This window comes from Apodemus sylvaticus, chromosome 12 (assembly GCF_947179515.1).
Source record: "Apodemus sylvaticus chromosome 12, mApoSyl1.1, whole genome shotgun sequence".
In the NCBI taxonomy this organism is placed as follows: Eukaryota; Metazoa; Chordata; class Mammalia; order Rodentia; family Muridae; genus Apodemus; species Apodemus sylvaticus.
The window spans coordinates 44,601,292-44,889,649 of NC_067483.1; the positions used below are offsets into that span (position 1 = coordinate 44,601,292).

General features: G+C 38.9%; 2 protein-coding genes and 1 long non-coding RNA gene across 9 annotated transcripts; 1 reads left to right on the forward strand and 2 right to left on the reverse strand.

Annotated features, from left to right (window-relative positions):
* Positions 1–40,665: 40,665 nt before the first annotated feature.
* Ptprc (protein tyrosine phosphatase receptor type C) lies at positions 40,666–152,474 on the reverse strand. Of its 6 annotated transcripts, none has more exons than XM_052199958.1 (33): positions 152,314–152,474; positions 151,759–151,870; positions 101,553–101,579; positions 97,979–98,107; positions 95,586–95,729; positions 93,014–93,136; positions 92,125–92,196; positions 90,787–90,810; positions 88,794–89,006; positions 87,470–87,601; positions 86,418–86,576; positions 82,766–82,885; positions 77,303–77,458; positions 75,750–75,958; positions 71,457–71,517; positions 70,107–70,215; positions 69,444–69,478; positions 66,936–67,045; positions 66,110–66,200; positions 65,946–66,022; positions 61,301–61,337; positions 61,117–61,214; positions 60,335–60,460; positions 58,572–58,729; positions 57,871–58,006; positions 56,144–56,293; positions 51,339–51,429; positions 49,793–49,926; positions 48,661–48,795; positions 45,954–46,076; positions 45,549–45,724; positions 43,367–43,502; positions 40,666–42,072 (listed from the first exon to the last, which is right to left on the reverse strand). In XM_052199958.1, exons 2-33 carry the CDS (start codon positions 151,829–151,831, stop codon positions 41,800–41,802), a joined length of 3,837 nt encoding a protein of 1,278 aa, XP_052055918.1. In that variant the 5' UTR covers positions 151,832–151,870; positions 152,314–152,474; the 3' UTR covers positions 40,666–41,799. The 6 variants fall into 6 exon arrangements, with proteins under 6 accessions (XP_052055918.1, XP_052055917.1, XP_052055920.1 ...); XM_052199957.1 differs by lacking the exon at positions 152,314–152,474 and adding an exon at positions 151,952–152,068; XM_052199960.1 differs by lacking the exons at positions 97,979–98,107; positions 152,314–152,474 and adding an exon at positions 151,952–152,068.
* LOC127697114 (uncharacterized) lies at positions 79,430–82,759 on the reverse strand. The gene is made up of 2 exons (XR_007980407.1): positions 80,554–82,759; positions 79,430–80,494 (listed from the first exon to the last, which is right to left on the reverse strand). It is a non-coding gene; the product is annotated as an uncharacterized LOC127697114 (long non-coding RNA).
* Positions 152,475–258,779: 106,305 nt separating the features above from the next.
* Atp6v1g3 (ATPase H+ transporting V1 subunit G3) lies at positions 258,780–274,374 on the forward strand. 2 transcript variants are annotated; one of them, XM_052200701.1, is made up of 4 exons: positions 258,780–258,947; positions 261,301–261,314; positions 268,539–268,639; positions 273,959–274,374. In XM_052200701.1, the coding sequence occupies exons 1-4, from the start codon at positions 258,862–258,864 to the stop codon at positions 274,130–274,132; spliced, it is 375 nt and encodes a 124-aa protein (XP_052056661.1). In that variant the 5' UTR covers positions 258,780–258,861; the 3' UTR covers positions 274,133–274,374. The 2 variants fall into 2 exon arrangements, with proteins under 2 accessions (XP_052056661.1, XP_052056660.1); XM_052200700.1 differs by lacking the exon at positions 261,301–261,314 and having other exon boundaries at positions 258,780–258,943.
* The last annotated feature ends 13,984 nt before the right edge of the window (positions 274,375–288,358 follow it).

The window sequence follows — 288,358 nt, forward strand, 5'->3', positions numbered from 1 at the left end:
GTCGATTTAGTCACAGTAAATACTGAGGTCCTATTTTAGATATCTGCAACTCTCACTGAAGCAATTAGAAATTATGACCTAAGTAGGATGGGGACATAGGTGATTTGCCATCTTACCAACTGTGAGGAAAAGGCCACTCATGGTTTGAATTAGCTACAAGCATTCTCTGGGAATACTTGTAAAGTCTGTGTCATTTACCTTTCCACACTGAAATGCAATGGTGACACACTAAAAACTCTGGCATCAAAGTAGGATGTGTTGTTCCAAATTCAAGTGAAAAATGTATTTTCCTCCACTGCAAGATCTTCTTGGCTCACCCACCATTTGCAATGAGAGCTGGGCCTGGAGAGAGCACCGGTATCCATGAGGAGAGAAAGAAAGTGCAATGTGCATGTGACCCTTGCAGATAAAATAGCATTCATTCCAGTCCCTGTGGAAATAGTGCAGTGTTTCTGCCAGTGTCATATTAATTGAGACTGTGGCAGCTATGATGTTTCATGTATGATGGCAATAAATTCTACTTGATTTTACCTTTGAAGATGTGGACTTCGGGAAAAATCTGCCCTACATGACAAAACAACTGATTTATCGAATAAAAATAAGAGGCCTAGAGGAATTATAGCATGGTATTGCATGGTTATTTTCTTTATCATCATAAGAAATTGTTTTCTGTAATGACTGTAGATTCTATCTTACAAGATTTATGAGTGTAATTATGATTGTGAGCCATCATATCCTGCTCTGGAGTATCACAAACATTTTTGGAAGACATGTGTGTCAGTATTTATATTTAAAAATCTAGCGTTCAAAGTAGTAATACAACAAAACATATAAAGGCATAGTCTCTGCTATCTAAGACTTCCATCAGAGAATAGCCACTGAGCAGTACCTACTGGGGCACAAATGGATTAGAAGAAGACATTGCTGTGTATTCCTTAGTGATGGGGATGTTCATGAGGAATGCATCCTCAGGCTAATCTGTTACAGGGTGAGGACCATGGAGTGTATTACACAAAGCCAAATGAGGTAAGCCAGCCACTTCATGTAATCTCTTGACACAAAAGAGCCACAGAGAACATAAGGTATAACACAAAACACATTTCATTAAACTGTTGTTTTATGAACCCCCCCTCTCTCTCTCTCCTTCTCTCTCTCCATATATGTGTGACTCTGTGTGTATTATAATAGCCATGAACATATTCTCACTTAATAAGAGTAAAATGAAGTAAATACAAAACTTATGTTCTTCATGAAATAATGTGCACTATTTTGTTCAGCTATCAGTAACTTAGATATTTCTCCATTAACAGTACCACTAATCGAGTTTGCTGTATACAAGGGCTATGACATCACAAGCATCGACTGTCAAACTACATGACCATTGTCATATATACTGTTAATCATTGTTCAAATCATTGTTATGAGGCTCATGGATATATTCATTTCTGCCTTGGAACAGTAAAAAATAAGTCTGAAAAACACCTACTGAAAGGCAATTCCTGCTTCTCTTTCTGTCTCTATCTTTCTTCTTCTCCTCCTCCTCCCTCGTCTTCCTCCTCCTCATCCTCATCCTTTTTTTTTTATCATCAAATGGAGAAAGCCAAGGAGAAGGTCTAGGGTTTACATGGGAGTCCCACAGAGACTCCAGTCTGGGTTAGAGAAGGAAAATGAATTCTGGATCTCCAGTCTCGCTACTGATTTCAGACAGTTATCAGCTTCATCAATGCATAAGACACCAACAAAGAAATCACTGTTTTGTCCAAGAAAAAAATAAATGAACCAACAAAGAAGTTTAGATATTATAACATACACCGTCAAAGATGTTTGAGCTGGTAATAAGGCAATTCCTTTCAGACAGGGAGTTGGAGGGTGGGTTTGAGGATAGACCACTAAGTCAGCAATTAATGTATCTGTCATTTGAAGCCAAAAATATGTCAACTGAAAAGAGAAACAAGAGAACAGATGCTTTTAGAACCAAATATAAAAAAAAGATTACTTAGTGCACGCTAGGAAATTAAAGAGGAAAATGGGTTTGAGACAGTGGCAAACACCACCACCTGAGAAGAGCAGGTTCTATCCCAAAATTTTCTAAGCAGCCAGTGTGCAATCAAGTAAGGAATGGAGTCTGCGGGGTGCTGGGTGAGAAATCCACGGCACTATTTCAATATGTGTCAGAGTCGTTGTAAAAGCAGTGCTGTGAAGGGGAGTGCAGAATTCATAGTGCATATAAAGGAGAAACTCATCACACCAGTTGCTTTTCTGTTATTGTAATAAAATACCCTGACACAAAGCAACCTATGATAGAAAGAGAATTTGACTTATGGATCTAGAGTTGTGATGTCCAGTATGGTGGCAGAGGCAGAGCAATTGTCAGAAAAGTATACCAGTGGGATTAGGAAGCTGATCACATTTTTGTCTACACACAGGAAGCATAGAGAGAAAGAGAGGGAGATGGGAGAATGGAGATGAAGGAGAGGAGGAAGAGGAAGAGGAGGAGAAGGAGGAAAAGGAAGCAGGAGGAGGTTATAAACTCTCAAAGCACACTATCAGTGACACAGTTCCTCCAGAAAGTCTCCCCCTACTAGAGGCTCCTAAGTTTTCTGTAGAGTGCCACCACCTGAGGACTAAGGGTTAGAATACATGAGCCTATGGGGGGGGGGCGGCATTTCTAATTCAAACCACCAGAGACATGTTTAGAAATCCAGAGACCACTCAGATTTAAATACAATATTTACAGAATTATAGAGTACCAAGGACATTTTAAGAAATGCAAGTCTATATACCAAAACCCATGCTGGAATTGTGTTGTGGCTAAAGAGATGCATGTTCTGTTTAAGACATAAACTTTCTAGGTTCAGTGAAACCTTAGAGGTATTTGTTTACAGCTTTTTGCTTACATAAGGTTCAAGACAAGTATTCTCAATCCATGGTTGTCTACAAGCTCATCATTGTGAACACTAGTTCAATAGCCAAAGTTCAGGATGAGCATGAGGAAGGGTAAAGAAAGACATACGTAAACATACATGTGTGGTCTATAAAGCCACACATGTCACCTGCACAGAACACAGATGGTAAAATCCCAAGAATACAGTCAAACATATAACACCAAACAGTGGGATGTTGTTGCTGGATATTTAATAATTCTATTAGTTCTTATTATAACCCCGGCCATTCCCCTGCCTCCAATAATCAAGACAGTCTTATTGATTTATTTAATCATAATTAAATTGTGTTTTAAGTTATGCTTTAGCACGATTACATGGCAATTATATCTAAACAGTTTTTCAATGATATAGTGGATATAGAGGTAGGTGAGGCTTCAGTTCCCTGCAGAGCATCACAGCTAGGGACCACAAGGTGGAGAGAAGGAGAAAGACAATAGAGAGAGAAGGAAGTCTCCAATGGGATGGACGAGGAGCCCATAGCTGAGAGAAGTGCACACTGAGATGAAGTAGAAACATCCTCTGTGAGACTCGAACAGCAAGTAACTTGGAGAGTGCAGCTGGGAAGTGGGGAGAGTGTGTTTCAGTTGTGAATTCAGAAAGAGGAAGAAGGAGCATTAAGATAAAGAAAACAAGAAACAAACAAACAAAAAAAAAAAAGAGAATCGGAGGAATATGAAATCCTTTCTTGAAATTAGACCAGATTGCCTGTGCAAGGCTTAGATCTCTAATAGGAAGCACAAATAACTGTGAGAAGTTTTGATAAGTTGATCAAGCAATAAGCCATGTCACAAAAGGATGAATAAAATGGTTCACAACCCTTTTAGGAACAAGTGCAAAAACGCTGCAAAATAAAAGGTCAGCAATACTCAGATTTTGCTCTGCTCGCTCAGACTGCTTAGCTAGAGCTCTGTTATTATAGTCTGTTGATTCTACAGCAAGCACATTTTCAAAGATAACCTTATGCTAAAATGTGATTATACCAAAATAAATAAATAGTTGCTTCTTGATTAGGTGTTACATCCTAGTGGTCCCTTCTTATTATTATTGATGCTTTGAGTCTCCTATGATGCTTTCAAAGTTTCTCTTACATCACCTTGATTTCCTTTTCTTTCTTTCTTTTTCTTTATCACAGACTGTCACTTAGGATGAGAGGTGATATGATAGATAAATGGGATCAGGGCTTCGCTGAAAGATTTCCTCTGAACGCATAAGTACAAATCAGACCTATTCATGGAAGAAGATTGAGATTTCTAGTGCTGATCAAATCTGATAATTGAAGACCATGACCTATACAGATTTCTGTGTGCTTTTCTCTTGTAAATCATTAAGCTTCGTACACAGATTTAAAGAATGTGAACTCATTCCTTTCTGTTGTATGGTAAGCACTGTCTTCACTGTTCACCTGGCTTTGTAGATTTAGCCACTTTCATAATTGCTGGCTCACTCGTTTCCTCTTGGCGTCCTCTCAGCTCCGTCCTGCACCCTCAGCAATCCTTGAGAGGACTTCAAGAATCTCAGAAAGCTGTCTGTGCATATTGGAAAGCAGCTGAGGAGAAAGAGTGGGAGCAGAAAGATGCAGGCTCGACGGAAGAAATAGTAAGGAATGTTTTGTGCATAGCTTTCTTGGGCAAGGTAGTTGTCCAAAGGAGTTCAAACTATTTGTTTGAAATAGTCACCATGTAAAACCCTCTCTTTTATTTGGAACAAGATTGCGTATGCCAGAAGTATATTTCTAGGTACAAAAAAGACAAGAACTATGTGAGATTCAGTGACTTCCACGGGAGTCTTTAACTCCTGTTACAGCCTTAGATGAACACCCCAGAAGAGAGAGCTGGGTTTCACTGGGGAACTGGTGCTGACTTTCTGCTGAGACCCACCACAGGCTGACTGTGGGTTGGAAGTTGCTATGGTTATAAGAGGGGGCTGCTGAGCAGGGCGGGAATTGTGACAGCTGTTGCCATGTCAGGAGCTCTTAACCCCTGTAAACTTTTGTGAAAATGGTTTCCTTTGTGATGAGCTCGAGATGTTACACTGCTTCCTAGCGTGTGGCCAGTGTATATCATGAGGTCAATAAACTTTCTGAAGATCTTGCAGCCAGACCACTGTTTGCCTTCAATACATCACCCTGGCAACCAGAAGGAAGCCACAGCTACTGACAGAGCTAAGGGCATCCCGAGGGACCTTTTGTCTCCTTCTGAGAAAATTTTGAATGTACTCCAAATGTTGCTTCTTCCTTGACTCCCGTGGCCCTTTTTCCCCTGTGTGACCTCAGAAGAACCACTCTTTACTCCCTTCCCTCGCTAGGGGAAGCATCACCCCAATTGCAAACCAGAAGCAATTCCTTCAAACTTGATGGGAGTGCAAATGCAGTCTCCTCACACCTATGGCTCTCAGTCTCAGATCCACATCAACTCTTCCTGGAAAGCAAAAACTTCATTTCAAATAAAATGCCACCAGCCAAGGGAATCTGAGTAGCCAAAAGTTGAACAGGCGCAGAAAAACGCAAAAATTGTGTATGTATACCACATTTTTTGCATCCATTCTTCTGTTGAGGGACATCTGGGTTCTTTCCAGCTTCTGGCTATTATAAATAGGGCTGCTATGAACATAGTGGAGCATGTATCCTTATTACATGCTGGGGAATCCTCTGGATATATGCCCAGGAGTGGTATAGCAGGATCTTCTGGAAGTGAGGTGCCCAATTTTCGGGGAACCGCCAGACTGATTTCCAGAGTGGTTGTACCAATTTGCAACCCCACCAGCAGTGGAGGAGTGTTGCTCTTTCTCCACATCCTTGCCAACACCTGCTGTCTCCTGATTTTTTAATCTTAGCCATTCTGACTGGTATAAGGTGAAATCTCAGGGTTGTTTTGATTTGCATTTCCCTAATGACTAATGAAGTTGAGCAGTTTTTAAGATGCTTCTCCACCATCCGAAGTTCTTCAGGTGAAAATTCTTTGTACTCTGTACTCCATTTTTTAATAGAGGTTTTCTGGGGTATAACTTCTTGACTTCTTTGTATATATTGGATATTAGCCCTCTATCTGATGTGGGGTTGGTGAAGATCTTTTCCCAATTTGTTGGTTGCCGATTTGTCCTTTTGAGGGTGTCCTTTGCCTTACAGAAACTTTGTGATTTTATGAGGTCCCATTTGTCAGTTCTTGATCTTAGAGCATACACTATTGGTGATTTGTTCAGAAAGTTTCCCCCTGTACTGATGTCCTCAAGGGTCTTCCCCAGTTTCTTTTCTATTAGCTTCAGAGTGTCTGGCTTTATGTGTAGGTCCTTGATCCATTTGGAGTTGAGCTTAGTACAAGGAGACAAGGATGGATCAATTCGCATTCTTCTGCATGCTGACCTCCAGTTGAACCAGCATCATTTGTTGAAAAGGCTATCTTTTTTTTTTCCATTGGATGTTTTCAGCCCCTTTGTCGAGGATCAAGTGGCCATAGGTGTGTGGGTTCATTTCTGGATCTTCAATCCTGTTCCATTGATCTGCCTGCCTGTCACTGTACCAATACCATGCAGTTTTAAACACTATTGCTCTGTAGTAATACTTGAGGTTAGGGATATTGATTTCCCCCAGAATTTCTTTTGTTGCTGAGAATAGTTTTAGCTATCCTGTGTTTTTTGTTATTCCAGATGAATTTGAGAATTGCTCTTTCTAACCCTATGAAGAATTGAGTTGGGATTTTGATGGGTATTGCATTGAATTTGTATATTGCTTTTGGCAAAATGCCCATTTTAACTATATTAATCCTGTCAATCCATGAGCATGGGAGGTTTTTTTTCATTTTTTGAGGTCTTCTTCTATTTCCTTCTTCAGAGTCTTGAAGTTCTTGTCATACAGATCTTTCACATGTTTGGTAAGAGTCACCCCAAGGTACTTTATACTGTTTGTGGCTATTGTGAAGGGTGTCATTTCCCTAATTTCTTTCTCAGCCTGCTTATCCTTTGAGTATAGGAAGGCTACTAATTTGCTTGAGTTGATTTAGAAACAATGAATTCATGAAATTCTTAGGCAAATGGATGGAGCTGGAGAACATCATACTAAGTGAGGTAACCTAATCTCAAAAGATCAATCATGGTATGCACTCACTAATAAGTGGATATTAACCTAGAAAACTGGAATATCCAAAACATAATCCACACATCAAATGAGGTACAAGAAGAATGGAGGAGTGTCCCCTGGTTCTGGAAAGACTCAGTGTAGCAGTATAGGGCAAAACCAGAACAGGGAAGTGGGAAGGGGTGGGTGGGAGAACAGGGGGAGGGAAAGGGGCTTAAGGGACTTGCGGGAAGTGGGGGGCCACAAAAGGGGAAATCATTTGAAATGTAAATAAAAAATATATCTAATAAAAAAAAGGAAAAAAGAAATGTATTGGAGATAGGGAGAGAAAATAACAGAGGCGTAAACTTGAAATTTCAGTACGTTCTGGGAGGAGGGAGAAAAAAAAGGAATAAGAGATCAGAGATACACAATTGCCCAGAAGTTGGGAACATTCATTGTGTAAGTGTACAGTTCTATAAATGTACTTATTCCTTCCAAAAGAAAATAGAAAAAAAGAAAAACACACACACACAAAAGACTATTACAGTGTCAATAAAAAGATATTGACTGGCCTTCAGCAGACTTACTTGTAAAAACTACTTCAGTCATATGCAAAGAGTAAAAATACTAGACATGAGTGATTATCAACAATATTGAAATTAGCAGGTTTTTTTCCTGAAAATATCTATAAGAGACCTTAAAATAAGCTGGTTATTGTTGAAGTTAATAGTAGCTCAGAAAATGTTGGAATTTTTTTATGTTATGTCAAAAAAGTTAAATTAAATTAAATTCAATTAAAACAGCGTCAAGCCAACAAAAGCGCCCTATCTTTAGGTACATAGTGAGTTCAGGGTTTAGTAGCTTTTGTTGTGCTATGCCTCAGTTTCTTACTGCATCAATAACTCATAGGGCAAGTGACATTCATGGGAAAGCTTATCAAGTGTAGTGACATGCCATCATACTTGAGTCTATCAAGCAAACACATAATATCTACTGAACAAATTGACCAGGTGGGTTTGTAATATTAAAAAGTTGTATGATAATTTAAGCCTTCAGTATGTAGGTAATAATGTGAATAAGGAATTAATGAACCTTGTTTTTTCTTGAATGTACATGTAATCTGAGTAGGTGTGAATGGATATGAGTGTATGTGTGTCCATATATGTGTACATCTTATGTACATGCATATATACATTTTCCTAGATAGAATGAGGCAATTATTTAAGAGTTCAAGAAAATAGGAGGAAAGTAGTTCATGGTGTTGTTGTTAAAACCTTCCTATTGATAATATTTCTATTGACATGTGTAAACTCAAATTGTAGTGTCCTCACTCTTCGGGAGTTGAGTGGAATTACCATGCACACACATGGTGAATAGTCCAGTGTACATGATTGGAAACACCAATGTACACAAGTTGAAAATGAATAAATCTTTTTTAAAAAGCCGCACACCCTTGACCTCACCTCTTTCCCAATAATTCCCTAGCTTGAGCAGGTAGGAGTAGCATTATCAACAGAACAGCTGAATGTATGCACTTACAATGCTTATAACTACCTGGAGAGGGCCATTGGGCACATAATCCCACCCAAAGCCATGGAATCATTGCCATTATTAGCTGCCTGAAGAGAGAGTATGTTTTCTCTAAGATTATAGTTCCTGGAAAACCAATCACTCCCCACTGTAAGGCCATACTGAAAATATTTGGGCAGCACAAACTGGTCTTGAAGAATTACAAAAGCTGGAAAGACCAACTTGGGTGGGTAATGAAAGTGTGAACCAGTGAAGAGTCGGGGATGCAGGGCAATCTGATCAAAACAAGTCACATGAAATTCTCAAAGAATTAAAAGATCACTCATGGTATTCACTCACTGATAAGCAAATATTAGCTAGAAACTTCGAATACTCAAGACATAATCCACATATCAAATGATGTCCAAGAAGAAGGAAGGAGTGGCCCCTGGTTCTGGAAAGGCTCAGTGCAGCAATGTAGGGTAATACCAGAACAGGGAAGTGGGAAGGGGTGGATGGGGGAACAGGAGGAGGGAAGAGGGCTTATGGGATTTTAGGGGAGTGGGGATCCAGGAAAGGGGAAATAATTTGAAATGTAAATAAAGAATATATCAAATAAAAAATGTATGAAAGAAAATAATATAATGAAATGTTCATTAAAGTCCTATGAGTTTGGAGAAATCTCTTGGATCATGTCCTATCTACTTCTTCCCAGAATTACATTTCATATCTGTGCCCCACGACTTTCTTTTGCTATTTTTCTTTATTTGGGTGAGTAATGTCCTTATGTTAAAAGATGGACTTTGAACAAATTAAATGCTATAGAATTTATTTGAACAAAAAAGCAGTTCGGAACTCAGGGATGTCAAAAGCTCCACTGAGCCCTGCCAGTGCTTCTACAGTGTGGAGTAGGAGATTTCCGAAGCACATACAGCACTGCATGCGACTTAGGGCTCATGTCTTGTCTTGTGGCTATGTGAGAGAGCCTGGGAGGTGGTTCATTGGGTTTGGGTGAAGCTCCACCAAGGTTGTTTATGAACAAATGCAACTATCATCAACTCTTGGAAGAATATTGTAATGGAACAACTAGGGTAACACAAAATTAATATTGTCTTCAGCAGACCATTCATACAGAGTTTTATGTCTATGTAAATCCAGGTTCTCCAGATAAATCTGGCACCTATTTTCGGCGGATAAATATCATATTTACCATACTATTGTATATAATTATGAGTGAGCTGCATATTATGAATCCCAAATTCTGTACTCTACTCTTCAATTAGGACATGGAGAATGCATCTTCTCTCCGTGTGAGCCACAGGTCTTCATTTTCTCTCCTTTCCTCTTCCCTGACATTTCTTCTCTAGCCCTTCTTACAGAGAGCTATACTTTCCACTGTTCTAAGTAATAAGTCAGTGAGACACCCATCATGGCAGCATTGTCTAAGTGTTTCTGTTTTTTCTTTTAGTTTACTGACTATATCCCATTCATCAATCATGCCACGTCATTTTATGACTTTTTATTGAAATAATTTTTTAAGACATAAGCATGTATGTGTTTGCATCTGGATATATTTTTGAATGTTTCAAGTACAGACTCCAATTTACAGCTTATAATTTTATACTTCATATTCTTTCAATAAGCATAAGTTCATGCTTTTAAAATAATGAAACGGATACAAACATATCCCTTGCTACTTGTGTTAAGTGTATATATCATTTTCAATTTTCTCCTTCATCATAAAAGAAAGTCTGGTTAGCAAATATTTAAGTTTGTTCTCTTGCCTTTGTATCAACTTATGAAATCAATCCTTTCCCATATCATCTGCCAGCTGTTCCAGTAGCTTTCTCTATTGATCTGTATCATAAGGTCTACTGGCAGCACCTGTGCTGTGAGACCCCTGGCCTCCCACAGGTTCTGCTCCTTCCTCCTGGTTTACTGATACTCTCTATCAAGATTTGTCCTTCCTTTTCCCTGTACAGCCTCTATCCTCTTACCCTCCCATTTATCTCCCCTGACATTACTTTCAGAGTTTCTACCCACAGATGTATTTGTGAAGCTACTAGGAAGAGCAGGATTCTCAGATAAACTGTAGGTGAATGTGAGACAAAAACATGAGATTTCAGTTAAAGAAAAATTCACTCCTAGGAGGGAAAAATCCAAAGAGAAGGTAGACAAGGATCCTGACATGATTTTTGAAAGAGATACTATCTTCACAAGGACTTAAAAGAACAGCAAGAATTTAGAGCACCCAGCTACAAGGCCAATGTCTTCCAAGTAGGAAATACATGCTGGTAGGCGTTCTAGGAACATAAAAACTTAAATGCTTCTTAGTGTGTAAGTAGCTCAGTGGGTACATAAAGCATACATGGTGAAAGGCTTCTATCAGCAAAGCTAAGAGGCTTCCATGACCTTCCCTCGTGAGCCATAAGACAATGGAAGAAGACAGTATGTAGGAGACACATCAACTGCTGTGTTTTATGTACTACAAATGTCAACAATTGAGGGCAAGGATCATGAAACGGTGCTGATTCAGGTCATAAATATTTAGGACTTGTTCTGGGACTGAGACAGCAAGAATCAAAAGGAGAGAATCTTCTAGAAGTTTTACGAAAGATGAAGTAGTTCTAATGTCCACAGCAATGCGGGAGAAGATTAAAGAAGACAGCCCACACCTCAATCTCAGAACATCCAGGGCTCACAAACTTCAGTTACCAAGATGACATTAAAATCCCAAACAATGAGGCAGATGTGAATCTGAGACTTCAGGGCTATAACTGATAAAAACATTTTTATTCAGGAGGGGAAGGGGGTGTATGTAAAAGAGACAGCTATCCTGTGAGTGTCCATGGAATCAGCAAAGAGATAGACATTAAGAGAGATGAGTGATTATATTTAAGTCATAAACATAGAAAACCCAGTGCGTGAGGGGACAGAGAAAATGGGGAGAAGTAGGAAATGCTCAAGGTCAGACAGAGATGTAGAGGAAGCTGAAGAGGGACTCATGTCATTCCCAGAGGCCATCACAACTGGAGTCACCACTGTTGCTGGGAATTACTGGCCTTCTCTATGTCCAAATCCCTCAGAAGATTCATTGCCAAGCCAATATATTTATAGAATGGCAGGGAGCTTAGACTTATGATATATTAGAATGGGAGAGTCTGTACATTTGGTATCATACACTCTAGAAATAAGTCATTAATAACTTTGAAAAGCCAGCAGTTATCATGAATCTTGAGAAGACCAGGCTCAGTAAAGGGTTATTTCATAGACCTAGTAAGCAATTAATGCTTGAAGAAATACAGACACTAATTTATAGTATGGCTTACTGGAAAATGCAAATAATTTGTAGTTGACAAGAAGCATGCTATGAAGGGACAAGAAGCTGGAGGTAATGGTGACAGTGAATTTGGGAAGGGAAAATAGTCTGTGTAGTCCTCGAAGGTCACAAGAAGGGGCAGAGGAGGTGAGGCAGCAGCGGGCAGCTTTGAGCAGTGCGCCAGCAGTGGTAGACTTAGACACGTTTCTCTGGTTCCTCCACTGGGGACCCTGTGCTCAGTTCAATGGCTGGTTGAGAGTGTTCCCCTCTGTATTTGTCATGCATTCTCAGAGCCTCCGAGGTGACAGCTATTTCTGGCTCCGGTCAACCTGTGGACATCAATAATAGTGTCTGCGTTTTGTAACTGTATATGGATGGATCCCTAGCTGGAGTAGTCTCTGGATGGTCTTTCCCTCAGACTCTGCTCCACACTTTGTCTCTGTATCTCCTTCTGTGTGTATTTTGTTCCCCCTTCTAAGAAGGACCAGCGCATCCATACTTTGTTCTTCCTTCTTCTTGGACATCATTTGATACGTGAATTGTGTCTTGGGTATTCCAAGTTTCTGGGCTAATATCCACTTATCAGTGAGTATATACCATGTGTGTTCTTTTGTGATCGGGTTACCTCACTCAGGATGATATTTTCTAGTTCCACCCATTTGCCTAAGAATTTCATGAGCTAGAGAAAGGACCCAAGGAGCTTAAGGGGTTTGCAGTGCCATAGGAGGAAAAACAATATGAGCCACCCAGTACTCCCAGAGTTCCCAGGGACAAAGCAGTCAACCAAAGACTATACATGGAGTTACCCATGGCTCCAGACACATAGGCAGCAGAGGATGGCCTTGTTGGACATCAAAGGAAGGAGAAGCCCCTGGTCCTGGAAAGGCTCAATGCCGCAGTGTGGGGAAGACCTGGACAGGGGGGATTGATTGGGGAACAGAGGGAGGGGAGATGGCTTATGGGATTTTTGGGAGGGGGGACCAGGAAAGGGGACAACATTTGAAATGTAAATAAAGAATATATAGCTAATAAAAAAAAAAGAAAGGACACATGTGCAGCCAGGATGATGCCCACGCCCTCCCAGAGTGCTGGTTTTCATGAGAATCTCCTCTTTAGTCTCCATTGTTTGAATGCCTGGTCCTCCGTTGGTGGCAGTGTTGGGGAGGTTTAGGAGTATTGGCCTTCCTGGAGGGAGTATGTCATCAGAGGTGGCTTTTGGGAGCATAAGGCCTTGTCTTGCTTACACGTTTCTTCTCTCTCTGCTTCCTACTTGTAGCTCAAAATGTGAGCTCTGTGCTTGCTGCATGCCTCCCTGCCATGCCAGACTCTTATCCACCTAGAACCATTAGCCCAATTAAACTCTCTCTTCTGCACAGTTCCTTAGACATGGTAGGGCTTTATCACAACGACCAAAATGTAAGTACTACGTGGGAAGGAGCAGGGGTAAGAAACAGACAAGGTATCAGGATGCAGAAAGATTTAGAGATAAGAGAAAGCCTGCCATGGGCATTCACTGAAGTAAAAGGAAACATGAGAGGACCAGATAAACACAAGCCTGAGGATGTAACCAGGCTGCAAATATATTTGTAATGTACGATCCAGGTTCATTCACTGTTCCCTTTTCTGCCGACTGGAAGTGAACAAGTCTGGATCCATGTTGCTGTCATTGTCAAGTTCATGGTCTTGCTTAATCTATCTATCTATCTATCTATCTATCTATCTATCTATCTATCTATCTATCTATCTATCTATCCATCCATCCATCCATCCATCCATCCATCCATCCATCTATCTATCTATCCATCCATCCATCCATCCATCCATCTATCTATCTATCTATCTATCTATCTATCTATCTATCTATCTATCTATCTGTGTATGTGTATATGTATGTGTCTATGTATATGTGTGTATAAATGTATGTATGTGTATATGTGTATTTATGTATGTATATGTATATACATATGAACATATATATACATACACAAATATATGTATGCATATATATATAAATGAATAGTCAAGAGGCTGATTTTTATTTTCTGCCATGCTACTTAGAAAAAACTTAACAGTCAAAAATAGAAATCAAAGCTGCCTCTGTATTTATGTGAAATTATAGTGTTCACTTTCAAAAGACAAGTTTCCCCTTCACTCTAAATGCAGACCTAAATATTGAGGAATAAAAAGAAATGACCTCACATGGAAGCTAAACGTTCAGGCTAGCGAATGCAACTCTATTTTTAGTACTATCTAGTGTATTTATATAAAATAAAGGAGCATTTAGGCCAATTAGTGGCTTGCAAACGATATGGTTTTTCCAGCAGCATTTAATCCTGAAGAACTTGAGATGTTGAGACAGAAACGTATTGGCAGTAGATCATGGGGTTGGGTTGACTCAAGACAACAAAGCTTTAGCATAAATTAGCTTTTGCTTGTTAAAAGAAAAAACAAATTCTGTTTGTGTTTGTAATACAGTTTGTTGGTTCTTTTAATTTGGGGGAAATTCTGGGGAATTCCAGTTCTCAAAGAAGTGAGGAACCAAGCACAGCTTGAGCCAGGCTCACTGGTCCTGTGTAAACACCGCGCACGTCCTCTTCAATGTGCCTGGTCTGAGACAGCAGGGTGGACCTGTTATGCCTGGACCTCAGCTAAACCAAGGGTGCCAGGCTGGTGCTGGCTGCTGTGCGATTCACAGAAGATTATTCAGTGGCCCGAAAGGGATCCCGGCTTCCTGTCCTGACTTGTATACAGTGACTGTGCAAAGCAAGACACAGAGTGAGCTACCACTGCTGCATCTGTGGGACTTGGAGACTGTCTCTCCTTCCTGTTAGTTCTGCAGATGTGAACAGTGAAGACTGGATATAAAATCTGGCCTTGTCAAAGCAGATTAGCAGAATACCTGACAGGCACACGCCTCAAATCCAAGGCTTTTTGGTAAGAGTTCTAATCTACAGCCTGTTTCAGTGGCTCCACTGCAGAGGAGAAAGATCTGTTGGTGTCTTTCTTTAGCTTCAATCTTTAAAAAGGCAGACAACATGAAGGTAAAACTAAATTACAGGACAGCTCATGGTCAAGTCTGCAGAGTTCATAATTTCTGAGATCACTCTGTGATTTACGCAACAGCACAAACCAAAGCCTCAGTTACATGAAGACCCATGCTTGCCCCACAGAGACTCAGAGGGCCTATGGTGCTTGTTGCAATGTAGAACATGTTCCAAACACTGGTAAAACACCCTGACCTGTGAGGTAAAAGGGTTTACTTAAAAATATGTCAGGAATGTCAGTTTAGAACTTATTTATGATATTCGCAATGACTCTTACTTGTAAAATATTTATTTTTATTTATACATGTGTGTACTGTCTGAGTGTGTGTGTGTATGCGTGTGTGTGTGTGTGTGTGTGAATTGTGGTATGTGTCCAGGTGCCCTCTGAAGTTAAAAAAAAAAAGGCATCAGAATTACAGCTAGTTATAAGAAGCCTGAATTGCTTTCTGGAAACTGAATTTATATTCCCAGCAAGAGGACTGCACTTAACCACTGCACCATCTTTCCAACCCAAACTCACACCCTTTTAATGTAGCTAATATTCATGAAAGCATCTTGAAGCACTGTGGTAAGAAGTGCTTATCCCTCATTTTTATATTTGTCTTCTATAATAATGGAATTTTTGATACTTAAAAGAACACCACTGGCTCAGCCTTTCTTGTAGCTAAATGTGGCCATATTGTAAGTTCTGAGCAATGGCGTAAGCACACAGGTAAGGAGTGGGTGTGTTCAAGCATGCATCGTCTATATCATACCACAGAGAAAGGAGAGAGCAGTGTTTTTCTTCTCTCTACTTCTATCTCACTTGCTGAAACATTACTGAATTAAAGAAAGCTTGTAGTTGTTCCAGACACATCAATGAGTAATAAATACAAAACACACAGACTGTCATTATCAATGTAAATGTTTGTGTGGTCTGAGGCACATTATGTAAGTACGCTAAATTCCCTTCCCCATTTTGAAGGCAAGATCTCACGAGGAATATAATAAATATCGGAGGGTTGTCTATAAAATAAAATAGGAAAGCAGTGCCTGAGGGAGGGGCCAGGAGACACAGAGCCAGTATTGGCAGGTTCATCTCCTTCAGGAGGCGACCTTGGGGATTCCTTGTGAATAGAGACAGGAGTCTGTGGTCAGTGCTGGAACTCTTTGTCATGACTTAACAGTAACAGGAAGAGTGACTCAATATCCTGCCTTGAAGGATGGAGAAGCTGAGTGAGTCTGCTTTGAAACTTCCTCTCTGAAGTGGGGATTTGTCTGGGAACCAAACAATAAGAACTAAGCCTGTGTCTATACTGACATCAAAAGGCCTACCCAAGGCCAGGTGGGTGGGAAAAGAGACAAAAGAGCAAGTAGGTGGGGCCCTGGCAACATAAATTCTTATTAGACTGTGGTTGAGCTGAGTTAATAGGTAAGGTAAGCCTGCAGTCATAGCCCAGGTCTACACAGCTCTTATCTAAGTCTAAATCTTATTACCAGGGTACGAGATATTTTGTGAAGATAATGAACCATAAGACCCACTCATAAGAATTGTATTGTGATAAATAATTATTTGTATTGTTATTGTTAATACAGTTGGTTGTGTGTATACATATGTGTATACATGTTGTAAGAATACATTTGTATATGTGTGCATGTGCTTGTGGAGGTCAGAAGAACATTTCAGGCATACATGTTATGTGAGTACATTTGTATATGTGTGCATGTGCTTGTGGACGTCAGAAGAACACTTCAGGCATACATGTTGTGTGAGTACATTTGTATATGTGTGCATGTGCTTGTGGAGGTCAGAAGAACACTTCAGGCATACATGTTGTGTGAGTACATTTGTATATGTGTGCATGCGCTTGTGGAGGTCAGAAGAACACTTCAGGCATACATGTTGTGTGAGTACATTTGTATATGTGTGCATGTGCTTGTGGAGGTCAGAAGAACACTTCAGGCATACATGTTGTGTGAGTACATTTGTATATGTGTGCATGTGCTTGTGGAGGTCAGAAGAACACTTCAGGCATCCTTTTTCAGGCATCCTCCAACTTTTGTTGGTAAGAGCTTGCATTTCCCAAGACCTCTACCTAACAGGTTAAGTAACTAGACAGGCAGCTACAGGCATCTGCTTCTTGCTGCCTCCCATCTCACTGTGGCGAGGATTTTACCATCCTTGCCTGGTTATGGGGATCTCAGAGATGCATGTGGGTGGTCCTAGTGTTCGTGTGGCATTTGCTTTTCCTGACCAGTCAGTCCATAATTTTGTAATAGATTTTTGTACATTATCCCAGACAGGTTTTAGTCCAGCCTTTAGAAGTAACAACTCTCATGAGTTCTAAGTTTCATAAGAAAACTGGGCCTTGGGAGGTCATAAAATAGGGTTAGGCATGGTGGCTCATACTTTAGATCCCAGCACTGAGCAAAGAGAGGCAAGCAGATCTCTGTGAGTTCCCAGCTAGCCACAGTTACATAGTGAGACCCTGTCTCAAAAAGAAAAAAGAAATAGAAAATAGGTTCTTAAATTCAACCACAGGATTTAACATTAAACTAGAAAGTATGAAGTGATGAGAGTAATTAACAATATTAATAATTAATTAGTAATAAATAACACTATCTCAATTTTAGAGAAATGTTTTGTGAAAAACCAAGCTCTGAGCAACTAAGGAATGGTTCTCAAGTCCTGCAACTATGTCAACAGGACAAGTCTCAAAGAGTTCATTCCATAAGGTTGGTTCACGCCCCCTCTGCACTCTGCCTGACTTGCATAATCAGGGCATCCAGCTCTCTAGGAGCTGCAGCTTCAGACAAGCTAGGGCATCTGCCCACCCACCTTTCTAAGGGCTTGCCTGCACTGTAAGCACAGGGCCTTCTCCTCCCGTACAGGATGTTTTTTGTTTCTTGATGCTTCTTCAACACAGCAGCAGCCATCTGCAGTCCTGTCCACCCCCCTACTTCTCACCACTCCCTTCCACAGACCCAAGGTCCATTGCTCAGGTCATTGGATTTCTCCCTGATTTCTGCTTGCTAAGTTTCTCAGCCAAGGGAAAACCATTAAGTGTCAAATTGCATGAACAGAGCGTCCAAGTAGCTGCCTGTTCCAGCACCAGTGCCTGCCAAAGGACCTTAAATAAACTCGGTTGCAGGGGAGATGTTGAGATGATTCCTATGTGGTGTGCTTGGTTTGTTAAAAGAACACACAGTGTAGTTTCGTCTGATTAGTTAGCGTGAGTCACAAAAGTGGACTACGCAGCAGGCTTTCCCTCTTCTGAGTTTCTTTCTTTTCTTTCTTCCTTCTTTCCTTTCTTCCTTCCTTTCCTTCCTTTCTTCCCTTCTTTCTTTCTTTCTTTCTTTCTTTCTTTCTTTCTTTCTTTCTTTCTTTCTTTCTTTTTCTTTCTTTCTTTCTTACTTTCTATGTGGTGGGGGATGGGTGTTTTCTGTGGGTAACGCGCCAGTCAATACAGTACTTAGGATGAGAGAAAAATCCATGCAAATAATGCAGTAACTCTTTATTTATTTATATTTCTAGTCAAAGCTGAGAGCTAAAGTCAGCCAGTTTCTCTGAATCAATGGTCGTGTATCACAGTCGTATAGATAGAAAAATATTATATATATAAGAGGGAAAAAAATCAATCAACCTTAAATTATGGTTACACATGTAAAATGCCCCAACCACATTCTTTCCAAAGCCATTATTTCCACGCAATATTTTTTGAAGGAGGTTGGATCGCTGTGCACACTTGAAAAAAAAAAAAAACGAGGACATAGAATCACCTTAAATATTCTTTCTCTTAATAAATTTTATGCCACCTGACTGATTTTCCCATTAGAAGGCACATTAATATAAATTACTCTTAATGAGTGCCCTGAGCTGGAGACAGATACTCTTGTGTCCTCTAGAGTCTGGGTGATGAGGAAGACATTAACAAGGGGCAGGCAAGTCCTGCTTGCTGACAGACACTTCAGGCAGGGGCATGTTGGCCAGAGTGGAGAAGGAGGCAAATGAATTATTATGGTGCTGGGTTTAGTTTTTTAGATGAAAAGCAGTAGAGTGGTCAGAATGCAGAGTGTTGCTTAGTCATGCCAGGGTCATCAGCATGTGATGGCTGATGTGAGTTTCAGGCAGATGCTGAGGCTGGGGTTCACAGACATGAAAGATCAGCTCTTCCCTGATGAAAGCCTTGTCAAAGAATGCTATCCTAGAAGAGAAGACAGAGGACCTACATGAGGGAAAGGTCTGGGTGCCCTGGTTTGCTTTGTACATGTTTTGTTTCGCTTTAGTATTGTGTGTGTGTGTGTGTGTGCGCGCGCGTGCGCGCGCACACGCGCGCGCACACGCGCGCGCACATTATTGATTTCCTTCTTTATTTTTTTTTATGTTTATGTGTTTTTCATTTTCATTTTGGGGTCTTCATGAGAGGGAAGGTGAAAGGGAAGGAGGGAAATGAGTGGGTTGGGTGGGTAGGGAGGTAGGGAGCTGGGAGAAGTTGGAGAAGGAAGAAGAATACGATTAACGTATAATGAATACAAATTTTATATGATATGAGAAGCTTTATTTGATTTTTGCTGTTGTATTTTCACAAGTTAAACTATGACAAGGAGATGCTAGTGCATAGTCAAAGGTGGAGGATTGGGAGATGGAAGGAAACTCTGATCCTTCCAGATCAAAGCTAATCAAATGAGCCAAGGGGAGGCCTTGTACAGATGCAGAGATAGGGAGAGGTCCAAATGTCAGTGCCAGGGGCAACGCAGCATCAGCAAAACTGAACTCCTTACAGCTGATACAGGGTCTCCGGCACCCAGGACAGAACCACTCTGAAAATCACAAGTGTTTGTGTGAAAAACCCAGGCTACTTTTGTATCATTGTCCTGAAGCTGTGTAGAGAGAGAAGGCTAATAATGAAATTGAGCCACAGTCAGATCTCAGAGACAAGTCCACCTTTCTGGGGTGCATCCCTCCTATGGCCTAAGAATAGTAGAGTGAGCCCTCAGCATACCTAATGAATACAAGAGGTTCTGTGATACAGCCTGGGTGGTTCTTCGATCTATAACTCAGAGGCCAAAGGCAAGTAGTAGTCTTAAGTCAATATGGGTCACAAGGACAGACTGGATTGATCCCACAGACCACAAACACTTGACCAACATGATAGCTGAAACTGTGGCAAAGAGGTTGCCTTCACTCGTAAGTCAGCTTCCCTCAAACTTGTCCACTTTGTAAGCATGAAGTAAATAAAAATAGCTCAAATGTGTGCTGTAACCAAGGGCAAACTGAAGACTTGAGTCTTGCCTGAGGCTTCCAATTTGCATGGCCAGCCTGAAGAATCCTAGGGCTTGAGAATTCTGTGGACTCTGTGGAGATCAAAGCCTAGAAACACAGAGGTGCCCATCTCCCCTTGCTGGAAAGCTTGGCCTTAAGGAATACGTTGAGATCTCATGGGATAATTACCCTTAGCGTCGAGGAGTCACAAGGTAAGAGAAATTCACATGAGCAAAAAACCAAGGTTAAGTAGACTCTCCAGGCAAGCATTACATCGAGAAATGAACCTTGCACATATTAAAGGGGGGTGGCAGAGCACAGAGTGGTAAAATCAAGCAGTTTCCTGGAGGAGACACAAAGCTGCCCTCCCCCTTACATAAGAGCAAAGAAACAGAGGCAGACAGAGAACAACCCCCAAAGTCGAGAGGCAGCAGCAAGGTCCCAAAAGACCAGAACAGCGATGCGATGAGCAGGGTCCCGGAGCTTTCTGCAGGATTGAGTTAAAGGAGCAGATGTGAGCTTTTCAGTGTGGTGTGTCCTCAACACGATCCTGGAGCTGTCGCCAATTAATATTTTCTCACCTCATTTTCACTCATTTTTTGTTATTTTCTAAACTGTGGAGATATTTGAGCTGGTAAGATCTAATGCTTGGATACTTCAGAAAGGACTTGTGTGCCAGCATATTGAGGTAGAACTTCTGTTGGTCGTCAGCCCAACAGAGTTCAACTACGGGCTTCAGAAAGAGAATAAACAACTTTAAGACTGTATGAGACAGAATCTAGTTCTCCTCTAGAAGCACGGTTATGGGGAACCCCCCCCCCAAAAGTCACACCTTGTTAGGAATTGTGTACACACACAGACTCATGAATGCACCGAGTCTCTAAAACCTGCTTCACCCTGGATTCTTATTTACTATTGTACTTTGACCCAAGAGATTCTTCTGTTTCTAAAACCATCCAAAGAGGGTTCTCTGTAGGTACTCTTCCGTGGACCTTACCTGCCACTCCATGGATTCCTAAAGACGGTAGCAGGGAAGACTTGATAAAGACTTGAAGTAGCAAAGAGACACATCACACACAGAGACTGCTCTTGATGTAATCCTGAGCCTGATAAATATATGAGGTTATTATAACATCATAAAATTTGTGTCAGACAAGATGTGGGAATGACACACACTGTCATACACACAAATTCACATACACATACATTCCCATGCATAATCCCCCACATTCTTACGCACACCTGTTTTGACACACTCACACACATTCACATGCACACTCTTGCAGACACACTCACACATCAACTTACACACTCCTAATCGCATACACTTACCCACACATTTGCATTCACATACACACAAGCACTCACAACTCTTGCACACGTACACACACTTGAACATATTTGTATACACATGCACAGGCACTTTGCAGGAAGGCTAGTGCTGTATGCAATGAAAGGTAAGAGATTTATGTGAGGAAGCATTGGATATAAGTGTCGCTCACTCTCAGGTGCTAGCGTCAGAGAGTATCCAGCAGTATCTGCTATGAGATATAATTGGGAATGCCAAACTGATCCTCCTTGGGAAGACTGTACAAAATATGGGCTAAAGTGTTTCATCCCACAGGAATAATATTAGTTTTAGAGAGCCATTCCTGTCAGCAATATCAGTGACACAATATGCAAGCATACCCATGAAAAACACCATACAAAAGAACGCTTAGAAGCCCCACCCACCATCAGAAGGAAACTATTACAAAGGTTTTAGCGCACCCTGGTGGTCATTATGCTTTCTACAAGGTGAGGAACAGCCAAAAAAAAAAAAAAAAAAGTTTAATTACCAGATTATTTCTGAGAAGATTCATACTGTTCCTATGAAATTTAATATTCTGTGTCACTCCAAATTAAGTTAGAAACATATACAATTAGGATTATATATTATTTCTAAAATATTTAATCAGCCTTTACTCAGCAGGAAATACGTATTTCCAAAGTTCCTGGACTAAAAGTCCGATCTTATCGTACTTATTGTGGGTTTAAAAATCTCCTTCCACATGACACTTCCGGAGGACCCTGCTATACCTCTCCTGGGCATATACCCAAAGGATTCCCCAGCATGCAATAAAAACACATGCTCCATTATGTTCATAGCAGCCTTATTTATAATAGCCAGAAGCTGGAAAGAACCCAGATGCCCCTCAAAGGTGGAATGGATACAGAAAATGTGGTATATTTATACAATGGAATACTATTCATCAATTAGAAACAATGAATTCACAAAATTTTTAGGCAAATGGTTTGATCTGGAAAATATCATCCTAAGTGAGGTAACCCAGTCACAAAAGAATACACATGGAATGCAATCTCTGATAAGTGGATATTAATTAGCCCAGAAGCCCTGAATACCCAAGGCACAAATCGCATAACAAATGACTCCCATGAAGAAGTATGGAGAAGGTCCTGATCCTGGAAAGGATTGATCTAGCATTGGAGGGGAATATAAGGACAGAGAAAAAAAGGAGGGAAGTGATTGGAGAATGGATGGAGAGAAGAAGGTTTATGAGACATATGGGAAGGGGGATCCGAGGAAAGGGGAAATCATTTAAAAATATTAAAAAAAAAAAAAAAAAGAACGTTCCCAAGAAACATTGGCACCTATTCTTAAAAAAAAAAAAATCACCTTCCATAAAATTCACTTGAAAATTACTTGAAAGGATAATAATTTCATCTTGGAAATAAAAATGTGTTTTAAAGTATGTAATCATTAGTTTAAATAACAAGAATCTCACATCCACATCCAAATTTAAAAACTGAACAATCATAAAACGTTGTTTTATTTACATATAACCCTTGTACAGTAGAAAAACATCAAAATAATTACATAGCTTGCTCATCTTATATCTATAATCATATACAAACAGGGCTGACTTTGTCTACTTGTTACATAAAATACTAATACATAAAAATTTATGCAACTTTATGTTCGTAAAAGGTTAATTCTCAGAATGTCATAGAATAACCAACATTTGCCATTATGTCCCAAATAATTGTCCTGCTTCCACCTAAGTTGAGATTTTAATCTGGCCTCCAGCTCAATAACAACTCATTTCCTAGGGAATACTCGAGGTTTCTTTTCTCCAACATTTTGGATTGTAATTTAGTGAGGTCAGACTTGTTTAAGAATTTTTAAGCCTCTTCAAAGAATTCCTCTGTAGTCCCTGAAGAAATCTGTGAGACATGTATATAAACAAACCCAAAGTTTCCATGTTACATTTATCATGGGCCCTCAAGTCATAATCCTGGTGATCTTTACATGTCCTTTAACTCATAATTTTCAAAGACAAGATAATACTTCCATTTTTAATTAATAAATTAGTGCTTCTTTCTGAGTAGTTTGATGTTTTTCTATTGAAATGGGATTATTTTTTTGCACATGGATATTTTTTGAAACATGAATCATGAAAGCATATCATGAGCATATAAGTAAGAGTATATATGTATATACATATATATGTGTATACACACACACACACACACACACACACACACAAACACACACACAATTCCTTTTTAAGGCCAAGAAGAAAACGAAGGAGAGACAAATGCTTAAACACAGATAAATATCATATATGTTATGCTGTGAAGGAAGCTGAAAAGAGATTCATAGAATATGGCACAATTCAATTCAGTGAAATGCCAGGCAAATCTAGAAACAAAGCCCATTACTGGTTCCCTAAGATCAGACAGCAGGGGCGGAGCTATACAGTGATACTCAAAGGTGCAATTTCTTTTTTTTCCTTTTTTAAAATTTTCTAAATTCTTTGTTTACATTCCAAATGCTTTCCCTTTTCCTGGTTCCCCCCTCCCCGCGCTGGCCCGGGGCTAGCCCCGTGTGTGAAGGGCTAGCTCAACATGAACCATTTTACAATGTGCAAAATGGTTCTCTTTTTAATCCTACATTTAAATTATTCTTTGTTTATCATCTCTTAGTTCTCACATATTTAGAAGCCTGCTTTTATCAAAGTGAGTGATTACTGAAAATGACTGCTCCTCCTGGTTGGACATAAGACTCCTTCATGAAGTCTTATGACTTATGAAGTCTTATGCCTTATGAAGTCTTATGCCTTATTAAGTCTTATGCCTTATGAAGTCCTATGCTTTACGGAGTCTTATGCCTTACAAAGTCTATGCCTTATGAAGTCTCATGCCTTATGGAGTCTCATGCCTTATGGAGTCTCATGCCTTATGGAGTCTTATGCTTATGGGGTCTTATGCCTTACGCTGAGCTAAAAGCATATGCAGAGCCTTTGGGTTGAGCTTTATGAAAGCCTCCTGAGACTGGACCTACTATTATCTGGATGGAAGCTCACAAGACTCTTAGGAGTTCCTTCCAAGGTCCTCCTTTTTACCACAATTTCGATTTCCACCACAGAAGAAGTGAGCAGGTGCCTGTGGTGTGACTTCCTGGCAGGACAGTGTCCTGGCGTCACCTATGCTGAACAGATGGTCCCGAGAAAGTCTGAGTCACCAAAACAATCAGAATGTGCTGTTTGGTCTGTTATTGTGGTTTTAGGATGTATAGATATTCCTTTTCATCTCTCCAGGGAAAGTCACACATACATAATCTCATACATAAAATGCAGTTTTCTCATAAAATAAAATGTTAAAGGTCTACTCAGTAATGGAGTCACTGAATGGGCTCCTTTGACTCACTCAGGATGCATTACGTTTGTAGTAGATGTTATATTTTGATGGGACCACTTGATCATTTGTGTGGGATGGGATTGCTTAATGTGTGATCACATGGAAGTTAATCAGATGTTTGTTTTTGAACAAGTACTAAAAGGGGGAACAAAAACAACTCTTGTGACATTTTCTGAGGGGTCATATTTTATTAGCTGATTTAAAGTAATCCTGCCTCTTACCTTAAAACTTGATGTGTAGACTATAACTTTTTTGCATAAGGTCAGAAAACTAGTTAAAGGGGATAGAAAGGATGGCAAAAAAAAAGTTGCTTCCCTCAGATGAAAGTCCTTGGTAGCATGACGTCACGGATGGGGATGGACAGCACTGACTAACTATCCAGTAGCTTTATTGATCTTTCATTCAAGATTTTCTCTGAATTTCCCTGGCATCCAGCTCCATTTCTCCTCTCCTGGCAGGAGGCTTTCTCATTTTCTAGGCCAGTGTCCCACAACCAAGTAAACTCTACTCAATGGCCAGGGGTTAGCACACATCACAGAGTCTGATTTCTTCTTTGCATTTTTAAATGCCTCCAATAAATTATCTCCTAGCCTCTCCTGTGTAGAGGTGCTCTCTGAAGTGTAGCCTCTGTGAAGGTGAGCCTGGAACACAGGTTAAATCATGCAATGGAGGAAATGTTAAAAGAGACCAGTCCTATCCACATTGGTATAATCCTCACCAGGAAAAGCACATGGATTTGTTATCCAAACCAAATGGTTGTCCTTAAAAATATGCATGCAAGTAACATCACACCGAGTGAGGTTATACTCATGTATTTACGAATACATTGGTGTGTGTTTATTATTCAAATATATGACATATTGTTTGTATATATACTATATATACACAATATAAATATATTTACAATATTTACAATATATGCATATATATACATTGTATATATAATTTATATACATAATATATGTACATATGTATTTATCACATATAAATTATTAATTTTAAAAGAGGTAATTAATTTTAAAAAGAGTAAGGAGATGTATAAGGGAGAGTTTGAAAGGAGGAAATAAAAGGAAAAAGTGAAGCAATTACATTAGAATAGCAGAAGAATAAAAGAAATAATTTTTAAAAAATAAAATAAAATTATGAGGGCAGCAAAATGAATCCTTGGAGCCAGAGGCATGTTAGATGTTTTTGTCATTCTTTTCCTTTTCCTGTGAACCCAAACCCCTTCGAACATACAGCCTCAGGGCTGGGGATCTGGCCTAGGTGGCAATGGGATTGCTTTGTAGGCAGGAGGGTCTGAGGCCACATCTCTGCTATCTCATAAAAAGCCAGGCACTGAGTAACTGCAAAGATGCCCGCCCTCATCGTCAGCCTTCTTTCTGTTGCAAACTACCACAGAAGGGTGCCCAGAAGCTCAGATGGGCTTCCAAATATGAGGTGTTCTGCCTGAGAAAGACACTGTGGGAAAAGGTTCAGTTACATGGAGTGCCATCGAGCTATGGAGTGCTGTGGAAGCGAAGGATAGAGCGGAGCACCAGCCCTAGCTTGGCTTACCGATGATATCCTCCGAGTCCATGGGAATTGATGCGTCTTCAGATGGTCTCCAATCACGGATAGAGTCTCCTGCTTGGTCTGCGGGTCAGAGGTCTGGAATCAGGCACAGCGATGATCCCTGGAATAAAGAGCTGCTCTCTTCATAAGGTCAAGAGGAAACTCCAGAGTAAAACATATGTAGACTTAAATTTATGTTTTAATTTCTAACTTATTGATGCAAGGCAGGAAAAACAAATTTGGTTTGTGTATTTGTTTGCTTGTTTTTTATGATAGGAGAGCAAAATACATATGAGAGTTAAAAATGCAACAAACTAAATGTAAGGAAATTAAGTGAGTTTGGAAGTTCAGTACAAAAAAGGAATGTAAATCTACCTCTCCTCTCAAAACACAGAAGCACAGGATGATAGGAAAGAGAGACAGAGAGGGAGTGAGGAAGAAGGGAGGCAGTTGCCACAGAAAAATGAAATCCAAGACTCAGTGCAGCAGTATAGGGCAATTCCAGAACAGGGAAATGGGAAGGGGTGGAGGAGAGAACAGGGGGAGGGAAGGGGACTTATGTGACTTTCAGGGAGTGGGAAGCCAGAAAAGGGGAAATCATTTGAAATGTAAATAAAAAATATATAGAATAAAAAGAAAGTTTAAAAACTCTTTCGTATCTCATATTGTTTTTTTTTTAATTTTTACTTTTTAAAAAATTTTCTATATTCTTTGTTTACACTCCAAATGATTTTCCCTTTCCTGGTCCCATAAATCCCCCTCCCCATAAGTCCCATAAGCCCCCTTCTCTCTGTCTCTTCTCCAATCAGCCCCCTAATACTTCTCTGTCCTGGCAATACCCTACAATGCTGCCTCAACCTTTCCAGGACCAGGGCCCTCTCCTTCCTTCTTCTTGGGAATGATTTGATATGTGAGTTGTGTCTTGGGTATGGTTGTGAAACACTTAAACCTGATGAGCCAGTGCAGGAGCTGAAAGTTCCAATGGTGGAGCGGTCAGAAGCCAAGCGGCATGCCAAGGAAAAGAGGACTGAACTACAAAATTCCTGCGGGAGACTCAAGTAGGGACGAGGCTAAACATGGGCCACTGACAGAAGCCATTCACACAAAGGGGAAACCAAGTCATAGTAAGTAGATCTGATCATGAAGTAATTAGAACCCAAATACAACTGTGTACCAGAAAGAATGAATGGAAAACATGTTTAGATAAATTGAGCCTTGTGGTATTTGTACACTTCACCAATCAAGGAGTTACTATCCCTAAAGTTGGGATCTGGTCTGTGGGCAAAACAGGGCCGTTTTGTCTCTCCTTAGTGGGAGAGGATGAGCCCAACCTTGCAGAGACCAGAAGCACCAGTGTGGGGCAGGGGGATACACAATGGAGGCACCACTCTCCCAGAGGAGAAGGGGGTAGGGATGGGGGAGAGATTCTGTGAGGGTGCTTAGGATGAAAAAAAATAAATTTAAATAATAAAAAAGAAGTTGCTAAAAATACAGTTAGTATTTCCAGGAGGAAAAGTTAAGATTTAGTTCTGATATCTCATAGTGACAGAACTCAGTGGAATATCTGTAACAATTCTTTGAGGTCAAAATTGGAATTGCTGTATGTAAAACTTCCTCTGCATTGGTCTTCAACTGTCCCAGGCAGCTGTACATGTCCCCAAGGAGCCCAGATCAGATGCAAGTGGCATGAAATAGGTGATCGCATGGAATAGGTGATCTGGTGGATCCACTCTGAAATGAAGTCATGTTATTTAGAGGCGAAAGAAGTAGGGAACTGAGAACTGGCAAAGCCTCCGAGATGACTGTGGACGGAACTTCGAGGGCTCTCTAAAGTGGAATGTTAGCACTGGGAATCCTAATGGAGCACCATCAATACAAAAGGACAAAAAGGTAAAGAAGACAATTCTACAGAAAGCCTGGATGTGACATTTTGTCATTCTTACTATTGTTTGCCTCAAGTTCAGTGTAAAGTCATTATTTTAACATTGACAGTGATGTAAATAAAGACATTTTACTATTGTTAAAACTAAACTCACTGCAATTTTATTTTTTAAACAAATTCACATTACTTTAATAATTACTTGGTAAAAAATAAAAAAGCATTGTATTGTAATTAATGCTTTATGGAGTAATGTAATTCTGAAATTTTTTCTGGCTTTGTCAGTTATAAAAGATTTCTTGGCAGCCTGCACAGGTGAGACTGGCCCTGCAGATCTGAGGATCCTGTCCAGAGGCCTCTGGCAGGAGCCTTCCGGTTTCCGCCTTCAGATCAGGAACTTCCCCAGACACAGGGTGCCATCACCAAGTGGCTCAGGAAGCCAGATATACACACAACTGCGTGGAGGAGACAGCTAGCACAGCTTGCATCCAGAATTAACCAGGACCACAGAGCTACATACCCAAATATAACTACAAGAGAGTGGGTCTCAGCCACCATCTTTGCTCCTGTGACTGTGTAACAGATTGGTAGGCAGGGATCACCAGAGTAGAGGAAAGCTTGGGACACACCCCACCAGGACTCCACCTGCACCCAGGAACTCTGCAACACCACAGCAATTTGTGCCAAGAGTAAGCAGGTCACCCAGGGTTGCTGAGATAGGCCTGCAGGCACACAGGAGGGGCAAGAACCAGCCAGTGACAGCAGGACCAACTAACACAAGAGATAACCAGATGGTAAAAGGCAGACGTAGGAACGTTGGTAACAGTAATTAAGGCAATATATCACCATCTGAACCTAATTCTCCCACAACAGGAAGTCCTGGATACACCAACACACCAGGAAAGCAAGATTTGGATTTAAAATCATACGGCATGATGCTGATAGAGGGCTTCATGGAGGAATTCAAGAAGGACATAAATAACTCCCTTAAAGAAATTCAAGAGAACACAAGTAAACTGGGAGAAACCCTCGAAGAACAAGGGAAAACATAATAAAACAGGTGAAGGAATTAAACAAACCCATCCAGGATCTGAAGAAGGAGGTAGAAACAATAATGAAATCAAAAAGGGAAACAACTTGAGACATAGAAAACCTAGGAAAGAAGTCAGGAGTCTTAGACCCAAGCATCAACAACAGAATACAAGAGATAGAAGAGAGAATCTCAAATGCAGAAGATACCATAGAAAGCATTGACACAACAGTCAAAAAAAAATGAAAACTGCAAAAAGCTCCTGAGCCAAAGCATCCAGGAAATCCAGGACAAAATTCTTAGGACCAAACCTAAGGATTATAGGCATAGAAGAGAGTGAAAATTTCCAACTTAAAGGGCCAGTAAAAGTCTTCAACAAAATTATAGAAGAAAACTTCCCTAACCTAAAGAAAGAGATGTCCATGAATATACAAGAAGCATACAGAACTCCAAATACATTTTCTGACCAGAAAAGAAATTGCTCCTGTCACATAATAATTAAAACACTAAATGTACTAAACAAAGAAAGAATATTAAAAGCAGTAAGTGGAAAAGGTCAGGTAACATAAAAAGGTAGACCTATCAGAATTACATAGGACTTCTCACCAGAGAATATGAAAGCCAGAAGAGCCTGGGCTGATGTCATGCAGACCCTAAGGGAACACAAATGTCAACACAGACTGCTATATCCAGCAAATCTCTCAATTACCATAGATGGAGAAACCAAGGTATTTCATGACAAAAACAAATTTACAGAGTATCTTTCCACAAACCCAGCCCTTCAAAGGATAATGAATGGAACACACCAACAAAACGAGGGAAATTACACAAAGCAAGAAATTAATCTTCTTTCAAAAAACCCAAAAGAAGATAACCACACAAACATAAAAATTACATCAAAAATAGCAGGAAGCAACAATCACTATTTCTTAATATCTCTTAACATCAATGGACTCAATTCCCCAATAAAATGACATAGACTAACAGACTGGATTCATAAACAAGACCCAACATTTTGCTGCATACAGGAAATGCATCTCAGTGTCAAAGACAAACACTACCTCAGAGTAAAAGGCTGGAAAACAGTTTTCCAAGCAAATGGTCCCAGGAAACAAGCTGGAATAGCCATTCTAATATCCAATAAAATAGTCTTTCAACCAAAAGTCATCAAAAAAGACACAGGACACTTTAAACTCACCAAAGGAAATATCTACCAAGAAGACCTCTCAATTTTGAACATCTGTGCCCCAAATACAAGGGCACCGTCATTCATAAAGGAAACTTTACTAAAGATTAAAGCACACATCACACATCACACAATAATTGTGGGTGACTTCAACACCCCACTCTCCTCAATGGACACATCAGGGAAGCACAAACTAAACAGAGACACAGTGAAACTTACAGAAGTTTTGGACCAAATGTATTTAATAGATATCTATAGAACATTTCATCCTAAATCAAAAGAATATACCTTCTTCTCAGCACCTCATGGTACCATCTCCAAAAGTGACCATATAATTGGCCACAAAATAGACCTCAACATATATAAGATCGAACTAATTCCATGCCTATCAGATCACTATGGAGTAAGGGTGGTCTTCAATAGCAACAAAAAAAACAGAAAGCCCACATACACATGGAATCTGAACAATACTTTACCCAATGATACTTTGGTCAAGGAAGAAATAAGGAAAGAAATCAAAATCTCTTTAGAATTTAATGAAAATGAAGGTACAACATACCCAAATTTATGGGACACAAGGAAAACAGCGTTAAGAGGAAAACTCATAGCTCTGAGTACCTCCAAAAAGAAGCAGGAGAGAGCATACACTAGCAGCTTAACAGCACACCTGAAAGCTTCAAAACAGAAAGAAGCTAATACAGCCAAGAGGAGTAGAAGACAGGAAATCATCAAACTCAGGGCTGAAATCAACCAGGTAGAAACAAAAAGAACTATGCAAAGAATCAACAAAACTAGGAGGTGGCTCTTTGAGAAAATCAACAAGATAGATAAACCTTTATCCAGGCTAACCAGAGGGCACAAAGACAGTATCAAAATTAACAAAATCCGAAATGAAAAGGGAGAAATAACAACAGAAACTGAGGAAATTAAAAAAAATTATCATATCCTACTACGAAAGCCTATACTCAACATACCTGGAAAATCTGGATAAAATGGACAATTTCCTAGACAGATACCAACTACCAAAATTTAATCAGGATAAGATAGACCATCTAAATGGTCCCATAACCACTAAAGAAATAGAAGTGGTCATTGACAGTCTCCCAACCAAAAAAAGCACAGGACCAGATGGTTTTTAGTGCAGAATTCTATAAGACCTTCAAATGAGACCTAATACCAATACCCATCAAACTATTCCACAAAATAGAAATAGAAGGAACATTACTCAGCTCTTTCTATGAAACCACAATTTTGCTGATACCAAAACCACATAAAGATCCAACCAAAAAAGAGAACTTTAGACCAATTTCCCTATGAATATCAATGCAGAAATACTCAATAAAATTCTTGCCTATCATTCTTGAATGATCATTCACCATGATCAAGGAGGCTTCATTCCAGGAATGCAGGGATGGGTCAATATATGGAAATCCATCAATGTAATCCACTATATAAACAAACTCAAAGAAAAAAAAACCACATGGTCATTTCATTAGATGTTGAAAAACCATTTGACAGAATTCAGCATCATTTCATATTAAAGGTCGTGGAAAGAACAGGAATTCAAGGCCCAGACCTAAACATAGTAAAAGCAATATACAGCAAACCAATAGCCAAGATCAAACTAAATGGAGAGAAACTTGAAGCAATCCCACTAAAATTAGGGACTAGACAAGGCTGCCCTCTCTCTCCATATTTATTTAATATAGTACTTGAAGTTCCAGATAGAGCAATTAGACAACATAAGGATGTCAAAGGAATACAAATTGGAAAGGAAGAAGTAAAATTATCACTATTTGCAGATGATATGATAGTATACTTAAGTGACCCAAAAAACTCCACCAGAGAACTCCTACAGCTGACAACTTCAGCAAGGTGGCTGGTTATAAAATTAACTCAAGCAAATCAGTAGCCTTCCCATACTCAAAGGAAAAAGAGGCTGAGAAAGAAATTAGGGAAATGACACCCTTCACAATAGCCACAAACAATATAAAGTATCTTGGTGTGACTCTATCCAAACAAATGAAAGATCTGTATGACAGGAACTTTAAGTCTTTGAAGAAAGAAAGACCTGAGAAGATGGAAAAATCTTCCATGCTCTTGGATTGACATGATTAATATAGTAAAAATGGCCATCTTGTCAAAAGCAATCTACAGATTCATTGCAATCACCATCAAAATCCCAACTCAATTCTTCAGAGTTAGAAAGAGCAATTCTCAAATTCATCTGGAATAACAAAAAAACCAGGATAGCTAAAACTATTCTCCACAGTAAAAGAACTTCTGGGGGAATCAGTATCCCTGACCTCAAGCAGTACTACAGAGCTGCATGGTATTGACACAGTGACAGGCAGGTGGACCAATGGAATAGGATTGAAGACCCAGAAATGAACCCACACACCTATGGTCACTTGATCTTCAACAAAGGAGCTACAACTATCCAGTGGAAAAAATATAGCCTTTTCAATAAATGGTGCTAGTTCAACTGGAGGTCAGCATGCAGAGGTATGCAAATCGATCCATTCTTATCTCCTTGTACTAAGCTCAAGTCCAAGTGGATCAAAGATCTCCACATAAAACTAGAAACACTGAAACTAGAAGAAAAGAAACTAGGGAAGACCCTTGAGGACATGGGCAAAGGGTAAAATTTCCTGAACAGAACACCAATAGCTTATGCTCTAAGCTCAAGAATTGACAAATGAGACCTCATAAAATTGCAGAGTTTCTGTAAGGCAAAGGACATTGTCAAAAGAATAAAACGGCAACCAACAAATTGGGAAAATATCTTTATCAACCCTACATCTGACAGAGGGATTATATCCAAAACATACAAAGAACTCAAGAAGGTAGACTCCAGAATGCCAAATAATCCCATTAAAAATGGGGTACAGAGCTAAACAAAGAATTTTTACCTGAGGAATATTTAATGGTGGAGAAGCACCTAAAGAAATGTTCGACATCCTTAGTCATCAGGGAAATGCAAATCAAAACAAGCATGAGATTTCACCTCACACCAGTCAGAATGGCTAAGATCAAAAACTCAGGAGAAAACAGATGCTGGCGAGGATGTGGAGAAACAGGAACACTCCTCCATTGCTGGTGGGGTTGCAAGCTGGTACAACCACTCTGGAAATCAGTCTGATGGTTCCTCAGAAAACTGACCATAATAGTATGGGAGGACCCACTATACCACTCCTGGGCATATACCCAGAGGATTGCCCAGCATGTAATAAGGATACATTCTCTACTATATTCATAGCAGCCTTATTTATAATAGCCAGAAGCTGGAAAGAACCCAGATGTCACTCAACGAAGGAATCAATACAGAAAATGTGGTATATTTACACAATGAAGTACTATTCAGCCATTAAAAACAATGAATTCTTGAAAATTTTAGACAAATGAATGGAGCTGGAGAATATCTTCCTAAGTGAGGTAACCCAGTCACAAAAGAACACACATGGTATGCACTCACTGATAAGTGGATATTAGCCTAGAAGCTTGGAATACCCAAGGCACAATTTACATATCAAATAAAGCCCAAGAAGGAGGAAGGAGAGGCCCCTGGTCCTGGAAAGGCTCAGTGAAGCAGTATAGGAACAGGGAAGCAGGAAGGGGTGGATTGGGGAACAGGGGAGGGAAGAGGGCTTATGGGACTTTTGGGGAGGGGGGATACAGGAACGGGCAAATCATTTGAAATGTAAATAAAGAATATATGGAATAAAAAAGATTTCTTTTTTAACATTTTCTTTTTTGACTTAAAATTTTACCCCATCTGTCTTTTTCTTTCTTCTTTGCTTTTGTCTATCCTTTCATATGTGCGCATTGTGTGTGTGTGTGTGTGTGTGTGCCTATGTGTGTGTGTAAGAGACTGAGATATGAAAAATGTTCATCAAAATGCAATATTATATTTGAACTAGTGTTCAAGAATCTAAAATATCTTTGTCTTAAAAGAGAGAATAAATTCGCAGATTAAAATCTCAAAGAATATGTTCCAAAGGCACATATTCCTCTCCATGTCAACATTTCCTCCAGATATGATTTTCTGCAGATGAACATCAATGTGTTTGCCATTGAGAGCTGTTATATGAAGGTGGTTCCACTTTTCATCTCTCTCGTGTGAATGAAATGGAGCCCCTGACTCATGTGAGGGCTTTTCATAGTTCTTCCCTGTGAACTTCAGTTTTCTTTCGCTGCTTTTCAATTGGATGTAGAATGGTCTTCAGTTTTCTTACTGGTTCTTTTCTGTGTTGCTTTCACATAGAAATGTGTTCATTTCGCCGAATACTACAGACTAGAGCAACGGCTAGACAGTTAAGAGCACTTACTGCTCTTACAGAAGTTCCAGGTTCACTCCCTGGCACTCAAATGGAGGTCCATAACCATTCTTCCATAATTCCAGGTCTACAGGATCCTGTGCCCTCTTCTGACATCTGTAAACACTAGGAACACATGTGGTGCACATGCATGTACATGGAAGCAGGACAGTCATACACATGCTTTTTTAAAATTTTAAGTAAAAGCTTAAAATAATCATTGAAAGCATAAGTGAAGGGGGTGGTTCTCATCCTCTCTACAGCTGCAGCCCTTTAATACAATTCCTCACATTCTGCTGACCCCAACCATGAAATTATTTTGTTGCTACTTCATAACTGTCCTTCTGCTACGGTTACACCATATAATATAAATATCTGATATGCTACCCCTAGAGGGTGGCAGACCACATGTTGAGAATCTGTCGTCTAGGTGAAAGTGGAGAGGAATGAATTCAAATTCCTTTCTTATCCTCCCTAATGCCACCTGTCCCCACCACTAATAGTAAAATATTGGATTGAGTTTGATAAAATAGGGAACTATAAAAATAGGAGAACACTTCAGGGAATAACTTAAAAATTTTCACTCTAGGGAATGACTTAAAATTCCTCACTCTAAGGAATGACTTAAAATTCTTAAACATGGAAGCTCTTTATTCTATGTAAAAAATTTGCTTTAAAACATTTGTAACAATTATAACTACATGAAATTTCAAAGCATGCATATCATGCATCCCTAAAATGATGCCCTGTATGTAAGTACCCAGAATGTTATGCTAAATCGGAAATGTCATAAAATGTGTATCATCTGTAATATCTTTGAATTTTCCTTTCTTTTTAAACATGCTATCAAGCTGATTTTATTTCTGAAATTTGTGTTCCTTAAGTGACTACAGGACATTAGGTTAACATACAATATAAAAATTGTAGAGGGAGATTGAAAGAAATGTTGCAACTAAGTTTTCTGAATTGTAATTGATTTGACTAAATTGACTTTGTAAAAGTTCTGGGCATTTTCTGAAGAAGTATTGTGAGCAAATATCTTTGCTATCTCAAGTAAGAAATGGAATGAATTTCTCAAGAGTCTCATTAAAGAGAACATTAACATCCATAATTGATATAAAGAGAAATCTGCCAAAGCATGTTTTATGTATAAAATTAACTTTATTTGCATAAATCATTTGATAAGTCTTAAACTGACTTTAAGTCCAGATGAGAAATAGCAGGTCAGTGCAGAAGGGTTCCGAGAAATCTAATCTATGGCTTACCGCATCATGCCAGAGATGGGACATCAAGTAACAGGACTCAGGAATTGGACAGAAATTGTTCCCTGTATGTGAAAGTCACCCAGACATACGTCATGTGACACTTGTCCTACAAAATGGACAAGACCTCATTTAGTAATTCAAGCTTTTGGAAGGGACCTTTGAATTCAAGTTCAGAGTCCGCCCAGTAGATGGTCAAGGTTTGTCAACCATATCAGAACACATACAGTGAGAAAACTCTTTGATAGCCTTAAAGTTGATGACTCAAAGATGATTGCAACATTATCAGAGTCTTCAGATACAAATAATAACCCTGCCACTGTTTAAGAGGAGGCAGCACAGGTGTGGGAAACGCTGGGCAATTAATTGGCAAAGTCAACTCTAACTTAAAGCAGACGCCAGATGGCCACCAAAAAAGTTCAGTTGTCTTACTTTCTGGTAATTATGACAAAATATCAAATGTGTTTAGATCCGGATCTTTTGCATTTTCATTTTTCTATCTTTAAGTAATGAATGCAATGAAAACATGTAATTAAATATATATGGAAACTGCTTTGTAAAACATGTCAATGTCTATAATAATTCATTTTCCATGATTATAACTTATTGCGTATGTCAAAATCCCCTAATTGGAAATCTACAATGGCTGTTATAGCATTAATGGATGAAATATCTGAATTACTACCCATTACTTCAAGATTTTAGTCTAAGAACACTCTGAGAATACATCAGTCTCAGCCTGAGTGAACCAGTGGGAACAGGTGGCCAGTGTGCAGGATCTATTTTCCCACTTTACATAGGATGCATAAAAAAAGTCATTTAGGGTTATGCAACCTGTTATTTAATTTTTAGCACAGGGTGGTGAAAAATGCAAGATTTTTCAGGCTCCCAAATGTTGGGGCTACAAGAATGAGTCACCGCACCTGGCCACAATCTAAAAAATGAACAAGCAAACAAAAACAAAATCCTAAGAGTATATTTCTGTTACAGGAAAAGGGGGGAACATAAGTGAACCAAGGAAGCACATTTGGTTTAGTTATTTACTTAGCTTGTGTGGAAGGACCACGTGAAGATGGATCCACGGAATGATGTATGTGTGCAGGTCAGAGGATAGACCATCTTGATTTTAGGAGTTAACCTCGGGTCTTTAGGCTCAGTAGCAAGTGCCTGTACCCACTAGGCCATTTTGCTATTACTCGTGTGCTCTTTTGCACTGAAAATCCATTCAGCGTCTCTGGACTTGGAAGTTCAGAGACACCTGGGTTCTCAATCCCCTGGGACCCTGGATGGAGGGAATGAGACTCACTTTGTATAAACCTGGCTTGTGGTTTATGGTGCCTCTGGTGACTAGTTTTAAATGCTAATGATAAATAGCTGACAAACAAGAAAATATGTTCTAAACTAGAGGTTTTCAACCTGTGGTCATGACCTGCTTGGGAGTTAAATGACCTTTTCACAGGGGTTTCCTATGATATTTAGAAAACACAGATATTTATACCATGATTCACAACATAGCAAAAAAATATTTATGAGGTAGCAACAAAAGTAATTTTATGGGTGGGGATCACCACAACATGAGAAACTCTATTAAAAGTTTGTAACATTAGGAAGGTTGAGAACCACTGATCTAAACAGTAAAAATATCTGATGGCCAAATGATACAATAATGAAATAGTAGCACTTGTGATTAATAATATTTTTTGACACTCAGTTTAGTAATGGAGTAATATTTGTTTACATGCACCACGGGAACAAAATATCCCATGAATGTCTGAATGTGGGCGTGTGCCGTGTGTGTGTGTGTGTGTGTGTGTGTGTGTGGTGTGTGTGTGTGTGTGTGTGGTGTGTGTGTGTGTGTGTGTGGTGTGGTTTGTGTATGTGTGTATGTGTGTGTGTGTGTGTGTGTGTGTGCAATAACTTCAGTTTTGTGGATGAGTTCAACTAAACTTACTATCCTGTGTAGCTTTGTGGAGGACACATGTTACTCCCAGATTTGTTTGGATAATGAAATCAACAAAAACAAGAGGATAAATTGAAGCTGTCATTGTCCCTGGCAAGGCATTGATACTCTGAAGAATGGAGGGAAAGTGCCAGCAAGAGCTGGTTCAATTCTGGACAGGGCAATGGCTGGGTTTAATGCAACACTGGGGACTGAGCTTGTCAGAGGCTCAGTTCCCATAGTGGAAATAGAAACAAAAAGTACACCTGTGGTGAAGAATTTATTTATAGAAACAAATATAGAGAAAATACTGTCTATGTCTCAAATATGTTATAAAAATAGTTTATTTAATTTATAGGTAATGATACAGGATATACTCTTTGGATCAGAATGGACTTTTTTAAGTTTGTATTTTCACAGGTTTTTCATTTATTTTCAATTAATATTTTCATCTTAATTTATTCCTAATAGCAAAAAGATATGTTTGAAGATGATAAGTGCAATGATTTTCTAAAGTTAAAAATTATCGTTACGTGCACCTTCTCTTAAGTGAAACAGGCATGTTGTTCTTTCAGGTAAAAGCTGTAAGAGGGCTGTATGTGTGTGTATACGTGTGTCTCTAGGTGTGTCCACTTAAAACATGGAATTCAAAAGCCCCGGTTTGACTGTTTCTCCTTGGAAGAATCTCAGATCAGTCCAGTTGTAAACTCTGTAGGGGAGAATGAGTTATCGCTGGTACTCATTGCTGTGGGTGTCACCTGGTTCAAGGACTTCACAGTGGAAAAGGATTGCTTACTCACTTACAGCTATCATGACACAATGAAGCATTTATAACAAATCTCTGATAAATGAAATAATCAAAATTAAGGTGTATGCTAGTTAGCTCCCAGGCATAATAAAAATTTCAATATTATAGGGAGATTAAGGAAAATGAAGAAAAATATTTCATCAATCATGTATTATAGCTACAACCATGAGCATTTTTACTGGTGTGTGTGTGTGTGTGTGTGTGTGTGTGTGTGTGTGTCTGTGTCTGTGTGTGTGTGTGTGTGTGTGTGTGTGTGTGTGTTGTATATACATGCATGGCATCAAGAGTTCAATTAAGGACACATGAGGTGGCCAGAGGTTGGTGTCAGGGATGTCATCCTCAGTTAATTTTCTATGTGAATCAGAGTCTCTCTGCTATTTTGGCAAAACTGGCTGGCCTTTTGCCTTCCAGAATCCACAGCTCTCTCGCCTGAAGCACCGGAGGGCATATAGTTGCTGCTTCTACCTACCCAGTAAGCTTTCTGTGTATGCTTGGGATATGACCTCGGGGTGTTATACCTGTGAACAAGCACTCTACCCACTCAGCATCTACCCAAGCCCAGAAGCTTATATTTTTGAAAATACATTGCAAAGACATTTTTTGGCTAAAGACTTCTACAGTTTAACTTTTGCAAAAAAGATATGAAAATGCATATGTCCTTTCTATAGCTATGTATATGTCACGTATACACAACATTATGCAGTGCTGAATTTTAAGGATACTAAATGAATCATTTATTACCAATGAATTCTGACACCAGAAATAAACAGTAAAAAGAAGATATTCACCTTCTGCCTGGCATAAATACAACAGGGCTCTCAGTACTGTATCCCAGAAAGGGACTAGGCATTTTTAAAAGTAGGAACTCTTGTTTTTTTGCGTGGTTGTTGTTTTCCTGGCAAAGTCTTAGAATTTGTAAGAGGGACAATTAGCTTCAGGAAAGGCAATTTCGTGTTCCCCGTGAACATAACCAAGGGCCAAATGCATGGCTTTGTATCCCACATACGAATTTCTATTTTTAGCTAAAAATGAGAGTTGAAATTCAGTTCTCTACTACACGAGTCTCTCCTTTCACTTTCTGTTCATTCTCACAGAACAACCTACTTCTGAGACACTATTTACCCATTCCTTGGTCACACCAACCCATTTGTTGCATTTTACAGGATGCCATGTTGCCATGGCTCTATTTTCCAAGTATTTTGTGAATTCCAAAGAATCTCAAGAGGAAAATACACATTTTAGCATACACTCCACAGGCGGAGGTTGTTACATACAATAGAAATCTCTGAAGAAACACTTTACTTCTATATGATTTTGAATAATTTTATAGTTTATTAAAAGTCCTACAAATGCTTTATAAGCTCAAGAATGTCACATTTTTATGAGTCCTCAGCATTCTTGGTAGAAAACTTGACCCAGATCCTTGAGCAAAATGTAGGTCAGACTTCACACACTGCTTTCTTTCATAGAGTTCAAAGTAATACAGCTTTTGATGCTGTTACAAATACACTGCTAAGTGAACAGTAGTAGAACTGTCATCCAATAGATATCACTGAAGATTGTCAGCATTGTGAAGCTGACAATTTTATGTTGAAACTAATCAACATAAAAGCCAGTCTGAAGTTACTTCAGCATCAGAATTGCAAACTTCCATAGTGCTTTCCAGCAAAGAGCAGGAGTCTTTCCCAGGTGACATGAGATAGAAAGGTGTGAGTGGCTAGTGAGAAAACAGGGCCCTCTGCATCCCCTTCCGATGCCCATAACTAATCATTCATTTTTATCACCTATGAACAAAACAGGAAAACTAATCTCATCCTGAAGAAGAAATTGTTTCACTGTCAATGACAAACATGTGACACACTCCATATAAACAAGGAAGGTAATAATTGAAAGTTTATTATGGTTATCAATATTATGACTCGGTAAGAGTAAACTAAACAGTTAAGAAATTCAAGATAAATGCAAATTAATGAAAGTCAACTGTGGTCTTAAACACAGGAAGTAGGCATATTCAATGCTTTGTCTCTTATGGATGCTGAATTCCATAGCAGAACTATATGAGGTCACCTATGTAAATATTCAGTACAAGCAATTTTTTCATGCCCCTGTTTTCATTCTATGGGTTTTTAACATACATTATATTTGGTTAAGGACAGTTCCTTAGGTTCATTAACATATATCAATATGATCAAGAGCATTAGGTAGTAATTTTTATCTATTGTGTAGACAACAACGGACTTGCGAAGCTCTCTTTCCCACATGGATACAAAAATAGGCTCTGTTGCGATTTTTATGTTTGATTAAATATGCATTAAGAGATAGTGATCAAATGACAGTATGTGGAATATAAACCTCACATGCTAATTTAGTTCACTTCCCTGGAGTAGTTAAACATACTCCCAGCACTCTTTCCATACTTTAATCTATCTCCAGAAATAGCATCTTAAAAACTACAAGATCATCAGTAGGACAAGGAGGACATCTTGAGGTCATTCTAGAAAGTTACACATTGTTATTCTTACAACCAAATCCACACACACTTAATGGGCTTTTAAAAAATGAATCCTTCAAACAAATTAAGAGTTTAGATATAAAATGTATAGTTTCTTCAGAAGGAGAAAAAGGCACTGTTTCTCACAAAAACAATCGGAATGGCTTGAAAGTACTCCTTAATCACATTTAGATCTCTCTCTCTCTCTCTCTCTCTCTCTCTCTCACACACACACACACACACACACACACACACACAGAGAGAGAGACAAACATGCACACAGTCACTCACACATGAACATACCCATTCTCTCACATACCCATCCTTGATGAATGATATAGATACATTTTTTAAAATAAGCATAAAACTGTACACAATGTTTTGGCAAACTTAAATATTTTCATACAGTGGCAAAGGTGAACACAGATTCCATGAACCACTGCACAGCCATTTTCTGTCATTGGGTCTAGAAAAATAGAAACAACTAATCTGAGATTTTGCATTGTCCCATGTGACTACTTTCCTATGAACTCTGGGTTAGAGCTGCGCTCGCAGGACCATTGGCAGAATGTCCTGGCTCCTCAGTGCCATTGGTAGGCTCTGAAGCTCCAACCTCTCTGTTTTCTTCCTGGGCGTTGTTCAGAGGACCAGCCGGATGGACACAGTTAGCATCCTGCTTGGCTCCATCCACTTCGTTATGAAATTCAATTTTGTCTTGGCTGCTTGTTTTCTTCACTTGTCCGTTCTGGGCAGGATAGATGCTAGCAATGATGTCGTAGAGGAACTGGTATTGCTCCTGGGGAAAGAAGGCAGCATGAACTTACATGGAGAAAGTTGTTGTGCCCAGAAGAGATGCCCAAGCACTAACCATTTTCGTTTGCAAGTCTAGAACACATTTTCTAACATACTCTCATCAGCAGCTTTCTCACTAATTTAACCATTCCCTAGTATCAGAGGCAGGATACCTTAGGAGCAAGACCACTCGGGTAACTCCCTGCTATGCATCGTGTGACAACTGAGTCCAAACCTCTGCCAAAACGTCATTTTTTGCGCCTATGCTCCTAGCTAATGTGCATACATCATATATGAATGTGAGCAGGAAGCACCTGACTCAAGAAGCTTGCAAAAGTCCCCAGTGATTAAAGTGAAGGGTCCCCAGTCGCCCTCTTACACTTTCTGTCATTTTAGCTATTTGACTATTTAATACTTATTTGCCTCTGAGTCTCTTTACAACCAATGCATTTATCAGGTATTCAAATACTTTTTAAAAATCCATCCATGGAAACAAATTGTGTGTGCAAGAAAAGCTTTGTATATTTCGGTAAGAAATTGTATTGAGAATGAATACTAAATCACAGATATTTGATTATGTTATTATTGCAGACAGAGGATACACGGGTTGCATAAATGTAATGCATACTGTTTTCCACTGAACTCACAACTCTTTGTATTGTAAACTACAGGCCTCTTGGTTCTGAACCAGCCTCGGTATTGGTTTGGTTGGAAGCCATATTGTGACAGTTCTAGGCCTGGACTTCAAGGGGTAGAACACCTCATTCTGCCCGTGTTCTTGATGCTCTGTCCTCATATAAGCTTGAATGAGCAGAAACACTGGCTACTCATCCTTACTTTCAAGGATAAGTGACATCCATTTGCCAATTTGCTGGTAGCAGAGATTATTTTAGGTCAGTCAGACTTAAGTAGATATATCAGCTGACAGCAGACATGCGAACCTGGATCTCATTGAGTGTGCCTGGGAAGCTGAGTAGATCAATACAATATCACTGAAATACAGTCACACTATTGAAGTCACTAAATTTGGGACTGGTTTGTTATACAATAAGACTAGTCAACAAATGGACATCAAAGGATGTGATCATGTAACCTGTCATGACAAGATGACGACAAACTCTTATAAGGTCTTATTTATATTGATCATCTTTCATTGAAGATTAGGATGTAAAAAATGAATAGGAAATGAGAAAAACAGAGAAGAGAGGGGAGGCGAAGGAAATAGGAGAGGAGAGGAGAATGCAAAGAGCCCACACAGAAACACAGAGGACTTGAAAATGACATCAAGGGACACTTACATAGCTGCACACCACCCCCGGCCGTGCTTTTCGTAGAGACTTTACCACTTGAAAAACATCGACCACATCTTCTGTTTCTGCACTTTCCAAGAGATTGAACAAGGCACAGAACAACCCTGTCTGCTGGGATCCATCTCTGCCAAAAGAACAAGAGATTATTTTTTAATATAGAAAATGACTTTTTTTTTAATTTGGTTTTTTGAGACAGAGTTTCTCTGTATAGCCCTGGCTGTCCTGGAACTCACTCTGTAGACCAGGCTGGCCTCAAACACAGAAATCCGCCTGCCTCTGCCTCCCAGAGTGCTGGGATTACAGGCCTGTGCCACCACCGCCCAGCAAGATTTATTTATTATTATATGTAAGTACACTGTAGCTGTCTTCAGACACACCAGAAGAGGGCGTCAGATCTCATTACAGATGGTTGTGAGCCACCATGTGGTTGCTGGGAACTGAACTCAGGACCTTTGGAAGAGCAATCAGTGCTCTTAACCGCTGAGCCATCTCTCTAGCCCCCTGAAATTGTTTTATAGAGAAAACGCTATTAGCACGAACACGGAGATGGGATTTTTGTTTTTTTCATTTCATATCTACTATGTGCATCTTGCTCTCATTTGTAAAGGACAAATTAGTTTTTTGTAAATGCATTTGGGGACAGACTTTTCCAATACATGAGTACGACTTTCTGGCTCTGTGGCTTAATGAGACATAGATTTGACTTTAAGAGCCTATTGCTTTGTGTTTTTAAATGCACCTTTAATAATGTTATTAGGATTAATATCCCCGGATCGATTTGATAGATGAGGAAACTAAGAAGCAGGAAGCATCGGAACATGTCCAGAAACAGATTACGCTGCAGGATTCGCCCTACATCACTCCCAGCTCTGCTTTCCTCACCATTTCTTAACAGTGTTCTCCTTTTACATCAGTGAGAAAATGATGCTTGACAATTATTCACTAAGGCAAGGACATCTGAATCAACCACAGGAGGAAAAAGAGTAAGGGTAAAAAAGACAATGTGGCTTCCTTTGAAACCGCACATAGTCAGCAGGGGCTCTATATTACACTTCATGGAGAAAATACAGTTACACCCTAAGCAATAAATTCAAACCTAAGCTTCTGTTTGTCAGTTTTCTTTCCATGTAAATATCACCTTCAAAAGTACAAATAACCCTGGGAAAAAAAAGTATGCCTCTGAGGGTTTGTTTCCTTATCTTTGGTAACATTAGTGAGGACTTTCACAACTTTTAAAAGCATTTCTTCAGGTTTACAGTGCTCATCTTGTATTAGGACTTTTTACATTTTGATATTCCTTTTCTGTAAACTTTTCATATTATAGCTCTTTTTCAATCTGTCTTGAGGAGGTTATGTGAATATCTGCTACAGGTGAGCCCTAAGTGTCTCCACAGCAAAGGCTAATGGCATTAAATCATATTATTTGTGAGAGGGCTTTGGAGAATCATCTCAGAAGTGGGTTTAAAGCCAAGTTGCCAAGCAATGAAAGTTCAGTTTAGGTTCAAGTTAAGGACACTTGGGGTGTCTCAGCAGATAAGGGTGCCTTTACTCAGGTACTAGTGACCTGAGTTGATTCTTGGATTCCAAGGGTGAAAGGAAGGATGGGGTTCTGACAACTGTTCTCTGACCTCCTCATGCATAATATGGTCTGTGCACACACACACACACACACACACACACACACACACACACATACACACACACACACACACACACACACACACACACACACGATTTCACAACAAGTTTATAAGAAGTCACTAAACATATATCTACTGGAAACAAACCACGCAGCCATCAGTTTGTGTAGTATCCAATAGAGTGAATGCAATTCTATCCACAATGGAATCCATCAGGCAACCCAGTCATACATATTTCTGTTTTTCACACACTTGACATATAGCGCTGCAGGTCTAATGCTGGGTAAAGCAGAGTCAAAGATGCCATCAAATGATAGTGAGCATCTACCAGTCTAAAACCATTGCTTTATAACCTTCATTGTTTATATTACTGTTATAGTCGTGGTGCATATAAATAACAAGAGAGTGAATTGCTTCATGGGGATTTTTCACTGGGGCACACCATCTACATATGAGGATGCTCTCCTGAGTTCAATGGAAATGAAGAAGAAGCCTTCCAACTTTAAAATACATCCCATCAGCTTCCTAACCTGCAGTGGACGAGAACTGATGCATGCTTGCGGTACTTCATCCCCTCTGAGTAAGACTTGGGAAGCTTCTGTTTGAGGTCCTGAATCATAGACACCAGTTCTTTGGGTTCTGCAGGGAGCTCCTCCCCTTTCCATGTGGTACACTGGTACTGGTACACAGTTCTGGGCTCCTTCCTCTGCAATCAGAGGTGAAGTGAACATTACCTCAAATGAACTTCAGTCCAGTTTATCATAACTTTGATAGTTGCTTTTCATTCAAATGCCAAACAATCTTTATTCAGAACCATTATAAAGACAGTGGTATTGAGGACACACAACAGTTTATATAAATTTGCCATCAGATTAATTACATGATAATTACATCATGATTTTGAAAGCAAAAATGCTTTCTAAGTGTTTACCTACCTTGGAATGTCTCAGCTCAAATGCTCGGAGAGTGTAGGCTGAGGATCTATTTGTATCTTTCAATTCCACTTCCATGTCTCCATAAGTCTGCTTTCCTTCTCCCCAATATTGAGCACAGACTTCCTAGATAAAAAATAAAAAATAGCACAACTTAGCATGTTTTACCTAGGCGTTGTCTTTGTTCTTTAAAGTATTCAGAACCCCTTCTCTCTTCCTACCTCTTATTTTGTGCTAAATACATTTTTTTTTATAAATAGGTGGAACATTAATTCTCATCTGAGGAAACTCAAAGGGCTGAGAAGCACCTAAAGAAATTTTCAACATCCTTAGTTACCAGGAAAATTCCAATCAAAACAACTCTGAGATTCCACCTCACACCAGTCAGAATGTCTAAGATCAAAAACTCAGGTAACAGCAGTTGCTGGCGAGGATGTGGAGAAAGAGCAACATTCCTCCATTGTTGGTGAGATTTCAAGCTGGTACAACCACTCTGGAAACCATTGTTGCAGATCCTCAGAAAATTGGACATAGTATTACCTGAGGACCCAGTTATTCCACTCCTGGGCATATACCCAAACATTCTCCAACATATAGCAAGGACACATGCTCCACTATGTTCATAGCAGCCTTATTTATAATATCCAGAAGCTGAAAAGAACCCAAATATCCTTCAACAGAAGAATGGATACCGAAAATGTGGTACATTTACACAATGTAGTACTACTCAGCTATTAAAAACAATGAATTCATGAGATTCTTAGGCAAATGGATGGACCTAGAAAATATCATCCTGAGTGAGGTAACCTAATCACAAAAGAACACAGTCACTGATAAGTGGATATTAGCCTCAAAGCTTGGGATACCCAAAATAAAATTCACAGACCACATGAAGCTCAAGAAGAAGGAAAACCAAAGTGTGGGTGCTTCAGTCCTTTTTAGAAAGGGGAACAAAATACTCAAGGGAGCATATATGGAAACAAAGTACAGAGAAGAGACTGAAGGAAAGGGAGAGCATCCAAAGACTGTCCCACCTGGGGATTCATCCTGGATACAGTCACCAAACTCTGACACTATTGTGGATGTTAAACTTGCTGAAAGGAGCCTGATATAGCTGTCTCCTGAGAGGACGTGCCAGAGCCTTACAAATACAGAGTCATGCTTGCAGCCAACCATTGCACTGAGTATGGTGTCCCCAGTGGAGGAGTCAGAGAAAGAACTGAAGGAGCTGAAGGGGTTTGCAACCCCATAGGAAAAACAACAATATCAACCAACCAGATACCCCACAGCTCCCAGGGACTAAGCCACCAACCAAGAAGTACACATGGCTCCAGCTGCATATGTAGTAGAGGACAGCCTTGTCAGACATCAATGGGAGGAGAGGTCCTTGGTCCTATGAAGGCTTGAAAGATGCCCAATGTAGGGGAATTGAGGGCAGGGAGGCAGCAGTGTGTGGGTAGGTACAGGAACACCCTCAAAGAAGCAGGCTGAGGGGAAAACAGGTAAGGGATAACACTTGAAATGTAAAATAAATAAATAAATGAATAAATAAATAAATAGTGAAAAATTCACTGCATGGTGGCTGTTTGGAAATGATCAGAGTAATTCAAAAGTAGCTTTATCATCTCTAGAAGAGGTCTTTGGAAATTGTCTCTTTTTAAACCCTGATTATTCAACGTCTTCAAAAATCTATAGAATGAGCTGGCATCAGCCATGACTCTTCCAATAACCTGAGCTCTGCTATTCCCCCACTGGTCCCTTGAGAACAGAGTTTATTTGCATTGATTCAAGATTTCACCCAGCATCTTGATGGCCAACTCTATGAAAAGCTACACTGAGACAGCATGAAAGTAAAGGCTCTGACTGGAGAGTAAGGGAAGCAGAGGTCTCTACAAACTGGCATCCTATACTTGCTGACAAGAAGTAGAGGAAGGAAGCTGGAGATGGAACTCTAGAGGGAGATGGATGAAAGACAGAGACAGAGAAGAGAGAGAATGGGGGACTGAGCAGTGGAGATCTGTAGGGTAGAGAAGCAGAGAAAGGGGAAGGGAGAGAGTCAGAGTGGATCCTGGTTCATGCTTATGAGGGTTTCACTTACCATATGTCAGAACTAAAATCCTATTAAATGATCTACCATTGGGAATTTTTAATGGTATCTCAGGGTATTAAGGAAAATGCCAAAGATATGTCACATGGATTAATTAGGAAGTAAATGTGCGGCTTAAGTTTACCACCAATTACAGAATTTTGTGGCAATAATATCCCATGGGAACAAAGAAGGGAAGACACAGCTGAGTATTTCAAAGCATTTCGTCTTCCTAGAAGAATGGAGTTTGGAGGCACAGAGGGGGTTCATTTAGGTACATGGGATATTTGCATATTGAGAATACCAAGTATGGTGCCAGGCTCTGTATGTAAACATATTTGTCCAGGCTGGAAAGTGGATTTTCACACGTGAATATAGGAGAAAAGTAAAAAATATCTTCAACTGTAGGCCCTCCTCCACGTGCCCAGAAATAGAGAGAATGTCAGAACCCAGACATAAGACAAGGAAACCAACCTGTCCAAGATCCCCAGGGCAATCACAAGGTGGACTGTGTCCTGGAGAAATCAGTTATGGAAAGCACAGCAATAAGCAAGGAATCCAAGAGCAGAGAATGGCCCTGCATGGTCAAGGGTTTTCTAAATCAGTGTTCGTCAAAGCACAAACCTGGTCTCCATTCATTAACTCTGTCAACATCACAATAACTTTGACTTTTCTTTGGAATATCATCTGCCAAAAGTCACCGATAGTTTCTTTTAGTGGCCCCTGAGCAGCAATCATCATTTCTGGTTTCCAGTAACTCTAAAAACCACAAAGACAGAATTTGTTACTGCTACTATCAAAGAAAGAGCAATAGCCTCTTAAACTTTTAGAAAAAAATTAGTTGATTTGGTATCATTGCCATTAATAGACAAAGTTAAGATTCTGAAGACCAAGAAAAATTCAGTGTCCATTCATAAAATATTTCATTCTCACCTAACGATGTGAATGAAATTACAGTTGCATTATGCAATGCTAACTATCAAAAATATTTTTCTAAAAACTTTTCTCTCTATTAATTATGTTAATTGTGAAAATGGATTAATTTCATCATACAAAATTATTCTTATTATTGATCTATTTTAACTTGTGTCTATAGGTTTTCTCCTGACATAATGTAATGAACCTAATATTCACTAAAGTATGAATTTCAGGAAGATCTGGAGAATAAATAAATCCAACTGAGTTTGTAAGTCTTTACTGAATCCCTTATTTAGTCTTTTTGAGTTTTGTTTGGTTGGTTTGTTTAGTTTTGGTTTGGGGCCTTTGGGTTTTGTTTTTATCCCCAAATATTTAATGATATAAATTCATCTGAGAGACTTTCAAAAATGCTGATATGTGACTTTCAAAATTAACAAGATCATTGCTAGGGTGGTTGCAAAACTCTAACTAACTTAGTTATCTAAGTGAAAAAGCTTCACTGTATCATCATGAAAATTCAGGTGTTCTGATTGGAATAACTAATATGTTCTAATAGTTTTGTTTATTGTAATTTTGTTGTTAAACTAGCATGTCAATATGTTTAACATAAACTACAAGCAATAGCACTGCCTGTTCTAAATAAAATGATGAAATTTTAATCCCTTTAGGGAGTTTGATATGTTTAAAATGATATTACCTGGTGAAACTTTGGCACCTATGAATATGTGATTATCACTGAGCTCCTTATCTGTGTATAATATTGCTTAAGTGATAGACCAAGGAACACAGCCATCACCTCAACATGGTTGGAGCCTGGTTTTGGAGTGTGAGTACCTACCATCACAAATGATGCGTTAATGTATTTGCTGGTTTCTTCCGAGTCACTGTCGTCATCTGAAGACTCATCTGATTCAGGTTCGCTCTCTTTGCTCATCTCCAGTTCATGTTTAAGTGGCACTCTGTTAAAGTCATCTGTGGAAAAAGAAACGGCAGCAAGTCCTTCCAAAGAAGTCCTCAGGGTTGAGGACTGAGCTCACCTACAGACAATATGCTTGGAATGATCGCATTCCTGGACTCAATTGAAAACTCAAACGCAAATGAATCAAAGTTCCTACTGACAGACACAGAAATGAAGAGGAAATTCAGAAGTAAATAAACTGATCTAACTGCAATAAGAGTCTAGATAAATTTCAGCATTTAATGATTAAAATTAGTTATAAAAGTCAAAAAGGAAGAAAGTACCCAAATGATTATAGTAATGAAATCACAAGTTCTAGAAGTAGCATCATTATATTCCGACTGATGGATCGATGTTATATAGCACCTTAGTTCTTCATGAATCATCACCATACTGGTTAATATAACTGAAAAATTTTCACATCTTAGACTTTTGTTTTTAATGTTATTCAAGTAACCTTATATTATTTTTTTTTACTAAACAAATCCATTTTAATCCAAATTTTATCTAGTTCTAAAGTATTCCTTGTTTCTCGATGTTTTAAATCACTAATAACCTGGCTGATGATGTGCTTAAATATATTACTATCAGTTCTATATTTTAACAGTATTAACAAGGACTTAACTAGGACTTAACTAGAAATTAACTAGATCAGCCATGTATTGCATTGATTTATCTGGTTGTCTTTTTTATTAGCTTGACTTATATTTTACTTGTGCTAATTTTGGTACATGCAGCTGGATACAATCGAAGCAGCACCAGGTATGATCCTATCAGTATTCTTAAATAGAAATAAACTTAAAATAATTGTTCATATTTTCAATGTGGTAAGTTTAGTGAGTGACAGTTTATCAAACCTTTCCAGCTTTCAACACTGTTAAAACCTCTGCTATCTCATGGTAACCCTGACATATAATAAAGGTAAGATAAAAGTAGTGAGGGAGACGAAGCTTTTCTTTGCCCCAACTCAAAGGTTTAATCTTCTATTTCTATTTCTGCTTTTTGTTTTTGCAAATATGCCTGTGTTGGGGTAGGGGTGGACACACTAAATACTGTCTGTCTTTTAAAGTTAATTGAAAATACTTGGGTTCTAAATAATCTGCTAAAATTATATTTTAGATATCCCATAAATTAATTAATTTCTTTCTCTCCGCCTCCTCTCTCTTTCTTTTGGGTTTTGAGACAGAGTTTTTCTGTGTAGTCCTGGATGTCCTGAAACTTACTCTGTAGACAAGGTGGTCTCAAACTCACAAAGATCCTCGTGCCTCTGTCTCCCAGGTGCTGGGACTAAAGGCCTGCACCACTTAGCTGCCCACAAACTTATCTATTGTCAATCAAGGGTCACCTCACAGTTCATGTCTTACATTACGTAAGTCCAAAAGTGGCTTAGCTGTATCTGATACAAGAAATAAAATCAACCACATACATGGAACAACATTAGAATTCCTGTTTTTCTTCTTATTTTCTTCTTGATTTCCAATGTGCTGCGTCCTCCAACTCCTGTATGAAGGAAGTCTCTAAGAAAAACAAAGAAGAAAGCCTCCTTTAAAATCTAATATTTCCTAAAGTACTATAGCCTGAGATAGCTTTTAAACAAGGATATCATGAATGCCTATAATATTTCTATAATTCCCCAGAGGGACAGGATGTTTTTAATTGTTTATTTACATTTTTAATTTTTTCTCAATATAATAAATTTATTATTTGGCAATTTCATACAATGCTCTCTGATCATACTCACTTCCTATTCCTTCTAGATCCACCCTTCCACCTATGGGTGGAAGCATGGGTGGAGACCCATGTGCCCTCCCCACAACAAGAAAAAAAATACACCAAGTCCAATTTGTGTTGCCCACATTCTCATTGGAACAAGGTCAAACTCCTAGTTCAGTTCCTTAAAGTTAACTCTGAGTCCACAAGTTTTAAAGTTTTGACTCTGAAGCATTTCTTTTTACTATTTGGACATTTAGTAGCTTTAACATGAGGAGTTGGGACTGAAAATGACATTTTTACCTAATAGAGTTTACATCTTAGTTAAAAGATGCTTACAATAAGTTTGCATAGCTTTTTCCTATAGTCGTTGAAGCCACAAAATAAAGACTTTCATTATTATCCACCCCATAATGGTAAATTATTTTAAGTGACCGCGTCACGGTCAACAAAAATGGTACCCAAAGAATGAGACAGAGCAAAAGTATAGCAATTCAAACTCGTTTGAAAAACTGTAATTTGAAAAGAGAATGCATGAACAAAGAAAGCCTTCATAGCATTGTACAGCGTCATGGCTTTCTAGGGATGTGTTTTCTAAACTTCAGCCATGGAGACATACAGAGCAACTGGAGCAGTGATCCAAGAGGTTCACCCAGCAAAGAGACCAGGCATTATCCTTGTGATGCGAGCCATGAAAGATGCAAGGGTGTGGATGTTACAGAATTTTACAATATGGTTCCAAAATGCTGCTGAGCCCAGTCAATGTGTAGCACAGTTAGATGCCTTGTATGTAACTCTGGAGTGATCTGGGTGTGAAGCTATGATGGGGAAACTTAAGATGCAGTTGAGACCTCAGGATACTGAAGGTGACAGAAATATGGACCATTTGCCAAGGAAATGTGCAGCAGCCACATGCTCCTGATGCCACAGCCTAATCATAAAGAAGACCAGCAGAATTGTTTGGTGAAGGAGTTGCCACAAAATTACCCTGCAGAATGTGTTTTATTAGGAGAGAGATGGTTGAGACCATGGTGCACAGTGCAATGATTGGGTCTTGAAGTGGTAGAGCAATTCACATAATATAACATTATATCATTGACAGCATGATGGGAGCTTGAGAGCCTTTGCTATAAACCCAGAAAAGGCCAGCAATGGGAGAGCTAGGCATAATATCTAACATGTAGAGGTTTCATAAAATAGAGACAGGTCCTTCACTTCCCTAAGGAGCTAAGAACACTTCTTAATTTTACAAGTTTCCCAATATGGAAGGAAATTCTATACTAGCTTTTCAGTCTAACTCAGTCTAAGAAGGTAGGCATAGGTTAGTACTGTTAATGATCTTTCAGTTGCAAGGGATATGCACTGGGCTTGATCTCTCTACCCTCAAAACCCAAAACTGACTTCCCACAGCAGGGGCTATCAGTCTACAAGGAGAGGAGTATGGCCTGGTTCGGGGGAGGGGGCAGCTAGATGGTCTGTGATCAAAGTCTGAGAACATTCTCTTCCATTGTGCTTTCTCCTCCACAATGGACCAAACCATCAAGCCATGAGCCAAAATAAATCTCTCCTTCACTTGCTCTTGATTTTTTCTCAACTATAACTGGGTTTTTATTGATACTTGAACGTAGCAATGAAAATTGTAAATAACAGAAAACCAGCTACCTATGGAAAATACCACTGCATGTTGTAAGATACCACCCAACAAACAGAGTTCAAGTAGAAAGAACCTAATAGCCTAAGTAGAACTGTTGAATCCCTTTCTAGCAGTTGAATATGGAGAATTATTTACCCTTCAATCTCTGTTTCTTTCAAATGCCCAAATCTAAGCCTCTCAGAGAGGCGACCAGTATACAGGACAGGACAGTAATAGCTAGGTCCATGGTTCTAAGGTTACTGACACCTTTTAGTAGAATAAGTAAGAGTAGGGTCCCAGGCCAACTGTGCATGGTCTTGGGTAATGTTGGGGTGAATAAGAAATGTAAGGTTAGCCGAAAGGTGACTCAGCTTAGATGAGGTCATTATCTACAATGGTGCAGAGTTTTGTATTGATCCATCTGATGTGAGATATCTTTACTATTATAAATAATCCTTTACCTGTATTCTGCAAGTAAGCCTAGCAAACTTCCTGGTTGCCCAAATTGAACTCTAATGGAATTGTGACTTCGATGTGTCTTTGTGTGTCCTATCTTGGGTAAACAGAAATCTGGTCTTCTATACACAGGAAAGGCTAAATCATCACTGTGATATCTCAGCAAATACCTTTCTATCAACTTTCTGGTGTCCATGGTCTCTCCTCAGCAAAACTACATCCAAATCCTCTTCTCCCAGAAATCTCTTTCTGTTCCCTTTTACACCAAGTATATATCACTTGATACCACCAAGAAGTTGAATTATTGTCAAGCTTGCATTTCTTAGCCTCATAGTTTGAATAAGAATTACATTTTTTCTTTGCTTCTGCCTTCCACTTGCAAGCCATTTATACTAAATTCTTACTCACAGAATCCAATGAATTTCATTTTTTTCATTCATATTTTAGAATCACCAATTTCAGAATCACCTGATCTCATCATTTTTAGGCCTGGGTAGTAATGGGCTCTTGCCCACAAGATGCTCATCTCCTCAGTTAGGCCAACAATGGTGACATAATCAATGCAACCTTGCTATGGCTTGATATCTTTCTCGCCTCCTCTGATCACTCTTTGAACTCCTCACCCATTCAGTCTCACCACTCCACCTTTGTCTGTTTTATTACAAACATGACATCATGTCTAAACTAATGACTTGAATCATCTATGTAACTGAATATTACCCCTCTTCCTTGTCATCTATTCTAACTTTCTGCTAGAACTTGGTGTTTTCATAAGTCTCCAGCATAACTGTTCTTATGACTTTCTTGATTTCTGTACAACCCCTTCATATGTTGTCATCCTCTGCTACAAACGTTCACTTGCAAAGACCCTCAATTCCTTTGCTGTTCTTCTTCCACATAACAACTTTTCAGATCTACATGGATTTGTACAACCTCTAGTTCCATAGATCTCAGTCAAAACCACTAAATGACACTCTTTCAATTCATGGCCATAAACACCAAATGATCATGCAATAACTTCTGACTATCTTATTAACTTTCAATTAACTATTTCCTACTCTGTCTCCTTCCTTGAGCACTAAGATTTATATTGCCCTTGTGGCCCTGGTTTTCCTCAACTCTCCACTCATGACTTTGTTTCACAATTCCTCTATAAATAAAAGACACTTGAGATTGAACTAATGTAATGGCAGTTACTTTGGTTTGATTCGCATGTATAATAAACCTGTTTTGGCATAACCTACTATTCACCACAAATATGTACAATTATGTGCCAAGTAAACATTTCTAATATATTACTACCAAAGGAAAGATAACTGTAAAGGAGCTACTTCCACTTTCTGACATCCCATCACCACATGTACCAGCCACTCTGCTAGGTGGAGTAATGTCTACAGACTCTGTGTGTTATAGCCGGTGAGTGCTAGATGACACTCTTAGACCTTTCCCATGTCCACTTGCAAAGCACTCTGACTCTTGTGCCAACAAATATCCTTGGCACCCATAAGAAATTTAATCGTATCTGCTCTGTTGAAAAAATAAGTACCTCTTTCTTTTAGTGACTATACATACAAATGTTTACCTTAACTATACCAGCACCACTAAATAGCGAGTATTTGTATGTGACTTAGTGAGCTTACGGTCAGTTCGTGAGGTCAAAGAGTAATAACATTATGCTAAAGCTCTATGATGTTCAATCTTGTTCTCTAGCTACTAGTCACTCACTATAGGTCAAGTCTTTGGAAGATGGTGATACTGAGAATCATTAGATGCTGCCTGCTGTCCTCCAAGCTCAGCCCCACTTTTATCATAACCAGTCAAGTGGCCTGCATCTGATCAAAGAAAAGCGCATCCTCATCTCCAATGAAACTGAAAGTCTCACTAAACTGGAAATTACAGTACAGATGGAGGGGGAAAATTCACACTACTTTTGACAATGAAGCTGTATGAGGATGGCTGCATCACTGCAAAGTTCATTCTCAATTGGCTTTTAGAATAATCACTTAATAAAGAGGTGGAGATGCAAATATTTATCCTTTATGTTCTGTCTACCAGCTCCAGCCAGTTCAACTTCATAATCAGTCATAAATCCTTCTAATTATTTTATTTAAAGCCAAAACCAGATTTAGTATTTAAAGGTAAAATGTTACATTGCCTGTGGCAGACCACTATGTGGCTAGTGTGATTATTTTGGCACTGTTCATATAAGCTTTGTGAAGCAAGAGTATTAGCTGTAGACTCATACTTCAAGATTTAAACAATCCTCTTGTATAACTGTTGTATAAATACAGACATTTTTTTTAAACTAGTGGAGTCTTGGCTTCTTTGTCTGCATTCTACTGCTTTGGAGTCAAGAACTGGCAAGGACCTGAAAAGAATCCACATTGCTCAAAATTACTTATACCAATTGACATTGCTGTGACACTTGTTACCTGGTATTCAACCTCTAGAGGGGAGGGGTCACTGGGCGGGTCTCTCTTCTTCATGTTCTGTAGGCATGAATGTAACTCAGACAAGCTCACTTCTGTTTCCCCAAACTGATTATATTCCACTAAAGCCTGATGGATCAGGATGTACTGTGCCTGCAAGAATCAAACAGCACACATAACTAAAATATACTGTAGAGCCCTATATATCACATTTAACTAAAATATGTGTGTACTAAATTTTTCACACATTGGGAACCTGTGTAATAAAAGAATAATTACAACTGTAACACACAAATATTTTGGAAATTGAGTCACAAATTTCTAGACTGTGAACAAATTGCATTTTAGACTATAATGCCAGAGAAAGAAGTGACTTTTCAAAGAGAGTATCCATTAATTGAAATTAATTATTATTAATCGTTACCTAAAGCTAAAATAAATTTCAAAATATGTTGAAAAACAAGTAAATATCCTATAGAACAAATATATATATTATTCAAAGTTTTTATAGCATCTTTTTCCAGTGAAGAAATCTAAGATCTGGTATGCCAAACTGAAATCCAGCAACTCCAAATGTTTTTACTAGTTCATTTGAGTCAATTTTTTTCTTTTTAAAGAAAAGATATATTTTGATAAGCCTTTTAAATGGCCATATCTAGTTTAGCATATCTTTTAACTTTGATTATTTTCTGAATATCATTCTATTTTGACAAGAGCGGCACTCATTTCTGTTTCTCTACAGACACCCAAGTACATGCATGTTACTGATATTGATTCCCCTGTGAATTCCATGTCTGCATCTGACCACATAGACAGACACACACTAAATTGTTCTCTTCAACACCAGAAGTAATTTGTTGTTATTTTCCACTTCCTGCTGATAGGTATTTAGAGCATTTCCAATATTTTGTTATTCTATTAAAATCCAGGGAGCATTCCTGCACCTGTTTCTGCTTACGACCATTCGCACAGACAAATATGTAGTGTTTCCAAACAGACATTTTCTATAATAACTATTTCTCCCAATTACCAAATGCCACAGCACATGCCCCAAAGATGCCTAAATACTTCAACTGATTCTTTTCCTGTTAACCATGTTTTTTCTCACTGTTGTTATATGAGGCAAATACTGACTTTATCTCAGCACTAATTCCATTTTATGGATGGTTTATCTGAAGCATAGAAAGATTAAACAAAATCCAACAATGCATAAAATGAGTAACTGAGTAACTCAGGCCCTTTATTTGAACTTCTGAGCTCTAGTGCAAAGAGCCAGGTTCTTGCAGGTATGGTGTTAGCCTAGCACTGAGAGGTTGAGGCAGGATTTCTGCTGCAAATTTAAGGCCATATAGACTGAAGAGTCAGATCAACCATGTGTGGAAAAAAATGAAAACAAAAGATACTCTTATCCCCCATTCTATTCTGTCTGCTTGGTGTTATGAAAAATTGCCAATGCTGTGTTCTATCTCTTCAAGCTTAATCATGCAAATGACTTCATTCTTGGGGAACTATATTACATTCACCTTGCTTCTACTAATATATTTCTACAAGTACAAAGTGCTTCAAGGATAAGGATTAGCTCATTTTAGCTTTCAGAAATTAAAACATTATCTTATTCCACCATTTGAATCTGTAAATAATATTAATTTCTTTTAAGCTCCTCACTACTGCCACAGAAGATTTAAAAACTCAAACAATAGAGAGCCTGTTCATGTGAACTAAGACTGTACCTCCACTTGCACCATCAGACACCTCTGTCGCCTTAGCTTGACAACATAATCATAGACATTCACTTTGCCCTCTGCTTCCAGGCCTTCCAGCATGGCATCAATTCCAATGTATGTGCCTGTACGCCCGACACCAGCACTAAGGGAACAAACAAAAAGGAAGGTATGAGGTATACCAGATGTCTCAGTGGGTAATGGAGTCTGAATGATAAGACTATTGAAGTGAACTTGATCCCTGAATTCCACTTAAATAAAGATGGAAGGAAAGAACTGACTTCATAAAGCTCTATAAAGAGCACGTGTGCGCATGAGCGCGCGCACACACACACACACACACCACAAAGACATACACACACACACCACAAAGACATTTTTTTAAAAAAAGAAGAAATGTGTTAGTCATGTTCACAAAGAAGTGAAACAGCCATCAAGAAGAGGCAATAGGACACTTTTATCTTAAGAATTGCTAACATATATTCTTTCAGGCTCTTGCTATTTAGTTGACAAAGCATAATGTCTGTTTATGCCCCCACAAATACATGCAATTATAAAATGTAATTTATAAGACAACTGTTTGAGAAATGAATATAAGTTCATCTTAGCAAATTGTTGACAAAAGAGCACTAGCCAATAAGGATGTCCCTAAGTGTCCCTCAAAAGAGTTGGGCAGGCTGACGGGTCCACTTGCCCCACAGAGTCTTTACCTGCAGTGCACCACAATGGGACCACTGAAGAAGTTGCTAAAAGCATTAACTCTCCTTCGAAGTTTGAGGAGCAGGTGAGGGTCTTCAGGAACCCCATGGTCTGGCCAGCTGGTGAATTGAATATGAGTCACTTCTCTTCCGGTTGCTTTTTCTTTTTTCTACTCAAGAGATAAAGCATTCTTTGAGAAAGTTTCTTTCAAAGCAAACTCAGTGAGGTAGATATATAAGAAAGAAGACCTGTACAATAGGCTCCTCATGTAAGTATCTCCAAGCCTTTGCCTCCAACCCTCTCTACCATGGATTTCCAGGACTGAATTTCGTATTCCACTACTAAGAGTTCATGAAAAGTCAAACTAAGGCTTACACACACTGTTCAGTAAAACAGTAATGAGAAGATAAAGAAAGAGTAAATAAAGTAGAAGCTCCTTGGACCTTCTGTGCTATGAAGTCAAAGTTAAAAAAACAAAGGACTAAAAATAAGATACCAAGAGCCATAGATGGAGGTTTGTATACGGAGTAAATTCCATCCACATAGCTCTTCAGTATTTATCTGCTTGGTTTCCCAGCAAGCAGGATTATTTCCTACATGGAGAAGTATAATTAATTATAATTATAATTAATAGTGTTCTGTTCTACAGATTCTGACACAGAGAATTACCATCTTTCAAAATATAAATAATAAGATAGTATATTCTTTGCAACTTTCCAATAGACAACATTAAAATTTATTAGAATAGATACCTATTAGAATAGATAGACATCGGCCTCTATGCAGCTCCCAGATGTATGCAATGGCATCCCTTGCCAAGCATGCATTTTCTATTGGCTTTAGGCAGGATTGTTCATCCCCAAAAGCATAGCAGGGAGTGATGCCATCGGAGCAAAGAAGGCTTTTGGAGAAATACTAAGCAAGTCTGGCTTTTTGTTTTGTTTTGATTTGATTTGATTCATTTTCCTGGAGAAAATGTGTACTAATAAAGTTCAGGACCAAAAAGCCTCCCAAAAATAGGATTCAAAGAAATGTTTAACTCTAATGGAGTGTGCAAGTTTCAATTGCATTACTAGGGTATACATGGTAGATCAAAGACTTCAGAGTGGTATCCCATCACTATGTAATGGTCGAGAGTTTTGACGCTATAAAGTGAAAGTCTGAACCCATCTGACTCCCTATTCCGACATGCTCAGACTAAAGCAACCACTGATTTATGTTCTGTATCATAGGCTCCTCTAGCTAGAATTTTCCTGAAAATTGAATTGCCTAAGAGGCGACCTCCATTTCAAGTCTTACCATGCTGATTTCTTTCTTTGCTGAACAAAATATCTCCCTCCCTCGCTCCCTCCCTCCATCTATCCATCCCTATCCCCCTCTCTCTTCTCAGTGTAGTTGTAACTAAGTATGTTTTAATATGCTCATGCAATGTGCCATATTCTAAAATATGCTTCCCATTATCCAGAGAGACTACTCACAACGATGATTGTTTGTTTTACCACTTAACAACATTCTCCCTGACAAAGCACATCTTGGGGACCCATTTGTTACTGCTTCAAAGGACCAGTGGAAGAGTATGATTGGTGCAGAAAAACAATGCCTCAATCAACGATTAAAATTTGATCCTGTTAGCTTTCATGGTTGTTTTAACCTAGCTCTTTCTCCTAAAGATCATTAAAAATAATTTTTCCCAGATGTGTTTTAGTTCCTCACATAGCTACATTCTCATGAAAAGCCATACCAAGCCCAAAGTTGCAGAATGAGATCAACTCACATGTGCTATGTTCAGCTTCTGAATGATGTAATCAGGACATCGTTTGTGGTCATTGACTGTCACAACAATATCTCTGAAAGCCCGAGTGCCTTCCTCCATGCATGGCCAGTATTCTGCACACTTGTTCTATCATTTAAAAGAATCATTAATGATTATAGTCTATTATAATGCAGTTTCAGCTTATTCCCAAAACAACCAAATATGTGTTCAACCGAGATTCCCCAAACACTTGCATACTTTTTTAATAACATGTGCACCTTGAGCTGAAATGTGTTCTATTTTTCACTGTTTCTGGATGAGTTTCTCTTAACCAATCAAAAAAAGGATGATCTGTCCAGCCTTTGTCAGCTATCACAAAAAGACTGCAAAATTGATTACCACAAGTGATACAATTGCAAGTGGTTACTTCTGGGCTCAGGAACCCATAGGCTTTTTTATTTCTCCCAACATTGAATTATGTGTGTCCAACATCAGTTTTTACTGTGGTCATTCCTAAATACTTATCAAGTTGTCACATGACAATGTTTGAAAATTACAACAATATTAAATATGAGCTTCAAAATCAATTCACGTAAATGTTACACACACACACACACACACATACACGTATACTTTGTGTGTATATATATATATATATATATATATATATATATATATATTCCAATATACAAGACATAATCTGTTAACAAGGTTAAAACAGAGAAATGTGTGTATAAGTCATACCAGATGCAACTCAGCATTTCTTTTCCCCACTCCCAACCTCCAGCCTTCTGGATTCTTACCCTGTTTCCTTCTTCACATCGTGTGACCATGACAATAACTGTGACCTTTTGCTCCCAGATCATTCTCCAGAAGTCATCAACTGTCTCATCCCGGGGCCCTAGGAGTTAAGTACAAGTTATCCAGTCTTCAGAAGTGCCATAAAACAGGTTTCTAGGAGAAACTCCGGGATATAAAATCAATTACCTTGTGCAGCAATGTATTTCCTGGGTTCCTTGAATCCCTGATCAAAACATGCAAAGAGAACAGTTGTTTATGGAGCACTTATTCATTAACATAAAATACTGTGAGTCAGAAGCTGATAGAGCTCTGCTGTGGTCATAAACACACCTGGCCACTTTCAGATCATTGTAGGAGGAGGATTAATGTGCAACAAGATATTTAATGGTACTGAATAAGTTTAGCTACAATTTTCAAACAGTATTCATGACCTGAATATATTTTTGCCATGCAGTCCTACAAACAGCTTTTGTAATTAGACTTTTACTCATCTGAGATGGTGTAGCAATTAACAAGACAAATCCATCCTTTCCTATCTTAGAAACCCCTGCCCCACAGAACCACCTGCTAGTCAGACCTTTTCAGCAACCATGGGGGTTCCTTTTCAGAGTCCTACTTAATTTCTTGCAATAAATCCCTCTGGGAACACACCTACATTTCCACATATTAACTATTGCTCGAACACCGTGGATTCCCTAGAGTCCTTTTATGCCATTCCAGATATGAAAATAAAAACATTCATTATCTGTAATGGCTGCTTTCTCTGCCCCACTGGTTAAGATAAGGAAGCAGTACAGAGGCAGATGAAATATGCTAATTCCTTGTGAGACTCTCTTAAACACCTTAAATTTACTTTATTAGTGGAGAAAATTCCACAGGATGTGGTAGCTTTACCATTGATTGAAACTTTGCACATCAGCTAAATGAATGTTCAGTTAACTTTAGTAAGTTTCATGATGGTTTCAGTCATGTGCATGTATATATTCACCAACTACCTGCCTAGTTACTGCACTATGCCACGAACCTCTCTAGGAGCTGAGAAGATCTGCCTTCCAGGGGGTTGGAGCTCAGTTGGAGAAACATAATTATAACTTGATCCCATAATTATCAACCATATATGAACGGAATGTGTAGCTATTTATTTCTAGAGTCTACCTAAATTTTGAAAATATCTTGAGCATTGCTAAGTCTGCTCTCCATTACATTTCTTTGAAGGACAAAGATATTTGGAAAATGAACTTGTGTACTCTAAAACAAAATTTGTTTGGTACTAATTGTCTGGCCTGCAGAGGACATTTGCCCATATCAGTTTGAATGGAGGTGACAATTACAAATGGCTACTATGGTATTTCTGGAACCATTCTGCACATCTGAAAGTGTTGCTTTGTTCTGGAAACAAGCTTTGCAGAGAAGATGTAGAACAGAGATAGGAGTTTATATTATGGAGGTCGTTGGCACATGTAGATTCCCCTCTAACTCATTTGGATTCCTTAAGGGCTTCCAGAGACTGAAATACCAACCAAAGAGCATGCATGGGCTGGACCTTCACCCCTCACTAATATGTATCAGAAGTGCAGCTTGGTCTTCATGGTGGTCCTCCAACAGCTGGTGAGCCTCCCCCTTCTCAGAAGAGAAGGGGGAAAGGAGGATGGGGAATAGACTATGTGAGAGGTGAATGGGGAGAAGGGGGTCTGTGGTCTATATGTAAAATAAATACATTAATGGAAAAAGTAAAGCAGGAATATATATTTTAAAAAGAATATAAAAAGTGTTAGATATCAAAAATATTTTATGAGAGACAGGTTTAGATTGTTATCTTCAGAGACTACCAAAGGTAGATAGAATGCTAGTTCTGGTTCTCCCAGAGAAACTGGGACTATTTCACAGTGAGTTGTGCAAGTTATTTAACTAATAAAGAAAATCATTTAAAATGATGACTGAGAAACAGCAAGTGCACTTGGTAGATTGTAATATTATTAACAAATAGTCACAATCATTTATGTGAGTAATTTGGCTCTGGAAAACCATAAGATATCTTACGAAGTAAATCTATTAATGATTAACACAGAGCTGACAAAGGTATATATTTCATGAGTGGTTCAACAAGAAAGTATTTCTAAATTAGTTTATGCTTTTGAATAGATTGTGTGTAGTTGATTGGATTCTTGTCTTCAAGTTTTTTACTTAGCTGCAACTGTAGACTGTGCCTTTAAATAAAATGTCTTTGTGGATCTGAGAGTTAACAGAGTGTCCCAAGTACAATGACTAGTGTTCATTTAAGTGACAGAAGGTAGACATGAAATACGAGGGGCTGTAAGAGGGAAGAAGGCCACAAGATGGAGGCAGAGAGTGGAGAGAGACAGTCATTATCCATCAAAAACAAGGAGAGCTGGAAGCCTCCGGAAGCAAGAAAGTACGATAGGAATTTTCCCATGAGACCTCAAGTGAACATGGTTATGTTGAGAGCTTGCTTTTGAGATTTCTAAGCTCAAGAACTCAGAGAATAGATTTATGTTATTTTCATAGTACTAGCTTGTGATGTTTTATTATGCCAGATCTCAGAAATGAATACCTGTAAATTACATATAAACTATGATGAAGGAAAAATTGACTTTCCATTTCAATAAAATTTTACACATTTATGTAAGCAAAACAAAATAATAACAAAAGACCTCAATTTCAACTGCCATCCTTTGTAAAAAGGTTTGAGAACCACAGACAAATAAGCAAATACCATATGTACACATACCATATAACATTCTAGAAAATTATGTTAGCTTTCAATAGTACATTTAAAAACCATTCATATGTTGCAGATGGATTATAAGTTAGGGAAGCTGCCATGTGGAAATTTTAAAAATGATAATCATATAGGTTCCTTGGATTTGAAATTCCTCTTTTAGAAATTTACTATATAGATAAATTAAATTAAAACCCACAGCGTAATAATGTGAATCAAGATGGCACATTGCGTCTTTCTTTCTATATAGTAAAAATGTATAAAGCATATTTAACTTTCGTTAATTATACCATAAATTACCATAAAAATAAAAAGATGCGAAAATTCTTTGGCTCTTGGTTAGCAAACTACAGCTTGTGATGCCTATTCATTATGTTTAAAGCTTTGTGTATTTCAAATGTGTGTGTGTGTGTATGTGTGTGTGTGTGTACGTGTACATGTACATGTACAACATATGTGCAAATGCCTGCAGAGGCAATAAGATGGCATCAGTTCCCCTAAAACTGATGTTACAGGTGATCTTCCTAGTGTGGGGTGGTGGGAACCAAACATAGATCCTCTGCAAAAGCAGGCAGTTCTCTTAACTGCTGAGCTGTCTTTCAAGCTCCCCTTACCCTGCACTTGTTTAATTTTGATTGCCAATTTGATAATAATTAAGATCACCTTAGAGACAAATTTCTGCACACGTGTGTAGGGGAGTATCCAGAGAGGCTTGAATGAGGAAAGACTCACCCTGATCGTAGGGAACACTTCATTCCCTTAATAAATGAAAGGGAGAACAGAGGAGCCCTAGCATAGCATCTGTCTCTTTGCTTCCTGACTATAGATGCAATATGATTGGCCACTCACACTCTTCAGGCACACCTTCTCCATAGTCATACAGTGTGCTTCAAACCACAAACCAGAAGAAACCTACCCTTCCTTAAATTGTCCTTTTCATGTATTTTGTAACATGAACAAGAAAAGTATAGACAAGCCTGTGAGCAAATCCAACAAGATCTGACTTCATACCTAAAGTCCTTGGTGGCTGAGCTATATTACATACTTTCAAGGAATGCTGGGCCACTCAAGACTTGAGTATTTGTGACAAAGATTAACTCTGAAATGTGAAGCCAATGTGTTCTCTGGGTCATTACAGGAAGAATCTGTATGTAATATTTTTGTTTAGAGTACTATTACATGTGTTCCAAATATAGAGAGATCTATATATACATATTTTAGATGGCTATACATTCTACATCTATACTATGCATAGATCTATATGTGTACAGATATGCATATCTAAGGAATGATGCGTTTATATGCATATTCAGAAGAGAACAGGCTACATCATGATGTGAATATAATAAAAAGTCTTAGTGAACATTGGCATTTTACTTTTTTGTTAAGAAATATGTACAGACATGAATGCTCTCCTGAAAGGAGATTCTGGGTAGATTGGCTAAGGAGATGGTCTCAACCTATATGTGCTTTTCTATCTTGTAAAATTCTTGAACTCACATGAAACCCTATTTAACGAAGAATTACAGATGCCAATTTTTTAAACGTCATTGCTGTTTTTTCTAGATATTTTCAATTTGGATAACTACTAGGGAGAGATGAACACTGCAATGGAGAAACTGCTGCCACACTCAGTGAACAGAAGGACACCAGCTTGGGCTTAGGCAGACCTAAACTCCTTCTCAGCTAAAGCCTTTCCTAATTTTATCACAGTTTTATAAAGTACTCGAGTTTCCCAGTGCTCCTGTATTAGTGGGCATAGTGTGGTCAGCTGCAGCAAATGCATAGTTCTTATGAGAAATCCATGCAGAGACACTTCATGCACAGCAAAGAGGAGAGTTTTATTTTCATAAGGAGAAAACCCCATTTTACCGCTAGTACCAGCAAGCACACACGTAACAATCTTTGTAAATGTTAATGAATTTTGTTTTTTGGTGTCAGTGATGTCCTAGGCTTAACTTAAAATATTTATAATAATTTCTCTAAATTCTTGCAAAACTAGTGGAGGGACTAAATAAAACATATATGTCAAGAAAACAAACATTTCTGACAGTCAAAGGAAGCCATAAGGGGCCCAGCGTATTTACTTACGTCAATGTAGCTGGCATTTATGTAGGTGGACCCTGCATCTCCATTTATTTCAGAGAGTTCCACACGGTTATAATCATCTGATTAAAGAAAAGGAAATTAATACTGAACCAAGGAGTAGCCATATGGTGTCAATACCCAGAAACTCCGTTCCAAAGTGCACTCACAGGGAAGAATGTCAACATAACGGTTTTTATTCTGATTATGGGGCTTTCGGGCATCTTTGATGGGAAACTTGCTGAATACCCGTGGAATGCTCTGAAAAATACAAATATTATTGGGTTACAGAAGATCCCCTAAAGAAGGAGGTGGGAGAGAATGAGGAATGGAAGAAGGGGTGAAAGGAAGGAGGCAGCGCGGCAGAACAAGGAAGGAAGGAAGGAAGGAAGGAAGGAAGGAAGGAAGGAAGGAAGGCAGGCAGGAAGGAAGGAAGGAAGGAAGGAAGGAAGGAAGGAAGGAAGGAAGGAAGGAAGGAAAAGGAATTTTTATCTTTTATCAGTTATCACTGGGGGTAAATGAAGTAATATAAATATATCCTTTATACTGACAAACATTGTACATTAGATAGATGGAATTGACTTTATTATGAATTCTGAAATTTTTTTAAAAAGTTAATGATAGAGCAATTTAATTTAATTTCAAAACAAGCATAATGTTAAAAGAAAAATATAAAATTTCTTAGTGACTGATTATTAGATAGTCATCTAGAATACAAGGACACAATGAGCCAAATCTGTTTGCAACAGGCCTTCATACTAAGATAAGATGCACTAGAACACCATGCACCAAGCCTTACCAGTTCCCTATTGTGAGTTGCTTTGCCATCCTTCCTGAATCCCTCATCTACAAATATTGCAGCAACATATGACTATATTAGATTTTTGTGCTCGGTAGATAAGTTATTAAGGTAAATGGTTATGCATATATGTGTAACATGGAATCATCTTGAAGACTATGTGGAATTTCTTACCTTCTGTCAAGAACAACTCATACCTGAAATTCAGCCAGGAACAGTCTGCCCTCATCAGCAATCTTTCTTTTGTATGTTTCCAACAAACTGTCCGAATGAATTGGCTCCACGTCTATCAGCTGCTTTTCATCATCTGTAAACAAGTTAGAGATAAGACCGGTGTTGCAGCTGTCTGTCCATCAAATCTTCATGTGCTAAGAGAGCGCATAACCCAGCTATTTCCATTCTCCCCATCTGTGGGAAATTTCATTCATATGTAAGCATTTGCCTATAGATTAAAGACTTCTAAATCTTGTATCTCAGTCTTTTTCTGACTTTGCCCTGTTCCCTCTATGAGAATGAGTTTCTCCTTGTCCTATGCCTAGATAAAAGGTCCTTGCCCAAATATTATCATTGTTAGACATCCACTTATTTTTACTTGATTGCATTCAATTTGTAATTACTGACAGATTTCTATATACCAATATACCATGATTATTTTCTCTCTCTCTCTCTCTCTCTCTCTCTCTCTCTCTCTCTCTCTCTCTCTCTCTCTCTCTCTCTCTCTCTCTCTCTTCTCTCTCTCTCTCTCTCTCCATCAGACCCATCCATACTTGTCCTGTGTTGACAAGCTATCCACACAGGAGCTCTACCCCAGACTTTATTTTGAACTTTTGTTAAATACTGTACTTATACATATGGAAAGAGAAAATGATGAATACTATTCTGCCTACTAGTCACCTTAATTTGGTTACCCTATTCTGTCAAATAAATTATATTTATGTTGTATCTCCAGAATAAAAAAGAAAAAAAACATTATATAGATTGTAATATAACTTTCTGTGAGAAAAATCAATACAGATGGGTTCTGAGTACTCCCCTTTCTTTCCATCGTATCATGTCCTTTATGAGAATGCTCATGACAAGCTATATCTACATAAAGGACTAGACAAAACATAGTTTATACATATTTGGAATATTTGAGTTATGTGTATAAGTTTTTTCTGCATGTCTGCACCCACAGCACTCGTGTGCCATGCCCGTACAGGGCTGGAAAAGGTATTTGATTCTCTTGAAGTAGATTTTAGGCCAATTGTGAGTGGCCCAGTGGATGCTAGGAATTAACTCTGGGCCTATTCCAGAGAAGCCAGTGCTCTTCACCTCTGAGCTGTCTGTCCAGGCCCAGAAACCACAGTTTTAAAAGGCTCAGGAAATTTGTGCTGTCACACATGCAAATGTTTCTCCTAGTCGCCCATCTCCTGTTTCTGGTACTTGCTCCAGTGTCATGTTAACTGTCCCCATTGTCAGATGTAGAAAGAAGTTGTCCATGAGTATGACATACTTATCTTACTGATCACAATAAACTTTGCTTTTCAAATACAATTATCACTTTGGCTAGTTCCTCTGGGTAGCAGGAGATGTCTAGACCTCATCCAGGCTGACTTGGCTAAAGTATTCCTTGTTGTAACTGGTACTAATTACAAGAGAAAATATCTGATACTTCCAATCCATTTCAACTCTGGCAACTGTATTCCACCCTCTGCCCAGGTATGGTTAGACCTTTCTTTCTTCCTCTCTCCTCAGTCTAATAGGACTAAGGCTCCAGACATGTGACCTCGATGATTGATCTATTCATTGGCATGCACTAATTTCCATATCCTCATCTGGACATGAGGGAGAAAACTTTAAAATAAAGAGGAACCTCCGTGCCTTCCCAGTGTTTGCAGCCTGGTTATAGGAGGGTATTCAACAAAGGTGTGTACCAATGCAGCCATAACAGGTTGTGATACAGTCTCTAACAGGGACCCAAACTATGGCACTCCAAAGAAGCAATCCAAAAGCTGTTATGCACAACTTGGTACCTCCCGTGGTCTGAAGGAAACCCTTCACATAGGAGGTAATGCAAGACAGAGACATTTTCAAATTTGAATTTGAATATCTCTAATGATTTTTATTGGATCCTTTCTTTAAAAACTGATAAAATATATAATAAAATCAGAAGAAGGCATGCCCTTTTTATGTAAAGTGTCCTATTTATCATTTTGCCTTCAGTGGGAGGATCCACCATCACACCCTGGCAAAACCTGAAGACACTCCATATCACAGCATCACTGTGGAATACCATCTTCCTTCCTCACTGGTTGGTCTGATGCTTGCCTGAATTCTTAGCAAACCATATCCCTGTCCTCCCTGCAGACATTTTTCTGTATTTTATCTTTAGGCAGGACCAAGCACATTGCACAGCTACAACATTTACCCCACTGCTCTTATTAATCAATACACCTGGGTTCCTCTCTTCAATTCCCAACCTTGGAAGAGCAGAGACCATGGCCTGTCACTGTGGCATCTTCAGTGCCATGCATGACAATATTTGTGATATGATTGTGATTGAAAACTTCACATAGATGTCTACTTTTAGAATAGATGAATTTGATTCATTTGATTGATGGGAAAAGCCCAGGTTGAATTAAAGATGCCCAACCCTTATTTTAAAATAAGTTAACTCGAATACAGAGAAATAATATTCATCAGTCAAAATTATTCACACTCACCCCTTTCAACGAGCTCCTGTTGCTCATCTAAATTGCTGTGAAAATAAAATAAAATAAGCTTCTGTATTTGTAAGAACATGGCATTCAGTTGGCCTTCAGCTTAACTGATCAAATATCATTTTATAAATGTACTAACTGGAGGGACAAGTACAGATGAGGATCACAGAAGAGGGGGAAGGGAGAGATAGGAGAGGAAAGAAGACAGAGGATGGAAAAAGGAAGAGGGAAAACGGGAACTTGGGTAGAGTGCAGAAAGCAATGGGAGCTTCAGAAGAATGAGAAAGAATTAAGTGAATTCTCCCATTTTTTTCATAAGTTTTTATCATCTTAGGCAAAGAAATGAACACACTACCCAGAACTTCCCTCCTTAGCAATTGCTGTCCCCAGATTGCTTTCATCCACTGAGGATTAAAAGATATGCATTCTTTACACTGATTATTATAATTACAATAAAGCTAACACTGCCCTTAGCAAACGTAGAGAATATAAGTACTTATAGGAAGCCAATATTTCCATGTTATGTCTTTGACTCAATCTCCAGGTGTGAACTAAGTTCATACTGTCTTCTGTAGTCTATTGCTCAGGCAATGAATTTTTGGATGCCAGTTTGAAACATTATTACAACAGCCATCACCTCCTAAATCATAATTAATTGTCTCTTACCTGGATCTTTTCTTGCGCAGCTCATAGATTTTATACAAAACAACAAGCAGGGCTATTGATGTCACAATAATCAGAAACACCAGGAATATAATCAGTGCCTTAGCATTATCTAGAAATAAAAAGTGACACACAAGAGCTTATTATTTCAAATACTTTACTAGAGCAAGGGTAACCTTCATGAACTAGAATTTTAATATTTTTCATTTATCATGAAGTCAAAGCTAAAATTATAGAATAAAATGAAATACATTAAAATCTTGATTTTGCAGTTTGGGGCTCTGTTATTTCAAAATTCCCAAGGCATTTATATTTAAAGAGACTAATTAGAATATAGATGAGTACTTCCATTTCTTTTCATTAAATAATGTACTTTTGTAGAAAACTATCATTTAGATTTAATTCCCTTTCAGAGACTCATTTTAAAGGAATCAATGAGGTAATGTAGTTATTACAGTTTTCAGAAAGGAACTCATAGTTTACCATTCAGCTCAAAAGTAGGTAGCCTCCTAAGGGATTCGTAAAAGCTTCTATCCCACAAAGATAAATCTCTTACATGTTCACTGGGGAATAAAACCAATTAACCAGGAGACAAAATTTATTTCATTTGACAGTGAAGATTAACACTTTCCCTAGCTTGAGCATTCACTGAGAATAAATGTGAATCACACTCATAGGGAAACCAGAGCCAAGCCCTGTTGGCAATATCTGTATTGTGTATTACATGCCATCCTTTTCCTGCACATGATGGAGATATACTATACCTATGAAGTGACATCATGGTTTGAACCCCAAAGCCCGGCTGTTAAGTTTCCCATCTTATGTCTTATTCCCTAGAAGGGAATTTGGCCAGAAACCCATCACCTTTGAGCCTCAGTTCCTTAATTCCTGAAATGAAGTTAAATAGTTTGGTTCCAGAAAATTGTAGAGTGTGTAGAACTCAGAGAAATGTAGCTATTCACCACCCAAACCTGCTTTTAGTGTCTTATTGTCAATAATGATGCCCTAGACCCTTAAGGTAACTTACAAATCAGAACATGATCAGCAGATGTATCAGTAGATCAGATATATGTGAAACATTACAGTCAAGAAAGCAGTCTCATTAAAAAGGGTCACCAAATTTATTTGTGCAAATAAATCCTCTTAAAACTTGTAATGAAGACAACATTCACATATTGACTAAGTGATCAAATCTAATTTGACTTTTACGATACTGTAATTTTTATAAGTTACAGATATTTATAAAATGCATATAAACAACTAATGGATCAATCTGTGGATGCAAAATAAAACAGTTTTGTTCAAACAAATGCATACATATAGAGTTAGAAAAAATAGGACAGGATGACTTACAAGATGTTGAATGATTTTTCTTAACTGGATCTCCCTGGTATACTCCATTGTGAAAATAGACCTAAATTTCAGTTAAGAAAAAGAAAAAGAAAAGAATTTGGTTTTCTACTATAAGGGTGTATGGCATATTATAAGCTGCACAATATTTCTCATAGAATGTTGAATTTAAGGATGCTTAATTTAAGGTGGATCTTACCACCTCCAAAAATCTGGATTTAAATTGGGTATTTCCACTTCAAATAATTCAATAAAGAAAAAAAAAAGAATCCTTCACAAGTGTACCATTGCTGCTTGGGTTTTAGTTAATTCCAGATGTAGTCAAGTTGATAACCAGGAATAGTCAAGACAAGTAATTTGAAACTTAGAAACACACACACTCTCTCTCTCTCACACACACACACACATAAATTGTTATTTTAAATGTTGCTAAAGTGGTAGTTACATTGTCTGACTTACTGATATGGTCAGTAATGGATTATCTAGTACAAAGCACTCTTCACATTCCAAGAGGAAAAATATTTCTTCCTTTCATAGTACATTATTATTTCAATGTATTATTAAGTCAATATCTTAATATTTTATTAATTCTGTGAACAGATATTCAATAGATGGGTAGATGATGTGATTGACATCTGTGTGGAATGCAGAACTTTTGTTGTATTTTGGAAATATTTCACTCTTTTTTCAGTACTGTGTAACTTTCGATAGTATAAGGATGATCAGTACCCTAGAGATCCTTTTAGTCTGTCTAATACAGAGGCATTCTTTGAGAATCATCTACACTGTCTTTCACGATCATTGCTTCTTGCAGATATCTTCTTGACTGAGTGTGCCATTTCTTTCAGAAGAGTATTCCATATGGAGAAATAATGTGCTATTACCAAGCCGTCCTGCGTTCTGTCCCACTGTGCACAGCTTCCCCAGTGGCCACAGAGCTCTTGGCACAGTGCTCACTTTCATCTCACACACACTGAAGCTTTATCTTGTTAATAACTACTGATGGCTTGCCCCTCTTCCTAGGATTCTCCCTCTTTTCAAACATTAGAAGTTATTCTGGGCTCTATGAGTGAGCATTATGAATATAAACTTCAAATTAGGAGAAGGTTTTCATTTAGTTATTCCTTCTTCGACTGCACACATGGCTCTCTGCTTTTCTTCATTTCTCTCACCACCACATATCTCCACATCCATTTATGTCCTTAAGACAACTTGCCCAGCCTCACGAGGGTGTAATCCTCTCATCTCTATTCAGTATAACCAGCTCCACTAAAGATATTTATACTTGTTTTGCTATTCATAATTTCTTTCTAGTGATTTGTTTTGATGTGCTTTTCTTGTTGTATCTTCTCCACTTATATAAAAATACCATTTTGATTATTATTACTGTGGATTGGAAAAAACTGTATCCTGTTCCTCCATGGCTTGTCAGTGACATCTAAAAGCCTGCAAACAGAATTTCTTGAGCTTAAAATTTGATTGCTTTATGAGAAATAACTGGCCTTTTTTTTTTTTTACAAATATTGGGAAAATCCTATACTCACCAGTGGTCTGCTTCTGTAACCGCTCAGTTTTCTTTGATATCAAGTTGATTTTCTTTATTTGCATTAAAATTTACAAGCCCTTGGTGTTTATGACCATTATTTCTACACTGTAAATTTTCATGTATTTTACCCTTAAAAACATGTGTATTCTACAGTCAACTCTTGTAAATAGCAAGTTTACTTTTAAAAAATTTGAGCATACTAGCATATTAACAGATAGCTTTAATTTCTACTTACTATACCTTAAGTTACTAAGCCTTGGTTTCATTTTCTGAGCTTTTTCATTTGTTCTTCCATTTCTGTTTATTACTGACATAATTACTAAGGTTGATAAACATTTTATTTTCTTTTTGACAGCATACAGCAGATTATGGAGGATGCTTATAGAAAGGATAAGGAAGAAGGAAACATTTACTCTTTGCCTGCTTGCCCTCCCTCTTGTTAGCAACCTATTCTGTCACTGGCATTAGAGCCTACTTCTTCAGGATTCTGGCATGTACTAAATACCAGACTAGCTGAACCACGGCCTATGAGTGACTTCTCATTATAATTTATGTTCCAAAATGGTAATAATACAAAAACACTTGGAATGATAAAAAGCAATGAAGTCCACTGTCAAGATCATATTGTGACAGTTAATGCTGATTATCAAATTTATAAGACCTATAATCACCTGTGGGCGGGGAAGTGAGGACTCAAGACATATCAGTGAAGGAGTTTCAAGACTGAGTGAACTGAGGGGTAAGAGCTACCCTAAATGTGGGTAGCACCATTATATGCTAGACTAAATAATAAATAACATTTATTATTTATTACCAGTAAATAATAAGAGACTCGATAATAAAAAGAAACTAGGTTTAACATTACTCTTTTGCTTCGTATCTGTGGATAAAAATTGGCCAGCTGCCTCATGTTCCTGTCACTTTCCCTCTCTCACTAGAATGTACTATACTCCCTCCAACTGTGAGCAAAACTAAGTTCTTTCATCCTTACCTTAATTAGTCATGTATTTACTCATAGCAACAAGACAAGTAGCTAATGTAGAAAACAAGGAACTAAAAAGATGGCTCATCAGATAAAACTTCTTACTACACAAGTCTCATAACCTAAGTTCAATCCCTTGATCTCATGGTAGAAGATAAAAATTGACTTCCCAGGCATGTCCTTCACCTTCCATGCGTGTGCACTGTAGCACATATGTACCCAAATTACACACACACACACACACACACATGCACACACGCATGCCTGCGCCTTCATAAATAAAGTAAAAATTACAGAGGAATAGAGGCATTGCTGTGATACACCTGAGCACATGATTCTTACTCCTTTGGAACTGGTTTATGCAAAGAAGGTAGAAGAGGTCAGTCTCATTCTAGAGAAGGCATAGGATGCTTCTAAGTAGACCATAATCTGTAATTCCTATTGGAATCCAAAGATCATAGTGCCATGGGAAAGGCAAATAGTAAGGACCAGTTCATGGATTTTCAGAGGTTGGAGGGAGTCCAGGGCTGAGTGTATCGCATACATGATATATATATATTTTTTTTTTTGGCTAGATTGTGTCCATGGCTGGGAGTAATAGAGAACCAAAAGGAAATGGATTAACTTCTTTGGTGAAGGAAATCTCAAGACAGCGCAGTGCTCGGATTGCAGCACGGCTACTGCTCACTGCTTTCATTCAGATTGCCAGTAAGAGAGTGAAACATGAAGACGTGAAGTTACGTGCAAGTGGACTTAGAATAGTTAGTACTGATCGCCACCTTGACAGATCTGGACACACCGAAGAGATAAATTTCTAGGCATGTGTATGAAGGAGAAGGGTTAAATGCTTAGGGAAAAACAACCCAAAATGCAACACCACTCAATGGGCTACGGTGCTAAATGGAGTGATAGTAAGAGACTGAGCTGAGCACGAACACCCATCTCTCTCTGTTTTCTGAATACAGATGCAATGTAACCAGTTACATCAGGTTCCTGCCATGATGCCTTCCCTCAGCCAGAAGACAAAACCAGATTTTTCTTCCTTACATTTTCTTTGTATTGAGTTGAAATTATTAAAGACATTAAGAAATGTGGCTATTGCTTCATAAACATGTTTCCTAAATGCTGTTTATGTTAGAGATCAACATAGTTGTAAGTAGTAGAATATAATAAAAACTGTATGCTAGAACTCCATGTAACTATTGGAAATTAAATAACAAAAAAATGTTAATGATAAAACAATACAGAAAAAATTGTCAGACTCTCTTAAAATGGTCATGTTTATCTATTGCATAGAAACTTTCAAATAAATAACAGAAATATCTATATAATATTTAATTCACAGTGAAACAATAGGTATATTAAGGTTATTTATGTGTAAATGCATCTTCATATATTTTAGTATTTTCTAACCTCACAGCACACCTAAGATTTTGTAGTTGAAAACTTGATGAAAATAAATATTTTGCAAAGTGAACATCTGCTGCTCAGGAAAGGTCTAACAGGCACACGAACAATGTTTCCCTACAGTTAAGGCATTTTGAAGAAGCAATTATCCTGAGAATTTTTTTCCATTAAGAATTGCTTTTCATTCCAGAGGAAAAAAAGCTTGGTGTCAAATTGTCGATGTTCTAATGTGTTGATTTCATGATTCATCAGAGAGCCGTAAGTCCATGCAAGCACTATCATTAATGCCATGCAAGTACTTAAATGTTAAACACTGTAATATATCTTGGGACGATTGCGATTATGGAACACATGGCCTTACCAGAAACTCATAGACAGTTGAATAGTAGAGATTCTCTACATCGAATTTACATGTTGATTGATTGTCATTTTTAACCAAAGACCCTCCACTTTTGACTTCCAAAATATAATACTCTTTAGGGCCATTAATTTCACGAGGACGATCACATGTGACAATTATACTATTTTCTGTTGTCCGGGAGGTTTTCATTCCAGTGACCCTGCTTGGACCTATCAAAATAAAGAAACATATTTGTTATCTTAATGTTTTGATATGTGAAAGTTTAAGAACCTTAAAGTATGTAAACCATTCTCAGTATTGATCTACATCATGGGAACACAGATTCAAAATTATTTTAAAACATTTATAAATAAATCACCTATTCATTATTAGCATAGAAGACATGTTTGAAGACAAAAGTGTTTGCACAATCCCTAAAAAAACTAGATGTGGAATGAAATATCAGTGAGAAGTGAGAAGGAAGAAGGAAGAGGACCTGGAAGGATGCTTGAGATACAGGTAAGTTCTCCTGTACAGCCCAGCTCATGTGCCTGTTTATCCTACTCAACACCAAGAGAGATTTTTCAAGCAATTAATCACTTTCCTTGGCTTTAATATTCCAGAAACCTGGAAAGGCAACAAGAGCATAAAGCTGCAGGACTTGGAAAATTTCCAATATTTTTATTCATTCTTTGAGAATGTCATACACTATATATTTGAACCTTTTCATACATACACAGACAAGCCCTTCCTCTTCCCATCTGATCTGCCCTTCCACCCATTCCCATTCAACTCTGAGATTCCTCCCTTGCTTCTCCATGCCCCATCAAGCTTGGGTTTGGGGCTCACCGTAGTGTGTGGTTAGCCTACCAAGGATCACATCATTAAAGGATATTCACTCTCCTTCTCTCGTAGTTATCAAAGGCCAAATGTTCTGAGCTAATGATGGGATTATGTGAGCCTAGATGATATGGAGTGTGTTTTAATACTGAAGAAATCTTTTCTCCAGGAAGCTGGTACCCATTGGGTCCTATAGCCATAGATCCCACCTTACTCCAGGACGCTTTCTTCTTTCCTGCCCCTAATTAAGATTAGCTGTTACCTTGGATATGAATCTAGCTTTGTTTCAGCAATGTCACACAGGAAGCAAGACCGTTGAAATTTCCCATGAAAAACATGATGTAAAATAAGTACCAAAACATGCTCTATATTATGAAATGTTTTATCAGGGGTTCTGTAGGATACCCTTAGGTGTCTAGCTGCAATTTGTGTTCCTAGATAGTAAAGTGAGAATGTTTAATCTAAGTTACTGAGATGCTTAAGTGTTTGAAGTCTTAGGAAGCACACTGGCTGCTGACGCTTACTGCTTTTGTTACTTCAACCATGCCACTATATCTGATAGGTACAGTGAACCTGGATTAGCAGAGGTTAAATAATTTTCTTTTAAATCATTTAAAATTTTAGAAGGTAACAAACATGCCAGCAGAAGTAGAAAGATCAATGCATTGCACATAAAAATGACATTTGCTGCCCCTTATCATTCATGGAAGAAATATTAAAGCAAAAAAACTTACGAGCTGGTTTTGTCTCAAAGCTGCATTTCTCAGCAGTCCCATTTCTCTGCACCTTCCCATTGACATAGGCAAATAGTGACACTTCATATTTTGTATAAGGTTTCAGGTCTTCCACCTTAAAACTGTTCCGATGATTAGTCAAATTTTCACATTTGTCTAGAATTAAAAAGAAAACCTAAATTAGTAAGTTTCTGAAAGTTGGGCTCCCTATGCAAATAACTTGATTTTTACATTTTATGATCCCAAGCAGACTCCAAATATTGGGGGAATTTATACAGAAAGGCAAACACAGTGTGTTGTCTCTCCTCTGTGTTTCTAGCTCCAATCCTTCAATTGTGTGTATAAAACCTAGAGTAACTGCAGAAACCAGGACAGTAAAAAGGAACGGGCGGGAGGGGGGGCTTGTAGAGAGGGGAAAGGCAGGATATAGGTAATATTAAGAGAGAGGAAGAGGAGAAATGTAGAAAGGGCTTTAATTGGGGGTAGGGAGGATGACTCAGAAGAATAGGGTGGGATGAAGGACATATAACACTAAGGACGCTTAAAGAATACATAGGTAACTATTACTTTATATTTACTCACAAACTGAAGTCCCTAGTGCTAAAGAAAGCACACACTGTGGACATAGAAGTCAGGGCTTGAGCTAGAACTAACTGATCCAGAAGTCTCTTCCCTGAGGGCTGGCTTTCATGTTACCAGATGGTGATGTGCAAACTGCTAAGAGAGGAAAATGATCAGTAGCCTTGCCTATCCGTGAATACCTGTGAACCACAACAAAGACCAGCACAGCACACCACCCCTAAAGGTACAATGGTGACACTCATATCTTGGCAGTAAGTAACAGCTGCGTAGTTGGACTTAAGGCCCACTTAACAGGAGGAAAATTACAGTTGGTACTGTAAACACAGACAAGAACTCGTGATTAGTTTGGTGAGTTTGGTCATAGAGTCTGGAAGAATACTACATCTGGAACTTCCCCCAAACCAGTCTACTGCCCATCTGAGTTCTGAAAGCTTCTCATTAGTTCTCATTCCTGATCAAGGAACCTTCTTTGTAGCATAAGGAGAATATGATAGATAGACATAACCAGTCAAAATGCAGAAAACAACTGACAGGAGGTTGCTCAACTCTATTTGATGGATCTGCACCTCAGAGTCAGTAACCATCAAGGAAGACGGGGAGCAGAAAAATTATAAAAGAAAGGTGACCATGAAGTCTGCTGTGCAATTGTGTCCTCCAGTTATGAAACCTACAGCCATAAAATCTCAACAACATGGCTACCTAGTGAGACTTGAACAATTCCAACAACAGTTGATATCCTAACCTGGATGGGAGAGACTTCATTGGGTCTAATCTTAAATAAAGAGTTGCAAGTTATGAACAGCTGTTGACATCAGAAAAATTAATCTTCACTAGAAATGAACTTCTGATTGGTTATCTGATATCAAGTGATTGTCCCTAAAATACACACACACACACACACACACACACACACACACACGCAATAATGATTGGACTCAGATGACTGTATTTTATGTTTATCCATTTATGTATATATGTAACCATAACAACAAATAAAGAGGATGAGGCTGTGAATTTTTAGGCGAGGCAAATAAGAGAAGTATAGGAGGAAGGAAATGGAAAAGAATGTGGGAAATGATCTAATGTATGTTAATTATATATATGTGTGTGTGTGTGTGTGTGTGTGTGTGTGTGTGTGTGAAAGCAATAGAAAATATTAAAAAGTCATTGAATAGACACAAATTATTCACAGTTATGACATCATATCACTAATGTGCTGAAAAGAATATTTAATAAAGTATTTGTGAAGATCTTCTCTTCTGATATAGCACAGATCACCAGAGAATACTACAACATCTTAAGTTATAATGCTTTAGAATGAATGTTTTCCTCACAGCCTTTGTGATACTTTACACTGGCCTTAGAGCATCAATAGGAGCTAGTGTGATAGACTTTCAGGGAAGAAGTCATCAGATCACCAGTAACTAGGTTTATTATTTCACATAATTTTAAGGCTGAAGTGATTCATGGGGCCACAAGAATGAGAAAAGAGTTTATGTTGATACTGGAATCTAGGCTTTTCATGGAAAAATGAGTGAAATCAAATAGATTGAAAGAAAAACTTTATTTTTGTGTTGTTACAGTCTAATTCATGGATTTATACATACTCTACAAAAACATTGCCATCAAGTTGAATTGTCACAAAACATTCAAATTGTAAGGAGGTATGTTATGAACTTATGGACAAACACGACTAGCATAGCAGATGCTCACAATATACATAAAGATGTGAAAAAAGACATGATTGTACCTTAAGATATAAAGAGCTGGCTTGTGTCAAATGGGAAATCATTAACCACATGTTGACATTTTGAGTAGAAAAAATATAGCAAAGCAATCTTGAGTAGCATGTTATTAGACAGAAGTTACAATAACATAAAAAATAACACCATAACAAGAACCCCAAAAAGTGATCAATGGCTTTCTACATGTGGCAATCACCATTTCATATGATGTATAAGTTCATTGATTTTGCCATCATCATAGATGTAAAGTTGCTATGGTCTTATCATATGATTTCATAGAAAGCTGAGCTATAAAGTAATTACCCCACTTGCCATGACCACAGGTGGGGAAAATAAAGCCAGGCTGGAGGCGCTGATGTCCAGACTTTGAGACTGACCTGCACCACTTCACCTGCTGTCTGGAGAGAAGTAGGATAGGAATGCCTATGGTGGGGCAACCCTGTTCTTTGTCTCAAGACCACACTTCTCTGCTGTTGTTAGATGTGTCTTTGGGCTTTCTGGAGCAGTAATTGGAATAGAGTCAATGCATACTTAATGCTAAATGACTTTCTATGTGAAATATCACAATGGAAGACTCAATAGTAAGTGAGGAAAGTAGTTTCTCGAGTGGTGTCTATTGAGGTTCACTGCTGCTACTTTCTCCTTTAGTCTGCTTTAAACATAATGAGAATTCTCTTAGAGAAGGAGGAACACAAGAAAGAGATACGATCCTCCTACCCACGGACCCTGCTATATTTTTATATGGCGTCTGGTGTTTAGGATAATACCTTCATCCCTGGGATGATAGCCTGGGGCTAAAGATACTGACTCCAGATCTGCTTGGCTTTTAGTTAGTGACCCAAATTCATGTGCTTGTCTATGCAACCTCACAAGCATTCTACATCAAAACATAACTTCATTATGTCATGCAGTTGTCTATGCAACCTCACAAGCATTCTACATCAAAACATAACTTCATTATGTCATGCAGTGAAGCTTGAATTTTTACCTACTGTAACAAAAATGAAACTGACTTTTTTATTGAACAATAAATCTGAAGACTTTTAAAAAATCAGGTAACTAATGGAGATTATTAGTTCTTTGAATGTTTGGAATACTTGCTTCAAATTACTAAGAATTTCAAGCTTTGGTTGAAAGGTTCTGTCACAGTTAATCTTGATCATCAACTTGATTAAATGAAGAAAGGCCTTTGAAATTGATAAGTCACATTTGTATGTCTGTGAGGTATTGTGAGACATGACTGGTGCATGGTTATGAGTGAGAAATATCTGCCCTGGATACAGAGAGCACTGTCTCGGGATGGGGGCCTAAATGCATGGCATTAAGGAGAAGCTCACTTGTGAGGGGAATTCAGACCCAGACTGAGTGTGCTTCTCTCTGTTGCCATCACCCACTTTTTAAGATTTTAGCACAACTTACAGTAGTGACTCTGCAGGAGCCATTTTGGCTGTTAGATTTGGAATGTGGTCACTTTTTTGTGAGGTTACAAACCTCTTGGACTGAACAGATACTGCCTTTTATGGCTCTACACCTGGCAGATAGACCCTGAAGGACAACCCAGTCTCAGACCGTGTTAGCTAATCTAATAATTGTTATCTGGATTCTCTGGATTCTCTTCCAGTGAAGAACCCTCATGAACACATTCCATAACACATTACATGAACATTCTTGGCAACTACTTTAAGGTCTCAGAGAAACAAACCATATGTGACAAGTGAACATCTTATTTCATTAAATACTTCGATTTAGTTTTCCCATAAAATAATAGCAGTATTCCCACAAATTATTTTTTATTAGGAAATGTCAGAAGAAATGCACTTATAATTTCCAGACTTGATCTCTTCTAAAGTGTCTTTGTGGGCACTATTTCAAACAATATAGACATGCTTACTCCCAATGGAATTGCTGAAGACATACATAGACAAGGGATTTTTGCAATGTCAAAAGAGACAAAGGGTATTATTTAAAAGATGTACATAGCGGCTCCTAACATCATCACAGTGTCAAAATGTGCACATTGCTTTTAGTAGCTCTTCAAAATCAGTCCTTGAATGCACAAAACTTAAAATTCCTCTTCCCCAGTGATTGGAAGAGGAAAGCTTCCTGTCACTCAGTATCACTACGGTGATGACATAAAGCTGCAGCTCCTCAAGATATAACACGTGAAAAAATACGACTGTAACAATAGCAAACAGCACACCTAGGGTTGCTGAAAAATCGCATTAAATTGCACTAGCTGATTTCCATCACATGGGCAGCTCTCTTGAGATATTAGATCACATTAAATATAACTTTATGTAGAACATTATAGAATCTCCTGATAACACAAGAGAAGTAAATACTAGATACATTTCCTTTCTCTTAATTTCTAACTGTTGGAGCTGCTGAGACAGTTGAATGGACAAATGATGAGATGAAATGTAGAGTTAGACTTAAAAGCATTCATCTCCAAAATGTTAGACCTGTGCATCCTGAATAGGGCTGACCAGTGTGCATAGTTTAAAGAACTGAATGGTGCTACAATCCTGCTGATTCTCCTCTGTAGATTGACTGGGTCTCACTGCAGTACAGCTTAGATAGACATGGGTGAGAAAACAGAGCCTTTGGATGGAGACAACTCATTTTGATTGCTGTCAGAGATCGTGGACTGGGGACTGGCTTCTACTGCTCTTTAAGGCAGTGTCAACACAATTGAGAGTTGAGGCTCAATTCAGTAACCAGCTCATAGTTTGGGAGAATAGAAGATACAGGATCATCGCCCAAGCTCCCCTCCATTCTCCTTAAATCATGTGCAAGCATGTTTGGACAGCTGTATATTTATGTGATGATTATAAGGAGTTTATACTAGCTGCAGACATGCAAAACTCTTCAAATTGTTAACAACTCATCCCATCCTTACCCTAATTATGCGATTCAGTACAACATTTTTTAGACTATACAGAATTCAAAGAAACGATAGACACGCTTAACTCTATCAAATATTCTGACATACAAACATAACAATAGAGAAAATATCAGCATAGAAATGTTACAAAATGGACGAGTGGAAGATGCTCAAAAACAGGAAAGAAAAGAGTATAATCCTGAAAAGGGCACACAGAAAGATTTGTAAAGCCACTGTAAACAAGGACATTACCTGAATGACTGTTACAGCATAAAAAATATCCATGGAATTTAGATGCAGGCTTATGCCAAGAGACTAATGTTGTATTCTCAGTTGAATTCCCACACCTAAGGGATGTAGGCTTTTCTGGAACTGTTAAAAACAAAAAGGTTATAATTGGAAAAAATAAGACACTGAAAAACAGTATTTACGTAACCAGCTTGAATCACAAAAAAACAAATTTTCATTAATTGTGAATTAATAAAATCTCAGTGAAGTTTTTAGACCTATCCTGTGTTGTTTAGATCAGACTTCTTTCACAATTAAGAAATCTTAATTTGCTTCCATATAGCAGTAGGTAATCTAGACATCTCACTGATTTGAAGAACACCCAAAAAATATTCTCTTCTAACAAAATATTCTCACTGTTAGCTACATATTTTGGTATTTTGAGGTATTGCTGTGCCAAAATATTAAACTAAAATTAATGAGACACAGCTTATAACCACAGTCACTTTCTTAGGATAGAGCTTGATGAGTTACAAGTTTGTTCATCCATGTGATGACATCACAGTTAACACAGAACATTTCTAGCATCCTTCCTTGCCACTTACAAATCAAAATGAGCCTTCTTGAGACACACCACATCTACTCTGATCTGTTTTCTATTGCGCTACACTGAATGTTACCTTGTGTTCATCATACATGAATAGAATTAAACAGTAATATTTTGAACAGATTATATCGGGTTTAATATGGCACTTTGATGCTTCTTACACATCATAAGTCTGTCCTTTTAGTCATCAATAAGGTTATAGCTTGATGGTGGAAACCACAACAGGTCTTGATGGGCTACTGGAGAAGTAAGACCTATTAAAAAAGTCTTTGGATCATGGCAAATGGAAGCAATTGTGTCCCCACTCTTTTCTTTTTCCTTCATGACACACAAGATGAGTAGTTCTCTTCATGATACACCCTTACCACTGTCATATGGTGTCCCTACCAGAGATCCAGTGTCACAGGGACATGCAGCCTTAGACTGAAACTTTCAAACTTATTGTCTAAAAAAGTAGTTTATCTTTATATGGCAACCATCCCATTAGGGCAAAGAAAGATGAGCATTATTCTTCATTAACTTGCTATGTTTTCTGTATTGGAAGCATTCAGTGGCTCTTAAATCACTTTCCAAGAGTGGATACGTACAATGGATCTACTCTGCCTTGTAGATATAATCTTTCTTCTTATCCTAGGTAAGTAGCTACATCCTCATCAATAATGCTGTTAGGATTTGCTAGTGTATCCAATCTCCATCTTATTTTAACTCTCATTTCTTGGATGGATGATGAGGCAGAGAAGTTTCCCATGAGTCTACTCATCACATCTGTATATTTTATAAATTAAAGACTCTAAATGCTTTGACCTTATTTAAATTGGAATATTTGGTGTCTTGCTTTGTAGCTGATAGGGCTTTTGATGTATTTTGAGAAATTGCCCGTGTCAACTAAATAAATAAATTATGGATACTTTCCTATAGTACACAATGTGCATACTATTTCCTTCAATCACTTCAAAGACAAGTATTTAACTATGAAGTCAAAATTATTGCTCTTTTTATGATCTCGTTTTTTTAAAAATTCTTAGGAAAACTCACCTATTCTGAACATACAAAAATAGCATCCCACATTGTTTTGATTCAGTGCTTCATAACTTTAGCTTTTAGAGCAATGGAACATCTGTGTGATGGGCTACTAGGCTTTTGATAGCACTTTTATATAAAGATACAAAAAATTTTACTGAAATGACATGGTATTTGTCAAGTATAAACATTAGTTTTCTAAGATTCCCCCTATGTTACACTGGCTTTAAAAGGTTGTGCTAATCTTAATTTGTTTGTTTATTTATTTTTAGGTTTGTGTGTGTGTGTGTGTGTGTGTGTGTGTGTGTGTGTGTGTGTGTCCATGTGTTCATTATAAAAACTGGTTCTTTCCTTCTATCATGTATAGACTGTGAACACACTCAGGTCTTTCTGCTTGACAGCAAGTGCCTTCATCTGCTGAACAATCTCCCTGGCCTTACTTGACGTTTTTAATATCCACATGATATTAAACGTTTCTGTTTATCCTGTAGCTTACTATTATTTTGGAGGATTAGTGGTAGACGTGGATTTGGGTATCCCTTTGTTCCCAGCTATGAAACAAATTTCAGTCATGTTTGTGTTAATTTTATGTGAAAAATGAAGTTTAGGAAAATAATACTATTACAGGCAAAAATGAAACCTTAACCAAGAATAAATTCAGCAGCAACAAAAAGTACAGAACTAGAAAATTATAATGTATTTTGTTGGTTTTCTTTTATTGCTTTTGTTCTTATAAATGGTTGTTGCAATGAAAGGATTGCATGTAGCTCAGGACTACATAGGTCACACACTACATAGGTCTTACTAAGTTGTCTAGGCAGGCCTTCAACTTGTGATCACCATGCCTTAGACTCACAAGCAGTTGGCATAGCAGATATATATCATCGTACCTTGTTTTCATTTATGTTTTTGTATTCTCTCTATCTCTCCCTTTTTCTCCATCCTTTACTCTCCCTCTCTCTCTTCTCTTTCCTCTTTTTGTATCTCTCTGTTTCTGTTTCTGTCTATGTCTCTGTCTCTGTCTCTCAGTCTCTCTCTCTGTCTGTCTGTCTGGCTGGCTGGCTCTATCTATCATCTATTATCTATCTATCATCTATCATCTATTATCTATTATCTATCTATCATCTATTATCTATCTATCTATCATCTATCATCTATTATCTATTATCTATATATCATCTATCATCTATCATCTATCATCTATCATCTACTATCTATCATCTATTATCTATTATCTATATATCATCTATCATCTATCATCTATTATCTATCTATCATCTATCATCTATCATCTATCATCTATTATCTATCATCTATCATCTATCATCTATTATCTATCTGTCTATCATCTATCATTTATCATCTATCATCTATCATCTGTTTTTCCCTTCCTCCTTTCCTCTGGCTTCTCTTTTCCTCCTTCTAGAAATGTCTTTACTGCTTGTGAGCAATTCCATCTTTTGTCTCCTTTATGGCTGATTATTCATTAATCACCATTTTAAAAAATTAGCATTTACCAGCAAATGTTAATCTGAAAAGTTCACTTCTTTCTTCCCAAACTTCTAGAACCCCTCTCTATTTAATAACTTTATCCTGTTATTAATTCTATTGCCAAAATGTGATAGCTATAGTCCCTGTTTTATGCTTAAACGCATAGATGTGCCTAAGATTTATCAGTTTCTTTGCTTATTTTATATCTATTAGAAGCAGAGCATAATTGTGGAAAGAAGTGTCAGAATACAGAGTGAATGCATTATAAAAAGAAGGGAAGAGAAAATGAATAAAATGGGAGTAATCCATGTAAACCATTTCAGCTGTTTCTACCAGTCTTGCAGCAGACACAATTTGGACAACAGAAAAAGGAGAACTTTAGTTAGCTCAGTATAACCTAGTTTTAAAATTTCACCTTAAAGTGCATTTAAACTTTTTTCTTCTCTGATATGCTTTCTGTAATTTTATACCATTATTTTCTATGATTCTCCAAAAAAAGTAAACCCACAAAAGAAAAAGAAATTTTATTTATTTTATAAATGTAAGTGATATACTTACTCCCAAAATCGGTCTGCACACTTGTTTTATTATTGTAAAATTTTACGTTGTTGTAGAGGATTTCTGCAGTACATTTGTAATTTGTTTGGACAGGAAGGTTGTGGAACCAACATCTTTCAGATTTGGATGGACCAAAACTTCTATTTTCTTTTGGATTGTCTGAAAGAAGTAAGTATTGCGTGTAAGTGTAGGAAATGATACATAGTATGTGGGCTTCTTTGATGGTACCATGTGTTTAAGACTTCATGTTAGAGTCAGGACTCTGCAAATGGTGAATTAATAAACCAAGATCCTGCAAATAACATTGCCACTCAATTTTGTTGAGAAACCAGTATTGTGACTTATTTTTAAAAATAACTCAATATATATTTGTTCCAGCTGGGAACATACGGTTTGCAGTTTAGCCTGGTAACTTCCTGTTAGCACATTGTTGACAAGGTGAAATTTCCTCCTCTGCCACAGTGTGTATGCATCTCCCTCTGTCTTGTCAAATGTGTCCTGGCACATAGCTGTGTGCCCAGGGAGAAAGAGTCCACTTTATTGAATTCATATGTATGTTTTAAAAGACCCCACCTCTATAGAAACCCAAGTTCACTACTAAAAGTACTTGTTTTCCTTGCTACCTACAGATTCTTGAACTTTCAAATGATTTTTGCTTATGAAAGCTGACAAAGTAACCTCTGGATATGTATAATACTATGCTTCCTATCTACAGACTATGGGTACCATCTTTCTTTTATAATGCCTGCATCTCATCATCTTTTCAACAATGTCTGGTATATAACAGTACCCAAGAAAATTCTTATAATTTTTAAAATTAAATTTAATTTAAATTATTTTAATTATTTTTCATAATATGTATAATCCATGGGTTGTTCTTTTCATTTATCTACTTTGAGAATTTGTTTCAGTTCCAGAGGTACTAGGGTTTTTTAATTCTAATTTATGGTGGACCTCTGATGGTGGCTGAGGACGACAGTGGTAGAGAAAGAACATTTAAGCCATATCTGGAGTTTCTTCTGATAATAGAACTTCTCTGCTCAGTATTGTACCTGTCTCACAGTGGAATTGGTAAGAAATTTTTTCACTGTCACAAAGAAAGTTTCCTCTTTTCCATTCCAAACAAATTGAAGTATTAGCTTCTTCTTTTGGTGTGCAGTCATGTAGCATAAACTTGTCAATCCCTGTGGAGAAAACGTAGAAGTGTCCTTCAATTACAGTTTCTGGTGTGGAGATGTGAACCCTCTCAACTAAAGACTGAAATCATACCCATGAAGTCCAGTCTTGCAAGCTGTTTCAAGTTGACACATAATTTTTATTTCTCTTTGTTTCAGTTGCCACATAATTATACAAATATGTATACATTATGGTGTTTGGATGTATCTATATAATGTGTAGTCACTATTTGCCCATGTTTGCTTATCAACTCAAATGATCGCCATTAATTAGGGAAGATAACATATTATCTCCATACCACAGATCTTAGTAGAAATGTGTGCTGCTTTTATATATGCAACTCAAGGAAACATCAAGATAAGCAGCTGATTTTCCCATTTGAAAAACAATTTCATTGGGGTTTTCATGCTTGCTTGCTGATCTGTTTGGAGCTTTGGAAGCAAGGTGTAATCTCACACTGTGAAGGCTGGCACAGAACTATTGATACAGCCTGCACTAGCTTTGAACACATAAAATACTCCTGCCTCAGCCTTCCACATGTTGGGATCACAATATTTGAGTATTAACGTAACTATAACTCCCTCTTTGATTTTTTTCTTTCAGAAAACATAAGATGTTTAGCTACATTCTTTTCTCTCATCAGAACATTTTGAATTTAAAAAGAAATAACAGCAATCTCATATAGAATTATTTCACATAATACAAAAGAGGCTGTTTCTAATCCATGGGAACTGCTTTTTGGTGGTTTGTTGTTGTTGTTCTGTTTTTTGCTGTTTGCTTTTTGTTTTGCTTTGTTGTTTTCTTGTTTGTTTGTTTGTTTGTTTGTTTGTTTTGAGGCAGGTATTCTCTGTGTATCCCTGGCTGCCCTGGACCTTGCTCTGCAAACCATGGCTGCCTTGGAACACTGACATCTGTCTGCCTCTGCCTCTGGGGTGCTGAGAGTAAAGGTGAGAGCTACCACCTTCTAGCTGGGAATCTCTTTGTAAAAGAAATAAGAGACAGGTAATGGCCCTAAGGAAAAAGTGTGTATTTCTCTGTGCTCTCCAGTGTTCTCAGCAGGGAACACACTCTTACCAAAGCTCTCTTGCTTTCCTGCAGGTCTTTTTTTCTGACCACATTAGCCAGAAGAAACACCAGAACACATGCATGAAATCATCCTGTGGTTCTAAATACACAGATAGAAAAAAAATTGACATTTACCTGGTGGTACATCTAAATTTATAGTTTTATTTGGAGCACATGAGCCATCAGACAGACTGACGGTTTTCTGTGAGCACTCTGGTAGATTTTTAAACTCTTTTTCACAATCCACTCTTGTACATGTAGCATTTTTGTCACTTTTTGTTTTTGCCACAAAAGTGTGACTACTGTATTCATATTCGTATTCCACAGTAATGGTCCCAAATATTTCGTCTGGAACAAAAAAGGAAATTAGTGCTATCATCATTGAGAATGAATGAGACTGCATTGGATACAAATGTTGTAACATATTCTTTTGTACAGAGAATGATCTACAATAGGTGTGTTTTGAGTTTCAAATTCAGTACTCAACAAGCAGAAGTAAAAGAATACAGTAGAGATAAGACACCAAAATATCACCAAAGCAGATTATAGGTTGTAACAGTATCTCCAGGAATAAAAATAGAAGAACTTTATCATGTGCCCCTATGTCATTATTTTATAATCCTCTCTCCTATAAAAGATTCAAGTTTATACTCTGGTAATTATTGGATTGCTATCTATCTTTCCTACCAATCTGTAAAGTCCATGAGAACCATAACTAGTCTATTTTGATCATCATCATTAACGCAGGTTTATGATATATCTGTTATCAACAATCCAATAATACTTGTTGAATTAACTCACAAACGAGTTTATTTTCTCAAACTCACAGGAAAAAAATTTCTTGCTTTATAACTACTCTTGTTTTCTCAAATATGTGTATAAATCATTTAGGTATCTAATTATGAATTATTCAGAGACAGTAAGTTCTCAGTCATTGCATTGCATATAGAATATCATTACACATGAAAATAAATCCGTCATAAACCCTATTAGTTAGTGTTAGCAATTTCTATTAACTGTCACAAATTTCATGTAAACAACTGTTAGTTTACATCTCCATTTTAAAGTTGTTTTCTATGTGTATGTGTGTGATGTATGTCTGTGCGTGTTTACATTTCATCTGTACATGAATGTGAGGGAGCACACATGCACATATACACGTGTATTGAGACCAGAAACTGGTACCAGGCATATTTCTCTATTTCTCTTGATGTAATTTTATGAGACAGAGTCTATCTCTTAACTGGCAAGAGTATCAGACCAGAAGCCCTAAGGATCCTTTTACCTTTATCCCACCAATAGGATTCCAGGCACCTGCCAACAAGCTCACCTTTATACAGCGGTATGGGGATCAGAGCTCATGTCCTCTGCTTATGTGGCACTTTACCACCATCTTTACAGCCCCTATTTACTTGTTCTTATTTTACAAAAATAAGTGCCCTTTGTTCCATTTAAATATTATCTTAAATACCAAGCATGCTGGGACAAATCAGATGAAATTAACTTTTATAAAAATGAAGTATTACACTAAGATAGACATAGTCTTAATTACTAGAGCTTTGCAAAGATATAAAATAATATTAAGCAGCAAATAATATAAGAGCAAAAGGAAGCCATCTATTCAGATAAAGTGAGGGAAAGAACTCTCGATAACTTGGATTAGTCTTTCAAGTAGAGGAAGGTGCCAGAAAATAAAACCAGGCAACCAAAAGGAGAGATACTGGAGGACTCCAAATGCAGAGGAAGAAAAGAAGCAGGAAGAGAGATGCAGGCAGTTCCATGTGGCTCAAGACAAGAGTGGAAGTGAGGATGTAAGATGCAGACACGGGGGTGGGGAATGGGGGGAGGGAAGGAACTTGAACTTGAGACATCATGTTAATAAAACAAATCAGTAGGGGATGACCTTGACCTTGAGTGAATGGGGAACGCACTGGAGTGTTCACAAAGAAGGAGTGGGCTTCTACCACAAGGGCAAGAAGAAAACAAAAGAGATAGGAAGTCTTAAAATTTAGAGTTAGCGGTGTGAAATAGAAACAGTGCATAAAGGCTGAAAGCTTAGAAGGAAGGAAGACAAGATTAAGATGCAGCTCCCAAGTCACAGACACTGCTATTGGGTCAACAAACTTACCACATGTTGGCTTCGTTGTGGTAGCTGTAATAGAGATTTAAAAAAAAAAGAGGCAGATCATTGAGATACTATTTTAAAATATGTCTGCTGTGTTCATCTTTGAAACTCTGCTTCATAGACCTTTCATAAATCTGAACGTCTGCCTACTTAGGCTTAACACATAATGTGGCTTGCTTAATGTTGTATTTTCATCTCAAACATGCAAATGTTATAAACTAGTGAGCTAACTACAAATTATCTTCATTAAAGTACACAATAAACCCAACTGTGACTGTAGCAGTATGTAGACATTTTGGTACAGATCTAATGTCAGCATGCTGACAGGAACACATGTATACATTACCAAATATTTTAAGTCTTCATTCACTTTTTTGGTCTCAAACTAGATTTCCATAATTATAACCGCTATAAAGTGATATTGTGGTTTTGTTTTGTTAGGGTTTTTAATCAGATGACATTAATATACAAAGACTGCTTCATTTCTAGGTTCAACCTATGTATGCTTCCCAAGCACAAAATCCAAGGTAGCTAACTGATCACACAGCAATTAACAAATATTAATATAATCATTTAACTCAATGATTCTCAACCTTCCTAATGCTGCAACCCTTTAATATAGCTCCTCATGTTGTAGTGACCCCACAACCATAAAATTATTTTGTTGCTACTTCATAACTATAATTTTGCTATTGTTATGAATCAGAAATATATGAGCTTTCTGACAGTATTAGATGACTCCTGTGAAAGGGTTGTTCAGGCCCCAAGCTGAGAATCTCAGGTTGAGGGAGAACCACTGATTTAACTGAAAAGCTAGGAGTCTGAGTCCCTGGAAGGAAATGGTTTTCTGCTAATCTTCTCAGAGTTGTGAGAATCATGAGAGAAAGGTGAGATTGCCGACACTAGACTCATGACCACAGACTACATCACTGCCACAATCTTCAAAGACGTGTCTCACCTTCCTCTGTCTCCATGCCCCTCAGTAACTAACTGACTGAAATTGCCTCTCCTCAATGAAAAGGGTAATGGCTTTGATAAAAACTTTGCTATTGCACACTACAATTTCTCTTCAAAGAAATAAGTTCTAACAGACATAGATACTGCGAATGTGGTTCCTTATGAATACCACAACTCTTGGGGGCATGGCAGTGACATTATATCCCTGGGATCTCAACTACAGCTTTGCTGCACCAGTGTCTAGATTCTGCTCTATGACCATTAGGATTTTAACTCTAGATTTCACAAAGAAGGAAACCGGAGGTAGAGAAAGCCAGGAAGTCTGTGAGGACATCCCCAGCAGTGGTAGAATTATGCCTGAATGACTGGAGGTAAGATTGTCACCTATTGTTGTGCTTGGAGGGTCAGTGCTTGGAGGGCTTGGAGTGGCTTTTGTAAGGTTTGTGAGGCTGGGACCTGTAAGGAAATGAACAAAGAGGGTAAAAGTTAATGAGTTTATTACCTCAAAGCTTGAGAAAAAAATCTTTACCCAAGATAATTTGCTAAGTGATTCTTTTGGATTATTTGAATTGGTCTGTTTCCAAGAGAACAAAGTGAATCTAAGACATATGCACAAATCCATTCACATTACATACATTTCACGTAATTTTTAATATTATGTCACAACTTAAATGGGAATTATTCACTCCTTAGTATAATTTTTACCTGAAAAAGAATTTGCCTAAAACTAGCATTTTATGTTGAATTCCAACACTTCTTAATTTAGATACTAATTTGGCCAATGGTCTAATTCTTTTCTTACATTTGTTATGTCAAACCTTTCCATGTAGAGTCTTCATATCAGCTTTATGAAATGAGTATTGGAAGGGACACTTTCATAAAAGGGAAACTGAGTTACTTATTCTAGATTGTCTAGAAAAATTCAGGCAGTTGGATTAATGCTAGAGCTGAAAGCTTTTAATGTACATTATCAACTTCAGGGTGATATACTTTTCTTCATTTTGTTTATTTTTTAATTAGATATATTCTTTATTTACATTTCAAATACTGTCCCCTTTCCTGGTCCCCCCCCATACACATATACTTTACAACAATAATAGTAAAATTACGTTAATCCTCTCAAGTTTTCTCATAAGTTTTTTTTGCCTAATTTCTTATCAAGATTAAAAAAACAATGATGGGAAATTTGAAAATGATATCTGGAGTAAAAGAAGAGCCTCATTCAAGTTTGGAGACTCCAGAGCCTAAAACACAAGCCATGTAATGGTCACACCTTTGGCGATATCTGTGGTGCTGATATTGGAGGTGTGTGTAGGTAAGGCAGCAGAGCTGTTGCGTGCAAGGCTGAGGGTTTCTGCAGGATAGGTCCCTGGTACAGTCCTCTCTCCTGGCACACCTGAAATCAGAAGGGTCACCAATACTATCACCCCATGATGCCACATGTTAACACGAATGTGATTACTGAATTCAGGCACAGCTAGGAGCTATCTGGTATACCTACTGAAGCACACTACAAACCAAACCCTAATCCTAACCCATTCCATAATCCCTAATCCATAGAATGTGCTGTCAATATGAGAACATGGAGAAAGATGAACTCAGAAGCAGACACATTTACCGCTTGGGTATCAGTTGACAGGGAAAAAAATATATTGGCCTTGAGAAATAGCTTGGAGGTCAATGCCTTAGTCAAGTGGTTAACTTAGGTAGTATTAAAAATATTTCAAAGAGAAGGATACAGTCTTGGAGGTACTAATGACATACAGAGCAATCCAACTCTGAGTGTAGAAGCGTTGCATTGTTAATGTTTCCAAGGAGGAAATGGGGCCTGACATCTGCTGAGAGTCCCTGGTATGTGTGCCTCTTTGGGTGGGAAAGATGTACTGGGACTCTGCATCAGTTTCATTGGAAATGAACTAAATGGTCTCCTGCCTGTACAGCATCTGAGCCCCAGGCTATTCCTCCTTGTTGGCTGATGGTTATGATACTACATTTACTAAGAAGGCTCCCATGCCAGGCAGACATCAGATTAGTTTTATATAAACACACTTCTCATTATGTCAATATAATCCCCTTATTTCCCAATTGCTGGAGTCCCTAGTGATGGAGCTAAAAGAGCTGTATGTTCTGCCTAGAATTTCACTGTCGAGCTTCAGAGAACTTCATGTTTCCACCATACATCATGACCAGAACTCCAGGACTGGTCACTAATAGTGCATGGTCACTAAGTAGCCATAAGATGACTAGCACTCTGCTAGCTGCCATGGAGGAAGCAAAAGAAATATGAGCTGCTCCTATTGGAGAGCTTGTGTGGTCATTTCACTGTCAAGATCGCTAGGTTCAGTGATGGAAACCTAGGCTCACATTTGTGGTCAGTTTGCATACATTTTGGAGCAAGGAGTTCTCTTTTGTCAGTGGGCCATGATTGATCTCTGAACAGCTTTGATGAGAGCATGCCACACATCTCCTAATTACAAATGGATTGACCTCATAAGTTATCATAAACACATCATTGGAGAAATGGAAATTAATCTCTTTGTCAATTGAGTTTGTTCTGGGCTCACTCTTCGAACGCGACCAGTAAACCACGGAACAGAATTAATGTAAGAAACATCCGTTCACTAGTTCTAGACACAATGGGGGGATCCACAGTAACAGGAGTGTAGGAATGGCCTTTCAAAGTTTCATTTAGAAACAAACTGGCCACCTGTGAAATGGGAAAAGCAGCCAATTCTTCCTGTCTCTACTGCTTTCCTTTCTACACGTGTCTCCTTCCCAACCCTGCAGTTGAGACTCCCGCCATCATGGTCTTCAGAATCCCTAGCTCCCCTCCTTATTGGAAAACAACTGTCTCCTTATTAAGTTGGTAACCTCTGCCCCCTACTTAAGGATGGCATTTACCACTTTAATTATTTACTACACAGTATGGATCTTTTAATTAGTGAAATTAACCAATGTGACAAGAGGATTTCTTTGCTTATAGCAGATCAGGTTGGTTTGCATGAAAGGGAGCCCTTGAGTGTGCTTCTTGTTCGTGATTTCTTTCATTCCTTGATTTCTAGTTTGGATTTGCTTTTAAAACAAACAAACAAACAAAAATACTATATTGCTCTGCTGGAACAACAGGATCAAGTGAAACATCCTAATAATAATTATCCCATGTGTGGACTTGACCTCCACGCTTGATAGATCCTGAAGCCAGCAAGCCACTGTTACATGTCTAACTCACGGCCAAGCACTCAGGCCACTGAATGTATGTGTGTGATATTATGGAATAATGAACTGAGAAAGGAGATGCTTATATTTCTTCCATATAAAATGACACCGTGAAGTTATTTACACTCTGTTTTGGGGAAAAGAAAGGAGTGAGTAGTTTTTGTTGCTACAAGAACAGAAAAAAGGGGGGATCTTGAGGTCTTCATGAGAAATGTGAATGTCTGCCTCCAGATTCCTCACTCCCTAAAGACGGTGTCATTGTGGTCATGAGTTTTGAATCCCCTTCATCAATAAGGAGCCCTTCATTCTTAACAGCTGTTTGAAGCTCAAGATCCAAAAGATTTACATATGTTATTCTTTATTACCAATGAATACAGTCTCCAATAAACAATAGCTACATCTATAAAAACAGAACATTGCTGTAGCCTCGGCCCTGAGTATTATTTCATCTCTGTTAGAATGACCTTTGTCTCCTTGTTTTGTATCCTATGGGTAATTATAAAATTACTAAACCATCAATCAGCAAATGCTCCACATTGCACAAGTAGCCACAGCTCCTCACACCATTCTCAAAGCAAGACGACTCTCAGAACTCTTGACATTTGCCCATGTCTAAGAAGCCCCCAAACCTGGTGGGTCAGTCCCGTTGGGAGCAGGCGTGAGTGTGGTGAGGTCAGCTTGGCTGCTGAGTGTCTGAGTGTCAGCTCCTCTGACAGAGGGCGTCTGCGAGTCGGGCTGTGGGGAGAGGTGAGGCAGCAGCGTGGATATAAAACCTGAGGTTAGAAAGTGAGATGGTTATGTTGACCACACCTGTTGCTGGCAGTCTAGACTCTAAGACAACTATATGACGCAAAGTTGTCTAACCCTGACCCCATTTATTAGGACTGTGAAGTTCCCCGGGCAGGAAGAAGGTTCCTGAGTTCCTGTTTATACACCTGTCCTGGTAACTTATTTGACTGGCTAATCCCTGGAGCTCATTAGATTCACTAATAACTCTACAGTCTGAAACTGGAGGCAAACTTGCCCTATAGATCAAATAGTAGAAAACTCTACAATTCTAAAACATAGTAAGTGCTGATTACAAAATCACAAAGGAGGAACAGGAGATAGCATGGATACATATGGTGGTCAAAATATACACAGAAAGTTTCTTATTGTGAAATATGGGAGATTTGTAAAATCAACACAAAGAATTTTAAATAGCTTTGCTGCCGGTATTAACAGATTGGTAATATCCAGTGTTGGAAAAATCATAGCTATAATCATGCATGCATGTTCACACACACATGCTAACAGAGAAGCCCAAGAACTAGAGTATGAAAATAGTGATCAAAAATGATTTCCTGTTTAAAAAGAAACAAGATTTGAGAGGGTAGGATTTTCATTATGTAACACATCTTAAGTATTGGTGTTTATACATATACAAATATCATCCTATATTGGTACAAAATTTATATACTGTCTTATAAAATAGTATTTGATACTCTAGTGTGATGTGAGCATGGAGATACTTAGAATTTCAAAACAGAACTTTAAATAGTTTATACCATTAGAAACTGAATTAAGAGGTTTACCCCAAGTATATCAGCAACCAAGAAAAGTTTACCTTTAAAACTATTTATCAATTATAAATAAAAATTACATAATTTTCCCCAGAACATGAGTGAAATATCATTAGAAAGCAATGCTATTCTGAAAGAGAAAGTGTGTCCTTTCATTTGAATGCATTAGAAGTTTCCCAGGCAAATTGCACCATTCAATTGTGCCAAGAGACAATTTGGTATTATACATCCATGTTTCTAATCCACTCCACCTTAAGCCTTTCCCTGGGATAATCTGAAGCTCTGTGGTTTTAACATGCTGAAATAAAAGTTGTGAATGAAGAGGGATGCTGAATTTGTGTGTTTTGTGTATGTGAGACTAGAATAATAATGGAAAATTGCATGCTGCCACCAGATGGTCAGATATCATGTTCAGAGGTTTACACAGGTTCTAAGTGATTCCTCTGCTGGTGGCAGGGATAAAGAGGAACTATGAAGTCCTGAGTGTGCTAAGAGAATTACTCCCTTGTTCAGCTGCTTACTCACAGACCATACTAGCGACATTATACTGGAAACACTGAGATTACTGTGTTAGTGTTGTACATACATGTTGCTGTTTTAGACCAAGATACATGGTTCTGCTAAGCAGTTGAGTTTCACAGTGTCCTATGGAATGTTTTTGGAAACCTATTTGCCTAAGAAAACTTCATCACAGACTTTATTTCAGAAATGTATGCACAACCTCATGTTGGCAAATTCAGATACTGACTATGCTGAAAATCTGAACTTGAAGAGGAGCTGAAATCTCTAATATGTTCAAGTTAGAAGGAATGACATAGGCCTCCCTGGGCACAAAATTCCAGCTTATATTCTACTAGATTTCACAATTTTGGGTTGCTTATTTGTTTGTTTTAAGAATTGATATAATCTCTGGGAAAACTCAAAACTGAATCCTCAGTACTGAGAGGACTATTCAAAATAGTTCCCTATCTTTATATTTCTGATGATGTGACCCGAGAATGGAACTAAGAAATGGGAATATCCCACTTCAAGGTAGCGGTAAGGAAGTTCAGAAGTGTCAAAACACTGTGCCAGAGAACTCTTTCCTGTCCAGTGCCACAAGGGTTATGAGCAGTCTTTCAGCAGCCGGCACGGATGCAGTGACCCTGGGACACTAGGAGAATTCCCCTGGTTAGATGTCAGGAATCTTCTCTCACACTTTCCCATTCTGAGCATCATCCCCACATTATCTTCACTAAGCAACCTTTCCCGATGTCTGCAATCGCCTGTATTTCATTAGTTTGAAGAAAGATGTTTAGAAACTACATACGTAACATTAATGATTGATCACCTTAGAGAGATTTTGGAAGGCAAATTCACCCCCAATATCATTTTGGTTAGGTTCATTTGTGTACCAAGCTGTCATAATAAGAATATGAGCATTATCCAAGTTTCTGGGAGGACCTGGCTTGAGTGGTCACCTGGATGATATGTGGTCTCTGAGGAGCCATTTCCTCTTTCAGAGATGCTTGGGGGTGTGGATTTGGTGGTGCGAGCAGGTAAGGGGTCACTTTGAGGCAGAGGAAGGGCCTTCTCTGTTGTGTTCAGTCCTGTTATGTTAATGGGTGATAGAAGAGAGAGAATATATAAATCATGTCCCCAAAATGTTCATTCATATACAGGTTCTAATTTCCCAACCCCACACACAGATTCCAAGCTTATGTGCTATAGAGTGTGCATGTATACTTCCACTCTGCACACATATGCACAAACACACAATACACAAATATTAATGCACACATACATACACACATAAACACATACTTACATATGTACATACATATAGATATATGCACAGAGAGAAATGTATAAGTATATATACAGACAACTATACTCATGAACACATATATATGCACATATGCTCACATGCATTGACCCATACAGATACACACACACACACACACACACAGAGAAAGAGAGAGAAAGAGAAATACACACACACACACAGACACATGCATAAAGAGACTCACAGACACACACATATGGCTATTGATTTTATATATGCATAGATATAAATTATATAATAAAAGTTAAAAATAAAGATGAGGAAATTGACTGGGAAGCAGCTCCCCTTAGCTCCCTCCCAATTTAATCATTGGGTAGATACCCAAAGCAACTGGATTCAGAAGATGAAACCCAATGAGTAAAATGTCTAAAGGAAACTTGAAAAGACTTATAGATTATAAGCAATAGTGAAGAAGGATAAAGGCAGAAATGAGTTATTAGAAGAATTAGGATTCCAAGTGGAATAAAAGAAAAGAAGAGAAGAGAAAAGAAAGGAAAGGAAAGGAAAAAAAGCTCTGAATGAATCAGGTGTGAGGGCCATGTCTGTAGCTCTGTCTCTCAAGAGGTGACTGCGAGCTCTAGGCAGCTTGGACTACATCAGGAGCTCCTGTCTAAAAACAAAATTTCATCTATGTGTAGATTCAAAACATAATCCAATCAATCAAATGCGACCAGGGGAGAGTTCTTTGAGTAAAGCCTGGAAAAAAGTCTACAAACAGAAGTGTGTGTGATCTACTTTTATGAAACAATGAAAATGTGTTTACTGAAGTAAACTTCCTAACTCACTGTTCTACAGGAGGGATGTGTCAGGAGGGAGGGAAAGATGGGTGTGGGCACATACACTGGGCACTATCTGCAGGGAGTTAGCACAGGGGGGCAAATCAAACACTTCTTTGCTTTCCTTTATTTAAACTGTTTTTATTTTTGTGAAAAAGAGAAATAAATCATATTTAGTTTTTTAAAATTATTTATTTTATGTATATGAATGGTCAATCTGCATGTACACCTGATCACCAGAAGAGGGCATGAGATCCCCTTATAGATGTTTGTGAGCCAGCATGTGGTTGCTGGGAATTGGACTCAGACCTCTAGGAAGAGTAGCCAGTTCTCTTAACTGCTGAGCCATCTCCCCAGTCCCCTGAATTTAGTTTTAAAATCATCATATTCTCTCTGGAATTACAGGGGTGTTATTTTTTAATTTTCCCTTGCTTAATATGTATTAACATCTTTGAGTATTAAGATATTCAATTTCCAAATAAAGATTGAAACAACCTTTGCAAATTGAACTAGAAGTAAGTCATACCTCTCATTTTCAGGGTCACTATCCTAACTTAATTGTCTCTTATCCATGATGCAATGAATAAAAAGGAAGACCAATTTTTTTAAAGTAAGGAGGAAGTGAGTAACAGAAAAACAGAGAGGGGGAGAAGAGAGGTAGAAGGAGGGATTTTAAATCCAGTGCACTCAGTGTTAACTCAGGGTCCTCGTCACTGATGACAATTTATTTTTAGGTTACATCAACCAAGTGGAAGGGTTGCAATGGTCTCTTGGCCTGAGGGAATGTTGCAGCAAGCTGTCCATCATTCACACTGACACTCCCATGGAGTAGACCAACCACACAAGGCTTTGAAAGCATTGCTTGAACCCTCAATGTTAAAAACCCATGCTGCTTCGAAGAGTGTGATTCCTCAAGACATTTTCCTGCAAAGCAAATTCAGGCCTCGATATATGAAGAAGAATCTTCAGAGAACTCTCTTAAGTTAATATTTTCACAGACACTTAAATTCAATTCAGTAAAATTTATGACTGAAAATTTGCCAATTCTCTAGGGTCCCTGAATCCTCACTTTGAAGATTCTGAGTGGTGTTTTTTGGTGGTTTTTTTTTTTTTTTTTGGTTTTTTGTTTTGTTTTTTGTTTGTTTGTTTTTTACACTGATTATCTTCTATTGGTGATATTTGGGGACACCATTCCTCTTTGTATTATAGGCCACAATTCTAACTTATTTCTCAAGAAGGTAAAAGAATGGGTTACCATTCTATCCCATAGCCTTTCTCTCCTGTAACAATGTCTCATCTACGTGAGCTGAAAGTAGCTTAATATTTTGTAAAGGAAAATACCAAATTTCACTTAAAAAGTTGGCATAAACCAATCACAAACTGCTCTCCAGTAAGTGTTTTATCAAACCTCTCTGCCATACAATAAAACTAAACTAATCCATCATTAGACATTGAAAAATAAAAGAATATGTTTGTAAGGCTCAGGAGTGGTTTTTGTTAGTGTATTAGTAGTGTTTGATTTATCGACAGATAATTCCTCTAATAATCAAATTGTAGAGTGTCAGATGTGCTCACCTTGAAAGGTGCATTTAAATTATTAAAGCAGTCATATTTTATGGTCTCACTTACCTTCTTAGACATACTGCCAGCCACATGATCAGTCAGGAAATAAACATTTACAGTGACAGAGATATGTGAGGGATTGAATTTCTCTTTACCCACCTGCAGGTCAATTCTTCTGAGATTTGGGGTTTAGGGAATTTTAACACACTGGCAACACCATCATTATTTACATTAGTTTTTCTCAAAAGCTTTTAGAAAAAAATTAATTGAATTACAGTAGGAACTTTTGTAAACTATTAATGCAAAATGTCTTAATATCAGATCTCCAAGCATAACTTAAAGAAGGGCAAATTATTCTTAAAAAACATTATGAAATAAAATTTTAATTAAAAGGGAACATATATTAAAATCTAAATATAAGTGAATTATAGAGCCGATTAATTTCTATAATACATTTGTCCTCAAATAAATGTGATATTGTTTTTAGGCTTCCCAATTCCTATTCTAATTCAATTCATTTTTAAAAGAATATTTTATACAATATATTCTCATCAGTTTTCTCTCATGTTGATTTATACAGATTTTCAAATTTTAATTACAGTCTTAAAGTTTTAAAGGGATTAAGATTGTCAATTTAAAGAAATGTTAAAGTTTAAATTGAACACAATAACAATTATATAATTTAAAGAATGTCTAACTAATCACTAAATTTAATCTTAGAAAGAATTTTAAGAGCATGTGACAGTGAGGAACCACACACTATTATAAACTTCTTTTAACTTCTTTCCAAATAAATATAAATATTTTATCTATATTAACTACAAGATTGTAACAAAAATAAAATATTAAAGGTCAAGTATTAATTCTTACCATTGCTGGGTGTAGGTGTTCCTTGCCCTGAAAAACAAAATAAAATTAACCACACTTTTAGAAAGTTTCAGATTTAAAGCATACATGTAATTATACACCATATGCTTTATACATATTTATTTTCAGCACATGTCATCTCAATGAAACCAAGTTCCCATTTTTTATTAGGGTTTTAATGTCTTGAAGACAGCCACAGGCTGACCTAATGGATTTAAGGTGTGGTCCTAAAGAGATAAGAAGGTGTGGGGCGCAGGGCTCACAGTTTGGAGTCAGCCAATAGACCAATGTCTTCAGTGGGAGAGCTATAGAAAATTTTTTGAAATTCAAATCAGTATAAATGATTTTGTGAATGAACACAAGATGAAACTAAGTTAGAGGCAAAAGATGCAAAGAGTATCAGAAGCACACATACAAAAAAAGTCGTGATGATACTCTCAATAAGAAAGCGTCATTGGGAGAACATCCATGACACACTCAGGGAACGGCCCCCAGGAATTCGCATGTCTTCAAAAGAGAAAATGAAGACGTAAGTAAAGGAAACAGTCCCATGGGTGTTTCTACATACTACTGAGTTGCTGAATGTGGACATTCTCATTGAATTAGAAGAGAAAACATCTCAAGGGAAAGAGGCGAGTTTGAATGGCTGCTGATTGCACATTTCAGAAACATGTGCGTGGAGACCTGTGAGTTCAGGATGCACATGCCGGAAGCACACAGGTGGACACTGTAGTCGAAACACGAGTCTAAGACAGGCCGCAGAGGTTAAATGGGTGTCCATAAGAAAGCTGGCAAAGCCAATGAAGTACTCCCCATCAGAGGAAAGAAATGAGCGGAGACTGTTTCGAGAAAGGTTTCTCTGAAATTATGTGCCAATGACACAAATCAGATGGGTCTGTCATGAGTGCACACACTGGGTACAACAGGCAAGCTGTGAGAGTTTGTGGGAGCTGGATCAGGGCCACATTGAAAAGACAGGCTCTGGTAGTGGGGCAGGGAAGGAGCAACATTTGGGATGTAGATAAATAAAATAGTTAATTAATTTCAACAATTAAAAGAAAAAGAAAAGACAGGCCTCCCTACCCTTCTTACTAAATGACTAATAACAGTAGAAACTTATGTTTTTGTTTCTTTTTTATTAGATATTTTCTTTATTTACATTTCCAATGGTATCCCCTTTCCACATTACACCTCCGAGAACCCCCTATCCTGTCTTCCCTTCCCCTGCTCTGCCCTCCCCACCAATTTCCTGACTTGCATTTCCCTATTCTGGGGAATTAAGCCTTTACAGAACCAATGGCCTCTCCTCTCGATGATATCTAAAATGGTCATCTTCTCCTACATATGTAGCTAGAGCCATGGGTACCTCCATGTGTACTCTTTGGTTGGTGGTTTAGTCCCTGGGAGCTCTGGGGGTACTCTTGGTTCATATTATTGTTCCTGTTGCAGGGCTGCAAGCCTCTTCAGCTCCTTGGGTCCTTTCTCTAGCTGTTCCATTGGGGATCCTATACTCATTCTATTGGTTGGCTGTGAGCCATTGGTATTTTGATCCACTTTCCAATAAGGATCAAAGTATCCACACTTTGGTCTTCCTTTTTCTTGAGCTTCATGTAGTCAGTGAGTTGTATACCCAGAAGATGCCCCAACAGGTAATAAGGACACATGCTCCACTATGTTCATAGCAGCCTTATTTATAATAGCCAGAAGCTGGAAAGAAGCCAGATGTCCTTCAACAGAGGAATGGATTCAGAAAATGTGATATTTTATACAATGCAGTACTACTCAGCTATTAAAAACAATAATTCATGAAATTCTTAGGTAAATGGATGGAGCTAGAAACTATCATCCTGAGTGAGGATACACAAAAGAACACACATGGTATGTATTTGCTGATAAGTGGATATTAGTCCAAAAGATCAGAATACCCAAGAAACTTATTTTCTAAGAGAAAGGCATTCTATGACAGTCTTCAAAAGGAAGAAAGGATTGGCCAGTAGTAATTAAGTTAGTGTCCTGTCAAGATATTTTCCTTTTTTAAGCAGAGTAAATCTGAAAAAGTCTTCTCCCCTCAAAAGTACCATCAAAGGTGCATACTTGTTTTAAATATGCCTGTGAATACATATGCATATACATCATATACATGCACATGTATACATATATACACACATGTATACATACACACACACATATATATATACATATATATATATATATCATACTAATGATTCTTTCTGTCTTCTCATTTTTTTCTCTTGATCATTTATACCTAAGTTATGTTGTGCATTGCTTATCAATGGGCAAATCTTTGGAGCCATGCATCATGAGGTGATTTTGCCATTATGCTAATCATGCTAATAATTATCATAGAGTAGATTTCAACAACTAAAAATGGCTACAAAATATCACCGGGTGGAAGAACTAAGGTCCGTTCATGACTGTGACGTTGGTATGTGGCGTATGACTGTATTGTTTTGAAAACATTATTTGAAAGAAGGTAGACACCAGAGAGCCAAATATTCCCCTTAAAAATGGGGTACAGAGCTAAACAAAGAATTTTCACCTGAGGAATACTGAAAGGCTGAGAAGCACCTAAAGAAATGTTCAACATCCTTAGTCATCAGGGAAATGTGAATCAAAATAACCCTGAGATTTCACCTCACACCAGTCAGAATGGCTAAGATCAAAAAGTCAGGAGAAAACAGGTGCTGGTGAGGATGAGAAGAAAGAGGAACACTCCTCCTCTACTGGTGGGGTTCCAAGCTGGTACTACCACTCTGGAAGTCAGTCTGGTGGTTTCTCAGAAAACTGGGAATGATGCTTCCAGAGGCCCCTGCTATACCACTCCTGGGCATATACCCAGAGGATTCCCCAGCATGTAATAAGGGTACATGCTCCACTATGATCATAGCAGCACTATTTATAAAAGCCAGAAGCTGGAAAGAACCCAGATGTCCCTCAACAGAGGAATGGATACAGAAAATGTGGTATATATACACAATGGAGTACTATTCAGCAATTAGAAACAATGAATTCAAGAAATTCTTAGACAAGTTCCAATGGATGGAACTGGAGAACATCATCCTAAATGAGGTAACCCAGTCTCAAAGAACACTCATGGTATGCATTCACTGATAAATGGATATTAGCCTAGACGCTTGGAATACACAAGACACAATTCACATATCAAATGGTGCCCAAAAAGAAGGAAGGCGTGGCCCCCAGACCTGGAAAAGCTCAGTGCAGCAGTGTAGGGGAATACCAGGACAGGGAAGTGGAAAGGGGTGGATTGGGGAACAAGAGGAGGGAAGAGGGCTTATGGGACTTTCGGGGAGGTAGGATCCAGGAAAGGGAAAAATCACTTGAAATGTAAATAAACAATATATCGAATAAAAAAATTTAAAAAAAGAAAAAAAGAAAAGAAAACATTATTTGAAACACTGTCCCAATTTTTTGGCTAGTCAGATAGTACTTTTTATTCTATTTTTATATTCCTCTTAAGAACTTTCCTGTCCTCTGATCCACTCTAGTTTCCTTCCAAATTAACCTCTAAGAATTATGTTGGTTTTCGAAAGAGAAAATGAGAAGAAGCAAAGTATAAATATAATGTCATTAATAGATTATGTTTTAAGTAAGATGAAAAATAACTTGTAGTCATTGTGAAGAATATGCTGTAACAATAAGTTTAAACTGTTCCAGTTGCTTTGGAACCATAGCAAGCAGTTTCTTATTCTTCTCTTGTGAGACATGTGCAAACTCTTCAACATCTAGAGATAGTTTGATACACCCTTCTTGGCAGCACCAGGTGGTTCCCTGGGGCTTCACACTGATTTACTCACTCACGTTTAGAACACAGCTATTGTTTGATTGGTCTGCTGTCAGAAGTGAGGATCTAGCATGACAAAGGCATGATCCTCCCCAGAGAAGCCATGAACAATGAGGAGGACAAACACATCCAGTAATATGCCCAAACATGTAAGTCATATATGTACCCAGCTTAGACTGATAATTAACAGTTGGCAAGAACTCTACATATAATAAAGAGGAGAAGGAGGAGAAGCTATGGCATTGGGGGTATGCATTATTTACTAGGTAATCAGTGGTAAAGAAATCCTTGGATGGTTTTGAACACAGAATACACATAAAGGAGAAGCCACCGCTATCAGAAGACAGTCTTCAGACATGACCTCAATTGTAGTTGTTGTAGATCCTGATAAGGGATTAGACGTTTTCCTGAAGGTGACAGAAACCACAGGATAGGTGAAGAAGAAAACAAATAATAGTTTTAGTCATAGAAGAAATGGGCATTTTAGAGTAGGTTATACTAAATCCGCCACTCATGTAGGAGACCACCACTCTGCTTCACTGTACTAAATTTATTAGCTCGTTGCCACCCAAACATGTAATAATAAGCCAAAGCATTTGATAAAAGACTATAAACTTACAATTTATCATATGTTCATGATAAAAAAAGTGAACAATGAGTGCAGGGATGCTATATGAAGTAACCTTTGCATGAATAGGCGAGCAGTGTATGTGTGTGCTCATGTGTGCACAGGGAAAAATGTGTATATGTGTGGGTGGAGGCCAGTAGTCAATGCTAATCACTCTCCACCTTATTTTTGGAGAGAGGGTCTCCCCACTGAACCTAGTGTTCATTGATTCAGCTAATTTGGTGTCTAGCAAGCCCAAGGAGCCTGTCATCTCTCTCTTCCCAGCACTGGGATTACAGGTGAATGAATGCCACTACTATTTGTTTAGCATGGTTGCTGTGAATCTAGACTCAAGTCTTTGTTTGCTGGGAGAGCATTTTCATTACTGAGCCATTAGCTTTTGTTTTGTTTATAAAACATTACACACAGACACAGATACAGAAACAGACAGGTGACAAACACACACACACACACACACACACACACACACACACACACCTTAACCTTATTTGAAAGTAAACTCCAGTACTTCAGAACTACTGTTTAGAGCCAATGTAAGATCAGAATTACTTATTTTGTTTACAAAGTCCTTTCAGGTAGATTTTTTCAATACCAGTAGCAATCTTATTCAACATGATAAACAGCATGGAAAAAAATTAACCTGTCAAAAAATCTTTTAAAAATAACTCCAAATAATTTTTTTTTTGAAAATCATCTAGAGTATAAGCTAATCACTTTCAGAAACTATGAATTCTCCTTGACAGTAAAGATTCAAAGTACACATAAATATCTCCCAGGTATTCCTCTGGCAAAGAAAAAAAACACAGAAGAAACACTACAAATCTTAATGTAAGAATGCAATGAAGTTGCTCTGCAGAAATAGCCTAGTTATAAAGCCACTAGCTGAAGGCCATTCACGCCCATGTTATTTAAGATCTTTTGCATATACTAATAGCTACCTCTGTGGATACTTTACATATCAAATACACTGGAAGGCAGAGGGCTTCACATGAATATTTATAGGAATTGTGCTACTTCAGATCTGCAACAGTTAGACATGTATCTGTTATGTTTCTGGAATTCTTCCTAAATTACCTGAATACATTATCACCAAAATGATATGTAGATAGAGCCTTCCAGGATCCTTATTGTTACACAGAAAGACCTGAAATGACTGGGTTTAGGGGGCATTAACTTAGCACAATCAAATGCCCTTCTCATTTGACTGATTACTGGGTCACAGGGTAACCTGCTGGGGCCATACAGAACAAATGAGTCAGGGTATCATTTGTGATCTGCTTCCTCTACATCGACAGCACTATCCACCAAAAGTAAACCATCTATTGTTAATATATCTGGTGTTGAGAAATAAAGCCTTTGCAAAGTGGCTCATACCAGTGCAATAGGATGATGTGTGTTAGTAAAAGCAGCATCATACATGTGTGTCTGTATGTGTTTGTGAGTATATACATATACATACACATACACATATACACATATATGAACATAATTTAGAAGAAATAGCAATAGTAAAGTAGTCATGTAAATTAAAACAGTACTTGTACAGGTAGATGACAGTAAAGTGGAAAAACAATCAACTTTTCTAAAACTATAGATTTTAAAGTCTTTTTCTAGAAATTGTAAATACAGCAAGTATAGACACACATACACACACACACACACACACACACACACAAGCAGAAGCAGGGCACTCTACTCAGTGTGTCTATATGTTACAGAATCCTCTACTCTTCTGGTTACACAATTTTCATGTCTTTATTTTTCTTTAGCAATATTTCAGTAGATGGCACCAGAGAACCAGAAATCTGTAAATCCTTCACCTGGTGAGCATTTCCCCATTATAATCCTGTTGTGAATTACCAGCGGAATTGACTAGATACATTAAACACGTGAGCATGGAGATGACAGAGCCCTTGATCTTCAAAGCTATGTTATTCTAACACATGTATTGTTAACTGAATTTACCTTTCCCAATATGTTTCTTTTGCAACTGGAAATGTTTAAATGATTGTGAATCAAAGTTACCTTGAAGTCACACCCCTAAGTCTGCCATCAGAGATTTAAGAAAAAGTAGGAATCAGTTTGAGTGGAAATGACATTTCAAAGGACATATTTGGGCTTTAAACATCATCTATTCCACCACCAACCTCCCTTCCAAAACAAAAGGAAAGAAAGAGAACCCTGCGGAATAACCTATCTGCGGGATTTGAGCCTGTCTGCTTTGCAGCGACAGAAGATAGTGGAGCAGAATAGAGGAAATAATACTTACTCTGAGTACTAGCCTGAAAGGAACAGGGGGTGTTTTGAAGATTTGGAATGTGTATCTGCGTAACTCCCCTCCATGAGCCCAAAGGCTGTACAAAAGTTGGACCAGTGGACAAACCCAAAAGCAGAGGCAGTCAGAGAAGCTTGCACGCTTTCTCTTCTTAGCATGGCAATACCACTGGGCATCAATAAAAAATGGAGGACTGTTTCTACTATGTCCCTCTATAAACTAGGTATATGATGAGAACTGAGTTCCAACAATGTGACATAAACTGTGTGTGGTAACATCGCCATGTAATCCCAGTTAGAGTCACAATTTCAAAACCAGACTGGGTTGCAGACTGAATCCAAGGCCAGATTGGGCGACTTGGTGATATTGTGTCTTGAGGCAAAAAACATACAAGGTGAGCGTTCTGGAGCTATGCTCAGTGGAGAGCATTTGACTACCATGTGAGGACTTCTGGGCTCCATCTCTAACATCTCTAATAGCACACACACACACACACAACTCAAATAGAGAACTAAAAAAAAATTGGAGAACTATCGGAAGTAGACTTTTCTGCTTGCATCCACTAATGAAACAGAGAGAGTAAACAACTCACTGAAATCCTATCACAGACAATGCCAATGTCACTTTGCCAAGAGTTGTTTTTAATTTAGTCATCTCAATAGGCCATACAAGGCAGCCATTCTTTTCTGTATTTTATATATAATTAAGCAGAGGACAAATGTGGCATATGAGGGCATATTAGACTTGAAACAGGGTGTGTTTAAAAATAATTGCCCTCGTTCTTTCTGTCATCTTTGTGCTAAAATATTGGTTGTGCTAGCATTGCATCTTGACTCTGTAGAATAAAATGGCTGCCTACCTCTTGAAAATAGTCACAGTGGTTTATGCTCACGGGCCAGCAGAATACTCTGCCAGTGTCTACTGAGCTGGAGTCCAGTTGCTGGGAAAGGAAATGTAGAGCCAGAGAGCCCATGCCTTCTGGCTGTCACTCAATCTCATGAGGCCTATGAATGTACAAACTGCACCAAGGCTCAGAGAGTGTCAACATAGATTTTTCAGGCTTTCCTCACTCATGCAAATGGACATCAAAGAAATACAAGGCAGACAGAGAGCCGAATGCACCAAAGAGTAACACAGTACAAACAGAAACAACACAAGAGCAAGAGAAATTGGAACCAGTTCTAACTCAGGACCTTATAACCAGGACACATTGTGTCTGGAAACAAAGGGCAGGAGATTTAAAAAAAAATTTGCAAACCACATAATATAATTCATATACCATTCACAAATGGTGAAATAACATGTTCAAGTGATGACAAACATACAGGAGTCAAAGTTGAGACAAAAGAATAGTAGTCTTGGCGACTGTAGGCATTTAGTGCAATTAAACATTCAACCCTAACATTCACAATATTCTTAAATCATCAATAAAAAATAAGGACCGTGTTAGCCTGTAAAATACAACTGAAGACAAAACCAGAAAATGTTTAATGAATGAAGGCACTTTAAAATCAGATAGTACAATTTTTTTTTAATACAGAAACAATGTCTACCTGTCTTCTGAACCCAGATAATTGTCCCTCACACTACCAAATACAGCCTTCTGTTTGTGATTATATTTAACTATGAATAACACACATGCCACACCAAAAAAAAAATCACGTGTATTCCCTCTTTTATATTTGGCTAATAGTATCATGTTATCGATTTCAATTATGTTAATCAACTAAGTAAGCAAGCAAGAGAAAGCAAACGATGAAAACCTGGGCGGAAGGGTTCACAGTGAAACCTCCACAGTTGGAAGAGTAAAGCTGGGGGTTCCTGAGTTCAAGACCATCCTTAGATCACAGCAAATTCCAGACAAGCCCTAGCTGCCCAAGATTCTCGGTGAACAAGAACGAAAATAAAACCAGGTGGTCATGTGAGAAAAATGGTGTTTTCCCTGTTTGTTTTCTTGTCTTATAACAAATGTCTTCTTGGCAACAACAATGGGTAGTAATGGCAGTATTAGGGTCTTTGAACTGGATGCACACGTTTTCTAATGACCCACGTTCAAGGCATCGAAGGTTGAGGGAGAGTTGTGAGTTTGAGGCCATCATGGGCTATGGTGAGAGCCTTTCTTGAAAACATCATCACCTCAAAATTCTATTCAACCACCATCAGAGAAGTTTCCTCCTGCCGCAGATGGAACAAATGCAGAGACCCACAGGCAGACAAAACACCCAGAGAGCTTAGAGCACTCAGCCCTAAATAAGATGTCTCCATCCATTCCTTCCCATTAGAGCTCAGAGAATCCCACAGAAGAGGAGACAGAAACAAGTGCAAGAGCCAGGCTGGATGAAAGACCCCAGGATAATAAGGCCTTCTAAATCAACTGAGCACAGGTCATATTAACTCACAGAGACGGAGGCAGCCAGCACGGGGTCTACATGGCCTGCACCATATTCTCTGTATATATATTACAAACTTCAGTTTAGTATTTTTATGGACCTCCAGAGTGAGTAAACAACTGGGTCTCTGACTCTTGTGCCTTCTCTTGGGCTCTTCTCCTTCTTTGGGTTTGCTTGTCCAACTTTGATGTGATGGGGCTTGTTTTACCATAGTGTGCTTTATTTGGTCACATTTTGTTGTAATCACTTAGGAGACCATTCTTTTCTAACAAGAGTCAGAAAGAGAGTAAATCCAGATGGGAGGAGAAGGTGGGGAGGGGCTGGGAGGAGTAGAGGGAGGAAAAACTTTAATCAGGATGTACTGTATGCAAAAATACTTTATTTTTAATAAAATGGGGAAATATTTTTTAAAAAATTCATCATCATCTCTTCCTCCTCCTCTTCCTCTTCTTCCTCCAAGTGTTCATCATCCCCAGACATTCTCCAGGATACCAGCGTATAAATACAACAGTACTATGGAGACCATATCCTAAGACATTCCAGAATGTATCAATGATGTGCATCTGTCAATGTATATATGCCTCGGCATAATCAGTACTGTAATACCGACTGATATAAAACACAAATCCAGCAGTTGTATCATTAGCGGACTGACAACAAGATTCACAGCACAAACTCTCCTCAAAAATGAGACTGTAGGAGGCCACACATGACCCGAGTGCTTGCTATTTTCTTACCTCAGAGTAGAGATTTTGCTAGAGAAGGAGAGGAAGCATCGCCAGTGGCAATATTTCCCCACCCACTCGCTTGTCTGAGACAGTTCCCTGGATAGACCTATTTTTAGACTTAGAATATCTATTTTAGTCTTATGTGGCTATCTATTTTCCATTTTTTAAAATCCAGAAGTATAAGCCTGATGTAGCAAATGTGTGCTACGTATTTTCTAACTAACAAAAGTTATCTAACTGTACTAGTTAGTATGTATGATTTTATAACTCCTCTGAAATAGAGTAAGATAATAGTCACAGGATTATACAGAAGCACCATTATGTGCTAGCACCAGTGGTAAAATGCTTTCCTGATTTCTGTGCTGAGAATAATAAGTCACTATTTTTAGTAAGTACTAGGTGTTTGGCATGGTGCTGAGTGATGTTTTATGAAATACTAGGTTATGGTACTGTGCTTAATGATGTTAAGTTATACTTTATATAACATTACAGGAATTCTGAAAAGCAGATAATGCTGTCTTCTTTCTTAGAGCTAAAAATCATATATATATATATATGCAAAGCTAAAGGTAGTAAAGTTTCAACTTAACTGGAGGTCTGTACAATACAAAAAAAAGGCTTTTTCAACCATACCATGATAAGATAAAAGTATTTTATATCAAAGTCAGTATTTGTGCTGAACAGCTAGGAGAGAATTAACAACAATCAAAATACTTTGTATGCACCATCAAGATAGGATCCAGAGTATGACGTAGTGAAAGGCAGTAGTAGTGTTTTCCTTCACTGTGTTTTGTATGAGACAAGATCTAGTCACATTTTGAACTAGGTATGTAGCCTGAGCTGCCCTTCTACTTATAATGTGCCTCCTGCCACAGACTCCCAAATGCTAGGGTTATAGCCATGTTGTACTCTCACACCCAAAAAATTATCATTAAAATTGGAACCGTTAGCCAGGCACTCTACACAAAACGCACATACTCAATTGCATTCTACTGTAAAGAAGAGTAAGTCACAACATTCACTGGAAAGTAGATTAACTTAAAAATTATGTTCAATGAAATAAGCTAGCCTTGGAAAGATATATATCACGTGTTTTTTCTTATGTGGAGCTGTATCTACCTATATATGTACATGTGCGTGTGAGTGTGTGTGTGTGTGTGTGTGTTTGTGCACTCGCGCGCGTGCGCGTGTGTCTGTCTGTGTAACTTATAAAAGGCATAAAAATTAAAAGAAGCTGGTGAGATGGAAGAGGAGAGGGGAAAATACAAAAGGCTAATGGACTGTATAAGCATAAAAGCAGAAGGAATGAACGGCTATTGGGGCAGGAAGGGGACCAGTAAGGGGAGGCAAGGGGAACCAGCGCAGCAGTGGGGAAGGACAAAGTACAACAATGCGTATGTCTAAAATGCCCCCCGATGACACCACCACCGTGAACGCTAACTTAAAAAGTGAAAATTTTAGATGGTGACAGTAAAAAAAAAAAAAAAATTCATTGTTTAGGGGGAAAGGACCCAAAATGAGCAGCCTGGAGGCAAACTGGAACGAGGAGAGCGGCTAGGCTTGACTGCCCGTTTACCCAGACCCTCAGAGAGAGGAAAATAGAAAACTAAGTTTGAAGATGCCCTGATTAGTATTTTCAAGATTTAAAAATAAATGGTGTGTGTGTGTGTGTGTGTGTGTTAGCTCAAAAATAAACAGAAAATAAGCGCTACATTGTGGGACTTGTACCAAACTGTTCTCCATCTCATGAAGAGTGTCAAATGTCTCCCCAAGGCTACACCCAGTCCCCCAATTTCCCCCAAAGCAGCGGATAATCAAAGCCAAGTTTGATAAATGCCCAACTAATTTTTTCTCATCTCTCAGTTGTGAAAATGCTGAACAGAAACACTTGGCTCACTTTCAAAATCATTAAAGAGCAGGCATAATGGGAAAAGCGCGAGAGGGGCGGCTTTCATCAGAAGAGGATTTCGGTGCGCCGGTCGGTCTGCCGCGCTGCTGTTTGCAAAAGCTAAAGGCTCGCAGCAGTGTCTCTACTGCCCTTGTGGTTTCTTCTCCTCGCACACTTCTGTTTTTCTCATTCTAAGTCTTTATAGGAAAGGAAGAGGCGCAGCTCATGCGGTTAAGCACACAAGAGCTTCCAAATGGTGCAACCGGTTGCCATAGCACCAGCATAATCAGCCCTATCTCGGGGTAAAACCGCAAGTTCTCTAGTTGTGTTGAAGCTGCCTGGCTGTACATTTTAACTGCTACAAAAAAAAAAAAAAAAAAAAAAAAAAAAAAAAAAAAAACTGAATTTCAGGTTGACTTGACTTTGCTTTAGTGGAATCGTATTTCAACGGCGAGACTAGCTTTGTATAATGATTGGTTTGATTTCAGAAGCACAGTTACTCTGCAAGGTAACTTCTTACAAATGATTCTTTAATGGGAAAATACTGAATCCCTTCTTATATTTAAAAATACAAACAGTTGCCCTCTCTTTGGTCAGCATGTACACTTCACCAAGGAATTGTGTAATGAAACTGGGAATGAAGATATTACAATAGGAAAAGTCTAATGGAAAATGGAACTTGGTCCTTTCCATGCAAGATCATGAGATAATCAAAGATAATTAGGTGAGGACTTTTCCATATTCGTGAAGACTCCTCCATTATCATGTACAAAATAATACCTTCCAGTAGGAAATACCATATCACCATCTTTGGAAGCCAGTGAGCTAAGCTACTTAAGTTGGATAACTTCCCTAATGTTATACCTGGTAGTACCAGGAAAGCAGGGACTGAAAGACAGGTGTATGTGGGTTATTTCTTTGCCTGAGCATCTTAACAGACACCCATTTGCCCTGTGTTGGAAACATTTTTCCATGGTGAGGACTTTTACCAACACTCTTATATGTTGATTACATTATTGTTCCGTGATAGAGAAAAATATTAAAATAGCCTGTCAATGTTCACTATGAGATATGGTCTATTTAGTTGCTTAAGAAAAACTCATATCAGGCCAGTTCTTCAAGCTTTCTCTCAGCAGAAAAGATATTGTCTGTCTGAAATAAAATAAGTAACATGCTGAATCCTGACACCCAGTACAGTATCTTAGGCAGTCTGCATGGTAACTCAACTTTAGTGATTCTCAACCTGTGTGGCATGACCGCTGGAGGGATCTCATAGCAGATATTCTACTTATAAGATATTTGCATTACAATTCACAACAGTAACATAATTACAGTTAGGAAGTAGCAACAAAAATAATTTGTATGGTTTGGGCTAACTACAACAGGAGGGTCACAACATTAAGATACTTGAGAACCCCTGATCCAAGTGTTAGAAAAATCATCCTTCCTCCAGGAAGCCTATTAAAGGCTTGCCTGGGACTAGGCCTGCAATTCAGTTGAGCTAGCCCTTACCTAACATCAAGGAGGCCCTGAGATGAATCCCCAGCAGCGCCAGAAACGGATGTAGTAGCTTCTGCCTGTAACCCCCATAATTAGGAAGTGGAAACAAAAGACTCAGAAGTTTAAGGTCATCCTCCTACTTCATTACTCAGAGAATTCAAGGTCAGCTGGGTCTAAAGAGACTCTGTAAGAATAAAAAATCACCAGCACCCCACCTGGATCTAGTTTTCCTACTCAGGTCTCCTAGACCTCCGATTCTCAGACCTTCTTTTCAGTTGTCCATGTGTCTGTGACAGGGTCTCATTTAGCCCAAGCTTGGTCATGGTTCTCAAACTCAATGTGTAGCTAAAAATGACCTTAAATTTATGATCCTCCTTCCTCTGCTTCTCTCTTGGGGGCATTACTGGCACTTGTCTCTGGGTTGGGCTCCTGTGATGTTAGGAATCAAACCCAGGGCTTTGTAAGTACTCTGCTTACTGGGCTCACCCTGGAAGTTGTTGATAAGGATTGAGAAACTCTTGCTTTTCTGGGTGTGTATGTTACCTAACTTTAGACTCTAGATCAGCAGTGCTCAACCTGTGGGTGGCAACCCTTTGGAGATGGAACACAGGGGTTCAGACCCCTTTCATAGGGGTCGCCTAAGACTACCAGGAAGCACGAGTATTTACATTACAATTCATTAACAGTAGCAAAATTACAGTAATGAAATAGCAATAAATACAATCTTATGATTGGGGTCACCCAACATGAGGAGCTGTAATATAGGGTCATAGCTCTATTTAATGAATGGTCTTCCTCTTGGTTTATTAAATGAGAAAAGAAGACATGGATGGCTTACGTAAGCTACTTCATAATAGAGTGTGCAGCAGCACCACGCCTAAATCCCAGGTTTACAGAAACCAAAGAACCTGGTTTTCTAAAAGCTCCATAATGTTTCCTTTAGTAATAGAAGATTCTGAGAATCCAGTTCACACTATTTTCCTCAAGTTTGCATCAAAGTCCCTAAACTTCTGAATTCTGAGGCCTGCTACTTCTTTGTTCTTGTCTGCCTTCTCAGGCATTCTCTCTCTCTCTCTCTCTCTCTCTCTCTCTCTCTCTCTCTCTCTCTCTCTCTCTTTCTCTCTCTCCCTCCCTCCTCTCCTTCCTCTCCCTCTCCCTCTCCCCCTCTCTGTACCTCTCCCTTCCTCCCTCCCTCCCTCTCTCTCTCTCTCTCTCTCTCCTTCCCTCCTCTCCTTTCTCTCTCTCTCTCTCTCTCTCTCTCTCTCTCTCTCTCTCTCTCTCTCTCTCCCTCCCTCCTCTCCTTCCTCTCCCTCTCCCTCTCCCCCTCTCTGTACCTCCCTCCCTCCCCCTCTCTCTCTCTCTCTCTCTTTCTCTTTCTCTCTCTCTTTCACACACACACACACACATACACACACACACAAACACACAAACGGCAGCATCAACCAAACTCTAAAGAGTCCTGACATGTGTCTTTCCTATTAAAATATTTTCAGGAGCAAATTCTACTATTTCTTGCTACTTACTCTAGCAAAAGGTTGTGCTATCTACTTGCTATCATGACCCCATCCTGGGAGGTTTGTGTGAGGGCTTCCACAAGCAGGAACTCAACCAACCTTAGACATTCTTACTGAAACTTGCAGCACTCTGCCAAATGCATCTCTGAAAGAAGCTGGTAGAATCAGCATTCTTCATGCCCCAGAGTGTCTGGTTTATGAAAGAAACCTAGTGACTAGTACTGCTTTAACTTAGATGTGCGCCTGTGGTCATGTAGCACTAATATTGCAGCAACGGTGTGTTGAAACACTGAGAGAAAGGGCATGTGTGGGCTTTCCTTCCATCAGATACAGCTGCCTTCCCTCTTGACATTTTCATGCACTTCTGGATTTCCATATATATCTATACTTACATTCAAGCAATGGAGAACAAAATGCAAAGTGACACCCCCAAATATCAGTACCTGTGTGGAGGGATGAACTGGACTTTGTATTGTGTGCAACTAACCTGATTTTGAACCCTAACTAAGTCAATCAGGATCTTGTGGAGGCTTAAAACCCAGCAATCTGAATCTTGGGCTACTGAATATATATATCTAGAAAAGGAAATCAACATACTTTATAGACTTCTGAGCATCCGTATTCTTTGCAGCTCTGCTGACAGTAGCCAGGAAATGGAAACTTAAAGTCCATCAACCCATGTGATAACACAGAAATCGAGTTACACTGTGGAAGAATATTATTTGGACATAAAAAGATGGCATCCTGCCCTGGGTAAAAGCATGGATAAAGTCAGAGGATGTGGGGAAGTGAAGTGAACTAAGCAAAGACAGGCAAATCCTTCCTACTCTTCCTTATATGTGGGGTCTAAAATGTTTGATGTAAGATACAATGGGGGATGTGGTTATGAGACACCTGTGAGGAGTCAGGAGTGGCAGAAGAGTGGAGCTTCACAGCTATACAAAGCCACAGTAAAACAGGACAGCAGAGTGATGAAGGTTTGAAATAGAATGCATTTCAAGTAAACTAGAAGTGTGTTTTGAATATTTTGACTGATGGAGGTGCTGAAGATATTCATCACCCTGATTTAATCACTGCTGTAAATGTGTGTATTAAATCACCATACTGTATCCATAAATTTGTATAAGTATTACTAATTAAAAGTAAAATAAGTGATATTTGAGTTTTTGTCCACAGACCTAAGATCATAATATTCAGTATAGATGAGAGTTATTATTATTATTTAAAGCAACACTAGGAGAGGGTGTTACATTTTAGAGGGAGATTAATGACTGTGTATTATAGATTATTCCCTCAGTCATCACAACTGTGCATTTAAATGCTTACTACCTTGAAAAAGATTTCTGCAAAATTCTTCTAATTTTTGCAATATTATTTCCTCAGATTGAACAAAACCACAAACAACCTGAGTGATATTACATAGAATATAACCAGATTATAGTACACAGTGTGCCCTGAGGTCTGAACACACTTTTCACATTCAGTGTTGTATATTATCACACACCTTTTGTGTGTCTCCTCATTCCATGGAAGGCTTTAAAGAAAAATTATCAAAAATGATCCTGATGAGTGGCAACAGAGACATCGGTCCTCCAAGCCACTTGATCTTCAAGTGGATGGTCACATGCAAATCCATTTCTGTGGAGTGGGACCTGCTACCCTCAGGAGGCGCTTCTGAATCCCAACCCCCTGGATGTCCTCTGAGCAATGCCAGGCCAAGCAGACTCTGGAACTGTTTCCTGGAGGTCATCATGGAACCTTCCCTTTCACCTACTGACACTCGTCAGCCACTGGTTTCTTATGTTGGATAACAGTCCAATAACAGTTTCATGGATGGGTGAGAAAAGTGAAGGTCTCTTGGTGGAGTCTTGGAGAGGAAGATCACTTAACTTATCATCCTTCTGATTTGCTGAGGCATTTTCAAATGCCAAAGGACACTTAATGGTTACATTGATGGTATCATAAGAGAGCAGCAGTAAGACTTCAGGAGCATGACTCCTTCAGGCCTCCCGGTCCCCAGGATCAACCTCCCCCATCAGTGTCAGTGTAGACTGAACTGAGTGAACGAATGAAAGAGCACAGCAGTTGCTTGTCCTTCAGAGTCATTTAGTAAACTAGACACAACTGCTCATTCTCTATTTTAGATTCATGTCTTTTCTTTGTTCACCACAGCATCCACATCTGAATCCCAAATCCCATCCACAGCCATTGTCTGAGGTGTCACTAAGGGAGGATAGGTGTTCTGGTCACTGTGCACTTCTGACACCCTGCTCCCAGCCTCCCCCACTTGACATTTCAAATGAAATCAGCAGTTTACACAGAAATTCCCCCACCCATGGCAGTAGTTTGGCAACTGGCTTAATAAAACTGTCCATTAAGAAAGGGGATCTTTGCCTTCCTCTAGAAATAATAAAATCTATGGGGGAAAAATCACATCCTTTGACCATAGTGTTGGAATGTTCCTGAGCTGAAGCACAAGAGAGGCTGTGTGAGGAGATGGAGAGGGTGAGTCGGCCTTGCTACAAAGCTAGAGCCTGCCTCAAAAACGAAAGGAAAGGTGAGGGAAATGAGAAGGGGGGTGGGAAGCAAGGAGAGAAAAGAAGAGTGAAAAAAGAAGACGAGCTTCTGTTCAAAGTAAAATTTTGCTAATGCTCCTTCATGAAACTCACTGACAGGGAAAGACACTTTGTGTGTGGTAAATGACAACAGAGATCCAGTTCTTGACACAGTTCAGCATTTCAGGACGTAAGACAGCAAATTCAGGAGAGGATTTTTAGGGAGACTCCTATGAAGAAATCATGGATTTCTTTTTCTCTTTTCCTCAACATTTTGTCTCACGATAATTTTAAGTAGATTTTTTTCCAAGTGAGAAGGGAATCACATTGAAACTAGTTAGATTCATCTTGTTGATGAGATGTGATGAGTGCTGTGTGCCTCCTGAAGAGAAAAGCTTTAGGTTGGCCATGAAGAAAAGGTGGGTTTACAACGTAAAGCTGTAAGTGACTATTTCATAAGGTGTCAGGGACTGAGAAATACTTTAGAAATATCAAGGATGACCCTGAAATATTATATTTACTGAAGTCACTGAAATTTGGGCTTCGAATTACAGACATATTTTAGTTATAACAAGTGAAATTCATATTATTTGTCTGCAGATGGCTTTTTGATTAAGTAACTCCAATCTCGAAAGTATAGTCTAGCAGCTTAGCTTATAAGATAGGATACAATTTGCCAGTTAAAGACAGAAACTTTAGTGTAACCACCTGGAGAACACACATAATTGTATCAGCGTTAATTGTCATCCACTGTTTATAAGTGCTGTACAATAAACTCATGTATTCCTATTACTTAAACTGCTGTACTAAATCTATCACTCTATGAATTAATACTGATTGCTTCTATAATAAACTTATTTGAAGCCATATTTTATTTGTGTATTTTCTAATAAAGTGCTTAACACAACCGGGTCTGAAAATCAGGGTACCCTGATATTTTGCCTTTAGAGCAAGAATTGTGTACAACAGCTACTATTTGAAGATGTCTACATAGTAAGTAGCCATATTTTAATAAAGTGGGATGGTTGTTCCACTGAGTCCACTAACTGCACAGACTGGTGACACTGTCAAGTATATAGTAGATGGAATGGCAGAATTAAGTAAATAAGCAATGGGGTTTTGTGCAACCTCCAACAACAGGAGTGATGACAGTTATTGATGAGAATTTGAAAAAGTGTAGTGTTTATTGATTTGCTGCCTGCTAACCTGTGGTAGTAATCTACTGAAATGTAACCATATTAAACTCACATGAATAAACTTTCCTTTTACTGTAGCATTATGCCACTCTCTGCAAGTTCTTTTAACTACATTACAAAGTTTTAGTACTTGTCCTATCCTCCTGACCAGTCTATTATTATTTCCAGGTTACTATTTCTGTAATAGATATTCTGTGAAACTATGGGCTATTTAAATCAGTGAACTGGGACACTTAGGCTTTAGTTCAGACCCTTCTTGGACTAGATCCTAAGAGCATGTTTTCCTTTTTATCTGAGCACTGGGTAATAGAAGAAAGTCTACCTTGCCATGGTGTGGTGACCATCAGCGATAGCTTCTGTAGAGAATCAGCCACCACTCAGCCCCTCCAGGATGATAGTGACTGTTGAGGCCAGGAAGGGAAACTGAAAGCAGGATACAGCCACTTACAGAAAGGCTGTCACAAACATCTGCTGGAAAGTTGATGCATAAAAAATTCTGTACTCATTAGTACTCAAGAGTGCAAATCACTCAACTCCCTTCATTGCATGGTGTGGGATGCAGATGATTCGTTGTGCTCAGGAAAACTGTAGTCCACACTCACTTAGATTCATGGCACAGTGTGGGGTGTGGCCCGCTCACTGTGTTCATGGCAGTAGGGCAGAAGGCATCCATGTTTGAGTTTCAGGGAGGTTGTGAAAGTTCAACAATTTGTGTTCATGTGGAATCATGCAATCCTAAAAAGCACGTTAGTTTTGATAACAATGTGATCCTGAAATTTATGTACAATTACCATCCATGTTCAAGAAAGAACTGTAAACATTCAAATTATACAGCCTAAGTTGGATTTGGACTTTCCATTCCAGGGATCCACTCCCTCTCATGCCACACTATCTAAAGGACATCACCTACTCTACTGCTCTATTTGTTTTCTTTATCAACCTGTTCAAGAATACTCCAAACATCTACTAGGAACTCAAAGGTCCAAGGTTATGGAAAGAAGGGTATTCGGTTAAAAAAAATTACATGGGATTTAAGCAAAGATGATAGGTTAGTTTTCAGCATTATACCACTGAGTGTTATTTCTAACAAATGTGCATTTTGAGAATTATTACTATCAGCAGAAGCTGAGCAGACAGGATGTGGGAAAACCATACCCTCTGGAGCATTTCTATAATCTCAATTTATTTCCAAATTACGGGTTGTTGTTTTGATAAATGTGTGTTTGTTAACACTTTGAAGAAATCTAAGCAACAACTTTTTCATCCTCTTAACTAACTTCTTTGACGTTGGAAATTTGCCTAGGACATTAGGGCTATGCTGGTAACCATGGCCTATCATTGTAACAGCCATGAACATGGTGGGGATTGAGATTGCAGAAGAAGAGAAGCAGTTATGGAAAGAGACAATCTCTCCACCAAAGCTCGATGATGCAGCCTCTTCCATCCTCCATCCTCAAGACTGCTTTATACCTTTCAATGGCGGTAATAGAAGCTCTGCCATCTCTTTATGGCTAGTCCATGCTGATTACTTGACTATGGATGGGCCAGAGGATCTCTGCTGGGTCCTGAACAGGGGAAGTGGCTTGAGGCTAAAGAGCCCTTGTCAGGTTTGAGAAAAGAAAATGAAAAAGGCCTCCAGGCACAGCTGAAAACTCTGCCTGTCGTCAGCTGTGGGCTGCTGGGAAGTAGGTGAACATCTGGGTTTCGTGGAAAGGGGAAGTCAAGGAGTACAAGATTAGGTGTGAGGCTGTGGATTAAGAGGTCATAAGAAGGCTTAAAGTGTTGTGAAATAGTTTCTGCTGCAATTAGCAGGTGAAATAAAAAAGAACTTATAGATTAAACTCTAAGGAATTTATTATCTCACAAATCTGGGTTAATTCCATCCTAACCCATAATATTCAATCTTAGATTCCATCTTTATTTTTTGTTCTGACATCTACAGGGTAATGATCTAGCCATTCACTTGATCTTTAAATGACTGTTACATTCTCAAAGAATATCTACAGAGACGGGACATCTGTCTAGGCTAGGGATTTGTCTGTTTGCAAGATGAAGGACTAGTCTTCCTAAGATGTTTTTATGTCTCATTGGTCTGAGCAACAGCACCACTAAAAAATAATGAACTCACCAGGTTTGACTCTGTCTAATCAGAACCTAAGCTCAGGCAGAATTCAAGAAAATACTAAGACCCCATCAAGAACTTCATAATAAAGAAAGACACAAGTTGCTATCCTTTGTAAGTGGAGGTTTCCTTAGCAAGAAAAACAGAGCTGTGGAGTATGGCAACCCCAGAGACACTGTCAAGATGCAGGTAGCCTAAGTCAGAGTGGTGGCACTAAAAGTAGAAATGGACATGCTCAAAGAAATAATCATACTTTACAACTGAAAACAGCTTTATGAAAGATGTAATAACTTAGAACATGACCTGAATTTTCAGTTGGAGTAAGTGGGTAGAATCCGTAGGCAGAATGTGTGAGGAAGGCAGGTCAACACAAGATTTGCATTCAGTTTTGGTAAAGCTAAATTCATGGTATCACTAGGGCATGTGCCAGAGATGTTAAATATGTTGCTGAAAAACGAAAAAAAAAAAAAACAGGTCTTTGCTATAGAAAAAAAACGAGTAGATCTGAAGATAGAGAAATCAAGGATTAGAAAACTCAGTAGTAGCACAGGTGATGTCCTTTAGATACTGTGGGAGGAGCTGGGGGCTCCGTGGAATAGAAAATATACCAGCATTAGTCCAGGACTAGCAGCAAGAAAAATCAAAAGTTCCAGGTCGAAGTTTGGAGAGCCCAGACTTCAGAAATGAGGTTATCAGTAAGATAGATGATGTCAGGTAAACGCCTATGCTCGGCCCGCTGGATTTAATGTATTAAAGAAAGGATCCAGGTGAGATGCTATTCCTCTGTGCACGTTGGTACTTTCAGGGTCCTGCGAGGAGGAGCTACAAAGCAGGCTAATAACAGAGATAACAGAATGTAGACAGGGAAACCAGCACAAAAACTGACAGATTCTCACCCAGAACCCTGGCTGGCCTGTGAGTCTCGGTGTAGACCTAACTGACATTGGTCTATATGTGAGATCCTGTGATCTCTGTATGTCAGCAAACATGTCTGCTAACATTATAGAAATGTGCTATTGTGCCCAGCTGAACAAAAGATCTTTTCTGACTCTGTGAAGCACAAGAAAGAACTCAAAGGTACTAGTCAGACAGTCCTACTCTGGTTTGTTTCTTCTTACTAATTTTTTTGATGACTATTTGTATCCTAATAAGAGAGCGAAAGGAAGGATTTGGACTTGGGTGGGTGGAGAAGCTCTGGGGGGAGTTGGGGGATGAAACTCTCTAATTGGAATGTATTATATAAAAATCTACATATCAAGTATAGATAAATACATAAATATTAGAGTTGATACTACAATGCACATAAGAAAATGTAGTAAGCAAAAGATGTAAGAAGCAGTCCCTCTTGTGATATTTCACCTTCTCAAATTCCAATTTCCCCTGGTTAACTCTGTACCAAAATTGAAAGAAAAATGAAAAGAATCTAGAATTAAGAACCTATAGACGTTTAAATAAAAGAAAGAAAGAAAGAAAGAAAGAAAGAAAGAAAGAAGGCAAAGAGAATTATTTGCTATTTACATTTCCATTCTAATTTCCTCTCCCCAAATCAGATTTTAACATAAATAGCATATTATACCTCAACTAATGTTCTAATGTATGGTTTTCAGCCTTTGCTCTGGTTTGCTTTGTTTTAAGACCCATGGGTGTCAACATTTTTTACATTCCTTTTTCACATAGTTCAGTGGTTATTGTTTAATTACTAATCCTTCAGCCAGGAGCTAAGCAGGTCTATATTTAGGAAACCATGTTTTTATACCTACTAAATCATAAGACGCTGCTCAATGATTATAAATATTCCTTCACAGAGATCTATGCTGGCAGTGTTAATTCTTTAAGAAGAAAAGTTAAGAAAATCAACAGGAACATTTTACTCAATATTTCAGAACATATCCACTGCATACCCTGTCTGAGCTATCCCAGGGTTACTCTAACTGCAGAACCACCTTACTGTCCACCTTTCTAGAAAAGCTCCTGAGATAAATCTAAGTGCTAACACCAAGTGGAAAACCTATGCTATTTTAACATGGAGAAAAATATTTTGAAAGCTCTAAATCAAGACTCTTACAGGAGAAAAACAAAATTATATCAGTTATTTTTGTTATTTACAATTTCATACATGCAAGCTAATTGTTGCTCCTTTGCTTCTGATTTCTCTCTACTATTTCTCTCTACTATTCCCTCCCAATTTCAAGAATTATTTGTTTTGTTTTAAAACCCATCCAGTCTACTCGGTACTGCCAGTATGTACCTGGATTCAGGGTCATCTAATGGAGTATGGTTAACATCCTTTCACTAAAGTGTAGAAGAAAAGTCTATGTACAAACCTAATTAAAATGCAGTATCTATACAAATAAGATTCTCAGGATGCCGACCAGAACTGAGGAGGGAGAAGTAAAATAGTATAATCATTTAGTAGCCTTTAAGACTCAACAAAAATGAAGTCTCTAGGTTTCATTTAAAATAAACTCTGACTTTTATAGCTCTCTCTGTTGTGACTCTCTGCACACATACAAAAGAGAGATGCTGATCATTTGCTTTGTGGAGAAAAATCCTGGATCAGAAATGGGTTCTGCTTCAAATACCATGGTTGAAATAGCATCTCAAACTGGCACACTAGGCAGATGTTACAAAGAAATATGCAAATGGTTGCATAGTAACCACAAAACTGAATAAGCTCATTATCAAGGTTCAGGCTGTGGTAGATGAGAGAGCTTGGCAGTGGCTAATTCTGATGCTGATGCTGAGATGCTTCTCTGTCACTGGGTGTGTGCTTGGCTCTGGTCGGCTGCCAGCCTTTTCTGGGCTCACACCCATCCACCTACACCCAGTGCCTTCCTTTTATACTCTCTGCCTTCTGTTCTCATGCAGTGCACTCTGCCACACAGCTGGATCTGCAACTCATCACACCACCTAATTCATTTTTAGAAGCTATTAAAAATATAAAAATTTACCTTTTTTGGTTAATAAATATTTTCATAAATGATGAAAGCACTTTACCCAAAGGACTGCCTTTTCCTCTCCACTTCTTGTCTAATGATTGCTCTTCTGAGGCTGATGTTTTTAGGTAGAATTAGAAAATGAATCCTTTTGGGGAAGGCCACTGGTCAAGCATTCATGGCCTTCAGATTACATGCTACATGCTTTCTATGGTATCTACAAAAAGAGCCCCTACTGAGCTGTGCCAAAGCTCTCTTCTTAATGTGTAGTTGACTGATTTCCTCTCTGTTCTCATAATTTCCCTTTGGGAAATTCTTACTTCTTTCATAGAAAACCAAACAAAACAGCAACAACAACAACAACAGCTATAGCCCTACACAGTCTGGGATTCTGACTCCCTGTGGCCTCATTGGTTTCTCTGCCCCACTAGTTCATTCTTAGCCATTCACACTTGTGTTCTAACCTGAAAAGTATTTGAATTTCAAATACAGTTGGAGGAGGCTCCTCCAACTGCTCCTCCTCCTCCTCCTCCTCCTCTTCCTCCTCTTCCCTATCCTCCTCTCCTCCCCCACCTCCTCTAACCCATCTCCTGGTATGGACCTTCCTAATTCCTTCTTATTCATCCTCACCTTCATCTTAATCATGTGTCTTTCCCCTAAACCTTTAATGATATTCATTTCTTATTACCTTCCAAGTGCAGAGGCCTTTGTAAAACACTCAGTGCCATCTTACTATCTATAACTGTGTATGAATCATAGTCCCTCCTTCTGATGTTTAAGTATTTTTTTTCTGTATCCTAGACTCTCTCTGAATGAAGCAAACTTTTACACAGTCTTCAAAGCCTACCTACTTGCCAATAACTTCATCCACTGTGGTACTTTGCCCATATTAAAAGTCACACTGTGATATCAATCTGTTTTTGCTTAATGTTTCTTTGTATAAGGTCATCCCTGACCAGCTTAACACTCAGTGGTCGACTATTAGAACAATTCACTTTAACTTGCACTTCTGCATGAAGTATCAGCAACATGATAGTTCCTGTGTGGTGCTAAAACACCCCTTCCCTTATACTGCTAAGGGAAGCACAAGGACTCCCTTATGTAGGCTCAATAGCCTCACTCCTCTAACATCAGCTCTACCTTTATATTTTCTCATGCTGGTCAATGTCTAGAATGCCTGCAACATAATAATCCTTGCAAGTCATAAGAGTTAAGTTATGTTATTCCTCTGGTTATTGTAGTTACTTCAAATAATTTTGTACATTATATGGTGTGCTGTACATTGTGGTTTGTATGCATGTGCATGGGTCTTGTTCCTACAAAATGAAGAGATACATTTTCAAGATTGGAACCAGGTTTTCTCTTGTCTGAGGTCTTGATGGATCTGACTTTTATTTTCGGGTAGCTACCAGCCCGTGGCATAGCTAAGGGTCAGCACAATGAATGGCCACTTCTCCCCTAGTCCATCAGCCATAAGGCAAAAACACTAGATTTCAAAACTCATGTGGCCAAACGTTAGCATTTCTTAGTCAATAATGGCTCCCATTTAAGATAACACCATTCTTTTTTCCTTTGTCAGGGAATTCAGTGTTTAAAGTAACCTCATGAGATGTCATCACATGTGGCTTTGGCAACTAGCAGACACTTCAAACCTATTTAGATCCTAGTTCTTCAATGCTTAACTCTAAAATTGAGTCTTTAAAATGAATATATTTTATTTCTCAATACTTCTCCCACTATTTCTAGCAGCGATTGGTCACGGGATGCATTTCTAACCCAATAAACCTCTGGAGAAGACCTGCATCTGTAAATGAAAGGACAAAGCCTTACTAGGTAAAAATTGTTGCCATTTTGTCCTTTCTCTCCTTTTCTAGAAGGTTGACAGGTTCAGGTGTTGGGCAGCAGACAAGGGAAGAACATACAGAATTGGGTGAGAGAGAAGTGTCTAATGCTTGCCTGGCATATGGTAACACCTGTAGGACAGTTTAGCACTCAGGTTCTCTCACTCCATGTGCATTTTACTTTGTATAATATCTGGATAGAAAGATAACTGATACAGTGATCTATAGAACTTTACAGAGAGGTCTTGTAACTTTTGGGAATACAATACCTTAACTAATGATGACAGATGAAAATGAACCTAGTATTTTTTAAAACCATATGCATGCTGGAGGTATGTGGGAAGCCCATCACCTCAAGATCACACTGCTCGTGGGATGCCATTACCTGTGGTCTGTTCCTGGTCTTACTATTAAGGAGCAGAACCTGTTAAGTATCTTCTCATTTTTTTTCTCTCTGTATATAGCCTCACCTGAGTTAGGAAATTAACACAAATTCGTATTGTTTTACATTCGCTATGGTACCAACATAAGATTACCAAATTATTTTATTACTTTATCTTTCTCATATAATAGACCACTTTTACAAATAATTTGTAAAAACAAAATAATTTAGCTCAGTAAAAAATCTATCAAGAGTAAGCAATCTGTTCAGAGGCTATTATGGTCATCAAAAATTTGTCTCCATTATTCCTACTCTCTATTTCCGAGGAGTGTAACAGACACGCATGCACACACAATTTTATATACAAATTTCTCTCTCATACACACTTCACACGTACATGTGTTTAATTTTACTATATAAGTCTGTGTAGACAGAGGCCATGTCTCTTTAAATGTGAATTTTTGAGCAGTCTAAATAGTAACTTATTCAGGTAAGCATACACACACACACACACACACACACACACACACACTGAATCACTGAATGCATCTCTCTAGGCAAAGAAGAGATTCATTCATATTTTCCTCTATGATACTTTTGTGTTATCTTAAGGACAAGCCCAGACTGGCTTCAAACTCATGTTCCTCTCTGTGCCTTCCCACATTCTTTCCTTGATAAATGTCAATCCGGACTTATTTACCTCACATTGCCAAATATACACGTCCATCTGTGCTGTAGTGTTTAATGCCATGTCCTGCTCACCCCTGAGGATTTATTCTTTATCTACCAATCAGACAGTACGGAAGCAAGGAAAGGGCTTACACTTAATAGTCCCATGATTCATCTGTTCTGGGAGATACTGCATTGCTTGGAGGGATCAGGATTTAATTACACAGTTTACCTGCAGGTAGTCTGACTTAAGGGTGATGCTGTCTCCATGGAAAGCTGCTGCATTTGGGGTGCTGTCAGCTCCACTGCTTAGCCCCTCCTGTCCTACATACCTAGCCCTCCGAGTCCCCACAGTGTCAACCGGTATTCATTGAAATTATAACGAATAACAAAACATACTTGTCTAGAAAAGAAATCTCCTTTGTACTGCCTCTAACCTCTTCAGATCCAAAATATATTTTCCAAATGCGAGGCCTAAATCATTCTTCATAGGGCAATGATACCATTAGTGTCTTTTCATCCGTGATACGCATTGCACAAAACTAAAAGAACCATCCCATAACCTGCTAGAGTCTATGAGGAGTTCACAAGCCAGAACAGAGGAAGGGTGGAGTGTTGCTTCTCAAGCTAACAATCAAGGCTGAAGGAAGAGAGTTTACTGTCTTCTAAAGCAGCCCCGAGAGAGCTTCCTCTAGGCCAGGCTGAAGAAGATGTCTAAGAGAAGACGAGAGCACCTGCGGCCGAGAAACTCCTGGCCTCTCAGAACACAAGCACAGGCCGCCATTGTCAAAGACTGACCATCTCAAGTCATGTGATGGTTTCCAGCATGTCCACTTCTTCACTACTATTTAAAGTGATAACTTCACAAAGGGGACCAAGCAGTTCTGCTTTCTACTGGGACAAATAGCAGTGTCTGCCTTTTGCCCTCTTGACATGGTTACGAACTTACAGGGATGCATAGACTTCCTCTCTACAGGGCAGGTAGAGACTTAATCTTTCTTACCCTCAGCATCTTTACACATAAATTTCCTAGTTAAAAGAAATGATATTGTTGTAAACACACTTCACAACTGGGGCAGCATTCATTTCAAGCCTGTCTTACAGACCCACATTTCTCATCTCCATATAGTTCCTTTTAAATATGGGAAGGCTGTTTGTTCCTTATTTCTCACAGCTGCCCACAGACATAAATAAAAGACCATGCTTCCCTCCTTGATCCACAGACCAGTCTTCTGGGAGGATGTGTGTAAGTTTCCCTTTACTTTCATAGAAATACATAAAAATCTGCAGTAGAAAATCTCTTTAGGAATCGTATTTCACTCTTTAGTTGCCCCCATGTATGCTTACTGTTACACACAGTTTTCCTTAGAGCACACAAAACCATGTGCAGTATAAAAACAAATGTGTATTTTGGAAACATTTAATTGTTTACTGTGATTAGTAATATACAAAAAAAAAATCTTGTTTCTTGTGTTCTCAAACACCAGAAATTTTCAATTGTGTGAGCTCGATTACCAGCCTGGTGGTACTCAAAGGAATAATTTAAAAATGCAATAGAAGTTATAACAATTTGTAAAAGCCTTTCAGTACTTTTATGACCATTCACTTTACTCACTTGGGAGGCAGAGGCAGGTGGATTTCTGAGTTCAAGGCCAGCCTGGTCTACAGAGTGAGCTCCAGGACAGCCAGGGCTACACAGAGACACCCTGTCTCAGAAAACAAACAAACAAACAAACAAAAAAACAAAAACAAAAACAAAAAAAAAGAAAGACACTAGACCTGGGGTGAGAGCAAGTGACTCTGTCCCCCCTACTCAGACTATGTCTATTGGATCAAGCTTCTAACTTGACTGACTCCTTCAGCTTATCCCAGACGCTTGCTGATACCTGGAATTACTCAGACTGAGGACTGACAGACTATTTCAGCAAACCCATCTGTGCCCTTTTATATTTTGGATGCTTTAAAGCTTACTTAATTAAATAATGGAATCTCATAGCCAAGGTGCTCCTGACAGCTGTACATTAAAAAAAAAGTTAAAGACCATTATTATTCTAATTGTAACCACTAGCAGCTTGCATTGGCTTCACTAATAGCCTGAAAAGAACGGAATTCAACTGGGTACAGAAGGGAGCAGGTGTACTCAGCAGGACTCAGGCCCAGGTACTGCAGAAATACACAAAGGAAGTACGCTAAGTTCACTCTTGCCTGCAGAGTCATTGTACTGCCAGAGTGTCTTCATTCACCGGTAAGGTGATCCTGGGCACAGGAGTCTGTCACACTTCCCAAGAGCAGAAACATGGGAAGTGGGCCACAGGTGCTCTCTCTCTCTCTCTCTCTCTCTCTCTCTCTCTCTCTCTCTCTCACACACACACACACACACACACACACACACACACACGCACACGCACACGCACAAACACACACACACACACACACACCTTGGCAAACAGTTCTTGCTGTGGCCATAGGCCAGGCTCACACAAGCTGTCCCTCTCAAGTGTGCACAACGTTCATGTTGCCCGTTGCCAGGTGACACCAGCTGTACAGAGGGAGTGGTTGGCCTAGAAAGAGGGATTGAGATGCAGTCTTCAAAATCAAGAGGGAAACCTTCATTTTAGCAGTTCCCTATTGAAATATTTTGATGCTATACTTACAAAAGACAGACATCAAAAAGACCAGAAACATAACTGACAAATAGGTAGAGGGACAGCTGTGTCTGTTAGCATTGTCCTGAGAGGAGGGGGAAAATCACTGCTCTGTGGAGCATCATCTGGGCTGAGCTCTGAGAATCAGACATCCATACACAAGGAGGGAACTAAACGGTATAGATTTCAATGGTCACAATGAGTTTTTCTTTTCTTTTCTCTCTTTCCATTTTCTTCTATGCTTCTCATTTCTATTAAAAATCCAATCCAATTATAACATTTCAGTCTGAAATCCATTCTTTTTAGAATTGTAAACTAAAATATTTTATCAAACATTTTATTGTACACATATGCACTTTTATATTTATGCGTGAACACAGACATCAAAACACAATCTTGTAAAAGTATTCAGACTGATGATTCTTTAATCAAAGTGTTTGGAGAGCAAATCTTCATCTATTCGTTATACAGTCACAGTTGTATGACAACTCCTATGAACTACACATTACGTAACATGGGAATAAAAAAATGTGTATTCATTGGGACATGGTAAGATTGGGTGAGTGGGTTAATCTATTTATTAAAAAAAAAACTACTACAGTGAATGTTTACATTTGCCAAAAGACTTGATAATTATTTTTCGTGGCATCACTGTTATTAAAATAGCTAATATGGCATGGAACAAACAGACGGCCTTGATCTAGATAAACTGACCATGACATTACTTGTTTGTCATACGAATAGAGTAAAGGATGGGATTTTATAATTTATAACAGCATGTATTGATGTATTGACCTATCTTGCCAGGTGCAGAAGTAACACATGGTCCCATTAATATACAGAATTTTTAAAAAGTGATCCCATAAAAAGGCAGGGTAAAATATTGATTATCAGACCATGGGGAAAGAAGAGAGATTGACTTGCAAAGTCACAGCAGAAGGCAAGAGACGAAGAAGCATCAGTATTCTGTTACACAGTGAGGTGATTATAATTTATGGTAATGTGTTAAGTAATGTGTTAAGTTCAAAGTAAGCAGAAAATAAGTGTTTTTAAGTGTGCTTCTCACAATACAAGCTAGCTATGTGAGGTGATGTGTATGTTATCAAATAGATGACTCCTATTTGATAACTATATGATTTTCATGTGAATCAAACCATTCCGTTGAATTCCAGAAATTTGTCTCATAATTACATGTATAGAAGGAATAGCCATCAACACGGACATGCTAGCTTCTCAATAGCCACTTTGCGGAACATACAGGTTTGTTAGCTTACTTGCCTTTTGAGTTACCAGGTTCAAAAACTCCATTCGCCAATACAGAATGCCATTCACTGGCCATAGACCTGAAGTTTAGCATCCAGAATTAGTCAAACTGGGAAGGGGATGAAGGCATAGAAGCCATGATAGAGAATGAGTAGAAAATAAGAGGAAATTAAGACGCTCTGTTCTAAGAGAGTACAGCATCGGTGAGGATGTGAGAGACATGTTCAAATGCCGGCAGCACTGTTGAGAGGAAGAGGTGAATGTGTTCCATGCTGCTCTGAGGAGAAAAATCCTTCCCTGTTAGCTGACATCAGTGTTTTGCTAACATGTTCTGGACACTGCGATGTCCCAAAGAGCCTCTCGTGGAATCTCTAAATTGGAAATAAAGATATTGAGTAGTACATGTAGTATTATTTAGTATTATTTTCATGACTATACCAGAAAGCAATTTTGTCTCCCTCTTCCTTTTTTGTAAACACTCTTTCCAGAACCAGTAAGCCATCTCCTATTGCTACAAGCTGGATACAAAGGCAAGTGGCAGATGCTAGCACTCCTCTAAGTAGATGCTATAAAGAACTATTTCTCCTATATTTTTTCATGTTTGTCATTTTTATTAGCACATATTGGGTTTGTTATTGTGATTATTAAAGTAATTTTAATCATCTTTATTATGAAAGCACACACAATGTGCATGGAAACTGTATCATTCATAATTACATGTGAGGATGAAACTATTTTAAAGACTGTTCAAGAAGAACAGGTTTAGTAATAGTGCAAGATTTTGAAATTCAAATTTCAGCTCATGTGAAAGGTTGAAGGTTTATAACTGGACCTTTTAAAATGGCCTCTAGAAAATGTTAAAACCATGGGATGGATGGAAGGACGGTTACAGACCTTGACCCTTAGAAATCAGTCTGGCGGTTCCTCCGAAAACTGGGCACCTCACTTCCAGAAGATCCTGCTATACCACTCCTGGGCATATACCCAGAAGACTCCCCACCATGTAATAAGGATACATGCTCTACTATGTTCATAGCAGCCTTATTTATAATTGCCAGATGCTGGAAAGAACCCAGGTATCCCTCAACAGAAGAGTGGATGCAAAAAATGTGGTATATCTACACAATGGAGTACTATTCAGCCATTAGAAACAATGAATTCATGAAATTCTTAGGCAAATGGATAGAGCTAGAGAACATCATACTAAGTGAGGTAACCCAGACTCAAAAGGTGAATCATGGTATGCACTCACTAATAAGTGGATATTAACCTAGAAAACTGGAATACCCAAAACATAATCCACACATCAAATGAGGTACAAGAAGAAAGGAGGAGTGGCCCCTGGTTCTGGAAAGACTCAGTGAAACAGTATTCGGCAAAACCAGAACGGGGAAGTGGGAAGGGGTGGGTGGGAGGACAGGGGAAGAGAAGGGGGCTTACGGAACTTTCGGGGAGTGGGGGGGCTAGAAAAGGGGAAATCATATTAAATGTAAATAAATTATATCGAATAAAAAAAAGAAAGAAAGAAACCTTAGGCTGGCCTCTGAAATGTCTTTTGACTCTATTATGAAAGGAAAAAATGAGGGTGGGGGTGGAAGTGGGGGGTGGAGTTTACCAAATGCATTGTTCTCAAAGACCTGGTGTGAAAGTTAGCAACTAAGCATGTGGTTAGAGGTGGAGGTTTGAGGGTAGAGAGGCAGGTGCAGAGCTCTAGTGAGGCCACTAGCAGTAGATTCAAGATGGTCGTTTTTTGATGCTCCAGGGCAAAAGTCATCTAGATTTTACAGTGGGCACACAGGAAGAAGAACGGTGTCAAGACTGCCCCTATGTGTTTCTCCAAGCATCCCAGAAACTGTACATTAAGGTTCCTCTTAAAGGCGCCTGGTCCCTACAGGACTTGGGTGTCCTAGGGTGGGTGGTACCCAAGGGCGGCTCCTTCTCTGAGAGGGAGAGGGGATAATGGGGGAAGTATTTGTTAGGGCAGAACTGGGAAGAGAGGCAGGAGCAGGATGTAAAGTGAATAAAAATAATTCAGAAAAAGAGAGAGAGAGAGAGAGAGAGAGAGAGAGAGAGAGAGAGAGAGAGAGAGAGAGAGAGAGATTCCTCCTAAAAAGAGAGAGAACACACGCCCAAGCTGCCAAAGGCTTTGACCCAGCAGAAAACCTTGTGACCCTCAGTCATTATCACGGGACCATCTTACCTGGTCCTCAGATGCATAATCATCTTTCATACAACTTTCTACAAAAATTTGACTGTAACAAGTAATATGTTCACAGAACAGGAAATGTAAATGGTAATTATGATACATGATTTAAAAATACTTCTGCAGCTGGAGAAACAGCTCAAACCTGTGTGAGTGTGTGTGTGTGTGTGTGTGTGTGTGTGTGTGTGTGTGTGTGTGTGTTTAGCAAGCATGAGGCCCTGAGCTCAGGCAGCATCACCTCAAAGAGGAAACATGAAAAACACAATGGGATTCAACAAAGGTTCAGGTTGCAAAACAATTCATTAAACAAATAGCGATTGTTTTTAACCTATGAAAGTAATGTGTTTGCTATGATACAATTCAATGTGAAGGGCAATTTCGGTTTGTGCAGCAGGTACTGAGGGAAACAATGTTTTTAAAAGCCATCTGCCACCGTGTATAAAGAAGCCTCACATTTTTCTAATCTTTCCCACAAATTTTCCAGGTCTAGAACTCTGTCTTAGAAATTGGACACAGACACAGAGACACACACACAGAAGAGCAAACACAGACACACAGACACACAAACACACAGACACCCCTACTATTTCATAGAGTTTAAATTTAATTAAGCACATTTTTTAAGTACTAGCAATAGTTAAACTGTTTCTAATCATGAAAGAAATGCTACTGTACACATTTAAGTTGTATAAAGATGACCCAGTGGTGTTGGAAAGCTAAGGGCATCTGTGTCCACTCAGGAAGAGCACAGAGCTCTAAGATGATAGCTTCTGAGCAGTGACTGTAACTGGCTTGAAGCTCCCTGTGAAACGGTGACTGGGAAAAACCCTAAGAGCCAGAAACTCAGCAAGAATGGATGTCTACAAACTTCTGTTACTTCCTTCTCGGTGGGAATTAAGAAAAAACACAAGCAAAAAGATTTCTCATTATATTTCATAACTTCTGCTTCTGGACTCAGTCAGACTCCAGAAGCAGCGAGGGAGTATGAAATAAAAACACTGTTTATGGAAATGATGAATTATTTTCCCTGTAAATGAGATTCTCTCTCTCTCTCTCTCTCTCTCTCTCTCTCTTAGGTACATATGTGATTTTCGAGCAGTATCTCCAAGGAATTTATGTTTAGTTGAATGGGAGTAGTTAATTCACAAAGACACCTGGGAGATTTTCACTGTGCTCCTAAGTATATGTTTCAGATTAGAACGTTGCTCTATGGAAAACAGTAAGTCAAAGCATTTAACATGGACATGAACACACACACACACACACACAAAATCTAAGTAAATGCTCCCATTTCACTCCATGGTGGACTTTACACACTTTACACATCCTAGAAACATAAAATAACAGAACTTCCATTTTAGGCAAAATCGACTTTTTCCCTTTTCTCATTTCACCTCCTTGTCTAACGGTCTTTTCTGTTGTTCTGAGACACAGGTTCACCAGGATGTGATACCCTGGTTTTAATGTCCGTCGGGAAGACTGTGAACAGTGTCTGGTCCCTCCAGCCCCACTAGAAACTAGACTTCCCTTCTATACCCACTCTCTAACCTGCCTCCACGACGTGACTCTTGCAAAACACAGTCAGTTGATTTCCTTGGGGAAGGTGGCGCAATGCATGAGAGGAGAGCCCTGTACTGTGTAACCAAGTTCTGCACACTGGTTCTTTGGACTGGCATCAAACTCTAGGTGTGCCTCTGATATGCCTCAGTGGCCCGGAGCAGGCGGCTGCCTCTGGACCAGGCCTTGTAGCAACAGGTACCAGGATCAGGAAAAGGCTAGGATAGGAAGGGCCGAGGTGAGAGAGAAAGTAAAGCAACAGTATCTTTTAACTTAAACACTGAAGTTAAAAGAACCCTACTTCTTCCATTTGCGAAGAGTAGAAACACATCTGCAATGTTTAGTGTTTACTTACCCTAAGAAACACTCTCTGAAATCATTACCAACGTGGTCGCAGGTGTCTCTTTTAAAGGAGAACTCTGTCTAATGGACACCTATGACTTGGACTCTCTCTCTCTCTCTCTCTCTCTCTCTCTCTCTCTCTCTCTCTCTCTTTCTCTCTGAAACAATGAGCAAACTGTCTCATTAGGCAGATTCGCAGCTGTGGATATATGTATAATTATCACCTAGAGGGAACACATATCAATACTGATTTAACATTTTTCACTTTTTAAATAGTCCATATATCATTGCAACTGACAACATTTCTCACCTGTAAATGGTTTTGATCACTTAAGGTTTTTATAAATGATATGTTGTCCACATTGACCACTGTGTGGAGTACCCAACAAACTTCATGGAATATATCATTTAAAAATACTGATACCCATGAAGGCGATTCCTGTTTCTAGCCTGTTATGTTTTGTACACCCGCCCCCCCCCCCCCCAAAAAAACTTACTATACCAGGACAGGAAAGTGGGAAGGGGTGGATTGGGGAACAGGGGGAGGGAAAAGGGCTTATGTAACTTTCGGGGAAGGGGGATCCAGGAAAGGGAAACTCACTTGAAATGTAAAGAAAGAATATATCGAATAAAAAAAAAGAAAAAAGTCATAGTGCATTATCAGAAGCTATGCCCTTTTTTTGAGAGCATTTTTTTTATTCGATATATTTTTTATTTACATTTCCAATGGTTTCCCCTTTTCTAGCCCCCAGAGAAATCGCATTCCAGAAAAAAAATAATAAAAATAGTGATACCCACAAAGGCCATTCCCGTTAGTAGCCTGTTATATTTTGTACCCCCCAAGAAACCTTATTTTGACTACATCTATGCAATATAAATTCCATGAAAGTAAAAGGGAATTAAACCATACAAAACAAGACTCCTATACTGAAAGAACTGAATTGTTTTGATAGATCCAGTCCAGTGCAGTTTTTCCTTGGACAAATTTTCTTCGAAATTTGTGCATCATGTCATAACTTTAGCTCATAACTTTAACCTAGAAATAGTAAGTATTCAAATTTTTAATATTCATTTACTTTCCGTAAAAATGCAATGTTAATTTTACTAAAATACTACTGTTATTCACACATTCATGTGAACGTGTGAGACCTTCCTTCCCAAGGTTTTCTCAGGATACAGAGCATATTATTTAACTCTCTAAGACCAGGGAAGCATGGTTGAAATGAGGTAAGAGGAAATTAAAATATCTTTAGAGAGGAGTCTAAGAGATTGAAAAACAATGCTGTATTTTATCAATTGAAGATATATTCATAAGGTCTCAACAACATGTCCATCTTACCATGAAATGAACAAGACAATAACAGACATGCCAAAGTAGATGGGTGGAGATCACAAGGCCTCAGCTCTACACAAGGAACTATAGGCAACTAAGGACGTCTGAGACCAGAAGAAATAGTCTTCTCCAGAGAAGAGCACACCGATAGGTTTTGCAATACCAAATGGTAAAACCAGAAAACATACAAGTAACATTACCCAGACTGAGCAGGATTTATTTAGCAATTTATATCTATACATACATATATCATGTAATACCAAGTCACATGAAAAAAAGGATGAGTTTGAATAAAAGCAAGGACAGGTAGGTGGGAGGTGAGATGGGAAATGTAGCTATATTAACATCTCAAAATTAAAAGAAATAACTTTTAAAGGATTAGCAAATTGGCACAGTTTCAAAGCACAGCAACAAATGAAAACAGAAAATGTGTCACTGTATGTCTTCACAAAACCAAAACTTGAACTGTTAGTTCATGGTATATTATAAACCCCCTTATATCTCTTTTATTTATTATAGATTAAGAAAATAAATAATTTAGAATAAAAACTTAACTATGACGTGACTGTTGCAATCTATTCACCAAATTTATTTAAACAGAGAAATATAAACAATTTTCTTGGTTTTTTTTTTTGTTTTTTTTTTTTGTTGTTTTTTTTTTGTTTTTTTGTTTTTTGTTTTTTTTTTTGCCTAAAAGGAATTTTAATCTGATCCATATGTCATCATTATTGCAAAGTTCTGGACATTTTAACAACATTTCGATGGACCTCAAATCAATTAACACAGTAAAAAAAAAAAAAAAAAAAAAAAACCATCTGGAGCCCTACTGTTTTTAAAGGTAGCTCTCAATATTGATTTTTAAAGAAATAAGAAATGTATTTGATTTGAAAAGCCATTGAAAACGCCACAGTTGACTGTGTGTTATAACAGTTGATTTCAAACACTGGCCACTTTCTTAACAAGTGTAAAGCACACGTATCTATAAGAGAGGATCGTTCGGGAAGCCAGAGGATGGAGGTCTGTTCCCACCAGAGCCAGGTGTTCAGTCCACAAGATGGTGGAGTGGAGTAAAAGCAAATTGGGGTGTCTGATAAGAAATGTAGACTGAGGAAATTCACAGATGAAAGAGAACTTTTTATTTTAATAAAGTATGTCTTACCTTTGTTTTAAAATTATCAAACTTTCTGTTTCAACTTAATAAAAGGGATAAAGTAATGCCTGAATTAAAATAGAAGCCCTTGTGCAAGTTTTTGTTTTCAGGTTTTTGGTTTGGGGGTCTTGTTTTGTTTTTTGTGTTTGCCACAAATACATTATGTAAACATTTCCTTCTCATTATTCCAGTCTCCAGTTGAATGACACATCTATGGCATTTTTCTTTCTTAAAAAACACTGACTAAACAGAAAGCTGGAATCAACTTTACACAAAACTGTGTTTTATGAGTTGCATTTATTTTTTTCTTATCTGTTGTTCTTTAGCAAATACAGATGACTTTAAAACAGATTAATTTCAAAATAGGAACCTGCATTAAAAATGGCTGTGCATTTCCTTTTTCTATATTTTGATTTAAAGAATAACACATTAACTAATGCTCCTTTTAAGTTAATTAATCTATTCTTTTTACATTCTAATATCAGCTCTCCCTCCTCCCAGTCCCCCTCATGCAAGTCTTCCCCAATTCCACCTTCTTCTCTTTTGATAAGGGGAAGTAAGTCCCCTTCTGGATGTTACTCACCCCACATACATAACCCCCCCTACTCTTCCACCGCCCCCACTCCCCACACACACTGAGTTGCTGCTGGATTGGGTGCATCCTCTTCCACTGAGGCCACACCAGGGGAGCAGGATCCACAGGCAGTCAGGCTAGAAGCTCATGGACAGTCACCGGGCCAATAGACAGGCAGGCTACCTGCTCAGAGACAGCCCCTGCACCAATTGTTGGGGGACCCACGTGAAGACCAAGCTGCACATCTGCTACAAACACACAGGGAGCCTGGGTCCAGCGCCAAGATTTCAACTTGTGCCACAACTCTTGAAGAACCAAATGGAAGTTGCATTTACTATTGACGGCTGAATTCTAAACCCCTTTGTCAATTTTTAAACACTTAAATTCTGTACTATTCCTTGTGGTGTCCCATTCATTGCCCTTATGAAATGCTTTCAAACTGATTTTCAATAGTTGGCCCAAATTTAAAAGTACAAATGTTAAAAACGATGCTAAGAGAATGTATTGCATTGAAAGAATAAGAAAAGAGATTTGCGTTTGAGTATACATATATACCTTTTCTCTTATAAATTGGCTGAGACACATGGGAAGATATGTATAATTAAATTGACATGAATCAAAAGTATCTTCCATTTTACAGCCCTCCCGGAAACAAAATGTGACAAAACTGGCACACATCGTAGACTTGACAACTCAAACTATTTTTATGATCTGCCTCCCCATCTTTGAAGTCCTCGTCATGCTGGATCCGACTTGTTTCGCTTCCAGAGCTTTGAGGTTCCGCTGGTCTTTGATCTCTCACTGGCCAACCTCCATATTGGTTTTTCCATGCCTCCTAGCTGCGCTCACAAAACACTGTCTATGCTCAGAAAGGGGAAAATCTGCTGTTTCAAAGGCTTTGGTGATTTCCTCTTATACGTCAACCTGTAAGTATCTTTCATCTTAGCCACTATGAGACGCCCCCCCCCCTTGTCTTCTGGGTCTCCGGATGGTCTGTCTTTTGGTTTCCTTCTGTGCTAGGATTGCCACCCAGCAAGGGCCAGTCACAGCTGTTGACATCTATAAAGATTGTATTCTGATATCATTTCAACAGAATGGTATCTCTGCCTCGCACTTTTATCCCTGAAACAAAATTTAATGCTTGTGCATGTAATTGAGCTAACCCTTTTGAGAACAGGTAACTTACATTTCCTAAGCTTATATATACTTTATGTTTATGCAATGTAGGTTTCCCTATGCTGTATTAATCATGGGGTTTTTTTGGTAAACAGTTGTAACAGACTGCATACATGTGTGATGATCTATAGTCAAGCACTGTGGTATTTGTCTCCCCTGCCCCCGCCCCGTCCATCTTCCATTTGCTATTCTGATTATTCTTTTAAATAGGACTTAAGCACATGTTCTGGGTTGCTTCTTTATGGCTATATGAATATTAGGCATAGGCAAGAAAAGAAAACAGCATTACTTTCTCTCTCCCGTGTTGTTTCATGGTTCTCACTACAGACATCACAGAAAAATGTCAAAGCATTTAGTGCCTGATTTCAACTTATAGGGCGGGAGACCACAATAAACAAAATAAGTATCAAAACCATCTAGATCACTCTTTCTTAGAGTTTAAATATGCACTTCTCTTGTCGAAATGAAGAGCCAAGGGCCTTGGAACTCGGCTCAGTCAGTAGCAGAATGCTCGCCAAGCATGGATAACAACCAGATTGGGTGCCCAGCAATGACAGCCTGCAAAAGTACATGGAGCAATTTGTGGAGACCCAGGTGCACAGACACTCCGGGTTGCTTCCCTGTCCTTATTTACTCATTCTCAATTTCATTATTTAATATTAGACCAAGGAAAATTAAATATAGCTATTTCCTTTTAGAATGTCCTGGTACATTGCCTACATATCTGGAACCATTGATAGGAGAATTATTTACACTAAAGGCAATGAAGTAGTACAGTAGAATGTTGAGATGTTAAAAGGACACTCTTCTTTTTCGTTCCAAAGCTATCTTTTTATTAATTAACCGGTGAGGACAAAAACAAGATGTACTAAAATAAAAACTCCAAACAAAGCAAAACAAAAGAAATAAAATATCTACCACACCTAAAGTCAAAATGATAGATGCCTTACTTTAGTCACATGTTAAAGGATTTATTTTCATGAGCATAATTTATAATTTTCAAGGGTATTAGTTTCTACCTAATACCTGCCAAGTCGATAGCCAATTAGCTTTCAAATTTTTCAACAAAATAGAAGATTTAAAATTTGGTTTAGAAACAATCTTTTAAACAGTAACAATGGAGCTGCAAGTCACCCCGTGTTGAACAAGGAATTTTTACCTTTTCATTTGAGAGCCTGAAGGCCACATACACACCACAAACACTCATTTGTTTCACCTTTCAAGATGGGGTAGGATTTTGGATTATTTTGTACACTTAAGTGATATTCATTACACACCAGCATGTGTGCTAAGTCCTTCACACTCATGTGAGGCGAATACATCTGTGTCTCCTCACAGGATGTCTCATGTCCCCATCACTCCTCTTCAAGATCATTTTCAATGAAGCTTGTGTACCTTCCATGAAGCCACTTTTCTTGATTCTGCGCAAGTGTCTATCTACTTCCCTGCCCCCACTCTCCCAATCACCAGCTATTCCTGTGCTAAGATTGATTTACATTCAAGCCAGTTTCCATACAGCATCCAGGGTCATGTATGTAGCCCAGAAATAAGATCACATAGTCCTCTTTTTCGAGATTCCAAATGGCATCTTCTCACTATACTTACAGTGAACTTTATTTTATGCTTTGCTTCTTTTTTTTCTTTTCTTTTTCTTTTTCCTTTTGAGGCGGGGTCTTACTATATAGCCCTAGGTGTCCTGGTACTCATTACATAGACCAGGCTGGCCTCGAGTAAACAGAGATATGCCTGCCTCTGAGTGCTGGTATTAAAGGCAGGGCCACCTTGGCAGTTTACGGTGAATTCTAGATTGTCTCCTGCTCATCTTCCTGCTCACCGTGTCACCACACTTGACCTTTCTATGCCTTAAGCTTTACCACAGGTCCTTTGCCCTTGCCAAACTCTCAACACATCATATACTTCTTCACAGCAGTCAACGAGTAGCTCAATGGCCTGTCCTCCTGAACATCCTCCTTGACTCCTCTATTGAAAGAAATATACACCCATGGACCTGGCCCTTTCCCTTATTACCCTGTTTAGTGTTCTCCATAGCACTTAGTAATATGTGAATATTTCTCAATCCCTTCTTCTTGCTCACATATGGGCACCATTTTTTTTCATGGAAGCAGAGCACCTCTTCTTCTGTAGAACAATTTCTAACACAGAGGGAGAACTCTGCAAGCAACTGATTCAGTGAATAGATGATCTCATTTCAGCTTCCTGTTATCATCTCCATCACATCTGAAGAAATTGAGATTCTAATGTGTAATTTCCACAGTATTTCAGGGCAGAAGACCCAAAGAGGAATCTCAGTAATATTTTAAGACCTGATTCATCATTACATGACTGAATCTAACATTACTAACATCCTCTCTGTGTTACCAAGCTCAGGTCCCACACTCTCTGTCTCCCTTGTTTATCTCTATTCATGTGTGTAGCACTCCATTGCACAATCTAGACAATGAACTGATTACTCTGGGCATCACTAAATGGTCTTTTAGCCACTATATATTTTGGTCATATCTAAAGAACCCATAATAAAATTCAGAACATAGAAACACATAAGGCAGAACCTTAGATGTTACAAGGTCAACATTTGTGACTTGATCTTTTCTGATTGGCCTTCCATATTCATTGTATTAAGCTATCAGTAAGTACATTGCTAGAGTGGAAATGTGGTCAGTGCCACTGTGGAATCATCTGCTATGCTCTGGGCTGACCGTGGAAAGATGTGCAGATGCCTCTACTTCCTGGAGCAAGATGAGAGCACTGTGTGTTCTCTATGTTCAAAGTGTTTAGCAAAGGTCAAATTACTTCCCTTGCACTTCAAAACAAAAAAGAATTAGACACTTGAGCGAATGATTCAATGCCTTTCACTTTGTGTAATAGCAAAAGCAAGTTTAATTGGGGGGAAATCCGTTAGTTTCCTAATATGACCCACCTGAGGACGGAAGCCATCCTGTGCTTCTTCAGCATCCTAAATTCTCCACGTCTAACTTTTGTATCACTTGGGTGGCATTGGAATTTGTGGCACACAGATATTAATCAAAGATTGTGTGTGTGTGTGTGTGTGTGTGTGTGTGTGTGTATGTGTGTATACTTTTCATCGTGGAAACACGATCTTCAGTGAATTAGATTTTGCCAAAGATGTGCAAAACTCCGGGAGCAATGATACATGGGAGGAGCTAAACCAAGTGGGTGGGTGGGCTGTAGCAAATGCTGTACGCAGGGCACCTCTGAGACAGCCAGCTGCCCTCTCCTCCTGCTGTGTTTTACATATAAACATTGTCATGCCTCTAAGTACCTGGTTGTCTTGCTGGAACACTAACAAGACTGAATTAACACAAAAGGAATACACCAAAAAAATCAGATACAAAGGAAAATGGGAGCCTTTCCCTGACCCAGCCTTAGTGTGTGACTAGCTGATGACCTGGGAACGTTACTCAGAAATTCAAATTAAGGAAGGAGCAGTTTGCATGGTATTATAGACTGATATCTATTTTAAGACTTTTCTCCATACATTTTCTTCTCAGAAGAAATCAAAAACAAGTAAAGCAAATTACAGTGATTACCAAGATCTTTGTAGTGTCTACCACTATTTTCTATTAAATATATAATCACCTGCACAGCTCATTGGAAGTTCTAAACATCTTCCGCAGAAATGTATACGGAAAAAAATAAAATAAAATAATAAAAAAGTAGTAGTACTGGTATCCTGCAGGTAGTTTATAAAAATAGAGGTCAGATTTGTTTATTTGTTTTTTGAGTAGTATGGTTTAGAAGAGTGATTTTTTTTAAAAAAAAATTTTATATTACATATATGTATATGTGTGTATATACATACAAACTCAAAATGTATATGTGTATATAATATATATATTATATAATCACCACCAATAATTATTTGCAGTAAAATACATTACTGTTTTGACAAAGAACTTTTGAGTCTGAGGTAGGAAATTGGAAAGACTTAAACTCTCCTCTTGGCCAGCATATTGCGGATCAGAGACTTTATCTGAATCAGTGGAAGGTATGGAATTCCTGGATGCTATGTGAAGAAACCACTCATCCACTACTTGTTCATCAGATTCACAAAATAAATGAAAAGATGGATTTAGTTGACATGATTAAGTGAGATACTGAGCGATATTTCAGGTCTTGAGTGCCAATAATCTACAACTTCTCTTTGTGAAAATCTCACCTTGATTCTACTCTTCGCCTCTTTATTTCTACATCCCTCGATTTGTCTAAAACAATAATGGTTTACTTAGGGAAAAAATTAGAAGATTTTATACATAGCCTCCAATCAAGAGAAGAAGAATCGCAATTTCAGAGCCTGCATTTTATTTTATTTCCTCATATTCCTACAATGTAGAAAATGTCACCTTGAGTACTTTGCATAAGCAACAATAATAAAAAGACAGGATTCAAATTATTCATATGAATTGGCAGGTGCTTTATATACACAGGGCAGGGTCACATTCATAGTCGTCCCACCCCTTTATACGGCAAGCACTGGGGAGCAGTTGTCACTGGTAAATAAGAAAGCATCCGGTGATAGATAAGGGGTTCTGTGGGCTCAGAGAGAAAATGGTAGAAGTTGAGACAGAGGGGTAGGGGAGAAGGAAAGCCAGGAAGGAGGAGCATTCTGAGAGACCTCCCCCCAAGACAGAATGCTCATAGCACAGAATGTAGCGGGAGAGGTGAAGCAGCTCTATAGCTAGAGTGTTGAGCTAAATTTTGATAAGCAATTATAATTCGCTCGCTAGGGGAAAATAAATACACATAGATGAAAAGGGAGCATGGCCAACTATTGAGAGGCAGGAAAATATTCTTAGAAAAAATCCAGCTTACAGTGATAGCAGGGCTAGAGATAAAGCTACAGATGTGTAGAGGGATTCAGGCCGAGCTGAATCCACAATGCTAATTGCTTTCATTTTTACTAAACACAAGGAGCCACAGTGGGAAGCTTTGATAAGTCCCACCCATCACTGTCCTAAAGGTGCGTATGCTAATCAGAATAGTATGCAAATGCATGGTCATTGATCAAACTAATTCTAGCTGACTCCAGTTTTTAAAATGATGTTCCCATTGGCTACCTAAGACAAATAAAAATTCATTAAAACAAAACAAAACTCAAGATGAATCTGAAGGAGCCCCTACCTCACAGTATGGCTGAAAACTATAATCAGAGGCTTCAGAATGCTCACACATCCTCCCCAGACAAGCTTGAAAACACATGAAAAATTGGATTGTGTTGTATTGCATGTTTACTGAAACTCAACAATAAAATTTAAAAACTAACAGTGGTTGAATCAACCTGTAGAAAGTGTTTCTAGTTTTAAAAAAAAAACAACTAAAATACTTTATAAACTATGTTTACTGCTTTTTTAGCAAAATTATACTTAGAAAAACAAAGGCCACCAAGTAAAATTCCCAGAGGTACAAGTTGCAACTGGCACAATTTGAACTGAATAAAATTGATCCAGGAATGTAATGGTACAATTGTAAAGTTTAAGTGAAAGTTATGCTGCTGAATACTGATTCAGGAAAATACAAATGGAAAAATTTATTATTATAGAGATAGGTAGGCTATAAAAGATGCCCTGGGAATTAAATTGACCAAATGAGATTTCTTCTACACATTAAAGAAAACTCTAATATGTTGGGCTTATCTAAAAATATATTTATTTTATATTTTAAAAAATCAAGTTAAAACATCCTTATTACCATGGTTATGTGGTCTGAATATTCTCTGCTATTTTGGAAGCAACTGAATAGAAGTGAACCTAAGAGATGTGCACTGATTTCTCTGGACCACACAGATATAACTGACAAGGTCAGAAAATACTGCATAGTTCTCAAGTGATTTTAATGAATATTATATTTTTAATGCTTATATGACACTTTACAGATAAGGAAAGTGTTCAAAATATGGAAATTTCCATACATCAGTGTTATAAAATCTGTATAGTTAGCTTTTTAAAATATTTTCTTCTCCAAGTGTAATGGGTTTTCCCAGTATGGAATGGCTTCTGTTTCACACCTTCTCTGATGAGAAGATAAGTTATTGTGTGCAGACACTTCTCTGTGTGCAGACACTTAAGACAGAACGAACCTATTCTATAACCATAACTTCAATGGCATTTCTTGGTAAAATTGTTATTTAAGTGTATTTAAGATTCACTAAATTGCTTGAATAGGAAGAAAAAAAATGTGTTAATTAATTGTAGAGAAATGTCTTTGTCAATGACCACCCATACATTAGTCTGACCAACTAATACTTGTGAGGTAAGGAGTGAGTTACTCTTAGCTCTTGCCTTTCATCCAGTGGGGAGAGATCACTATTTTAAGGACTGTTCTGAGGGGATGATATTTCTTTTTTGCAGTTGCTACATTTTTAATGAGAAATAATTATTTTTCCTATATCAATGTTAATCATTTTACTTGAATATTATTGCCTTTTAATTATAATTTTTATCATGACTATGGTACACGTAAGATCAGTTTAGTTAGTGAATTATTTTTTCACTTTAGATTTTTGGTCTTTCTTTTTAGGAAGAATGGGAAATAAATGTCTTACACATGTTTTAGAGCTAAGCGCTGGAAGACACAATCCCATCTGTTTGAGCTTGGGTCTGTAACAAAAAATTAAATAAAAACATTATAAATCTTGTTAATTATCTTTCACAGAGGAATCATTGATGGAACTCTGATTAGACACCAAAGATTCTTATTTTATTTTAATCATGCATCTGTTTTATATGCATTTGTTGTAGCTCCTGATAAGAGGGGAGGAGACATATGATCTCCATTTACTTTATTTCTTGTGTGTGTGTGTGTGTGTTGTCTAAACATGCAATTTTCTGCTTCTAATTGTCATCTCTAAAGGTTTATTGACAGATAGACATTGAAGTAACTCATTAACATATAAGTAGGAGTGGATTTAAGTCTTTCAATAATAATTAGATGTTTTAAAATCTAAATAATGGCTAAGGCTATGTACACAAAACTCAGTAACCAGTATCATTTTTATTTTTGTATATTTAGATATCATATACTAATAGATATCATATGATGTTGCTAAGTGAATAATCAGAAATGTTTAATTTTTTTATTTCATCTCATCTCTAAAATCTCCCATCTATATGTGAGCAGGATCAATGCCTGATCCCTTACTGGCAGGTGACCTCTCTGTGGTTAGGAATCTAGTACAGACAAAGATATATAAGTTAAGCAGAGATAGAAATGGAGTCCCTCACAGTTTCTCTCAGCATCAATAATTTAATAGTTTGATGACTAGAAAGAGTACTGTGTGAAGTGATGAAAAATCTTCCACCAGCCTTTGAAGGGAGCTTAAGACCTGCCACGGAGCATCCAAACCAGAGAGTACAAAGTCTGCCCTGGTCCACCGTCAGAGCTACTGCCTGTGTTTCCTCTTTCTACCTGACTCCCCTGCCCAGCATTGTGTCTGACCTCCTCCACCACGACATGAGCAAGAGCCCTTCAAGGAAGAGTTAAGGAACGTTGTCTCAAGCCATGAATTTTTGAGAAGTTAGGAATATCAACCCCCTCCTCCCCAAGTGAGATAGGTATGAAAGAGGTAAATAACAACAACAAAAAAAATCACACTGTAAACCTATTAATTAAAAATAAGTTCATGTAAATCATGACAAGGTTTCTGTCTCCACTCTCCCAATCTGCCTTTTGATAGTTTTTGTTTGCTCATTTTTCTCTTTTTGGTCTCGGAGGTTTCCCCTTCCCATCCTCCTCCTCCCCCCTCTCTCCTGTCTCTCACCCCTTCCCATGGTCCTCATCTATAGCCATCATCATTATTATCTATAGTTTTATGAAGGAGTTCCATTATATACATACATAATAAAAAAAAAACAGAACTCAGATCTAAACTCAGCATTTCAGAAAGGCACAATAAATTTTCTGCTTCCATGTGGAGTACAGGTAATAAAAACACTCATTCATTTATTCTCTTCATCATCATCATCATCATCATCATCATCATCATCATCAATATCATCATCACAATAATTGAAATAATCCTTGACAGAGTCCAACGAAAGGTGGTAGAAAAGGTCAGAGAGGGAGACAGGACTTTTATGGAAAACCTTGGAGGCCTGGGGGACTTAGGAAAACTGGATGTTGAAACGACATCTCACTTCTTTTCTTTGAATCAGTCATGGAGAAAAGGAAAAGAAGAAAGAAGAAAAGAGAAGACGAGGGGAAGGGAGTGGAGGACGGGAGGTAAGTGATGGGAAGGAAAGGCTGGTCAGAAAGGGCAGTGTGGGAAGAGAGGAGGAGAGGGAATTCAGACCAGCCCTGCTGTTTGTACGCATGGCAGAATGAATCATTGTGTACAGTGAATGCATGCTGGTCTTTTAAAATGAAGATTAGAGCCAATGAGAAATCTCAGGAGCACCTACCACCACCATTTTAATCCTTTCGGTTATATAAAGAAAGAATGAGATTCAAACTGTCATGTCCTTGCAGACTTAGAAGATAATGTGGCCTAAAACTAAGGTGATCTCAACAGAGATATGGGAACAAATTTTTTATTGTTTTTGTTTTTGTTGTTTAGCTGTCTGGAGCATGTGGATGACCACACACAGGAAAAGGCTTTCCCCTTTCTGAAGGATTAGTATGGAGGTGGGAAATAAGTTCAAGAGCACAAAGAGAGTCATCAGTCTGGACCAAAGGAAAATGAACCTGCCGAAGAACATGTGTTCATAGACCTGCAGTAGGCAGCAGGTGAGCGTGTGCGTAGAGATCCAGTAGACGCAGAAGTAACAATGTGCAAACGAAGCACCCCATATATGTGCCATGTCTGCAAATCTGTATTCAGAGTGCCAAGCAAGACAAAGGGTCCCCTCATTTCTCACCTGCCTTTGCTTTCCTCTAACAAAGTACTTTCTGAATTCTATTAAGGACAAGGGTCACAGAGAATGTGTTAGCTGTTAATAATAATAATAATAATAATGTAGTAAGTCCTCATCCCCACAGCCTAGGCTCTCCTGATATTTTTAGATCATAATAGGAGTGTGTGTCAAATTAGACAAATAATTTGTATCAAAATGTTATGATGTGCAAGGCCAAGTACAGATTTGTTACTTGAGATTATTTTAATGGTGTTGGAAAAAGTGAAGAATTGTGCTCAGGAAATGAGTTCTCACTGTTATGACTCAGAACCTAGCTCAGTGCATGTTGTTCAGGGCCCTACTAAAGACGTTTTCAGCCATTAGGGGATGGGCATGGTAGACTGGTCTAATGTCAGACTTTACTAGAGGTAGAAAACCTGAACTCTACCTGTGTTCTCTATTCTATCCTGGTGTCCTAGAATTACTTACAAATTTAACAAGCACTCAGAGTCCAACTGTCCCGGCAAAGAGGCACAGAGCAGAGGCATTTTATAAATTGGAAATACAACATCGCAGTTGCCCTGGAAGACCTTAAATTTGACCTTGGTCTCATGCGGATTTCATAAGCTAAATAAAATGCTGAAGTAGTATATACTTCCATGGGTGCTTCATTAACGTTTTACTGTGCTTCTTTATTTTTCTAAAGCATATAATATAAAGTTGCTCCCTGAAAGTGTATTTCCTGTAGATGCTTCATTAATTTATCACATGAAAATAAAATGAAGGCTCTGAGTCATTTGTTACTTAATAAAGTACACAATTTAAAGCCTTTAAAACTTCTCAACACTAAATAAAAATGTGTCTTGAAATGCTAAGCACCATTTTCAGATACAAATGATTATGTGTTTGTGTTTCCAACAGTAAGTACATGGATTAAGGAAAACTATCAGCATCCTGTAGAAACATATTTACCCTTGGTATTATGGGAGCAATTATATTAAACTTGTCTTTTGAAGACCATTCTACCTGTCAGCAACTTATCACCTATCCTCTATCTATATATTGGTTAATAATCTGTCTATATTTTAGAATAAAGTATTTAGAAAAGTTGATTTTAAAGGTTACTAGAATCCTTTATGCCCATTTTAATGATGAATTCAAAGATGTTTCTTGTGTAAAAATTTTTTTTTTCAATAGCCTGATTTACAATTTGGGGGTAACTCGCTCTACAACCTGAAGGTTTACACCCATTTAAAAAAATCGGGAACTTGCCCTGAGGGAGGGCTTAAAGGGGAAATATGCCAATGTATGATAAAGTGCATATGCACAACCTTCGGTTCTTATCCACAGTTCTCTTTACATTATAACCAGAATCTTAGAGGGCTAACGACATGGGAGGTGACTGGTGCATTATGACAAGATTCTTTGGCTCCGTGTATTGTTTAAAATCATCTTTATGACAGAAACCTCACATAAGCAAATTCACAACTTAAGTAAATGGATCTAAAAAAAAATCAGTCTTTCCAATTAAAAAGCAAAACAAACTTATCGTAACAACATCAACAAACAAGGCTTCATTTCTTTCCAGGCCCAAAGACGACGCAAAACACACGTTAGCCACATTAGTACCCTGTGTTTCTTGGGAAATGAGAGGAGTGAACATCAGACAAAATAAAATTGAATTGTGATAGGATTAATTATTTTCTCTATTTAGAAGTATCTTAGATTATACACTATAAGGAGAAATGCCATCTCTCTGTTTCTTGATAATCAACCAGATTCACATTTCAAACTGAAACTACCCAAGAATTTTTTTTTGACCAGACCAGAAGCATGAGAAGGCCTCAAACTTGAGTAGACCCTGCCTGCTTGGTCCCCCTATCCTGAGGGACACAGCACTGCTGTGAATTTTACGAATTGTAACACGTCTATGTTTTCAAGGCTGTGCTCTGTACCATCACCCAGGAAGGGCGGTGGCTCTACCAGAATTTCCACAGCAGAATTCAAAAGAATCATTATCGCAGAGCTAAAATGATTACTTCAAAACACATTCTGTGGGAAAGACAACACAGAGAGTTTTTAAGGCACCTAATGCACTTTTTAGCCTTTCTGTCGCTGATCATTCAAACCCTATTTTAATAATCATTAACATTTGAGGAAACAACCCCTTCCTCTGAAGAAACTGACTTACACACAACCAAAGCTATGTCATGATTTTAAACCTTTCATGTTTTGATCAAAAGCATTAAAAAGTAACTTAGTTCACAATTCGTCTAACTGTGGCAGATGCAGGTCGGATCAATTGATTTAGTCACATCCCTGAATAGTTTGCAGAGAGAGAGAGAGAGAGAAAGAGAGAGAGAGAGAGAGAGAGAGAGAGAGAGAGAGAGAGAGAGAGAGAGAGAGAGAGAACTTTCCTATTAAACTGTGATCTTCCCCCAAAACATTTATGGATTTCGAACAGCAACAGTGTATGCTGCCCTGGTGTAGGCCTTGTTTCTCTGAGCTACAACAAGCTTGAACACAGAGTAGCAAATAGTCTTACTTTCAGTATCCATCGCACGCAACTTTGAAAAATATCCATTTCAAATTAGCCTTTGCCACAAAATCAACAAAATACAAGGAAGTAAAAATTAATATAGATGTGCTTACCTGTGACAAAGACTTCTGTGTCCAGAAGGGCAAAGCCAAAGGCCAGAAGTTTCAGCCACAAATACATGGTCATATCTGGAGATCAGCCGCGTCCCTAAGAAATAGGGTCTCCCTGAAAGGCAAATTAATGGTTATCTCTCTCGAAGTTTGTCTCTGTAAAGCTACGATCGAAATAAATGAAATGAATGCATACTTTGCACTCTGTCTTATCAGATGGGGAGCAAGTTTCCTTCTCTGTTATCCTAAGAACAAACCACTTGCTAGCTACATGCGCTGCTAAATGGTGATGTCAGATTCGGTTTTACTAACTTCTCCAAAAATACTGTAAAGGGTCCTCTTTGCAGGAAGTTAAAAAAAAAAAAGTCGTTCAAAGTCAGTGCAATGGCTTCTTACTTCCTTAATTCAAGTAATTACGCTGTGAGCAGTTCGTTTCAATTTTCCTCTAAAGGAAAACAGTCTTAAAACTACAGAAACATTGCTCCTTTTTAATATCTTTTTGAGAAAGCTTTATTAAGAAACGATGCATCCTTCCCAAGTCATCAATAATTTTCTTACCCAAGATATGACAAAACAGATTCCGCATGAGTATAACAACATAGGGGTTGGCAGGACAGCAGAGTGACCAAGCTGGTACGAGGCTCTGAAGTCCGTTGAAGATGACCAAGTGACCCAAACCTACTGTCTTTCTGCTTATGTCTGCCAACTCCTGTTGTTTACCATAAAGAGCTCAGACTCAAATGATATGCTTGTTTTCTCGGTTGTGTGGCTTTCCTATGCAAAACTACCTTCGCTGGCCTTAAAGAGCCTCCCATGTGCTCTTTCAGGGCTGCTGCAGGTGGTTTCCTTTAGTTGTATGCAGGTATCTCCGTGTGAGCAGTGGGGTGAGACACTTCTTTGTGCCTCAATGAATTCTGCTTCCAGACAGGAGTACCTCTACATTTGGGCTTACTCTGTGCTTGTCATCAATGAAAGAAGAGATGAAAAGCAGGCCTCTTCTTTTACAAACTTAACTTGTTTCTTTTGATCATAGTCCTTTCCCACCCCACTACACACATCCCTGATCAATTTCACGTGTATACTCTATTTACATTATTTCTCCCTACTCTCTCTTTCCCCCAAAACTCCTCCTATGTCCATATACACAACTCCATCTCAAATTCATGGCTATTTATTCTTTAACTATTATTGTTGCATACATACTCCTACAAATACACACATCCCTACATACACACACACACACACACAAACACACACACACATCTGAAGGTACAACCTGCTGAGTTTGTTTAATGGTGTGTGTGTGTATGTGTGCGTGTGTGTGTGTTGATATTTAGATGTGTGTGTCTGTGTCTATGTTTGTCCATGTGTGCTCACGGCTGACCACCTGGTATCACATAACTAATTAGGGAGCTCACTATGGGAAAGTCTAATTCTCATATTCAGCAGTCCTTAACTGTGTTTACTACTTCATCTGGGGTGAGGGCCTCTGAGATTTCCCCCACGAACCTTAGCATGCCAACTGATTTTGTCACCGTTCAGGTCTTGTTAAGCTAGCAAGCCATTACTGAGATTCCATGAGGGCACCCTTCCCACATAACTAAAAGACACTTATCTTACAGCAGACTTCCTGGTCCTCTGGCTTTTACACTATTTCCACTCCCTCTTCTGTGAAGTTTTCTGAGCCTTGAGTAAGTTTCTTAAGCCTTGTGTTACAGATGCAATGATTGGGGTTGGAAACCTCAAGGTCAGTCATTCTCTGTATTTGACTTGTTGTGGCTTCCTATAATGGTCTCTATCTACTGCAAAAAGAAGCAGAGGATGAGGACTGAATGAATGATGGTCTTCTTACCAATAAGAACATGCCTACAGTTTTTTTAAAAGGTCACTATGAATTCAACGATACAATTAAATGGATCTACTGCTATCTTGCTATTTACTTGCACTTAAAAGATAAACAAACACACACATACCTTAGTGTTTGAAATATGCAGATAATGTGTGGGAGACAAGTAGACAGGCAGATCCCCTACGGTGACTATAATCACTAATTAGGAAACACCAGAGGGTTTTGTGTTTTCATAAGTGTGTGTTTGTGTGTGTTTGTGTTTGTGTGTGTGTGTTGTACATGTACTCATTCATCCATATACATGTAAAGACAAAAAGTTAATGCTGGGTATTTTCCTCTATCACTCTACACATATGTTTTTGAGGCGGGGTCTCTCACTGAAGCTGAGCTCAGCATTTGGGGTAGACTGTGACCAGTGAAGCCCTGTCTCTGAGCCCCCAGGACTGGGGTGACAAACATGTATAGCCACTTTTACCTGGGTTCTGGGGATCCAAACTCAGGTCCTCATACTTGTGCAAGCAAGCCCTTTTCCCATTGAGCCATCTCCACAGCACCTTGCAAAAACCTTTTGATACTTAAAACTTGACTGGAGAGATGGCTCCAGTTAATAGCACTGGCTGCTCTTCCGAAGGTCCTGAGTTCAATTGCCAGCAAACACATGGTGGCTCACAACCATCCATAATGAGATCTGAAGCCCTCTTCTAGGGCGTCTGAAGACAGCATAGTGAGTGGCCCAGAGCAAGTAGGACCTGAGCGAGAGCTGGAGAGTTGGTTCAGCAGTTAAAAGCACTGACTGCTCTTCCGGAGGTTCTGAGTTCAAATCTTGGCAACTACATGGTGGCTGTAATGAGATCTGATGCCCTCTTCTGGGCTTGATTTCAAGGAGCTGCAGGGTTGGAATTACACATTCCCCTTTGTGTGCATGGAAATAACCTTACAGCTTAAATCATAGGTAATAAAGTTCTAAAGCCTCAAGGAATCATATTATTTTGTACTTACCCAAACTTATAAATAGTGTATATAAGATATATAATTTCAGCTGACAGTTCTTTCCACAAGATCCAAAGACTATCTGACAAAACTTCCAATACAAGATAGGAGAACCCTCTATTTGAGTTGGTCAGGATAGTCCATGCAACTCTTAAAATAATACAGGCTGTTTATTGCTGGGACCCTTGGTTGTCTCCCAGAAACTGAAAGAAACCCTGATTGCTGAAGGTACCACACACTTAGGACACAGGGCTCAGATCTAATCTGCAAAGCTAGATCCAATCTGAAAGCTTCCTTCCTGTGGGCTAGCTTTCATTGTACCATCTGCCTGGGGTGGGAAGCAATAAATAGACCTGACTAGCCAGCTGTGGAACCTGTGAACCACAATAATGAGCAACATGTCAAGATATCCCCAGAGGTGCAATAGTGACATTCGAATCTGATGGTATCAGCAGCAGTCTAACTGGACTTAAAGCCCATTCAACAGGAGGGAAATTATGCATCATACTAGAAACCTTCAACCAGTTGGGGTAAGAAAGGTCATAGCTCTCAGTGGAGAACCTATTACAACCACTTTCCTGGAGCAATGTAAATCCTAGCTCTTGAATTCTAAAAATGTATTCTTATACCTATAGTTAAATGTATCTCTTACCCTGCCCCATTAGAAAAGCTCTTTTTGGTAAGAAATTGAAACCATTATATAGTATCAACTAATCATCATACAGAGATCAACTGAATGTGGGGAGCCCAGGCCCAGTAGATAAAATATCTCAAAAGAGAGGGCAAAAAGATTGTGAGAGCCGGAGGACCAAAACATCTACTGTAAGGCTGTCTCCTCAAAAGAACAGGGAGGCTCTTCTCGTGTGTCATGTGACTTTATTTTTTCCTGGAGAGACCCAATCAGATAGGGTACACAACACATATCTAATCAGTACAGATAGGGATCCCACAACAGATCAAAGTACAGATACCACTAAAGTCCAAATTTGTGAGTTTTATTGGGGTTACTTACACGAGGAGAAATGACTCAAAGAGAGTTTCATCACTAAAGCCCACCCCCCAGTATGGGTGACAGCTCACAAATCTTAAAACCTTGGGCATACTACACAGCCTTCAGGAAGCTCAACAGTGCCCTTTCCAGGTGTCTTTGTTGATCTAAACCTCCTCTTCTGGTTCCCAGTCTGGCCTGAGTCTTGTTTCTCATTTATTCATATTTAATGTATTCTTCGCTCATACAAACATCCTGTCTCCAGTCTCTTCTCTGTCCATCAAGGCCTCCCAGCCTCCCTTACCCCCATTTCCCATCTGCTCAAGATACACTGTTTCTTCATATCCCTTCAGAAAAGAGCAGGCCTCTCAAGGATATTGACCAAACTCAGCATAACAAGATGTACCAAGACTAGGCACAAACTCTCAGATCAAGGCTGAAAGAGATGCCTAGGTAGGAGGAAAATGGTCCCAAGAGCAGGCAAAAGAATCAAATATGTCTCCTACTCACTCTGTTAGGAGCCCTACAAAAGCCCCAAGCTAAACAAGCACAGCGTGTATGCAGAGGACCTAGAGTAGAGCCATGCAGGCTGAATGACTGCCACTTCAGTCTCTGTGAGCTCTTTGAACCCTGCCAGTTTAGTTCATTCTGTGGGCAATGTTCTCCTGGGGTCCTCAGCTCCTCTGGCTCCTACAGCCCTGCCTTGACCCCATTTCTTGGGGTCCCCCTAGCTCCACCTAATGTTTGACTGTGGGTCTTTGTATCTGCCCCCATCAATTAGAGAACACTTTCTGAGAATATTTTTTGCAACTTGACTCTGTCCTGTCAGAGAAGGACTCAGCTTTGATAACTTACTCTGGCAGTAAAGGGGCTTAGTGTATCTGGTTTATGTAATACATTTATTCCATTTGTAACATCAGGGTTTTTATTATAAATGCATGGGAAATCGATTTAATAATGATTTTCCCCAACCTGGGGAGATACAATACACACACATCTACTCAGCCTATATATGGATCCCATAGTAGATCATAGTACAGATATCACCAAAGTCCAAATTCGACTTTGCATTTGCAAATGCATTTGAAAGTGTTGCTTACAGGAGCAGAAATGACTCAATGGCAGCTATATCACCAAAGCCCAAATCAGCATAGGTGACAGCTCACAAATGCTGAGAACCAGGACATACTGGCCAACCTAGCAGAGAGCTCAACAGGTTAGAGAGAGCTCTTACTAAATGATTCCCATCTGAACATTTTCCATGAAGTACTCCCATCACAGAGTCTTCTTTGTTGATTGTCTTGTATACTCTTAGAGGGCAGATCTTAGTGAAACTGGTTAGTTTTAGAGACCTCCTGAAACTATTTTCAGTTGACTGCTTAGGGAGCATCCCTGCTGGATGAAATGTGTCAATTTCAGAGCAAACTAATACAATATACTTCTCTCTCTCTCTCTCTCTCTCTCTCTCTCTCTCTCTCTCTCTCTCTGCCCCCTCTTCCTCTTCAGTAATGGTCCCTGAGGCTTGGAGGGAGTGACTACCCCTGTGGTTCTTTGAATAAGAATGGTTTGGTTCCCATTGGTTCAGGTATTTTGAGTGTTTCCTCATCAGGGAGTGGTACTGTGTGAAAAGAATTAAGAGGAGAGGCCTTGTTGGAGGACGTGATTAACTGGGGAGAAGTTTGAGTTTTCAAAAATCATGCTAAGCCTAGAGTCTCTCTCTGGGTCTGTAGATCAAGATGTAGCATTCAACTGCTTCTCCACACTTGAATGCCTCTATGTTCCCTGTGATGGAAATAATGGACTAAACTGCTGAAACTATAAACAAGCTCCTAGTTGAGCACTTTCTTTTATAAGAGTTGTCTTAGTCATACTGTCTCTTCTCAGCAATAGAAAAGTGACCAAGAAACCACCCATGACCAAGAAATAGGTCGCCATGCCACAAAGCAGTCACCTGTTGAAGTGCTTCACCAGGCCAGTGAACACCAGAGATAACCAGATGGCAAGAGGCAAGATGAACAACAGAAGCCAATGAAATTTGGCACCATTAGAACCCTAGATACCCTAACATACTTTAAAAGGAAGATTCTGACCTAAAATCCAATCTCATGAAGATGATAGAGGCCTTTATGGGGATATAAAAATTTCACTTAAAGAAATATAGGAAAACATAATCAAAGAGGTGAGCAAATTAAAAAAAATTAGGTCCAAGACCTAAAAATAGAAATAGAAACAATAAAGCCAGGCAGTGGTGGCATATGCCTTTAATCCCAACACTTAGGAGGCAGAGACAGACAGATTCCTGAGTTTGAGGCCAGCCTGGTTTACAGAGTGAATTTCCAGACAGCCAGGAGTATACAGAGAAACCCTGTCTTGGAAAAAAGAAAGAAAGAAAGAAAGAAAGAAAGAAAGAAAGAAAGAAAGAAAGAAAGAAAGAAAGAAAGAAAGAAAGAAAGAAAGAAAGAAAGAAGGAAGGAAGGAAGGAAGGAAGGAAGGAAGGAAGGAAGGAAGGAAGGAAGGAAGGAAGAAAGAAAGAAAGAAAGAAAGAAAGAAAGAAAGAAAGAAAGAAAGAAAGAAAGAAAGAAAGAAAGAAAGAAAGAAAGAAAGAGAAACAATAAAAGTATCACAAATGGAGGTAACCCTGGAGATGGAAAACCTACAAAAGAGATTAATAGCTACAGATCACCAACATAACAGGAGAGATAGAAGAATCTCTGTTGCCTTAAAGAAACTTTGTAATTTTATGAGGTCCCATTTGTCAATTTTCGATCTTAGACCATAAGCTATTGATGTTCTGTTCAGGAACTTTCCCCTGTGCCCATGTCCTCAAGGGTTTTCCCAAGTTTCTTTTCTATTAGTTTCAGTGTGTCTGGTTTTATGTGGAGGTCCTTGATCCACTTGGAGTTGAGCTTAGTACAAGGAAATAAGAATGGATCAATTTGCATTCTTCTACATGCTGACCTCCAGTTCAACCAGCACCATTTGTTGAAAAGGCTATCTTTTCTCCGCTGGATGTTTTCCGGTCCTTTGTGGAAGATCAAGTGACCATAGGTGTGTGGATTTATTTCTGGGTCTTCAATTCTATTCCATTTGTCCACTTGCCTGTCACATGTGCCAATACCATGCAGTTTTTAACACTATTGCTCTGTAGTATTGTTTGAGGTCTTGGAGGAATGGATACAGAAAATGTGGTATATTTACACAATAGAATACTACTCAGCAATTAAAAACAATGAATTCATGAAATTCTTAGGCAAATGGTTGGAACTGGAAAATATCCTAAGTGAGGTAACCCAATCACAAAAGAATACACATGAATACAATCTCGGATAAGTGGATATTAATTAGCCCAGAAGCTCTGAATACCCAAGACCCAATTAACATAACAAAGGACTCCCCATGAAGAAGTAAGGAGAGGGCCCTGAACCTAGAAAGGCATTGTAGGGGAGTACCAGGACAGAGAAAAAGGAGGGAGGTGATTGGAGAATGGGTGGAGAGAAGAAGGCTTATGGGACATATGGGCAGGGGGGAACTGGGAAAGGGGAAATCATTTGGAATGTAAACAAAGAATGTAGAAAATAAAATAAAAATAAAAAAATAAAAAAAGAGAGAATCTCAGGCATAGAAAATATTGACATAATAATCAAAGAAAATACAAAGTATAAAAAATTCCTCCACCAAAACATTCAGTACATTCAGGGCATAATGAAAAGAACAAACCTAGGAATAATATAAGCGGAATAGAAGAGAATAAAGATTCCCAGTTCAAGGACTAGAAAACATCTTCAACAAAATTTTAAAAGAAAACTTTCAAACCCAAAGAAAGAGATGGCCATGAATATACAAGAAGGCTACAGAACACCAAATATATTGGACCTTATCATATAATAATCAAAACACTAAATGCACATAACGAAGGAAAATATTATTAAAAGTAGTAAGGGAAAAGATCCAAGTAACATATAAAGACAGACATATCAGAATTAAACCATATTTCTAAATAGAGACTCTAAAAGCCAGAAGATCCTGGATAGATGTCATCCAGACCCTAAGAGAACACAAATGCCAGCCCAGCAAAACAACCTGGAGTAATCATTCTAATATCCAATGAAATAGACTTTCAACCATGAAGTATCAAAAAAGATGTGGAAAGACATGTCATACTCATCAATGGAAAGCTCCACCAAGATGAAGTCTCAATTCTGAACATCCATGCCCCAAATGCAAGGGCACTCATGTTCATAAAAGAAACTTTGCTGAAGCTCAAAAACACATTGAGACTCATACAGTAACAGTAGGAGACTTCAATATCCCACTTTCACCAATGAACAGGTCAATGAAACAGAAACTTAACAAAGACACAGTGAAACTAGCAAAAGTTATGGACCAAATGGAATTAACATATGTATGTATAGAGTGAACATTCCATCCTAAAACAAAGGATATACCTTCTTCGCCGTACCTCATGGTATGTTCTCCAAAATTGACCAAATAATTGGATACAAAACAAGCCTCAATAGATAGAAACAAGAAGAATAAAATAATTCCATGAATAATACCAGATCACCAAGGACTAAGGCTAGATCTCAATAACAACAAAAACATCAAAAAGCCCACATCCTCATGCATACTGAACAACTTTCAATGATAAGTTGGTCAGGAAAGAAATAAGAAAAAATTAAAGACTTTTGATCACTCTCGCCTCTTGTCACTCTCACTTCTCTGCCCCTCTTGGGCTCTCCTCCCCTCCCCCTTCTCTCCACTTGGTCATGGCCAGCCTCTCCACTTCTCTATTCTTTACTCTTTCTTTCTCTCTCTCTCTCTCTCTCTCTCTCTCTCTCTCTCTCTCTCTCTCTCTCTCTCTCTCTCTCTCTCTCTCTCTCTCTCTCTCTCTCCCTCCCTCCCTCTCCTTCTCCCTCCCTCTTTCTCTCTGTCTCTCTCTTTCTCTCTCTCTCTCCCCCTCCCTCTCTAACTCCCATCCTCTGCCCTGAATAAACTCTATTCTATACCAAAAAAAAAAATTAAAGACTTTCTAGAATTCAATAAAAATGAAGGCACAGCATACCCAACCTTATGGGACACAATAAAAGCAGTGCTAAAAAAAAAATGATAACACTAAGTACCTTCATAAAGAAATGGGAGAGATCCTACACCAGAAAGTTAATAACACCTGAAAGCTCTTAGAACAAAAGGAAGCAAACACATGAAAGAGGAGTAGATGGCAGGGAATAATCAAACTAAGGACTGAAATCAACCAGTTAAAAAGGAAAAAGAAGAATACAGAAAAATCAACAAAACCAAGAGCTTGTTCTTTGAGAAAATCAACAAGAGAGATAAACCTTTAACTAAACTATCTAAAGGGCACAGAGTTAGTATCCAAATTAACAAAATCTGCAATGAAAAGGGACACATAACAAAAGAAAGTGAGGAAATTCAAATGATCATCAGATCTTACTACAAAATCCTACACTCAGCAAAACTGGAAAATCTAGAAGAAATACATGATTTTCTAGATAGATAGCATGTACCAAACTTAAATCAAGACCAGGTAAAGTATCCAAACAGTCCCTTAATCCCTTTAAAAAATTTAGAAGCAGTCATTGCAAACCTCCCAACCAAAAAAGCCCAGTTTCAGATGGTTTTAGTGCAGAATTCTACAAGAATTTCAAAGAAGAGCTTATACCAATATTCCCTCAAACTATACCACAAAGTAAAAATGGAAAATAAAGCAACCGAACTCATTTTAGGAGGCTACAGTCACCCTGATACCTAAACCACATTAAGACTCAACAAGGAAAAAGAACTTCAGACCAATTTCTCCTATGCAACATTGATACAAAAATATTCAGTAGGATACTTATAAACTGAATTCAGCAACATATTAAAAATATCATCCATCAAGATCAAAAAGGCTTGATCCCAGGGATGCAGGGATAGTTCAATATACAAAATTTCATCACTGTAATCCACCATATTAACAAACTAAAAGAAAAAAATCACATGAATATCTCATTGGATGCTGAAAAAACATTTGATAAATCCAACAACCCTTCACAACAAACGTATTAGAGAAATCATGGATACAGGTCATATACCTAAGCACAGTTAAAGCAATATACAGCAAACCAATAGCCAGCATCAAATTAAATAGAAAAAAACTTAAAGCATTCCCACTAAAAACAGGGACAACTCTCTCCCTATCTATTCAATACAGTATTTGAAGTTCTAGCTAGAGCAATTAGACAACAGATGGAGATCAAGGGGATACAAATTGGAAAGGAAGAAGTCAAGTTATCAATATTTGTGGATGATATGACACTATATACAAGCAACCCAAAAATTCTACCAGAGAATGTCTACAGCTGATACAAGTTCAACAAAGTGTCTGGATATAAAATTAACTCAACAAATCAGTGGTCATCCATTATACAAACGACAAATGGCTTAGAAAGAAATTATGGAAACATGGAAACAACACCCTTCAGAATAGTCACAAATAATATAACACATTCTGGTGCAACTCTAACCAAGTAAGTGAAAGATCTGTATGACAAGAACTCCAAGTCCCTGAAGAAAAAAATTGAAGAAGACCTTAGAAGCTGGAAAGATCGCCTATGTTCATTGGTTGGTAGGAATAACATAGTAAAAATAGCCACCTTCCCAAAAACAATCTACAGATTCAATGCAATCTAACACAATTCTTCACAGACAAGGAAAGAACAATTTTCAACTTTGTATAGATGAACAAAACTCACAAGATAATGAAAATAATTCTCAACAATAAAAGAACTTTAGGGGAATCACCATCCCTGACCTCAAGCTGTACTACAGAGCAATAGTAACAAAAACTGCATGATCTTGATACAGAAACAGACAGGTTGATCAGTGGAATAAAATTGAAGACCCAGAAATAAACCTACACACCTATAGATACTTGATCTTTGACAACGAAGCCAAAACCATACAGTGGAAAAAAAGAAAGCATCTTCAACAAGTGATGCCGGTCTAACTGTCAATCTCCATGTATAAGAATGCAAATGGGAGCTCCCAGAGGTGAAGAGCATACCTGGGCTGATCTGTGGCCCCTGCACTTATAAAGCAGAATACTGCCTTGTCTTTCCTCAGTGGGAAACTCGATGCCCCAGAGAAGCAGGGTGTTGGTGGAAGTATGATGGGGTGGGTGGGTGAAGAGTGGGGAAGCACCCCCTTAGAAGCAAAGGGGAGGGGAGAAGCACTTAGGAGGAGGAAGACAAATGGGCAACATTTTAAATGTCAATAAAGAAAATAATTTAATAATAAATAAAGAAGCAGGCAAGTTACCATGGGATAAATGACACCAGTTGTGGCACTTTCAGCAACTATAGTTTTGTATTGATGCTTTTGGAGTATTTTCAAACCTACCTGAACCCAATCTGTGTTGATGAACCTTTTAATGGAACTAATGCCACCAGAGCTGTACATGAAAAGCAAAATTTGATATCATCAAGGATCAATTTTTAAAGTCATGGCACAGATTGAAAAGCAAAAGAGATCTGAACAGCGTTCTATCTTTGAGAGCTACTTCCATGGGTCTCTAATTCTTAAATTCTTCTGAGAAATAAAAAACAATAGTTACATCATAATTCATTTTGTTTATCTCCATCATAGTTTATTTTTAATGTTCTTGTTTTCAGGTTTTTAAAAAACATAAATATTACAAACTTTATTATGACATCTTCTAACAACTCTTTGATTTAAAATGAATTCATGAAATTCTTAGGCAAAGGGTTGAATCTGGAAAATATCTTCCTAAGTGAGGTAACCCAATCACAAAAGAATACACATGGAATGCAGTCACTGATAAGTGGATATTAGCCCAGAAGCTATGAATACCCAAGACACAATTCACATATCAAATGATTCACAAGAAGGAAGGAGAGGGCCCTGGTCCTGGAAAGGCTTGATGCAGCATTGTAGGGGATTATCAGGACAGAGAAGTGGGAGGGGTTGATTGGGGAATGGGTGGAAGGAAAAGGGTTTAAGGGGCTTATGGGAAGGGGGGGAACCGGGAAAGGGGAAATAATTTGGAATGTAAACAAAGAATATAGAAAATAAAACAAACAAACAAACAAATAAATAAATAAATAAATAAATATATTTTAACTGTTTATGTCAATGATTAGAATTATCATGGCATGACTTTTCAGCATAAAATATATTTTGAGAAATTACCTGAACAAATAGGGTTTTGATATAATGTCAAGTACTTGTACCACATGCTTATGTAAACTGAACAACTATGTGGAATTTTGCAAAGCATCTAAGTAATACGTACTTAGTGTAAGTGGCAGTAGCAGTAGTGTAGCCCAGTTCTAGTCAAGTAAAGATTCAAGTTAGTTATTCAGTTACTTGAAGCAGATGATATCTTTGATTCAGTGAAATCACTGTGGAGTCTTGAAAATACTGAACAACTGCCTTAAGTCTTCACTTGACTCCCTGGGACAGACGGTCTGAAGTGTGTCTAAATCAGTGTGTTGATTATCACTTCACAACTTGCTTTGATAGACTCTAGAGGTTGCTTTAGATATCGTGTTGAGACAATACATTTTACACTGTTGAAATGGGAACACTAAGAGCAGTTAGTGACTTGTTTATAGACTTTGAAAGCCCCTGACTTAGATATTTTGGAAAAAATGAAGTTTCCAATGCTTTCTGGTAGTACGGTGAACTGTGCAGTATTGCTTCACCTCTGTTTTCCTGGTTTTATTTTCCTCATGATAGGAAACAGCAGAAAACTGAAACATCAAAGATAAAATTATATCCTATTTGTAGAATCAGGTTTCTGTGGGTTATAATCTAAACTGGAACTTTTAGGCAGTAAGCCACTATAGAGTGTTTTAGATAAGACAAAGTTATAAATAAAAGTTTAACATGTATACAAAACTCTTTTTTAGTATCTCTTTTCCACATGAAAGTAGTAGTTCAGATACAAGCTATGCTGTTTAATAAGATTTTTTTAGCTTTTGTAAATATTTTTAAATTGGTCAGTACCTGCAAAATTTTAAATATAAAAGGTAATGCTGAAGGCAGTTTTTACTTTTTCAAAGATTGCAAACTTATTGTTGGCCTGCAGTGGCACAGTTTGTACCACTAAACTATTTTTTGCAGGCCAATTTAAAAAAAAAACTAAAACTTTCTTTTTGTTTGACTTGCAAATGGTGCCTATTTTCTTTTTGTATGCTGTCAAATGGAAGAAAGTTTGTATCTGGGAAAGAAATGGCTTCCATGAGGTGAACTACAGAAGTGGACATTCACACACAGTCACTAATTAGTCACCCTTACACAGGAAGCACTTGAGGTTCCGATTTATGAACCAGAGCTTTTTCTTGGCCTGTCAAAGTTGCTCTAGTTTGTATAAACATTTTTGCATATGGTTTCTTGTTGCACTAATTTAGGTACAGTATTATGTCTGTCTCTGAGCTGCTTCATGCAGGTTCTCACATGCTTTATACATAGAAACATCAGCTACTGTTAAGTCTCTAAACTTAAGTTTGTTGCCGCATTCCTGACACTCCATTGGCTGCCTTGGAACCAACCCAGCAGACAATGGAAGTCTTCATTCATCCTTTCTTTAAACTTGCCTCGATTTCCAATCTTATCTATAAATGTACCAATATAATTGCAGTAACTCATTCCAAAAGAGTTTGCATTTTTCTTTCTCCTTTTCTTTTTACAACTGTATTCAATTCATGAAGAAATCCTTTCCCTCTGTCTCAGACACCTGTTAAGTCTGCTGTTAAGTCTGCTCCCCTATCAATTGGGACACATGAGATGGAGCCCTAGCACGCCATGTTGAAAGACATTCTTAACTGATCTCCAAGCTTCCATCTTAGGCCCTTGCACATGTCATTCTAGGGAGAAATTCAACTTCTATCAGTACAAATCAGGTCATATTAAATCTCATTCAAAATACATCATTATTTCCCACATTTTAACTGACTAAAATTCAGCCTCTGGGTACATTACACAACTCATTTCATTCTGTCTCCCACTTTTCCCCTACTATGGGTATGCTGGCCTTTTCTGGTTTCTTTACAAGCTGGCCTCTTTCCTACTCATTTCACAGTGACTGCCCTGGAGACTTCTTTATCCTCAACATAACTTCCTCATAGAGATCTCCTGATCTTCATCGCACATCCCACTTAAAAATAAATCACTCTGTGCTGCTCACAACCTCAGAACTTTGCTAATTTCCTCCAATTTCAGTAATCTTCTCTTTTACGCTTACACACCTCTACCCCTCTCACTATAAATGTGATTTGTTGGTAGCAGACTGTGATGTCTAATCATAGATTGGTAGGAACTGACCAAAGTAGAAGCTATCAGGATGGTGGGAAAGCTTGTGTCTGACGAAGTATACTGACAGAAGCGATGCTGATCCGGGACTGAATTAATGTTCACAATTGCAGAATTAATAAACATTATCACCAATGAGCAAAACTTTTTTTACAGGAGAACAAAACAGGAACTAATTTCACATCTTTATTATTTGGAAAAAATGGACATTCTTGAATTCTTGTATTTTGACATTTAAAAATGTCTGAACTGGGGCTGAAGAGATGAGTTAGATCCAGGTTAGAGCACTGGCTGTTCCTGCAAAAGACCTGGATCCAACTGCCAGAACCCCTGTGCCAGCTCACAGCTGTCTGTAACTCCAGTTACAGGGGCTACAACACACTCTTCATGCCTCTGTAGGCCATGTAAAACTTTGGTAACACATAAAAATAAAGAATAAATATTTTAAAAAGAAATGTTAAAATCAGACGCACCGTTCTATTTAACAAAGAAGTCTGCCTTACTGTATAAATCCTCCCTTCTGTCTTTGTGCTTAATGAAAATACAAAAAAAAAAATCAGTCTACTTGGAGCCAGAGAGATGGTTCAGAAGGAAACAGCACTGAACAGTCTTCTAGAGGGCCAGGGCTAAATCCCAAGCACCCACATAGCAGCTCACAACCATGACGCACAGAAATTCATGTATAAAAAACACCCATACACACAAAATACATTCATTAAAAAAGTCTATCCAATGCCAAGGCTAGTTTTTTTTTATTCGATATATTTTTATTATATTTCAAATTTCCCCTTTTCTGCCCCCCTACTCCCCGAAAGTCCCATAAGCCCTCTTCCCTCCCCCTGTTCCCCCATCCACCCCTTCCCACTTCCCTGTTCTGGTTTTGCCCTATACTGCTACACTGAGTCTTTCTAGAACCAGGGGCCACTCCTCCATTATTCTTGTACATCTTTTGATGTGTGGATTATGTTTTGGGTATTCCAATTTTCTAGGCTAATATCCACTTATTAGTGAGTGCATACCATGATTGATCTTTTGAGACTGGGGTACCTCACTTAGTATGATGTTCTCCAGCTCCATCCATTTGTCTAAGAACTTCATGAATTCGTTGTTTCTAAAGGCCGTATAGAACTCCATTGTGTATATATACCACATTTTTTGCATCCATTGTTCCGTTGAAGGATACCTGGGTTCTTTCCAGCTTCTGGCAATTGTAAATAGGGCTGCTATGAACATAGTGGAGCATGCATCCTTATTACCTGCTGGGAAATCCTCTGGGTATATGCCCAGGACTGGTATAGCAGGATCCTCCAGAAGTGACATGTCCAATTTTCTGAGGAACTGCCAGACTGATTTCCAGAGTGGTTGTACCAATTTGCAACCCCACCAGCAGTGGAGGAGTGTTCCTCTTTCTCCACATCCTCTCTAACATCTGCTGTCTCCTGAATTTTTAATCTTAGCCATTCTGACTGGTGTAAGGTGAAATCTCAGGGTTGTTTTGATTTGCATTTCCCTAATGACTAATGAAGTTTAGCATTTTTTAAAAGTTCTTCAGGTGAAAATTCTTTGTTTAGCTCTGTACCCCATTTTTAATAAGGTTATTTGGTTTTCTGGGGTCTAACTTCTTCAGTTCTTTGTATATATTGGATATTAGCACTCTATCTGATGTAGGGTTGGTGAAGATCTTTTCCCAATTTGTCGGTTGCCGATTTGTCCTTTTGATGGTGTCCTTTGCCTTACAGAAACTTTGTAATTTTATGAGGTCCCATCTGTCAATTCTTGATCTGAGAGCATAAGCTATTGGTGTTCTGTTCAGGAACTTTTCCCCTGTGCCCATGTCCTCAAGGGTCTTCCTCGGTTTCTTTTCTATTGGCTTCAGATTGTCTGGCTTTATGTGAAGGTCCTAGATCCATTTGAAGTTTAGCTTAGTACAAAAAGATAAGGATGGATCAATTCCCATTATGCTGCATGTTGACCTCCAGTTGAACCAGTGCCATTTGTTGAAAAGGCTATCTTTTATCCACTGGATGTTTTCAGCTCCTTTATCGAGGATCAAGTGGCCATAGGTATGTGGGTTCATTTCTGGATTTTCAATCCTATTCCATTGATCTGCCTGCCTGTCACTGTACCAATACCATGCAGTTTTTTTTATTAAAGAATCTTTTTTTTATTCGATATAATTTATTTACATTTCAAATGATTTCCCCTTTTTCAGCCCCCCACTCCCCGAAAGTCCCGTAAGCCCCCTTCTCTTCCCCTGTCCTCCCACCCACCCCTTCCCACTTCCCCGTTCTGGTTTTGCCGAATACTGATTCACTGAGTCTTTCCAGAACCAGCGGCCACTCCTCCTTTCTTCTTGAACCTCATTTGATGTGTGGATTATGTTTTGGGTATTCCAGTTTTCTAGGTTAATATCCACTTATTAGTGAGTGCATACCATGATTCACCTTTTGAGTCTGGGTTACCTCACTTAGTATGATGTTCTCTAGCTCCATCCATTTGCCTAAGAATTTCATGAATTCATTGTTTCTAATGGCTGAATAGTACTCCATTGTGTAGATATACCTCATTTTTTGCATCCACTCTTCTGTTGAGGGATACCTGGGTTCTTTCCAGCATCTGGCAATTATAAATAGGGCTGCTATGAACATAGTAGAGCATGTATCCTTATTACATGGTGGGGAATCCTCTGGGTATATACCCAGGAGTGGTATAGCAGGATCTTCTGGAAGTGAGGTGCCCAGTTTTCGGAGGAACCGCCAGATTGATTTCCAGAGTGGTTGTACCAATTTGCAACCCCACCAGCAGTGGAGGAGAGTTCCTCTTTCTCCACACCCTCTCCAACACCTGTTGTCTCCTGAATTTTTAATCTTAGCCATTCTGACTGGTGTAAGATGAAATCTCAGGGTTGTTTTGATTTGCATTTCCCTAATGACTAATGAAGTTGAGCATTTTTTAAGATGCTTCTCCGCCATCTGAAGTTCTTCAGGTGAGAATTCTTTGTTTAACTCTGTACCCCATTTTTTAATAGGGTTGTTTGGTTTTCTGGAGTCTAACTTCTTGAGTTCTTTATATATATTGGATATTAGCCCTCTATCTGATGTAGGATTGGTGAAGATCTTTTCCCAATTTGTTGGTTGCCGATTTGTCCTCTTGATGGTGTCCTTTGCCTTACAGAAAATTTGTAATTTTATGAGGTCCCATTTGTCAATTCTTGCTCTTAGAGCATACGCTATTGGTGTTCTGTTCAGAAACTTTCTCCCTGTACCGATGTCCTCAAGGGTCTTCCCTAGTTTCTTTTCTATTAGCTTCAGAGTGTCTGGCTTTATGTGGAGGTCCTTGATCCATTTGGATTTGAGCTTAGTACAAGGAGATAAGGATGGATCAATTCACATTCTTCTGCATGCTGACCTCCAGTTGAACCAGCACCATTTGTTGAAAAGGCCATCTTTTTTCCATTGGATGTTTTCAGCCTCTTTGTCAAGGATCAAGTGGCCATAGGTGTGTGGGTTCATTTCTGGATCTTCAATCCTGTTCCATTGATCCTCCTGCCTGTCACTGTACCAATACCATGCAGTTTTTAACCCTATTGCTCTGTAGTATTGCTTGAGGTCAGGGATCCTGATTCCCCCAGATTTTCTTTTGTTGCTGAGAATAGTTTTAGCTATCCTGGGTTTTGTGTTGTTCTAGATGAATTTGATAATTGCTCTTTCTAACTCTGTGAAGAATTGAGTTGGGATTTTGATGGGTATTGCATTGAATCTGTATATTGCTTTTGGCAAAATGGCCATTTTAACTATATTGATTCTACCGATCCATGAGCATGGGAGGTTTTCCCATTTTTTGAGGTCTTCTTCCATTTCCTTCTTCAGAGTATTGAAGTTCTTGTCATACAGATCTTTTACATGTTTGGTAAGAGTCACCCCAAGATACTTTATACTGTTTGTGGCTATTATGAAGGGGGTCATTTCCCTAATTTCTTTCTCAGCCTGCTTATCCTTTGAGTATAGGAAGGCCACTGATTTGCTTGTGTTGATTTTATAACCTGCCACTTTGCTGAAGTTGTTTATCAGCTGTAACACTATTGCTCTGTAGTATTGCTTGATGTCAGGGATACTGATTCCCCCAAAAATTCTTTTGTTGTTGAGAATAGTTTTAGCTCTCCTGGGTTTTTTGTTATTCGAGATGAATTTGAGAATTGCTCTTTCTAACTCTATGAAGAACTGAGTTGGGATTTTGATGGGGATTGCATTGAATCTGTAAATTGTTTTTGGCAAAATGGCCATTTTAACTATATTAATCCTGCCAATCTGTGAGCATGGGAGATTTTTCCATTTTCTGAAAACCCCACTAGAGAACTCCTACAGCTGATAAACAACTTCAGCAAAGTTGCAGGTTATAAAATCAACTCAAGCAAATCAGTAGTCTTACTATACTCAAAGGATAAGCAGGGTGAAAAAGAAACTAGGGAAATGACACCCTTCACAATAGCCACAAACAGTATAAAGTACCTTGGTGTGACTCTGACCAAACAAGTGAAAGATCTGTAAGACAAGAAGTTCAAGACTCTGAAGAAGGAAATGGAAGAAAACCTCAGAAATTGGAAAATCTGCCAAGGCTTGTAAGGCTTGTAATAGGGATGATGTTGCTACTTTGGTGGTCTTCCCAGCTCTGGACAATTAAACTCTAAATATTTGATACACTCGCTTTCTACTCCGCACATCTTTAATATAGGGATCAAAGAAAGATTGGGTCTGATGCCCCACAGAGTTCTAATTCTAAAAATGATGTATTCCCCATAATTCCGAACTAGTGACAACATGTTACTTTGGCTAAGTACTAAAGGTATTAGCTGAACAGGCATTCAATGCACAAGTAAGACTAAACAGAACAGGCCATAGACTTGACACTGTAAAACATGCATTTGACTTCTAATCCTAATACAAAGGAGAAAAGGAGTTTCCAATGGAGGAGAAAGATTCCCCAAGACCTTATCCTACCCTTCCCTTTCTGTGAATTTAACCAAAACCTTGCACAGAGGAAGGGGTAAGGTGACAGAGTGAAGTCAGACATGAGGTCGAAATGTAAAGCTGTGTGTGGGGTAGAACAGAGCCCTTGTGATAGTAACTCTGTGCTATGGTGTGTAAACAGGAAAGTTGGTGCTCTGTCCATATCAGTGTAAAGACACTGCTGACTACAAGATGTACACTTACATAGCAATGTTCACATGTTTGTATAAGGCAAGCAATGCTCTTAAATGAATAAGATTCAGCGGCATAGCAGAAAGGATGCAGGAAAACAATACTGTTGTTCTAGGTTTGCTCATAGGAAAAACTCCTTCCAAATGCTAATAGCCAATTGTAAAGTTCCAAAGAACATTCCAAAGAACCTGGTTGTAAAACCTTTCCAATGTCTCACTTCCTAAACATCTCTTGAGTTTATCCATTTCTATCTGTATATATCAATTCTGACTGTGTTTCTCAAATTTCCTTTTTTTTTATTAACATGCATTGGTGTTTTGCCTACGTATATGTTTGTGTGGGGGTGTAAGATCCCCTGGAGCTGGAGTTAGAGATTGTTGCGTTGTCATGTGAATAGTGGGAATTAAACCAGGGTTCTCAAGAAAACAGCATGTTTCCAGCTTCTCTGAGCAATCTCTGCAGCCCATTTCTCACATCTCTTAGATAATACAAAATGGCTTCCTGGCAAGCATGCCTATGCTTGCTTTAGCCATCTTTAATTGTTCTCATGTTGCAATATAATCTCCATGACTTTCTATTAAAATCACCCTCTGTGTCTGATCCTCCTCTAGTACTTACCTTACTATCGCTGTTTCCCCTCCTTTTGAGGTTTCCACTCTCACACTGCCTGTGGTCTTTCATCCTAGGCTCAGAGACATTGGCTCAACCTAGTGTTTACCTGGTCTTCTCAAGACAGACTTCACAGATGATGGCAGTCTGCCTCAAAGCCCCAATTTCCTCTTCATTTCTGACTACCATCTTCCAGTCCTTCTATTACCCAAGTTCCTTAAAGATCTTACCAGTGTTTGTCCAATGAATTTTTTTCTTTTTATACTACTTGCTATGTTGTTTAGTAATTACCTAAATGATTCTACATTTTTCACAAAATCATACATTCTCTTAAGGTAGATCTCCTAGCCCATATTTTGAAATGGATTATAACCATTGACTGTTGTAATGAATAAAGGAATAACTGTAATAATTTGGTAGAACCTAAAACCTATGTCACTTCTTGCAACCAAAATATATAGAATAAATTACCTAGGAATGAAATTTGATTAATTTGAACTATAGAGATCAAAGGAATGTGGTAATTCTGAACCCCTATCTCAAGATGCCAAACCATGTCTGCTACACACTTGTTTAATTTGGCATCTTTCTTCCTCCTGTTTACAAAGACCATTTTTTTCACAATGTTTCCAGGAAGAAGTGACCATGTAAAACTTAAATTATCTTTGAAGGTCTCTCTCTTCACCAGAGGCATTGGTTCTACAACCAAAATATATGCTAATCATCATAAAGAAATGGCTTGGTTAGTATTTCTAAGAAAGAGGCTTTTTCCACCCACCCCTTTTTTCTGTACTAAAAATTGCAAAGCTGAGAAAGATTGAATTTGGGGGCTTCTCTGGCTACCACATAAATTCTTAGTGTAAAACTAAAACATGTTAAATTCAAATCAAGAAGTATGGAAAATTATGGTACTCTGTGTACACACACATGTAGTTGTATATAGTGATATTCTGAAATAATTTGTTTTTAAGAAGTGAGTTGTCTGTTTCTTGAATTAAAGCAGTACAGATTTTGTGACAGTGACACTACGTGGAGGAAGACTTTGCCCCTCTGGAGCATTTCTGTATTTACTCTTGGAGGGATGTTTTTGGCACTGGTTATAGGATCTCAGAGCACCAAAACTAAGGTAGGAGAAAGCCCACACTAGCCAGTATCTCACACTCTAGAAGTGAAAACAGACTTGTAAGCAAACAGTTAAAGGGCGTTGTGACTGGAGTGTAATGGTGTTGTGGCTTGAAGGGGGAAGTGATCGGGTGCTTGCTGCACTGGGGTGAGTGAGTAGACAGAGAACAGGAAAGGGGGTGGGGGCAGCAATTGTGGTCCATGTCTACGGGGTGGGGCAGGTTAAGGAAAAGGTCACCTAGGAAACAGAAGCAGATATAATGACCCTAAGACTTGTTGGCAGGTTAGTGGGAGGGGAAGGGGGGAAACCTCTCAGGCACTTCCTAGAGCTTTAGGTGGAAAGGGGTAGCTGTGGATGAAGGAAAAGAACTCCCGCTTTTCCCTTAATTTCAGATTCTCATATTTTTGTGTCTTATAATTGTTTCCCATTTTCTGTCTCTGCTACCAATGTATTTCTATTCTCTATAAAAAAATAACTATATAGCTTGGTGATTTTTTTTTATCAAGAAACGGTATTTTCTCTCCTTTGCTTTCATGTTGTGATGTTTTTAGAAAATCTTGGTTGATGTATTCACTTGCATTCCTAGTCTCCCTCTCCTTCTCAGCTCCCTCTGTCTCCCTTCCCCAAACCCTTACTCTCTCCTCCCACACCAGCTCTCTTTGTCTCTGTCTTTTATCCATGTGTCCGGAATGTGTGTAGTGACACAAAATCCCAAGAGTGAGTGGGCATCGGAGCTGAGCTGTGTTGAACAGAGCTGCTGGAAAGCAAAGGTAAGGAAAGAATCCTTACGCCTAAAAAAACCCATGCAATTTTTAAGGCCAGTTCCCACCACAGAGCTCTGTCCATGTGGTCTCCCATCAATGATACATGGTGAAGAAAGAGAAATCTTGGCCTAGAAGATGTAAAGCAGTTGGTGGAGGGCTCACTGTAGCTCTCCACAGACCTCTCCCTGCCTTGTGATGTGGGCGGAAATGATCTCAGCCTGCCATGCACCCCCGGCTGAAGCCTCTAGCTGGGTTCTGCAGCTGCAAAGCATGTGCTGTGGACCTTGTAAGCTCATAATGAGAGGCACGGACCCACAACTGTGGCAGCTGAAGGACATGTGAGGCCAGAAGCGTGGTGGCCTCAACAGTAGGAACATGGGGTCTTCTGTGCTATTAGAGAGAACCTTTCTTGACCCCCATTGCAAAGGACCTTGGAGCCCCAGGTTCAGGAGTGTTTGTGTGACCCCTCTAAGATGAAGTCAGTGACTTCCTCACTGTTGCAGGCTGGAATGAGAAGAACCCATGCTTACAGGAAGCCAGTGGTTCCCCTTTTAACAATGCCTGGCCCCAGTTCAGTCTTCTTCCTCCCTTTCATAGCTCTTCGTATTAAACGAAGAAGCTGAAGTGCCCTCTGCAATCCCATGCCTTGTCTGGGACTTCCTCCCAGGAACCTGGAGGAGGTAGGGTTGCTGGAGCAGGAAAGAACAGACTGGTTTGCATAGTACCCAGTGAAGTTCACAGATGTATGGGTTTAGTTAATGCCTGGGTTAGAGTTCCCCTGGGCGTTGTGTGGTGGAAGTGAGTTGCAGAAGTATAATTCCTTCCGCATGACAACATCTCAAAGTTCACATGCATATTACAAGCACATTAGGGCCAACAGTTCTTTCTGAACAGGGAAGGCTTCCCCCCAGTACCCTGACTCACATATATGGCATATAAGCACACCTCTTGTCCCCGATTCATCATTCCCACTCCTATAGGATAGATTGGTTTGACTCAGGGCGATGCTATCACAGACCCAAATCCATACAGGACTATCTTCATTTAAGTGTAGAAGGTGGGTTTTGAGAGCACCTGGAATGGGTAGAAAATCTTCACTGTACCTGAAGATATGTGAGAAAAGAAAGAGCTTTAACCTCATTACTGGAGTTTAATTGTTTCTGTGATGTCAGCAAGTGATTTGAAAGAAAAAAAAAGTATGTGGAATCACCTGGGCACACCACACATTCATCCTGCCATCCAGGCTAACACAATCTGTCCTGTTAGTTGTTCCCTTGTATCGCTGGTGATCCAGATGAGTGAGTTGCCTGAAGCCCACGCACAAAAACCCAGCCCAATGGCTGGAAAGATGGGTCAGCAATTACAAGGAGCATTTACTGCTCTTGGAGAAATCCTGGGGCTCAGTTTGCAGCAGCCACAGGGCAACTCAGAACCACTTGTAAAACGGATGCCCTCTTCTGACCTCAGCAGGCAGCAAGCTTGCTCCTGATGCATTTATATAAATGCAAACAAAATACTAGTGAAATAAAGATACATAAATCTTAAAAAAAAAATAAGACCACATTTGCTTGGCTACAAGATAGTGCTACTCAGGTTAGTGGCCCCTGATGGTGGCTATAAAAAGCTGAGTGGGAATCTGCCTTTCAGGAAAGAATTCACTTGGACCTGTAGCTCCTTGATGTTGTCTCAAACCCTGGGATAAATGACCTTAGAGGCTATTTAACATTTCAAAGCGAACCTGACAGCCATGTTCTCCCAGCATCCCTCAGTCCCTACCTGTTTCTGAGTATCCCATTCTAAACTCCTCCATTCCAGAGGCTGGGCTGCCTTTCTCCAGTTGCCCTTCCTTATATAATCCAAGCATTTTGACTGTGCCACTTCCATGGCTAGTCTCTCAGCCCAGGCTGTCCTTCTTGGTCAGTGCTTCTCTCCTTCTACCCCTCTCTGAGTCCTCACATGGCTCAGGGTCCTGTCTGCTCTAGACTCTCAAGGGTGTCTGGCTCTGGTGATGTTCTCCTATTTACCTGCAATAAACATCCATCCCTACAAGTAGTCATGTCATGTCGATTCCTTTTTATTTCTTGTTTTCATTTGCTCCTGGAATCTGGAGAGAAATTGTTTTGTTTTGTTTTGTTTTGTTTTGTCTGAAATTTGTAAATAGTGGCATACTTCCAAGAGGGTAGGAACAACAACAACAAAGTGAAGATTAAATATGGAATCTAAGGTGTAGGGAGGATCTTTATGCACTCTGTGGAAGCATCACCTGTCAATAAAAAGCTTATGGCCAATGAGCTGAGGCAGGAGTAGAAAGTGGGACATCCGGCAGAGAAAGATAGAATTCTGGGAAATAAATGCAAGGATTTGCCATGAATACTGATGGAGACAGATTCTTGAACCTGAGGAGAGGTAATCAACCGTGTATGATGGCTAAGAATAGAATGAACAGGTAATTAAATTATGAGCTAGCAGGAATAAGCCAAGGCTTTCAGCATAGGCATTCATTCATGAATTATTAAGTCTCAGGGCTGTTATCTGTTGGAACAAAGTGGCTGGCTGGGTGGAAAAGCCTTCAGATATGTAAAAGTAGTTCAAGGACAATATGAATTTGTATCAAAATAATTAAGCTGCACGATTGTAGTTAAAAGTTCCCCCCCCCCTCACCCCAGGTTTTGCAAGTTGAACTTTTGAATAACTCATCTACATGTAAAACAACACTGAGGAATTTGTGGGATTTATTTTAGGTAAATGGCACATGTTGATATGTTTTATCTGAAATGCTTGGTCCTAAAGAGTTTGTTATTTGTCTACACATATAATGGGGTTGTGATCCAGAAGATAAAACTCATGTATGAAAATGAGATCCATTTGTGTTTCCTGTCCTTTTACACAGAGACAGGGGTGATTGGATGCGGTATTCAAGGTTCTCTGTTTGGCAAAGGCTCATCACTGAAGTCAGGTCTGGGCTGTTTCAGTTTGTAGCATCATATCAACACTCACAAAAGTTTAGATTTCTGAACATTCCAAACCTCAGATTTTCAGATGCTCAGGTTGAAATTACATGAACACAGAAGAAAAGAGGGTGAAAACTTTGAGGATAAAGTGATAAGCTTTGTCATGACTATGGCCAAAATATTTGGTAAAAGTAACTTACATGGAGGAATAGTTTGTCTTGTTAAATGCAGAAAGGAATTTATGTGTTAACTTGAATCCTGCCCCATTTGAGCAGCTCATAAATTTGATGTTGACCAGAAACACAGTAAACCTGAGTGATCATTTCTCAAGGCAAATGCAAAGACACTGGATATAGAGCAGTTCCGGTTATGGTTGAAGGTTGAAATGAACACATTCAAGCTTGAATTCAGTTTTGCAATAAAGGCACTTTTATTCAACACAGCTTGTGAGTTTTCCATCCCTCTCTGTTTCTGTGTCTCCTCCACACCCCTTGCATCATGCACAATATCTTACATACAGCTTCAGTTCAACCTTGAGTTCAGCTTGACTCAAGCCCAGAAATGACTGCTGAAATGGTGCTGCTACAGTCTGAAAGTGCTGAGGTCTGTGTCTGAGCACAGCTGCTGGCAGCCCCTGCAGTGTAGACCCTGGGGTATAGGCAGTTTATGATGTAGAAGGATGGTCCATGTGCTTTACATAGACTTCCCCATCCTCAAGTGTGCCCATCAATGGCCCCAATGCATTCATCTGTAGATTTCAGCAGCCATGATAGAGATGAATATTATCACACATCGGGACAGGAAATAAGGGAGACCAAGGATGGTGAGCAGTGGAATGTGGAAAGAATTGAATTCTCCACACGTGGAATCACTCTCCCTTCACAGACTCCAAGCTCTCAAACGGTTCTTGGAGTTCAAAGATGGTGGATCGAGACACTAAACCCATCCATTCTGGATCTTAATAAGAAAGACATTTTACATGCATTGTAACAATTTTGTTCAAACACTACATGGAAATTACTTATGGCCAATCCAAATCATTCACGATAGGACTGCAAAATAGTCATGATTTCTAAAATATTAATAGTACTTGCTATAACACATGACATTGAAATAAGTGTCAAGTATAATAAAGTATATAAAATATTGTTAATTGGATTGATGCACAAATGCTTAAGTCGCAAGTTCATATTAAAAGCTACTCTTTGTTAATTTATTGTGATATTCTTATAACAATTATTTAGCAAAAATATACACTACTTATTAACATTAAAGATTATTAAGATAAATATTGAGAGAGACGTAAAACATCAATAATAATAATAAAACAAGCACTGTGTCAGTGCCTTTGAGTCTCTCGTTCTCTATACTATAGTTTCTCTATCCTAGAGATTCACAAATCTTCCATATAATTATTTCCTTGAAGAAAAGTGTAAAACTATCCCACTGTAGAGCTGTGAATGTGGATTTCAAAGCAGCCCATATAAGTTATGACTGTGATTTTGTGCATGCTCACATTGATGTGGCTGTATTATGGTTTGCATAATGTCCCCTCCGGCTCATGTGTCTGAACACTTGGTGACCAGCTGCTGGTGTTGATCTAAGAGCTGGTAGAACTTTTGGAAGCATAGCTTTGTTACTTATTTCTCTCATTGCTATAACAGAATACCTGGTGTAAACAACCTAAATGGAAACAGATTGTATCTGGCTATATAATTTGGTGATATACTTCCAGAAATCATGCTTCTTGGAGCCCTGGTGATCTATTTTAGTCCCTACATGTGCCAAATAGATTCTTATTTCAAACAACTCACAGCCTTCCAAAACAGCACCCTTAGCTAGAGAACACATATTCAAAGCATATATTCATTGCTCACATGTATTCAAGCCATATATTTATTGTTCATATCTGAGTTCCCTGGCACTTGGTAGAACTTGCCGGAATAGGTGGTAACAGCATTGGGTTCCAGCTTGAGCTCTGAGTTCTTTCTGTTGAGAGGAGAGAAAGTCAGATGTCAGGTTCCAGCAACCATCCTTCCCCAACCACAAGATCCAGAAGTCAGAAGAAATCCTTTTGTAACATGTTGCTCCTGTAATATTAGTCACAAATTTTAGATAGAGAAGTAACTAAAACAGGATGTTGTGACCTGGATTAGAAGGCAGCATTTAAAAGTAAGGAAAATGATCTTGACTTGGTGGTGCATGCTTAGTACAACTCCATAGTAAATCAAGCTAAGGGGTCATGAGTTCAAGGCCATCTTGAACTACAGAGCTACCCTCCCATGAAAATAAGATCAGTAGGTTTAGGAAGAAGGAGAAATCTATTGATTAATTGATTGATACTATTTTTGTATTTTTAGTTTCTCTTTAAAAACTAGAAGCCCACGTTCTTAGCACAACAGTGATAGATTAAGGTGAGTAATTAATTGTCTTTTAACAAAGCAGCAATGAATTTCCCATTAATGTTGTTGATATGTAGCACACATACACAAAATGCAAAGATCACATTCAGTTTTGTGAATTTTGACAAAGGGAACACAAAGTTATACTTCACTATCACAGAACCAAACCAAACAAAAAACAAAATCCACCCAAATCTAGAAACAAAAGAAGAACAGCAGTTCCTGAGCCTCCTCCCCTATAATCCTAAGCTTTTCATCCTGGTCAGGGACTCCCAAGGTTGCTGCTGTGCTGTGAACTTTGTAAGCTCACAAGGAGAGTCACAGATCCACAAGTATGGCAACAAGTGAGGGTCACGTGAGACCAGAAACTTAGTGGCCTTAGCAGTAGGAACATGGGCCTTCTGAGTTACTAGAGAGAGTGTGTGACCCCCAAGGCAAAGGATCTTAGAGCAACAGGTTCAGAGGTATTTGTGTGCAACCTCTAAGATCAAGTTGATGGCCTCCTGCCTGCTGCAGGCTGGGGTGAGAAGAACCCATGTTCACAGGAAGTCAGTGGTTCCCCTTTTAAGAGTACATGCCCCCAGTTCAGCCTTTTTAGCTTACCCGGTCTTCATAGCTCTTTGTACTAAACAGGGAAGCTCAACTGTTCTCTGCTATCTTACATATCTTAGCTATCTTATACAATATGTGCTTTTCACTTTTGAACTTTAGATAAACAATGCACATTTTCTTGGCTTCTGCAATAAATTCCGTGTTTGTGAGCTCCATCACTGTCACATTATTGGGTGCTATCTTAGCCATTCTGTCTGTATTATAAAGTTCCATTCAGACTCTTGACTGTCCTTCTCTTGAGGCACATCGTTTTTTAGTTCTATTCTTTGGCACAGTAGACAATGCAGCTATGGATACCCTGCCTTGTAGTTTGGTGAGCCTACAAGTAATTTCTTGTGAGGACAAACCCAGCAGTAGAATTTCTGGGTCTGGAGATATGCATATATTTACCTTGATCACGCCAATGTGCACAAAGAGAAGTTGTAGGATTTTTTTTTTTTTGGTCCTGCTCTGCTTTCTTATTGGTTATTGACTGTTTACCTATTCTTTTTACATCTGTAGTCCATATAAAACCAATCTTAGCTCATGGAGTTAAGGTGAGACACCTTCAAAGTTGGATAGATGGCTCAGATGTTAGGGATACCTGCTCTTGCAGAAGACCTAGGTTTGGTTTGCTGTACTCCACAGTGACTCATAACTTTTCTAAACCTCTGGTTCTGGGAAATCCAGGGCCCTCTTCTGGCTGAATGGGCAAAATACATGAACCCAGTACACTCATATACCTTCAGGTAAAATACTCATACATATAAAATAAATATTTTAAAAAATATTTTTAAGTCCTTACTCTAGTAAGTGCTGGTGTTAAAGTGATGGTGATCTTCCCTGTCAACTGAGTCAAACCGAGCAGATCCGTGAAGCACACCTCTGGGTGTGTCCTAACCAAGGGGACATTTTGTCCTGGATGCTAGTGGCACTGTCTTACAGACTGAGACCCAAATGGAATAAAACTAGAGAAATGAAAGAGCACACAAGGGCAGGCTTCCTCTTCTTCATGTCCACCAAGTTATGATCTGCTCTGCTCTATCAGACAGTTCTTTCTACAATACTCTGAAACTTCAGCACCAGGTTCTTCCTTTGATAGCAAGTGTTTTATCACAGCAATAAGAAAAATCAATGTCAGCTCCATTGTTATAAAGTATGTGGCAGGTTTGGGACAAGGGACTTTCTTTAAACTATAGTCAGCACTCTGTTCAGGTTATCTGGCCATGAGCCAATACTCCAGAGTCTTAATTACTATATATTTGTGAACAAGTAAATGCATTAAAACATAAGCTCTCCAATCTGACTGTTCTTTGGAACTATAGTCCCATAGTCCTTTCATTTTTGCATACATTTCAGAAATAGTTTGACATTTTCTTAATGTATCTTCTGGAATCTTGACTAAGGTGGCATTTGAGAGATAATCTTGAAGATAGCTCTTATCTTTATCTTTCAGATCATTAATATAATGTACACCTCGTGTGCATTCTTCTCAGGAATGCCTTGTGCTTTGACTATAAACAGCTTTTACATTTTTATTGGACATATTCTTTATTTGTTAGTGTTTTACTCTATAATAAATTAAATTATGGTGAATTCTTGATTACTTTGATACTTGACTATTAATTTGTAATATACAGTAATAAAACTGGATTTTAAAACAATAGCCATACTTTTCTATGTATATTGCCTTATTTCTTACTCTCTCAGCTTTATTCTTTTATTTATGTGTATTGTTTTAGTGAACTAGCCTCAGTCTCCAATACTTCATGAGAAAAAAGACAATACTATTTTTAATAGTCTTACCTGCCATGTTGTTTTGAATATCAACTCCTCATCAGATATGAAATTCCTTTTATATTTGAAATTCACTTTTTTTAAATCATAGAAGTTTACTTGTTCTGAATTTTTGGAAATGTTATCACATGATATCTCTCTCTGCATGTATATATATATAGTCTTTTACTACGATGTCAAATGAATTAGATATTTTTTAATACTAAACTGTTTTTTTATTCTTGAAGTAAAATCTAAAAGTCAACTTAGACATGAAAAATTACATTCAGTGCATCCCTTTTTCAGGTTTCTGCCTTTTTCCTTATTATACTTGCATTATTTTGTACCTTTCTCCTTGAAAATGAGTTCCTTTAGGGGAATACGGCTACATCTTACAATGACAAGTGTTGCCTCTTAGCTGTTCCTGGAACAAGTTTGTGTAAGACCACAGCTAATTCTCACCATAAGGAAGGGAAATAATGCAGTATTTTCCTTCCTTTTTGCAGAGAACATGGCTTCATGCTTCCGTAACAAAGGACAAATAAATAAAAGAAAAGAATTAGATAATATATATATCAAGTTTTACAATTCATGAGAACTTTTGCCCAGGGAAAACTGGTGTGTTGTTGTTGTTGTTGTTGTGGTGGTGGTGGTGGTGGTTGTGGTTGTTGTTGTTGGCTACCTCTGATGGAAAACACAGTTTAAATGTGAGGCAGCTAGACTGAACAAAGGGATTGGATCTATTGGTGATGAAGTCGAGGTGAGCACCCAGTGGTGTCCCTTTGGATGCTCCTTGGATTCTCGCTAACAGGCCTTTCCTCTTGGTACAGGGCACAACATCTGTCCCACGAGGGTCTTATGACCTACTTTCTGGAGAAGTAGGTCAAATAGTGATTTTTTTTCTAGTTTGTATGGCCGGTGAGAAGGGAGAAAGAGAGAGAGAAGGGCGGAGAAGGTCAGAAGCATCTTGTTTCCTAGGCTCTCTTGTCTTTTTTAGCTCAAAAAATGTTCCATGTGTCTGCCTGGGCACCATACTTTGATGTATTGTGTCCTGAACCCTGACAACAGAAACCATCCTGCCAAAGGGATGCTTAAGAGGAGAGTAAAAACTTGCCATAAAAGAATCAACGTGCAGATTGGAAAAAAAACGTTTCTGCGTTTTTAAATTCATCTTGAGATAGTTTTAGTTTTCTCTTCTAAAATAATAATAATAAAAATAATTATTAATAAGTTTAATCAAGATTGATGTATAATAGCATAAAGTTATTAACATTATTCTATCCTTTTATGTTTATACTACTTATTCTGATAATCAATTTTCAATAACTGACAGTGATTTTTATTCTTTTTCTCTCTCTTGTAAGAGATTCGTTAATTAATGTAAAGACTCATTTTGTTGGTTCTTGCTAATTTCTTCACATATATTTAATTTTCTAGCTTCTACAATACAAAGATTTCATTTGTAATTCTACCTGTATTTTCTTAAGGTAGAAGTTTAGAGTGCTGATTTAAATACACTTTCTGCCACCAGTTTAACTCCCCCGTTACTGTGTCCTTCATCCCTGAGGGTATAAGCGTTTGCTCATTTTCTATATGCCCATTAAACTATTGAAGACCAGCATTCTGTGTTCATAAGCAAATATTAAATAAACAATCGACCATTCAAATCTGAGGCCATCTCGTCTGGAGGGGAAGAGAAAGAGAGGCAAGAGACAGAAGGGGAAAGAAGCTTGAACCTCATTTCTATTGAAGAGTGGCTCATGGAAGCAATGATATAGCTAACAGTCCCTGCTGATGACAGGAAGTCAAAGAAAAAGGTAACATTGAGTGATTCCTGCTTTTTACTAAGTGGAGAACAGCTGCAGGTCCAGGCAAGAAAGGGAAGGACTAGGAAAGTGTCCTTGTGGCCTTGATAACTGATTTTTGAAGCCCGTCTTTCCTCATCTGTAGAACAGCAAGCATGGGATAATTCTTTCTGGAGTTTTTCTCTGCCATAATAGAAGTTTTGGAGAAAAAAAAATGTGTTCATTATAATAAAGACTGGTGATATTAAAAAGCAGTCTACTGATAAGGTAATGAACTTAGTAACTACTTCATCATTGTGACAGGGATGCAAGATGGAGGCCAACCAACCCCCTCCCCCAATAGCTGTTTTATAGTCAAGAAATGAAATCAAGCATAAATCTGTGCCAACCAGTTAATGACCCTCAGTTTGCATACTCCTGTTTTTTTTTTTTTTTATAGTTACAGAGTTCTTTTGGTTTGAATATAGAATGGGTTCAATCAAGAAAACCCATCAAGGATAGCAAAATGGAAAGTAGGTTCAATTGGGTTTAAGCATCTAAACACTATGTATCCTCACTGGTAGGGAAAAAATAAGACACATCACAGCTGCAGGAGGCAAATTTCAGTAAGAAGAGCCATAACACATAGCCCAATTACAGTTCATTAAATAGTTATGATGAAATCCACACGCTAGCCTAGGATGTTCACGATGTTCATCTGATAAGAACAAATATAGACTGTAAATAAAATTTCTTCCTTTGATAATAAATTTTCCTCTCCTATAGTCTTGGAACACTTGTATTAGAAAACATTTGACTATAATTGTTTTTTCCTCTTAATGTGAACCTACACACACACACACACACACACACACACAGAGAGAGAGAGAGAGAGAGAGAGGGAAACAACCACACACAGACGCATACAGACACACATAGTCATATACAGACACACACACAGACACACACATACCACATATACCACATACACTACACACACAGACACACACACACCACATACACCACATACACACACACATAGACACACAGACACCACACACTACACACACACCACACGCACACACAGAGAGACACATGCAAACACACATACACATGCACATACATATACACACACATACACACACACACAAACACATATTTTAAAAACTTGACAGGCCAGTTTGATGACATTTGGAACAAGCTTTGCCTTTTCAAGGACCTGGGAGGCATCTCTTTGAAATGTACACATAGAATTCCTATCTCCTAGTTTTTGTGAGAGAGCAGGAGTCTGCCTTGGCTTCAGGTTGTAAGGCTACATCTGCCTTAATGATATAAGACATCTGTCCCTTTATGGACTAAGACAATCATTTAACTGACACAGTGATTTCAATTATCATTGTGGAGGTAAAATGAACTATGTGTGACTGCTCTCTTACTTGAGAACTATTTACTATTTATCTTGAAAACACATGAGATAGTTGTATATAATAGACTATGAAAAGAGTAAGTTTTTTTTTCTATTTGCAAATTCTTACCAAAATTCAATGTGTATCAGTGCTTGCTCATAACCATTGTGCATTCTTTTGTGTTAACTTTACAGTGAGGAGTTCCAGACTGCATTCAGAACAACAATCTGAGACTTCCAAGCACATTGCCCAATAATGATCCTTCTTACCTATCTCCACTTCTCTGATGTCTGTCCTAACACACCAGCTGCAGCTCATGGCCAGAGGTGCATTGCTCTGTGTGGGCGAGGAAAAAAAGAGAAGGGAGAACTGAGTTAAAGCCTCCATTTATACTCACCTTCTCTGTGTGTTTATCCCCCTGTTAACTACAGAACTGAGTAGAATCTCTTTTCTCAGTCAGGCAGTGGTGCAGTGGTGCAGTGGTGGCGCACACCTTTGATCCCAGCACTTGGGAGGCAGAGGCAGGCAGATTTCTGAGTTCGAGCCAGTCTGGTCTACAGAGTGAGTTCCAGGACAGCCAGGACTACACAGAGAAACCCTGTTTAAAAAAAAAAAAAAAAAAAAAAAAAGAATCTCTTTTCTCCTAGCATGACTGAGGGCAGATACTAGACTGCATTGTTCATGGATTTTGAACTGAAGCCATGAACTCAGAAGCAGTACTTCAGGCCTCCTGGCTCAGAGGGGCCTCTTTCAAGATCCTAGGAAGAGATTTATGTGGTCTTGTCATTATAAAATTTGCAAAAGTAAGTCTTCCTAAGTTCCTTTTGATAAAGAGGACTAAGGGAACCATGAAAGCTTTAGGCTCTTGCTGTGAGAGAAAGCAAGAAACAGCAGGGAACAGGCCAACTTGCAAGAACAACCCTAAATTTACCTTGTGGTCTAAAGACAGAATTTCTAGACATTTTACCCAACCAGCCACAAACAAATAAATCCAAAACCAAACATTTTTATTTCAAAATTATCTTTAAGCAATCAGAAAATAAGGTGCTCAAATGAATTCTTGACTTCCAGCTGAAATTTTGCTGTAAAAACCTTGCTAAAACATCAATTTTTCTTTCAGATGACTTATTTAATGCAATCAACACAGCAGCTAAAATAAGCTATTGGGACCATAACAAATAGTGTAAACAATTTCAGAAACAGAATTTTAATAATAGTGATGTCTAGTGACTAAGGATACAAGTTGTAAGTGTACAGTGTGAATATTCTCTTGCTGTAATTTATTAAAAACATTTTATGAAAATGTACAAATTCCTGTTCATGCAACATTTGTTTGTATAAATAGGTTGTGCTATGTGATAGAGGAAATGGTTATCCATTTTTAACATATCCTTCATTTTGCAAGGCTTAAAATTAAAATCATAGCATCCATTAAGCATAGCAGTTGATTGGTCTGTGTGTAGAATACACAGAAAGAGACAATAATTGGGAGTCTATGCAGACCTCCAAGGTGAAAAACTAAATAAAGGATACCCTGCAGCTGGTAGAGTCCTGAATGAGTCCGGGAAGGAGATCTTGGTGAAGCTATAGCTCTTTGCTACGTGTTTTAATGTTAGCAAAGATAGAAGAGAGACTAAAACTCAGATTCACACTGGCAAGGCATGGTATGCCCAGATTTAAATGGAGGGTAAGTTACATGGCTGGCTTTCCAAGGTCCCCATTTCTCTTCCAGAGGCCTTTATCTTTTTAAGAACCTCGGTCTACAGTCAGTGTAACTACATGTGACTAGAACTTTATCCTTTTCCTCTCCTTCATGGTGGTTCTCCCTCAAGTTTCCCTCACTCACTGTTTCACAAAAACGTGTGTCACACAATGAGCTGGGGGAAAATATAACAAGGAAGGAGGTTTCTTTCCATTAGTTTTAGACTCCAAAGAGGGGAATCTTTGGTCTACCCATGACTTGGTCTGCATCTCTAATTCCTTCTGGCTGAAGATGCTGGCCAGATCCTGAGAGGGAGGGGTCAGTAAATCTTATTGAGGTTGGCTACCCATTCCTGTTCATCAAGTGGTGATGAGGAGGCAGAGGCTTGGTGATGTGGGTGAAGGAAAGAAACCTTAGTGATCCCTACACAACTACAAAAAGAATCTTCTTAGTTATTCTAAAGATTTATTTTTATTATCTTTTAGTTGTATGTGTGTGTGTGTGTGTGTCTGTGTCTGTGTATGTTGGCCAGAAGAGGGTATCAGATTCCCTAGAGCTGGAATGATAGTTGGTTGTTAGTTGCTTCATTTGGGTGCTGGGAACTGAACCCATGCCCTCTGCGAGAGCGGTAAGCACTCTTTACATAGCTGAGCCATCAGTCTGCCATAGCTCTCAGATTTTCAATGCAGGTGCCGTGCCATCTGTGTATTTCACAGGGCATGGCATGGCGTGCCTCTACTCAACAGACCTGAGGGCTTCAGACATGCCATTGAGCAGTGTGCCTCTCCCTGTAGAGATCTGACAGTTGCTGTGTATATATCCTTGACGGGCACAAAGCCTTATGTACAGAGTGTATGGGAAGCTGTCATATGAGAGCTTGTTAAATTTGGGGTGGGTGTGGGGGTGGGGGAAGCCTTGTTAATTTTTAACACTTCCAAATATAAAAATAAAATAAAATAAGCATTAAAGGTAAGAACACAGCAGAAGATGAATGCACCAAATAAAGTCAATATGTTGGGGCTGCTCACAACACCAGCAGTAACCACAGGAGTGTGCATAATCACCTCCACCCCATAGCTATGCTGTATACGCTATAGGACAGAACCCTTTGATCTAGCCCAAGGAAACAGTGCAGGACCCTTTAGCTAGAATGATGCAGAATATGCATTTTCTTGGGTGAGTTTTAAACCAAGCCTTTTGCTTTTCTTTATGAGTACTAAAGCTTGGTAACACAGGCAGACAATTAAAAAGAAAAACACCTAGAAAACAGAATCATCTACTGGGACATTCACTTCTCGATTGAAATTATTATGTTCACGAGGCTAATTTAGTGTCATAAACACTCTGAGAGTATAACAGTTCACATATATTTAGAGCATTTGGACCTTTTAAATTTAACACAATCATAATTAAAGAGGCTTGAGGTGGCATTACTGATGATGTAGATTAAAAATGCCGTATCTTTCTTACAAGTTACTCATATGTGAGCTGCCCTCATGATCTTCTTTTTAGGTTGTCTAAACCTTTGCTAAAGAAGTATGCCCAAGTTTGTATACATTGCAAACTATTCTCAATGAACTTGCTATTTAAGATCTCCACCACCAACATCTTCAGACACCTAGAGAACCTGAAATCTTGAAATTCTCAGTTTTATTGCTCCTTTTTTTATGCTGACACAGTGTTTAGCTCTCATGTCAGTAACTTAAAAACCATAAATATGGAGCACTGGTTATGCTCCTGATATTATTACTATAATGGCCTCTCTTTCTTTGTTACAGCATTATTTCCTTTTTTGTTGCGGGGTCTGCCTTAGACTTTAGAGGATCCTAGGCAGTACCCCTAACCCTTGACCTTGTCATGTCTCCAAATATTGACCATGCCCTCTGGGTGGAACTCCTATGATGGACAATAGAACTTTTTAAAAGTAAAGAGGTGCGAGTGCAGTCCAGTTCAGTCTGTCTAGTGTGGAAAAGGCCCTGGGTTCTACCCCAGTACTGAAGAAAAGTCAAAAGGACTGACCGGCATCCTTTACCAACACTGCTTTAGAGCCTTAGCGATTTCTGTAGAACACTTCGGACGTTGTTTCTATTCTTTCTCTATAGCTGTGAAAGACAGTTGTGAAACCAAGGAAGAAAGATGGTAGGCTATCCGGGGTGGGGGGGTGAGGGGTAGGGGGTGGGGGGTGGGAGATGGAAGTAAGCTGCCTTATCTAATCAGTACTGAGAAAACACAAGAATTGTCAGTGGGTTATTCTGTGGTCCTTCAAAAAAGAAGAAATCTCCATCTCTTACACATATGAATGCGAAGATCTGTAGCTTTTCAAGTAAGAAAGAATAGGCTTTGTGTAGTCCAAAGTGATTTTCAATGAGACGGGACATTTACATTTGTCCTTGCTACTTTCCTGGGGTGTGCCATGGCAGAATCCTCACCCAGGGTGAACCTCCCACTGCTGCCTCATCACACCGGCCGCCTGGCGTCATTTTTGATGTGGCCTCACAGAGTCCTGCTCAGAGCTGACTTAGCTGGGCTGCTCCTTAACAGAAATGTTAACAAGCACCGGCTCGGAGGAAATGGCGCTCCTGCGGGGATTCTGACCCGAGGCCACAGATTCAGTAGTGGGTTTACAGCTTCATAGCATGGTTTTCATTTAGTCTCCTCAAAGATTTGTATTTCTCAGACTTGCAAACTGCCCACCCGCTCCTATCCCTTGAGGGTCTTCTACCCCCATTCCAACCCCAGAGGAAGTTTCTCTTGTAAAGAACAAGAGTCCAGTTAGGAAGCTAATGAGCTGCATACACGGCTTGATACATACTTTCTCCCTCTTCAAAAGGGGCCCGCAGGGGGCTTCGTGTTTGTGCACTGCCAAAGTCGCCAGAAATCACCCCCCATATCCTCAGCTTCTCCAAATTATTTTCTATTTATCAGACTTGGTCATTTGGCGTAGCTTTTAAACTGGATGTTGACAATTGAAATTTTTTGATACACTTAAAAGAAAAACAAAATAATTACTTGAAAGTTTTACTTTTTATACAGAAATTCCCATTATGATAACTTGGTATAATGGGCTTTGTTCAATTTAACGTTAGTCTTTTTTTATTTCGAAAGCACTTGGTTTGGAATTCTCTGTCATGGAAGTCTGTTGTGGACATTACAACATGTTCTCAGGCCCCGAGCAGGGACTGGGGTTAGCCAACATGAAAACCAACATTCATCCACTCATACCAGATTCCCTGGAAGACTAAAACTGTACCTGTTTAGAAATCCTGCTGGGATACAGCACTGAGTATTTGACACTTAGTTATGTGCTGGAAACAGGAAGAACATTACACATTTCTCCTAGTATGGAGCAAAGCCACAAAATCAGATGTCCCTACCCCTCCTCCGGAGTAGAGCTCTCTGCTACTGATATTTCATTTCCTTCAAAGGTATTAGCAGTATGGCATGCAGAGGAATCCATCTGATAGGAAAAGTTTCTTTATGGCCTGTGGGTAGTTTAAATAATAAGTGCGGGACTAGAGAGATATCACAGAGGTTGAGAGCAAGCACGTTGGGTTTTTCATAGAACTCAGATTCAGCTCCCAGCATCCACACACATACAATGCACAGACATATACATACGTGTAGGCAAACACACAGGCACAGAAGAAGAAGAAGAAAAAGAAGAAGAAGAAGAAGAAGAAGAAGAAGAAGAAGAAGAAGAAGAAGAAGAAGAAGAAGAAGAAGAAGAAGAAGAAGAAGAAGAAGAAGAAGAAGAAGAAGAAGAACTTTTGTTTTGGTTCCACACAGCCTTTTCTCTGGTGATATCCAGACCTCTCTGCAGAGTGTTCAGGGAGAAACTGGGCCTGGCAACAAAGAGAAATTGCTGATGGCCATTCAGCTAAGAAGCTAGCTACTTAGAATGTTTCAAGAAGAAAATATTACCAGAGCTTCATCTGACAGGGGATCTCATAGAGAATTTTTCCAAATTAAGTCAATAAGGTCTTTATATTAATAATGCATATGGTGCGTTTGCTGCTAATATATTTACTATGTGTGTTTTGATTTTACTCAATGGGATGTTTGAAAATGCCACTAATTTCTTGCCGAGGTCAAGTGAGTGATGCTTGCTTGACCATCATGCCTCTTACCTGATGCCGCTATTTACTTTTGGGTAGACAGAATGAACTTCTAATAATTTTACTTTATTCATTTGAATTTCATCTCTGTACATTTGTTTTTTGTGTCTCTTATATTGTATTCATAATCATTTTTACTTGCTAATTCCACCCTCTGCATCAGTTCGGGTTAGTTCCAGTTGAGTCCTATATTGATCATTTTCACTGTGGACCATTATTTTTGTCTCTTCTTCGTCTATGTGATTGACTTTCCCTTGATCCTAGACGAATCTGAACTTGTTGGAGGCTGGATGCCTTTGTATCCCTGCAAATTCTTGGGCTTTACTCTAGAATGTAGTTACTTAGAGACAATTTTATATTCTTGAGTGTGTCTAAAGGTTTCTCGGGTCAGACCACATCAGTGCCTAGCCCAGGGCTAGCTACCCTCCACCCTCCACTCTCTAAGGACGCATTCTGAGTATTTTACCAGTGTGCTCTGAGTTGCATGCATGTCCCTTTGCCAGTGAGAACTGGCAGTGTTCCCATCTCTTCGGGAATGGCAGAAACTGCTTCCTGACCCCTTGGAATGGTTCTTTCCCAGGATTTAATGTGAATAGTTTCCTCGTGTACCACTAAGTATTATGATGTGCACTTAAAAAGGCTTTGGGTTTATGATTTCCTCTCCTCCTTCCTCTTCTTTCCCTATCCCTTCTACTTTTTATCATGTTTTCCTTTCTTTCCTCTTCATGTTTATTTCCTCTCCCTTCTCCTGATTCTTCTTCATGCATATATGGCAGGAATGAAGGCAGCATATGTTCTATTTTTTGTTTTGTTTTGTTTTGTTTTTCTGAGACAGGTTTTCTCTGTGTAGCCCTGGCTGTCCTGAAACTCACTTTGTAGACCAGGCTGACCTCTAACTCAGAAATCCACCTGCCTCTGCCTCCCAAGCGCTGGGATTAAAGACATGCACCACCATCACCTATGTTCTAAATAAGAAGTTGGAAGTATATCTCAAATTAGAGTTGGTATTTGTATTATTATTATCATCATTATTATTATTTATTAGGTTTTTTTCAAACATGGTTTCTCTGTGTAATCCTGGCTGTCCTTGAACTCACTTTGTAGATCAGGCTGGACTCAAACTCAGAGAGATCCACCTGCCTCTACCTCTAGAGTGCTGTGATTAAAGGTTTGAACCAAGATGCCTGTCTCTGTGTTTATTTTTTGTTAACAATTTTTAACCATGTAAACACCCTAAATGGTACTGAAAATTCCTAACAATCAAAAACATTTTTTTGTTAGAGACCATAATCTGTTTTACCACACATACTTTGCTCTATCTGTGACTCTAAGTGGGAAGACAAAACTTCTGTTATTATCATGGAAGGAAACAAGGTAGCATGTCAGCAGACTTGGAGCTAGAGAAGCTATGTTCTGCATCTTGATCCTCAGGCAGTAGAAGGAGACGTTCACTGGACATAGCATGAACACAGGAGTCATCAAAACCCATCCCTTCAGTGACACACATACTCCAAGTCCTCACGTACGCCAACAAGACCGTACCTGTTAGTAGTGCCCCTACTGTGGGCCAAGCTTTCAAACACACTGATCTCTGAGGGCCATGCCTATTCAAACCACCGCAATGAGTTATTAACTATAAAACATGTTTCCTGTTTGAGTTTTGCTTAGATTATTACTGCTTAGTAACACTAAAAGAGAATTTGAAAAGTAATGGGGATTAAAAAGTTGATGAACATAACTGATAATTTATATACAAATAATTGACCATATTGGTTTAATTTCTGTTTTACAAATGCCTCACTTAAGGCTCTACCTTCTTTTTAAGTGAGCTGACCCTACTCTGTACAGCTTAGTTAATGATTAGCTACCATTGGTGTGGACTTCGACATCTTTAGGAAAATAATTTCTCAATGAGGCAAATTAAAGAGAGTCAGTAAAAGGCTTGAAGAGACTCCCCTGTGAGCATTCTCTAGGATTATGATGAAGTGCTGATTAGTACTTGATGTCCTGTGCTCTGTCCCCAGATGCTGGAAACCTGCCAGTGCAGGCTCCCAGAGCTCCTACCATGGAGAACAGAGGAGCTAGCATACCCTTAGGGCTGTGCTTGTTTCCAAACTTGCAAAAACCTTTCCAGTGACCCTACTGGAAACTAACATGCAGTAGGAAGTAAGCTAACTGTCACCCATATTTTGCAAGTCAGTATTATAGAAATGCAGTGTTTCTGAAGTAGTGTTTTTAAGGGTTAGCAATTAATATCTAGCATCTCTTGGACAAGCCTGAAGAGAAATGAGTCAAGTGAGAATGCTTTCGTTAGTTTAGCTCCCTTAGTTCAAATACATAGGCTCAAAAATTAAACAAGAAAAAAGAAAAATGAAAGAAGAGAGAAGAAAGAATAAAAGAGAGAGAGAAAGAAAGAGAGAAGGAAGAAGGAAGGAAGGAAAGAAGAAAGAAAGAAAGAAAGGAAGGAAGGAAGGAAGGAAGGAAGGAAGGAAGGAAGAAAGAAGGAAGGAAGGAAGGAATATAGGAGAGGGAAGGAAGGAAGGAAGGAAGAGTAGAAGGGGATGTGGGTAGGTTAACTGTAGATCTCCACCTCTCCTTCCTCTCCCCCAGATCTAACCACCCCAGTCCACCCTCACTCTGTAGCAAACCACCTGCCTTCCTCTCTCTGCCCTGATCTCCTGCAGATCCCATAGATCCTCCCCAATCTTCCTCTGCATTTGTCCCTTTGCCCACCTCTAGCAGGCATTCCCAACTTCTGAAAGACTGCCAGCCAAACAAGTGGCCAGCGAAGCAAGGAGCAAAGCTCTTTGTCATCAGTTTTCCTCCTTTCCTCTAAATCCAATGCCCCTGTCTCATCCGCAGCCCTATAGCAAACTGCCTACTGAGACCTCTCCTCATTCTCTGAAGCCATTTCCAGCAGACTATGCAGATCCAATGGAACACCCTTCTTTCCCACTTGCTGTGAGCCAGTTTAGCCACACTCCACTTCTACCCCTTTCCCAATCCTAATTATCATCTCCCATCACCTAGAACTACATCTTACCAGGAACCCCCAGAGGCCACACCTAGCAGGATTCCTACATTCACCCCTATTGACTAGTATTCCTGACACCAGAAAGCACTCAGCAAGCTACAGAAGGAGAAATGTAAACACCAACAGAGCTACAAACCCTTCTATCTACAGTGGTATCCTGTCTGCAAGATAAGGTAGCACAATGGTGGCACGAATATTATGGAAGTAACCAACCAAGATCTGATTTTATTTAAGGACTACTCCATGAGTTCGAACCCATATCTGATGCTGCATTAGGGACCAAAAGCAGAACACTAAATAGCCCAGTGACCTAGCTAGAAACCAAATACTATCCTTCTGGGGGAAAAAAAGGTAGTAATAAAATGAGTCCTGGTGACATTCTGTTATACTTGTAAATCAGTGCTTTGCTCAGCTATGGTCAGAGAGGCTTCATCCTGCAGCAGATAGGAACAAATACAGAAATCCACAGCTAGACGACTTGCAGAGACCTTGGAACACTCAGCCTTAAATGGGATATCTCCATCAAATCTCTCCCCTCAGAGCACAGGACACCTTACAGAAGAGAAGGCAAAAAGAGCTTCAGAGCCAGATGTGAGACACCAAGAAATCATGGCCGTCTACACACAGAAAGACTGACACACATATGAACTCAGAGTGAAGCAGCATGCACAGGCCTGCACATACCTCCACCAGACAGGAGGCCAAGGGCTGAAAGAAGTGGGTATGTGCCCCCATCTATAACCAAGAAGCTACTTCCAATTGATGGCCACTTGCAAATGGAAAAAGTAGTTTTCTATACAAGAGTCTCCCTGGGGAAAAATAAAAACTCTTCAGGGTTGGCCAAATGCCTAGCACGAGACGGCCAAAGAAAACAAGCCGCCGGGCATCTCTGGAGGTTTCTTGTCTCATCGTGTTTTCATAACGTCCTGTCCGGTCAGTCTTCTTTCTGTAATTTTTATTTCTAATGAATTAATTAATGAGGTTTTTTTTTTTACCCTACAGACCCTTTACTTCTCTATTGTCACTTCCAGTTTAATGCATTTATGGAATTCCTGAGTGTTCAAACCAGTGGGGCTCTGCATCCCCATAGGTGTCTGGGCCTTTGGTGGGGGCCTTTGTCATTGTATATGTTTGATCCTATTCTGATGTGTTTATTTTGGTTTTCTTACTGTCTTATGTTTTATTCTTATTCCTTAGAATTCTGTTGGCTTTCTAATGAGACAGAAAGGGGGTGTATTGTGTTGTATGGGGTGGGTTGGGTTGGAGAGGATCTGTGAGTAGAAGGAGGGGGAAATAATCAGAATATATTTTATGAAAATAATCTATTTTCAATAAAAGAAAAAATTACAAGAAATGAGGTTATATCGTGGCCTCTGTACTTGGGGTTTCAAAACCTATTTTGTTATTGTTACCTAGACTTCAAGTAGAGATCTGGCAGGGCTACTTTGGGTTGTGTAACTTCCTTAAATGAGGAAAAGAGGGTTAGGCCACCCTGTAATAAGGGTTGAGTCAACATTAGGTAGCTTGTGAAGTACAGGGCAAACATATCATCATCTCGGAGATTTAGGGAGCGAAAGTTAGTTTCTTGCTTGCACCAATTATCCAATATACATTGGCAGGAACTCTTTCTCTCTTGACCTATTGTGGTTCCTCCAAGGAACTAATCTGTCTTCAAAACTGAGTGGCAGAGAAAAGTGCAACCTGAGGAATGTTGCCAAGCCAGGTTTTTATAGCTTGCCCTCAGGTTCCTGCATGCCTTGATCTCTGGTGGCGTTGGATCTGCAACTGTGATGTGAAAACTATTCAGGCCTTACGGGAACAAGTAACTGTGTGTCTTTAAACCCTCCAGTGATTCTCAGAGTTCCTCTTGGGTTACTGGACCAGGGTTAGAAACACAGCTGCTAATATCTACAACTACACAAGCTGTCTGTCTAATTGTCCAAGGCCAAAAATGTAGGTTAGGAATGCGTCTCCCAAAGGATGGGAGAACCCACAGTTGACTTTAGCTATCCTGAAACACAATGGACTAGGAAGGGGCCTAGAGACAGGGCTAAGCACTTGCTGTTCTTCCAAGGGACTCACTTTAATCCCCAACATTCACAAAAAGAGGCACACTATTGCCTGTAACTGTAGTTCTAGCGAATCCATTGCCTTATTCTGGCCTTGGCACCTACACATGAGCAAATAGACATAGACACAGACCAGATAGACACAGATAAAAAATATAATTCTCAAAAAATACCAATGAATTCATGAAATTCTTAAGCAAATGGTTGGAACTGGAAAATATCATCCTAAGTGAGGTAACTCATTCACAAAAGAACACACATGGAATGCAGTCACTGATAAGTAGATATTAGCCCAGAAGCTATGAATACCCAAGACACAACTCACATATCAAATCATTCCCAAGAAGAAGGAAGGAGAGGGCCCCGATCCTGGAAAGGCTTGATGCAGCATTGTTGGGGATTGCCAGGATAGAGGGGTGGGAGGGGGTTGATTAGGGAACGGGCAGAGGGAAGAGGGCTTATGGAACTTATGGGGAAGGGTGAACCAGGAAAGGGAAAATCATTTGGAATGTAAACAAAGAATATAGAAAATAATAAAAATAAAGGAAAAGAAGAAGAAAAAAAGATGTAAAAAAATTCTCAAAAAAACTAACAGAAGATAGTAGACCTCTGTGATGTGGAGAATATCTGAATCCTTGTTTGCTTCAAGTTCCACCTGATATTTATTCAAATTCTTATGCAAACAGTAAAGCTTCTTTGCTTACTGTTAATATTGATGCTCAATTCTTGACTTCAAAACTACATAAAAAGGATAAACTCTGTTATTCAAGTTATTTCAGGAACTGTTATGGTGGATATTTTTTTTCTGGCTGCGAATGCTATGTTATCAGCAGCTGTGTTTGGAAGAGGGTAAGCATCCACTTTCCCAGAGTCAGTTTCCCCACATCTGTTTTTATAGTCTCATGATGGTTAGATTACAGAGAAATAGATCTACTAGCTACTTTGTATACATTGCAATTTTTAATTTCTCACTTCAGGTGGGAACTTGATACTCATGCTAATTTATCTCCTGCTTAGCCTGTCCCAGGGTCCTGTGGTGAGTGCTTCATGTGGACTACATGTTCATCTTTCACAGAAACCTTGGGTATGTAAGTAGGTGATTACTCACAGGTTAAGAGACATGAAGAAATTTTAGGCAACTTTATCTAGAGTAACAAAGTTTGAAATTTATTTTGAAAAAAGTACAAAAGCAACTTGCCTGGCACCTTGTTCTATTACATAGCTCTTTGTTTATTAAGAAAATATTCTATACACCAAATAACTACAAAAATCTAATTTTGTTAAATAGACATGATATTTCATGCCTATAATCTCATGTATTTGGGAATCTAAGGCAGGACGATTACTATGTGTTTTGAGTCCTGGTCTACAGAACAATTTCCAGTCTAGCCTAGTCAACAGTATAAGAGTCCATCTCAACCAAGAAACAAATAAAATTTTAATTTATTAGATTATATGACATCAATTTTTTAGTTAAATTGGATTGCTTGACTACGTTCATTTTATTTTGCCATACCTGATATTTATTCCCTTTTAAAAATGATATTTATTTCCATTTATTTCCCTTTTAAAATTGACAGTTGAGTTGTTTAAATTCTATAAACAACATGAAAGCATCAAAGAAAATCCTACCAACTATACTTTCAAAAATGAGATATTTCTGTAATTTTAAAGTAACTTGTAGTTTTGTGTCATCAGATACTTTGTTGGTATTTTGTGATTCTATGGTGTTTTTTTTATGTTGACACCTAGAAATAATGTATCAGTTTTACCCACATTTTATTGTTTTCCATGACAAGAATGTGCCTTCTAAATGAATGATTTAGAATTTTAATTGTCAATAAAACAGCATTTTAAGGTAGAAGCTTTGGGGGTGTTTGGGGAATCAGATTCTGGCAGCTTTCAAGAATATGCAAGCCAATCACTTTCTTCTACCTATTAATTCACAGTGTTAAAACATATCAAGAAATTTCGCCCTATATCTAGATGACTTGAACTCACCATCAATTTTCATGATCTGTGAAAAAGTTAATCTCTATTCTCTATAAAATTTACCCATGTCAAATATTCTGTTATAGTAGCAGAAAATAAACTAAAGTATTGTCCCAAACAAGTGCAATGTCAAGACTGTCACATTTGAATGGAGACATCCAAACAACGTTATTAAAGTTCAATGGCGGATCAAGGGTCAAATGTTGGAGGACATAGGCAGGAAGTAGAACCACTCTTAGAGTGGAACAAGAAAAAAATTCACAGGGAGAGAGAGGGGGAGATGAAAGAAAGGGAGGGGGATGGAGAGGGAGAGGGACACAAAGAATACAGCAGAAGCTGGGTTTACCCATCTGTCACTGATGTCACTGGTAAGAGCATATCCACTGGAGAAGCTAGAGACACAGAGGGTGACCAAAAAAGGAAGCTGCTGACTTCTTCATAATTTTCTGTGGGCAGTCAAAGACAAAGAGTTAGGAAACTCTCATTAGACTGCATCACACTACCTGTGACTGTCACTTGCTTCCCACTCAAAGTTATATGACACAAGGGAAGTTTATGAGCTACAATTTGGAATTCACTCATTGCCGGGTTTCAAAATGAGAATTATTCTTTAATGGAAAAGACAGATCATCTAGCTTCCCAAGAAATCTTTCCAGATTGGGTATCTTCTTTTGGTTACTCTGTTAAAATCCTGTGAAGTTTCTCAGTTTTGGTGTCATTATAATGTTTCAAGGAAAAACATAAACTATTATGTTGTCCACTATAGCAAGAAGGTCTCTGGGTGTTTGCGTGTTTCTCCTCCTCCTTCTCCTTTCCATTTTCCTCCTCTTCCTCCTCTTTCTTGGCAGTATTGCTAAGTAAATGTTGAGTGTTATGCATAAAAAGTAAGTGTTCTATTTTTGGATCTTGTTTTGATCCCAGTGTTAAACGTTCTGTGAGGTTATTATTATTTTATTTCAGAACAAAGAGGTTCCCAGTCTTAAGCCTTTTCTCCTTTAAATTTCATCCTTGGCACATTTCTGTCTCAACTTCCAATTAATTTCTCCTCGAAGCCTATTTTTTTAACCCTCATTTTCAACTCAAACTGTCTCTATCTTTGTTTTGAACATTGCAGTAGTTGATTTCCTAACTCCCATTATTCTCTGTAATCTTTTCATAATAGATAAAGGAGCTCTTTAGAAAATATTGTCCCAGGAACTCAGTGCTTAAATTAATGACAGAGCACTAGCATTAGCAACACACAAACATGCGTGCGTGGGAGCTCACGTGTGTGTGCACACGCATGCACACACACACACACACACACACACACACACAAACACACAAAAAAATAATGAAAAAGAAAAGAAATAATGAACAAACCATAGCTGTTTGGTTAACATCATATACTCAGACAAGAGTGTTCCCTTCAGCACTATGTATGTGTGTACATTGAATGATAGGATGATATAAAGTTGAGTCAGTATTATGAAGATTTCTAAAATTTTTACAGTAGGAATCCTCTGAATGAGTCTTCCCCTTTCCCAGGAATCATCCCAAAGGCATTTCTGATTACCCTGACATTGTGATTACCACAGGATCTGACAGAATAAAACGAGCCATCTGCAGTCCTTTTATCAGACAGAATATGTGGACAAATTTATAAATTAGCATGATATTACTACTTAAATATCAAAATATGTTTAAAGGGTGTCAATTAGATCCACAATTTTACCATCTTAAGACCCTAATTGAAGGTTACTATTTTACTAATAATTTATATAAAACTAATAACATTGCCTGTCAGGGGAAAAAAGGATGCCTTTCTATAAAATAATATATCTGGCTTGCTAAACAATTTGTGCAAATATAGAAATACACCAACTGTCTTGTAGAGACAGTACACAATTTTAACGATCACATTTTCTGCATTGCTTTCAATTATTCTCACTAGGGTATTAACAAAAGTTGTTGTCTACAGCAATTAGCTGGATTCTCTCATTCGTAACCCTGCGGGAGGCTTTTCTCTTTTTCTTTCTTTCTTCTTTCCCCCTGTTTTTCTTTTGTGCCATCATCTGATCTGTAAATTTTATTCATGGTAAACCAAAATAATCCATGCGTAGGTAATTGTCTTTAGAATTGATTCACTAATTGGAGATAATCCCATGTCACTACACTTACTCCAAGGTCACTTGTTCAAAGTGCAATGTCTTAATTAACCTTGACCCTTACTGTGAGATTTTTGCTATTTCTGTCTATGATTGGCACTCTGAAATCCATGCAATATCATTTCCTTTGGTTCCATTTGCTACTTACAAAATGTCAACAATTCAGCTTTCCTTTCTGTAAAAGCAGAAGATATTTTTACAGAGGTTATCACATACTCTTCATGTCATAGAGAATCTTTTAAAACTAAGTAAAAGGCTATGCAGCCTACATTGTCATGCCTACAGTATGATAAGATCCTTATGTCACACTTTACACCCACTCATAGTAACAGTAACATAAGTAAAACACATTTGCTTTTTGTGTAAAACGTTCTTATTATCTCATTTTTATACTATCTTTCTTCGAACAGGTACACCCTCTAAACTACAAAGTAATGTGCAAAAAATGTATTTTAGGCCGAACTATTTATGTTGCGTCTTTATGTATTCATATGTGTAATTATTCCTTTGACACATTTCAACATCTTTGCTTTCCCAAAGAGTATTATCCTTATTTATTGAAGTTCATGTATCAAGGGTAGTGCTTACACTCCAGGCTATAGAGTGAGAGTGTGTCTCCTCACTGAGAATAGTAAACACACAGAGTTATGATTACTATGAAAACTAGCCCAAATATAAGCTAAAATTAATGTGAATTTCAAAATATTCTTAGACTAATGGTCACTCTTTGGTGAAATTACACCTACTGAAATTAAAATTTTAAAAATTAAACACAAAGAAAAATGACTGAAAAATTTTATGTTATTGGTATGTGAAGAAAGTTTAGGTAATCAAAAATGTATTTTATCCTCAGAATGAGGCAGGCAGGGAAAATACATGAAGAAAAAGTGAGTGCACAAGTTCAAATGTGACGAGGGATACAAAACATGTACATGAGAAATTCAATCAAATTTCAGCGCAGAGCATCATGAAGAAAACTGCCACATGCCATGTAAGAGTCAAACTGCTCAAGATATATACTAGAGAAAATATTAAAAACATCCAAAGGAGAAAAAACTAACACTATATAGATGAACAAAATATAATAATTACAGTAAATTTCTCTTCATAAACAACGTAAATAAAAAGTAGCATTTTGAAAGACAAAGAAAAATGTCAATCCAAAATTGTATACCCAGTCAATATATTGTTCAAAAATAAGAGTAATGTGCCTTGGAAATATAAAAGCTGAAGATGAAAGAATTTATTGCCTACATAACAGCTATACAGATCTGCATACCAGAAACATGTCAAAGAGAGTGTTTCAGCAGAAATAGAATGAGAGAAGGTGAAAATATGAACCAGCATGAAGAAAAGGTGCTATTTAATGACGGGAACCGAATAGGTAGGTGCAGGTATATTTTCTGTTAACTGAAATTATTTGTAAGTAAAAGAATGAGAAAATAATATGGAAAATGACATTTAAATCTCACAATGTTAATAGTCACATTAAATGTAAATAATACCACCACGCAATCTAAAAGAAATGCTGTCACATTGAATATAAAACAAAATCTAAGCACTTGGAGCCTATAATTAAACTTTAGAAGGATGCAAATGGGCTCAGAGATGCAGGTTCTGCAGACACAGGACAGATGACTCTAATTTGATCCCTGGATCCCATGGTGTAAGGAAATAATGGGATCCCAGTAGCTGAGCTTTGATTTCCATGTGTTCCCCATAACACATACGTGTGCCCACATACAAATACACATACACACATCATACACATACACACATCATACACACACACACTTCATATAGACAAATAAGAACTTTAAATAGGTGAAAACAGCTTAAAAGTAATAGACTGAAATAAGTAATACAATATTCGTACTGATTAAAAGAAAGTTGCAATGGCTATGTTAAGTTCATCAGAATTTTATTTCAATAAAGGAAATTGTGCTTCAAAGAAATGAAGATTCTGAAATGACAAGGGGGTTAATTATGACATAATGATGCGTATGATTAGGATTTCAAATATATGTAGCAAAAACTGATAGAATGGCAATGAGAAACGGAAAAGTGGGCATGTCCTTGAAGATTGCTTCAGCATTACCTTCTCAATAATGGACTGAAAGGCAGCTGAAAACCACTAAGTGTTGGAGACTGGTTCTTATGCTTTGATTCAATCTAGAATCTGCATGCCCAAGTGCTAAAAGTCCTTGTCCCCAATTATTTTTTGAGCAATCAATAAAGATGTCAGTGGCTAGTGGTTGGGAAAGGGACGTGGGACTCATATTATTGTGCAGGCTAGGACACAGAGAGGAATGGAGAAGAATTACCATAACTCAGAGAATAGAATGGGCGTCAGGATCAGCAGGAGATAAAGCCAATCAGCCATGTGAGATTTCAGGAAAGTGGCCACTGGCTACTTCTCCAATTGGGCCAGAGGCGGCAGGGGAGGTTTAAGAGTGCCCAGCCTTTGATGGAGCCAAGGCATTTTAAAAATAAACTAGTGTGTGTGTATGTGTGTGTGTGTGTGTGTGTGTGTGTGTATCTTTCATTTGCAGATGCAAAGATTGCTCCTGGGCAGATGCTCATGTTCAATCCAGGGGCAAAGTGGTGTAGAACAAAGTCTCCTCTAAGTACACAGTACATATACATATACATATACATATACATATACATATACATATACATATACATATACATATACATATTCATATTCATATTCATATACATACATATATACATATATACATATATATATATATATATATCCCATTATTAGGTTTGATCTATTTGACTATTAAACTACACTCCTCCAAATGGTATACTAGAACATGTATTCTCAATCACACATAACATACATCAAGATACATTATATTCTAAGCCATAAAATACCTACAAAGTATGTTTTATAATTACAATAAAATAAATCATCTTGAATCATTTGAAAATAAATCATTATGAAACAATTATAGAAATGTATTTAGAAAATTCCTATGTGTTTGAAAAAAACCTAAGCACAAAAATCCCATTGGTCAAAAAAAATTAGGTAATGTATGATACCATTGAATGAGGAAAAAACATATCCAAGTCTTGAGAAATCTTGTCTAGTAATTGTTGAAGATTATACATTAAATACGTACATCAAAGAAAATAGTGTCAATCTAATAACTTAAAGAAAACTTAAATGAGAAGCTGATTAAACTCAACCAAAGCAAGTGAATTAATGTCAAATCAGAAATCACTACACAAGGAAAAAAGATAATGATACAGAAAACCAGTGAAACTAGGAACTCTTTCAGTGAACAATAAACTGGTAAAAGTCAAGAAAGTGTCCACGAACAAACTTTCAGCAAAAAATAGAACTGAAGAAGTAACCAAAAAAGAAGGTCTATAAATAAAATAATACCACAATGACTGAAACTAGAAGTCATTAGAGGAATTTAATGAAAATCTGCCTCTGATCAGATTTTAAAATGTACTAAAGAACTTGGAAAGATCAAAACAAAACAATCAAATCTAAAAGTCAAAAAAAAAAAAAAAACCCACTGACTTAATCCTTAAGAACCCATGAAACAGCACCAGGTAGTTCTATACAACTATCATGCTAGGGCTAGCGTGGAGAGCACTAACACGGACAAAGGGTCATTTGTGCAAAGAGTGGTCCATATTACTGAATTCAGTCAATATAGTAAACATCCATAAGACACAATGAACTCAAGTAGAGTAAGCTAAAGTTGACACAAATGAAATGCACTGTAGTCAATCTCTAGAATTCGAAAAAGGGATAATATGAAATCAGTGAGACAAAGTGATTGTCATACACCGGAAACTCTCAAAATTGTCAGAAGATTTCTTACAGAAACTTCAGAAACTAGAAATCAGTAATAGAAAAATAATTGTTAGTTAAGTGTTTTATACTCAGCAGAACTATCTTTCAAACGTGAGCAAGAAAATGTGACATACCCAGATAAAGAAAATCTAAAATTCAACCTGCAAGAAATGTGTAAGTAAATCCTTCAGCTTAAAATGAAAGGGTGCCAGATAGTAACCTGAAGGGTTAAAGCGATCTAAGATTCCTGTAAAAGCAAATGCAAGATAGACTGTAAAACAAAATTGTGTGTAAATTCACCTTTTGTTTTCCAGTTGATATATATGAGCAATGCATTTAAAGGAAAACGATTATTAGCCTATGACTTAGTATTATATTTTTCGGTTTGTAGTTTCATAGTTTAATACAGAGCTAAAGGGACTAATGAAATAAGACCTTAGGGTATATAATTTATCACAATCACTTTGTGACATCAAGAGCTTGAAAGGATAAAGCTAAAGAGGAAGCAGGGTAGTATATTATTAAACTCAAGTGATGTAATGTAAAATTACAGTACTGAAACTTTATACTACTAACTGTAGTCCTCATGGCAATCAGAAAGATAATAGCCAGAGACACACAGAGGAAATGAAAATTAGGTTTAAAGATTCCATTTTTAAAAAGAGAATTTAGTAAAACAACAAATAAGAGACAAAACAGTTTTAAAACAAACAGAAAACAAAAGTCAAAATAACAGAACACCCCTTTGCCAGTAATTAGTTAAACTAGAGATTAGTCAAACTATGAAATCAAAGGACATAGATCAGCAGAATGAACTGAAAAATATGATCTATTGTACACTGAATAAAAGAAGCTCACTTTAGATTCTGAGCTACAAATAGGTTGAAAGTGAAAGAGTGGAAAAAGATATTTTAGGTAAATAATCACCAAAATAGAACTGGGGGTAGTTTTACTAATATTAGACAGATTATATATTTAAAATCTTACAAGCAACATAAGAAGGTTACACATTATTATGAACCAATACAGTAAGAAAGTATAGCAGTGTTAAACATTTCAAATGTTCAAAAAAACTAAGTATCAGAATATATGGTGGAGAAACTGACAAAGAAAAAAAATAATTTTATAAAATGGTTAGAAGTTTCACTATCCAATTCTCATTAAGTTAAACTAGGAAATATAGATAGAACAGAAACAACAAAAGAAACCTACAAGATTGTGTTCACCCAATATCCATCCTAACAATAAGCATCCTTCTAAGGACATGTGGGATGCATTTCAAAGATGACGTGAAAGTAGAAGCAGCACTGGATTCTGGGAAGAGCAGTGGGAGGAAGAAGCAGGGCTGGGAGAAGGGAGATGCAGTAGACAAAGTCAATGGATGTGTTTCCCACGGGCACGGAAAGTTACAGCGACTCCCATTCATCTGTACAACTATGTGTCAATGAGTTTTTAAAATCCAGTAATTGGTGACACATGGCTTTAATCCCAGCAATCCAGAAGCAGAGGCAGGCAGATCTCTGTAGATTCAAGGCCAACATGATCTACCGAGTGAGTTCCAGGAGAGCCAGGGCTACACTGGGAAACCCTGTCTTGAAAATCAACAGGAACAACAACAAATTTAATAAAAAGATACTATGCAGAGTATCTTCTCCAATCATATGGTGAAGTCGCTAATCACAAAAGGAAAACTGGAAGATTGAAAGTTTTGTTGAAATCAAATAATCTATTAATTTAATTATAATTATAAAATTTAAATATGCCTTTAAGCAATGTATTAAAGCAGAAATAACATGAGAGATTTGAAAATAATTAGAGAAAAGTAAAAACTTAGCATACTATCTGGATATTAGTGTATTGTTGAGGTTTGGTCTGTGATGTGTTTTAATGCTAAATTCTATACCTGAAGGTCTAGGCTTAGGAGTAAATTCTTAGGTTTACAGGCTTTTGTTGCACAAACCTTGTGATTTGATTTAAAACTTTTGGTTAGATAAAATTGTCTACAACCACTTACTGGAGGGATTAGCGGTAAGTAGGTTTTGAGTTACCTGGTTGGGGGTCGGTAGAAAAGCAAGAGAGGAAGAGGAGGAGAGGAAGAAGCCACAATGAAAAGAGATGGACTATGAGTTCATGGCCAAGAGAAACAGCAACTATCTGGGGTTCACCCCTGAGGAGGTAGCCAGGCCAGCAGTTAAGAGTAAATTAGGGGATAAGCCTCTCATGTATTTGTATGCTAGTCAGGGATATGCTTAATGTGATTCTATGGTGCATAACTTTAATCACAACACTCAGAAGGCAGAGGCAGGCCTCTGTGAAATGAAGGTAAGTGTGGTTTACAGAGCAAGATCAAGGCTAACCAGGGCTACATCATGAGAGCATGTCTCAAAAAAAAAAGAAGAAAGAAAGAAAGAAAGAAAGAAAGAAAGAAAGAAAGAAAGAAAGAAAGAAAGAAAGAAAGAAAGAAAGAAAGAAAAAACAAAACAAAAAACGCAGTGACAACAACAACAAGCAAACACTAAACCAATATAACAGCAAAAATTTCATAAAAGTGAAATAAAAACAGACCTGAGTAGAAAGAATATCTTGGGTATTGTATGGATGCAAACTGTTAATTAAAAAGCCTATGGACTATGGCTTAGGTGGGAAAAGAGACGTGAGAAATCTGTCAGGCAAAAAGGATTCTGGGATAGAGCCAGGCCAGAGATTCTCCTGGGAAAATGAAATGAGGCAGATGCATGGGACTTGAGCATAGGTCAGCAGCCACATGGCAGAATGTGGGTTAAAATAAACGGGTTATTTCAAGTTATGATTCTAGTCAGAAAGGGGCCTAGCTGCATGGCCAAGGTATTTGTAAATATATTTGAGGCTTAGTAATATTTCTGGGAACATGGAGCTAGGAGGAAGAACTGGGGCTGAACTTCAACAGAGCCGGGCAAAAAATTATAGCTTTATGTAAATACATTAATATATCCAGAGTTTTCAAAGAACCGCACAAATTAAACACCAATTTTGTTTTATTGCTTTTTAACCTTTTTGCATTCAAAAGCCACTGTTAGGATAATAAAGTTATGCCAGAAGGAAGCATTTCCAAATGAGATATAGCTGTGCTTGTGCTTTGGTAAAACCAAAATGCTTAAATCCCAAGAATAAGAATTTCACATGTTAAAATGCAAATTATTTGCAAAGAAACACACTATCACAGGTTCAGCTCAATTTATCACTTTGAAATGTACACTAGAAAAGAAGATAATAGTATATTCCTATTACAATACTCAAAATTAAAAATACTGACTGTACCTGTTGCTGTGAGGCTGTACACTGGAATTCCCATATACTAAGGATGGAAGTGTAAGAAAGTATAACTGTAATGCAAAGTTGCCTGAAACTTTTCAAAATATAGATGTGCTAATAAATCAGCTCTTGATCAGTCAAGAAAATGTGAAACTATCCTTTATATATATAGAAGTCATTTATAATAGCACCAAATTAAAACAATCCAGACATTTATCATCTATCTAGAGAAAGGGATACATTTTGGTGCACCACATCATGAATGACTTAGTAAAAATAGAAATAAGCAACCTGAGCGGATCTCAAAGTAAGTAGTCTGATTAATGAGAACTAGCAAATAGGGCTTGGAGAGATGTCTCTGCTATTAAAGGTACATGCTGCTTTTGCAGAAGAGCTGGATTTTGAAGACTCTTAGCCTTCACTTGGGAGCTCTCAATGGTCTGTAACTTCAGTTCCAGGGCATCCCACATTGTCTTTTAGCCTCTGTGAGCACTGTACACACATAAATACATGCAGGCACAACAGATAAATTATGAGTGAGTGAGAAATAGGAACATGCTTATTATACCATTACTATAAAGTTCAGGAAGATGACTGTCTTCAGCAATGGGAATGAGATCAGTGACTGCCACTGGGTGAAACGAGTTGACATCATTCATAGGGGATTAATATCCCCTATGGGAAAACTTTGGTGATGGTGGACAAGTATGTTATACTGGATATGATAATGACTCCACAGGTATATACATGTACCAAGTTCTATTAAATGATACACTTTAACATACACAATACCACACATGGCATTTGTACCTCCATAAAAAACAACAACAACAACAACAACAACAAAAAACTTCTCTCAGCTGGGGTTTCTATTGTAGTTTGAAAGAAAAATGTTATTTACAGCCACCACTTTAATAGTGAAAGTTCAGGGGTTCCTAGCAAAGAATTCAAAAAGCCATGATTCCCCCAAACAACATAGAGATTGAGGATCATGGTGTACTTATAGTCATCTGCTTGCTTTTAATCTTTGGGAGTGTATTAATCAGCTTCATGTTACTATATTAAATGTATGAGGCATTTAACTTAGAGAGAGAAAAAAGTCGGTGCTGCTCACAAGTTGAAAGTTGGGAAAAGATCTTCACCAATCCTACATCAGATAGAGAGCTAATATCCAATATATATAAAGAACTCAAGAAGTTAGACTCCAGAAAACCAAACAACCCTATTAAAAAATGGGGTACAGAGTTAAACAAAGAATTCTCACCTGAGGAACTTCAGATGGCAGAGAAACATCTTAAAAAATGCTCAACCTCATTAGTCATTAGGAAAATGCAAATCAAAACAACCCTGAGATTTCACCTTACACCAGTCAGAATGGCTAAGATTAAAAATTCAGGAGACAGCAGGTGTTGGAGAGGGTGTGGAGAAAGAGGAACACTCCTCCACTGCTGGTGGGGTTGCAAATTGGTACAACCACTCTGGAAATCAGTCTGGCAGTTCCTCAGAAAACTGGGCACCTCACTTCCAGAAGATCCTGCTATACCACTCCTGGGCATATACCCAGAGGATTCCCCACCATGTAATAAGGATACATGCTCTACTATGTTCATAGCAGCCCTATTTATAATTGCCAGATGCTGGAAAGAACCCAGGTATCCCTCAACAGAAGAGTGGATGCAAAAAATGAGGTATATCTACACAATGGAGTACTATTCAGCCATTAGAAACAATGAATTCATGAAATTCTTAGGCAAATGGATGGAGCTAGAGAACATCATACTAAGTGAGGTAACCCAGACTCAAAAGGTGAATCATGGTATGCACTCACTAATAAGTGGATATTAACCTAGAAAACTGGAATACCAAAAACATAATCCACACATCAAATGAGGTACAAGAAGAAAGGAGGAGTGGCCCCTTGTTCTGGAAAGACTCAGTGAAGCAGTATTCGGCAAAACCAGAACGGGGAAGTGGGAAGGGGTGGGTGGGAGGACAGGGGAAGAGAAAGAGGCTTATGGGACTTTCGGGGAGTGGGGGGCTAGAAAAGGGGGAATCATTTGAAATGTAAATAAAAAATTATATCGAATAAAAAAAAAGAAAGAAAGAAAGTTCAAATCCAAGATCAGGCAGCTCCCTGGTAGAACCTCTGAGTCCAGCAGTTGATGGAAATGGAGGAAGCAATTTTGAAGTGAGGGTTTATTACATCCTGGGCCACAATGCTTCGAGGGAGGAAGATGGGGAGACAGGGAGAGATCCATCCAAGCACCCAGATTCTTGAGAGGGCCTGCACTCAGTAACCTATGTGTTTTCATAAGGCCTCAGTTTTTAAGGATCTGGTATGCTTCTCAATATCACAGCCTGGGTACCAAGACTGTACATAGGAAGTATTGGGAGCAGAGGGAACTTACTTAAAACATAACAAGAGTTATGAAACACGATTATCTTTTCCTAAACAATCTCATGAAATTGTTGAGAAGATGTAAAAGATCCCAGCTCCATAAAGGTTAGCTGATATATTGTTAAATACATATATGATAGGGTCAAATTCAATCATATTATCCAATCAAAGAGATATATGGATCAGACAAAAGCTTTTTTTTTTGATAATTGATGCTATAGAAGATGGTGACTGACTCAAATGTAGAATTTACAAGCAGAGAGAATGAAGGCAGAACACATATATGTGCTCAACGAGAAAGAGACGGAAGAGGAACCAGATAAGAAAACTGAGAAGTAATACAGAGGTAGGAAGACTCAAAGAAATGACTGGGTCACAGGATGTAAAAGAAGAAGCGCTTTCAAGAAAACAATGCCAAATGTGGTAGTGATGGGAATGAGGACCCAGTGTAGCACTAGACTGCAGCAAAAGTGGGTTTCCTTTCGAAAGAACACCTTTCCCATTAGGTAAGGAAGCTGGACATACAGGACTTGGAGTGTGTGGATCAGAGGTGCAGGCTGCTCAGTTAACATTTTAAGACCTTTAGAGATGCACATAAGAAAAGAATCATAACATTATTAACTCTAGCCAGGGAACAGAGGGTTTTTCCATATTGGGAAATAATACTAGGGCATGTGCTCTGGGACAGATGACAGTGACTATCAGGTGATATTGAGCAAGGAAACAGTATGCAGACTGTTCAAGTCCTTGTTCTTTACCAGCTTTGGTGACCTAATGCCTTTTAAAATGCAAGAAGACTACATGCCAAATGTGGCAGTGATGGGAATGAGGACCCAGTGTAGCACTAGCAAATGTGGGTTTCCTTTTGAAAGAACACCTTTCCCATTAGGTAAGGAAGCTGGACATACAGGACTTGGAGTGTGTGGATCTATGGTTCTATGGATCCAAGATCCATAACAGGATCTATGGACCCAAGGGCCCTAAGCAACCTAAGGGTCCAGTACCAATGTCACCTTAAACAAAGTGTTTGTCTTGTGGAGCCTTAGTGTGTCTTGTGACATTCAATCCAAACCCAATAAGATATAAATTAAATATTCTCATCACATCCCTGATTTGCTTACATGCTGAATGGCTGACACTATTTACCTGCCTAGTTAAATGAGCCTGAAAAGTTATTGTTTTATTGTTTTAACCAAAGAAAATACTCTCTTCTCTCATCAATATATGAGAAAAATAATTATGAAAGTTCAATGTTCAAATATCATGTTCCCTCCTTTTGTATGTGTACGTGTTTATGGTGTTCACGTAAGCATTCATGTGTCTATCCATGCATATATGTACAGGTGCACATGTGTGTGGAGGCCAGCAGGTGACAGTAGGCATCTTTTTCTGTCAGTCACTTTTTACTTTATTTTCTGAGTCAGGAAATCTCAGCTTCTCCCTGACCCCCAGGCCTGCAGGTTAGGCTGGGATAGCTAGCCAGCTTGCCTTTGGGATTCCCTGGTTTCCACTTGCCTAGCACTGAGATTACAGTTGACCTACCACCCCCACAAGCATTTCATGGTTGCTGGGGATCTGAACTTCAGTCCTCAGGCTTGTATGGCAAGCATTTTATCCAAGGAAGCATCTCTCTAGCCTTTCACAGGGTTTTATCTTAGGAATCCAAGCTCATTGGAAATGAGCATGTAAAACTTATAAAAAACATGTAAACTTATAAAGGTCACTCAGCAGAGTCCTTGTGCCTCCTGAATTGCAGAAGCAAGTGCTTTTTGGTTTTCTGTGTCACTGTAAAAGGACAAGCAGATATTTACTTTAAGAATAAAGTTCTAGGCAAGCAGTGGTAGTGCACACCTTTAATCCCAATCCTCGGGAGGCAGAGGCAAGTGGAACTCACAAGGCCAGCCTGGTCTACAGAGTGAGTTCCAGGAAAGACAGGGATATATGGAGAAACCCTGTCTCAATAATAATAATAATAATAGTAATAATAATAATAAACAGAGCCCGAGGTTCACTTCTGTAACACACAGCCCAATCCTCCTAAGCTACTCTTCCTACTGGTAACATCATACCAGCAGACATTCTAATTTTTGTGTTTTCACATAGTATGCAGAGAACAGTGTCTTATCACAGTAAGTGATAGATTATCATTGCGAGAAGCATATTTTATTTTCAGTATATTTTTTCACCAATGAACATTTTTTTCTGTTTGGATAACAATTTAAAATGTCTAAATTCTTAATGTAAAGCACTTTAGTGATGTATTAGAATGATAGTAAATTATTATTTTCACAGAGGGAAATCTCTGCTTCCACATTTTTATCTTTAAGCTCATGGGTCTCTGACAGGCAATGGAGTAACTGATGACACATAGCTGTAAGCCCAGCCTGCATGGCATTTGCCTATAGTAACTCTTTGTTATTTATAAACAGTCATTATAGGCAGCTATATAATCTGGGACATTAAGTGTAGCTCTTCTACATCATGAATATTTAAATAAGATACCCATAAGTAAAATAGTTAGATGATATTAAAATTTGGCTCTAAAATTGGCAAAGCTTATTTTTAAACATAAACCTCATTTTGACTCTTAATTAATTTCTAATGCTAAAGAAATTTCCTCACGGAAGTAAAATCATTAATTTATCAGGAAATCGTTTGTTAAAACATGCCAGTTGTTAGATAGTCCCCCCCCTTTATACCATAATGGTAACAAATGCAATCTAAATAATTCACTGTATGATAATCATTTTCCTTGATTTACTAAATAAAATTGACAAAATTGGAGAGAAAAATCAAAGTGCTGTCCTGCGGTACTGGAAGTTAAAAGGAACTTTAATGGATCACAGAAAAGAAAAACCTTAATCTGTGAATCTAGGGCTAATGGGAGTTCAGTGAGATCTGGAGAGGCTGTCAAGAGCGTCCGGGAGACACAGTAAAGAGGAAGCCCATAAGAAGAATGAGATACAGTGCTGCAGAGACCAGAGAAACACAGGGAGTTCAATATGTCTAGGGAAATAGTTTTCAAGCAGAAATTAGGAAAAGCACCAAGAACCCATTGGTAAACAAAATTTCCATAGCCTTTTTCTGTCCTTTCATTGAATATAGACCCCCAAAGAGGCCAGAGTCATGAAAAGAGTTTTATGACCCCTCCCACTTCATGTATTGAAAGAATACCACTCTGTGTGATGACATTTAAGAGTTGGAAGTGTCTGCTCTGAGTCGGGGTGAGGTTTATATGAAGGTAGGACATGCATATTGAACTTAGTGGGCTTTTTAAGAGGGATAAGATAGCACCATCATGTAAAGGCAAGCTAAGATATGGTTTCACCAGACACTGAACCTGCCAGCACAGTGGTCTTGGGCTTTCTGCCTCCTAACATTTGAGATATCACTCACTCTATGTTGTTTTAGGTATCCAGCCTGTGGTGTTGTGCAATAGCATCCCAAGCTATGAGACCATGTTTGGAAATTTTCCCAATTAAAATGTTCTAACCTTCCATTTGTGTTTTTCCCTCTCACTTCCCACCTAGCTAATCTTCTCCACTCGCATGGAAATCATGTTTCTAAGTACTTGTTCATGTGGACAGACATTCATGACATTCATTGAGAGAATAAAGTGGAGAAGGCTCTACCAACAATTTGACATGCCAGGTTTGACCGCTTAGAGCTTATCTGGCATGCAGTAGAATACTACCAAGGAGTTAAATAGGAAAACAAGTGGATAGACTCTTCACAGTTGAAGGTTGGAGCACATCTATAAGACAGGAACCACAAATGTTTCCTGAAAATGACCAGCTAGTCAAATGTTTCTGTTTGGGGATCAGATGCTATCTGTTGCAGCTCCTCAGATCTGTTGCTATATCACAAAGCAATCATGAACAATGGATAAAGCCGTAAGTGTGACTATATGCCAACAAACCATTATCTGTTAAACAAACAGTGGTAACAGGCAGAGTTTGAGACTATTATAGAGGATGGGTTAGAGAGCATAAGTCATAGAGAGATGCAGATATTTCAGCTAGGCTCTTAGCATAACCACACATCAAGGAATGAAGATATACGAAGAAAGATATTAAGCGAGGAGATAGAGAGGGGTTGTTTTGAATAAATGAAGGGCTATAGCCACACAGAACTTATAACCCACTGGATATGTCAAAGGGAACGAAGTGAAGGTCCTGACTTGAGGAAGGTGCAAGTATGACTCACTGCTACACAGTGAGAAGTCTCCACAAACCTAAACAGAATACATCCAGAGCCAGCCACACAATCTACAGGACCCCATGCCATAAAATATGCAGGCTTCCTTGTATAGTATGGAGAATCTTGAGACAATTAAGCAGAGCCCAACACTGGCATCCAGTCTTCCTAAATGTTGTACTTTCTGGAACATGGTCATAAGATTGTGACTTACACTGTATCTATCTCTCTAGTTGGCATGCTTTCAGAGGTAGGTTAATTTCTCACTCAAGAAACGTGGGAGTTTTAACATTTAATCATGTTTCATTATTCTAATAGAATAACAGAAAGTTCTTTCATATATAGTAACTCATCATGCCCACATTTAAGAACCTGTTGAAAATTGTGTTATATGATCTTAACATGTACCTACAGACAGACAATTTTTGTTGTTAGTATCCAAATCTGCCACTGAGAATCAACAGCAGTAATTCAGTGATTACAGTGTATAGAAGAATTGGTCTCCTCACCCAGTTCACATTTAAAACCATAGTGAGAAGGATCATATATAGTCATGCTGTTTGGAAATGCCTTTCACCTTCTCTGTATATTAGCAGGCAAGTGCACTTGGGGCCCTTGTTGAAAAAGTAATATATATTTCTAGTTGCTGTGATGCAGGCCTATAATGCTCGCACTTTGGAGGATGAGGCAAGAAGATCAAGTGATCAAGTACAGCCTCAGCTACACAGCAACTTTAAGGCTAGCCTGAGCTATGTCATAGAAGGATCCCACTGCTAGTGATTCCTTAGAGGTCTATGTATATCCTAGAAGGCTAAATCTGCTAGGAATATTGGATGATACTTTATGATCAGTGAAGAGCTCCTTTAACCAGAATTCTAGCAACACGTGTTGTCTATCTTGACTACCAGTAGTTTGTGAGCTTCCTCAACTTAACCTGACACTGTGTGCACATATCTGGCACACTGGAAATTCTGTAGGTCTGAATTTTCACCATCTAAAATTCACCTTCTATAGTTCTTTGCTCCTTTTAGGAATCTGAAACAATCTTCTAATCTCTACAGACACCTGCACACGCATGGTAAACATAAACTCATGTGGGCACTCACATATATACATCCATTTTAAACATGGATAAATTTTGATAATGGTAATTCTTTAAAATAAAGTAAAAGGAACTAAAAAGAAATTGAGCTTTCAAAACAAGTAAAAATTCAAATTGTATCTTAGTCTGCTTCTGTGTCAACATACATGTGCACCCCATTTTCAGGAAATGTTAGACTCTGTCTAAAGAAATATGTCTTTGTATTCAGAAAAGTAAAAGCTGGTTCCCTGCAAGCTAGAAATTCTTCAGAAATGTCACCCAGAGTCAACAGATAAAATGGAGTATGCTGTGTGTTTTTAAGTGTCTGTGCTATTTGTACACTAAATATGTGTTGCTTATTTGAAATTTGAATCATATTGAGTGTCTTTGTTTGTATGTTTGTTTGTTTGTTTAATTTGCTTAGACTGGCACCCTTATGCCTATGTTAAGGAGGGGTCTGAGTGATATAATTTGTAGACTCGTTGTTAGCCAAGAAATAATCTGGGCCTGATTTTCATAAATCAAATTAATGAGCAAAGGGGGCTGGGGAGACGCCTCAGAAATTAAGAGCACTATGAATTAATCTGAAGCAATGAGTCTGCACTTCCGCAAGGCCTAGGTTGAGTCCCAGAACCTATATGGTGGCTATGACTGTCTAAAAATCCAGTTATAGGAGATCTTTTTCTGTCCTCTGAGGGTACTGCATGCACATGGTGAACAGGTATACATGCAACAAAATACTGATAGACATAAAATAATAAATGAATATAAACAAAACTAACAGTTAGGAACAGCATTGTCAGAAGCATAGTAATTTGTATTGCTAATCAAGCAGAAGAATGGGATGCACATTCCACTGTCATCTGTTTCCATGCTCTCCACCAGAGACAGCAGACACAACGGTGCAGCATCTGGACCAGTATTCTACAAGTCAGAGCATCCGCCACACAGGGTCTCAATGCAGCAGAACTGAGAGTGACATCAGGTAATAAATATGTGAAAAGAGGGAGCCAATAGTCAACTATGAATTAATCTGAAGCAATGAGTCTGACCCTCTGTCTGTCAGGAGAGAAGGGCATCACTAGGGACCGTGCAGTTTGACAACACGAGGAGTTTGCAGAAAAGTGTGTGCATTTATTCTCTTCCCATCTAAAGAGAAGGGATTGTGCAAGCACATTTCTCCATGTATTTCACAGAACTGCAACAAACGAAAAAGATTCTTCTTTGCAAAAGAAGATAATGTGAAAAAACCATTTACCAGACTGAAAAAAATAGCGTTAACTTTGCATCTGGAAAGGAGTTAGAATCCAGAATATGTGAGGAACTCAAAAAACTTACTAGGAGATTATAACCCAATTGAAAATAAACAATTAGTTAATTGATATAATTTCCCAAAAGAAGAGTCAGTAATACGGTCATCAGATAAATGAAGAAGTCAGAAGCTGGAAAGAACCCAGGTATCCCTCAACGGAAGAATGGATGCAAAAAATGTGGTATATTTACACAATGGAGTACTATTCAGCCATTAGAAACAATGAATTCATGAAATTCTTAGACAAATGGATGGAGCTGGAGAACATCATACTAAGTGAGGTAATCCAGTCTCAAAAGATCAATCATGGTATGCACTCACTAATAAGTGGATATTAGCCTAGAAAATTGGAATACCCAAGACATAATCCACACATCAAATGAGGTACAAGAAGAACGGAGGAGTGGCCCCTGGTTCTGGAAAGACTCAGTGTAGCAGTATAGGGCAAAACCAGAACAGGGAAGTGGGAAGGGGTGGATGGGAGAACAGGGGGAGGGAAGGGGGCCTATGTGACTTTCGGGGAGTGGGGGGCCAGAAAAGGGGAAATCATTTGAAATGTAAATAAAAAATATATCGAATAAAAAAAATACTGAAGATTTTCATCTAAAAAAATGATCTGGAAAAAAGCAGCTCACAGCTATAATGATGCCAGTTCACCCTAGAACAAACTAAAACTACCACCCAAAAGACAAAAAATGAAAAGTTTTAGTTAAAATTAGGGGCGGGGGAGAGCCAAGCAGTGGTGGTGCACGCCTTTAGTACCAGCACTTGGGAGGCAGAGGCAGGCGGATTTCTGAATTCGTGGCCAGCCTGGTCTAAAGAGTGAGTTCCAGGACAGCCAGTGCTATGCAGAGAAACCCTGTCTCAAAAAAAAGGGGGGGGAGAAAAGTTATGAGATGAGACATGAGAGAGAAATTCTAGCTATTAAGAAAAACTAAGAATATCTCTCAAAAATTGAATAAAAATTAAAATCAGAACTTCATATAATAATCCCAATGAGTAAGATATGGAACCTATTCACAAAAGAAGTCCAGATAAGTTAATATTCATCACAACTTATGAACACATACATAAAAATTGATGCATACATAATAAGATACCATTGAAAAAGAAAAAAGAAAATCCTGCTATTTCTACAAGATGTTATTTTGTGTTTGTGGTAATTATTATTAAGTGAAATACTCCATGCACAAAAAGATAAACACCTTTAGCCTTCTCTGAGGGAATCTAAACAAATTGATCTTACATAATCTGGGAGGAGAGTGGTCATTAGGAATCACTGAAAACACTGGAGTGGAGAAAAAAGAGGAAGTTTGGTCACTGGCTACTAAATTACATATAAGTGGGAACAAGAAGTTCTGGGGTGCTATTGCACAGCCTTGCTATCAATAATGGCTACAGCTGTCATTATGTATTTTTCATTTCAGAAAGCTACGAAAAGGCTTTCACACCCACAAAACATGATTTGAGAAGATACCTATACTTAGCCTGATTTAATTAGCACATGACTTATGCATGCACTAAAATGTGCGTGAGTCTGGAGCTGATAGCTCAGTGGTTAAGAGCATGTATTGCTCTTGTAGAGGACCAGTGCTCAGTTCCCAGCACCCACATCTAGCTGCTCAAATTCACCTGTACCTGCAGGTCCGGGGAATCTTCCACTTCTGGCCTCTGTGGTCATTTGCTCTCATGTACACATGCCCTCTACAGTGACTCATACATACACGGGATGTAAAATAATAAACAGATCTTTAAAAAGTTGTATAACACTCTACTAACATGTACAATTCTGTGACTTTATGTATCAGTCTAAAGCTAAACAAGTTAAAACAAAGTTGAGGAGACTAGGATGTGTGTGCTGCTGTTAGAATGTGAACTGCCCCAAGTGTTGGCTCACTTGTCCCCAGCCATGGAATCATTTGGAAAAATTGTAGAACCTTTAGGAGGTAAAGGCTTGCTGGAGAATTACAAATCTGAACAGGAGATAGAAACTGATCACTCAGGGTGAAGACCCTAGAACAGTTCTGACAATGTATTTGCTGGAGGCCAGAGATGTCAGAAGAAAACACTTTTGTGTCCCATATCATATCATTGATGTCTCCTGAAGAGCCCCTTCTGTGTAAAGGCCATACATAACCACATGACCTCAGCACGGATAGGAGGGATCTGAACATCTAGCTGTGCCAAATGGATTGAACAGCTGACCCTCCCCTATACTCAATCCAATTTCTGGCATAAGCACCTTTAAAATGTCTCAGATTAGCAGCTTTATGGGGTCCTTGTACCCTAGGTACATTACCGATCTACCCTAGGTGTATTAACAATCAATCTATCTATCTATCTATCTATCTATCTATCTATCTATCTATCTATCTATCTATCTATCTATACATACATACTATATGTCTGTCTATCCATACCATCTGTCTATGTATGTATGTATGTATGTATGCATCTATCTACCCTTCTCTATTTATATTTTTCTATCTCTGTATCACTCCTCTCTCTTCCCCTCTTAAGCTCCATCTATCTATGAATCTGTAATAAACTTCCCTCTAAAACCCACCCTCTGTGATCTATTAATTTCTTTGAGTTCACGAGACAAGAAACTGAAAGCCACTGGCTGCTTCAAGGTAGCTTTAGTGGTCAGGGAGCTTCAAGGTTCCTGAGAAAGACTCTTTCTCGAAGACACTCAATATTTCCTTTTCAGTAGGTTACTCATTGCAGACCCTGAGGTTTTATACTCAAACCTCATACCCTTTTGTCTCCTGGTTCCTGACTAACACAGTGACCAAGTGGTCTCATTTCACTGGGCCTTCCCTCTCATGATGAGCGGTATCCTCATCAAACTGTAAGCCAGAATAAACTTCCTGTAAGATATCTTGAATATCAAGAATGTAATGAATAAATGTTAACAGAAGCGTGTGCTTAGTCAGTGGTGAGTATTTGTGCTGTCCTTTACAAAGCACAGCTAAGAATGCATTTCTCCCTTTGGATCGATATACCTGTGTAATTGTGAGGAGTCGGTAAAATATCTCCATCTTTGGATCGATATACCTGTGTAATTGTGAGGAGTCGGGCAAATATCTCCATCTTTGGATCTATATACCTGTGTAATTGTGAGGAGTCGGGAAAATATCTCCATCTTGCAAGAGCTTCTGGAGCTTCAGCCTTGACAGTGGACTTCTCCACTGCCTTGCACTTGTTGAGTAACTGATAAGTTGTCACCAGCTCTGTGGTTCATAAACCACCGCAAGAAATGTGAAAAGGAAAAGGAGAAAGGAAGTTAAAAAAAAAAGTGAGGTTCCGTGAAAGTCCTGAAAAACATCGCATGCTGTTTCCAGTGGTCCTTTCCAATCGCACATCCTATCTAGGGTCATCAAGGTTCACTTTACCTTGGACTGATATCATTCAATTTTGAAGTAAACTGCAGACATCAGCATTCTAAGGTAAGCATCTCTTGACTAAGAGAGATGCTAAGCATCAGCATTGCTAAGGTAAGCATAGCATCTGCGGTGGGTCTGGAATGCTTCTGGAAGCCATCACACACCAATCCTTTTCTGATCCTTTCCTCTCCATTGGGATCTGAGCTCCACAAGGCAATACATGTGCTCTTCCCCCTCCATAGCCTTTTGGTGCTTAGAATATTCAGCATTTCAGTATTTCAGCATATCTGACATAATGAAGAGGAAGGAATGAAGGACAGACCAAAAATAAAAAAGGAAGAGAACAAAATCAAAATTATAGATGAGTGCATGCAAACGGCATGTGGGAGGGGTCAGATATGCTGCACAGACTTTAGGGAGGAACTCTGAACCCTTCGTAGTTAGCACCCTTCCATAGACACGCACTAGACCCAGCCCTGAGCCTTAGGTGGGGTGAATGCTCTCAGAGCAGTTACAGACTGGAAGTACAGACAGCACAATGAATGGAAAGGCTGTGCTAACACAGAGCTAGGGAGGACCTGACAACTGCGCTGTCCCTTGAAAGGGCCCATGGAAAAAATGAGACTCTGAGTCAGAACAAACTCATGAAACAGGCAAACCAGGCAAACCTAGGAAGCAGCTTGTCGGGAGGAGTCATGAGCTCAGGGATCTCTAAGCCTCACTGGGAATCTGAGTTCAGACCTGGTTCTGGTGCTGACCACATCTCCTTCTTTGGCCATGACAAATTCTTCATTTGTGGATGGGGAAAAGAACCTCATCTTCCTGGTAGTGTTATTTTAGTAGGATTTTGATAATCAGATTAATGTGACTGTGACACACTAAGCTAGGTCACTATTAGAGTCCAGCTAGCTGTGGTCCTTAGTCCTTAAACCAACCTTGGCAAATAGAAAAAGGTGAGAGGTTAAGGGATGTCCTGTAGGTAAATGAATGATGCAAAGCACCTCACCTCAATGGCTGTATTCATGCTGTCTCCGTACCTAATTCAGTCTGCATGCTCTTTCGCTCTTATAAAACCTTTAGAATAGGGGAATGCAAGTCAGGAAATTAGCATGAGGGTGTGAGCAGGGGAGGGAGGGAGGGAGGGAGGATGGCATAGGGAGTTTTGGGTGGGGTAACACGGAAGGGGCTTTTAAGTAAGCAAACATCTAATAAAAACTTTAAAAAGGAAAATGTCAAAGAATATCTTTCATGCCGAGATCAGGAATTGCATTCTGAAACAATTAATTTAATTTAATTTAAAATGCTAAATCAGACCGTATCAAAATTTAAGATGAGAATTACCCCCATAAAATAAGCCATCAAACTGGTAATGAAAAAATCTACTAAATAAAACAGGCAGTGAGATGAATAAAAAGAGGAGGAGTGGGGGAGGAAGAGGGGAAGGAAGGAGAGGAGGAAGAAGAGGAGTAGAAGGAAGAGGAGGAGGAAGAGGAGGAGGAGGAAGAGGAGGAGGAAGAAGGGGAGGAGGAAGAGGAGGAGGAAGAGGAGGAGGAGGAAGAGGAGGAAGAGGAGGGGGAAGAGAATACCATTAAAGAAAACAGTAGAAAGCTGTACGAATTGAAAAGGAACATGTCCCTTGATTCTGATGCCAAAGTAAGTATAAGCAACAAAATGATAACTATATTTCTGAATACATGGGTCAAATAATGAATCTAACTGGCAATAGCAATAAGAATTCCCAAACACTAGGCAACACCAAATACAGGTATTGAGGTAATCATATGGTATTAGCAAATCCATATAAAATAAGAGAGCATAAAAATTAATGAGAGATTTCATTAATCTAAGAATCCATGTAAAAGTAAAGTAAGAATAAACACAGAACAAATATAAATATTTAAAAAATGAGGAAGTCTAAATGTTTCTTTAAGAAGAGAGGAAGTCTAAATGTTTCATTTTTTTTCCTGCTAGCCCTCAGGGCTTCAGTCCTTTTCCCCCACAAGGGGGAGGGGGAACTCTCCAAAATGTGACAGACTCTCAGGACTCAGAGGTTACCTAGATGAAATGCCCTACAGTGGGGAGAGGGATCTTGTAGAGCCCACCTTGAGCAGAAAGACAGGCATCAAGGGAGGGATGGGGTTGCCATCCCACAGTCAAAACTCTGATGCATAATTGTTCCTGTGTGAAAGAACTGCAGGGATGGGAATGGAGAGGAGCCTGAGGAAAAGGAGGTCTGCGACAGGCCCAAAGGGGGATACAGCTCAAGGGTAGGCCCCAAGGCCTGATAATATTACTGAGTCTATGGAATGCTCACAAAATGGGGCCTATCATGACTGCCCTCTGAAAGGTCCAACAAGCAGCTGAAAGAGTCAGATGCAGATATTTACACCCAATTAATGGACAGAAGCTGCTGACCCCTGTGATTGAATTAGGGAAAAGCTGGAAGAATTTGAGGAGGAGGTAACCCTGTAGGAGGACCAGCAGTCTCGATTAACCTGGACCCCCAAGATCTCTCAGACACAGGACCATCAACTAGGCAGCATACACCAGCTGATATGAGGTGCCCAATACATATACAGCAGAGGACTACCGGGTCTGGGTTCAGTCAGAGAAGGTGCACCTAACCCTCAAGAGACTGGGAGTTTAGAGGTCTGGTGGGGTGGGGGTGGAGGGGTAGGGACATCCTGTAGAGACAGGGGTGTGGGGAGAAGGTATGGGAGAAAGAACAAATGGTGGACCAGGAAGTGGATAAAATCTGGAGTGTAAAAAAAAAGGATTAAATAAAAATTATGTTATTTTATAAAAATAAAGAAGAGACTTTCAAACCAGATGAACCCATGACAACCAAAAAATATTTAATGGAAAATTTAATGAGCTGTAGGTAAATGGGTGGTGCATACCACCTCACATAAACTGGTTTATATGTGCTCTCCGCAAACCTAATTCATTCCATATTTTAAGGGTTTATTTTTTTGCTTTTTTGTTTTGTTTTGTTTTTTAGCTTACTGTTAGAGATGCTGGTCTCAGAAAGAGCTTCATAGACAATACTGAAAACAATTCATCTCACTGATTATAATAGACAAAAGCATTATGTGAGCATTTCAGTAGATATAAATACACATTGGATAAAATTCAACATCTACTCTTTCTAAGCTGGAGCTAAGAGGAAAACCTAATCTAATTTTAAATTTAAATCGATTAAAATTAAGAAGTATACAGGAGCAGGGACATAATCCACATTGTAGAATGTTCACCCAGTATGCATGAAGCTCTGGCCTAAAGCTTCAGAACCGTGTATGTCAGTTCTCAGGAGATGGAAGCAGGACTGTCAGAAATCAGAGGTCCAAAGTTATCCCTGGCTACACATTATACAAATATGTTGCATATAATTAGTATTACATATAAAATAACATATATTTAAATATCATAGACATGTTATATAGGATGTTACATAGTTCTTTTCAAATTACAGTAGTGGGCTCTGTAGTTTTTTTGTCAACTTGACAGAAGCTTAACAAAAGAACCTCAACTAAGAAAATGCCTCTATCAGATTGGCCTAGAGGTAGGGAAATCTTTGGAGATTTTCTTGATTAATGATTTACATGGGAGGGTCCAGCCCACTGGGAATCATGCCATGTCTAAGCAGGAGGTCCTGCATGGCATAAGAAACATAGGTAAACAAGCCAGGAGGATCAAGCCTCCATGGAGTGGTCCCCCATTGCTTCAGCTTCAATTCCTGAAACCAGGTTCCTGCCTTGAGTTCCTGCTCTGACTTCCCTTCATGACAGACCATAACTGTAAGATGAAATAAGCCTTTTCTTCCTGCAGTTGCATTTGGCCATGGTGTTTATTACAGTATCAGAAAGCAAGTGAACACAGGCTGAAAGGTCAGAATCTCACTTGTGTGAGCACAAGTATATCAATCTTAAGTGTCTGAACGGGCCTTTTCTAGGGAAGGTGGAGGAAAGGAGAGAGGGAATCCATCCCATATACAGTTACCAAACCCAGACACAATTGCAGGTGCTAACAAGTGCTTGCAGACAGGAGCCTGATATAGCCCGCTCCTGAGAGACTTTGTCAGTGCCTGACAAATACAGGGGTGGATGCTCACAGCCAACCAATGGACTGAGCACAGGGTCCCCAATGGAGGAGCTAGAGAAAGGAGCCAGGAGGCTAAAGGGGTTTTCAGTGCCATAGGAGGAACAATAATATGAACCAACCAGTAACCAACCCAGAGCTCCCAGGGACTAAACCACCAACCAAAGAGTACACATGGAGGGACCCATGGCTCCAGCCGCACATGTAACAGAGGATGGCCTTCTGAGACATCAGTGAGTGGAGAGGCCCTTAGTCCTGGGAAGGCTTGTTGCCCCAGTACAGGGGAATGCCAGGACAGGGAAGTGGGAGTGGGTGGGTTGGTGAGCAGAGGGAGCAGGGATGGGATAGGGGGTTTTCGGAGGGGAAACAAGGAAAGGGATAACATTTGAAATGTAAATAAAGAAAATAACTAATTTTTAAAAAGAGAGAGAAAAGGGATGTAATCACAATTCTCTCTACCGTCTTTATCCTCACCTCTTTCATTATGAAAAGTATTTAAAGACAGAAAATCTAGGCGTCAGCAGTATTAAAGCATGCATGCTGCTTGTGTGAGAGAAAAAGAACGTGGCAGGAAGCCAGGTCACTTGGACGATTTAAAGGAGGAAAAGCAGCCTGGAGCCTGGGAAATGAAACACTTGCAGACTGAAGAAGCCAGGCTGTGGGACGCCCTGGGTTTTATGTCTTACTTCTGCTTCGTTGTTTATTGTGCTGCAATAAATGTTCCTGAGTCCGAAGTACAAATTAGATGATTTGCTTTTTATTGACTCAGAAATTATCTCTCTTGACTAGTGAGGGGGAAATTCATCAAAACAAGGAAAGAAAACATTATCAGAAAATCTCAACTGCTTTCGAAGCTCTCATGAAATAAAACCTAGATTTCCTCTCCATTATGGCCCCCAAAAGAAGTCTGTCGTACTTCAAATTTAACAGAGAGCCAGTAATTAAAAGGTAGCCCAGCAAAAAAAGCTAAATATCCAATGACAATTATAAAGTTGTATTTTGAACCATAACAATACATATTACAGTAAGCATTGATGAAACTCTTATTCTATAGAAATCCAGTACTCTGGTTTCAAATCAGAGTATTACTCACAAGCTAATTGTTCCTTAAATAGAACCCACACACTAGACAGCTGTTATCTATCCCCAGTCTCTTGGCTAAACCAACAGATTTACTTTTGGAATGAGCCAATACCAGAATTTTTTCATACAGATAAAATAGCACATATATTATATGCTCACCCGGACATGTCACTGTCATGTGGACATAACTAGATAAGCTTGATTAGACCCTGAGCTTTAAAAGACATCAGTAGTATGAGACTGAAATTCTGCACTCAATCACAAATGGGCCATTAAAGACTAGCTTTATATAATAAAATAAATAATAAACGAAACCACCCAATCTGTCAGCTGACTTTTGCCAGGGTATGGAGGACTGAACTGCACCAGCCAGCCGGTTATAGTCAGGACTGTAAACTGCCTGCTCTTGAATTGTTTCTGCCTCTGGTAAGCAAACAAAGATACATTGAACCTGGGCATGTAACCGCATTAGCTCCTGATTCATTCTGTAGACTTTATGGAGCCAAATTACATGTTGCCAAGCAATATGGAGCCACACAGTTGCTTTTAAATGGCTTGCCATGGACTTGGCTGGCAGCCATGCAGGAGGGTGGTATGGGGGAGCCGATATGGAGGGAGCCAGAAAATGCTTTTCCCTTTCTGGAGTCTGTGCGTTTGTAGATTTTCCTATGCAATCAGTATGGTGGGTTTTTTTGTTTTGTTTGGTTTTTTGGGGTTTTTTTTGGTTTATTTTTTTATAAGAAAACTATAAATTTGGAGCCCTTAAGGTCAGGATGCCTACAGTACCATTTTATTCTCCAAGGCAATCCCAATAAATCCTTTCTTGAGGTCCTCACACTCCCCATGTGTACATCATAAGCTTGAAAGACCTACGGCCCCTGTTGTGACTCTTTAGATTTTGAATATTTGGTTCATGGGCTTGATTTTTTTTAATTGTACTCTATTAATTTTGAATTTACTGCACTTTGGTGGCTTCCCAGTGTGTACGATAAGGATAGCTAAGAAGGACCAAGTGACAGGTATGAAAATCCAGTATAAAATAATGACGATAAACCACTGGAGATGACAATGAAAAAGACCCAGTTTCTTGCCTCTGAGGGAGCCTTCTGAGTTCATCTCATCTTCTACCTGCTCTCTGTATCCCCACAAGGATACTGTCATTATTTCACTATGATGATTTCAATATGTTAGTTCAACTGTGTTACACAGATACTTTTAGTGATGGGAAAATAGATTTATCCAAGAAGGCATTCCGAGCAGCAGCAGGAAGTATAATGTTTACATATGATAATTGTATTTGGAGATAAGTTCATAAAACAGAAAGCCGTGTCCTGAGAACTCTATCGCCTATAAATAATACATTTCCTGTCTGGCTCTTGCTGTATGAAATGGAAACCCCTCCGTAGTACAATCTAGTATGCATCGATAGTTTCTACTTCATTTTATCCCTTTGTTATGACTGGGTCTGCAGCAAGGTTGAGCAGGTGTATCTAGGAGTCAAGTAACATGAAATTCGGTCTTCCTCCCTTAGCTCTTCTCATTGCAGGCATACAAGCAAGCACTTGTTATTTCCCCCTCTGGGGAACATTATATTTTCCAAGCATTTTCCATAAATTTCATAGCCTTACACAGGAGGTCCATTACAGCCCAGGAGAGGAGAGTGTGGGTCATTGTTACATATCCTGTATCAGTTACATCAGGAGAAGATTCTTCCCCTCTAAGTTGTAAAATGTCTTTAAAGCATATAGAGACATAGTGTGTCGCAGAGTGCCTGTGGAGCTGCAGGGCTGATCAGTACATGTGCAACGGAAATAGACCACGCCTAGTGAAGCTTGAGCTTCTCGCTTCACTCATTGATATGCAACACCATCATTGTCATATCCTTCCTTCTGGAAATGGCTGAGTGCCCCAGATGGTCATGCTTCTGTAGAGTGTGTACAATGACTGCATCCCATAATATGCAGGAAGGTGATTTCTATATGAACACATGCACACACACACACACACACACACACACACACATTATAACAGAAAGAGAGAGAAAGATTATAGTATTGTAAATAATCCCTCTTTGTCAACTGGAAAAGAAAGAAAACCATACTTTTTTTACATTTATTCTTTAATTAACAAGATGGTTATTGAAAAACTATAATGTACAAGGTTGTCTTATATTTGATTTTTTTCACATAAATATTTCAATTGGTTCTAAACAATGCACTGAAGCCAATGAGATGTTTATGCTGAGTCTAGTGAAGACCTCTGAGGAAATACAACTGAAGGATCAGCACAAAACACCCTAAGAAAAACTCCAGGGCCAAAGGAACACTGGAAATCCAGAGCTATGAATATTGAGATAGAGTAACAGCATTCTGAGGGTCAGCACAGTAATATTTTGTTTTGTTCCAGGAGTGTTTGCCATATAATCGAACAATAGCTAAACATTTAGAGGGATCACAGAGGATGCCTAGAATGTAGAAGCAAACAAGTGATTTTATGGAAGGATCATGGACGCTACTGGATGACCCCTGGAAACAACTGAGGAGTAGATGCTAAAGGATGGGGAGGGTTGGATGCAGGGAAACATAGGTGGAAACAGAGGAGAGCATAAAGCATCAACTGCAACAGCATCCTGGTTTGGTAAACCTACACATGGATGAAGAGAGCAAAATGCTAATGTGGTTACTGCAGGATGACAGAGTTATGAGCCCATTTTATTTTATTTTCCTGTCTTCTGTATTTCCTAAATTTTCTTTGTGGAATATATATTGCTTTAGTAATTGACAGAAAATTAACAACAGATGTGGTAGTCCAGAAATATGGGAGTAAAACCAAACAGGTAATTAAAGACAATCATTCCCAGACCTTGAGAACAGAGAGTGATATCCGGCACTCTGGATGCATCAGCTGCCTCTGTGGTGACTTACCACAAGCACCCCTGCCTCCCCTGCCGCCCTGCCTGCATAGAAACACAAATCGAAATTCACAAACACACACACATGAGTACACATGCACACACATGAGCACATACACACACACATGAGCACACACACACACCTGCAGGCATGCACACACATGCATGCATACATGCATACAGAGAGAGCATACAGAGAGAGAGAGATAAAGAAGAGGGGTGTACACACACATACGCACACATATGCATGCACACACCTGCAGGCACTCACACACATGCATGCATACATACATACAGAGAGAGAAAGACAGAGAGAGAGAGAGAGAGAGAGAGAGAGAAAGCAGAAGGATGTACACACTTCCTTTTTATGACAGGAAGCACTCAATACAACTAACATCAGCAGCCACACCCGTGTGTCTCTGAGCTTCTGCTGGGCTCTGGGTAGCTTTGCATGTTCCATCTTGTCGTGGGTCGTGGGAACTAACAAGGGTTGAGATATTGTGGAAAGTATTGGAACCAAGAACATACTGAAACTGAATAACTTCAGTGTCCTTCTGCTTCTATTTTCCATCTCTACTTTTGCTTAAAATAAAACATTTGGGAAAGGGGAAAGCTACCTTCCATCCTGGTTCTGTGGTTTAGCAAAATGATAACAGGTGATAGTGATCCCTTCACAAAATTTTAGAATGTGTCTTCAAGTGACTATTGAGATGTGTGACAAAATTTTCCTGAAATTTCTCAATCTCTCTCTCTCTCTCTCTCTCTCTCTCTCTCTCTCTCTCTCTCTCTCTCTCTCTCTCACACACACACACACACACACACACACACACACACACCTACTTTCCCCAGATAGGGATTCCACAATAGACCAAAGTATAGATACCACAAAATTCCAAGTTGGTGAACTAATGAGAAGTTTTGGAGTCATTTACAGGAGCAGAAATGAGAAATGACTCATTGACAGCTACACCAGCAAAGTGCACTCCAGCACAGGCAACAGCAAGGAAACGCTAGTCATCTGGAGCACACTGCACAGTCTGCAGACAGCTCAACAGGTTAGTGTCCTTTCCATGTGACTGATTTGTCTAAGCATCTTCCTGAAACTCTCTGCTGGTTTTTGCTTCTTCCAGGCAGCTGGTGTGGTTGGTCTGAGAGTCCTCTTTGCAGCTTGGCTTATCTGGGAATGACTCTCACCAGTCTGGCTTGTTTACATCTTGGGAAGAAGGGGCCTAGTGAATCTGATTAGTTTCAGGGACTTCCTGACACTATTTGGAGTTGTTTACCTTCCTGCCTTAAGGAGTTTCCCTACAGGATGAAATGTTCATGAAATGTCTAAGAGGAGATAGTTATGCAACACCGGGTAACTGGAAGTTTCCCTTCTGAAGACCACTTTCTGAATTCACTACCTCTCATTTTATGCCCTACCACAATTCCGATCTATATCCACACAGTGTTAGCACACAAAGTTAGCAAATTTAGAACTAGGTACTTAATTCAAGGGATTAGAATGTGTAGATCATTCAATCTTTTATGATCTACTTTTGATACTCACTCTTCTATGGTTCCTAGATCTTGGTTTCATTTTATTGAGGAATATTTATTCCACTGAATCTCAGGGTGCTTTTTTTTCTTTAGTTGCCTGTAGGTCCCTGGAAAGGGGAAATGATTTGTTTGAGATATCGATCTTAACAACTTTGGTAAAGAGTGCCTTAACTGGAGAGGATGGGATCTCTAGCCCCATTTTTGGTTATGGTGTGCTAAACTACCTACTTTAAAGGATATGGTGCCTAAAAGCCTTTCATCTGGAAAATGCAGTTCACAAAAGCTTTAAAAGTATGTATAGAAAACTAAGAGAGGATCACAGGGAAGATTCTAGATAAGCAGGTTTCAGTGTGAACAATAAAAATCAATTCGGATCAAAGACTATGAAGCCAATTCCTCCATCCATTGTGTGTGTGTGTGTGTGTGTGTGTGAGTGAGTGTGTGTTGTATTCTCATGTGAATTTGCAAGCATATATAACATATGCACCCATGCAGAATCCAGAAGAAGATGTCCAATGTCCCGCTTTGTCACTTTCTACCTTATTCCCTTGAGATCCAAGACAGAGTTCACTATCTTGGGTAGACATGGCTAGTCAGGAATACACAACAATCTTCCTACCTCTGACTGCTATAGCTTTCGGGTTTTAGGTGTGCACAAAGCCATAGCAAGCTGTTACATGGGTGCTGGGGGATCTGAACTCAGTACTTTAGCCACCGAGCCATCTCTTAGTAAACTAAATAAAAAAACCACACTTTAAAAACATAAAATCTTTAGAAAAACTAAATATTGCCTTCTACTAAAAATTAGTTGTTTTGAAGGGTTGAGGATTTAGAATGGACACAGTTTACAGTGCAAGAACCATGACCAGCTTCCTTCCTTCCACTGTGTCTTCCATTTTCATATCTTTGACTTATTTGAGGTTACTTAATTTAGGTTCAAACAAGTCTCAAAGTAAATGTTACTGAAGGAGAAATATGGTTCTGCTTCCTAAGGTGTCAGATCAGTACTTGGAATAATTGTATATCTTAGAATAACCTAAGACCAACTTGATGGTTGACCCAAAAACCAATCGGTCCTAAAATCAGCCTAATATTATTCAGTAGAGAACTTCCTGAGCCACATTTCATTCCCAGCTAATAATCCTGGTGCTGAACTGGGGGTGGGGAGAGTAGAGATTAAGACAGAGGAGGCAGAGAGAGAGAGGTAATGATTAGAAACAGAGGTCAGAGACACAGACACCGAGCTGATAAAGACAGGAAACAAAGAAAGAGTGAATTAAAATTCATTGTTTCCCCCTATATTATGTATCTAATGAGCTCATTCATCCGCAGAAAAACAAATCCTATAACAAAACAATATTTCCTTCATTTAATTTAAAGTCCAATCATTTTTAGAAAATTATGAATATTAAATATTTTATAATTTAGCTAAGTAAGCAGAAGATGAAAAAATTTTGTTTTAACTATTCTACTGTCTGTGATCATTTCTATTTACAGCACTCATTCCCCTCAGTCCTTAACTTAAAGCAGAATTCTTGCCAGAAGAAAGAAATAGTCCCTGAGACAGACCCATACATAGGACATGGAGGAGGATATTTAAAAAGATAAAGGTACAGTCATTTTGCATTTGGGCTTGGTGCTTTTTTATTTGCTGGTTTAGAGAGCCCTGAGCTTCTTTGAGGTCTTGGATTTTGAACTTGGACACATTGAATTTTCCAGATTGAGTGGCAAGAGGAGACCTGTGCTTCAGTTTGTTTCCTAGTCCTTGCCCAGACTAAGGCAGAAGAACCTAAAAGTAAGTTACGGTTCATCTGACAACAGAGGCAGAAGACATAAAGGAAGTGGGGATGTGAAACAAAAGCCCTGGTGTATGTGCCACGGCGAGGTTTGGTTTTCTTTGTGTTAAACACTTAGTACATTTTTCATGAATCCAAGTTCAAAATAAATAGAAGGCTGTAGAAATGGCTACTTTATTTTTTTCTGAGTATTTCCCTAGAAACCCATGACAGGAACATCAGAAAGAGAGTAGAAACTGCAGTCAGCAGGTAGACTAATTTCTCACCAATCCTTCAGCAGCAATCCCTGAACAGTCACCTGCCTCCCCTACAATTTGTATTGCAATGTTGACTTGCCTGGGACAGAGCCCCAGGAAAGACCTGGTCTAAAACAATAGAACATGATATCACAGGCAAGTCTTTGTGCTTAAAGATTTAGAATACTTCAATACTTTTAATGACATGTTCAACATTATACTCTCCCTCTCCTTTCTCTCTCTCTCTCTCTCTCTCTCTCTCTCTCTCTCACACACACACACACACACACACACACACACACTGTGTGTGTGTGTATACATATGTGTGTGTATACACATGCCATGGCATACATGTGAAGGTCACATAATACCCTGTAAGAGTTTGATCTTCTTCCATTATGTGGGTCTCAGATGTGGAGTTCACACTCTCGGGCTTGGTATTGAGTACACTCACCCACGAACCAACTCATCTGTTTCACTGTTTTATATATATTCATTCTACACCCTGACTGCAGCTTCCCTCTGTTTCTTCCAGCCCCACCCTCGCACCACTCCTCCCTACATTCTTCCCTGCTTTTATCATCACCCCCTGGATGCCAACCTGTCCTGGCACATGAAGTTGCAGTAGGACTAAGTACACCCTCTCCTACTGAGGCCAAACAAGGCAGCCCAGCTAGGAGAATCCAAAACCAAACACAGTCAGAGACAGACCCTGCTCCAATAGGGGACCCACATAAAAACCAAGCACATCTGTTACATATGTATAGGGGGCCTAAGTCCAGCCCAAGCATGCTTGATGGTTTATGGTTCAGTATTGGTGAGCGCCCATGAGCCCAGGTTAGTTGACTCTGTAGGTCTTCTTGTGGTGTCTTTGACCCCTCTGGTTCCCTCAATCCACAAGGCTTCCTGAGCTCTGCCTAATGTTTGGCTGAGGGTTTCTGTATCTGTTTCCATCAGTTGCTGGATGAAGCCTCTCAGATGACAGTTATTCCAGTCTCCTGTTTTCAAGCATAGCAGAGTATTATTAATACTGTCAGGGGTTGACTCTCTCCCATGGGATGGGCCTCAAGTTGGGCCAATCATTGGTTGGCCAGTCCCTCAAACACTGTTCCATCTTGTAGGCATATTTTGTAGGCAGGACAAATTTTGGGTCAAAGTTTTTGTGGGTGGGTTGTTGTCTCCATCCCTCCCTTCACTAGAAGTACTGCCTGGCTACAAGAGGTGGCCACTTCAGGCTCCATATCCTCTGCTTCCAGGAGTCTCACCTAGAGTAACTCCCACAGATTCCCAGGAGCCTCCCCTGTCCCAGGTCTTCAGCTAGCTCCAGAGATGCCCCCACCCACTGATTTCTGTTCTCTTTCCCCCAACTGTCTCCATACCTGACCCTTACCCCAGTTGTTCTACCCCATCTCTTCTCCCACCCAGCTCCCTTCTTCCATTCACCTCCAATATCCATTTTATTTCCCCTTATGAGTAAAATTTAAGCACCTTCCCTTGGACCTTGATACTTAGCTTCTTTGGGTCTGTGGATTGTAACGTGGTTATTCTGTAAATTATGGTTAATGTCCACTTATAAGTCAGCATGCAAGTCTTTCTGTGTCTGGGTTACCTCATTCAGAATGGTGTTTTCTAGTTCTGTCCATGTGCTTGCAAATTTCATGATGTCCTTGTTTTTAATAGCTGAGTAGTAGTTCATCTGGTATATGTACCACGTTTTCTTTATCCACTCTTTAGTTGGGGGACATCTAGGTTGTTTTCACTATTATATTTCTTTTATTGAAAACAGGACATATTCTGATTACTGCTTCCTATCCCCAAACCTCTCTTAGTTCCTTTTACCACCCCTCCCATCTGGAGCCACATCATATCTATTTCTTATTAAATGACAAACAGGTACCCAGAGCCAAACAACAGATGGAGTTCAGAAAGTCTTGTGAAAGAGTTGAAGGGAAGAAGGATTGAGGAATCCAGCCAGAGTGGATAGGAACTTCACAAGAAGACCAACAGAATCAACTAATCTGGATCCTTGGGTATTCCTAGAAACTGAATGACAACCAAAGAGCATACAAGGGCTGGACCCAGGCACCTTGCATATATGTAATAGATGTCCACTCGATCTCCATGCAGGTCACCCAACAGCTGGAATGGGGGCTCAACCTGACTCTGTTGCTTGCCTGTGTATCCTGTTCCCCTAACTGGGCCACCTTGACTGGCCTCAGTAGGAGAGAATGTGTCTAGTACTGCAGTGACTTGAGGTGCAAGGTGGCTTGTTACCCAGGGATGAAAGGGGGAGAGGAGGCATTTGAGGTGGTATTGGGAGGAGAGCAGATGCTGTGAAATGGATGTAAAGGGAAGAAAGGAAGGAAGAAAGGAAGGAAGGAAGGAAGGAAGGAAGGAAGGAAGGAAGGAAGGAAGAAAGGAAAGTGAAAGAAAAAAGCAAAGCAAAGCAAAAAGTCATCTAAGGAATAATAAAAATAAGATAAGATAAAATAAAATAAAAACAAACAAGTCAGAATAGGACAAAATAGAAGAGCCAAAGAAAAAGCACAAGAAATGCACATAAATAGTAGCATGCAACCCAAGAAGAGAGTGTCAGTAAGACATTTCTGGGATCAGGTAGGACTGTGAGCGTGTCTGTAGGGAATTGTCTTGATTACTATGGTAATTGATGTAGGGATGATACAGCCCACTGCGGGTGGCACCATTCCTTAGACAAAGGATCTATAACTGCATAAGAGTGGAGAAACTGAGCACAGCACAAGCACACAGGAATGTGAAAATGTTCTTGCCTATAGATGTGATATGACTAGCTGCTTTAAGTCCTGCCACTGTTACTTGCCAACCGCGATAGATTATAACCTATTACTTGCTCACAATAATAGATTATAACCTGGAGTTAAGAACTAAAAATAAATCTCTTCCCTAGAGAGAGAGAGAGAGAGAGAGAGAGAGAGAGAGAGAGAGAGAGAGAGAGAGAGAGAGAGAGAGAGAAGAATGTATGTAAAAGTATTCACACACATAGGAGTGCCATAAAAACATAAGGCCTGAAATTTTTCACTTCAAATTTTCTCTCAGTTTGGGTTTTCCTTATTGACTCTATTTCTAATTTCAAAAAACAGTACATTTTGAAATTCATTCCATTGTTTGTGTTCTCAATAATGGATTCATTCATATGCTCTTCGGGGATCTTTTATATTCATAAGGGCCATTTTAAGGTCGTTGTCATGTGCTTCTGCTATGTGGCTTTCTCAGTGACTACAGTAGTAAGTTTCCTGGGTTCTAGTGGAGGCATACTGCCCTGGGTGTTATTGACTGTGTTTTTATATTGCTGTCTAAGCATCTGGGTTTTGGATGTTATTGTTATTCTAGGTGTTGACATCTGTCCTTGTCTTGGGTGAGTAGGTGTCCTACTCTTTGGCTTCTATTGCTCTCTGATTGTTAGGAAACTGTGGGGGCTCTGTCATGCCCGGTAGGGAATGCTTCTGTGATCCTGCCAAGCGTGGCCACAGAGAGATCCAGGTAGAATGTGTTTCTGGCTTTTGGGAGTTGACATCTAAGAAGAGGATAGACTTCAGGCAGGGCACTGGGGGAGTCCAGAGATGGGAGGAAAGCAGGCTGTGCCACAAGATCTCTGTGGTCTCCTAGGATGTGAGGCAAAGAAGGATGAGAATCTCTAGCTGGCGATCTGCTACAGAGCCTGGGATGAGACTGGGGGATTGCATTTGGAGGAGAGAGAAAAGTGAAGATCACCTGCCTACTCCCCTGGCAGGAGTGGCTGGCAGGTTCTCATGAATAACTATGGTAGAGTCTGGGGCTATTGCACTCCTAGCACATAAATACTTGCTAAATGAATGAGACTAGTGCCCGACATCAGGCTCCACTGAGCTTAGTGGGTTTTTGAAAATTCTTTCCACTGACGTTTTTCTTTTATTAATATTAATCATTCCATTCACTTATATCTCAAATGATATCCACTTCCCAGTAACCCCCCTCCACTAAGACCCCCTCATCCCATGATATCCCACTTCCCAGTTACCCCTCCACGACCACCCATCCCACACCTGCACTCCCCCTCCCTTTTGCCTGTATGGGAGTGCTCTCACACCCACCCACACTCTCCTGCCCCACCACTCCAGCATCCCCCTATTCTGAGGCATTAAACCTCCCAAGGACTAAGGGCCTCCCCTTCTGTTGCTGTCTGGCAAGGCCATCCTCTGCTACATACGTATCTGGAGCCAAATAATCTGGATACTCCTTGGTTAGTGGTCTAGTCTCTGGGAGAACTGGGTGGTCAGGCCAGCCTATATTGTTCTTCCAATGGGGTTACAATCCCTCTTCTCTCCTCCAGTCCTTCCACCAGCTCCCCTACCAGGTTCTCTGAGTTCAGCCCAATGGTTGGCTTCAAGAATTTGCCTCTGCATCGGTCAGATTGCTGGTAAGACCTTCCCAGAACTGCCACACTTGGCTCCTCTCTGCAAGCACCTCTTGACTGCCCCACACACCTCCCACAATTCCACAACAGTGTTGGGTTTGGTATCTGCAGGCATGATGTATCCCCCAGGTGAGGCTCTTCCCTGGTTGACCCTTCCTTCAGTCTCTGTTCCAATTTTTGTACCTGTTCTTCCTTTGGAGAGGAATATTTCTGGGTTAAAAAAAAATTTGAGATCAGTGGGTGGCCGCATCCTCCACCAGGGATTGTGCCTATCCACTGGAGGGATCTCCACAGGTTCTATCGGCCCCTTCTCTGTGCATTACATTAAAGTCAATCCCATTGGGTCCTGTGAGCAACACATTTCTCTGGTGTCTGGGAGACTCCAGTGACTAACACCAGTTCCTCATCCCCCCCCCCCCACGACCTATTTATATTGATTTTCTGATCCTCTGTACCTCTTTCATGTCTCCTCCAGATTCTGATACTGCCACCCTTTTTTCCTCTTCATCCTTTCTCCCTCCCTTGTCCTCCTCTCCTTCCATCTCCTACAATCATCCTGTTCCCCACTCCCTGTAGGGCTGAAGCATCCACACCCTGATTTTCCTTCCTTCTAAGCCCCATATGTATCATATGCACTGAGAGCTTTTGGGTTAGAATCCACTTACTAGTGAGTACATACCACATATGATTTTCTGTGTCTGGGTTACCTCACTCAGTATGTTTTCTAGTTCCATCCATTTGCTTATGAATTTTCTGAATTCATTGATTTTAATCACTGCATAGTACTCCATTATGTAAATATACCACATGTTCTATATCCATTCCTCTGTTGTGGGACAACTGGGTTGTTTCCAACTTCTGGCAATTATAAATAAGGTTGCTATGAACATAATGGAGCGTGTGTTCTTGTTATATGTTGGAGAATCTTTGGGGTTTATTCCCAGAAGTGATATAGCTGGGTCCTCATATAATACTATGTCCAATTTTCTGAAGAACTACCAGACTGATTTCCAGAGTGGTTGTACCAGCGTGCAACCCAACCAACAATGGAGTTGTGCCTGTCTTTCTCCACATCCTCATCAGCATCTGTTGTCACCTGCATTGTTTTGTTGTTGTTGTTGTTGTTGTTGTTGTTGCTGTTTTTAGTTTTTGGGTTTTGGCCATTCTGACTGATATGTGATGGAATCTCAGGGTCCTTTTGATTTGCATTTCACTGATGACTAAGGATATTGAACATTTCTTTAAGTGTTTCTCAGTCATTTGAAATTCCTCAGTTCAGAATCCTCTATTTAGCTCTGTACTCTACTCTGTAATAGGCTTATTTGGATCTCTGAAGACTTCCTTGTTGTGTTCTTTGTATATTTTGGATATTAGCCCTCTATAGGATGTAGGGTTTGTAAATATATTTTCCGAATCTGTGGGTTGGTATTTTGTCCTATTGATAGTGTTCCTTGCTTTTCAATTTTATGAGGTCCCATTTGCTGATTGTTGCTTTTAAAGCATAAACCATTGGTGTTCTGTTCAGAATGTTTTCCCCTGTGCCCAAGTGTTCCAGGCTCTTCCCCACTTTCTCTTCTACTAGACTCAGTGTATCTGGTTTTATGTGGAGGTCCTTGATCCACTTGGACTTGAGTTTTGTGCAAGGAGATAAGAATGGATTGATTTGCATTCTTCTACATACAGACCAGTTGAACCAGTACCATTTGTTGAAAATGTTGTCTTTTTTTCACTGAATGGTTTTAGCTTCTTTGTCAAAAATAGAGTGACCATAGGAGTGTGGGTTCATTTCTGGGTCTTCAATTCTGTTCCATTAACCTACTTGCCTTTTTTTTTTCTGTACTGATACCATGCAGGTTTTTATGACTATGGCTTGAGGTTAGCGATAGTGATTCTCCCAGAAGTATTTTAATGTTGAGAATAGTTTTCACTATCCTGTTTTTTGTTATTCCAGATGAATTTGAGAATTGTTCTTTCTAAGTCTATGAAGAATTGAGTTGGAATGTTGACGGGGATTGCATTGAATCTATAGATTGCTTTTGGCAAGATGGCCATTTTTACTATATTGATCCTGCCAATCCATGAGCATGGGAGATCTTTCCATCTTCTGACATCTTCTTTGATTTCTTTCTTCCAAGACTTGAAGGTCTTGCCATAAAGATCCTTTGCTTGCTCGGTTATAGTCACACCAAGATATTTTAAATTGTTTGTGATTACTGTGAACTGTGTTGTTAAAGCTTTTAGTCACTCCATAATATAGACACTCCACTCCACGTTTTATAATGGAAAGCCTCAAACGTTGTGGAACTTTCCTAAGCAAAAAACAGAACATGACTCTTAAAACCCATAGCTCTGCACAGCTGCCACCTCTGATTCTCCATCTTAGAAGCAGAGACTAGTTTTGAAGGAAGCATTTGATTAATGACCCTGGAGATAGCAAAATCCAACTGTGTTATGTATATTCATGCACACATGCGCCAAATATGATTAAGCATTTATTTGTATAAGCCAAGGACATTATCAAGTCCTGGGATAATAATACAGGCAAAGAAGGTAGGAAAATATTCTTTAAAGAGTTATGATCCCTAGATAAACTGTTGATACAACACACAGTTCAGAGCATCGATTTTGAGACCTGCACAGAGAACTGTGGGCACACATGGGAACATCTGCCAATGCTATCATGAGGTAATGTGTTTGCGTGATACACATCACTTCTGCCTTGTCTGTTATTTACAGTTCTTGTGAAGTTTCTATTAACTCTTTCCCTGGTTAAAAACTACATGATTCTGTTTAAGGTTAAAAGTTTCATATTAAACTCCACTGTTCTAAACTAACAAATTCTCCAATCCTGTGGTCATCTTCATATCTATCACACCCACCTAAAATTGTGAAGCCAGTTATGAAAAGCCTTACTAGCAAGCATTGGAATAATGACAGCTGCCCCATTAAGACAAACTTCCCCATGAGCCTGTTCCTATTTGTGTCCCCCAGCAACATATGGATGCATATTCATTTCTACAAACAATTCTTGGATCACACGTAAAATTCTTTTTTTTAAATTTACATTCCAAATGATTTCCCCTTTTCTGGCTCCCCACTCCCCGAAAGTCCCATAAGCCCTCTTCCCTCCCCCTTCCCTGTTCTGGTATTCCCCTATACTGCTGCAAAGAATCTTTCCAGAACCAGGGGCCACTCCTCTGTTCTTCTTGGACATCATTTAATATGTGGATTATGTCTTGGGTATTCAAAGTTTCTAGGTTAATATCCACTTATTAGTGAGTGCCAACCATGATTGATCATTTGAGACTGGGTTACCCCACTTAGTATGATCTCCATTTCCATCCATTTGCCTAAGAATTTCATGAATTCATTGTTTCTAATGGCTGAATAGTACTCCATTGTGTAAATATACCACATTTTTTTGTATCCATTCCTCTGTTGAGGGACACCTGGGTTCTTTCCAGTTTCTGGCTATTATAAATAAGGCTGCTTTGAACATAGTGGAGCATGTGTCCTTGTTGCATGCAGGGGAATCCTCTGGGTATATGCCCAGGAGTGACAGAACACATTTTTAATGTTTGAGTTTAGTTTTAAAATACAAATAAGGGTTTGGAGGGATGGTTCAGTGGTTAAGAGCACCTAACTGTTCTTGCAGTCAACCAAGATTTGGTTCCTAGCACCCACATGGTGGCTCACAAGTGCCTGTAATTCCAGATATACCCTCATCTCTGACCTCTGGACACTGCACATGCCAAAAAAATTCATCTGCATAAAAATAAATAAAATACAACTAAAATTACTTGTATTTTTCATGTACACCATGATGGTTTGACACATATGTATTGATTAGTGGCTAAAATAAACTACTTGCCATATGTAATACTTCACAGATTTATCATTTTTGTAGTGATAATAGGCAAAACTATTCTGTCAGCATTTTTCAAGAGTACAGTGTATTGCTGACTATATTCACCATGCTGTAAAATCCATCTCTTGAACTTACATGTCTTATATAAGTGAAATTTGTATTTTGCTATCTATTGTCAACTCTATGCTGAAAAGTAATTGGAAATTTCTAAAAGGGAAATGTAAAATAGAACTATATCACTATAGATGAGGGGTGTTTGAATTTTTGGCTTTTCAAAAGGGGTGTAACATTTACCTTGCATTTTCAGTTTAAAGGAGTCTTTTTATACATTTATTTATTTGTTTGTGTGTGTGTGTGTGTGTGTGTGTGTGTGTGTGTGTGTGCAGGTGGAAGCCAGAGAATAACCTGAAGCAATCTATTCTCTTTTCCCATGTGGTTCCCAGAGAACAAACCCAGGTCACTGGGTTTGCTGGCAAGCAGCTATGTTCAATGTGCTGTATCACTAGCCCTTACATTGCATTTTCTTTCTTCTTTTTTTGTTTAATATTTTTATTTTCTATATTCTTTGTTTACATTCCAAATGATTTCCCCTTTCCCGGATCCCCCCTCGCCATATGTCCCATAAACCTTCTCTCCATCCATTCTCCAATCACCTCCCTCCTTTTTTTCTCTGTCCTTATATTCCCCTCCAATGCTAGATCAATCCTTTCCAGGATCAGGACCTTCTCCATACTTCTTCATGGGAGTCATTTGTTATGTGATTTGTGCCTTGGGTATTCAGGGCTTCTGGGCTAATTAATATCCACTTATCAGAGATTGCATTCCATGTGTATTCTTTTATGATTGTATTACCTCACTTAGGATGATATTTTCCAGATCAAACCATTTGCCTAAAAATTTTGTGAATTCATTGTTTCTAACTGCTGAGTAGTATTCCATTGTGTAAATATACCACATTTTCTGTATCCATTCCTCCTTTGAGGGGCATCTGGGTTCTTTCCAGCTTCTGGCTATTATAAATAAGGCTGCTATGAACATAATGGAGCATGTGTCTTGATTGCATGCCGGGGAATCCTTTGGGTATATGCCCAGGAGACATATAGCAGGATCCTCCAGAACTGTCATGTCCAGTTTTCTATTTTTTTTAAATTTATTGATATATTTATTTACATTTCAAATGATTTCCCCTTTTCAGGACCCCCACTCCCCAAAAATCCCATCAGTTCCCTTCCCTCCCCCTGTTTTCCCACCCAACCCTTCCCACTTCCCTGTTCTGATTTTGTTCTATACTGCTTCATTGAGTCTTTTCAGAACAAGGGGCCACTCCTCCGTTCTTCTTGTACCTCATTTCATGTGTGGATTATGTTTTGGGTATTCCAGTTTTCTAGGTTAATATCCACTTATTAGTGAGTGCATACCATTATACATCTTTTGAGTCTGGGTTACCTCACTTAGTATGATATTCTCCAGCTCCATCCATTTGCCTAAGAATTTCATGAATTCGTTGTTTCTAATGGCTGAATAGTACTCCATTGTGTAGATATACCACATTTTTTGCATCCACTCTTCTGTTAAGGGATACCTGGGTTCTTTCCAACTTCTGGCAATTATAAATAGGGCTGCTATGAACATAATAGAACATGTATCCTTATTACATGCTGGGGAATCTTTTGGATATATGCCCAGGAGTGGTATAGCAGGATCTTCTGGAAGTGAGGTGCCCAGTTTTCGGAGGAACCGCCAGACTGATTTCCAGAGTGGTTGTACCAATTTGCAACCCCACCAGCAGTGGAGGAGTGTTCCTCTTTCTCCACATCCTAGCCAACACCTGCTGTCTCCTGAATTTTTAATCTTAGCCATTCTGACTGGTGTAAGGTGAAATCTCAGGGTTGTTTTGATTTGCATTTCCCTAATGACTAATGAAGTTGAGCATTTTTAAGGTGTTTCTCTGCCATTCGAAGTTCTTCAGGTGAGAATTCTTTGTTTAACTCTGTACCCCATTTTTTAATAGGGTTGTTTGGTTTTCTGGAGTCTAACTTCTTGAGTTCTTTATATATATTGGATATTAGCCCTCTATCTGATGTAGGATTGGTGAAGATCTTTTCCCAATTTGTTGGCTGCCGATTTGCTCTTTTGGTGGTGTCCTTTGCCATACAGAAACTTTGTAATTTTATGAGGTCCCATTTGTCAATTCTTGATCTTAGAGCATACGCTATTGGTGTTCTGTTCAGAAACTTTCTCCCTATACCGATGTCCTCAAGGGTCTTCCCCAGTTTCTTTTCTATTAACTTCAGAGTGTCTGGCTTTATGTGGAGGTCCTTGATCCATTTGGATTTGAGCTTAGTACAAGGAGACAAGGATGGATCAATTCCCATTTTTCTGCATGCTGACCTCCAGTTGAACCAGCACCATTTGTTGAAAAGACTATCTTTTTTCCATTGGATGTTTTCAGCCTCTTTGTCGAGGATCAAGTGGCCATAGGTGTGTGGGTTCATTTCTGGATCTTCAATCCTGTTCCATTGATCTGCCTGCCGGTCACTGTACCAATACCATGAAGTTTTTAACACTATTGCTCTGTAGTATTGCTTAAGGTCAGGGATACTGATTCCCCCAGATTTTCTTTTGTTGCTGAGAATAGTTTTAGCTATCCTGGGTTTTTTGTTATTCCAGATGATTTTGATAATTGCTCTTTCTAACTCTGTGAAGAATTGAGTTGGGATTTTGATGGGTATTGCATTGAATCTGTATATTGCTTTTGGCAAAATGGCCATTTTAACTATATTGATTCTACCAATCCATGAGCATGGGAGGTTTTCCCATTTTTTGAAGTCTTCTTCCATTTCCTTCTTCAGAGTCTTGAAGTTCTTGTCATACAGATCTTTCACATGTTTGGTAAGAGTCACCCCAAGGTACTTTATACTGTTTGTGGCTATTGTGAAGGGGGTGATTTCCCTAATTTCTTTCTCAGCCTGCTTATCCTTTGAGTATAGGAAGGCCACTGATTTGCTTGAGTTGATTTTATAACCTGCCAATTTGCTGAAGTTGTTTATCAGCTGTAGGAGTTCTCTAGTGGAGATTTTTGGGTCACTTAGGTAGACTATCATGTCATCTGCAAATAATGATAGTTTGACTTCTTCCTTTCCAATTTGTATCCCTTTGACCTCCTTATGTTGTCTAATTGCCCGAGCTAGTACCTCAAGTACAATATTGAAAAGATAAGGAGAAAGGGGGCAGCCCTGTCTAGTCCCTGATTTTAGTGGGATTGATTCAAGTTTCTCTCTATTTAGTTTGATGCTGGCTACCGGTTTGCTGTATATTGCTTTAACAATATTTAGGTATGGGCCTTGAATTCCTGTTCTTTCCAAGACTTTAAGCATGAAAGGATGTTGAATTTTGTCAAATGCTTTTTCAGCATCCAATGAAATGACCATGTGGTTTTTTTCTTTGATTTTATGTAGTGGATTGCATTGATGGATTTCCATATATTGAACCAACCCTGCATCCCTGGGATAAAGCCTACTTGATCATGGTGGATGATCGTTTTGATGTGTTCTTGGATTTGGTTGGCAAGAATTTAATTGAGTATTTTTGCATCGATGTTCATACAGGAGACTGGTCTGAAGTTTTCTTTCTTTGTTGGATCTTTGTGTGGTTTTGGTATCAGTGTAATTGTGGCTTCGTAGAAGGAATTGGGTAGGGTTCCTTCTGTTTCTATTTTGTGGAATAATTTGAAGAGTATTGGTGTTAGGTCTTCTTTGAAGGTCTGATATAATTCTGCACTGAAACCATCTGGTCCTGTGCTTTTTTCGGTTGGAAGACTTTCTATGAACCCTTCTATTTCTTTAGGGGTTATGGAACTGTTTAGATGATCTATTTGGTCCTGATTTAATTTTGGTATTTGGTATCTGTCTAGGAAATTGTCCATTTCCTCCAGATTCTCCAGCTGTGTTGAGTATAGGCTTTTGTAGTAGGATCTGATGATTTTTTGGATTTCCTCAGTTTCTGTTGTAATATCTCCCTTTTCATTTCTAATTTTGTTAATATGGATACTTTCTCTGTACCTTTTGGTCAGTCTGGCTAAGGGTTTATCTATCTTGTTGATTTTCTCAAAGAACCAGCTCCTGGACTCGTTGATTCTTTGTATGGTTCTCTTTGTTTCCACTTGATTGATTTCAGCCCTGAGTTTGATGATTTCCTGTCTTCTACTCCTCCTGGGTGAAATAGCTTCTTTTTGTTCCAGGGCTTTCAGGTGTGTCATTAAGCTGCTGGTATATGCTCTCTCCATTTTCTTTTTGGAGGCACTCAGGGCTATGAGTTTTCCTCTTAGCACTGCTTTCATTGTGTCCCAAAGATTTGGGTTTGTTGTGCCTTCATTTTCATTAAATTCTAAAAAGTCTCTGATTTTTTTCTTTATTTCTATTTTTATAAATAAGGCTGCTATGAACATAGTGGAGCATGTGTCCTTATTGCATGCCAGAGAATCCTCTGGGTATATGCCCAGAAGTGGTATAGCAGGGTCCTCTGTAAGTGTCATGCTCAGTTTTCTGAGGAACTGCCAGACTGATTTCCAGAGTGGTTGTACCAGCTTGCAATCCCACCAGCAGAGGAGGAGTGTTCTCTCTCCACATCCTCGCCAACACCTGCTGTTTCACCTTATTTATAATAGTCAGAAACTGAAAAGAACCCAGATGTCCCCCAATGGAGGAATGGATACAAAAAATGTGGTATATTTACATAATGGAATACTACTCAGCAATTAAAAACAATGAGTTCATGAAATTCTTAGTCAAATGGTTGAATCTGGAAAATATCATCCAAAGTGAGGTAACCCAATCATAAAAGAACACACATGGAATGCAGTCACTTATAAGTGGATATTAGCCCAGAAGTTATGAATACCCAAGACACAATTCACATATCAAATCATTCCCAAGAAAAGGGAAGGAGAGGGCCCTGGTCCTGGAAAGGCTTGATGCAGCATTGTAGGGGAGTACCAGGACAGAGAAGTGGGAGAGGGTTGATTCGGGAACAGATGGAGGGAAGAGGGCTTATGGGACTTATGGGGAGGGTGGAACCGGGAAAGGGAAAATCATTTGGAATATAAACAAAGAATGTAGAAAATAAATAAATAAATAAATAAATAAATAAATAAATAAATATAAAACATATATGAATAATAAAAAATATTTTAACATATTTACATGTGTATATGTGTGATGTATGTACCTCTCCCTCACCATTTCTATCTCTGTCCCGTCCCCTTGTGTGTGTGTGTGTGTGTGTATATGTGTGTGTGTTGCTATGTCCTGCTTTTGTGTGTGTCCAAAGGACTTGACTTGGCTTCTTGTGCTGTTTAGAGAAGCATGTTGTTCACTGTGCTGTGTCTCCAGCTGACATAAAATTCTTGATGCCTTACACCAATAATATAAGCACACTAAGTGTAATTTTTAAATCCCTATTCTTTAACAACTGCCATCAATTCCATGACAGGTTTTCCATATTTCTTTATGAGAGTCAATGTGCTATAGACTTTAGGGTTGCTTCTAAGGTAATTAAAGAAAGATTAACAGAATAAATTAATAAAGGAAAACACACAGACAAGTTTCAAAATATAATTAATTAAGCTGCTCACATAAGTGCATCTTCTTATTTACAGGAAACAAGCAATAGTTGCCTGTTAGATGGTGCCTGCCTACCCACTGTGTCCTGAGTTGTGTTCTTCCTGTCACAACTGTTATAAAGGGAGAATGTTTTAAATGAACTCAGAGCTAGAGCCACATAAAACTATCACTACACAGCTTTTAATGAGTGTGATGCTAACTTGAAAATAATTGAATTACTATCATTCCAAATGATTAGCAATATACTTCATAGGCATTTGATAGCCACAAGAGTTGGCTGGAAATAGTGGAAGAGCCCTAGTTCACTCTGTATTGACTAACTCCTGTAATTATAGAACATCAAGGTATTTTTCTAAAACAGAAAAAAAATAGAAAACTTCTGTGAAGACGGATAATCAATGCTTCTCTGTGACACTTTGGTTCTTTGTAACATACTTAAGTTTGTCATAGCTGTAGCTTGCACAGGCTGTGATCAGCTATGTGGATCAATTTATCAGTCAAAAATAGGTAGATAGACAGAGATAGGAAATAAAGATAGATAATAACAATTAACTTTTCTATATCCATTATACTTTCTTGGAGCTTTTCATAGGTCAGATTTTATTCCCACAATACTATTATGTTTTGATGGGAGAATCATGGAAAAATTAAATAACTTTGCCCAGGATGAAATTAAATGATGTCCAAAAAGAATGGAGGAGTGGCCCCTGGTTATGGAAAGACTCAGTGCAAGAGTATAGGGGAATTCCAGAACAGGGAAATGGGAAGGGGTGGATGGAAGACCAGAGGGACGGAAGAGGGCTTATCGGACTTGCGGGAAGTGGGGACCCAGAAAAGGGGAAATCATTTGAAATGTAAATAAAAATATATCAATTAAAAAAAGAAGAAAAAAATTAAAAAGTGCAGAGTTTTATTCAATACCAATATATTCCAGTATAATGATAATGCAAGACAGATACCTACCTGTTAGGCACCAAAAACTATTAGAGCATATCTATAGGTCAATGGCATTGTCACATTCTGCAAAGAAAGTAGAAGTTTCTGCCCTGAAAGATGCAAGAGGCAACTATTAGTTGACCCAGCTATTAATATGGACCTAGCTCTGCATTATTTGCCTGCTTCCCACCATGAACACCAGTTTCCTTCTGCCTCTTCTACTATGACCCATTTCCATCCGTATGGTTGGAAAACTTCTTTTGGTCCTGACTGTCTTTTTATAATTAGTCAACTATTTTATCATTAAGTTAATATATTAACTTTTTTATCATTGTGGTAGAATACTTACAATAACAGCGTAAGAAGAAAAAAGGATTATTTTGGTCTATAATGGTCCTGCTACCTTTGAGACTGTGCTCAAGCAGCATAGCATGGTGAAGAGTGTGTGCTAGCCTGAGCAAGACAATCAGGGAACAAAGAGAGAGAGAGAGAGTAGCATTAGAGTCCCTGCACCCCTTCAGGCATGTCCCTGATGGCCTTTGTCCAAATAGACCCCACTCTTGAAAGTTTGCCATCTCCCCATCTTGCTAACAGGCTAGGGACCAAGTCTTTTATGTATGGAACTTTGTGAAGTAGTTAACATCTAAACGATAGTACCTTAGAAAGGGAAAAAAGACAGGGACAGAAAGACATGGAGTCAGACAAACAGACAGACGGACAGAGACAAAGCAGAGATATAGAGACTTGCTTATTTTTCTGAGAAATTCCAGATCTCCTGTAACTCAGGTTGGCCTCAGATTCTATCTGTGATGGAAGACGACCTTCAACTTCTGATCCTCCTGTCTCATCCTCTTTTATGTTTTCAGTTGTGAACTGCCATACCAGATTTCTATACAGTGTTGAGGATAAAACTAAGAACTTCATGGAAGATAAACAAACACTGTCAATTTTTCTACATCCCTAGCCAACTCTCTAATATTTTTAAACATTCCTCTGCCATGTTCTCTTCCAACAACTATGATATGTATGTTTGAGCTAAGAGGAGATGAGGATTCAGAAAACAGATAAAGCACATAGAGATGGGCAAACATTTGACTGTGCCTCATTGTCATGGTTTCCTAAGCACACTCCAGGGCAAGCAGTGGCTAGACAAACTTGGTGTTCTTCTTTTTGTCTCCCACTTACCCATAAAAGGAACATAATAAATAGAGCACTTAGGATTACTTTATAAGATGAAGGGGTTCACAAAATAATACTCGGGGGTGTAAAAGGAAAGAGGAACACCACCCTCTGCCTTCCTCCTCAAAAGTTTCTTGTGAGGGAAGTTATGGGAGGTTATGGGCCAATGGTGTGGAAAGCAGTCTCAGTTCTCTTTAACAACAAACTGGGAAACACCCATTCCTCCCCAAATTTGTGATGCTCTAAGTCATGCAGGAACAATCATTACCCCAAGTGAGAAAATGCTGCTTCAAGAGACTGCCAATAGGATTCCATATCAGTGCTTCAGGCAGAGAGAAGTCTCTATCCCAGTTAGCATGAAGAAAACCCTAGAAGGAAATACAGAGAAAAAAATGCTACATTTTTCAGATTCCATAACACGTTTATTGCATTATTCTTCATCAAAAAGGATGGCAAATGGCAGGAAGAAGATGAGGACAGATACCCATAGGAAAATAAAGTTGCTTCCAACCACAACTACAGTGGAATATCTGGGTATTCTCTTTTATTATTATTTTTATTTTAAAAATTTTTCAGACAATATATTCAGATCAGGATTTCTCCTCCCCCAGCTCCTCCCAGATCCTCCCTACCTTACTACCCACTCCATCCAACTATAACCCTCCTTATTTCTCTTTCTTTAAGAAAAACACAAAAAACACAATTTAAAAAACACAAGAAACATACAGACAAAAAATGCACATACACACACACAACGTTATAGAAACACAAAATTGAAAAATATAATATACAAGCAAAAGGCCAGTAAAACAAAAGATACTCAAACAAAGCTGTATGGGACAAAAAGCCTATTCAAAAAATATCATTGAGTTCATTATGTCTTAACCATCTACTTTTGGCCATGGGACCTACTTTGAAGTATGGTTAATATACCAAGTGAGACTCTATTAGGGAAGACTCACTAGTTTTTCCTTTACACATAGATACCATTTGGCAATAGTTAAGGATAGAAGCTTATATTCATTTTCCCCTCTCAACACTGAGACTCTGTCTGCTTTGGCTGCCACAGTTCTGTGTTTTTAGATGTACACCAGTCCTGTTGTGTCTGGCAGACACTATTTCCTCTGGCTCTACAATCTTTCTACCTCCTCTTCCACAAACCTCCCTGAGCTCTGAAGACAGGGGTGGTGGCTTTGATAAAGACATCCCACTTAGGATTGACTGTTCCAAACTCTCTTACATTCTATACATTGTCTATTTATGGGTGGCTCTGTTATCACCATCTGTGGCAAGAATCCTCTGATTTTGGCTGAGCAATTCACTGATCCATGGTTGTAGCAGAATGTCATTACAGGAATCTTATTGAGATGTTCTTTGAGAAGAACATTAGCATTGGATTTGTCTCCCAGGTGCATGGTCTATCTACTCTCAGGTTTTTGGTCACCCACGCAGTGTTAGGTATGGATTCCATCCAGTGGGATGGGACTTAAATCCAGTCAGAGAGTGGTAGGTTACTCCAACAAAATCTGTGCCACTGAACCAGCAATCATGCAGGCAGATCACCACTGTAGACTGAAGGATTTGTAGGTAGGTTGGTGAGTATCTGTCTCCTCTGGCAACATGCAGTTACTTTTAGTACATAAAACAGAAGTACATGTGCTTCTAGTACATGAATAATAGTCAGTAGGGGGAAAGGCTCTAACTAGCCACCAACAAAATTCACCATCTTTAATGAGATATGTAAGTTCTGATTTCAGTAGTAGGCTCTTGTCATCCGTTGGTGTAGAGCAACCAATAGCCTTGGCAATAGCCTGAGTTTTATGGTTCCCATGGATCGCCTGTGACCAATACCTCAGTTGTGGACCAAATAGCCTATTCTTGGCCCTAGAGGTTTTACTTGATGGTGGTAGATGTTTAGTTGGGACATCTTCTTTGCTGTTGTTGGTGACTCCATTTACATTTATTTCATATATGTATATATTTTAAGAAGTTTCTACAACAGTAGATTTTTGTATGACCCCTCAAATGGCACTTGTGTGTATATCATAAAACCAATCTATCCGTTTATACTATCCATCTGTTTATGGAAAATGAGGCTTTTTCCAATTTATGTCTATTATGAATAGAGGAACATTCAACACACATGAGACATGAGATAGTGGCTCTGTAGTGAAATGTAGAGTCTTTAGCTATAAGCACAATAGTGGAATGGCTAGTTTTTGAGATAGATCTTTTCCCTAGCTGGGTATTATATATACTAATCCTCAAACATGGTGTTTTTAAACCTTTTATGAGCACAATAGCATAGAAGAAATAATAATAAGATTCTAAATAAAAAACAAATCCTGATCTCTAGGTCCCATGAAAGCCAAAGGACTCTAATAAAATACACATTTTCTTAGTCTGCAGTTCTACATGTATATAACTAATGAATTTATAATTTTTTGTTGCTACTCCTCAGTATTATGTGATACACAAATTAGATGATGTGCATACCATTGTTTTGCAAAGTGTCAGGTGCTTTACTGATATATTGCAACCATGCTCAGTGCTCCTTTGAGAATTCTGAGAATACTTGAGGGCATTTCTTCCACTGCTACTTCTGCCATCCACACAACATAACATTTGTGAATATTCAGTCCAACCAATTTATATCTCAAGAATGGCTATGAAGGAAAAGTAGATTTTTCTGGCACATTTTTATAACCTTAATATTGATCTAAAGTATTTCTAATAAAATTATGTATTTACTAACATTTTTTCAGGGTGATATAAAAGTCCCAGAGATAAAGGGTGAAGGCTAAACTTAAGTCTACCACATTAATTCAATCACTTTGCTTAATTTACAAAATAAAGAAGCACATAAAACAACTTAAGTCATTGCTTTAGACCAATAGCAAAGCCGAATAAGCTGTGACCAGAAGAGAAGGATTTCCTAGAATATTACCCATAATTTTCCTATTGCTCTTTTCTTTGGTCTAGGTAACTGATTTCAAACTTCAGAGTTCATAAATTATTAATGACAGAAGTAGTTATTTCTCTGACAACTTCATTCATGTACATAATGCATTAGGAATATTCTCTCCCAAAACCTCTCTCTTCTCCCTTCCAGCCCTATCATAACACCATCTCTACCAATCCCTTTCCATGATTCATGATGTTTAGTTTAGTTTTGTGATAGATTTAGTTTGGCCTGGGCCATCTGAATCATCACATTTTGCATAAAAAATTCAAATCTATACAACTTTATAAGGTTTCAGAGAGTACTCGTTCTATCTTGATACAGGCAAGCTATAGACTTTCAAACCTACAGCAATCCCTTAAGCTGAAAGTCCATCTCACTCATCTCTGAGAGATACATTGCCACCCTTTCATGAGCACAATTCAAATAGTTGGCATAAATAATTACTACTACTTGGGAATTCTCAACATGCCAACTATTATAACAGGCATAACTTATCTCCATTAATAACAAAAGCTGGAAAGCATGCAGCACTGAAAATGAGAGGCTTGATCAATGTAAGAATCACTAAAAATTAAACCCATTGTGTGTATGTGTGTGTATGTGTGTGTGTGTGTGTGTGTGAGAGAGAGAGAGAGAGAGAGAGAGAGAGAGAGAGAGATGTGTGCACATGTGAGGAGGATATGTGTGTATGAGATGTGTGTGTGCATGTCTATACATGTATGTTTAACTCTAGCATTAAAAAACTAGTCACTGAGAAGTTATTCAAGAAAAATCTTTCTTATGTTAGACAGGCCTGGACCAGGATGATAGCCATGTGGCTTTGTTTGTTTGCTGCTTGAAGAGCTTGGTCAATGCAGTGTATGAGAGCCAGAGTTTGGAGAAGTGTGCTATAACTATATTGACTCTTCTCTTTTTAAATATGAAGAAGGAGGAGGAGGAGGAGGAGGAGGTGGAGAAGAAGGAGGAGAAGAAGAAGAAGGAGAAGGAGAAGGAGGAGGAGGAGGAGGAAGAGGAGGAGGAAGAAGAAGAAGAAGAAGAAGAAGAAGAAGAAGAAGAAGAAGAAGAAGAAGAAGAAGAAGAAGAAGAAGAAGAAGAAGAAGAAGAAGAAGAATCTTACAGCATTTGGTGATACTGACACACTCCTAGTGACTGACTCAAGGACAGATCAGTAAGCTCCATGTTTAGTAGAAACCAAGACTGTTTAATGTACACATTCTCTCCTGACTCAGTAAGCATTTTTTCTGCTTTACAAGATGTAACATTCAACAAATTACATCAGACTGTGTGATGTTGACTCAGGAAAAAAACTGCAATGTTCAGATGTGTGAGAGGTAAAATCACTGCAATAACTTATGCCATGTCAAGATTATGGTAACCTTCTGGTATTATCTCTGTCTTTGCCAATGTCTAATAACAACAGTGAAGATTTATTGAGATTACTGTACATCAACATTTTTCACACTTGATCCAATTTACTCTTCAAGATAGTCTTAGGAGTGGGACACTGTTCTGTCTACAGCATTTCATAGTGAAGACCATGTAACTTGTCCTAGATCCCACAACTCATCAGTGACAGAAGGATAAGAACTAAGTTTCAGTTCTTTGAGTCAGATTTCTAGGGACTGGGCTGTCATGGTATCAGAGCCTTTTGAACAATGGTGGATGAAGCACAGGTCAATAACAACTCTTCTGTTTGTCTTGTGCAAGGGGGACGTATGTTTATAGTAAGTAAAGATGCATAAAGGATATCTTTAAAGAAGGGCAGAGCTCTGAAATCTGTCCTTTTTGTTAGCATGCTGTTTGATCATGAAGAACCACTCGCTCTGACCTCTTCTAATTACTACTGAATGGTTGTTTATTAGACTGAATTCTCTGCTAGTGAGACTTCCCTGGTGATAATAGACCTTAGTCATATATTTGAGCTCATGCAAACATTTTTTCATACTTGAAAAGTTATAAGAGCCAATATCAAAATTAGGCCCATGAGGCAGACCTTGGGTTATCTTATAGTAAACCACAAGGTGTTTTTTCAAAGCACCACTTAGCAAGAAATTCTTTTGTCTGGAAAATAAAACTGTTACTGGAGATAGTATATTTTGTTGTGAAAATATAAGCTATACAAAAATGATGTATTTGGAGTAGGTGGGGAAACCTTGAACATTTGAGTGGTAATAGAAGCTCAGTGGTAGGCCTAAATGCAAGGTTTTAGATACACAGTATCAATAATTGTTTTTACATCTATGTACTATCGTCTATCTATTCATCTATCTATCTACCTATCTATTATCTACCCATTCATCTATATTTATCTATTTATCTACTTACCTATAATTCATCTATCTGTTCATCATCTATCAATTATCTATCTATCTGCATACATACCTACCAACCTACCTATCATCCATCCATTTATCAACTATCTCTCTCTCCATCCATCTAGCTATCTTCTCTGTGAGTCATGAAGTACATGTGGAAATCAGAGGACTACAGGCCGTAGTTCTCTCCTTCTGTTATGTAGGTCCCAGGGAATGAGATGACATGAAAAGGCTTGGCCCTCTGAAGTTTATGTTTAAATTCAGGAGCCTATTGGAAGAAATTGCACATGGTGGACTAGGTGACAGAAGTTTCACTCATGAAAGCTGAAGTCCATGGAAAGCCCTTCTGTGGGTCACACTGTTTAAGTGAAAAAAAGAATTAACCCCTCATTTCCAATAAAAAGTTAGATACATATAAATGTTACATTGCATTCTTTACTATGAATGGCTATCTTATTTGTCTCTTACTGGAAGGTTCCAAGGAAAGATATGTAGGAACATTCATAGTTTGGTAGAGAAATGCAATAAAGAGACAGAGAAGAAACTCAGAGCAGAAGACATGAATGTGAACCATTATTTCCTCATCTAGTTATGGATATATGAAAATAATCACTCATCAGTGTCTTATTTGCATATTTTCATCTACTACTACCCAACTATAGAGAGCAAGGGAAGTGAGAGAGGGGAGCTGAGACCAGCAGGAACACAACGCCAAGTCTCGGAGTTGTATTTAAAGAGAGAAGTTCACAGTGCTGAGATACTTAGATGTTTGAGGCACTTGGAAAATCAGAAACTAACCCAGTTTTCACAATTAATCCAAGGGTCAAACTGATGTAGTAGTAGGAGTATTCATGTGACAAGCTGAAACATGTATGTAAGAGGTAATAAGAGGAAGTCTGAGTAGAACTGAAACTTTAATGGAGAGAAACTAGATCTATAGTGAGCGCTTGCTAAATTTAAAATTACAGCTACTCTGAAAATTTGAGGCTCTTTCCAAAGTGAATGTGAACACAAATAGAGATTTCACAGCAAATCCTTCAAATGTTAGTGCTAGCATCTTCCAACACTAGGGAGGGCGTGGACTTTGTTCTAAAGACTTTACTGTTTTTAGTACCATTCTTTGCATTTTGAATTATCAAGATAAACTGTGAAAGGGTTCAGAAAAATGTAGCATAGAGTAAGAGCCTAAATATAAGATAAACTTCCTACAACATGGCTTGACCAATAAACCCATTTGTGTATATGGTAAAAAAAAAAAAAAAAAGCCCTTCCTGTGCTGCTTTTGTTTTGTTTTGTTTTTCAATGCAGTTAGTGCTAACACTCAGCAAATCACTTAAGAGGATAAAAAAACAAAATAACACAAAAAATCAAATAACAGTACTACACAATAAATAGTAATGCATTTTTAAAATATTCTAACACATAGAAACCAACACAAACATTAATACAAAATTCAAAAATTACTCAATAACCTATCAGTTAAAGAAACTATTTTTATTTAGATCAATTTCTTTGTATAACAGAAGAGGATACAATATCATCAGCATCAATAAAAGAGCAGATGGAATCAAACAGACAGACAGGAAAATCCACAGGTGTTTAGACTGAGGCCCCAAAGGAGGAATAGTTAAGAATTTGACACTATTTTGGAGGCCAACAAGTTCTTTCTCAGGATCCTGATATAGATGTCTCCTGAGAGGCTCTGCCAGTGCCTGACAAATATAGAGGTGGGTACTCACAGCCAACCAATGGACTGAGCACAGGGTCCCCAATGGAGGAGCTACAGAAAGGACCCAAGAAGCTGAAGGGGTTTGCAGGCCCCATAGGAGAAACAACAATAAGAATCAACCAGTACCCCCAAAGCTCCCAGGGTCCAAACCACCAACCAAAGAGTACACATGGAGGGCCCCATGGCTGAGATGCATATGTATCAGAGGATGGCCTTGTTGGACATCAATGAGAGGAAAGGCCTTTGGTCCTGTGAAGGCTTGATGCTCCAGTGTAGGAGAATGCCAGGACATGGAAGCAGGAATGGGTGGGTTGGTAAACAGGGGGAAGGAGTATGGGATAGGGGATTTTTGGATGGGAAATGAGGAAAGGGGATAACATTCAAAATGTAAATAAAGAAAATATCTAATAAAAGATAAGAAAAAAGAATTGGGCTGTTACATGAAGCCAAGTTATTTTGTGTGATATTGTTACTACTAACCTCTCAAAACTGCTAATGTTTCCAACTAGAATGTTCTTCAAAAGCTCATGTGTTAAGGTTTGGTCTCCATCTTGGCATTATTGGAAGGCAGTGTAACTTTAAGAGGTGGAGTCTATAGGAGACTTTAGCTCTTCCTGTAAGACCTTGATGGTGACCATGGACTCTGCTCTCTCTTTCTTCCTGCTTCCCAGCCACATGGAAAGCAGTTTTGCTTCACTGTGGTTTCCCTTCATATTACACCATCAAAGGCCCAAGGTAATAAGCCAATCAATCAGAGACACCTCTAAAAGGTCATTACCTAGTTGATAGTGACTGAAGCTGATAACACAGCACATAGAACTTTAGTTCATTTATACTTTAAGTAATTTTATGCAAAGCAAAGTGACAATCGGCAATATTTGTTTCCTTTTCATATTTTTCATCAGGAAAAGAAAATCATCTGGAAGAAGTGAGCAGACCATGTGTAGGAATGCAATCATTCTCCATAAAATGGTTCTACCATTCAGGAGCCCCATAGGCTTGGGCCTTTCCATCAGACTTTCCACAGCATAGTTTCCACACCATCAGTTACATTGATGTGTTTTATAAGCTATTATTCTTGGAACAGGAAAACTTTCCCATAGACTACTGTGTTTCAACTTGGTCCCTAACTGGTGGGGCTCTTTGGAGAGGTTCAAGAGCATTTACGAAATGGGAACATGACAAAGAACATGGTTCCCGGGGATTCAGCCTTGGGTTGTAGCCCAGCCTTCCTGACTGCCATAGCTTTCTCTACTTTCCTTCTGCCACCACAATAGAAATATCACTTAGCACCCATCACCTCAGCAAACATGCCTTCCCTGCTATGATGGACAGTGGCCCCTGAACTGTGAGACAACATACTCTCTTCTACCTTAACTTGTCACGTAAACCATCCAGAGCCTTTTTATTTTATGACATGTATCAACTCAACAGCCATAGAGCATCAAGTAAGATGTGTGAAGGAATTGTGAGATTCAAATAAGTTAAGCACGAACACAATATAAACAACAAAGTAATAGATTCAGCATTTGGCACAGGGTTGGTATTTTATTAATAATTAGAAAAAGACATCCTTATCTACTGATTGTTTATAAATTCAAGATATTCAAATATCATATTCAAACTTCAGGTCCTTACCAGTTATCACTTTCATGGTAATATTATCACACCAAGAATAAGTGAAGCCTGGTGATGCACAATCACACTTCCCAAAATTAGGAGGCTTTAGGATGAAGATCAGGAGCTCACATCTGGCTATATAGCAAAATTTGACAAGCCTGGGCTATATGAAATCTAGTCTTTAAAAAGGTGAGGAGGCGAACTCTTCTATTTAAAAAGAAGGCAACGACTCTCCTTTTGCATATTTCTGTACAAGGGATCATTCACTGGTTATAATCTGGGCCACAAGAGTGGTCTACTAAATAAATAACACTTCTTCTATCATAAAATTAGAATTGCTCATGAGATTTTTAAGGGGCCATACTTAGTGACTGCTGTCATTGGTGTGTTCTCTGCAAATCCTAGGTATTTTGAGAGGGCTCAACAGTTAATTGTAAAATGTCTCCCCTCTAACTTAAAAGGTAATTTTCAAAAAAGTTGCTCTTACTACTGCAAGAGCGTAAGTATAGAATACTGATTGAAGTTTGGAAATTTTGTCAGACCAATATTTAAATGTGTCAATATTGAGTCCTCATTGTTCAAATGTGCTTATGGTATAATTAGTCCCAGAGTGAGTAACGCAGGTATATCACCTTGTGGTAGTGGTGGGGAAGGATCTTAATGTGATCACGTGAAGGTGCAGTGGACCACAGAAGTAGACCATCCCATGAGTGGAAAGAAGGTTCATTTGGGAAAGTTTAAAGGTGCCACTTGGGGCAGATAGAATAGTCAAAGGCATTTCAGAGAGACCAAAGCTACCTCTCAGGAGGCAAGGAGGATAGGAAAAAAGACAGGGATAGACTTGCTAGTCATAAAACAAACAGACCATGAAGGGACGGAAGCCTATAAATTGGAACGGCCTGGATGGTTTTGGGGGAGGGAAGGGTGAGGAGATTTTGCAGGCCAGAAGTGCCTAAGGACTTTGATATGTGTTACTGGAATGTGCTAATAAGGACCTGGACACCCCAGTTGCTGGACATAGGGAGAAACAAACAAACAAACAAACAAAATAACGGTGGCGCTTCCTGGCAGATAAAAACCCTTTGCACAGGTTTCTGGGGAATGGTTAGGTGAGAGTTTTTAGTCTACATTCAAATAATCCTGCTCTTTACCCTGTCAGACTCCAGCTTCCTCTCAGACTGTCATTTTGTCTTCCAGAACAATGTCAGTGGCACTGACATTCTGGGGGTTTGAGATTTAGGACCCAACACTTAAGTGTCTTTTGTATATTCATCATAAACTTTCTTATTTTTGAAAGTATAATATTGTTCGATCTATGTGGCAAATTCGATAAAGTCACATCATGAGACACCATGATTCGCATGTTTATTTGTGGAGGGGGGCAGAGATACAGAGCCTGCTTCTGGTGGAGGTGGAGGAGAAAAGGGGTGGAAGGAGAAGGAATGGGGCCTTTTATCAGGGGATGTAGCACATGTGCACAAGGGCATGGGACATTAGGCAAAACATGTCCCGCCATTGCTGGGCCCCTTGGGCTGGCTGTGGAGGTGTCTGATCATTAACAAAGATCCCTTTAGATGGTGAAAATACATGAAAACTTATATTTTATGTATTTGACTTCAATGAACAAAATAAAGCATACAAGAAACAAGCAAGGAGTTTATTGTGGATGGAGGAAGCCTCAGGGATGCATAGATTTTTCTATGAAGACTCATTTTCATGAAGTCATTTTACTTAACATCAGTCTCTGTAAGTTTCTTTTTCTTGGTCTGGATGAGATATGCAATAAAGCTGCTTGCATAAGAACTTCCTCATAATAATCTTCACTTAACAGTTCACAGAATAACTAATGATTCCAACACTACAGCTAATGGAAGGTGCCACTATCCAAGATAGGCTGAGATTCAGGAGTATGTGTGATCAAGAGCCAGAACATTGACCTGTTATCCCAGTTGTACTAATTATTATATTAAGCAATAAAATTAAGCATTGTGAAAGTTGATTGAAGGGGCTAGAAGTATGGTTGGGTTGGCTGAGGGCTTGCCTAGATCACTCAAAGCTCTGCCCTCGGTTCCCAACAGGCATTGGTGTAGCTAGACATGTTTACAACCCCAGTGCTCAGAAGGATCAAAACCTCAAAGTTAACCCTACATAGAGTGACTTTCAAACCAGTCTTGGCTACATGAGATTCTGGAAGGAAGGAAGGAAGGAAGGAAGGAAGGAAGGAAGGAAGGAAGGAAGGAAGGAAGGAAGGAAGGAAGGAAGGAAGGAAGGAGATAGAGGAGAGAGAACAGAGAAGGAGGGAAGAAGAGAGAAAGTCAGGTGATTAGTAGTGCATCTAAAGAAAGAAAGGATTATTTGAAAAAAAGCTTCCCACCTTGTAAAGATTTGTACACACACAAACTCCATGCACACACAAATGCACACAGGAACACACATACACTCACAAGCACACACACATACACTACAATGCCACTGGTATAGACAGTTGAAAAGATTAGGAAAAAAAGAATCTTTAAAACCTTAAAGGGATTGGCCCTCCATTTTAAATTTGTGTTTAAATCCAGATAGCTATTGGAAGAAAAGTTCATCTGTAGGTCATACAGTCTATGTGAAAAAGGAATTAACCCCTCCTTTCCAATACAAGTGTTAGATGCATATAAATGTTATATTGCATTCTTTACTGTGGGTGGATTTCTTATTTGTCTCTTACTGGACAGAATCAGGTGAAATATGTGGACATCACTGTACATTGTGCAGGGGTGGACATAGACATGAAGTAACAGAAAAGCCTTGCCTAAGGTAACCTCACGTGCATGGCAATAATTCCTCCTATTGTTGACTTAGACACCCTAGTAGGATCACCATGAACTGCAACAAAGCCTAAGAAGACGATGACATACTGTGCCCCAATGGTCTTCCTTTTCTATTACCTGAGGCCTAGGACAGGGGAAGAATAGATATTCTCCCACAGAGCCAGAAAATCTCCTTCCTTGAAGAAGGAAAATCAATCCTCCTCAAGCAGATAATTCAATCACAGAGACAGATAAAGGCCTGAGACAAGTATTGCCAAGACAAGGTGGAGGGAGAAATGTAACCTGAAAGGTAATTCAGCAACAAGTCAGTATTGGAATGTGGGGGTGTATGATAGCAACTAGTGTACCTAGAGATGTCTTACCCATTTTTTTAGGTAAACCCAGTAGCCCTGTATAGTTGCATTGTTAACAAAAAGCTCAAGTCAGTGACAGTGAATTGTCAATGTCTTGGAGTGACTAACTTGTTCTCCTGGATTCCTCCTTGAGCTCACCTTGGCACCCAATTCCCTGATCTAATCACGTGCGTTTGGAACAAACACCTATGTGTTCACTGTTGACAAAACAAGCCGAGTTCTCTGGTGATCCATTCGAGGATAAAAGGGCCTGCGCGTCCCATCTTCCGCCAAAGCCACCTTTCTTGAAGCAAGACACCATGGCCAGCCAGTCTCAGGGGGTCCAACAGCTCCTGCAGGCGGAAAAAAGGGCCAAGGAGAAGCTAGATGAAGCAAAGAAAAGTAAGTGCCACAGGAGGGGCTGGCCAGAAAATGCAGAGGAACGAGGGAGAGGACCATGGGCATCCTTGCCGGGCAGACCTGAGTGTGAACAGTGGCGTTACCGCTCTCCCAGGGAAAGCTTAAGTCGTTAGCAGGAACTATGCAGCTGCATGTTCCACACACCACAGCAGGAACGGGTTTTTGTTCATTGGGATGAACACTTTTGAGAGGCCATGTGCTAAATGAATAGCTCCAAGGCAAACAGGTGATGAAGACAGACGTAAGCCTACCTCTCCATCTTCTTACACACACCCACACCTCAGTTAGCACAATGCTGTGAAATGGGGAAGAGACAGGTGACTTTCTGATCAGGCCCATCATTAGGCAGGATCCGTATTTGCCTTCCTTGTGGTGATTGTGAAGGGTGTCATTTGAGTCATTTTGAGTCCAGTTCCCTTAAATTGAGATAATATTTAATGGCTCGTTTTTTCCTCTCTGGATAGCTTTTATATCCCAACACTTTAAATGTTTCTGGTTTAGTCTCCTTTGCTGCCTTCTGATTCAGACATGTATCTGTATGTTTGCATGTGCGTGTCCTCGATAAACTTCAACTTTCTTCCTGCTCTCATTGACATGCATGGAATGAGTAAGGCATCAGTGTTATCTCTAATATCATGAATGCAAAAGGAATAGGTTTTATGATTTGCCCAAGGTAACTTTGCAAAGCCGAAAATATGGCATCGGCTGCCATGCTCAGTATTTTTTGGTTTACTTCTCACAATGATCTTTGTGGAAAGAGAGGATGCAATGCTAAGCAGCATTGTACAGTATGTTCAGGGTCACACAGAGAAGACTTGGAATAGGCAGGAACTGAACCAGGTCTCAGTCTGCAGCCAGCTCATAAACATGTAGAATAGAAAGTTCATATGGTTTTTATACTAGACCGACATCTTGAATTTTGGTTCTCCAAGCCAGGTCTATGTTTTCCCAGAATTCTCTGTCCTATCATTTACTAAATTTGTAACAATTTGAAGTGCCATTCATCTTCATCACTTTTCATGCTTTGTCTGCAGATAGATTCGAAATTGGATAGGAAGGGAGCCACGAAGTCTCTAAAATGTTGCTTATGAGACTTTTGGGATGTCAGACAGGAACCGAGTAGACAGTGTTCATTCTCTGATGTTTACAGTGACAGTAAAACCCTTCCCCTTTCTTATGGCAAATTAGTTTCTGAATGTTCAGCCATGTGAACACCAACAATAGAAGAGAAGTCTCTAGTGTACTGATAGCAAAGGCAGGCAAGGAGAAGGACACTTGACACCATTACTGACACTCTACATCCTTTTCCAATGACAAAACCATGTGTGCATGAGAGCATGGATGCAATCGTGTGATGGAAAGCCAAACAGTACAGAGTCTGCCAATTTAAACAGTCTAGAAAATTCTCAAGCCTTGTATTCAAATATACCTACTCACATTTAAAATGTCTGGAATGTTACATTACTATACTATAAAAGACATATTACCTTTGCTCCAAGGACGATACTGGGCACATATCAGATTGATACTATTTTGTGATTCTAATATATCTTGTGAACTCTACTCAAAGTGCTGAAAGAAGAAATATCACTAATTATGCAATTTGTTTATGAGTGACTGCCACTGAGGACATTGACCTTTGAGTCCACAGTGAGTATAAAAGCCAAGCTTCTCTCTCCTCCTTCAGTGACGGCTGACCTTGGGCAAGTATTCCTCAGAAATCATAAAGAAACTGCATAGTTTATTATCTGTCCTCCAAAAAGCTATTTTATTAACTGACGTGTGTGTGTGTGTGTGTGTGTGTGTGTGTATGTGTATGTGTACACAAATTTATTTTATATAGCATGTCTTGGCTCATGAATATCCAAGTCAGTAGTCAGCCCATAGTTAATAGTAACCAACTAGTCAGTCTATAATAGTAAATGGCCCTGATTTCAAAACAATGTGAAAAACATTTTGCCTCTCAGCGCTGCTAAGTTAAGACTCCCAGACCACACCAGGATGCCCTCTTCATGTCCTGAGGAGGCTTTGGCACAGGTTGCCCGAACATGGCAGTTTTGCCCCTCCTTGTCAGCAGGTGGCAGTTTGACTACAGCAACACCAGCCTTACCTAGTTCTTAAAGTGATCTGAAACCCAGAGAAATACCATTGTACACTCTTGGTGTGTGGTCCCTCCTTCCATCTTCCCGTAGTTTTTATTTCATTCATTCAGTTGGGTGAGTGTGCATGCAGTGCTGATCATGTAACCTCATGAGTAGACCTCAGGTCTTCCTTATTGAAGTGCTGGATGCACAAAAGGCTGAGTGAATGCCAGTTCAAAAGAGACGAAGGAATATCAGAGGCACATACAGTCGTCATTTAATAAACACATATACAACATTTTTCCCAGAAGAAAAATGTTCATTTGAAAATGTGATCTATAGGCAGAACAAAAAAATTGGAGTAACAGTTATAATAGATCACCATCTCATTCTTAAATTTACTTGAAAGCCAGAAACTCAGAAAGTTGCTTCGGTATGGTCAGTGAGTATACATTTCTAAGAGAAAGAGACAGACATGGGAGGGAGGAAAGAAAAGGAGAGAACGAAAAAGAAATTATGCACTGTTTTAGGAAAGTCTAAGAGCAAAGAAGTTATGCCTTATATATGTTGTGCTGGAAAAAAATAATCTAGCCCATTAGACAGGCCTGACTTGGATCCCAGCAAGGCCATTACATAAGAGTTTGTAAATGCCTGGGGGCAGGGGGTGTCCTTAAAGGACTGTAGACATGGTGCACCAGGAATTCTCCCAAAGTTGATGAGGCCCGTCCCAACCAGCTCTCAAGGTCCTCACTGGAGACTGTCCAAGATGCTTTGAGAAGAGCAGGCAGGGCTGCAGAACAGGTGGAAAAGTCCAAGGAGGGGGAGCAGAGAAGAAAATCCATCCATTGGAGTGAAACATCTATATTTCTTTATGCAAAATTATGAGTCTCTGAGTTCATACAAATACATGTTTTATGACTATAGTTGTCTCTATAATCTATAATCTATATCATGTATAATCTATACATGATAATTAAGGGCCAATAAAAATGAATAATATATATTTACATATATATATGATTACAACTGAATAGACAACTGAATATATAAATTTATTTTGTTTTAATACTTATTCTAGATGTATAGTGCCGTAAGTAGAAACAATAGGGAAATGGTGTAGAATGGAGGAAAGGATCTGATCACTTCTATTTAGCCCTACTGCAAGGTCTGGGACTACACCTTCTATGCAGGGAAACCTTGACCAAAGATGGTTAAGCCTACCAAGGAAGGCTCTGATGAATATCCTTACCTGCTCAGCAGCCATGGTGCTTGTAAAGGGACAAACAGGTCTACTGCTATCCTTAGAGTCAACATTCTTTCTTTAAGTGTTCATTAATCAAAACAGAAGCCATATGTTGCTTCATAACAACCTACATTTTTACAAGGGAATGTCATAAACTGGCCCTGAAGGTCCAGATCTGGACATTGAGCAGAAGCATTGATCAGAATTGAATCAGAAATCTAAAATACCAGCATCATCAGGAGGGTGGGAGTCCTGTCCATCTCTGAAATAAACACTCTTGCAAATGAGAATACTCCAGAGTTCCATGGGAAGGTAGCTGCTTTGAAAAGTTCCCATGCAAAAAGCCTGTATTTATAAACTGCTTTATAGCATGTGCCATGACCTGTTACAAACACTTCAGTCACCTGCTTTTCAAGCTACAGAGAATGCCATATGTGTTCACTTAAAAGCTATGAAGTGCATCATATGATGTATACTAAAAGCTATGGTGAACACTTAAACACATCTGGATATGAGAAAAACTGGGCAATCGAGGACATTGCCCAGAGCTACAGACAATTAGAATGTGCGAAGGACACACCCTCCTGTTTTCTGCAGTGCTCAGTCCTCCCTGTGTGGAGTCTGCTACAAACCCAAGGTCTGCTTGCTTCTTAATGACTGCATGGCCACAAAAGGGCATTGTTGTCACCTGACTGTGGTCACTTCCTCCCTCTCAGAACACCTCTGGGAACAGTACCTCCTCATGATGTGGTCTTGAGTAACTGAGCTAACACTTGCAAAAGATTCTAAACTTCCCTCTCCACATAACAAGGGCCCAGGAAATCTCATCTATCAACAGTACTCCAAAGGATAAACAGAATTGCCTTTCAAAGAACCTCAAGATGTTGATCTTCTGACATCTGAGTCTACCAGTGAATCATTTTTATGCAAAATATACTCAAGAAACATCTCTACTTTCTACTTAGGTAGTCCTTCAGTCTTGCTTTTGTGGGTATTTCACTTGTTGGGTTTTGTAAGGCAGCAAATTTCTCATTTGTTTCCAAATCTGAAGATAACCAGGTTTTTGAACAAGCTCCTTTATTTAATAAAACCTCCGCTCTGAAACTAGATGTTTTGGTTCATGAATACATGACGTTTAATAAACCAATAAAATAAAATCTGTATATAAAATTTCATAGCCCTGTCTTATATACTTTGCAGGCCTGTAAATCCTTCCTTTTTCTTTATAGTCCACCCACTAACAGAGTATTTCTTGAGTAGATTGTGTTCTCACATCTTTGAGTAAGTCATAGAAAACACCAGAACACTTTTGTCTAATAACAGCCTTTAGATACATTTAATCCAAGATCTATGCAGTTTTGTTATAATTTTTAAGAGGAAAATATAATAAAAAGAAAAGCACATCATGGAAAAAAAGACATGAAGGGAAAGACTCAGATGAAGACTAGGTAACAGTCACAGTCACCAGAGGTGGTTTTGCTGATTGTTTTGTTGTTTTTCTTCCTGATAACTTGTTTATTTTTTCCAGTGATTTTAATGATTGATGAAAACAACAGCATTCTTTAAATCAAGAAGGATTTGTTATTAAAGTAACAAGTTCCCCCCAAATCAAGAACTTTGTTTCCTTCCAGCTGTTTTCTAGAACTGCTATTGAAGCACACCATACTTCCTACCTCAGAACCTGCTGTGCTGGTGTTCCTTCTCTCATCTTTCTTAACCACAACCTCTCACAGTTTCTCTCTATCTTTAGATGCCTTTATTCTTCATAATGCTCAATATCCTTGTCATGTTATGCACATATAGTCTGTGATTTGTCTCCTGGATTACATTCAGAATACAGACTGACAATAAGGTTTGTGATCTTAACACTGCTATACCCAAGAATCTACACTAGTGTAAAGATAAACACTAGAGATTCAGTAATCCTAATGCACCAGATGCCTCACTTCAGTTATCTGTAGCTTGTTGTATCCTCCTATCTCTTTTGCTTTTCCATGTTTCTCTACCATATGCCTGTTCTTGAAGACTGGCTGTTGCTATTTCCCTACTTTAAAACAGTAGCCCTCTCTTCATTTGGCATGTTCGCCTTTGACTTCTGCCCAGACACCATTGTCACAGTTAGCACATACAAAGACCTTGATGACTTACATGTTAATCTTCCCTCCCCATCTATCCTCCTGAATTGCAGACATAGCTGTTCAACTATATTCTGATTATCAATCCTCGGATAACCCCAGAGATGCTGCCAGGAGGCTAGGCTCTCTAGTGACATTCCTGGATCTATCCTCATATCCATGTCCCATATCTTAAAGGTATTCAGAACCATTAAACACTGAGTCTTCACCCTGTGCTTCCTGAGTATCTTTTGCTAATCTTCAAGATGACTTGGTGTAGTAGATGATTAGTTCCATCTGGATGAGAACAAAGACTCGGAAATTCTAAATGACTTGCTCAGTTTTGAAGTTTTCAATGTCTGTGATAACTACTGTGTAACTACTAATTCCCTCCTGAGATCATTTAAAAAAAAAGGGGGGGGTTCCATGAAATATTTTTTAATAGCAACCACAGTGAGAAGGAGGTGTCTTTGTGTCTCTAGTACTTAGGGCCCAGTCTTTTGGCCTGCACCAGGTGTGCATAGGGCCCAGTCTTTTGGCCTGTGCAGGGCGTGCAGCTAAGCAGCATACCTTTGAGCCTTTCCCTCCATCTCCTACACAGAAAACCTTGAACTTGCCCTGGTTCATTTCTTTCAATTCCTTACCACACCTTCGAACATGAATATGTCCGTGTCCCCTTTCCTCCCCAGAAAACACATCACAGGATTTCTCTGAGTTAAATCACTGGTTAAATGTAGAACAGGTCTGTCTGTACAATGGGCTAAACATGAAAACTAACGACTTTATTCAGATGGAATTATTTACCGTGTCTCCCAAACTAGCTTGTCCTTTTCTAGTTCCTGGATGGCCCTGTCCATCTCTCCAGCTGTCCAGACTCCCTCCATAGTTTTTACGAAGCTCGCCAATCAGTCTTCGTGGAGCCCCCGATGGTGTTGTCTGTGTAGATCCCTGGCTTGCAGTGCTAGTAGCATAAAGTCATGGGATGGTGGCATGGGTTGAGGAAATGTCTCTACGTTCCACATGCTTAAGACATTTCTCTCTATAAATATGATTTTTCAGTGATTGCAGAGCAAATAAAAACAAGATTTATGTGCCATTATTTTCTCAGTAAGATCTTATAAGTTCTCTGAAATTTTGTTTGAAGCTCTTCTTGGAAAGTGGGGCAGGATGTACAGACTTCCATGCTATGCTGAATTAATAGCACCATTTCCATGGCCAGGACTCTGTGTGCTGTGCATGTCTGCATTCTCTGTGTCTGTCTCCGTGTCTGTCTCTGTGCTTATATAGGAAGTGGTCAAGAATCACCAAAGAGTTAGAGACTAAAAGTAACCCTTCCCTCTGGGTCCACTCTGCAGCCCTTATTTAAAAACATGATACATGTGATGAATATATTGTTCTGAGCTCCAAATCAGAATTCTAGGCCTGGTAAGTCTATGTATCCTTGTAAGTGCAGTGGGCCTATCAATTCAGCTGTTATATTAAAAAAAAAATCCAGGTTGTCCCATGTGCTCATCTCTATGTTGATAAAGCGTATATCGGGAATAAAAATATGAACTTCTTTTAGTTCATAGGAAATGTTTTAATACTTAAGAAATAGGTAAACTTTCAAATTTTGGTCCTCTTCCCAAACACAGAGAGAAGCAAGTTAGAGGTTAATAAGAGTGGATTTGATGCATGCATTTCGCTTCACCTCTAACTAAACCATCAGCTTTAGGTTTCTTCCGCTGGGTTAAATCGGGTGTAGCATATGCAGGCACTCGCACAGTGGCAGCTACTGAGTCTATCCAGAAAATTGCTGTGCCAGCAGTGGTTTCCCGTGGCTCTCCTCTGTAATTGAATGCGAACCAGCAGGTGAGCGGTGCCTCTGTGGCAGGGGAATCAGGACAGGCTCCAAGCCCATCCTGTGTGATGGAGCCTCTGAGGGCAGTGCTGGATCCTGCTCAGGGGTCACGGGCACAGAGCTTTTCCTCTCATTGCCCTTTTCAACATTGTACTAGAGCCACAACTTGGAAACTGTTAATTTTACCTATTATGGGATTAAGATGGGGAGGAAGGATACTTTGCACCATTCATTCTGTAAGGTAATTATGGATACAAGTCATCACTAAGAAAATCTTAACATGTATTTTGTATTTTCACACTGATGTTAATGACAGGATGTAACAAGAGAATCTCTGTGAGTGGCGGCGTGTGTTTACTGCCAAGAACTGCTTAAAGTCATGAGGTCCCGAAGCATTTAGGGTATGCAACAGTCAGCAAGCATTAACCAATAGGCGGAAGGCAAGGTTTGCTGTGACTGTTTCACTAACCGTCCGGCAACAAGGCGATATTAGCTTCCATCAGACTTTATACTTAGAGTGAGTGAACACAGGGATAATTATCTATCCTGAACAAGTGTTGCCCAGTTCTACCCAAATGTAGAAGTTAATTTGTAACTCAGTGACTCAGTCTTTATTCTGAATATGTTTTCAGTAACTACCAAAACAACTGCTACCTAGCTGGGGGTGGGGGGGAGTTTAGAAGCCATCTTCTTCACTTGGCACAAATGCTATAAAGAAGCAGGTGGTGGATAAATGTTTAAGACTTTTTTTTCTTCCTGTTCCAGTGAGATGGCCTGAATTTGAATTTGAGCCGGCACCAAAGTGTAAAGAGAAAACAAACTCTACAGAGTGACGTCCATACACACACACACACACACACACACACACACACACAAATAAATAAATACAATTAAAATTTAAAAATTCCTTCGTGCTATTTAATGAGGAGTAAGTATCTAGTTCAAACAACTGTGTATAGTATAACAGTTAACAAAGTTTATAATCTGAACTTAGGACACGATCAGAGAATAAACCATGTCAGATAATCAAAGAATACGGCAGCTAAAATGGCCGTGACTCTGAGAGAAAATAATAAAGTTCAGAGTGTCTTCAAAGTTTTAAAGCTACAGAGCACTCATGCCTGGTCCCCAGAATGTGGAGCCTGGCGGAGACATGACTTCCATTAATATCAGTCTCTTCTCAGAAGACCGCACCTCATGTGCATGACTAATGGTCCCCACCGCTGTGTTTGTAGAAGACTTTCATCTACCTTGTCCTGTGGCTTAAGGCTTACACCTTTGCTCTTAATAAAAGGAAAGAAGGCTACTTAGCTAAATCTCCCAACCATTAAAAACAATTGGTTTTACTGCCTCTTTCAAGTCCCCCTCAGAGAAAGCTACCAGAAGAAGAAGAAGGAAAAAAAAAAACTTCTTTGATGTGTTGTGGGGCTTAATCAGACATTCTAAGGTAGCAAACGGGAAGAAAAAAATCCCAATAAAATGCTTTAAAAATTGAAAGTCATTTGTTAGAGTCTGAGCTGCAGTCTGCAGTGATTTTGGACATCTGCCAGAGCTAAATAGGATCCCGTTGGTGTGGACCGAAGGGTGCCTGGCAACCAGTCAGGACCAAAAAAATTAAAAAATAAAATAAAATCTGACCAAATGATGTCTTTTTTTGAGTAAGTGACAGCTAAAAGCTGTTCTCTAGCTGTTACTGCTGTGGGTATATGGGTAGATATTTTACTTTAACATTTAAGTGTGAAAGAAAGTTGCCACTCTATGCTTTAAAGAACCCAACTAAAGAAAAGAAAACAAAAAAATGAATATTATTCTAATGAAGTTTGACATAATGGGGAAAAGTGATTTAAAAAAGAAGGAGAGGGGAGATTCACTAACGTAGTTTAAAAGAAAAATCATTTGCAGATAGCCTAACTTGTGGTCTTAAAAGATAAATGAGCTACCTTTAATGGCTGAGCTATCTCTGCAGCTCAAATGTTTATTTTTTATTACTGTTTTCTGAAGTGTGTTTATGTGTGCAAACTTGTGCCCCTAAGTGTGCATACTCAGATACAGGCAGTTGGAACCATTAGAAGTGAGATCTGGGAACTGAAGTCAGATCTTCTGCAAAAGTAACACGAGCGCTTAACTGAAGTTCGAAGGTTGGTGGTGCACATATTTAACACCAGCACACAAGTGACAGCCTTAATCTGGGGCCAGCCAAATGTACAAAGCAAGTCCCGGGCCAACTAGGGCTACATAGTGAGACCCTGTATCTGAAAAAAATACTTTCAAAGTTACTTCTGTGGCCGTTAATCCTCAGGAAAAGCAAAGAGGCTAAGACAAGCTAAGGAAGAAGCCGTGGCGGAGACGGACCAGTACAGAATGCAGAGGGAGAAGGACTTCCGCCTGAAGCAGTCCAAGGTGAGGAAGACTCCTCCAGCACCGCCTCCGGGTGCTCAGACGAGGTGTCCCTGTGTGTTAAGTGGTGAGGCAGAACACTAGAACAGCCTGCTGGAGTTCAGCAGATACAGTCTAGCCAAGCCTGAGCATACAGCTAAATCTTAAATAAGTAAGTTACTAATTTCACTTTCATGCGTAAAACCCAGTCGGTTGCTGTCTAATATATAGTGAGTATTTGTGCTCACATCAAATAAACAACTGAAAGGGTTAAAATATTCTTACCACAATATATATTTGTGGATTAGTGATTTTTTAAAATTCTTTATTTTCTATATTCTATGTTTACATTCCAAATGATTTTTCCTTTCCTGGTTCCCCTACCCCATAAATTCCCTAAGCCCTCTTCCCTCCGCCCATTCTCCCATCAACCCCCTCCTCCTTCTCTGTTCTGGTACTCCCCTACAATGCTGGAACAACAGAACCAGTCACTGCTATTCAGGCTAAGCTGCAGAATGAATTTGTTAGACCAACTCTTTTAGCGGAACCATATCCCTAGCCCTGTGTAGCCACACACCCTTGGAATCCCATACTCAGGATTTAAAACCCAGGGGAGGTGGGTTCGAGGCATCCTGTCCCTGTTTTAAAAACAGAGGAACAAAGAAAGCCCATGATAGCTATTTCCTTATGATTCCTTGACAACCGGATACCTTCGTTCAGTAATTTTTTCATTTAAATATGAAAAAAATCTGCTTTTTTGTTTTACACTATCGTTTTTTAAGTGTATGCAGCTTGTAGCAAAAGTTAAGTGCATAATCGGTCTGGAGAGATGACTAGGCTGTCAAAAGACTTCCTGCTCTTCCAGAGAACCTGAGTTCAATTCCCAGCATCTGGTAGCTCACAACCATCTGTAACCCAGTTCTAGGAGATCCAATATCTTTTCTGGCCTCTGCATGTACATACACACATATAAATAAATAAATAAATAAATAAATAAATAAATAAATAAATAAATAAATAAATAAATAATAACATATAAATAATAAATACAGCATGATATTTTCAGAAAGGACACCATGCCGAGTTGTGCACAGGTCTAGAAGAAAGGGCATTAAGTTCTATTTATCAAAGCTAAGTTGTGTGACATGTTTTTGCACCATTAAAATAATAAATAGAATACTATTCAGAAACCTGTCATGGCAAAACAAAGGACAAGAGTTTAGACATCTTCATTTACAACTTTTATTTTAAGAAATACATGAGGAATTCATGAATATTCAGGAGTTAGACCCAATTGTAAAAAGGAAAAAAAAAGTTTCTGAGTAAGTTCTTTGTTCAAATAATTGTCCTTTTTAGAATAGGAACTTAGCTTAGTGATAGAGTGTTTGCCCAGCAGGTGTTAGACTCTGAGCACACACACACACACACACACACACACACACGCACACGCACACGCACACGCACACACACACACTTACTTAACTTACTTATTTTAGGATATAATGGAAAAATCTGAAAAATAAATTCTTTCTGTCAGTGTTTGAAAACCAAAATCCTAAATTCTTACCCATGCGTACGGGCAAAGCCCTCACGGCTGGTGCTTATATTTTCTGCATATTTTTGAACTTATTTATTCTAACTGAACTCACTCTTCTCTTCCTAAGGAGAAAGAGCAACTCGCTTCCATGGGGCCTTGACTAACAGTGTTCCCAGACTGCACGGCAGTCTTGTTTAGTTTAAACGTGTTCATCTTTCTTTATCTATGTTCAGCACTTAGCTTTCCCTCCTGACCACCTTATTTAAAGTGACCTCTCTTTTAAAAACAAGGGAAAATAATATGGTCTTTAATATTTCTCCATAGCATTTATCACTCTATGAGACACTGTATATTTGCATTTATTGTGGGTCTCCACCATTGCAGATTTACACGTCTAGAAATTATGGATTCTTTGTTGTGTTCCCTGTTGTTTCCCTAGATTTCCCACTACTGCCCCATAGTGGAAATCCCATAGACCCCGGTCAAAGTAACAAATCAGTAAGCATTTCCCTGTGTTCTCACCCTTGTTAGTGAAGCCCGTTGTGGGAATGGCACGTGGGAATACCAGAACAGAGAGGGCAGCCATCACCAGCAACAGCCTTCTTTGATTATCTTCTGTATATTGTCATATATTCTATATATGTTTCTGGTATGACCCACTACATCTAATTTTAAAGTAAGAACAAAGCTGACCATAAGTTTAGAAACAGGTTAGTTTAAACCTTGTGAAACATTATTTCACGGGAAGGATCCAATATAAATCTGACAGGAGCTTTGCTCTCCGCATTGGCTAATAACTCCTCATCACTCTGAGAATAGACTTCCCGGCCAATTTTACAGCTAAGCCATCAAAGGAGCACATGTGAAAATAACCACGGCCTGTGCTACGTCAAGCAGAGTGTAAAACTATTAGAGCGGATACTCCCTGGCATGGTCTCCCGGTGTCAGCATCTTGTTCTATCACTTCAACCTGAATATTTCAATTATAAAGGACAGTGTCAAGTCTCTTGTCATCAGCATCAGTATGAGGCAAGGTTTGAAACTGGCACACTCTTAAGTGACATTACTCTTGGCTCAAGTGTATCATGGCATGCTATGGGACGATCAACTTTCAATTCCTTTCAACTTTTCAATTCAGTTCTCCAAATGTACAGGCTTTGGACTATGTGAACTACAGAACACAGCAACTGAGTTCTCTGTACTATGAGGGGAGCCTTGCACTTCTTTAATATGTACTGAATATAAGCAATGAAAGTATTTACCTTTCGGGTTTCTATACCATTAGACTTTTGTATATATATATTTTTATTTTCTATAGTCTTTGTTTACATTCCAAATGCTTTCCCCTTTCCCAGTTTCCCCCTCCCCATATGTCCCATAAGTCCTCTTCTCTCCATCCATTCTCCTATCACTCCCCCTCCCTTTTCTCTGTGCTGGTACTCCCCTACAATGCTGGATCAAGCCTTTCCAGGATAAGGGCCCTCTTCTTCCTTCTTCATGGGAATCATTTGATATGCTAATTGTATCTTCAGTATTCAAAGCTTCTGGGCTAATTAATATCCACTTATCAATGATTGCATTCCATGTGTATCCTCCTCCACTGCTGGTGGGATTGTAAGACAGTACAACCACTATGGAAATCAGTATGGCGGTTCCGAAGAAAACTGGACATGACACTTCCGGAGGACCCTGCTATACCTCTCCTGGGCATATATCCAGAGGATTCCCCGGCATGCAATAAGGACACATGCTCTACTCTGTTCATAGCAGCCTTATTTATAATAGCCAGAAGCTGGAAAGAACCCAGATGTCCCTCAGTGGAGTAATGGATACAGAAAATGTGGTATATTTACACAATGGAATACTACTCAGCAACTAAAAACAAAGATTTCATAAATTTTTTTAGGCAAATGGTTGTAACTGGAAAATATCATCTTAACCCAGTCACAAAAGAATACCATTATACTTTTAATTGAATCTTTGTTCCATTTTTGTAGAATCCTACTTAAGACACTGAATTTAGGGGAAAATAAAATATTATTTTGTGATATTATGTTGTTAAGTAGTTTTCAACAACTTTGAAACATAGAATTGACTGTATGCAAAACTTACTTCTTACACACTCGGTTATCACAATTATTTTAAGTTAAGGTTGTCTTGGTTCTCAAGAACTGTAGCTTCTCAGAATTACATTTTTTATTTGTCTTGTTGTCCTGGTTCCTGGAATAGAAACAGAAAAGAACATAAACCCAGTGGACTGGTCTTTAATATTGGACTGGATTGTGTTTCATTTCAAGCTTAGGACCCAGTAAGTTTCTAGACTCTAGATCAATGGTTTCCCCCTTCTTAATGCTGCAACCTGTCAATACAGTTCCTTGTGGGGTGATGATCCCCAACCATAAAATTATTTTCTTCCTAATTCATAGTTTTATTTCTGTTATAAAGCATAATACAAATGTCTTATATGCCAAATATTTGATATACAACCCCTATGAGTCATTTGACCCCTCCCCCAAACAGTTGAGAACCAGTGCTCTGTAATTAAAGTGACCCACCAACTCTGCAGCAGAAGTCAGTCACTAATGCATGCCAGGGCTTATATCAAATGCAAAACTTCTAAAACAGATAGGAAATAAAAAACCATCAAGAAAGGTCACATAGACTGAGGGGTAGCTTAGTTGCTAGAGTTCTTGACTCACATACATGAAGTCAATCCCCAGAACCAGTAGATGGGGCATGGTGACATACATGCTCTAATTCCAGCATTAAACTGGAGAAGGCAAGAAGAAGGAGGAGAAGGAGGAGGAGGAGGAGGAAGAGGAGGAGGAGGAGGAGGAGAAGGAGAAGGAGAAGAAGGAGAAGGAGAAGGAGGAGGAGGAGGAGGAGAAGGAGAAGGAGAAGGAGAAGGAGAAGGAGAAGGAGAAGGAGAAGGAGAAGGAGAAGGAGAAGGAGAAGGAGAAGGAGAAGGAGAAGGAGAAGGAGAAGGAGAAGGAGAAGGAGAAGGAGGAGAAGAAGAAGAAGAAGAAGAAGAAGAAGAAGAAGAAGAAGAAGAAGAAGAAGAAGAAGAAGAAGAAGAAGAAGAAGAAGAAGAAGAAGAAGAAGAAGAGGAGGTCAAGGTCATTGTTAGCTAATACTGAGTTTGAAGCAAAGGTTGAAGGCTACATGAGAGCCATTCATAAAAATCAGAAGAAGAGAAGGAAGTAGAGGAGGAGGGAGAAAAGGAAGAGGAGGAGTGGCTAAGTTTAGAGCATTGGCTCTCAGCATTCCTAATGTGTGACCCTTTAATACAATGCCTTATATGGTGGTGGTGTCCCCCCAACCATAAAATTATTTCATTGCTACTCCATAACTGTAATTTTGCAACTGTTATGAATTGTAAATATCCATGCTTTCTGATGGTCTTAGGGGAGCCTTGTGCAAGGGTCATTTGAGCCTCAAAGGGGTCGCAACCATAGTTTGCGAGCCACTGGTTTGGAGAGAGAGAGATTATGAACAAACCATTGGCTTGTGAAAATGATAACTCTCCCAGTGGCTCACCCCAGCATTCCTTTAAATTGATAACTTTCTTTGTTACATTATATTTAAGTCAACTGAACGAGTTGATATGAAGATCTTAATAGGGATGTTCATCCTTCACAACCAGGGTCTTCATGGGTTTGTCTAATCCCTGAAGAAAAAATTCTGGCCCCCCCCAAATCACACCATAAAATAACCATCAAAACATATGCTGAAATTTATAAAATAATTCAATTTAACTGTTTTAATCTGGTGCATGTTAAAATAAATCTCATCTTTTGCTTTCACAGATGATGGGCTCTCAGAGCCACCTCTCGGATGAAATAGAAGAGCAAACACTAGAGAAGATAAAAGAATTGAACGGGAGCTACAACAAGTGTATGGAAAGTGTGATAAAGCAGCTGTTGAGCATGGTGTGTGACATGAAAGCAGAAGTCCACGTGAACTACAGAGCCACCAACTGAGTGCGCTGCACACTTCCATATCCACAGAGACAGAGTGGGGAGCATGTTCTGTTAATATTAAGGGACCGCAACTGTGCACCTGAAGTTTTCTACAAATGTTCAATGTCACGTATTTCATGCATGACAAAGAATTAGAAAAATAAGTAGCAAGGTGTCATTCTCCTGGCAATGTATGATGGTGCCTATTATGAAGCAAGTTAAGGAAAGGGAGGAGCTTGAGTTTTAACACTAAAATGGCAAACAATCACTCCAGTATATTTTCACACTTCTTTCGATTGGCTTAGAAGATGCTTTATTAGGTATTTTTCCTATATCATAGTTTTTAAGAGAACATCATGTTGATCCTTAGACAACTCTGAAATGAATATGCCAAGACGTATTTAGTTAATTAATCAATGAGAAAACCATAGTACTTCATTGTCAGTTCAAAAAGCTTTTCTAAACTGTCTGTGTGAACAGAGACAGAAACAAATAATGCTACAAGTCACCTTGGAAGAAATGGAACCCATTGCTGTTATCCTTGCCTAACCTCAAGTAACATAACGCCACTCTGTTTTAAGGGCATTTTTGAAAGAAAAAGTGGTTATCTGAGAGTACAGAGATCTATATAAATTCTGTAGTTTGTAAAGAAGTGAACCTCCAACATAAAGAATCAGTACTCACTATCCTGGTCTCCATATTAAATGAGCTATATTCCTGAGAGTATGTTGTTAGTTTAATGTATGCATTATCTTATGCCTAGTGTGGAGAGAGTTAGTTCCCTGCTCATAATGGTCATTAGAGCCTCAGAACTTGACCTGGGAGTTGCCTGGGAAGCAGTGGCAGCCCTGCCTTCCCCCTGGCAGTGTGACTCCAGTGGCCAGACCTTGCACTTACTGCAAAGTTTCCTCCCAGGAAGGCTTCTAAATACCAACCATTGAGCTTTGTTGGATTTGGTGGGTTTTTGCTTGTTTGTTTGTTTTTTTGTTTGTTTGTTGTATTTTTTGTTTTTAGTCAAGTTCTCACTATGTAGTTCCTGCTGCCCTGAAATTCACCCTACAGACCTGGCTTCAAACTCACTGGGACTCGCCTGCTCTGCCTCCTGAGATTAAAGGTGTGTGCCACTATACCTCTTCCCAGTATTGGATTTTCAAGCACTAAAGGTAGACAAATTTTAATTCCCAAAGTTCATAAATATTGTTATCATTTTAAAACAGTTTAGAATCTCAGAAATAGTCAATTTTATATTTGAAATAGATGAGAAAAACTGGAATTCCTTTTGATTCCTTACTTTTCCAACTTAATGATTAAGGAAAACTTATCAAGTTAATTTCTGGGTGTTAGGTGATCATTTTTTTCCAGTACAAGAAAAAATAGCATATTCCTTAATAAACAGAAAAGTTCAAAACATTTCAAAGAAGACTGTCTCTGATGTATTTGTTTACTATGGAGGAGAATGGACATCTAGTAGAGCTGGTCTCCTTGTTTCCCTGCGAGGAATTTCCATTTTAACTCAGATTTGGAGCGCCCATGTAGGGAGATGGGAGATGGAAGGCATGCTAGATAGAGGAAGTGATGAAAGCTGTGGTTTGAAAAGTCATGATGTGGACTGCTCTGAGCACAGCTTGCGGTTCGCACTGCATGGCAAAATCTAATTGTCTTTCTCATCGCATGTAAATTTTTATAAAGTCATTTTCTGCATGTGGAAGCTTAAGTATATTATCTTAAACACAGGCTAAAAATTTTCTGAGTGGACACAAGATTATTTGGGGGCCATAAACACCTTAAAAACACATCAAAACTGGCACCTGGCTTCGCTCAGGAGCCAGGCCACGCCATGCAGAGAAGGAAGAAATGAGGTTTGGCAAGCTGCATCTGTCCTGCTCGTGCCTGTTGCGCCACACATCCCACTGGCAAACTGCTCATTGTCTCCAGAGCTCAGGGTTTTTTAGGCCCAGAGAAGGCCGCAGAACCATGGAGTCTCTCATAACACTTTAAGATTTGATTCCACGTTGGACCGGTTTTTAAAACGTGGTGTTAACGGTAGCAACCACTTACCGCTTTCCCCCTTCACGACTCGTAGTCTTTGTTAATTTCTTGATGCCCCTGTCAATCTTAGATATTCTACTGCCAGAAGTAAGTGCTAACGCCAGCATCCGGCACTCTTAAGTAGCTCAAGTATTTTTACATTCAAAACCGGTTTCATATCTTTGTCACTGAATGACTCATTTTCCCAGAACTCTCACGTTCTCACAGATGGCACAGCTGCCAAGTTTTACTTTATTTACATATGAAAAGATTTCATGTATTTCAGAGATAACCCACTTTCCAATCACACCAAAATCTCTCTCTCTCTCTCTCTCTCTCTCTCTCTCTCTCTCTCTCTCTCTCTCTCTCTCTCTCTTCCCTCTCTCTCAGCTTGTACTTATCCCCTAAAAGGACTTTTCTCTTCACACAGTTCTACATGAAAAGATGAATATCCTAAGCATATTTAATTCTTCCCTATGACTGTTGGGATCCTTTTCGTGGACAATACAAACTGGGAAAAGACTCTACTGAGTTCTTACTCGTGCTCACTACACCTGAAAACAAAACTATGGTATTTGACAAATTGGAGATAAATGTAAACATCAAAATATTTTTATCCATATTAGCAAGCACACACAAAGTCCAGAATTAGCCATGGATGGAGATTCCTATCTGTAATGTCAGAACAGGGGAGGACTGGGAAACTGGCTTGAACCACACAGACTGAGTCTCTGAACAATGTAAAAGCCCAAACCTGGCACGGCTTAGGACCAGCATTGCTTTGTAGCTAGGAAGAAGCAGTAGACTACTATTGGTCAAATATGCAAAGTCACAGCTCTAGTTTACCCTAGAGCATTCTAGAACTAACCCAGCCTCATTCAGCAAACCTACATATTAACTGAATTAAGCACCCAGAAGATCCATCAGTTCCTTATTGATAATCAATAGCTGTTTTAAGCTACTGAGTTTTAATCCAACAGAACAGGGTGACGACCACCTTGACTGCTGTTAAATCTTCAAGTAAAACACGGCAGATCTGAGACTTGGAATCACACACCCTCAACAAGTGGGTGTGGGAGGCAAGGAGCAGCAGTCATGCACAGCTGAGAGAGTGTAAAACTTTTCAGAGACACAGTGCTGCAGTGTGAGGAAGACATGTGTCAGGCATGTCCGGGTTGGCTTAGGTTCTGACTTTCCCAGGGGTAGGAAAGTTTAAATCATATCTATAAACTGGTTAAAATTCAAGGTCCTATTTGGCATGGAGGGTAGAGAGAGAGGACATTTTGTAAATATACAGGAAGGAAGTATGTTTCTTGTGTGTTTTAGAAGGAAGACACACAAGAATCAGCTCGCTAGTGTAGTAGCCTCACACACTTACACTAACAGGAAGTCCATTGTGGGTGGAGCTGATGAGCACGTGGCTCGAGCATGTGGGAGGTTGCGAAGAGTTGGATCTAGAGTTCTCAAATGCAGCGTGAGGGAGATGATAGCTGAGAGTGGACAGAACCTTCTAGAGACAGCCAAAGAAAGGGGTCGGGTTCAGAGAGGAGATGATCATGGCAGATTCCTAAGAGGATCACCTACCGAGTTGAGGGCTCAAACAGACAGGACCTTATCCTCTACTTACTGTGCTCATGATTTGAATCGGCCTCTGAAGTTGAAGCAGCATCATGTTTTTGAAGTGAGGGTGGGAGTCTCAGGCAGGGAGTGGGCAGACAGTCTGTCAGCTTCCACCTCCAGACTCTTCAACGAAGACCTCAGGTCACCATCCTCTGGCACTAAAATTAGGCTGGAATTTTTCTCAGCAGGACAACAAATACATTGTCCTAAACAAAAAGAAAATTGCATTATTAGAAGTAATAGACTTGAATAAAATACATTTAAGTGCACAGGTCACTGAAAAGCAATGATGCTGCTTTATCAAGTCTTACAGCTCCCCTACTCCTTGTCCTCAGATCCATTCTCGCTTGAGGCCAACTAGAATTGCCAATGCAAGGAGGTTCCAGTGCCATGGGTTTTCTTTCTTCAAGAAACAATGGGAAGTATTTCCTAATGACTTAAGTAGCTCAAAAATCTTGCAACATTGTTCATTGATCCTCAGTTATACCACTGAGCATGTTGAGTTCTGCCCTCTCACATCTCTGCTCTATAGCTGGATTCTTCAACCCCAAACCCCAGTGACTTGAGTTTTCAATAGTTTAAAATCCGTTAGGCCTTGAATGCACTATGTTCCTGGTATCCTCAGTTCAACTGAACCCCTACTTTAATGTTGTACACAGAAGAAATACTTCTTATGTCTTTTGCTGAAGAAAAAGAATAACATAAAATGGACCAGAGTGTCTGCATTCCTATATATGTGACTTAGAGTCTCTGTAATCAGAATGAAAATTATTAAAGAAAAAAACTAGACTGGTCTGAATATGTCTGTTGAAGGAGACTGTAAGGCAGGGAGGGACAGGACCTTACTGAACACTCTCCTTGGTGTATCTGAAGAACTATAAACATCTATGTGTGTATACACACATGTGTGCTTCTTTGTGTGCATGTGTATGAGTGTGTAAATGTGTGATTGTGAGAGGGGGAGGGAGAGAGGAAAAATGAGTGGGATGTGTACATGTGCACATGCATCTGTATCAGTTTCTTTGCTCATCTGGGACAGGGTGTTGCTATGTAGCCCAGGCTAGCCTTGAAGTGGTCCTTCTGCCTCAGTCTCCCAGGTACTGGGATGGTAGAAAGAGAGTCTCATTTTAAAACTAAACTCTGCTGTTTCTTCATATTCAGTTAACTAGAATCTAAAGAAACAGAAGTTGAGGGGAGCCTGTTTCATCATGCTAGCACTTATATTGAAAAAGCGTTAAAACTGTTAACTTGTTATTTTTATTAACGTGCAATCAATTAATAAGAACATATGTGTCCCACAAGACAGGTCCCGCAGATATTTAAATAGAGATTCCAGTGAACACGAGAACCTTGCCAATATTCTGAAGCCCGGTTTCCTGGTGGAATTCACAGTTTGCTGTCACAGTTCAGAAAGATGCTTTCCTAAGCACAAATGTAAATATGTCCAAACACCCCAAATAAGCCCATCAGCTCTCAGCGTTATGTGAATTGAAGTCAATGCAGAGAGCATCGTATGGTAATAACGCTGGAATCAGCAAGGCTCTGATTGTGCTGATTGAAACTTTCAGAGACCACTGCTTTCAAAAAGACTTTCAAGATCCTGTGTATGCCACAGAAAGGAAAGAGAAGTGATCGAGCGGTGAATGCAAATCAACTTGAAAACATGCCCACCCTCGCCATGGAATGAATAGTCCTATCTACCATGCATTAACTTGTGCAGTTCTCACCAACTTAAATCTGCTAGAGGTGGGACCCTTCAAAAGACAGCACCATCTGCAGCAGTAGTGTGTGAACCATCAACATCAAAGTCAGTTGGTAATAAGATATACTAATTCTCTCTCCTGGAGTTTGGCTCCATCATTTCTCTGCCAAGCAAATCCCATTGGTCCCCTAATATTTCTTTAATTTGAATGTTTCCTCCGGTCGCTGGGAAAGCTGGATTTGGCCTGCTGAGTGACTTTGCAGATCTTTCATGCCACTTAGCATCCTTGGTGACTCTGTCTGTCATGCCTGTGCCTTCCATCCTGGCAGAAAATGACTACCGCTCAACAAGTTAGTTAAGACCTAATCTGACACTTAAAGCTTGATATTAGTAATTGATGAATGAGTGGATTTAATATTGTTCCAATAGTTATTGTTATGATATGATGATGTCAGAGATTATAAAATGTCAAACCAGAAGCTTACATAGCTAAAACTTAGCACCTTCTTAGAATTTCCAGTTGTTCTTCTAGATGATAACTTAGGGAAGAGCTAGACAGTTTGCTTACTGCTTAAAAGCACTTATTGCTCTTGCAGAGGACCCAGCCTTAGTTCCCAGCACCTACGTGGTGGCTCACAACTACTTGTAACTTCAGTCCCTGGAGAAGCACTCTTCTGGTTTCTGTAGCTACCTACATGCATAATGTGCACATATAATCGGATGCACGTGTGCACACACACACACACATACACACATATACACACACACATATACCTTTAAAAAAGCAACTAAGGGGCCTAAAATACTGAGCATGAGTAGGGGTGCACATGGTGTTTGGTTGAGAAGGAAGGCCATTGTGCAAGAGCGAAGAGTACAAATCCCCCGATTTCAAGCATATAATACAGATGGGACTGAAGGATCCTAAATAAGGAAGAAGGCTCACACTGTTGAAAAGCTCAGAGGTGGTTATGAAATGGCTCTTATGCCACTGTAAGAAGTGTGCTCTTCATTTGTAATGGACAGCACTCCAATGAGGAGCTTTAAGTAGTTTTAGTTAACAAATGCAACCATCACGCCTCAGGCAGGGGCTTGGAATCAGAGGCTGCTATAGCAAGCCAAGTGGATGCTAAGTAGGGTCTCCACTACAGTGAAGAGCCGGGTTGAGAGATGACGAGAGGCAGAACTAACCTCCTTAATGGGGCTGCTAAGCTTTCCGAATGCTCAGGAAGAGCACGTTTTAAATAAAACGAAAGGACCAAAGCCATCAAGAAGAAACACCTGCCCACGAGGACTAACCACATGTAGTCAACAGGCCTGCACCTACATCCTGGATGGCTCAACGCCAGGGAATAGACTCACGTTGTACCCATTTAACAGGTGCAACTATTATTAGTTTCTCCATTCGCAACCAAGGGTATAGCCCTGCATGGAACCCACAACTAAACTGAGAAATTTCTAGTTCAACATAAATGAGCTTATAATGAATTCAATATTGCTTTTTACCTCCATCTCTTTGGGCTAGAGTCTGGATCATAGTCCCAACTTCCTGTCCAGTTTAGTCTTCCTTCTCCAGTGTCTTCATGCTTTCTGCCATAGGCCACTATCTTCTTTCCTACGCCTCTCCCAGGCCTCCAAAAAGAAATTCAAAAGTAATAAAGACAACTAGAAAACCTGGAATGTGTGGTGAGTCTGTGAAATGCCCTTGTAGCTTCTATGTGTTCATCTTTCCACTGGATACACAGTTGTCACACCACACACATATAAGTGGTCTCTGTCCCATCCTGAAGGCAACTGTTTACACAATCACAGGCTGCTTGAGAAAGCATATCTCTCCAAGCATATAATGAGTTTTACCTTTTTTCTTGGATATCATTGATGCCAAGGGATACAGGGTGGTCTGCAGTGTTTAAAATGGGAAATCTTTAGATGCTTGTCTTTACCAAGTTTTTCTAGTCACTCCTTCAAAAAAATCCTGTTTTGACATCCTGGATAGGATAGACATCAGTGGCTTGGTCTTCTCCTGGAGACTCGCTTCTTACTCTTTCTTCTATAACTCTCATGACATTCCTATGATCATCTCAGAGTATATATATATATATATACAAAATTGGACACAGTGCCAGCTTGTGTCCCCAAAGTAATATATTCTATAATCAGTTTGTCAAGCAAATATTTATCATTCTGTAGCAGTGGCTGGAAACCTTTGTAATGCTATGACTTTTTAATATAGTACCTCATGTTGTGCTGACCCCCCCAACCATAAAGTTATTTTTGTTGCAACTTCATAATGTAATTTTACCACTGTTCTGAATTGTGATATAAGTGTCTGTGGTTTCTGATGGTTCTTAAGCAACTCCTGTCAAAGGATCCTTTGCCTTTCAAAGGGGTTATGACCTACATGTTGAGATCTACTAGGCTAGAGGATACCAGTCTCTATTTTGGGGAGTTAGAAGAAACAAGACCCCAACCTTAAATTACTTATGTAACACAGCTTCTTAGAAGAGCCTACAAAAGCTCATTTGCACTGGCATTATTTTAAAATTCCAGAGAAGAATGGAAACCTTGAGTTCATACATCCTTAAAGATGTGGATTTGGGACTACCACCTTAGTGGATGTGATTCCATGGTTCTGAGGTGAGGTTTATGATTGGGATAAAGGATGTCTAGCTGAGGTTGGCTGTGACCTTCAAGCATGTAACCGCCATCTAAGTGAGCTTTTGGGGTTCAAACCTCAGATACCAGAAACAAATTCAACACACTCAGCCTCAGAAGTATGGCAAGGGAATTTTTTTTTTTTGGTCTTATTTGGGTTTGGTTTGGTTTGGTTTCTTCTGTATCTTGGCAGAGAAGTGGTAGCAGGAGTTATAGCCATTGGAGACAGAACAAAGAAAAATGAAAAAATTAGAGATATTTTTAACTTTACTAGAGGCAGGTCAGAGACCAATGAAGAAGAAGCAAACACCTTTAGACTAAAGAGAGTAAAGGCAGGTCCCATGTGTGGATTTTCCATAGACCAAGCAGACCAGTTCTTTGAGATCATAAATTCAAAGAACTGGTCAAAGTTAAGAAAATGTAACACATGTAGACTTTGTGCCACTGAGACACTGGCGCAGAGTTTGAAGGCTCTTGCTTTAAGACTTTTGTGTTTGTTGGCAATAAATGCCAATCAAGTTGGTTCACTCAGGGGACTTTTTGTATAATGCAGCTGAAAGAAACAGTAGTTAAGTCAAATGAAGCCTCATCTAGCCAGGACATGGAGAATCTATTACCAGTCATGTCACCATGACAACAGCTTGTTTTCTTCTGCTCCTCCACTGTGGTACAGGTTTCTTCATTCCCCCAGAGGAAGTATGTTTTTTATTTAATTGGATATTTTACTTATTTACATTTCAAATGTTATCCCCTTTCCTGATTCCCCACCCCCACCCTCACAGAAACCCCCTATCCCATACTCCTCCTCCTGCTTCTATGAGGGTATACCACCTAACCCACCTACCCACTCCCACCTACCCACCCTCAAATTCCCCTACACTGGGGCATGGAGCCATCACGGGACCAAGGGCCTCTTCTCCCATTGATGTCTGAAAAGGCCATCCTCTGCTACATAAACAGCTGGAGCCATGGGTCCCTCCATGTGTACTCTTTGGTTGGTGGTTTAGACTCTGAGAGCTCTGTTTGGTTGATATTGTTGTTCTTCCTATAGGGTTGCAAACCCCTTCAGCTCCTTCAGTCCTTTCACTAACTCCTCCATTGGGGACCCTGTGATCAGTTTAGTGGTTGGCTGCAAGCATCTGCCTCTGTATATGTCAGGCTCTGGCAGAGTCTCTCAGGAGACAGCTGTATCAGGCTCCTGTCAGCATGCACTTCTTGGCATCCACAATAGTGTCTGCATTTGGTGACTGTATATGGAATGGATCCCCAGGAGGGGCAGTCTCTGGATGGCCTTTCGTTCAGTCTCTGTTCCACACTTTGTCTCCATATGTGCCCCTGTGAGGATTTTGTTACCCCTTGTAAGAAGAACCAAAGCACCCACACTTTGGTCTTCCTTCTTCTTGAGCTTCATGTGGTCTGTGAATTGTAACTTAGGTATTCTGAGCTTTGGGGCTAATATTCACTTATCAGTGAATGCATGCCATGTGTGTTCTTTTGTGACTGGGTAAGTACGTTTTACTCTACATCCTAGCAACTTCCAGAATATCTTAGGTTGCATTAGATTCCAATGGTCCGACAACTGGTAAAAGAAACAGGATCTGTTAATTAACACAAATAGGCAAGTTTTCAAAGCATGTGGGAATTTGGAATGATGGAAAGTGAAGCAGAAAATACTGGGAAAGTAAGAAGAAAATACCCACAGTGAGGATGAAGGGCTTATAGACAGAGATGCTTAGGTATGCTGTTTTTATTTAAACATATTTTCTGACTCACCATCTCCTTGTAAAAACATGAAAAACCTACCTTATATTTAATTGTAAAGAATAAATAGCAAATGAAATACATCCAGCAAAGAGCCGCAGAAACACTAAGCTGAATATATATATATATATATACATATATATATATATATTATACACATATGTGTATGTGTATGTGTATGTGTATGTATATGTATAATTGATCTCATACAACTAAGTCTCTAGTGTATCTTGGAGCTATGCATAGCATAGGTAGACACCAAATATTTGTTAAAAGGAAGAATGACTATATAAGTGAACATGTATGTGTGTGCATGTGCAAAATTTGACTTACTTAACCAGACAGTGAGAGGGTGGAAGTTACCTGAGCATTTGGGTCTCAGGTTTTGTGTGCTGTGTCTCACTTAGGGTTTCCTTGGCTGTGATGAAACACCATGACCACAAGTAACTTTAGAGGAAAGGGTCCACTTCATCTTACACTTCCACATCATAGCCCCTCATTAAACGGAGTTAGGGAAGGAACCCAAGCAAGGCAGGAACCTGAAGGCAGGAGCTGATGTAGAGGCCATGGAAGTGCTATTTACTGGCTTGCTTAGCCTCTTTTCTTATAGCACACAGGATCAAAAGCCCAGAAATGGCAGAACCCACAGTAACCTCGCCCCCATCTCCCGACAGTCATCAATCAAGGAAATGTGCCACAGGCTTGGCCACAGGCCAGTCTGGTGGGGGGTATTTTCTCAATTGAGGTCATCCCAAACTGACTCTGAGCTTATGTTGAGTTGACACGCAACTAACCAGCACACCCTGGTTTGTCTTGGAAACAGGACTGTAAGGAAGCTCTTATGATACATCTGGTTCACACTTGAGTACAAAGTAACACTCCCAAAGCCTTAACACCCTGCATCTGGCATTTCCCGGGCAATAAAGCTGTAAGATCAAGATTTGTTTAAAAAGATTTTCACACTCCTTCCTCGGGGAGACTGAGATAAGAGGAATCCCATCTGGAGGCCATCCTAATCTACATAGGGTATTAGTAACCAGCCTAGACTACACTGTGAGATACTGTCTCAGAAAAACAAAGCAAACAATTAAAAAGCAGTAAATAACCAAAACAAACAACACTCCTTAACAAATGGAAGTTTCTTTAAAACTAGTTCAGTCAGGAAGACCTGCAGCAGAATACAGGCAAAAGTAAATCCTCCATGGACCAGGCTGAAGGCAAAGATGGACAGGATGGCAGGAAAGCATGGGGTGTTCCACTTGGAGAGTTCCCTGTGGGCCACATCCAGACATTTGACCTGAGCCCTGGACAAGGGATGTCCCTGATGGAGGTTATGGTGCCATAGGTCTGGGGTGGGCACCTCCCTGGTAGGATGGTACAGCTTGCTGGTAAGGGATGCTAGCAAGGTTCTTAGGGTGAAGTCCAATCTCCTATGACACTTGAATTTGTCTTCTGTGGTGAGTAGAAGCTTGATTCTCTTACCAAGGTGATCACAGATGGAGTGGGATGATCTTTCACAATCGCAGATGTCTATTGGAAACAAGGGAAAGCAGACAACTGCTAATTCACAATGAAAACACGTCATTACGAGGTATGTGGAGGATTGCTTTGAATGGTTAGCTGGAAAGGCATGGGCAAGTAAAAGAAATAAACATGTTCTCAGATTCAAAATCTGAAAAAGCACTTTTTCCAGTAGCAGTGATTTACAGGAAAGATCTGCCCATGTGCTTTAGAGTAAATGAAACTGATAGACCGTTTTAAACAAAAAACAAGAAACAATATGATATTCTTGTACCATTCTTCTGTATAAACATGGGGAAATACAGCAAAACCCTACTTAAATATACATGAAAGAGAATCTTCTACAGACATTTCAGACTATTGATATCCTTAAAGAGTTAATGGCCAGTGTTGTGTATATCTCCTTTAAAGCACTGTTGTGTAAAAATCTCACCCTGCACTCTTAGCTGCATCTCTTTTGCTAAAAGAATTATGAGGAAACATCCAATCCACCAAGAGAAAGCTCTGACAGAGCAGAGAAGCCCTTGCATCCACATTCAGGCTGGTGAACAAATTAGTTTTTTGAGGTAACTTAAGGAGAAGCATGGGCAACTCAGAAGCAGCTGTAGTAGAGAAAAGTATCACACCAGCATGGACGGTAACTCAGCAAGGCTCTATCACTGAAAGCCTAACCACAGGCAAACTTGTACTTCCTATGAGCTCTAACACCACCCACACCCAGACAGCTGCAGGGCAGGAAGGAGCTGTGGCTGAAGTCTCAGGTGAGGGTTTGCTGACACCAACCCCCTTCTGTGAGAGAGTGTTAACATGCCTGTTCCATTACCACAGGCCTGCCTAACATAGTGTTAATTTCACTTATTTCATGGCCATGACTTCAAGGTCCTGATATTCTCTCCCTTACCATGGTAAACTCTGCTCCACGGTGTCAAGCAATAGTGATTGATGTCTGACCCAGAGGAAGTATCTGGCCTTGAACACTACTCTTCCCCTTACTTTCCTTGCTGAGCAGCCTTGAGACCTATGATATTTATATGAAGTGGTAGAAAACTCAAAACTGCTTTGGTAAAGGTCAGGAGCGGCACAAGAGGACTTGTCTCAGCACTTTTCCCCCCAGAGCTGAAGACTGAACACAGTAGTTCTTTTCACTTAATAAACATGTGCTTTCCCACTGAGCTACATCTCCAAACCCTCACCCAACCCTTTTATTCAACACGGTGTTGTATATATTGACAATATGACAACTCTATGGTATGGTTAAGGGAAAGGTTTTATTGTAGATAAGTGAGGGAAGAGAGAACAGCTAGAGGCATCAAGAAGATTCCAGAGCAGAGAGAGAGAGAGAGAGAGAGAGAGAGAGAGAGAGAGAGAGGTAGTGGACCAAACAAGGCCAGCAGGATGGATCTGGTCAGGAGAGAAATAGGAGTACATCAGAGAGATAGAGAGATAGAGGAAGACAAGCCAAAGAGATACAGAACATAGCAGGGTTATAAAGAGAATTAATATCTGAGAAGGATTGATGCCGCAGTATAGGGGAATGCCAGGACAGGGAAGCTGGAAGGGGGAGGGGATGGGTTAGGGGAGTTTTAGGGGGTGGGGGAAGCAGGAAAGGGGACAACATTTGAAATGTAAATAAAGAATATATCTAATAGAAAAAATATCTGGATGGAGGGTAAATATAGAATATATCTAATAGAAAATATCTGGGTGGAGGGTAAATAAAGAATATATCTAATAGAAAATATCTGGGTAGAAGGTAAATAAAGAATATATCTAATAGAAAATATCTGGGTGGAGGGTAAATAAAGAATATATCTAATAGAAAATATCTGGGTAGAAGGTAAATAAAGAATATATCTAATAGAAAATATCTGGGTGGAGGGTAAATAAAGAATATATCTAATAGAAAATATCTGGGTGGAGGGTAAATAAAGAATATATCTAATAGAAAAATATCTGGGTGGAGGGTAAATAAGAATATATCTAATAGAAAATATCTGGGTGGAGGGTATCCACTGAGCTGGCAAAGTTCATGGTAAGGAGCGGGGCGAAAAGAGCTAGGATGCTAGTGTGAACTTTGAACTGTATGACAGATATTGGTGATGCTGAGGAAACCTGGAGGGCAGCATGCACTGGGATGCCAGTAGGACTCACAGATAGCCATTTGTCCCCTCTGCCTATTGGAGTTTGGAGGAATAAATTTTCTTTTGGGCCTGACCGTACCAACAGTCCTAGTCAGTATAATTAGGCAAAGAAAAAAAAAGACTTTCAAATGTTAAAGACTGTCAAATTATAAAGTAAAAAGTTTATTGTCTTAAACCTTCACATGACATAAGATTAGGCATAGAAACCCACAAAGGTCACATAAATAATAAGCAAAAATAATTTGTATCCATACACTAAAAAATAATTTAAAAATACATTAAAGAACAATCCCATCGACAAATGAGAATAAAATATTTAGTAATAGACTCACTGAGGTAATGGCAGAGGTACCAACTGAAAGCCACTCTATAAACCAGGTATGACAGTGCACACCTGCAATCCCAACAGGATTCTCTCTCTCTCTCTCTCTCTCTCTCTCTCTCTCTCTCTCTCTCTCTCACACACACACACACACACACACACACACACACACACACTAACACAAACACACACACATACACAAGTAGAAACAGATTCCTTATTTACATATGAGAAGAATTAATATTAAAATTCCCAAATACTCAAAATGATCTACAGATTCAATTGTATCCTCAAATTCCAATGGTCTTTTTATAAATTTTTATATTTGTTCTTTGAGATTATCATACTTTTTTACATGGCATTGTGATTTACCAAATCTACCTCCTTGTATCCACCTGTCTCTTTCAGGACTTCAGCCCTCATACATCCCCCTCAAAACCACATGACCTCTTTAGTTATTATTATTATTAATAATAATAATATAATTAATATAATTAATG

What these genes read in the sequence shown, in the direction of transcription:
- Ptprc (XM_052199958.1), bottom strand. Translation starts at nt 151,831, where the DNA reads ATGACCATGTATTTGTGGCTGAAACTTCTGGCCTTTGGCTTTGCCCTT. An exon ending in AACACCTACACCCAGCAATG is followed by an intron (nt 98,108 to 101,552) that starts GTAAGAATTAAT and finishes TTAACATAACAG; the next exon opens with GACTGAACACAACAGAGAAG. An exon ending in CTCTAGAGGTTGAATACCAG is followed by an intron (nt 51,430 to 56,143) that starts GTAACAAGTGTC and finishes TGTTTTTCTTAG; the next exon opens with AGACTTCCTTCATACAGGAG.
- Atp6v1g3 (XM_052200701.1), top strand. Translation starts at nt 258,862, where the DNA reads ATGGCCAGCCAGTCTCAGGGGGTCCAACAGCTCCTGCAGGCGGAAAAA. An exon ending in TCCGCCTGAAGCAGTCCAAG is followed by an intron (nt 268,640 to 273,958) that starts GTGAGGAAGACT and finishes TTGCTTTCACAG; the next exon opens with ATGATGGGCTCTCAGAGCCA.